Genomic DNA, 288,358 nt, shown 5'->3' on the forward strand with positions numbered 1-288,358 from the left:
ACTCCCTTAATATTTACTGCCATATGTTTACCTTCCAACAGTTTCCCATCCCTTAAAGCCTAACCACTGCTTCCTCTTGTCTGGTCACCTTTCTAAAGCCTGTTGTTCTTTGTTGACTACGTTACGTAGGCCAGAGTTCCAAGCCTCTGCTTTGGGTTAATTTTCAGTTTCTCCCACGTGAGGTGGGCTATGTGCATCAATAAATTTATTGGTTTTCTCTCTCTCTTCCTTTTTTCTTTAAGATTTATTTATTTGTTTGAAAGGCAGAGTTACAGAGAAGCAGAGGCAGAGAGAGAGGTCTTCCATCCGTTGGCTCACTCCCCAGATGGCTGCAATGGCTGGAGCTGGGCTGATTCGAAGCCAGGAGCCTGGAGCTTCTTCTGGGTCTCTCATGAGGGTGCAGGGGCCCAAGGACTTGGGCCATCTTCTGCTGCTTTCCCAGGCCATTAGCAGAGAGCTGGGTCCGAAGTGAAGCAGCTGGGACTAGAACTGACACCCATATGGGACACCGGCACTGCAGACGGCGGCTTTACCTGCTACGCCACAGCGCCGGCCCCTGATTTTCTCTTGTTACTCTCAAGTCTGTCCCAGCCACAAATGTATAAGGGTTGAAGAGAAATTATATGTTCTCCCCAACACCAGCAGTGAGGAACAAACTCTCAATAACGCTACAACTTGGAAGCATTCCAAATACATTATGCTAAGGAAAAGAAGATAGATTTAAAATTTTTTTTTTAAATTTATTTGAAAGGCAGAGCAAGAGAATAAGACAGAATATTTTACCTGCTCTCTCACTCCCCAAATGCTCACCACCGCCAGAACTGGGCTAGGCTGAAGCCAGGAGCCAGGAACTCCATCCAGATGTCCCATGTGGGTGGCAGGGGCCCAAATATTTGACAGATTATCTGCTGCCTCCCATGGTGCACATTAGCAGGAAACTGGGTTGGAACCAAAGTAGCCAGGACGTGCACCAGGCACTCCGAGATGGGATGCAGGTGTCTAAACACGGCTTATCCCACTGCTCCAAAATGCCCACCCCAGGAAGCTAGGTTTTTGGTTTTTTTTTTTTTGTTTTTTGACAGGCAGAGTGGACAGTGCGAGAGAGAGACAGAGAGAAAGGTCTTCCTTTGCCGTTGGTTCACCCTCCAATGGCCGCCGCGGTTGGCGCGGTTGGCGCGCTGCAACCAGCGCACTGCGCTGATCCGATGGCAGGAGCCAGGTGCTTCTCCTGGTCTCCCACGCAGGTGCAGGGCCCAAGTACTTGGGCCATCCTCCACTGCACTCCCTGGCCACAGCAGAGAGCTGGCCTGGAAGAGGGGCAACCGGGACAGAATCCGGCGCCCCGACCAGGACTAGAACCCGGTGTGCCGGCACCTCTAGGCGGAGGATTAGTCTAGTGAGCCGCAGTGCCGGCTAGGAAGCTAGGTTTTTAAAAGCTAGCCACTCGGGCCGGCGCTGTGGCTTAACAGGCTAATCCTCTGCCTTGCGGCGCCGGCACAGCGGGTTCTAGTCCTGGTCGGGGCACCGGATTCTATCCCGGTTGCCCCTCTTCCAGGCCAGCTCTCTGCTATGGCTCGGGAAGGAAGTGGAGGATGGCCCAAGTCCTTGGGCCTTGCACCCGCATGGGAGACCAGGAGAAGCACCTGGCTCCTGGCTTCGGATCAGCGCGATGCGCTGGCTGCAGCGGCCATTGGAGGGTGAACCAACGGCAAAAGGAAAACCTTTCTCTCTGTCTCTCTCTCTCACTATCCACTCTGCCTGTCAAAATAAATAAATAAAAAAATAAAAGCTATCCACTCTGTAATCCATTGATTTGACATTCTCAGAAAGGCAATAGTACAGGGACAGAGAATAGAGCAGCGCTGCCAGTTTGACCACCAAGGTGAGCATAAGAGGGTTTCTTGGGGATGTGGACGCTACATCTTGATTATGGTGTGGTTCCATAACTAGACGCACTTGCCAAAAGTCACATAATTATATACCCAGAGGAGTGAATTTTACCTTATGTATATTACACCTCAATAAGCCAGACTTTAAAGAACAAATGCACAAGTAATTTTGCTGGGTAGTGCCTAAGCCCCCTCTCGTGGGAGGCTGAGTAACGGCCCCCACGGAGGTTGAGATGATAATTCCCGGCACCTATGAATGTTCCTTTATACTGAAAAGGGGTATTGTAGATTGAATAAAGTAAGAACCTTGGGGGTCAGCATGGTGGTGCAGTGGGCTAAGTTGCTGCCTGCCACATCAGCATCCCAAATGATCGCTGGTTCGAGTCTTGGCTGCTCCACCTCTGATTCAGCTCCCGGCTAATGTGCCCAGGAAATCAGCAGATAACAGCCCACATGCTGGGGCATCTGCCAGCCATGTCGGAGACTCCCGCAGAGTTCCAGGCTCCTGGTTTTGGCTTAGACCAGCCTGTGTCATTGTGGCCATTTGGGGAACCAGCAGATGGAAGATCTCTCTCTCTCTCACTCTCACTCACTCTCTCTCCCTCCCTCCCCATCTCTCTCTAACTCCACCTTTCAAATAAAGAAATTAAGAATCTTGAGAGGGGCCAGTGTTGTGGCACAGCTGGTTAAACTTCCAGCTACAATGCCAACATCCCATACGAGTGCTAGCTCAAGTGACCTGGCTGCTCCATTTCCTATTCAGCTCCCTGCTAATGTGCCTAGGAAGGCAGCAGAAGATGGCCCAAGTACTTGGATCCTTGTTACCCATGTGGAAGACCAGGATGGAGTTCTGGGCTCCTGGCTTTGGCCTGAACCAACCCTGGCTGTTGTGGCCATCCAGGGAAGTGAACCAGTGAATGGAAGCTCGCTCTCTCTCTCTCTCTCTCTCTCTCTCTGTTTCTGCCTCTTTCTCTGTCACTCTGCCTTTCAAATAAATAGATAAATCTTTAGAAAAAAAATCCTTGCACTAGACTGAATGAGGGAGCAGCAGCTGCAGCCTCGGCCAAGACTTCCTCCTGTCCAGCGTCCTCTGGCTCTGCCTCCTCTCGCTCCCTTTTTCCAGAGGAGCGAGGGTCCAGCTGAGCTCCAGTTGTAAGTCACCAAGGTTAACATTTGCTAAAAGATATTTTAAGTTTTCATTTTATTTGAAAAGCAGAAAGAGAGAGAGAGAGAGAGAGAGATCCTCCATCTGTTGGTTCAGTCTCCAAATGCCCGCAATAGCAAGGACTGGGTCAGGCTGAAGCCAGGAGCGGAGAGCTCTGTCCAATCTCCCACATGGGTGGCAGGGCCCCAAGTCCTTGGACAATCTTCCACTGCCTTCCCAAATGCATAAGCAGGAAGCTGGATTGGAAGCAGAGCAACCAGAACTCAACCTGGAGGTCCTTTAAAAGATGCTGGCATTGCAAGTAGTGGCCCAGCCCAAGGACTTGAGCCATCATCACTGGCTCTCCGGGTGCAATAAGCCAGAGCAGAAGCTGAGTACCCAGTGCACAAACCAGGCACTGCAACATGGGATGTGGGTGTCCTAAACAGTAACTCAACCAGCTGAGTCACCAAGGTTGAACAAGACCCTCAACACAGGACCACCTTCCACTGGCAGGCACTGAATGAAGGTGAAACCAAGCTCTTGTCCCTGTTGCCTTTGATGTGGGCTTTATCCGGGCACCGTCTCCCTCCCTTAGCTTGCTGTTCTTCTGTCTTCACCGCAATGGTGACAAGTCCTTACTAAACAATAACTCTCTAAATGAAGCTCGTGGGATGAGGGTCAGGCTGGCCAGATCACAGGGCTCAGACCTCAAGCATCAACTGTGCAGCTCACATTCTAACACTAGACTCTGTTTTGGGATGCTTTACAGGAGCATCAAGCCCTGAGCAAAGTAATAACCAATCTACCTGTAGACCCCAGACAGACAGGAGCCCAGTTTGCCATCACAGCATTTTCAAAACATATCAACCTCCCATTGTTGAGCAATTCAAGGCAGGCACGTGCACTGTGGACTAACCAGAGACCCGGACATGAGATGATCACACACTGCTCAAACCCTGCTTTTTTAAATTAAAAAAAAAAACAGATTATTTTATTTATTTGAAAGAGTTACAGAGAAAGGTAAATACAGAGAGAGAGAGGTCTTCCATCCGCTGGTTCACTCCCCAAATGGCAGCAATGGCTGGAGCTGAGCTTATTCAAAGCCAGGATCCAGCAGCTTCTTTCAGGTCTCCCACACAGGTGCAGGGGCCCAAGGACTTGGGCCATCTTCCACTGCTTTCCCAGGCCATAGCAGAGAGCTGGATCATAAGAGGAGCAGCCGGGACTTGAACCAGCAGCCATATGGGATGTTGGCGGTGCAAGCCAGGGCTTTAATCCGCTGACCCACAGAGCCAGCCCCTCAACTCTGTTTTAATCTATGAGATTCAGTAGCCTTAATCCCACAGGGAGTCCAGAACTGAGCAGCAGCTGCCGGGACTCCTGAAACAAACACCATCACCTTGGTGTCTGTGATTGGCTTGCTGTGTGTCGGACGAGGGGACCCAGGCTTGGGGGTTCTACAGCAAGTTTCTATTAAGAGAAGCTTTTTAAATTTTCTCCTTGTTAGGGCTGGTGCTGTGCTGTAGCAGGCTAAGCCTCCATTGGTGGTGCCGGCATCCCATCTGGGTGCCAGTTCGAGTCCAGGCTGCTCCACTTCCGATCTAGCTCTCTGCTTATGGCCTGGGAAAGCAGCAGAAGATAGCCTGAGTGCTTGGGCCCCTGCACCCACGCGGGAGATCTGGAAGAAGCTTCTGGCTCCTGGCTTTGGGTCTTATCAGCCCTGGCTGTTGCAGCCATTTGAGGAGTGAACCAAAGGATGGAAGACCTTTAAAAATATTTCTCCTTGATGTAACTGTTCCCTAGCATATTAGTCCAGAATTTCAGAGCTACCAAGGCCCTTAGAGTAATAATAACAATGGTGGTAATTGCTACAGCTAATTCTTTATAATGCTCACTTATTGAGCACTTACTGGATCCCAGGCACTTTGTGTGTCTTAGAACATTTAATTCTCAAGTCTTCTCAGGATGTATAGATTATTTTCTTGCTTGGCTGATAGATTTTGAAACTCAATGAAAGGAAAAAATGGGTTGTCCAAGGTAAATGATGGCAACGGGCTTGAAACTGAGCTCTATAAGGACTCCCAACTTCATGGCCTCGAAGCCCCTGAAATCCACAGCCTTCCATTCTGCAGAGGGGAAATGCTGTGACTGGAACATGTCCCCTGACAGTTCAGATCCTTACGTTAGTGGTATTTGGGGGCGGGGCCTTTGGAAGGGAATCAGGGCTAGATGAGGTCATCAGGACCATGAGGTCAGCCCCCATGACGGCATGAGTGGCTTTCCAGGAAGAGAAACAGAAACTGAGCCGGCACACGGGCTCTGTCTCCCCAGGGGATGTTCTCCGCCGTGCTATGATGAGCCAAGATGGCCCTCAGCTGACGGTGATCCCATATTTTTATATCCTCCAGAACCACGAGCCAAATACACTTCACTTCTTCATAAATTACCTGGTCTCAGATGTTTTGTTAACAACAAATGGAGGGGCTGGTGCCATGGTGTAGAAGATTAAACCTCTACCTGCAGCGCCGGCATCCCATATGGGTGCTGGTTCAAGTCCCAGCTGCTCCTCTTCCAGTCCATCTTCCTGCTATTGGCTCAGGAAAAGTAGCGGAAGACAGCCCAAGTGCTTGGGCCCCTGCACCCATATGAGAGACCCAGAAGAAGCTCCTGGCTCCTGGCCCCAGCCTGGCCCAGCCCTGGCCATTGGAGCCATTTGGGGAGTGAACCAGCAGATGGAAGACCTCTCTCTCTCCCCTGATCCTGTAACTCTGCCTTTCAAATAAATAAAATAAATCTTTTTTTAAAAATGGATGGCGCTGGGGAGGGACAACAGGGCTGGGGGTGGGAGTACGCGTGGGAGGGCGGCGGGAGGGAGGCACCCGTCTTGCTCAGCAGTGCAGTAAATGGCCTTGGCTCCACTACAACAAGCAGCTCGCATTGGCATTTCTCCCTCCATCAAATCTCCATGGACCTGAGTCTAATAAGAGAAAAGCTGTTTGCTTTGTGCAGAATCAGAGCGAGGGACACTTTTCCCATTGCGAGTACTCCCGTTTTGGGGCTTTAGTGGGGAATAAAGGCAAAAGCAGTAACAATACTGCAGACAGCACCTGCAGTTTATAAAACACTTTCAAATACTTTCTTTTTTTTTTTAAGGACTTATTTATTTGAAAGGCAGAGTTATGCAGAGGCAGAGAGAGAGAGAGAGAGAGAGAGAGGTCTTCTGTCCACTGGTTCACTCCCCAGATGGCCATAATGGCTGGAGCTGCACAGATCTGAACCGGCGCCCATATGGGATGTCGGCACTGCAGGAGGCGGCTTTACCCACTACTCCACAGCACCGGCCCCTCAAATGCTTTCTCCCACATGATCCTAGCGATGGCTCTGGGAAACATAGAGATAGGATTATCCCACTTCACAAAAGAGGCAATGAAGGCTGAAACAGGTTCCCAGTCTAAGATCTCACAGATCAATAAATGAATAAGCCAGAATCAAAACCTGGGGAGGGGGCTGGTGTCATGGCACAGCAGGTTAAGCCATGCCTGAGATGCCAGCATCCCATACAAGCCCCAGTTTGAACCCCGGTTGTTCCCCTCTGATCCAACTCCCTGCTAACACGCCTGGAAAAGCAGCAGATAGCCCAAGTGCTTGGGCCCCTGCACCCACGTGGGAGAACTGGACGGAGTTCCAGGCTCCTGGCTTCAGCCTGGTCCAGCTCCAGATGTTTAGGCATTTGGGGAGTGAAATAGCAGATGGAAGATCTCTGTCTCTCTCTCTCTCTCTCTTAATCTCTCTGTCCTTCTCAATCTCTCTCTCTGTAACTCTGCCTTTCAAATAAATAAATCTTAAACAAAACAAAACAAAAAACACCCTGGGCAGAAGCTTGATGTCTCGGGGCTGACAGCCGAGGACAGGGACTCTTCCTCTGAATTCCAGATCACATTTTCAAGTTAAAAAGCCTAACTGAGATTTTGATTGGCAGGGTTGTTTTTGTTTGCTTGTCGTTCAGCTGAGATTTTCAATTCCCTTGGGAGAGAGGTGACGTCGTTATTATCTCAGGTCTACGCATCCTTCACCTTCTGTGCCTCCAGGGAGAATCTGGTGTCTGCATGTTATCAAAGATTTATTTTATTTATTTGAAAGGCAGAATGACAGAGAGAGATCTCCCCAAATGGCTGTAACTTCTGGGGCTGGCCAGGCTGGAGGCTGGCCCCTGGAACTCCATCTTAGTCTCCTGTGTAGGTGGCAGGGGCCCAAGGATCAGAGACATCATCTGTTGCCTTCCCAGGTGCATTAGCAGGGAGCTGGATCAGAAGTGGAGCAGCTGAGACGCAAACCAGGGCTCTGACATGGGATGCTGGCGTCGGAGGAGGAGACTTCACCGCTGCACCGCAATGCCTGTTCTTGGTGTTTGTTCTTTTTCTTTCTTTTTTTTTTTTACAGGCAGAGTGGACAGTGAGAGAGAGAGACAGAGAGGTCTTCCTTTTTGCCGTTGGTTCACCCTCCAATGGCCGCTGCGGCCAGCACATCGCGCTGATCCGAAGCCAGGAGCCAGGTGCTTCTCCTGGTCTCCCATGCGGGTGCAAGGCCCAAGGACTTGGGCCATCCTCCACTGCCTTCCCGGGCCATAGCAGAGAGCTGGCCTGGAAGAGGGGCAACCGGGATAGAATCCGGCGCCCCAACCAGGACTAGAACCCGGTGTGCCGGCGCCACAAGGCGGAGGATTAGCCTGTTAAGCCACGGCGCCGGCCATGGTGTTTGTTCTTTTCTTTTTCTTTTTCTTTTTTTTCCGAGTTGGCTTAATTTCTACTTTTTTTTTTTCATTTTTATGGTGCTTATTCTTAACAGAGATGCTGTGCATTTCTTGCTGAGCGTATTCCTTTACAGATGGCCTCTGTAGCTAAGCTAAATAACATGTTCGGTTCTGTCCTGGCTTTTTTCCTCATTGGATCATATTGCATTATTTTTATTTCCCATTAGTGACTCCACACTTGATTGAACCTTCTTGTTTCCAAGAGTTTTCAGTTGATTTTCCTCCGTCTGGGGGATAGGATGATAGCATCTGCAGACAGTTTTAAAAGTAAAACAAAACCTGCTCTCCTGATTCCACCGCGAGTGTCCCTTTCTCCACATGACACTGTTTTCCCACAACTTGGCGTTTTCCAGATGACTCAATGGCTCCTTTAAGTGCCGCAGTTAGAAACACAGCGCCTGAGCTGCCAGTCTTTCTCAAATGCATTGCAAAATGTAACAAACACCTGTGGCTCCACCTGCACAACACATCCCTCCCTGTCTTTTGATGGCAGCCTCTCGCTTTCTTTGGGGGAGCTGCCCCTCTCCCACTCCACTTAAGATTGTCCATCATTTGACCCCACTCAAGGCCCCAGACAAGCCCTGGTTCCACTCCAGGCCAACCCAACAGACTGTTCCAAGTATTTGTATCTGAAGAGAAGGGGCACTTGGCCAGCGGGGTGCTGAAGCAGAGGCATTTAGAAGGTGCGCCCTAAAGAGATGTCCAGGAATTTTTGCCTGGGGTTTCCCTGATTTCTGTGTCTCCAAGGTCTGATTGTTCAAGTCCCAGGAGTACTCCAATGTCCTTCCCAAGCTTTCTCTTTCATTGCCTGGCTTTGCTCCTGTTACAAACAATACAGGCACTGGCTCCCAAGACTTGGTTACAGACAATAGGCTCTAGTAAGTGTTCCCTCCCATAAAGATTATGTTGAAGTGCTAACTCCTAAGACCTCCAAATGTGACCCATTTTGGAAAGCAGGTCTTCATAGAGGTTATCAAGCTAAAATGAGGTCATCAGGGTGGGTGCACCCCATTTTGAGGTGCCAGCTTAGCTCCTGATTCCAGATTCCTGCAAATGCAAACCCTGGGAGGAGGCAGGTGACAGCTGGAGTGGTTAGGTTCCTGCCACCCACATGGAAGACATGGATTGAGTTCCTGGCTCCCATCTTTAGCCCAGCCCAGCTCCTGCTGTTGCTTTTGGGGAGTAAACCAGCAGAGGGGAGCTCTCTCTCTCTCTCTCTCTCTGCTTCTCAAACAATAAATAAATAAAATGAGGTCATCAGGCTGACTGAGGTTATTAAAAGGGGGAATTTGGACACATAAACAGACACACACAGAACCAAGGCAATGTGGAGGCTACCACGCCGAGAGGAAGAATCAGGGAGGCACCTGTGAGCCACACAGTGCCAGGGCTACGAGAACAGCCCCTCCCTGGTGTCAGAGGGAGCAGGGCCCTGACTGTGCACCGATTTCAGACTTCTCCAGAGAGTGAGATGACAAATGTCTGCTGTTTTATGCCACCAGTTGGTGCGGCAGCCCTGGAAAACTTGTACTGGCCCTCAAGGAGATGAGAACTGTCTGGGACATGTGGCAGAGGCCACTGGCTGTCCACCAAAACCTCTGTCACTTCTTTGCCTCCAAGTATAATTGGAGCCAGGTGCTAGACCATCATCTGGATCATCTAAACCATCTTTCCAGTTGCCCTTGTGTCCAGGGGTCCACGCATCTTCACCCGTGCAGAAGAAAACAGGAGCAGCCACATGGGAACAAGTGCATCCATAATGGGACCTCTTATGTGCAATGCTGCACTGCTGTCCTGGGCCACCCACCAAAGGGGAGGAAGAGGCCCTTCCAGTTTGCATTTCTGAATCTTGCCTTTTGTCTAACTGACCCATTCATTCTTGAGCTTGGATAGGAGCAAGTCCATGAGAACCCTAATTATCTTCCAGAATGGAAACTAGCAGTTCATGGAATATAGTGGTTAAGTGAGTAATTTCTTTTGGCTACATGGGACTTTGGACAAGCTGAAGCCCAAACTCTCAGTGACCTAAAAGGGAGATGAGAAACATTGAAACCGGACGTTGAAAGCATCAAATGCCTTAAATTGGGAGCATGGCAAGCTTGAGCCTTGTGATATGGCCACGAGGTACAGATCGAAACTCAGGATTTCCTGTGGCCAGGTGTGGCCAGGTGATAAATGTTCACTGTGGCATGGGTTTGAGGTGATTGAGGCCAAACTCCGCTTTGGGGAGTTGCTGGGTTCAGTGTCAGACAACTACACGACTTGGCCAGGTTTCTTCCATGAAGGCATTGGCATTATCTGGAGGTTGCCGAGGGCCTGGAGAGCCTCTGCCCACTGACTTCAGTCTACGGTCTTTCCTACATACCTGCCTCCCCTGGAGAAGAAAGCTAACCCCTTTCCTCAAGCCCCACCCGCCCCTGTTGCTCCTGCAGCAGGTGAATTGTTCTTGTAGTAATATCCAGAATTTGTTTTTTCTGGTTGTGTTTTCACTGCCCTTTAAGCCCCTGCCACCACCAATGGCCCGTGGGTTTATGGAAAACTTTTTACCCCATCTTTTGTACGTCACACAACACTGCCCCTCATTAAGGAATACTTCTCACAGCAAAAGGGGCAATGGCCTCGTGCCTGTAGGATCCACTATTTGCTTGACGGGCCCTTCCCATGATCCAGGAGCAGCTGGCCTTATAAAACAGCCAGATGGCCTTGTAGAAGACCCCAGAGTGCACTGGGAGATAACTACTTGCTCCTTTCTGGAAGGGATGCAGGCTCTGAGTCAGCAATGCATCCACCATGCTCTTTTTCTGTCTCTCTTTCTAAAACATAGCAGCAAGGCAGGCCCTGCTAAGAGTCTCCCAGTAGCCTTTCTTAGTAGAAAGAATAAAGTAGTAGAATTTAGAGTTGGGTTCATGACCACCCAGAATCAAGATGCTTTCCAGCCTCCTTTGCAGCTAGGCATGGCCATGAGAGACTATTGACCCATGGAATACAAACAGAAGTGACATGTGGTGGCTTTAAATGAACTCCACACGAGAAAGGATCCTTTGTGTTCTTCCTCATCCCTCTCTCTATCCATCCTACTGCCTGACTGTCATGTCATCTTGACCCATGAGGCCCAAATCATGCACAATACAGGAAAAAAAAAATGTTTCTAACATCTCAGAGCACTATGCCCGCTGGACCACTGACCCAGACTTCCACGAGACAGAGAAATACACATCCATCTTGTTTAAGGCTGTTGTCTGCTGGTTTCCTGAACCCCAGCCAAGACAAGGGGTTCAGGAGCCAGGGGGCAAAATCGCTCAGGATGACAACTTGATACGTGCTCCCAGATGTTGTGTTTTCTGTCCTGACTCCAGGCTCTGCTGGTCTATAGTGTTCATGCTACTTTTGCTTATCTATTACTGGATAATAAATCAGATCAAATCTTTGTGGCTTGGAACAACAATGCTTTGTTCCCACCCATGGCTCTATGAGTTGGCAGGGCTCAGCAGGGTGGTTCTTGCTTGGACTCCCTTATGAGATTACAGTCAGATGACAGGTGGGGAGGGAGCCATTTGAAGGCTTGACTGTGTTGGATGTCAAAGACGACCTCTTCCTTTGCACCTTCGGTGCCTCAGTGGTCTTCTTGTGGTCCATGTCCCCAATAGAATAACCTAGGCTTCCTACAGTGCTCAGGGTTCCAAGAGAGAAGAAGGTGCCAGTCTTATTAAAGGTTTGCCTGGAAACTGAAAGAACAACACCTCCTCCCCACATGGTTAGTTAAGCACTCTCAGCCCAACCCAGATGTAAGGAGAGAGGAGACAAATTATGTTACACAATGGGGAAGGAATGGGAATGTGTAGCCACTTTTAATCCACTACAAAGTCCAAGGGCGGAGAGCGCATATTTGAGATACAGCAGCGGCTCCTCTAGATTGGAAGCTGACTCCCATCTGGCCACTTTGACTCCAGCTCACAAAGCAAACATCAAGAAAAGGGATGGTCTGAGGGCCGGCACTGCGGTACAGTGGGCTAAAGCCCCAGCCTGCAGGGCTGGCATCCCATACGGGCGCCAGTTCAAGTCCCAGCTTCTCAAATTCCAATCCAGCTCCCTGCTGATGTGCCTCCTCAGGCAGGGGAGAATGGCCCAGGTCCTTGGCTCCTGCATCCACATGGGAGACCCGTTTGGAGAGTGAACCAGTAGATGGAAGACTCTGTCTCTATGCTTCTTTGTAATTCCATCTTTGAAATGAATAAAACAGATTTAAAAAAAAAAAAAAGAAAGAAAGAAAAGAGGAGGTTCCCTGGCCCTCCTGAGACCTAACTGTTGCCCTTCCTCTATGAATTCCACAGCTATGCTGAGTTTTTCTTTCTTTTTTTTTGAACAGGCAGAGTGGACAGTGAGAGAGAGAGAGACAGAGAAAGGTCTTCCTTTTTGCCTTTGGTTCACCCTCCAATGGCCACCACGGCCAGCACGCTGCGGCCGGCGCACTGCACTGATCCGATGGCAGGAGCCAGGTGCTTCTCCTGGTCTCCCATGGGGTGCAGGGCCCAAGCACTTGGGCCATCCTCCACTGCACTCCCTGGCCACAACAGAGAGCTGGCCTGGAAGAGGGGCAACCAGGACAGAATCCGGGGCCCTGACCGGGACTAGAACCCGGTGTGCCAGCGGCGCAAGGCGGAGGATTAGCCTAGTGAGCTGCAGCGCCGACCCTATGCTGAGTTTTGCTAATCAGTTCCACACACACAAAATACCTCCTCACACCCTTGCCATAAGATAGCAAGATTGAGCCACTATACCACATTGTACATACATATAATCAACAATAGCATATTGTACATTTAAAAATTTAGTAAAAGGATAGTTGTCATTGTATGTGTTCTTTTTTTAAAAAATTTTTTTTCTTAATTTCTTTGAAAGGTAGAGTTACAGAGAGAGAGAGAGACACACACACACACAGAAAGAGAGAGAGAGAGATCTTCCATTGACTGGTTTACTCCCCTAATGGCCACAATGGCCAAATTGGGCCAGGCTGAAGTTAGGAGCCTGGAACTCACTGGGGTCTCCCACATGGATAAAGGAGCCCAAGAACTTAGGCCATCTGCTGCTGCTTTCTCGGGGACATTAGCAGGAAGCTGTATCAGAAATGGAGCAACCAGAACTTAAACTAGGGCTCACGTGGGAAACTGGCATCACAGGTGGTGGCTTAAGCCACTGCACCACAATGCCAATCCCATCTTCTGTGTTCTTGTCACAATAAAATAAAATTAAAAACAAAAGAATAAGATTGGGGTCTGCGTCTGAATTAATGCATTCACCCTTGTCATGCAAACACAGGGCTTTTCTCCTAGGACTCCACTACGGTGCTTGAGGCTGTGAAAAGGGATCACTCATGGAGCCCCAGACACTGCCAAGAAAATAGAAAATTTTTTTTGTTTTTTTTATCTCTACAGACTACAATACTTTTTGTAATCACTCTGAAGCCCCTGAAGTGTCAAGATTTTCCATGGCACCCACCAGATTCTCTCTTTATGCGAATATTCCCTAAGTTCTCACTGGATGTCACACTCCATGTTTGGCATTGGAAAAAACCATCAGGAAGAGGTCCAGCGCCTGACCTCAGGGCCAACCAAATGGCCCCATCCCACGCTGTGGCAAATGGGGTTCGCAACAGGCAGAATCGCCAGCCTCTGCACTACCTCCTCCCATATTTATCTGGAATGACTGTAAAAGTTTATTTTTAAAGAATTTTTTTCCATCATTTTTCTTTCTTATCTTTTTTGGGTTTTTTTTTTTTGGCACTTTCCCCATTTTTGAAACAATGGAGCACCTGCTGGTAGCATCACCACAAATGCTCACAGCATGGGACCCTGTGATCAATCTGTCAAGTATCTGGAACATTCTCCTCCCATTTTCCAGCTCTTGGTTGAACTGGCTGGAGATCTGGCACCCGATTAAGTCACTGAGTTGTTTTAATTTTCTTCTTATTCTTGGAAACAGTGTTCTGAATGAATTACAGCTTTGAAGAGTTTTCTAACCAACTTCTTCAGTTGAGTCATTTGATCTAGCCTGGCTCAACTCTGCTCGCTTCACCCAGTGAGTGTTTGCCATGGAGGAGGAGTCCTTGGTAAATAGTGCTAACCCAAGACTCTCCTGAGTTATCTCAAAGATAGAAAAGAAAAGAAAAAAGGTCCAAAGTCTCCTGCTTGCTTTCTTTTTTTTCCTTTTAGGATTTTTTTTTTTATTTATTTGAGAGGCAGAGTTACAGACAGAGAGAGGAAGAGACAGAGAGAGGTCTTCCACCTGCTGGTTCACTCCCAAAATGGCTGCAACAGCCAGAACTGGGCCGATCCCAAGCCAGGAGCCAGGAGCTTCTTCCAGATCTCCCACATGGGTGTAGGGGCCCAAGCACTTAGGCCATCTTCTACTGCTTTCCCAGGCCATAGCAGAGAGCTGGGTAGGAAGAGGAGCTGGGACTTGAACCCAGCGCCCATATGGGATGCCAGCGCTTCAAGTGGAGGCTTAGCCCACAGCAGGTCCCTATCCTGCTTTCTTGACAATGGCATTGCCTGTGGCAGGGAAACCATGATGCTACTGATAATACTCCTTTGTATAGTTCTGCAGCTTGGTGGAGAATTTTCACATCCAGCTTTTGTTTACCCTTCTGAACACTGTGACCCAAAGCAGGGAAGGTAGGCAGAGCTGGGTGGGGGGAATGCCCGCTGTGCCAGGCATTGACTCTGGGCTGCCCACTGCACACAGCCAGGCTCACTCTCAGGTTTAGTGTTGGCAGTGGATTACTCTGCACACAGTAGGTGCTCATGAAATCTCTTGAGTGTTGCTGCAAATAGTATATGCTAAGTTGATCTTCTGTATATAAAGATAATTGAAAATGAATCTTGATGAAGAATGGGATGGGAGAGGGAGAGGGAGATGGGATGGTTGCAGGTGGAAGGGAGGTTATTGGGGGGAAAAGCCGCTACAATTCAAAAGTTGTACTTTGGAAGTTTATATTTATTAAATAAAAGTTGGGGAAAAAAAGTTTGCAGGGGGAGGGTTCTGAGTCCTGCTTGCTGCTTCAGGAAAATGAAGGGCATGACTGGGAATGGGACTTGTCTGGGACCACAGAGGTTCAGAAGGGGTCTTCAGAATTCAAATCCTTGATTTTTTTTTTTTTTTTTTTTTACTACCTTGACCCACTGGCTAATGAGATTTTGCCATTTTAATAATAACAACAGTACAGTAGCTTTATTCAATTGAGCGATTAACACATGTCAGATATCACACTAAGCACTTTAAGCGACCGGACCCTTTTAACTTTCTGAAGTGGATTTGATTATCCCGTTTTAAAGACGGAAAAGTCCGGGATACAACAAGGCAAGGCAACTTGCCCAAAGACACACAAGGCCAGAATCTGCTTGGGTCTTAAAGGAAACCTTTCTTCCTGATTCCCAAACCCACACTCATACCCCTACCTTACAACTTCCTCAATACATAAACAGCCCTGGAATGGACGCTACTTGTCCAAGGTCAAAGTTCTTACCCAGATGTCTCTATTCCTTAGGCACACTGCACAGTCGCTCAGGGTGTAGCTGGCTTTGGGTTCACCTTCCTGACCTGCTGAGGTCCTCTCTGCCCCTGTAGGACTGCTTGGGCAATCAGTTCAGTTACTTGCTCAGGAATTTGGAATCAAAGGTCCTGAATGCGGTCAGGAGCTCCCCAAACACTGTATGGAGGCAAGCCCTTTCCTCTGAAGCTTCCTTTCTCCTCTGTAGCATAAAAGTCAAACAGGAACCTTGAATATCAGTGCTCAAAGCTGCTGAAGGTGCATCCAGGCACACAGGAGCCAGCCCAAAGCAGCGCCTACTGATGAAATGTGAGATGATTTGAGCACCAAAAAGTGAGTAATGACCATAACAGATCTCTATGCATTGAATTAAAAAGGAGGCCATGCATGCATACTGATACTCCAACCAAAAAACAAAAGAAAAAGCATGGAAGGAATGAGAACACCACCATCGTGATGGTTGGTCAGGCGAGATTGTTGGGTGAGAAACTGTTGGGGAACAGAATATTCATAGAGTCTCAAAGTCGACTCCCAGAAATTACTTGTTAATTACAAAGAGAAGGGGGAAGCTTTGCAACGAAGACGTCTGGTGAACACCACTTGGATCTCCTACTGAAATTTGGCATTCCTGAAAATGGGGCTCACAGCCTGTGCCTTCTGATGAGATGCACGCGGAAGACAGCGTCACCTGGATAGCATTTTTGCCAAAAATTTATAACCAGATCTCACAATGAGGAGCTGTGAGACGAGCCCAAATTGTGGGTTATTTATAAAATAATGGTCCTAGACTCTTCAAAATTTTATCATGAAAGATTAAAAAAAAGTTGGAGAAGTTTTCCCAGGCTAATGGAGGAGACTAAAGAGATGTGACAATTAAATGCTCTCTATAAGGCTAGATGAAAATTAAAAAGCTCAGGCCAGCGCCGCAGCTCACTAGGCTAATCCTCTGCCTGCGGCGCTGGCACCCCAGGTTCTAGTCCCACTCGGGGCACCAGATTCTGTCCCGGTTGCTCCTCTTCCAGTCCAGCTCTCTGCTGTGGCCCGGGAGGGCAGTGGAGGATGGCCCAAGTGTTTGGGCCCTGCACCCGCATGGGAGACCAGGAGAAGCACCTGGCTCCTGGCTTCGGATCAGTGCAGTGCACCAGTCACAGTGGCCATTGGAGGGTGAACCAACGGTAAGGGAAGACCTTTCTCCCTGTCTCTCTCTCTCTCTCTCACTGTCCACTCTGCCTGTTATTCCAACTTATCTAGCTGGACGTCTTCAACACAAAGATTTGGTGAGAGGATGGAGAAAAAAGTAAGGCCAATCTCCACAAGGCAATTCCGTGAGATTGCATAGGTAATGCATCTGGCTCATGGTAGATGCCCAGTATAGCTGTGGCATCTGCTGTTATTCATTCAACAAACACACACTCAACAGCACCTTGGGGTCTGTGCTGCGACTGGAACAGAGATGAAGGAAGGCGCCTTCCCTTCTCAGGGCAGCTCCTAAGATCATGAAAACAGACACATGAGTAGGTAATTACAACATGGGCTAAATGCCAGAGATGGGAAAGTGAGACTTGGCAAAGGAAACGGGCTGATTGCATCAGAGGTAAGTTCAGGAACGTGGGGCCAGCTGTCCCTTTACTTGCTGCAGTGATGAGGCAGGGGGCAGACTGCACCTGAACTTGTGGATGCACTGGTGAACCCCTAGACGGACCAGGTCACCTCAGAAGTGGGAAGTTCCTGGTCTTAAGATGTCCACACCAAAGCAGGGATGAACCCTTGTAGGGGATGCGAGCCCTAGAATTCCTGAGCTGGGGATACTGGGCCTAAGTGGCACCTGCCCTGCCCAGGATCCAGCCACACTGGCCTTCTTTGTGGTATTTTAAAGCTAGGGGAGGGTGGGCATTTGGCCTAACAGTTAAGACACAGTTGAGGACACTGCTTCCCCCATCAGAGTACCTGGGTTTGAGTCCCGGTTTCAGTTCCCAACTCCAGGTTCCTACTAATGCAGACCCTGGGGAGCAGGGGTAATAGCCCAAGTAGATGGGTCCTTGCCAGCCACATAGGGGACTGAAATTGACTTCTCAGCTCCTGGCTTCAGCCTGGTCCAGCCTTGGCCATTGTGGGGTTTTGGGGAATGAAACATTGGATGGGGAACTGTCTCTTTCTATCTGTCTCTCTGCCTTTCAAAAAAAAAAAAAAAAAATGAGAAAAGACCTAAAGTGTGTTTCCTACCCTCACCCACCACAAAGCACACTGCTAACACTGATGGGTGCCTAGGTTTGACTCCCAGCTTCAGCTCCTGGCTTCAGCTTCCTGCTAATGCAGCCCCAGGGGGCAGCAGTGACAGCTCAAGCGATTGGGTCCCTGACATCCATGTGACAGACCTGCATTAAGTTCCTAGCTCTAGGCTCTGGCCCGGTCCAGCCCTGGCCATTGGGATTTGAGGAATGAACTAGTAAATGGGAATTCATTCTCTCTCTCTCTCTCTCTCTCTCTCTCTCTCTCTCTCTCCCCTCCTCCTCCTCCTCCTAAATAAATAAATAAGATATTTAAACAAACCTAAGAGGCAGCCATGTGGCACAGTAGGTTAAGCTGCCACTTGGGAGGACTGCGTCCCATATCTGAGTGACAGTTGAGTCCTGGCTGCTCCATTTCTGATCCAGCTTCCTGCTAATGAGCTTGAGTGGACAGCAGAAGATGGACCAAGTACTTGGGCCCCAGCTCCCAACATGGGAGACCAGGATGGAGTTTCTGTCTCTGGCTTCAGCCCGCCCCAGCCCCTGCTGTTGTAGTCATTTGGGGAGTGAACCAGCTGATGGAAGAGCTCTCTCTCTCTCTCTCTCTCTTCTCTCCCATGCTCTGTTGTTTCTTTTGCAAACAAATAAATAAGTAGATCTTTCTAAAAAGATCTTTGACGAGTGCTCATCTTAAATTTGTATGAAAGTCATAATTTTATCTTTCAAAAAATGATAACAAAATTCCTAAATATGATCCTATCATCATTATAAGATGAATGTCTTTATATTTCTTAGAGAAATTCTGGAGAAATGAACACAAAAATGTTTATGAAGGATAATTCTGGAGGAGGCAATTGGGCGATAGTTCAGTTGACTTTCGTTTTCTTCTTTATGCATTTCCATTGTTCAAACACTGTTTATCCTGGGCATCTGTTTTATGGCAACTTAAAAAAAAAAGACATCAATTCTCCTTTTTAAAAAGACAAAGCATGGGGCTGGCATTGTGGCACAGAGGATTAAGCCGCTGCCTGAGATGCCAGCATCCCATATGGGTGCCAGTTTGAGTCCTGGCTGCTTCATTGCTGATCCCACGCCCCATTAATGCACTTGGGAAGACAGCAGAAGATGGCCCAAGTGCTTGGACTCCTTCACCCATGTGGGAGACCTGGATGAAACTCCTGGCTCCTGGCTTCAGCCTGGCCCAACTCGCCATTGCAGCCATTTGGGGAGTGAACCAATGGATAGAAGATCTCTCTCTCTCTCTCTCTCTGTCTCTCTCTGTAACTCTGCCTTTCAAATAAATAAATAAAATCTTTTATTTTATTTGTTTTAAAAAAGGACAAAACTGGAGGCTTTGCTCCCAGAACCAGTCATTTGGGATGGAAGGAGAGAACATGGAGGGATCAAATGTAAGCAGCTTCTTCACTCTGTAGGCCTTGCTTTTTTTTTTTTTTTTTTTTTTTTTAAGATTTATTTATTTACTTGAAGGATAGGGTTACAGATAGGGAGGGGAGGGAGGGAGAGATCTTCCACCCACTGGTTCACTTCCCAAATGGCTGTAACAGCTGGGGCTGGGCCAAGCCAAAGCCAGGAGTCCAGAGCTTTATCCAAGTCTCCCATGTGGGTTCAGGGGCCCAAGCACTGGGACCATCCTCTGCTGCTTTCCCAGGCACATCAGCAGGGCGCTGGATTGGAAGTAGAGCAGGCGGGACTCGAACCAGCTGCCCGTAACCCATTATGCCACAACTCCGGCCCCATGCCTTGGTTATTGATGCAAGGAGAGCCTTAGGAGGGGGCCAGCCCAATTTAATTCCTAGTACACCTGTTTTTCCTAGCACAGGGCACCCAGGCATAACATGATGGAAAGTAGCAAAGCATCAGAGTCCTCTTGGATGTCAGGCTGGGGATGATCGGGTCTAAAAGTTGGGCATCACCTCTTATAGACAAAACAGTGAGGCCTGGTCATTTGCCACTGGGCAGCCAATTCATCAGAGACAGGAGCAGACACAAAGAAACAGGCTTATTTAGGAGACTAGATTTTCCGTCTCAAAGGACTTCTCCCTATTTCAAATTGGTGGGAAGACTTTCCAAAGGAAAGGGCGGGGGGGAGTCGGGGGAGGTTATAGAAGATAAGGGGTTCACTTGATTGATCATCAGGCAAGGTCAGTTCCAATAATCATCTTGATGCCAATTAAGCAGGTTCCTTTGACGACACAAGGCTGTTGGTTATAAATTCTTAACCAGTTGGTGGTGTCAATTAAAGCCAGGCTTAGTGGCCACAAACTTCTTCCTTACCTGAGGTCTGCCATCCTACCCATGTGCCCGTGGTCAGTCTCTGGAATTCATAAGCAAGCATTACTCATCTGTTGAATTGAACATTCCGATTAGTCCCAAGATCATCAATTAGTTGTTGTTCATCAAAACTAACAAAAAGATGTGCCATTTTTAAGTTACAGGGTTAAAATGTGAAAAAGAAAGGAAGATGCGTTTGTCAGAGTTTGATCCTGAGCTGATCCGTTAAGTCTTTCTCCAGCCACAGCTCGCAGCCAGCCCGCCCTAGAAGACCCGCTGAACCCAACCCCCTTTCTGCTGAGAACCTGGGGCCGAAAGAGGGAGGCGAAGCCACAGAGGTAGAATCCCTGGCTGAATGCTCTTACACTTCGCGGGATTGGGCTAATCGTGAAGGACCTTGAATGCCAAGCCAGGGAGATCAGCCCAGGGGAAACGGGGCATGGCTGAATAGTACAGTCAAGGTCAGGGCTCACCCAGAGCCAGGGAGGCCCAGGCTGCTCCCAACCTGGGGGCTGGAAGGAGAAGGGGGGCTGCTCTTAAGACCTGATGCTGTGCCAGGTCTTTAATGAACTGCCCTGGCAAACAGTCTACCATTTCATTTTCCCGCCTGTCTGAGCGGGGAAACTGGCTGCTCTTGCTTTTGTTTTGGGAAAAACCTGGTCAGAGGACTTTTGTTAAGCAGAGGAAGAAAGAAATCCTCCCCGCCCCCCCCCCAACACCGAAATGGAGAAGTTTGGGATGAAAAAGCAGAATAAAGGCTGAGCTCAGGATGTGAACCAGCTTCTCTTGGGCTGGGCCTTGGCTGGGCTGAGGGCGTCTCCTTGGGGGTCCTGCCAGAAATGGCACTGAACAGGATTTTGGCACAGACTTGAGTTCCCCAGCCTGATGGGCCCAAATCTCCCAGACTTTTGCCATTTCAATGAACGAATCACACTGTTGTTAACTTACAACTTTGCTGCACATCTACTCACTTTTGATAACTCAAGTGTACTTTTAAAAGCTACTTAGATGCTGTGGCAAATCAATGTCATTTCCATAAAAACAAATATAAGAACAAAGCAAGGTGGTTAAGTTCTAGGTAGGTACTACTGCCTGTCCCCTCTTTGTTAGAGAGGGAAGTTGGCACCTGCTAGAGAGCTTTTAAAGGTGTATTAGAAACAATCTGGGGTTTTCCTCGATTTAATCAGAAAGAATAGACAATCATTTTAAATGGAGTCATTAGTCCAGTAGGTGGTTCAGTTACATAATGCCTTTGTGTGGAGAGGCTAAAATTAGCTGGGGTTCCACGACTGGTACCAGCCCAACTTTGTAAACTGCTTTGGACCGGACCCTGCTTTCCTGCCCATCAGATGAGTGACTTTAGGAAATTTCCTCAACTTCTCTGAGCCTCTGTTTCCTTACTTGCAAAATGGATACATTAACAGAACCTACCCCCTAGGTTTCTGGGGGACGTAGGGATACAAGGCACGGAAATGCTTAACCTGAGCCATGTTTTCTGAGGGGTGAGAAGGAAATTTGGGAAATCCCTTCCTGAGCCTTTTGGTATTAGATGTGCCTTGGAGAACTAAGCCAGAAGTTTGAGTCTTTGCTTGAGTTAAGAGGTGCAAAGGGGCCGGCGCTGTGGCATAGTGGGCTAAGCCACCGCCTGAAGTGCCAGCATCCCATATAGGCCCCGGTTCTAGTCCCTGCTGCTGCTCCTCTTCCGATCCTGCTCTCTGCTATGGCCTGGGAAAGCAATGGAAGATGGCCCAAGTGCTTGGGCCCCTGGACGCATGTGGGAGACCCGGAAGAAGCTTCTGGTTCTTGGCTTCAGATTAGCCTGGCTCCTGCCATTGTGGTCATCTACAGAGTGAACCAGCAGATGGAAGATCTTCCTCTCTGTCTCTCCCTCTCTCTGTCTGTAACTGTAATGAGAGCGAGAGAGCGAGAGAGAGAGAGAGGTTCAGAGCAAGCTTGCCTGGCTGGAGTCCTGGCTAAATAGTGTCTCCAATCTAGCTTCCAGCTAATGCACCTGAGAGGCAGCAGAAGCTAGCCCCAAGTACTTGGGTTCCTCCCACACATGTGGCCTGGCCTAGTCTTGGCTTTTGTGGCCATTTGAGGAGTGAATTGGCAGATTAAAAAAAAAAAAATCAATCTCTCCTCTCTCTGTCTCTCTCTTCCTCTCTGTCATTGTCTTTCAAATAAAATAAATACACCTTTTTTTGTCTTTAAAGAGGAATTGGTTCTCACTATGTGGTTGGGGGGGAAATGGAAAGATTCCCCAGAATTCTCAGAAATACAGAGGAAGTGAAACTGAAAAAAAGATATTGGACTTCGGGTGTTCATGCAGGCTGGATGCATGGGTAACACTGAGGATTAAAGAGAAGGACTGGGGAGGTGCTTGGCACTGAGGATAAGATGTTATCTGGGACACCTGCACCCTGTACATGAGCACCTGGCTTTGAATCCTGAATCTGCTCCTGACTCCAGCCTCCTGCTAGTGCACACTCTGGAGAGGCGATGACTCAAGCGTTTGGGTCCCTGCCATCCACTTGGGAGGCCTGGACGGAGTTCCTGGCTCCTGACTTTGGTCTGACCCAGCCCTGGCTTGTTGCGGGAATTTGGGGAGTGAACCAATAGATAGGAGATCTCTCTGCCTGCATATGTCTGTCTGTTTCTCTCTGCCTGTCTTAACAAGTCAAGGAGATAAATTTGAAAACTTTAAATTTCTGTATTTTTTGAGTTCTTGAAAAACGTAAAGAAATGATTGTTGCAGGCTGAATTCAGATAGAATTCAAGCCCTAAGCCCCAGGACCTCAGAACATGATTGTATGTGGAGACAGGGTCTTTAAAGAGATAAAGAAATCAAAATAAAGTGGCAAGTACCGGGTGCAATAGCTAAGCCCTTGCTTGGGGTGCTTGCATTCCCATTTTGCAGAGTCTGGTTGAGTCCCGACTCTTCTGCTTCCTGTCCAGCTTCCTGCTAATGCTTGCTCTGGGAGGCAACAGTGATGGCTCAGGAACGTGGGTCCCTGTCACCCTGGAGTTATTCCTTCTAGTGGGAAGCAGGAATCATAAGTGGAGCTGGGATTCAAGCCCAGGCACTCTGATACGGGATGCAGGTATTTCAAATGGCATCTTAACCCCTGCACCAAATGCACACCCCATTAAATGCTATTTTGACTTATGACATTTTCAATTCATGATGGGCTTAACCCATCTATATTATATTATATTATATATATTATATATAATATATATAATTATCTATATTATATTAGTACAATCTATATTATATTATATATCTATATTATATTAGTACAATTTTTATATATGTTATAAATATTAATAAGTTGGGAGAACTCATAACATTTCATTTTTTTTTTGAAAAATAGTTCAACAAGTATTGTAGGGTTTAAGAACACATAGAAATAAGTCTGAATTCGGACCCATTCCAAAGAACTGTCAGATAGCATTCCTAAGTGCATTGTTTTGACTTGAGCTGCCCTGTGTCTCACCTGCCTACACAGCTCTTGTCCAAGGTCTCACAAACCAACCTAGTTTGAAGTCCCCTCAATGATATGTTCCTAGCCCCTGGTCTATGTACCAGATCTATACGGTCATTGCAAATGCAGTAGACAGAAATTACGGTGTGGCCACGCAGGGGTGTGTGTCCTTGTAAGAGGAGAAGAGACACAAGAAGACAGTTGTGAGAGGACAACAGGCACAGAGACTGGAGTGGCCCGGCAGCAAATCAAGGATGAGCGAGGCCCGATGGCCCCACCAGAGGTTCAAGGGGGCAAGGAAGGTCTATTCCAGCTCAAAGTCAGTGTGGCTCCGTGGACACCCTGGTTCCGGACTTGTGGCCTCCAGCACTGTGGGAGAATATCTTTGTGCTGTATTAAACCACCCGGTTTATGGTACCTGCTGTAGTAGCATGGGAAATGAAGGCAGCAAGCGCTCTGTATTTCCTCCTAGCAGCAGTTGCTGGAGCCCAGGAAGGAGGCTCTAGGGGGAGAGCCTCTGGCTGGATGGCACCACCTCATTCCTTCTGCTGTTTGTGGCAAAGGTCCAGGGCAGAAGGGACGAGTTCTCAACCAGTGCAGAGCTGCTGAGAGCAGAAGATAGGACTCATGGGGCACTTCAAACTGGGTTGGTTTTCGAGACCTTGGACAAGAGCTGTTTAGGCAGGTGAGACACGGGGCAACTCAAGTCAAAACAGTGCGCTTAGGCCGGCGCCGCGGCTCAATAGGCTAATCCTCTGCCTGCGGCGCCGGCACAGTGGGTTCTAGTCCCGGTCGGGGCACCGGATTCTGTCCTGGTTGCCCCTCTTCCAGTCCAGCTCTCTGCTATGGCCCGGGAAGGCAGTGGAGGATGGCCCAAGTGCTTGGGCCCTGCACCCGCATGGGAGACCAGGAGAGACACTTCGGATCTGCATGGTGCGCCAGCTGCAGCGGCCATTGGAGGGTGAACCAACGGCAAAAAGGAAGACCTTTCTCTCTGTCTCTCTGTCTCTCACTGTCCACTCTGCCTGTAAAAAAAAAAAAAAAAAAAAAAACACAGTGCGCTTAGGAATACAATCTGACAGGTCTTTGGAATGGGTCCAAATTCAGCCTTATCCCTATGTGTTCTTAGAAACAGTCATTCCTTCATAAAAGGAGAGACTAATATTTATTATCAATTCTTTTTCATATCATTACCGTGAATCAGGTCCTGTGCTAAGGACGTTTTATGTTGTGCCATCCCTTCCCCAGAATGCTGTGAAAAATCCCCATTCTACAGAGGAGAACACTAAGGCACAGAAAGGCTTGACCTAGATGTTAAGAACTAATATCAATGCCTAGGCAGTGCCAGGCTGTGAGCTAAGCCTTTTAGGTAGGCATTCGTTGAACCCTCCCAATACCCTGTGAGGCAGGTATCATTACCATTCTCTTCTTACGCCCCCATCATCGAGATGAGAACACTGAGGCATAGGGTCAAGTGACTTGTTTGAGTTAGTAACCACTGAAGCTGGATAATGAACACACTTCCACCCACTGGTTCACTCCCCAGACACCTGTAGCAGCCAGCACAGGAGACAGGAACTCCACCTGTGCCTCCCGCATGGGTGGCAGGGACCCAAGTTCTGGCGCTGTCACCTGCTGTTCCCAGGAAGCTGGATTGGAAGAAGAGCTGGGATTCCACTGAAGGCACTCTGATATGGGACGTGGGCATCCCAAGCAGCGGCTTAACCTGCTTGCTTGCTGCACCATGACCCAACTGCTCATCTCCACCCTCCTCCGTCCTGACCTCCTTTATTTATTAGGGCTTCTTACTTTATCATTCATTTGTTCATTGACGATGAATGTTCTTTATGCTCCATGCATGGAGAAAGCTGAGAGAATGTGTGTCTTGGGCCTCATGCCTCCATCTGTGAGATGCGGGGACTCCACTGGGTGACTTCAGAGGTCTCGGCTTGTGCCAAGAGGGCAATTTTGTGATTCCCCAGCCTTGGGAAGGTGTCAACAGCTCAGAATGCCAATTCATTTGCCAAGATCTCAGCAAATGGAGTAGAACCAGGATTTCAGTCCAAGTGCACCTGGCTCCCAAGCTTCTCCACTTGCTCCTGGGCTGTGAAAAGAAGAGGAACTAATGAAGAGATGGAGGAAATCCTGTACCCAAATCAGGTCCGGGTGAGCACACAAGGGGACCCATATCAGAGGCCAAGCTGTCTAGCCACAGGGCGGGCCTGGCATGGATCTACTTCGCCCCCTTGTGGAGCACACCGGAAATGCTCGGCTCCACTGGGTTTTCCATTGGTAAAGGAGAAAGGGACAGGGAGGGCAGGAAGTGGTTTTCCCAGTAGTTTTTGGAAACCAGTGCCCCCAGCTTTCATCCTAAAGCAGAGTCTTTGTGAAGGTGTTATCACTTCTCAGGGAAGCCCAGCTGCCCTGTGTTCATGTGTTGATGAGGCAAGTTATCGTGTCCATATGGGTGCCAGGTAATAAGCAGTGAATCCGCCAGAAAGGGTCCCTTTCCTCCCTAGCTCAAGGAGGGGCGGGTCAGACGCTAAAGCTGCAAAACCCAACGTAAATACAGGCACGAAGACCTACTCCTCCCTCAGACCTGCTTCTCTCCTTAGCTTTCTCTCCGATCTCTGCAGGGGAATAAGCCTTTGGCAAGACAAAGGAATCAGAGAGAGAGAGAGAGAGAGAGAGAGAAGGGGGCAGAGAGAGAGAGAGAGATCTTTCATGTACTGGTTCACTCACCAAATGGCCTCAATGGCCAGGGCTGAGCCAGGCCAAAGCCAGGGGCCAGAAATTCCATCTGTGTCTCCCATATAGATGGCAGGGGCCCATGCACTTGGGCCGTTCTCTGCTGCCTTCCCAGGTGCATTAGCAGGAAGCTGGACCAACTGTGGAGTAGCTGGAACCTGAACCAGAGCTCATATGGGATTGCCAGTGTTACAGGTAGCAGCTTAACCCACTATGCTAAAACAGCAGCCCCTGGGGGGGGGTGGATTTTTAAACATAATAATTCATTATACATATATGGATACATATATGTCATGGTATCACAGATACCGTATGAGTGTTCTGAGGGTTCTAAAATAACTGTGTCCTCCACTGTTCAGAGGCCATGCCTAGAATCAGCCTTGAAGACTGTGTTGTGGTTCCCTGCACTCACCCCTGGCTGGGAGAGCTGAAGCTGGGAAAGAGGATCTGGTGCTAGGGGACTTCACACTATGGACCCGTCCATCACCACAATCTGATAAACTAGGGGCCACCGTGCCTGTTTCACAGATGAGAAAACCGGGCCCCCGAAGATGAAGAAGTTTGTCCATGTCTCAGAGCTAATCAGCTGCAGAGTGGGAATTTAAGCCTTGGAAAAGCAAGGGATTAAAAGGCCAAAGTCTGGTTTCTAGTTCCAGCTCTGAAAACACTTGCTGGGGGGCTGGGCCAGCTAGGATTTTGGGTGTGTTTTCTTCTCTGCAGAATGAGGGCTTAGTGAAAAAGGTGTTGGTGGTCTCTCTTTGGCCTGCCAATATGGAGGCCTGAGCAGACCCTGGAAGGGGGCACGAAGGGCCGAGAGTGGACAAGAGGCAGGAGCCCAAGTCTAAGCCCAGTGCTAGTCATGGCCGAGTGTTAGCTGTTCACGCACCTGCTGGCCAGAGTGTGTCTCACAGCTGGAACATAACTGTAGTCCGGAATGTCAGCCGCCTCAGAAGTCCCCTTACCCAGCTATCTGTGCAGTGTTTAAAGGGAAGTCCAGTCCACAACGCCTTTCGTGCAATGCCGTGGGTTTTGGTGGGGAGGTATGGGGAAGGTGTTTTGCGAGACAGATCCCCACCTACTGAAGGCCCCCAGAAGACTTCACAGCCCCTCACTGGACCACATTGCAGCTCTCTGAGGTCAAGGAACATCTCCAAATTGCAGAGAGGAGAAACAAGGCCCAGAAAGCAGAAGCAGTCACCCAAGCTCACCCACCTGGGTGTAGCTGAGTTAGGTCTAGCAGTCACCAAGCTCACCCAGCTGGGTTTAGCTGAGTTAGGTCTCGGCCTCAAGCCCTGGTTCCCAACCCAGTGTTTCAGCCTTCACTCATCCCCTCCTCATCCCCAACCAGCTAGCAACATTTACATCTGGATGCCTTTATTAGCACTACCAGGCCACTAAAATACCGACATCTACTTACACAGTGGCTGAAGTGCACCAGGTCGCTCAAGGGTTGAAGACATGTTAAGACACAGGCATGGGGCCGGCACTGTGGTGTAGCAGGTAAAGCCGCCACCTGCAGTGCCAGCATTCCATGTGGGAGCCAGTTCGAGTCCCAGCTGCTCTACTTCCGATCCAGCTCTCTGCTATGGCCTGGGAAAGCAGTGGAAGATGGCCCAAGTCATTGGGCCCCCGCACCCGTGTGGAGATCTGGAGGAAGCTCCTGGCTCCTGGCTTCAGACAGTGCAACTCTGGCCATTGCAGACATCTGGGGAGTGAACCAGCAGATTGAAGACCTCTCTCTCTCTCTGCCTCTGCCTCTCTGTAACTCTGCCTTTCAAATAAATACTAAACCTTAAAAAAAAAGAATGCATTCTTAAAAAAAAAAAAAAAACAAGACTCAGGCCACCATATACTTTTTTCATGGTAAAATATAAGTAAAATGTGACATTTTAACCATTTTTTAAAGTTTTGTCAAGAAAAGATTCATTCATTCATTTATTTGAAAGACAGAAAGAGAGAGAGAGAGCGGGGGGTGGGTGGATCTTCCATCTGTTGGTTCACTCTCCAAGTACTGCAATAGCCAGGGCTGGGTCAGACCAGCTAGGATCCAGGGAAAAAATCCAGGTCTCCCATGTGGATGCCAGGAACCCAAGTACTTGAGCTTAACCTGCCGCACCACAGTGCCGATCCCCGTTTATAAGAAAATTAATTGATTGATTAATTTGAAAGGCAAAGTGAAAGGAGAAGAGAGATCTTTCATCTGTTGGTTCACTCCCCCAATGCCTGCAGCAGCCAGGGGTGGGGCCAGGCCAAAGCCAGAAGCCAGGAACTCCATAGCAGTTTCCCACATGGGTGGCAGGGACCCAAGTACTTGCTTGAGCCCTCTTCTGCTGCCTCCCAGGGTGTGCGTTAGCAGGGAGCTAGATCGGAAGTGGAGGCAAGGCTTGATCCCAGGTTCGCTGATATGGGCTGCAGGCATGCCAAGCTGTGACAACCAACTGTGCCAGTGTGCCCACCCCCATTTTAACCATTTGTAAGTGCTCAATTCAGTGGCACAAAATACAATCACATTATTTTGCAACCGCTACCACCATTCATCCTTAGAACGCCTTCATCATTCTCAAACTGAAACCCTGAACCTATTAATCATGGCTTTCCCATCTCCCTGCTGCTGGCTGACTGGCAAGCACCTCTCTATTCTCTGTGTCTAAGCATTCGATTCCTCTAGCATCTCGTGAAAGTAGGATCATAGAACATCTGTCCTTCCGTGACCGGCTTAGTCCACAACACGATGTCTTCAGGTGCTTGTGAGTCCCCACATGTGTCAGCACTCCTCCTCGTCAAGGCTCAGTGATACCTCGTTGTGTTCATCCATTCATACATCAGTGGGCATTTGGGTTGCGTGTACATCTGTGGGTGGAGTGAACACCCCTACGTGACCTACCTCCTTGGGTAATTGTGAAGACCGAGTGAGGGAAGGCGCTCAGCACAGCCCCTGGCTGTGGGCAAACAAGCTCAGCAGATCTTTCCTGTGGGCAGAGACGTGGCCTGGGATTTTACACAAAGCACTGTTGTCTCTGGATAACGCTTGTACTGGTGATGAAACTCACTTACGGGAGCATGGTCCATTACAGTTGACAAAGCATATTCGCATTGCGATCTTTTTTTTTTTTTTTTTTTTTTTTTTTTTTGACAGGCAGAGTGGACAGTGAGAGAGAGACAGAGAGAAAGGTCTTCCTTTTGCCGTTGGTTCACCCTCCAATGGCCGCCGCGGTAGCGCGCTGCGGCCGGCGCACCGCGCTGTTCCGATGGCAGGAGCCAGGTGCTTATCCTGGTCTCCCATGGGGTGCAGAGCCAGCATTGCGATCTTGTTTGACACTTCCTCCCCCTTCTCTGTAAGGCTCCCAGGATCTACTCTCCCCATTTTATAGAGGATAACACTGAGGCTTGGAGAAGGCCCTGGGTCAGCCAGCTCAAATAAGCAGTGTCCAGTGACTTGGCTGGCTGTTCCTGTGGTTCTTGGGTGTATTTAGATGGAGAGGGGTCCACAGTGGTAGGTTGGATTACTGTCCACCTACATTCATCTCCCTGCTGGAGAAGTTTATATTCCCTTCTATCTATTTATATTCTATCTATTTATATTCCCTTCTATCGCTTGAGGCCATCAGACTTGCTCTGGCTCATAAAATGTAAGCAGAAGTGATATGTGTTGCTTTGAGCAGAGACTTGGAGAAAGTTGTTCACGTGGTCGCATTCTCCTTTGTCATGAAAACTGGCAGACAGAGAGAAAGAGAGACAGAGAGTGTGCACTCCATCAGCCTGAGTCCCAGAGTGAAGACGACATGAAGCATGGCAGAAAATAACTGATTAGGGACATGAGGGTGAGCAAGAAATAAACCTTTGTGACTAAGCCGCTGAGATTTGGGGCCCACTGTTACCAACAGAACCTAGCCTCTCCTAACTACCAAGGCAATATCCTGTCCTGAGAAGAAGGAGTTGTGGTGTCTGGCTCTAAAGTCTTGCCTGGTCTATGGTGTGTGTGTGTGTGTGTGTGTGTGTGTTTGGGATGGTACAAGGCATACGGAGAAGGGAAGACCCAGTCCAGATCGCCCTGGATGCCAGCCAGCCTTTCAAAGCAGCCATGCCTGTAGAGGCCTATTTCCCAGCCTTCTTCTCCCACCTGCCCCAAGTTATTTCCTTGGAAACAGTCTTGATCTCTGCTGAATTCTGTGACAACAGATGAGAGTTCTATTCTTCCCCAGGGCATATAGAGAAGCTGATTCGGGAGCCAGTGATTGGCTTTCAGAAATAATAATAGCAACTTAGATATTCTGAGTGTTTATCCCTCACCAGGCAAAATGCTGAGAGCTTTTCCTGTTTCATCTTAATAACCACCATAGGAACTAAACACTGCTATTTCCTCATTTTAGAAACAAGGAAATGGAGAATTAGAGACCTTCTACAAGGAACTTAACCAGAGTCACTCACTCAGCTACGAAAGGGCAAGGCTGAGAGTCAGATCCAAGTACACTGACGAGTAATTTCTGACTGGTCACTTCGGGTCCTTGCGTATGTTGGCTCCATCACACCTGTTTCCTCTGCCATTTCTAACTGCCACTTTTGCTCACCAGGGATGGTCAGGGGAACCCCTTTTCCCCAGTCCTGGTCTCAAGGAGAAAAGATTTTTTTGTGAGCCTATTCCTTGCTCCTCTCCCTGGTTTATGCATTCTTAGAAAGACGAAGGACTGATGTGTTTGGTAAATTTCAGAAGATTTGATCATGTTCAACTCAGCACTGCCCTTTTTCTTACTGCTTCTGTGGCTCTGTCCCCTTTCAGAAGGAAGTCTGCCCTGGCCTTCGCAGCCTAGCTCTGGGCTTTGCTATTCGCAGTGCCCTGCAGCTAAAGGCTCTTCTCCAACGTGGCTGGGTCAGGAACGAAGGGGCTATTCTGGCCTCCTCCTGCATCATTTTTAGTTCTCTACTTGTTCAGAACTCAGGCAAGGCAAAGGTATGGGATTGATTCAGAGACCTGCAGGGAGACCTCCTGGAGGAGTTACTCTGGTGGGGGAAAGGCTGTGGTGTACCGCTCATCTTGATCCTCACCTTGGTGGCCTTGGCATTTAACTCCAGCTTCTCCGGGCCTTTGAGCCACCCTAACACCTGTCCTTTCCTAAGCAAAGAAGGGTAGAGTGGCACAAATGACTAGTTGTTTCTCAACACCTGCTCTTTTCTTCCCCCATTAGAAATAATTCTTCCTAGAATAAACACTAAATTTCCCAGCATCTCTTACAGCTAGGTATGGTCACATGGCTAATCAATGGGGTGTGAGCAGAAGTCACGTGTGCGACTCCTGGGTCACACACTTAAAGAAAAGGCAGGTGCCAGCCTCTTCTTTTTCTCCTCTCTCTTGCTGTCAGCTGGTGGAAGTACTCTATTTGAGAAAGAGAAAGAGAGAAAAAAAAAAAAAACTAGAGAGAGAGAGAGAGAGAGAGAAGGGCTAATTTCCAACCACTGGTTCACTCCTTAATGCCTGCAATAGCTGGAGCTGGCCCGGACTGAAGCCAGGAGCCAATAACTCAACCCAGGTCTACCATATGGGCAGCAGGGACCCGACCATTGAACCATCACCTGCTACCTCCCAGGGTGTGCATTAGTAGGAAGCTAGACTTGGGAGCAGAGCCAGACTCAAACTCAGGCACTCTGATTTGGTTATGTGGCATTCCAAGCAGCATTTCAACCACTAGGTCAAATGCCCACCCTGATATAAGTACTCTGAACCATGAAATACAAGCTTTTTTTGGGAGGGGGGAGTGGCAGTACAACAAGCAGGGAGGATCTTTTTTTTTTCAATATTTTGTTTATTTATTTGAGAGGTAGAGTTACAGACAGTGAGAGGGAGAGACAGAAAGGTCTTCCTTCCATTGGTTCACTCCCCAAATGGTTGCAACGGTCGGAGCTGCACCAATCTGAAGCCAGGAGCCAGGTGCTTCTTCCGGGTCTCCCATGTGGGTACAGGGGCTCAAGCACCTGTGCCATCTTCTATTGTTTTCCCAGGCCATAGCAGAGAGCTGGATTGGAAGAGGAGCAGCCAGGACTAGAACCAGTGCCCACACCAGATGCTGGCGCTGTAGGCAGAGGATTAATCTGTGGTGCCACAGCGCCAGCTCCAGGCAGGGAAGATTGTAACACTTGCCACTTGTGTGCTTAATTCCATGGTATCAACATGACTGGATGAAGGAATACCTAGAATGGCATGATTTTGGGGTGTCTATGAAGGTGCTTCCAAACAAGATCAATATGTGAGTCTGAGCGGACTAGTTGGAGAGACCCAGCCTCCATGTGGGTGGTACCATCAGCTGGCTGGGGGCCTGGAGAGAATAAATACAGAAGATGAGATGGTCTTTCTCCATGAGCACAGAGAGCAGAGAGCTGTTGCACTCCTGTTTGGACACCTGGTGCTGGTCTTTTGACTCCAGGATTTACACAAGTGCTCCCCTTGCTAGTGCTCTGGCTTTTGATCTTAAAATGAGGGTTACACCCTTGGCTCCCCTGGTTCTGAAGCCACTGGCCTTGGACTGAGCCATGCCACTGGCATCCCAGGGACTCCGGCCTGCAGACAGCTTGTGGTGGGCCTTCCTACTGCGATAATGCATGAGCCATTTCCCTTAACAAATCCTCCTTTATAAACCTACATATGCATCCTGTCGGTCCTGTGTCTCTGTAGAACCCCTAATACACCCCTGCAAGCTGCCACAGCAGCCCTAGACTATCTCCCCAGACTTCCACAGGAGAGGCGAATACATTTCTACCTTGTGAAAGCTGCCATCATTTTGGGGTCTCTTTTTTTAATTAAGATTTATTTTTTATTTATTTGAAAGGCAGAGTTACAGAGAGCAGAGGAGACACACACACACACACACAGAGAAATTTTCCATCTGTTGGTTCACTCCCCAAATGGCCGCAACAGCCATGGCTGAGGCTGGGCCAGGCCAAAGCCAGGAGCCAGGAGCCTCCTCCAGGTCTCCCACATGGGTGCAGGGGCGCAAACACTCGGGCCATCCTCCACTGCTTTCCCAGGCACTTTCACAGGAGCTGGGTCAGAACTGGCACAGCCAGGACTCAAACTGGTGCACATATGGGATGTTGGTGTCACAGGCAGAGGCTTAACCTAATGTGCCACAACACAGGCCCTGGGGGGTTCATAATTACAGAATCTCAACCCATGGGTCCTAAATGACACAAGTAGGTACTGAAGAATTTGCTTCCCAGCTTGGGGTTGGGGCTCAGGGCTCTGGCAGGGGCCTAAATGTGCACTTCATTCACGATGTAGGAAGGAAATCAGTGAGTGAAGTTGAATGCTTGGAGCTCCCAATATTGTGCCAAACGCCTTCACTTACATGTCCTCTGTTGATCTAAACAACGCTTCTGTGGGGATACAGCTCTTACCCCTACGACTGGTGCTGCTCAGAGGAGTTAGGTGTTCTGATTAAGGTCACACAGCTAATAAAAACCTATGTTGGAAATGGAGCGGAGGTCAGTTTGACTCTCAAAGCCATGTTCTTTCCTCCGAAGCCTACCACTCCCTTATTAACCCTTCTGCCAAACACGACGCTAACAGCATGACAGATTCTTGCCCCTGTGGGAGACCACCCTCCCTGGGTCTCTGTTTCTGCATATTTTGTGGGCAGAGGCACTGCCTACCCTTGTTCAGAGAGTAAGCAGCCCGGGAGAATGGAGCTAGTGTTTTTCTCCAGAGCAAAGATAGAAATACTTCTCATCATAAAAGGCTTGGTTTCCCTAGTCTAGGGGTTCCTCTCCTGTGACACAGCCTGCTGTGTGTGCAGACACCCAGCCCCATCATCGCCCTGGGCCTTTCGTGGCAAGAACACAGGCGTGGGGCTGGCGACTTGCTGGAGCATATTAAGCTGCTGCCTGTAACCCCGGCATCCCATATGGGTGCCAGTTGGTGTCTCGGCTGCTCCACTTCCAATCTGGCTCCCTGCTAATGCACCTGGAAAAGCAGTGGAGGATGGCCCAAGTGCTTGGGCTCCTGTTACCCACATGGGAGACCCGGAAGGAGCTCTTGGCTCCTGACTTCAACCTGGCCCAGCCCTGGCTGTTGCGGCCATTTGGGGGAGTGAACCAGAGGGTGGAAGATCTTTCTCTTTCTGTCTCCCCCTCTCTCTCTGTAACTCTACCTTTCAAATAAATAAATAAATCTTAAAAAAAAAACACAAGCACAAGTAGGCTGATGCTCACACTGCCCTCTGCACTATGAGTATTCAAGTGCTTTCTCTGCGATCCAGAAGCTTCCTAGGTTCTGTCTGTATCCATCAGAATATCAGTGTTCTTGACAGTATCTGCCACCTTTGTGTCGTTTCAGAGTCACTGATCAGTTTAATACAATTGTGTTACATCACACATGCTTTTTTTTTTTTTTTTTTTTTTTTTTTTTGGACAGGCAGAGTGGACAGTGAGAGAGAGAGAGACAGAGAGAAAGGTCTTCCTTTTCTGTTGGTTCACCCCCCAATGGCCGCTGCGGCAGGCGCACTGCGCTGATCTGAAACCAGGAGCCAGGTGCTTCTCCTGGTCTCCCATGCGGGTGCAGGGCCCAAGCACTTGGGCCATCCTCCACTGCACTCCCAGGCCACAGCAGAGAGCTGGACTGGAAGAGGAGCAACCGGGACAGAATCTGGTGCCCTGACTGGGACTAGAACCTGGTGTGACGGTGCTGCTAGGAGGAGGATTAGCCTATTGAGCCGCGGCGCCGGCCCATCACACATGCTTTTATTTATTCTTTTTTACATGCATTTTTAAAAAAAGATTTATTTATTTATTTATTTGAAAGGCAGAGTTACACAGAAAGAGAGAGAGAGAGAGAGAGAGGTTTTCTATCTGTTGGTTCACTCCCCAATTGATCGCAATGGCCAGAGCTGAGCCAATCCAAAGCCAGGAGCCAGGAGCATTTTCCAGTCTCTCACGTGAGTGCAGGGGCCCAAGGACTTGGGCCATCTTCTACTGCTTTCCCAGGTCATAGCAGAGAGCTGGATTGGAAGTGGAACAGGGCCCATTTGGGATGCTGGCACTGCTGGTGGAGGCTTTGTCCACTACACCACAGCGCCAGCCCCTTATTTATTTATTCTTTAAAAGATTTATTTATTTACTTGAAAGGCAGAATTAGATATATATATATATATATATATATATATATATATATATATATATATATTTTCCATCTGCTGATTCATTCCCCAAATAGCCTTAATGGCTGGGCTGGGCCAGGTCAAAGCCAGGAATTAGGAAATCCATCCAGGTCTCCTATGTGAGTACAGGGACCCAAGAACCTGGGTCGTCCCCTGCCACTTTCTCTGGCACATTAGCAGCGAGCTAGATTGGAAGTGGAGCAGCTGGGTCTTGAACCAGCACCTATATGGTTGTATATGTTGTACCACAACACTGGCTCCTCGTGTTAGCAGAGATAGGTAGGGTAGGTTCCTGTCTTCATGCAAGAAATAATTCAGACAAGAGACAAAGAGCAGTGGTAAGCAAAGTAGCAAGATTTACTGGGGTACGGCACCTGTCAGAATGGTTTGGACAGAATCCCTAAGAGAGTGGGGAAGGCCGGCGGCTCAGCAGAGAGCTGAGTGCTGAGAGGCAGTTTGCATTCAGGCTGCGGCTTATAAGGGAAAAGGGTCCAGTTTTTCCCTGTTTCTCCTTCCCCTCCTCCTCCTCTTCCAGGACAAAAGGTTTTGCTGAGTGTGAAATAGGTGAAATTCCTCCCAAGGGTTCACTACTCTGTGCTATCAGACTGCGGGGCCCACCTGGTGCCTGGCAGAGGAGCCTCCCCTAGGGTGCCTGCCTTGGGGGAAGGAGGTCAAGGTTTTATTGCTCAATGTTATCAGGCCAAGTAACCCATTTGGTGCTGGGGAGCTTTCCCTGAGGGGAGGTTGACACCACCTCTAAAGTCATCAGGCAGGTCTTTGCAGTGTCAAAGCCTCGGCTGCTATTTTTCTCCAAAGAAACTTGTTTTCCTTAGGCCCCTCTTCCTGTGTGAGAGACTAATTTCTAGCTTCCTACCTAACACTCACACATCTTTTTAAGCAACATTGCTTCTACTAAATATACAAGGTCAAGCAAAACACTTGAGAAATTATTTAATATGAACTTGACCTCCCTTTTTGTAGAGAAGGGACTGCCATGGCATATGTGATCAAAGAGCCAAATCTGTTTTCTCAGTAGGTCTCAGTTTCCAAGGGGATCTCATAGTGTGGTCAATTTGCCACACTGAGTGTGACCCTGATGTTCAAAGATGATTTTCTTTCATGTCACATGGCCTCTAAATAAGAATTACTCACTTCTGGTAGTTAGCCAACGAAATGGCTGTCAGATCCAATGCCAGAAGAAAACTGAGACAATAAATTAGTCTCCAGTGTTACAGAGAGCAGAGGAGACACACACACACACACACAGAGAAATTTTCCATCTGTTGGTTCACTCCCCAAATGGCCGCAACAGCCATGGCTGAGGCTGGGCCAGGCCAAAGCCAGGAGCCAGGAGCCTCCTCCAGGTCTCCCACATGGGTGCAGGGGCGCAAACACTCGGGCCATCCTCCACTGCTTTCCCAGGCACTTTCACAGGAGCTGGGTCAGAACTGGCACAGCATTTCCAAGAAAGGTTCAAGTATGCTCTTTACCTTATGTCGTTAAATGTTTGAACAACTTATTAATTTAGGAGGGACGGGGCAGGGGGAGAGAGAGAGAGAGATAGAGATAGAGAGAATGCAACCTGGGGGGTGGGGGGCCGGACATCGGAGTAAGGGAAAGGGTTTATTGGGGAACACCCTACAGACCAGAGTGAAGGGGCAGTGAAGGAAAAAGAGAGAAAGAGAGTATAAGAGAGAGAGAGAGAGAGACAGAGGAGAGAAGATGGAGTAGAGAGACAAGCCAAGAGAGAGGAGCCAAGAGAAAAGAACCAAGAGAGCAGGTGTTCAGGAACAGGCCTTTTTAAAACTTTGTCGGAGGGCGGGCAGGGAAGCAGGAGCAGCGAATCCCATTAAGATGGGGGTGGAGCCTGGCTCAGGTAGCTGGGCCATGCGGCCACCTGGCTAAAACTGCGCCAGTTTCCTAACAGGGGGAACAAAGTCAGGAGCCAGGAGTCAGAAACTCCATCCAGGTCTCCCACATGAGTGGCAGGACCCCAACTCCATAAGCCATCACGGTATACCTCCTCGGGTCTACACGGACAGGAAGCTGGAATCAGAACAGCCAGGATTGGAATTCAGTCACTCCGATAGAGATGTGGGTGTTCTAACCACCATCTTGACCCCTTGCCTCCCAGTAGGACTTTTGTTTTGTTTTGTTTTCTTGTTTCTTATGGGCCAACTTTAGAATGTGACTCCCTCATAAGCTACGACTCCTGAGAATTGTCAGTATGAAATGTATGACAACGTGAGGGGAAGTATTTTAATGGACACAAAATTTCTTTTACAGTTGAATATAGCATATACTTATCATTATAAATATGCATTACCTTCTTTAGTACAAGTTGAATCAAATTCTTTTTTTTCATATTCAGAGACTATAAAGTCCATACACTTGCTTTTAACTTTTTGACCAACCTGCTGAATTTTGGTGTATATCACTTGCCATTTATTATTTTGGTTGAACTATAAATTTGTCACTTACTTGAATTATGTATCACTGGGAGTTAATCACATATTAAAATACTTTGGTTTTGTAATTAGGTAACACATGTGGTAAGAAAATTCACAGTACAAATTGTATCAGTTCTGGGGCAGGCTTTGGGTGCAGCAGTTCATCTTCCCCTTGGGACATCCGCACCCCACCTCGGAGTGCCTGGGTTTGAGTGCTGGTTCCTCTGTTTCTGATCTAGCTTTCACCTAATGCACACCCTGAGCAACAAGAGGTGACGGCTCAAGTACTTGAGTCCCTGCTACCCACATTGGAGATCTGGGTTGAGATCCAGGCTCTTGGCATTGGCCTCAATCAGCTTTGGCTTGTGGGGAGCATTTGGGGAGTGAACCAGTGGATGGGAGATCTGTCAGTCTGCATATCTGTATTTCTCTGCCTTTCAAATGAACAAAATTAAATTTAAAATTATATTAGTTCTGCTATATTTTTATTGTTACCTCAGGAATTGGGACACCAATATTTTAACATCTGATTCTGGATTAGAGGCAACTCTAAAACCACTAGGCAAGAAGAGGTGAGCAGAGAGCTGGAGGGGCAATTCAAGATGAACCTATCAGCCAAAACCCAAAAACATGCACGAAAAACCAATAAAATCAAGCCTACAAAACCAATAATCAGGAAATGAATTAATTTTGCTTGAATATGTACAATAGAATCTATAAATGACTTTAATTGTTTAGGCTCTGGAAAAAAGATAAAGAACAGAATCACATCTCTTTTTACCAAATTCTAAGGAGAAACGAAGCAAGAACAGGTGGCTATGACAAAGAGTCCGTGCCTGGGGATCCCCTGCATCCACACAGAAGCGGTGACTGCTGGCTGCTGTCACTCATGCCACATCTCTCTAACAAACACCTGTTTGCTGTGCTCTGGTCAGTCAAGGGGTGGGCGGCAGGTGGGGGGGACGCGGGGTGGAGCAGTTTCAGTCTCTTCATCTAGAGCCCTGCCCCACAGCACCTTCATGCTCTCTCCCTCCATTTGTACTTCCCATTGTGTAGGAAGCAATGGGTCAACAGACCAGTGAGCCCACTGCCCAGAGATCCCGGAGCGGGGAGGGGTTTGCCAGTTCCCACTTCCTGCAAGCACCCTCAATCTCCATAGTCGTTCTCCCTTGGCTCTGTAAAAGCATAGCACCCCCATGAGGGAGAGAAAGGATGGGGCTCTTTCCACAGCAGTGCATTTCCCTACAGGCTGCCTCTCTGGCCTCTCTTTCTAGAGCTTAGCAGTGATGGTATGAGATGGTTCCCTATTAGGACATTTATAGCGGCTTCACTCTTTTTAATGGCTACATAGTATTTCATGATATGGATATACTATTATAAATCCCTCCATGATGTTTAGTTCTTCTCTAGTCTTTTGCTATTCAAACAGTGTTGTCCTAAATAGTCTATATATCTCTTTCTATGGAAAGATTTTCAAAAAGTTACCTAAAAGCCCTGATAAATACTTGGCACCCAGAGTACAGTCTCTTTTAATTATGCTGCAATTGGTCACACAGTCTTTCCTAGCTACTACCTTTAGTTGCATAGCTTAGATACTATGAATTCACAACGTTTTTGCTCAAAGCTGTATCCAAGTGATGTTTTCACATGGATTTAAGCAACAATTCAGGACCCACATTGAAACTAGGATGCTACAACTACCAATGAGGGAGTGTGGACTATTGTTTGAGAATGGGAGCTCTGGTCACATGTTCAAGGCCCAGTGATGCCAGACAGCAAAGACTGCCTGGTCCCCAGATCCTTGAGCTCCCTTCAGAAAAGAAGTCAGGAGCAAGTGGAAGAATAACAAGTAATGGGTAGCAACTGTTTCATTGAGGGAGCAAGATGCACACTCCACAGATAGGTAGGACCTACTCAGAGGGGAGTGGCCCCATTTCTGAACTTTAACATTATATTGGTCATCCAATGAGAGAGGAGATACATTCTAATAAAGGGAGAAGGATTCACAGTTTTTCTGAGGAGTAGCTGGAGATGTCCCAGAATCTAGCCTCCCCCCCTCCCCCTTCACTATTGACATGGTCCCTTGTTCCTGCCATGGTGGCTGGTAGGTGTGTCACTTAGCATGCTAATGTATTACAGATGAGTGTATAATGAGCTATAGGTCAATCTAGCTAAGCTTTGCCCCCTAAACTTGTATGCACCTGGTCCAGGAAGGGGGTCTGTTTATCCTCAGAGCATAGGGAACCACACATCCTGTAGGTCTTGAGATAACAGGAGCCACCCCCCAAGGGGCCACAACTGCTCCCTCTGCCTCCCTGTCTCACCAGCACCGCCAATATTTGCTGGCCTGACATTAAACCTGTATAACGTTCCGTTTTTTCATTCATAAAAAGAAGTGAATATAGGATTGACTTCATGGGAATGTGGTAGGGATTAAGTAAGAAAATATGCATGCTTTTTTTAAAAGATTTATTTATTTTATTTGAAAGTTGGAGTTAGACAGAGAGAGAAGGAGAGGCAGAGAGAGAGAGAGAGAGAGAGAGAGAGAGAGAGAGACCAAGGTCTTCCATTCGCTGGTTCACCCTCCAATTGGCTGCAACGGCTGGAGCTGCACTGATCCGAAGCCAGGAGCCAGGAGCTTCTTCTGGGTCTACCACGTGGGTGCAGGGGCCTAAGCACTTGGGCCATCTTCTACTGCTTTCCCAGGCCATAGCAAAGAGCTGGACCGGAAGTGGAGCAGCCGGGTCTTGAACCGGCACCCATATGGGACACTGGCCCTGCAGGCGGTGGCTTTGCCTGCTACGCCACAGCGCTGGCTTCCTATGCATGCTTTTTAGGATAGCTCTTGGCACATAAGTGTTCAATAACTATCAGCTAAACATACGGACTTCGATTCAGGTGGCAATTGGATAAACAGAAACTTTTTAGCTAGGCTTAAGCTTGTACCTGGACAAGTAATGACAATTGTCTCATAGCTTTCTCCTTCATTTGCCACAGGCAAATTTCTTCGTTTCAAAATGTTAAAATGTGGCAGGAAGCAAATTACACTTATTAAAGAATATGGGAATAGAAACATAGATCTCCATGACTTTAGCATTTATTATTTTAAAATGTATTTTACTTGTTTGAAAGGGAGAGAGAGAGAGATTGGGCCAAGTGGAAGCCAGTAAGCCAATCTGGGTCTCCCACGTGGTGGGCAGAGACTCAAGTACTTGAGCCATCATCTGCTGCCGTGCAGGATGTGCAGTAGCAGGAAGCTGGAACTGGGAGTGGAGCTGGGGCTTCAGCCGTAGCACTCCAATACGGTATGTGGGCATCCGAGTCATTGTCTTCAGTGATGCATCAAGCGACTGCTCCGGGGCCAGTTTTGTGGCACAGTGGGTTAAGCCATCACCTGCAACGCCAGAATCCTATTTGGGCGCCAGTTTGAGAACCTGCTGCTCCATTTCCCATCCAACTCTCTCCTAATGCACCTGGGAAAGCAGTGGAAGATGGGTCCCTGTATCCACCTAGGTGACTGGCGGGAAGCTCCTGGCTCCTGGGTTCAGCCTGGCCTAGCACCAGCCACGGCTGTTGGGGCTACTTGGGGAGTGAAGCAATGGATGGAAGACCTCTCCTCCTCTCTCACTGTAACTCTGCCTTTCAAACAAATAAACGCCTAATAAACAAGAACAAACAAAAATCTGCTCCTGGAAACAATTTCAATATCACTTTGCATTAGATTATCATGTAATAATCATTCTCATTCGAGCTCTCATACGCCATTTTGCATATATTATCTCATTTAATTTTCACAATGGCCCATGAGAGGCAATCATTCTCCTTATTTTGCTGAAAAGACTGGGGCTCTAAGAAATCCAATCAGTGACATGCCCATCAGCCTACCACTAGGTTGCAGAGAAGGGATTCACACCCAAACCTTTCTGAAAATAGAATATTTATAAATTCCCAGTTTTCCAATGGAGCATCATTTGCCCACGGCAGAATGTTTCTGTAAGTTCTTGAACGCCAAAAGCAAGCTTGAAGCCCATTTTGGAGGGAGAGTGAGGTGGGGGTGTGTTCCCCATCAGGCAACTTGGCAGTGCGAATGGGGCCCCACTCATCTGTCTTTTTCCTTTAAGAAGAAAAAGATGAATGTGTAGGTCCGAGAAAAAGTTCTACTAATATGCTCATCTCTATCCTGCTGGGGTCGTAAAATATAAATTAAGTATAAATATGGAAATAAATCTCTACAACACACAAAGCCAAAGTGCCCAGAGTCTAAGCAACGTGGCCTTAAACTGAGGCGTGCTCAACTTTTCGGAGCAGTGACACTGGTGGGCCAAGCTGGATCTGGGAGGTGGTGGAGAGACTGTGACCAATGCGCTTCCACTTCCCTGTCAACGGCACCCGCAAAGCAAGGTTAAGAGAACAGAGGTGACACAGCGCAGCGAGTTCATCAATCCGAGCCTCAGTGCGGCCAGATAAAAATGTGGCATGTGCCTCCTGAGGGCCAAAAAATACATTTTGAGGGAAAGCAGTAACTCCTTAGAACACTGGCCAGTTTACAGTAAGGTGCCAGTAACGAAAAGCTGCTGGCATTAAAAATAATTAAAAAAAAAAAAAGTCTTCAAGACCAAGCCAAGTCTCCAAAGACGCACCCCACCAGGTCCGCACGAACCTGCGCAAGTAACTTCCCCAGGAGGCGAGGGCTCGCGACTGCGCCTGCGCCTACGCGCTCTCCCCGGCCCCTCCGAGCGCGAGCGCCAGTGGGGCGGGCCTCGGCGCCGGCGCGACGAGTCCGGAGGGGAAGCCTGGGGAAGGGGCGTGGCTACCGGACCCGCCTCGGCCACCCTCTTCCGGGCTCCGCAGCTGCGCGCGCACCTCCCCCCCCCTTCTTTTGTGGTCCGGCCCATTGCGAGGGTGACAGGAAACCCTGTGCAGGGAGCGCCGCCATCTTGGACCAACCCGAGGAAGATCTTGAGGGAGCCTCAGGGGCAGTCGCCGCTGCCACCGCTGCTGCCGCTGGCGCGTCTGCACCCCTTGGCCAGCCCGCCTGCCTGCCGGGGCCTCGGCCGACCGCGCCCGCCCCGACTCCCGCTGCGGCCGCACTCCTCTTCCTCGTCCTGACGCCCCCCTCCCGCCCGGAAAGCTGCCCAGCCACCAGCAACCCCCCAGGTAACCCAGGCCTTCCGCAGTGTCCGTCCGGCCAGGGCCTGCTGGCCCGGCCCTTCCGAGGGGCGAGGGTGGGGACGGCGGCGGGCAGGGCCGCTGGCGGGCGGTGCCCCGGGCCAGGCCCTGCCAGGCCGCGGCGAGCCCTGGAGTCGGCGGCGCCGGCCTGACAGGACCCCCGTGCGGAGGCGGAGGTGTCCCCGGCGCTGCTGGCCCGCCCGAGGGCTGCGGGCCTCGCCTTCCCCGCGTCTCCCGCGGGCCCCGCTCCGGGCCCGCCCCCGCGGTGTTGACCCCCGCGCGCCGCGCCGCCCCCAGCCCCGGACGCCCAGTCCCCCTCCGGGGTAGGCCGCGGCGAGCCGCGAGTACAAAAGGCAAGCGGCTCGCCTTCCCGCTGGCATCCTGGGCCGGCGCCGGTGCCCTTGTCGACGCGGGGGAACCCGCCTGTGGCTGGGGTCGCGGTCGGGGGTTGGGGGGGTGTGCGTGCGAAAACGCGGGTGTTGGGGAGCCCCTGTGAGGTCCTGAACTCGCCTTGTGTCTAGACGTCGTGAGCGAGGGAGAGAGTTGTGGCTTGTCTAGAATTTAAGGAAAGAAACGAACAGGAGTGCGTGGAGGGCGTGCTCGCTGCCGTGTGCGGGGCACGGATTTAGGAGGCTGTTCGCGCACACTCGCGCCTTGGAGCTAAGTTGTCACCGTTTTAGGGGCGAGGAAACTGAGGCCTGTAGTTGTGCTGTGGCTAATGGTGGCCTCTGCAAACCGGCTTCTCCCCACACTGGCTGCTGCTTTCTGAGCTGCACGCAAAGTCCGGCGGGGGCTCCAGACAACGGGCACTTTAAATATAGCCAGAACTCCATCCCGTTTTTTCCCCTCTATTTGCATTGGCTGACAGCTGATTGCTTCTTGATAACCCGAAGCTTCTGGCAGCCGCGACGCTGTCAGAAACCGTCATTCTCACAGTCCCGGAGCAGAGAGGCAGGAGTTCCATTTTCTGTGTGAGAAGTGGGCAGGTGCTGTGCCGGGGGGCCCACAGGGAGTGTCAGAGCGCAGACGGCAACTCCTGCAAAGTTTCCTGCTCCCAGCATTACTGTCCCGACTGCCTTGTGTTTACACGTGCTTACTGAGGACAAGGTAACCTCAAGTCCAGGGATCCGGATTTCAACCTGTTTCCCCTGTGCCTTTCCAGACATTTTTTTCTGAGTTCTGCTGAGGTGATTTTACTTGGTCACGTCTTGAGGCATGTAGTGGTTCAGCGTTTGGGAGTCTTGGGGTTCCCACTCCAGTACTGCCCCTTCCTAGTTCGTTAGGAGACCTTATGCAAGTTACTTAACCTCTGAGACTGTCCTTACCTATAAAGGGGATGATCGCCCTGCATCTTAGAGTTGCTGTGAGGATTAAATGATAGTTAGATATTGCATGGCATATAGGTAGTGCCTGGGAAGTACCACGCCCATGCTGGGTATATAAAATCTTGATTGAGAGGAACATGGCTTTGGAGAGCTCAAGAATTAGACTTGGGTCTTCATCCTAGCTCTCCGTCTGATAGCATATGACCACTGCTCTGTCACCTTTCTGACCTGGCATCCTTATGTATTTGTAAAATGAACTGTTAGGGTTAGAGGTTATAAAGTGGCTGGGGTATATCAGACACTCAATACGTGGCTGTTGTCAGATGTGAAATCTTAGCATTCGAATAGCTGTTAAGAAATTCTTGGAATTTTAAAAAGTTTTTGTATTTTTCATGTTAAGGTTTGTATTTGTTCGTACTTAATTTTGCACAGAATTTGGTGTTCTTACAGATCTTACAGATTTTTATCAATATCAAATACTTTTGCGTAATCTTAGTAAAATATTGTACTATTGGAGTACAATAGTACAAACTTTGGTTGAAACAATAAACCATTGAATGACGATTTACTTTTTTAAATGTCTAAAAATGCCAGGCATGGATGGAAACAATAATGTACAAATAAATGTTAGAGATACTGTACCTTATTCTTTTTTAAAAAAAACTTTTAGATAGTTTTAAACATAAATAAAATAATTTACTGAGTCTTAGATACACATCAGCCAATGTTAACAATAATCATTCTTCATTTTTATAAACCTATCTCTTCCCTGCCAAATTATTTTGAAGCAGATCTCATCACTAAACTTCTCACTGTTTACTAATCCTTTTAACTCTAGTGGTAAGTGCAGGGTTTTTTTGGGGAGGAGGGGAGTATCACTAAATGTTTTTCTTCTGTGAACAGAGGTGCAATGTAGAAGTACTTTGGTTTCCTATTCATAGCCTACCAGCATAATTAACTGCAAGATTTTTTTCTCTTGACACATTAAGCAGTTTAGTTATTTTTTCTTATCTACATTATTAATTTATATAAAAGTATGACATTAAATGTTTTGCCAGTGAGTGGGTTATTTTCAGAGACTACTATGGTTGAGGAAAGGAAATTAACCACTCATTTTGATTAAATCAGATTGTTAGATGGACTGCCAAAGTTTTATGTTTGTCTGACAAATGAAATGTCATTCCATTTCAGTGGGCTTGTAAACAAATCAGAATGCTCTGTTCTTGGCCTTCCGTGAAGGCAGAGATGACGTTGTCATTTTGATCATTACTATATTGTCAAAGTGAGTTAAACTGTAAAAGAACTAAAAAAAATCCTCAATTATTGGGTGTTGGTTTTTTATTTTGAGGCCAAGTCATATAATTGACTTCATATGTTCCCTATATCATTGGTAAATGGGGAAATACATTGGAAATATTATGAGTGGGAGTTTTTTGTTTTTGTTTCATTATTATTAATCCAGTTTGCATATTGGAATTATATATGCAAATGCTCCTTAAATATTTACTGATCCTTTATTTCCTATACCTTGTTATTTTAGAACATACTGCCAAATGAATATGGTACTTATTCATTATAGTAAGTCAGTATAAAGATGTATATAGTTAATAATTGCCCTCTTTTTTTAGTCTCAGCCCATGCATTCAGTTTTCACAATTTAATGAGTGTTTTTTCGTGTTATACATACAGGGTTGAGTGTATGTGTATTTGGAAATTGTATGCTGTTCTGTAAAACACTGCAACATCTTTTTTCATATCAGAATCAGGGATGTATTTTCCAGGTTAATGCATTTAGAACTAAATGTTTTTTTTTTTTTTTAAGGTTTATTCATTTATTTGAAATTCAGAGTTACACAGAGCGAGGAGGGGGAGGGGGGAGAGAGAGAGAGAGAGAGAGGTGTCTTCCATCCACTTGTTCACTCCCCAGTTGGCTGCTGGAGCTGCGCCAATCTGAAGCAGGAGCCAGGATCTTCTTCCTGTTCTCCCACGCAGGTGCAGGGGCCCAAGGACTTGGGCCATCTTCTACTGCTTTCCAGGCCATAACAGAGAGCTGGAACTGAAGAGGAGCAGCCGGGACTGGTACCAGCGCCCATATGGGATGCCGGCACTGCAGGCTGTGGATTTACTTGCTGTGCCACAGTGCTGACCCCAACTAAATGGTTTTTTAAACTAGATGCAAATTATTTCATAGTATAGATTACTTTATTCAATCATTTCCTTCTTGATTAGAGTGTAGATTATTTCTAGTTCCTTGCTTTAATAATGGTGCATTAAATGCACTTACACCTGTGGCCTTGTGGACTGAAGCTTTTACATTTCTATAGAATACTTTAAATGTATTTTTGAGTGAGAAGATGATTTGGGTTTTTTTTTCAATTAGAGTGAGCCTGCATGTGGGAGAGATCACTCCCATCCACTAGTTTGCTCCCCAAATGCCTGTAATGGTGGAGATTGGGTCAGGCCAAAGCTGGGAGGCAAGAATTTAGTCCAGATGTTTCAGGTGACAGTAGTGAACTGAGTCGTCATCTGCTATCTCCAAGGCTGTGTTGGAATTGGAAGCATAACTGGGACTCAAACCCAGGCACTCCAGTATGGGATGGGGGTGCCCCAACAAACATCTCAATCACTGTGCCCAACTCCTTGCATCTAGCTTGGATTATTTTTAAATATACCAGTTACTTTCCAGAAATGTTTTGGAATTTCAGAATTCCTCAAGTAATGCATACGAAAGTGTTTGCCTTCGTAACTGTACCTGTATATTTTAAAATAGGCATTTACTTGTGTATGTCCATATCTTACTTGGGAAGGTGTCTAGTGAATGGGGATGCATGTCCTGTTCTTGACACAATGATGATTAGTGTTTAATATATATTTAGTGACCATTTAGCTATAAGTATATTGGCCTGGAACTATATCTGTGATTTTGTTAAGTGAAAAAACATGTTGCAGAGTTTTAGGGGTCACGGCATACCCCATTTTGAAATACACTTCTCACCTTTAGCAGTGGTATGTTTCACATTCAGGAGATGAAGTTGAGAAGTCCTTTGTTAAAGCAATGTTAAACATGGTTAATATTTAAAAGGGGTCACTTGGGTACAGTTAGTGTTAAATATGCCTCTAGTAAACATTTCTCTTGATATCCCCAAATTTATAGCTAATTTTTTTTTTTAAAAGAAAGATTTATTTATTTATTTGAAAAGCCAGGTGACAGGGAGAGACCATCTTCTATCCATTGGTTCATTCCCCAAATGCCTGTAACAGTCAAGGCTGGGCCAAGCTGAAGCCAGGAGCCAGGAATTCCTGTGGGTTGGGCCAGCATCTCTGCTTTCCCAGACTCATTAGCAGGAAGCTGGATCTGTGGGGAGTAGAGCAGCCCAGACTCAACCAGCACTGCAGTAGGGGAGTAATAAAGGGTGGCTTTACTGGCGGAGCTACAGCACCCTCAGAGCTGAATTTTACATGTGTTGATAGTAATGCTGTTACCATTCGAATCTTAGTATAGTTTTTCTTCTTGGAATTTGATTGTTTGCTTTTATCGCTTTGTGTGTGTGTGTGTGTGTGTGTTGTTTTAAAGATTTATTTATTTGAAAGGCAGAGTGGTAGAGGGAGAGACAGATCTGCTGGTTCACTTCCCAAATGCCCATCAGCAGCTGTAGTTAGGCCAGGGCAAAGCCAGGAGCCAGGAACTCTATCCTGATCTTCAATGTGGGGAACCCAAGTACTAGAGTCATCATCTGCTGCCTCCCAGGCACTTTGGCAGGAAACTGAATGGGAAGTACAGAGTAACCAGGGCCTGAATCAGCACTCTAATGTGGCTTACCCCACTGTGCTACAGTGCCTGCTCCTGCAAATGCAAATAAGCTACCTTAGGGAAAATCATGCTGTTTGTAATCAGGCTTAGATTCAAGTTCTGGCTCTGCCATTTACTAACTTGTTAATTCTGGCAAAATTTGTGAGTTCTCAAACATTAATTATTTGCCGTTTTTGTATGGATGCAGTGAAAATTGCAGAGTTGTGGGGATTATGTAAAGCAGTATAGGGAAAATAGTGCAAATAATTACATGCTTTATTTTTCCTTTTTAAAAAGATTTATTTATTTGAAAGGCAGATATACAGAGAGAGAGGGAGAGACAGAAAGAGATCTTCCACCAACTGTTTTACTCTCCAAATAGCCAGGGCTGGGCAGAACCAAAACCAGGAGCCAGGAACTCTAACCAGGTCTCCTCTGTGGGTGGCAGGGCCCAAGTACTTGGGCCGTCTTAGGATGCTTTCCCAAATGCATGAGCTGCATCAGAAGCCAAGTAGCCAGATCTGGAACCAGCATCCATGTGCCTCAAGAAACATTTCTGTAGAGAAAAACATTTAAAGTTATTGTTACTACTAGTATTAACATTAACCCATATCTATAAATTCTGATCACAGTGCATCTTCTGAATGTAATTATTTAACACTTCTTATTTAGGATGTTATAATAGAACCCACTGAGTGGAACTAAAAAAGATCTGTGTCTTAAAGCACTGCTGTAGAGAGAGGTTCATGGTACATCTTAGACCATAGAGGTGGAGGCAGGATGGTGTAGTGTTTAAGAGAGTCTTTGTGGTCAGAACAGTCCTAGGTTCAGTATAGACGTGGCCACTTGAAGCCATGTGACCTTAGCATGTCTCTTACCTACTGAGAGTATTTTCTCGTTTGTAAATTGAAGTTAATATTATTTTCTAAGACTAGTTGTAAGATTTAAATGAAATTGCATTTATTTAGCACCTGTCTTGTATATGTTAAATGTCCTATAAATGGTAACTATAACAGTTGTCTTATTTACAAATTGATTATCCTGTATTTAATGATGCCTATTGTTTGAAGTAACTACTCTTTTAAAAAAGAAATCAAAGGCATTAAAGGAGATAATATCTGCATGTGTAATTTATCCAAGTGGTTTTTAGTAAAATATACAAGAGGGGCCAGCGCTGTGGCGTGGCGGGTTAATGCCCTGGCCTGAAGTGCCAGCATCCCATATGGCTGCTCTACTTCTGATCCAGCTCTCTACTATGGCCTGGGAAAGCAGTAGAAGATGGCCCAAGTCCTTGGGCCCCTGCACCCATGTGGGAGTAACGGAAGAAGCTCCTGGCTTCGGATCGGCGCAGCTCCGGCCATTGCCGCCATCTGGGGAGTGAACCAGCGGATGAAAGACCTCTCTCTTTCTCTGCCTCTCCTTTCTCTGTGTAACTCTGACTTTCAAGTAAATAAAGCTTAAAAAAATAAAATATACAAGAAACTATACTTTAATAGCACTGGTAGTTGTACATAAATTACAGAATTTTACTAAGGATCTTTTGTTTAAATCAGTGGAGATTTTGATTTTTGAATGGACTTGTGTTTTCAGTGTTTGAACTAGGTCAACATTTCTTGCTTCCCCTGCTTTTGACCTTTAATTTGTCAAAGTAAGTAAAGCAAAAACATCCTTGAATAATAAACTTTTTTTCCTTCTCAAGCTAGGTAAAAATATATTTCTCACTGTAACAGTGGGTCAAGAAATGAGTTTGAGAAGTCCTTTTAAAAGGGGCCCCTTGAATGTAGTTGTCCAAATACATAATTTTGACAGTGTATCAATAAACTATGGGACTATACTAGTATTTATTTACTTATTTAAGATTTATTTATTTACTTGAGAGGCAAGAGTTACAGATAGAAGGCGGGACACAGAGAGAGGTTTTCCATCTGCTGGTTCACTCCCCAAATGGCTGCAATGGCCAGAGCTGGGCCGATCCAGAGCCAGGAGTCAAGAACTTATTCCGGGTCTCCCATGCATGTGCAGAGACCCAAGCACTTGGGCCATCTTCTGCTTTTCTGGGCCATCAGCCGGGAGCTGGATTGGAAATGGAGCAGCCGGGACTCGAACCAGTGCCCCAATGGGATGCTGGTGTTGCAGGCAGATGTTTAGCCTACTGTGCTACAGTGTGGCCCCAGTATACTAGTATTTGGACCTAGCTAGTATCTTACCTTAGAATAAGAAAGGGAGGGCTTGTTAGGAGTGCAGGTGACTGGAGCATTAGATATTTCCTGCCTTGTCTACTGAAATTAGTAAATTTGAGTTGTCCTTTAACTCTGTTTTTAGGGTTTTTATTTGACATTCTTTAAGAAATTTCAGTCAGAAAATTGTGTGGTTAGATAGAGACAAAGTGCTGGTATACAGTCTGAAATAGTGATCGTTTGTTTTTTATTTTTATTTATGAGAAAGAGAACAAGCAAGAGGCATCCCTGCTGACTCACAGTGTCCATATTAGTGGGAAGCTGGAATTGGGAGTGGAGCTGGGTAACGGGTGCTCCAGTATGGGATATTTGCATCCCAAGTGTGTCCTTACCACTTTGCCAAATGCTTTTTTTTTTTTTTAATTTTGGAAATAGTTCTGTTCTAACGCTCATAATTTAAAAAATCATTTTCAAAATTAGCTATCAATAAATTAGTGCTTTGTGTGATAAATTAGCAAGGACACTAAATTAATACAACTAGAATTAAGTGCAAAATTTCACGATTAGCTTTTAGTGCGTTTGATGTCGAAATTGGGATTGTTAGAAGCCATAATTTTTACATAATAAAATGGAAGGAAAGAAAGTATGCATAGTTACAACCTTTAGTTAGAAGAGAGAAAGGGAAGAGGAGAATTGAGGGGAATAGCACAAGAGAAACAGTAATTTAAATGTGATTAAGTGCCCATATTTGAAAGGGGAAAGAATAGTTTAGAAGAGGATTTAAAAATTAATTAGAAGGAAAGAGTCTAGAGGAATGCAGGTTAGGAAGTTAATAACCTTTAAATATTTTTAATGTAAGAGATTATTATTTTTCCTTATGTTTTGTCTTCTGGTTCAGAGACCTTGTTGAAAGATCAATTGTACCCTGTAACCAAGTTCATTCTTAGGTTTTGAGTCCCTAGTATCTAGAAAAGTGAATAAAATTGTGATGTTTAGAATCAGATTTAATCTAGCCAGAAAAACTTCCTTTCCTCAGAGAACTGGTTAAGGGAGTTTTCTATGATGTAGAAGACTGATTATAAACCTGCTACAACATGCCAAGCTGGAATGGGTAGCAGGGCATCTACTGTTGCTGAACTTAATATGTACTACAGCTGAAAGATTATGTTGTAAAATGATTATTTAATAATAACTTCCTCTGTCCAGATAACCATAATCACCTATTTTAAATGTTTATTCTTTCTAAAGATTGAATTTTTCAATTATATAGAAATGTTACTTGAAATATGGTATAAGGTATTTCAGTAAATGAATCTCATCATTGTGATATATGTCTTGGTTGTGTAATGTGACATTTACCAAAACAGTAAAAAACATAAAATATTGTAAATAAGATTTTTAAAGATAGGATCAAATCTTTACACATGTATGTATGCAAGTCTTGTGATAAGCTGAAAACTGCTTTGAGAATAAATTTTGTTGCAAGTTATTCTCAGTGTTAGAATTCACCCTTTATTTCTCTGGTGCCTAACTCAATGTCTGACACATTATGCATCCATTTAAATAAATTGGAACTTTTCTTAAAAGATTATTTATTTGAAAGAGAAAGAGGGAGAGAGAAATTGAATGGTATCTTCCATCTGCTGGTTCTTTCTCCAGCCCACTACAACAGCCAAGACTGTGCCAGGCTGAAACCATGAGCCTAGAACTTCATTTGGGTCTCCCATATGGGTGGCAGGGATCCAACTACTTGGGTGATTATCCACTGCCTTCCCATGCACATTAGCAGGAAGCTGGATCAAAGAAGTAGCCAGCAGTTGAGTTGGTACTCCCAAATAGGATGCCAGTGTTGCAGGTGGTTCCTTAACTGTGTGTTGCAGTGTTGGTCTCTGGAGCTTTTTTTTTTTTTTTTTTTTCTTTAAGTTACTTAAAGTAGGAGAGAAATTAAAATTATTTATTAAATCTATAAGAGGGTAAGGAATGGGCTGTGATCTTTTGAAATGTCTTAAACACATGAGCATTCAAATTTTACAAAAACGTATAGTTTATTTTAAAGGTAGAGTTACAGATAGAGGGAGAGAATACTCTTCTGACTTCTGGTTTTTTCCCCAAATGGCTGCAGCAGCCAGAGCTGGGCCAGGCCAAAGCCAGGAGGAGCCTGAGACTCCATTCGGGTCTTCCATATGGGTTCCCAGGGCACAAATACTCCGCTGCTTTCCCAGATGCATTGGCAGGGACTTGGATCAGAGCGGAACAGCCAGAACTTGAACTGATGCTCATATGAGATGTTGGCGTTGCAGGTGGCAGCTTAACAGCTGTACCACAATGCCAGCCCCAAGAAGTACAATTTTATGGCATTTTTTTCTCTCAGCTCTTGCAACAGTACGTAGTAGGCATTTGTTGCATTGTTAATCTGCAGGTCTAGGTTAGGTTAAACCATGTGAAATTGCCAATAATAATTAACCTTTTTAAAGTCTGTAGAATCAACACTTTGATGTGATTCAATCTAATTTTCTTCATTTATTTTGGCTTGGCTTTTTTGTTTGTTTGTTTGTTTGTTTAATAAAGATTTATTTGTTTATTTGAAAGGCATAGATACAGAGAGAGGAGAGAGCGAGAGAGATTTCAGTCTGCCATTTGCTGGTTAACTGCCCAAATGGCCACAACGGCCAGGACTGGACCAGGCCGAAGCCAGGAGCCAGGGCCTTTTTCCAGGTGTCCCACATAGTTGCAGGGGCCCAAGCACCTGGGCCATCTTCTGCTGCTTTCTCAAACATATTAGCAGGGAGCTGGATCAGAGGTGGAGCAGCCAAGACATGAACCAGCGCTCTGATATGGGATGCTGGTATTGTAGGTGGAGGCTTAACCTACTGTGCAACAGCGCTGGCCCCATTTCAATCTAATTTTTTACAAAAGATTTATTTATTTGAAAGACAGGGGCAGAGACAGAGAGACTAAGAGAGATCTTCCATCTACTGGTTTGTTTCCCAAATGGCCACAAGGGCTGGACTAGGCCAGGCTAGTCCAGGCCAGGCTGAAGCCAGGAGTCTGGAACACCATCTGGGTCCTCCACGTGGGTGACTAGGGCCCAAGTTCTAGACCATCATCTGCTGCTTTCATAGGTGCATTAGTAGGAGACTGGGTTGAAAGGGGAGCAGTAGGAACTCAAACTAGTGCTCATTTGGCGTGCAAGACAGTGGCTTAACCTGTTGTACCACAGCACTTTTAGCACTAATTTGTTTTGGAAATCATGATTGCTCTTTTTTTGGATGCTCTGCTGTTGAATTAGGGTAAAAATGTTAGTTTGTATTTAAGAGTTAGGGTTACTTTTTATACTATTAGTAACGCACTTGATCTGTTAATAGGGAAGACCTTAAGGGGAAAACGGACTATTTAATAACAATATTTAAATTAAAGATTTTTCTTGTTTGAAATCTTCCAGAGTAACATTTCTTATTGGGTATTTCCTAAAGTGAAATATTGGAGATGTTTTGTTATATATGGTCTCTCATGCTTCTATGAATAATGCATTAGAATGTTAAAGCAACTTTCATTCAAGAGAATTTGTGTATTTGATCAACTTGGAAAATATAATTTTACTCTGACCTATTATAATCAGCATTTTTGTTTGTATTTGGCGTGCTTTATACAGTATTTTTAAAGGATAGTTATGATCAGTTTGGATAACTTGTGTATACTTTTCCTTCTGAAGTAACGCAGTTTTCTTTATTTTTAGTGCCACCATGGCAACTGCACCATACAACTACTCTTACATCTTTAAATATATTATTATTGGTAAGTCTATTTAACTCCTACTCTTGTTCTTCACTGAAGGTTAACACAAAATATTTGTATACTAATAATATATAAACATACCACTCCAGATGGAGTGAATGGTTCTCTCACTGCAAAACTAAAGCTTTTTTGCTAAGTTTTGTTTGTTTGTTTTGCATTAAAAATGTACCTGTTGCGTTTTGGCCCTGGTCTAGGTAGTTTTATAGACCAGTTCTGCGTATTTGGTGAAGTGGTGTTAGTGATTTTTGAGGGCTACCTGAACACTTGTTAATACCAGGGATGAGCTTAATCCCTAGGAGTGCTGAAATATTCCAGAAGTATCATGAAAGTCCTCAGATCTCCGTGGATTCCAAAAATGATAGAGAACATTGATCTAGAATAAGCTGTGCAATACATTAAGGCTAGTATTGATATTTTCCCCTTAAGTTTTTTCTTTTTTCTTTTTAATTTATTGAAAGAGTGAGAGAGAAATATCTTCCCATCTGCTGGTTCACTCCCCGGATCATCACAACAGCCAGTTAGGTTAGGTGAAAGCCAGGTACAGGTGCCAGGAGCTTCATTATAGTTTGGAAGAACCATCACTAGGTGGGTGGCAGGCGCCCAAACACTTAGGTCATCCTTTGCTGGTTTTCCCAGGCTATTGGCAGGGAGCTGGATTGAAAGTGGAGCAGCTAGGACATGAACTGGCGCCCATATGGGGATGCTGGCTTCAGAAGCAGGGCTTAATCCAATATGCCACAATGCTGGCACCTCCTGTTAAGATTCAAGAAGTTTTTTTTTTTTTTTTTAAAGATTAATTAATTTATTGGAAAGAGTTACACAGAGAAGGAGAGGCAGAGAGAGAGGTCTTTCATCTGCGGTTCACTCCCCAGTTGGCCGCAACGGTGGTGCTGTGCCGATCCGAAGCCAGGAGCCAGGGGTTTCTTCCAGGTGTCTCATAAGTTGCAGGGGCCCAAGGACTTGGGCCATCTTCTGCTGCTTTCCCAGGCCATAGCAGAGAGCTGGATCAGAAGTGGAGCCAGCTGGGTCTTGAACTGGAGCCCACATGGGATGCCGGCACTATAGGCGGCAGCTTTACCTGCTACGCCACAACGCCGGCCCCTCAAGAAGATTTTGCTCAAATTAAAAGATTTCTTTTTCTTTTTTCCTTTCTTCTTCTCTTTCTTTCTTTTCTTTCTTTTCTTTCTTTTCTTTCTTTCTTTCTTGACTGGCTTATTTGAAAGGCACAGTTAGAGCTTTCATCTGCTGGTTCACTCTCCAGAATGGCTGTAACAGTCAGGGCTGGGCCCCACCAAACCCAGGAGCCTGGAACTCCATCTGGGTCTCTTACGTGGCACGTACTTGGGCCATCTTCAAAAGCTTTCCCACGTGTGCTATCAGGGAGTTAGGTCAGAAGTGGAGTAGCCAGGACTCAAGCTGGTGCCCTTATGGGATTCTGGTGTTGCAGGTGACAATTTAACCTGTTGTTATCACAGCACTGGACCCAACATGAACAGACTTAATGCTGTTTATTCATGCATAGGTCCCTTTTTATAATGTTATTTATTTATTTGAAAGAATTACAGAGAGAGGTAGAGACAGAGAGATCAATCTCCCTTCACTCCCCAGATGGTCGTAGTGGCCAGAGCTAAGCCGATCCGAAGTCAGGAGCCAGGAGCTTCTTCTGGGTCTCCCACTTGGGCCATCTTCTACTGCTTTACCTGGCTATAGCAGAGAGCTGGTTCAGAAGAGGAGCAGCTGGGGCTAGAGCTGGTGCCCATAGAGATACCAGTGTTTGAGGCTGGGGCTTTAACCTGCTGCACCACAGCATTGGCCCTCACATGCTTAGTTCTAAGAGTACAGCTGAAAGTACACTTGCTTTTCAGTGAATTCTTCACATTAGGTCATTTTTTTTAAATGTGGAATTTTATGACTATAATTCATCCTTCACCAAGGATTAAAATTGCTGTTGCATAATAAGAGATAACATCTGTTCTGAGTGGTTTTCCTATAATGCATATTCTTTTCTTTTATGGAATTCTACAAGAAATACAAGAAAAAAAAATCAGATAAGACAGGAGATCTAGTGAATCAAGCTTCCAAAGCTTAATTTCTTATTTCTACTTGTAATAGACCCCATTTACCACTGTTAAGAATTTTACTTTCTATGCATGGGTTAAGGGGACAAAAAACAGAGCAAAACTTCAAAACTACTTAAAGTAAAAAGGTGTTATGATAATTTGTTAGAAAGATCTCAGCTGGTGGCTATTTATTAACAATTTTCAAGCAAATTTAATCACTTGCTGAAGGTTGGGATAGTCAGTATATTTCAGTCCCTTATAATTTCAATCCCTTATAATGCAGGAAAATAGTTTTTCTAAGTGTTCCAGAAACTTGAGATACGATATATGGTAAGGGGTATAGCAATTATTGCATATGAGAGTATAAAATTGAGAAATGTAATTGCCACCTGAAACTTTTTTTTTTAAACAGGGGACATGGGAGTAGGAAAGTCTTGCTTGCTTCATCAGTTTACAGAAAAAAAATGTAAGTTCAATGTGTGAGGTAAAAACATTAGTATCTCTATCTCTCTTTTTAAAAAAGTGTCATTTCAGTGTACTTTATGCATTTAAATATAACTTTTTCCTCTGTTTGCACTTTTTAGATGCAGTGACTTTTTAAAAATAGGTACAGATAAATAAAATATATACCAGTATTCTGGGGGTGTTGATTTTTATGTGATAAATAATCTGATTCACTTTTTTAAATTTCTTGATGACAAAATATAAAGTTTATTTAAATACATAGAATAGTGTCAAATGGAAGTCTCCTATTCTCCAATTTGCTATAGAAATGGATTGTCTTGTTGGGAGAAATTTACTGTATACATATTTGTTTACCTAATAGATTTGAAATACTTAGTCTTGGGTGATAGGGGAAGGGACCAATTTGTTGTAATTGATATACTAAATATAATTAAAGTTGTTTTTATATGGTTGAAATTATTTCTATAGCATTTTTGTGCTGCTTACTATAGTGGTTTGATTTAGTATTTTATAAAATGTACAGCAGTCTGTGCATTTTTACCAGAGATTAGTGAGTTTAGGTTTTATGTGGCCCAATAATAAGGAAAGAACTATTAAACTTGTCCTATTGTCTTAGACATATAGAACTTGCTGGTATATAATTATAAGTATATATTAAATGTGAGGATTTTCTTTGAGACACTGATTGTATTTTCTAGGATAGAAATTTGACTAGCAGCTCTTGGAGTTCTAAGACCATTGACTGATTTGTTATAGATAATGATAGAAAACTAAAGAGTATAATGTTGGTATTGTGAAGAGTTTATTAAAATCTATAACTTAACAGATTGTTTTAGCTCAGGGGTCAGCAAACTGTGTCCTCCTGTGGGCCAGATCTAGTCACTGGCTGTTTTATAACTATTTTTATTGGAACACAGCTGCACCTGTTTTAATATTCTCTCTGAATGCTTTCATGCTTCAGTGGTAGAGCTAAGTAGTTGAGACTTTTAGCCTACGCAACTTAAAATATTTAATGTTTGGTTCTTTCCAGAAGTTTGCCAACCCCTGTTCTAGTCCAGTCATATTTCTCTGACTTCTTTTTTTTCCCTCTCAGTGTTAGGTTTAGTCTATTTATAGCCTGCAAATATTAGTAAATCATGTGATAATTCACTGGATTTTTCCCCACTAGTCTTAATTTGAAGTTTTCTGAAAGTTGGGATATATTTTTTTCCCTCCCTAACAGTTATGGCTGATTGTCCTCACACAATTGGTGTTGAATTTGGTACAAGAATAATTGAAGTTAGTGGCCAAAAAATCAAACTGCAGATTTGGGATACAGCAGGACAGGAGCGGTTTAGGGCTGTTACACGAAGCTACTACAGAGGAGCTGCAGGCGCACTTATGGTGTATGATATCACTAGGTAAGAGATTATAAATTTTCAACCTTTATTCTTGGAAAAGAAATCCATTTTGGGCAATACATTTTCTTTTTATTGACTTAGGCATTCTTTAGTTTGTAAGTATATAACTGTAGATGAACTTATTTAAGGGTTTTATGGTTTCTTTAAGATGCCTTGTAAAATTTGATACAATACATTGCTTTTCTTTTCTGAAAGTTGGTAGAAAAACTCTAGGAGATGGTGGCGGAAATTAATAGAAGATTACAGTTTGGAAAAACAGCATCAGATGGATGTAACGGAGGAGAAAAAGTTATTTCATATGAAATTTTATTCTTTCACTTCTACAGTAGAGAGCAGCTCTGGAGGAGTTCCTCTGCTCATAATATCTAGTATTAAAGCTTACACTGTGTCAGAATAAGGCCAAGCAAAGAATTAAATATGCAAGTTTGCTAATACACTGTGATAGATTATAAAAGTTCTTATGCTCATATCTGAAAGTATTTATTTAATTTTTCATTTTCTTGAATTCTTTTTTGTCTTAAAGTGGATTGAATTGTCTTAAAAATAGTATATGCAGCATGACTAAATTTATTTCAACATGGCTGTTTCTGGGAACTCAAAACACTTCATAGAAAGTAACAAAAGTAGGCTCTAAAGGTTTGACTTTGGAGTATGTGGGGAGGTGTACCACTTTGTTAGACCATGTGCTGTTTGCCAGAGGTGAGCTAGAAAATGAACTAGATCACTGTCCATGTAGATGCAAGGTGCCAAAGGTGCACCTTTTTAGGGGGCAGAAATGGGCAAGTGGGACCTAGTGGTAAACTTTTCAAGTATGTTTCCTTTTGGAAATGCTTTACACTATTTTCTCTATCTCTCTCTTTTTTTTATGTTTGTTTATTTGAGAGGTAGAGAGATACAGAAAGAGACAGACAGCTGCCATCCACCTGCTGGTTCACATCCCAAATCCTGCATTGGCTTCAGCTGGGCCAGGTCTCCCATGTGGCTGGCAAGTATGCAACTACGTGAGCCATCACCTGCTGTTTCCCAGGGTGCACACTGGCAGGAAGTTGGAGTCAGGAGTTGGAACTTGAAGCCGGGCCCTCCAGTATGGGATGTGGGTGTCCAGCCAGCATGTTAACTGCTGTGCCAGATGTCCATCCACTCCGATACCCTTGATGAGTCACAATGCACATTAGCATATTCGGACTTTGAAAAGTTCTGCAGTGAAGTTTTGTGTTCCTAAGTCCATTTTATTGAGGAACACACTTTGGGAAGTTGCCTTAGAATAAATGATAGAGGCTGATTATAATTACATTGCGTAAAATCTCAGGAAATTTTAGATTGGGTGATTTCAGGGCAAAACAAAGTGAAAACAAACCTGATGTTCTTCATTGTAGCCAAGAAATCAGTAACATGACTGGTAAATAGTAATGCATTCCCAAAGACGTCACATACACATTCCATATATTATTAAGATTTAATATAGTATTCTGTGCTTGCTTTTAAGCATAATAAATTCTTTGGGTAAAATTGTGTCTATTCAGGTCATCAAAAGTACTTTTAGCTAGAAACAACCAAAATGTCCATCAATTAATTGTGGTGTATCTATACAGTGGAATGTTATTTGGCTATAAAATGGAATGAAGGGGTAGGCCTAGCCATAAAGACTGGTTAGAATGCTTGGCATCCCACATCGGAGTATGTGGATTTGGTCCCTGGCTCTGGACTCCTGCTTTCAACTTTCTACTGAAGTGCAGACCCTGGGAATCAGTGGTAGTAGCTCAAATAATTGGATTCCTTGCTACTCCCATCGGAGACCTGATTGAGTTCCTGGTTTCCAGGTTCAGCCTCCCTGACATTGTGGACATTTTGAGGGAAGAGAGCCAGCATTTGGGAGAAGTGGGTGCTGTCTCTCAAGTGAGTAAATAAAACTTTAGAGCAGACATTGGACACAGTGGATAAGGACCCTTCCTTGGATGCCTGCATCCCATGTCAGAATGTCTGGGTTTGAGGCCCAGCTCCACTTCCCATCCAGCTTCCTGCTAATTTATACCATGGAGGGCAAGCAGATGATGGCTCAGTTCTTTGGGAGACCATATTGAGTTCCAGGCTCCTTTGGCCTGGCCAACCTCTGGCTGTTAGAGGCATTTGGGAAGAAAACCAGCGAATGGAAGACCTCTGCCTGCCTTTCAAATAACAACAAAAAAAATCCAGAGTCCCGTCAAGCCTTGTGCCTCTTTATAAATAAATAAACAAATAAGAATGAGATAATCACAGATTCTATAACATGGGTGAAGCTTGAGAACATGCTACATGAAAGAAGCCAGACCCAGATGAAATATTTTGTGATTCCACTTAAGAGATAACTAGACTAGGAGAATCCATAGAGGTAGTGTATTGCCCGTGGATGCAGAGTGACATATTACAACAGGTACAGGATTTCCCCTTTGGGATGATGGAAATATTCTAGAATTAGGTAGTGGTGACCAGTCCACAACTTTGTGAGTATACTGAAAACTAAACTACATACTTTTAAAGTGTAGGCTTTATGGTAAGTTCACTATATCTCAACGTAATTGTTACTGAAAAAAGTTCTTCAGGCTTTCGATGGGTGCTTTCTGGACTCTAGTTATACTTTATAATGACATGGATGTTGCAGTCCTGGCACCAGTTTTTTTTTTTTTTTTTATAATTTTTAAAAATTTTTTTATTTATTTTGACAGAGTTAGAGACAGAGAGAGACAGAAAGGTCCTCCCTCTGCTGGTTCACTCCCCAAATGGCCGCCATGGCTGGTGCTGCATCCATCCGAAGCCAGGAGCCAGGTGCCTCCTCCTGGTCTCCCATGCGGGTGCAGGGGCCCAAGTGCCTGGGCCATCCTCCGCTGCCTTCCTGGCTGGCACCAGTTTTTTTAATATTAATCTTCAATATTTTACAAACTGAAAATTCACAGCTTTAATAATACTTTATATCCTTGGCATTAATTGATTGTTACGGGGCGCTCTGCTAACTGTTAATAGTGTGACCTATCATGGCAGTTGTTTTCTTTTATCAGTTTGATACAGCTAACATCACACCAATAACAGGACTATGCTAGGATTTTTTTTAGTAGTCCCCCAATTATTGGATAATTGAATGAGTGAATTTTAAATTGATAACAATTCTAGAATCCTTTTCAAAAATTATGATATATGTAAATTACATGGTTTACGTGATACTGTTACTCCTTAAAAAGGATATGTTTGTAAAAGTGCTGGCAGTCTATAATTCACTTTCTGCCAGCTTTGAAATTTTAAAGTTAATGAAAATTAGTACAACTATATTTGGATTTATTTAAAAGGTTTGTATGTTAAATAAATAACAGCTATTGTATAAAATAAGATATCCAGGGGCCGGCACTGTGGTGCAATAGGTTAATCCTCCGCCTGCGGCGCTGGCATCCCATATGGGTGCCGGTTCTAGTCCTGGATGCTCCTCTTCCCATCCAGCTCTCTGCTATGGCCTAGGAAAGCAGTGGAGGATGGCCCAAGTCCTTGGGTTCTGCACCCACATGGAAGACCAGGAAGAAGCACCTGGCTCCTGGCTTCTGATCTGCACAGCTCCGGCCGTTGCGGCCATTTGGGGAGTGAACCAGTGGATGGAAGACCTTTCTCTCTGTCTCTCTCTCTCTCATTGTCTGTAACTTTACCTCTCAAAATAAATAAATAAATAAAATCTTAAAAAAAAAAGATGTCAGTAGTGTAAATAGTGAACAGTAACAAAGCTTCTGAGTTTTAAAAAATGATATTTGACCATGCTTTCCTTATTTTTAAACATTGAGAGAAAAGTGATATTTTGATATGTATATATTTCCCATTGAAGTGGTGGTTTATGAGTAATACACTAAGTACCAAAAAAATAAAGAACTCAAGAAAGGAATTCTTTTCAGTTTCCACTGGAAAAGGATTAAATAGTTGGAATATTGAGTTTTATGTGATTGCTGCCAGCTGGAGATCATGGAATATATTCATAAAGCTAAACTAGAAATGCTTTGAGGACATATTTGTGTATGTAAAAAGAGTTCTGAGTCAGGCTCATGAGTTTCTGTTAATTTTTAAGATTTATTTTATTTTTAAGGCAGAGTTAGAGAGAGAGAGAGAGAGGCAGAACTGGTTCACTCATGGCCATAACAGCCAGGGCTGGGCCAGGCTGAAGCCAGCTTCATCCAGGTCTCCTAGGTGGGTGCTGGGGCCCAAACACTTGGGCATCCTCCACTGCTTTCCCAGGTACATCAGCGGGGATCTCAAACTGGTGCCCGTATAGGATGCTGGTATTGGAGGTGGCAGCTTTACCCACTGCACTACAATGCCACGTTTCTATTAATGTAATCTTTGTGAGCTCACATGTTAAATGAGTAAGATGGATTAATATTCTGTGACTCTGTAAGTCAGAAACTTAAAAAATTTTAAAATTGATTTGAGAGAGTTCCAATCAATCTGCTGATTTACTCTCCAGATGCTTGCAGTGGCTGGGGTTGGGCCAAGGCTGGGCCAGGGACTAAAACTTATTAAGTTGGGAACAGAATCCAGATTTCTTATATGGGTGGCAGGAAGTGAATTACTTGAGCCATTACCACTGCCCCCAGGTTCTGCATTATCAGGAACCTGGAGTTAGGAGCTGGAGCCAAATATCAAACCCAGATACTCTGATAGGAGACACACAAGCCATCTCAACCACGAGGCCTAAATGCCTTCCTCCAGAAAAGATTAAATTAAAAATTTAACACTGTAACTTCTTCAGTAGATTTTACTCTGTGTAATTTTGCAACTTGTTGCTACTTCTCAGCTTGTGATATTATAAATAAAAAGTGCATTTAATACCCTGTTAAATTCACAATGAAATTGAAAGATGTAAGTGGAACCATCTTAAGTCAGGGACATCTGTATTTGGATTTCTTTGCCATCTTAGGGAGTATTGGGCTATTGTAAGTTAGCCTACAAGTTTTTATTTATTTATTGTAAGCAAAGTGCCTATAAGTTTTTTTTTTAGACTTATTATTTATTTGGAAGATATTACAGAGAGGCAGAGGCAGAGAGACAGAAGTCTTTCATCCTCTGGTTCACTCCCCAAATGGTCGCAACAGTTGTAGCTTCCTCCGGGTCTCTCATGCAGGGGTAGGGGCCCAAGTACTGGGCCATCTTCTACTGCTTTCCCAGGTCATAGCAGAGAGCTGGATTGGAAATAGAGCAGCTGGGTCTTGAACTGGCGCCCATATGGGATGCTGGCACTGCAGGCGGTGGATTTACTCGCTACACCACAGCATTGGCTCCAAAGTTCCTTTTTTTTTTTTTTTTTTTTTTTTTTAAGATTTATTTCATTATTTGAAAGGCAGAGAGAGAGAGAGAGTGGGAGGGAGGTAGAGAGAGGTCTTCCATCTGCTGGTTCACGCTCCAAATGGCCACAACGGCTGGAGCTGGGCCAATCCGAAGCCAGGAGCTTGTTCCGGGTCTCCCACATGGGTGCAGGGGCCCAAGGATTTGGACCACCTTCTGCTTCGCTACAGCAGAAAGCTGGCTAGAGGTGGAGCAGCTGGGACTTTAACCGGTGCGCATATTCGATGCTGGCACTTCAGGCAGCGGATTTTCCTGCTACGCCACAGCTCTCACCCCGATTCCTATGTTTTTAAACTATTGCTTGGAGAAAGTTGAGAAACAGGACAATCTGAACCCCAAATGAGTCAGAGGCCTGGTAAATAAGAGTATAAAGTTAGGGTAAATTTCCTTACTGATATCTGGGGAATTGAATTTCCAGTCAGATGTATTAAGTATTTTCCTTAAAGGAAATGCTTTTGTTGTTAGCTTACTTTTTAAATTATTACTTAGTAAAGGTGGAATTATATACTAGTTTATACTAGTGTATATGACTGTCTTGTTTTCTAATTGAAAATTAAAATTTAAAGACAGGTGAAAAAAGATTTCCCACTGAGTGTATCATTGGTTGGATAATTTGGTGCTACTGTGTCTCTTGTTTGGAAAATCTGCATGATTTCAAGATAATTTTAATTTGACTTTAGAAATTATGAGGTCAGAACTTTCTATAAATTTTCTTTTATTCCCTGCTTGCTTATCTGATTATGGTTGTGCTTTTGAATGTCAACAATGTACTTCTAATGTATCATTAGCATAGTTGTTGAATATTGAGTTATTTTAAATAATGGGTTTGGCTTGATTTTTGAAAAATATGTGATTATTTTTCATCACTGTTATTAGACTAGCTAGACAAAGCATAAGTATTTTTAGAAACTATTAATGTGTACATTTTAAGTGTTAGAGTTCTTTTCTGTTAAAATGGTGATTGTATGTGGAGATCACAAATTTGAACTTTAATTTTTTGCAGAAGAAGTACATATAATCACTTAAGCAGCTGGTTGACAGATGCAAGGAATCTCACCAATCCAAATACTGTAAGTTACAAGACATATTATGGAGAAAATTTAAGATCTAGGATAATCCAAACGGGAAATCCATTTACTAGTGAGAGTTTTGTGTTTGGATACTAAGAATGAGCAAATCTTTATTTTTATTAAATTAATTGAAGACATTTGAACTTTTTTTTAGCTCAGATTATCCCAGATTTTGTGTTTTATTTCATTTGGGTTTTGCTTATGTTTGTAGTTTAAAAAAGTGAAATTTATGATTGGGATAGTGAGCTCATCTCAAGTGGAAGCTGTGAAATTTATATTTCTTTGCAAAGATAAATGTGGATACTTGGTTCCCAAGAGGTTATTATCTAGCAGAGAAAGCCAGCAGGTATATAGATAGACATGCTGCAAAGAGGGTATTCCAGGAACAGTGTGAGGAAAGGCATTTAGCTGTGATGGCCTCTGGCTTTCTCAAGCATGGGCCTGTGTCTTTATAATAGCATGGGGCAGGAGGCTGGCTCAGTAAATGCTCAGATGTCATCAGTGGTAAGATTAGCCTTTATTAGGCAACAGCATTTTAATCATATTGAAAATTAATCATATTTGAAAACTATTTGCCTGCTATGCTAGGAACTGTTGGGGAACTTTCAGTCCATTATTGCATGAAGTCCACTGTAGGTATACATATAGAGCTACAGATGAATGTTCATAATGGCTTTATCTGCAAAAGTCAAGAACTGGAAACCCAACTTGGCCTTGGACAACTGAATGGTTAAACAGTCTGATATATTCACACTGTGGAATACTACTCAGCAATACGTAGGGATGAATTATTGATACATGTAAACTATGTGGATCTCAGAGCCATTGTACTGCATATGAAAAGCCAATTTCAAAAGGTTGCATACTCTGTGATTCCATTTATAGAATATTCTCAACGTGACAGAATTGTAGAGATGTGAGAAAAGGAGAGAGGATAGGGATTAGTGGTTGCCAGGGGTTAGTAATAGGGATAGAGGGTTGGAGTGGTGTGACTATAATGCCACAGAGCAATTCCTTTGTAGTGATGGAACATTTCAATATCTCAGTTATGGTAACACAAATCTATACCTATGATAAAATTGAATAGACCTACACTGGAGCAGATGTATGCGAGTGTGTAAAAACTGTGAAATCTTTGTAAGAGCTGTAGTTTGTACACATGTCCATTTCCTGGATTTGAGAGTGCTATACATTTAAGTTGCTGCTATTGGTCAGGTTATATGACCTCTGTATTATTTTTTGTAAGCTTCCATGAGTCTACGATTGTTCAAATAAAATGTTAAAAACAAAAAACTGACTGTAGATGTTCCATGGAAATAGTAAAAAGAAAAGAAAAGAAAGAGCTGTGTCCTTCCTGCCTCATTATGCCCTTTGTAATCCTCAGGAGGAAAACCCAGAAAATCCTTTCTTTAAGGTCCTGCTCAAGTGGTTAGTTTTTCTGTAGAAGAAAAAAGCTTTGGCTTTCTGTGTAGAAGCTGTGTGCTTTCTCATGTTGTCAGTGTCTTCTCTACCTCTGTGTTGCTAGCATGTAATTTTATGTCTCTCCTTTCAGGAGATAGGATGCCCAGTATAGAAATTCATAAGGAATTTGGAAGGGAAGCAGCATTTCTTGTTTTGAGTCCCATGCCATAATGACCCTATACTATTGTAACTTTACCGGACTTTTAAAAAAATTGATTACTTCTTTAATTGTCATTTCTTTATTTTTTAAAAGACTAGTAGACTATAATATGAACATTTCTTTCTCTTCTTAGTGGACATTTCTACATGCTAGTTGAAGAGTATTCACTTGTATTGTACTACCTAACTGATCACCTTGCGAAAGGTTTACATTCAGGTCAAAATGGTTGTTTTGTTAATTGGACAAAAAATGAAAGAGCCAGGGGCTGTAATTTCATATGGAAAAAAAAAAAAAAAACATTAATGGGAAAGTACCTTTTAGTTGAAGCTATCCTTTCCTAAAGTGTCTGTATCTGGATTCCTGTATCCAGAAGGGGAAGTATTACCAGTTGTCAAAACAAGTACATGTGCTGGATGTCTCTATGTAAAAGTGTACAGCCCACCCCCAGCCCCTAGTAAATTCATAAGGAGTTGGAGAGGAGGGAAGTATTTGAGTGTTTCCCAAGGTTACCTGCTTTTTCCTTAGAACTTTGCAGAGCTTCCTTTAACTTTAGCCTGTCTTCCCTGTATAGCTGATTCCAGAGTAGATACAGGTATGTGCTATTTTGCCTTGGATTTGAACTCATTCTATAAGGTCCCCATCTTCTCCCCCTAGTTTCCCTTTCCCTGGATACATGCAGGCATTTGTTACCAGTTGCTACAGACTTGGTCCTGCCTATGGAAGCTGTGGGGTAGCACAGCATTTCTCTGAGGCCACCATTTAGGTTTCTGCCAAACTAGAAAAAGTCCTCCTACCAGCAGCTTAGTAAGAGGCCTTTAGGATGTTGCTGTGCCTTTGAGCTGTCATTTCCTCCCCAGTACTTTAGGTGGTTTTTAAAACTTTTTGAGCTTCCCAGAACCTTTTGAAAATCGAATGGAACCATGAACCTTTTCCCCCGGGGGGATGTCCATGTTTATAAAGCATTTTGCACTTCACTTCAGGGCAGTCACAGATCCCCTGGAGCTTGGCCATGGACCCTTAGTAATCTTCCTTAGATAAGTCATACTTTTTGGCCTATATAAGAGGAAGCTTTATTATCTGGTCTCCAGACGGTTTTTGAATGGCTTGCTAAGTAAGGATGATTTTTATGTTTTTAAAGAATAAAAAACCAAAAATACAGCCAAGAAGGATATGCAAAGAGACTGTGGGGCCCACCAACCTGGAAAATAGACTCTATTCTTTACAGAAAGTTTGTCACCTCTTTGCATGGAGGATTGTCTAGGTTCTTCCTAGTACTTAATGACTTTACGGTTCTGTAGTCCTTCCTGGTGGGTAATTGCTTTCAGAAAGTTCATGGAATAAACTGATGGATTTCAAAAAATGTTTTGCACTAAAATATTTAATTTTTAATTCCATTTTCCCTTGAAGTTTTTGAAGTACCCTCAGACTTGTTTTACATTTTAAAAAGGCCCAGGTGGTTTTCTGTCCAGAATTTTAGATTTCACAATTTGAATGGTTGACTTAAATGGTTGCTTTGTTTTAAGATGTCTTTCTTTTGATCACAAATTAGGTAATAATTCTCATAGGAAATAAAGCAGACTTGGAAGCACAGAGAGATGTTACATATGAAGAAGCCAAACAGTTTGCTGAAGAAAACGGTGGGTTTCCTTTAAGACTTAACGGTCACATTTGGGAGAATTGCTAAGGAAAGGTGGGATTTTGTTATTGCAGATTGACAGTTGTTTTAAAAAATGGAAAAAATCTCAAGATTGAGGAAATGTATTTCTGTGAGATTCATATCAGGAGTAGTACAATTAATGACAGATAATGATGCTGCCCTCTTATACTCCCTCTTTCATAAAATGCCGTGATAGTGAGAGTATTGAAAGCTGATAGGCAGCTTCTGGTCAGATGTTACTGAGGAGAATGCCCTGGTGAGTTTGAAATGTCCTCATTATAGTCTGAATTTTATTTTTAGGCTTATTGTTCCTTGAAGCAAGTGCAAAAACGTAAGTATGGCTAAAATACAAAGTGTTTGAGTTATATTCTAGCTTCTGAGTGTAAAACCATATTTATCAAAGTATATAATTGTTCATTTAATGTATATAATACATAAGCGTGTAAAGCTGTGGCAAGAAAAATATTGAGCAGACATTTCTACTTCCTGTTTCGTATTTCAAAATAATATGGAGTTTTCTACTTGTAATATTGGACCTTGATTATGCCATTGATAAAACCAGGTTAATCAGTGAGACCCTGTTTACATTTCAGAAGTGTTTGACTTTCACAACCAAGGTAGTTTGGCATCTCAGACCCAAGCTTGGCCAACTTGTTGGTATTATTTTACCTCAGAGATCCCGTTGAAAAGCATGACTTAAGGAAATACTTAGTGTCTAATCAAAAGCATGATGAATTGTTTTTCCATGTCAGCTGTGGAACTCCAGTTCCACATTGTTCCAATCATTGATCTTCATTTATTAGACCTCAGATTCCTTGCAGTGGTGGTGAGAGGCTCGGCCGTTTTTGTTTAGGATTGTCTGTAGTGTTATCTCTAAGAGAACTGAAGTGTGCACAGTGCTCAATGTGAACATGTCACCATTACATACAAACAGCACAGTTCACGTTTGGCTGATCAGATCATGCAGATCCCAGAATCCTGTTCAGCATGCATAGATTCCGTTTCTCTAATCTCAGCTGTCGTGTCGTCTAGTAACAAATAGTATTGTAATGATTAGAGCACATACGCTCATCCAGCTAGAGGTCTGCAGAATAGCTCTTAGAACGATGCTTACGTGTTTTCCACAGAAAATATTTTCCCATGTTGTTCTCTTAGCTCAGGCTTCTGGTAATCTCTTATTAGATGACAGTGGCTAAGTTGAAGACGCCATGGCACTTGACTAAAGGTTAGCAAAAGGTCAGTGTATAAAGTCTTATTTTAGTAGAAAGCAATGGTTCTCGAATAAAGTTGTCACTTGCCTCTTAGGGGGGAGAATGTAGAAGATGCTTTCCTGGAGGCTGCCAAGAAAATCTATCAGAACATTCAGGACGGAAGCCTGGATCTGAATGCTGCCGAGTCCGGTGTACAACACAAACCCTCAGCCCCGCAGGGAGGCCGGCTAACCAGTGAGCCCCAACCCCAGAGAGAAGGCTGTGGCTGCTAGTGACCTCTTTGCTCTGGCCTCTCATTTGACCTTTCACCTCTGTCTGTTGGAAGCAGTACTTTTTACTGCCTCGTTGTCTTCTGTACATCTTACTGGGTTTAATTAAAAAAAAAACAAAACTCTGTTGTAAAAACAGTTTAACACAATACTAAACTGCTAAACAACTAGATGTAATCAGGTTATCAAAGGCAAGTAGAGTAATAAATCTCTCCTGCATGGTGAATCTAGACTTTTTCCCCCTTGATTGTCCTTGTGATAGCTCTGTCACCAATATGATTTAAACTGAGCACTGATGCTGGACTTCAATGATTTCGACCCTCCCTTTTTTGCAAGGCTTCGTCTTACTGTATGGTTTAATTTGATGATATCTTAAGCCTTCTCCCCATCTTGAACTGTTCAAGTATGTCTGGTGTAACCAATAAGTTTATCGCTGTGAAGTGACTGCTGATGGCAGAGAAGGGGTTCAGTAACTGCTTCTGTTTTGTTTTTGTTGGATAAATTCCCTGTTGTGTGGGTGGTATTTTTCTTGATGAGGTTTGCTTCTGTCTTAGCCTTGCACGGGGAAAAATACTCATTTATCTTTTTCTCTTGTGCTTAATTAATAGCTTTATCCTTTTTTTACATTATTTTATCCTTTCTCTTTAACAGAAAGTAAATATGTATAAAATTCGAAGGAACCGAACTAACAATACGTTCTTTGTATATTATTTTAATGAAGAAAATAAATTGATTACTGGCATTGGAACAGTATAAAATTACCAGTTTGTACAGTATGACCTACATGTGACCATGTTACTCCTCCATTTCATGTAAGAAAATAGACAAAACTGCAGTTCACAAGTAGTACTGGCTCCACCCCTTGGTGCTGGCAGTGTTGGGGACATTATGCTGGAAAGAGCTCCTAGCATCAAAGGATTAACACTAGCCAATTCTGTTCCATCTTTGCACTGTGGCTTCTCTGCTGATTTTCTTAACTATTCTTGTGCAATCAACAATGTGCTAACCTGCTTTTCTCTTTTTGTAAACATTTTGCATTATAGGCTGCATTCTTGCCTTACTGTATAGAAAAAGAAAAAAGGCTGGGTTTATTATTGCACATTTTAAGCTTTTATACCTGTATCTTCTTGGAATGGTCAGATTCTGAACCAGACAGGCAGAACCGCAGGTCTGCTGTTAAGGGATTTTAATTGTGCATTTTTAACACTACAGTGAAGTAATTTAAAATATCCCTTGTGTTCGTAGTATAAGGGACTGTTTTATGTCATGTTGGCATAGATTGTTTTGTAAAAGGGCAAGTGTTTCCTAAAGGTGTTTCAGTGTTTGTGCTGATACCAAGTTGTTACTTTACACTAGGTGTTTTGGCCACTGAAAGAATCCTGTATTGCCAGAGAAACAATCTTACTTCTTTAGACAACAAACAGGTTTTACTGAGTTGTTCTTTTCTGCTGATTGCTTTCTAATTGAGTTTATGGTTCAGTGGCTGGGAATTGAGAAGTTATTGGGAGGAGGTAAACCTCAGCATATTATATAAAATGCATTCGGCTCGACTGCTGTGTTTAAAATACACATTTTAAATCCCTCTTTACAGACACTAACGTACATCTTTCTGGGTTGTAAACGTGATAGTACCGGAGTATTGTATAGTCAATGTTAAATAAAAGCCCAAACTGGAATGTGCAGAAAATAGGATTTGGTTAATTTGTGGATTCATTTTTATTTTTGTCTTTGTTTAACTTTAAAGCAAAATAAGATTCCTGGAGTAGATTGGTATATTCCGTTAAAGACTTACCATGACCCATTTTGCTTTCACTGTTGCATCACAAGGGATTCTCCCAGGGACCATGACCTGCTGGTGTGTGTATATATTTACAAAAACAAAACAAACAGACCCACCCATTGGGATATAAGGTAGCAATCACAGACTGAAGACTTCGCTTGTTAGGTGCAATACCCTGATTCCCAAAGTTGGTTACAGTGGGTCTTGTTTCTGTGACAGAAGGATTTATTCAGACTGCTGTACTCTTCATTTGATGTAACAAAATGCTATTAATCTAAATATTTGTAAATAAAGTACCTGTATCTAGATTAAATTAAAATTGGTTGCATTATTTTCTGAACTATAATAGGGTTTATTTTTTTCCCAGTGATCAGTTATTCGGTATAAGTCGTCAGTTTTTATTGGCAAAACTCCTGATTTGTATAAAGTATGTGCAGCACATAAAGCCTCACCAGTGAGCTGCAGTGTGACCCCTGTGCTTGCATCCGCCCCCCAGTGCACTCACCAGCCTTTCTCAGTGTAAGGTCAGTGCCTGTGGTGTCTGATGGTGTCCTTTCCTGACTGTGCTCGAGGCCAAATTCATTCTTTGCATGTATAAACTTGGGTGCTCAGAGGAACAGGTTGTCATATTGTAACATTTGTGTGCCTGACAAACTTGGCAAGTGCACTGTGGAGAGAATGTGAAAATTGTTTATTTTTTTAAGCCATGAGAGCTTCCTGCTTGTGCGGCTGCCTGATTCTCTGGGTTACCTGTGGGCCCTCGCATCTGTGAGGTGGCCCTGACTAGTAACTGTGCTCAGCGGTCCTTGTGCGTTAGACATTACAGTACACTGTTCACATATTTCTCATGGATAATAAAGTGTTTTTTGCAGTAACCTTGATTTTTATTTTTGGTTGGTGTTTTACACGTAATACTAGTTCAAAGTAGTAAGATTTCTTTGGAAAAATGTCTTTTGAAGCCAGGTTGTTTGGCTTCATATATTATGTGCTCAACTTTCACTAGACCAAAGTTTTTGAGAACTTTTGCCTGTAAATCTAAGTGTGATTTTTTTTTTTTTAAAGATTATTTTTTTTTTTTTTAAAGGAATGGTACAGTTCACAGTCACTGTGAACTCCTTTTCAAGTGAAGGTAGAGCGTTCATGGAGCAGTGTAGAGAGGAGACGCTGCAGCTGTACAGAATTATGTCCGTAAGCACCAATAATTGTTACTAGGGCAAGGCTTGAAGCATTTAGCTGATTTGAGAAAGCAAAACGAAGACATTTCAAGTTTTGTTTTGGACGTAGATGCCTACTAGAACTTGGGTGTTAATAAATTGTATGTCACTTGCATTACCTTTGTAATAATTATATTTATGCCATTTCTTAGTGGTCCAGTTCTGTTTACTCTTGAGGAATATAAAGCTCAGTGCTACTGCACTTTGCTTGTCTCTACTGCAGTAGCATGTACAGTACATGTTATGACTTGCAAGCTGTTTAGTGGCTTAGAAAAAGAGTTGTTGGGAATTTTTAAAAACCTAATCTATCACATATTTACCCAATGGCAATTTTTCTAGTGTCATACAGCTGTGACTATACTTGCTATTTTGTTTTAAAATTTGATTGGCAAAGAGACAACTCCAATTTGCTGGTTTACTCCCATTTATGCTGTTAACGACCCGGGCTGGGCTGGGCTGGACTGCAGCTAGGAGCTGGGTGGCAGGAATCCAGTAATTTGAGCCATGGTTTCTGGCCCCCGGGGTCCACAGTAACAGGAAGCTGGAGACAGGAGTCAGTGGCAGGTATTGAACACAGATATCTGATATGGTATGTGGGCGTCTTAACTGCTTAAAGAAATGTAGATCTTGGTGTCAGGCCATTAATTATAGCTCAGGAATTTAAATTCTGAGCACAATTTGAATTTTCCCCAGGTCTGAGTCTCCAAAGTACAAAACTTTCCTTATGTTTCACCAAAGAATTAGTAGCTTTGGCTGAGGAAATCTGAAGCATTAAGCTATAATGTTTAATGACAGACATTTCCAGATGATGACACACTCACTGCTAAGTACAGCATCCTTCATTTTCCAGGTAAAAGGTGGAAAGCCATTTGAAAGATTAACATTTTCATGGATTTACAGTAAAGTAAAAATTGGATTATTTTATTGTAGATTGATCTGTAAAATGGAAAGTCAGATGATCCAGGTTGAATATATCTTTTATTTTTATATGAAAAATAAATTTTAGGTAAAATCCAAAAATAACTGTATACATGAAGAGGGGCTAAAGTACATTCTTTTCTTTGTAACTAGATTTACTAGTTTGTAGATTGAAATATGCAGTTAAAAATCTACATTGGTTTTATAAAAACATTTAATAATTAAACACTGTAGGACCCCAGTTTAAAATGTATACAACTATTCCCATATATACAAGTGATTCACAAAAAAATGCTGGCATTGATGGTACAAGCAAAAAAACTAGAGTGGCATTTTAGCATCTTTGTTCCCATAATCTCAGAAAAATCAAGTGGCATTCCAACTAGAGTGAGTGAGTGAGGTAGCAGAGAAGGTATTTCCTTAGATACATTTATGCCAGTGATGGGATTTTTCATCTTGGCTCAGTCATGTTTCCTGCAGTAAGACAAAAAGGGAGGACAAATTATTCAAATGATAAAATAATGAAGTGATGGATAATAACATACTGAGTACCTCTTTGGAAAAATGCTTTAAGATGAACCACTACAGAATTAGGAAAGTTAATAGTTTATTTTTTTTTTTTAAACTGCTAGAATTGAAGATTTTCCAGTGGAGGGTACCAATTCAAAAATCTCTAGCACATACCTGTGAGAAAGCTGGGGATGGCATCAGTGTTAGTAACTGTCTGACGGCTCTGATGGACCGTGATGGAAGATCTGAGAAGTGAAACATTAAGGCTCAGAAGCCAGCCCCAGACTCCAGTCTAGTTGAGGCAGGCCTTTATTCCACCCAGGCCTGGATCACAACCCCAAACTCATCTAACAATCTTGCCTCTACTCCTTGTGCCTCTGACACCTCCCCTGAATATGTTCTTGCCTTTGGGGCACCTGAACTCTTCAGGCTGCCCTCTTGAACTGATAACTGAACCTGTCTCTTCAGCCTGTTTGCACTTGTCTTACTCCACTGGCTGGCTTGCCACTAAAACCTGCCCACTTTTCAGTGCTCACTGCCTGTGATGTTTTGTTTTGTTTTGATAGGCAGAGTCAGAGACAGAAAGGTCTTCCTTCCATTGGTTCACCCCCTATACGGCCGCTATGGCAGGCGCACTGCGCTGATCCGAAGCCAGGAGCCAGATGCTTCCTCCTGGTCTCCCATGCGGGTGCAGGGCCCAAGCACTTGGGCCATGCTCCACTGCCTTCCCAGGCCACAACAGAGCTGGACTGGAAGAGGAACAGCTGGGACAGAATCACGCGCCCCAACCGGGACTAGAACCTGGGGTATCGGCGCCGCAGGTGGAGGATTAGCCACGTGAGCCACGGCGCCAGCCCATGCCTCTCATGTTCTCTTCCTTAAATCCTGCCCCAGGCCCATAGTGTTTTTGGTGTTTAGCACCACAGAAGTGTTAAGGTAAATCATATTCAAATCTTGGCACTACTCTTACTATGTGACCTGTGTAAGTCGTTTGCCAGCCTTAGGCCTATTAAAGAAGCATTTGTCCTTGAACGTTCCTTATGGTTTAACCAATACAACATACTGCTCTTTGCCTGGTTCTGTCCTGTACTGTGCCTTTGACCAGGTCATTTGTCATTTTACACCATTCCCTTACTGATATATGTCCTAACCCCAAGGACAAAAATGAAATGAGATGGTAACAAGTGTTCAGTATAGTATGTGCACACAGTAGGCACTCAAGAACACAAATTTCGGGCTGGCACTGTGGCACAGTGTGCTGAGGCTCTCGGCAGTGCTGGCATTTCATATGGTTCGAGCCCAGCTGTTCCACTTCGTTTTCAGCTCTCTGCTATTGGCCCGAGAAAGCAGTGGGGGAGGGCCCAAGTCCTTGGGTGGTCCCTGCACCCACGTGGGAGACCTGGAAGAAGCTCCTGGTTTGGGATCAGCTCATCTCAGCTCCAGCCGTTGGCGGCCATTTGGGGAGTGAACCAGTGGATGGAAAACCTTTCTGTCTCTCCTCTCTGGCTGTACCTCTCAATAGTTCCATTCTTTATTTTTTTTTAAATATTTATCTGTCCCTTGACAGTTGCAGTAGCCTATACAGAGAATCATCTAAAATTCAGTTTTTTGTTTTCTGATAGACTCCTAAGTCTGCATTCAAAGATCTTGCTAAGGAATAGTAGGTACAGGGACACAGATGAAACCAAGACTCAAACTGGCCTCCCACGTCTAAGCTGTTTGTGTTAACTGGACAGAAGATGACGAAACCCTGGAGTGTGGGACATCAGATCGTCCAAGCTCCAGTTCTCGTCTTGTTCCTAAGCCACCTGTTCGTCCTCTCTGTGGCTACAGTGGATCCACTTTCCCTAGGACCACAGGGTCTTCCCAGCTTTCCAGAGTTGAAGGTGCCTCGTCCTGCGTCTCTTCTGGACTGCAGACTGCAGCTCAAGTGCTTCCCAGGGAACAGACTGAGCCTTTGCAAAGCGCTTCCTCTCACCTTACTGTGTCCACACTGAGAGTCGTCTGCGAGGGAAGACTCCAGCTGAGACAGGCTGGGTGACGATGCTGAATCCGCAGAGGTGCTGGTGACCAGCTCCCCTAACGCATCGACTTGTCTCCTCAGGCTGTGCAGGGTGCCCTCCGTCTGCCGCTTCCCTTTAATCAGTACTTCTGCTTGCTTGGACATACAGTGGCGAAGCTGGGCCTTGGGACAAAATTGGGGTTTTACACAGAAGAAACACACCAGAACCTTTACTCAGCTTCCTCAGGTGAACACTTGGTAAGCAAAACCATCATAAAAAAGGAATGACTGTTGACAATGCTCTTGTCCATAAAAAACTATAGGAGGTACCAGCTGGAAACTCAGTGTGTTTCAGTGTTACCATCTGGTGGTGCTACCTCGGCCTGTACTCAGCCCATTCGCTCTAACAATGCTTAGGATTTCTGCCTCCCACTGAAGTACTGCCTCATCTTTCTCCCTGTCTGCGGGATTTAGATGAGCTCAGACTTGCTGTCTTCAGTATCTTCTCACTGCATTTACTCCTCAACCCTAGACTGCTTTCTGGCTTTCCTTTGTGGTGTCCCTGACACGACTCCGTCTGCAGCAGCACTAACAGGTTGCAGTGATGGGACTGCCCTGTATCTGGCAGTGAAGAGTGGCCAACAGACAACATGGTGGCTATCAAGCATTTTAAGTGTGGCAACTGAGTTGTAAAAAATATTTTCATCTGGCCGGCGCCGTGGCTCAATAGGCTAATCCTCCACCTGCGGTGCCGGCACCCCAGGTTCTAGTCCCGGTCAGGGCGCCGGATTCTGTCCCAGTTGCCCCTCTTCCAGGCCAGCTCTCTGCTGGGGCCCGGGAGGGCAGTGGAGGATGGCCCAAGTGCTTGGGCCCTGCACCCGCATGGGAGACCAGGAGGAAGCACCTGGCTCCTGGCTTCGGATCAGCACAGTGTGCCGGCTGTAGTGGCCATTGTGGGGGTGAACCAACGGAAGGAAGACCTTTCTCTCTCTCACTGTCCACTCTGTCAAAAAAAAAAAATTATTTTTCCATCTACTTGAAAGGCAGAAAGAGAGAGAGCATTTCCATTTGCTGGTTCACTCTCGGGCTGGGCTAGGCTGAAGCAAGGAGCCAGGAACTCCATCTTGTCTTCTATGTGGGTGGCAGGGGCCCAAGCACTTGAAGCACATCTGCTGCCCCCAAGGGTGCGTGAGCAGGAAGCTGACGCAGAGCAGACAGAACTCAACTGGCACTCTGCTCGGGAGCAGGCGAATGAAGCCGCACCTTAACGTGCAGCTCCACGGTGCCCAGCCAGCAATTGAATTTCTACCTGGATTTAAAACAGATTTTAGGAAGTATTTAATAATTTGAAAGGCAGAATGACACAGAAGGGGAAACATCTTCCTTCCACTGGTTAACTCCCCAAATGCCTGCAACATGAGGGACAATTAAAAGAATTTTTTTTTAAAGATTGGTTTATTTGAAAGGCAGAGTGACAGGAGGAGAGACCGACCTTGGATCTGCTGGTTCGCTCCCCAAATTTCCACAACAGCAGGGGCTGGGCCAGGGCAAAGCCAGAAGCTAGAACTGCACCTGGGTCTCCCATGTAGGTGGCACAGAACCAGACTTGGGCCATCTTGCACTGCCTTCCCAGGCCCGTCGGCAGGAAGGTGCCCTGGAAGCACAGCAGCTGCAACTTGAACCAGCATTCTGATACAGGATACAGGGTCTGGGCACTGCCGAGTGGGGCCTCACCCCACTGTGCCACAATGTCTGCCCCCAATACATTTTTTAAAAAGATTTATTTATTTGAAAGGCCAAGTTAGAGACAGGCAGAGAGAGAGAGAGAGAGAGAGGGGTCTTCCATCTGCTGGTTCACTCTCCAAATGGCCGCAACGGCTGGAGCTGGGCCAATCAGGAGCCAGAAACCTCCTCTGGGTTTCCCACGCGGGTGCAGGGCCCAAGGACTTGGGCCATCTTCTGCTTTCCCGGGGCCATAAGCAGAGAGCTGGATCAGAAGGGGAGCAACAGGGACTTGAACCAGCGCCCGTATGGGATGCCAGGCGGCGGTTTCACCCACTTTGCCTCATGTGGCTGGAGACTGTCGGTGCATGTCACAGGGCTCTTTCACTCCATGTCGTAGTGCTGCTCCCTCCCTCTGTGCTGCCTCCACAGCCACTCTGCAAACACGGGTCCTGTTCTCTGGCTCTGCCTCACGCACATATTTCGGTTCCCTTGTGTACTCTTAAACCCTGAGTCTTTAGGTCAGTACTGATCACCAAATCCCACACTCCTTTTTTCAGCTGCCCATAGATAGCCATTTCCCCCTGGATGCATCCCAGGCCCTTCAAACTGAATATATTCTGAACCACACATTCCTTACTGATGCTCAAGCCTCTTTGGAAGTACTCCCAGTCTCCCCCCCAACCACCGTCCCTGTGAGTTTATCACTGTGTCTCCATTTCCTGTCCCAAATACTTAGGCTCCGTCAGTTTTAGCTGAGGTAAAAGCAGCATTACGTAGGTTAAACAACACCAATTTCACAGCGGAATGCATGGTTCTGAACAATGACTGCCATGCGCTGTGCGATGCCAACTTCCCTGATCTCCCGTGAACCTGCAGGGACGGCAGGCACTTGACAACAGGGTGAGGTGCTGCTTGGGTTTGAGCCCTGGCTCTGCTCTTGCTGCCAGCTTCCTGCTGTAGCCACCATGGGAGGCAGCAGGTGACGGCTCAGGTACTCGGGACCCTGTACCCCTGCAGGAGACTTACGACTGAGTTCCCAGCTCCTGATGTTGACTTGGCCCTGCTCTGGCCATTGCAGGCATCTGGGGAGTGAATCACGGGGTGGGAGAGCTCTGTGTGTGTCCCTGTCTTTCAAATAAAACTAAGAAAAATTTAACAATTGGCTGAAGGCCACCTTGAGTCGGTCTTCCCGGTGACGCAGCTTCTCTCGCAGCGCTTCTCCGCGCCAGTGCGTGTCCTGGTTCAGAGGGAAAAGGGAGAGACGTCAGTGAGTCACAATACCACGACTGGGACCAGCACGCTGTGTCCTCTTCCTCCTTCCCCCGTCCCGCCCCAACTCTGTATTTTAGCTTAACTGGGGGAGGCAGTAACCAAACTACCCTGTTAGAAGCCCAGAGAACAACAGGCCAAACCCTAAGCCCTTACCCCTTACCCCTTACCTTTATGTGAACATGGGAGAAGTTCAGTTTGTCTTCAAAAGGTCTCTCGTTCATGGTAAATGGGAAATTCTCTTTCAGACTTTCCAACTCTCCTAGGTTTTCATTTCTTTCCAAAATCGCTTCCAGATCTGCTGGTAGTTCTGGAAGAAACTGGTTGAGATTCTTCAAGCTGGTTCTGATTTCATCTTTCACCTCAGACTTCAGAGTCCTCATGGCGTCACTGATTTCCATTTGTCTTCTCTCCAGATCTTTTTGGTTTTCCACCTGCAAAAGGAGTCAGAGTTGAAATACCATCAGGTAAAGTCTGGGACTGACTTGGAATTGAGCTGTGTAAAGTCTCATGTGTTTAAAGATCTACAAATATCAACTACACAGCTTACAAGGGTTTTCCTTAAGGTTTTTTGGATTTTGCAGTGGTGCAAAAGCAGTGCACGTTGAGTACAAAGCAGACCTTGCGTCTTCATCTTGTGGGCTAGGACACCTGTACAGTTACCGCACAGTGCTGGGTGGCCGGCAGCAGCCCCTGCTTGAGGTCAGTCACATGGGCGCAGGGGAACAACTGCTTGATGCCACGGTGCACTGTGCTGCTCAGCAGGTCGCGTGTGGCAACAGCATTTCTGACTTAGTATTCGAGTTAAGAAGTATCTGTATTGTGATTGTTAGAAATATCAAATTTTCTGAGATCAGATAAGATCTGGCATGTTTAGGGTGGTATGGCCATAGACAGAAATATAAAACTGTGATTTTTCAAATATTCCAGTATCTACCAGTTACTGAGTATACAACTTCATTGACATTTTCACCGAAGCAACTTCAGTTTAGTCAAGTATGTGGATAATGTTCCTTAAACTCTATAGAAATCATTCTTGGGGCCAGGGCTGTGGCGCAGTGGGTTAAAGCCCTGGCCTGCAGCACCAACAACCCATATGGGTGCTGGTTTGAGTCCTGGCTGCTCTATTTCCAATCCAGCTCTCTGCTATGGCCTGGAAAAGTAACTGAGGATTGCCCAAGTGCTTGGGCCCCTGCACCTGCGTGGGAGACCTGGAAGAAGCTCCTGGCTTCAAATCAGCTCAGCTCTGGCCTGACTACTCCACATGGTGCTCCTCGTCACAGCCTAGGAGGGTGTTGGATTGATACTTACTGCTAATTGGCCTGCTAAATCTGCAGAGGCATCCACAATCACTAATGGCTTGTGGATTTTAAATAAGAATTTTCCTTGAACCAAAAGGTGTGTGGGGGTCAGGAGTGGAGGGCTGGAAGCACAGATGGACCTGAAATGGCCACAGGGGTTGCCCAAAGACTATACAGCGGCATCAACAAGGGGCCATGGCAGCACAACCAGAGTTCAGGGATGGCCCGGATGTGGACACAGCTCAGGGGATCTGGGATTAGAGACTACCAGTCCAAACACCTGGTGGCACGACATGACATCAAAGGCTTCTCCTGGACCATTTTGTCCTGCTTGGGGATTTTGGCTCCTACAGACTTGTCTGGCATAAATCTAAAACTTCAGCATAGCTGCTTGGGACATGATAAAATTTCATCTAAAGAATTAGCATCTTTTGAGCGGCAAAATGGTGGAATAGGAAGGGAGCACACTGATAGACCGGGAAGAGACAGTTTAATAAAAGTGGAGATACTGCAGGTTCAAGGAAGAGTTGGAGAAGAAACAGCAGAGGAAACTCTTCCTGAAATAGTGATTCATGGTCCTGCGTGGAGGGCATGGGAGCCCACGGCTCGGGATACCAGCAGTGTAATCAACACGCCAGCGCTGGAACGTGAGGTGAGCCGAACCTCAACAGCCCGAGACACCGGTGGGAAAGTGGAAGGAGGAGCCTAGAGGGAATGAGGCTTGAAGCCCCATGGGGGAAAATTCACCAGGCTAACTAGAAGAGAGAGGGAAAAAAAAGTGACCGGTACAGACATGAATTTCTCTCTCTCTGCTCACCTCTCAAAGGTGAGCAAGACAAAGAGCAGGCGCCATTTTGGACGTACGTAAAAGCTGTGCCACCTCAGGGCTGTGCCCCGCCCTCAGCCAAGCAGAAAAACCTGACTCTGGGGGGGTGAAATAACAGGAGATTAGGATCTAATTAATGTGTGGTGCTAATGAACTGAGACTGTGAAAAAAGAGACGGTGGGTGAGAGAACTCACAGAGTTCATGTGAGTACTCTCCAGAGATGCTACAATTCGGTAACCTTGGCAACCCAGTGGGAGACTGCAGGAGAATTGGAGCCCACACTGAGGGCAGCACAGATTCCCTGTGTGGTCCTTGGGAAAGAGCTTCCGATCTCTGGCTCCTGTGGGTATATCATTCGCCTGCTAACGACCTTCAATTCTGCTCAGCTGTGCATAATTACTTCCCTTCTGAATCAAAAAAAGAAAAAAGAGATTTACCACACCTAACCTGGGAGTGTCACCTTTCGCACACCCTTAACCCTGAAGAACCAAGCAGAGCTCTCTGGCCACACCCATCTCAAGCCTCTAAGGCTCCATCAAAAGCAGACAGTCCACTTAACACATAGTGTAACAAGAAAAAAACACCACAGCGAGCGAGGGAAGAAGAATCCAAAGAATATCTCCACAATGCCAAGCAACAAAAGCAGAAACCGAGGAAACAAGAACAAGGAAGACATTATGACGCCCCCAAATGAACAAGACACTCCAGGCCAAGATTATGAAGATGAGATAGAAGAAATGCAAGATACGGATTTCAAAAAATTTATGATAAGAACATTTAGAAGTTTTCAAAAACAAATGCTTGAGCTACGGAAATCCTTACTGGACAGGACAGAAAATCTCTCTCGTGAAAATGAAATCTTAAGGAGGAATCAAAATGAAACACAGAAACTAGTAGAACAGGAAAGTGTGACAGTGAAGAGAAATCAAAATGAAATGAAGAACTCAATAGATCAAATGACAAACACATTAGAGAGCCTTAAAAAGAGTCAGTGAAGCAGAAGAGAGAATATCGGACTTAGAAGACAGAGCACAGGAAAGAAAGTATACAGTCAAACCAAAGAAAAGAAGAGGAAATTAGAAATCTAAAAAATATTGTTGGGAATCTACAGGATACTATTAAAAAAACCAACATTCGGGTTCTAGGAGTTCCTGAGGGCATGGAGAAGGAGAAAGGATTAGAAGGCCTTTTTAGTGAGATACTAGCAGAGAACTTCCCAGGTTTGGAGAAGGACAGAGACATCCTAGTACAGGAAGCTCATAGAACCCCTAGTAAACATGACCAAAAGAGATCCTCACCACGACACGTAGTAATCAAACTCACCACAGTGAAACATAAAGAAAAGATTCTAGAATGTGCAAGAGAGAAATGTCAGATTACTCTCCAATTAGACTCACAGCAGACTTCTCATCAGAAACCCTACAGGCTAGAAGGGAATGGCAAGACATAGCCCAGGTATTAAGACAGAAAAACTGCCAGCCCAGAATATTATATCCTGCAAAACTCTCATTTGTGAATGAAAGTGAAATAAAGACCTTTCACAGCAAACAGAAATTGAAAGAATGTCACCACTCGTCCAGCCCTGCAAAAGATGCTTAAAGATGTGTTACACACAGAAACACAGAAACACGGTCATCAATATGAAAGAAGGTAAAGGAAGGAAACCTCACAGCAAAAGATCACAGGAAGTTCAAAGCATATATTAGAAAATATCTTTGGCAAATGACAGGGCAAAGTTACTACTTATCAGTAGTCACATTGAACGTTAATGGCCTGAACTGTCCAGTTAAAAGACACAGATTGGCTGATTGGGTTAAGGAACAAAACCCATCTATTTGCTGCTTACAAGAAACACATCTTTCCAACAAAGATGTATACAGACTGAAAGTGAAAGGCTGGAAAAAGATATAGCATGCCAACAGAAATGAAAAAAGAGCGGGCCTAGCCATCTTAATATCGGACAACATAAACTTTAACACAAAAACTGTTAAGAGAGACAAAGGGGGCACTATATAATGATTAAGGGATCAATTTAACAGGAAGATATAACAATTATCAATGTATATGCACCTAATTACAGGGACTTAAAGGGAGACTTAGACTCCAATACAGTAGTACTGGGGGACTTCAGTACTCCACTCTCAGAAATAGACAGATCAACAGGACAGAAGATCAACAAGGAGACTAGATTTAAACGACACTATAGCCCAAATGGATCTAACAAATATATACAGAACTTTTCATCCTACACTTAAAGAATTTACATTCTTCTCAGCAGTACATGGAACCTACTCTAGGACTGACCACATACTAGGCCATAAAGCAAGTCTCAGCAAATTCAAAAGAATTAGGATCATACCATGCAGCTTCTCAGACCATAGGGGAATGAAGTTGGAAATTAGCAACCCAGGAATCCCTAGAACATATGCAAACACATGGAGATTGAACAACATGCTCCTGAATGAACATTAGATCATAGAAGAAATCAAAGGAGAAATCAAAAATTTTCTGGAAGTAAATGAGGTTAACAGCACAACATACCAAAACTTATGGGATACAGCAAAAGCAGTGTTAAGAGGAAAGTTTATATCAGTAGGTGCCTACATCAAGAAATTGGAAAGATACCTAATAAATGAGCTTTCAATTCATCTCAAGGATCTAGAAAATCTGCAGCAAACCAAACCCAAACCCAGTAGGAGAAGAGAAATAATTAAAATCAGAGAAGAAATCAATAGGATTGAATAAAAAAAAAAAACATTACAAAAGATCAGCCAAACGAGGAGCTGGTTTTTTGAAAAAATAAACAAAATTGACACCCCATTGGCCCAACTAACTAAAAAAAGAAAAGACCCAAATTAATAAAATCAGAGATGAAAAAGGAAATGTAACAACAGACACCACAGAAATAAAATGAATCATCAGAAATTACTACAAAGAGTTGTATGCCAGCAAACAGGGAAATCTATCAGAAATGGACAGATTCCTGGACACATACAACCTACCTAAATTGAGCCAGGAAGACATAGAAAACGTAAACAGACCCATAACTGAGACAGAAATTGAAACAGTAATAAAGGCCCTCCCAACAAAGAAAAGCCCAGGACCAGATGGATTCACTGCTGAATTCTACCAGACATTTAAAGAACTAACTCCAATTCTTCTCAAACTATTCAGAACAATCGAAAAAGAGGGACTCCTCCCAAATTCTTTCTATGAAGCCAGCATCACCTTAATTCCTAAGCCAGAAAAAGATGCAGCATTGAAAGAAAATTACAGACCAATATCCCTGACGAACATAGATGCAAAAATCCTCAATAAAATTCTGGCCAATAGAATGCAACAACACATCAGAAAGATCATCCACTCAGACCAAGTGGGATTTATCCCTGGTATGCAGGAATGGTTCAATGTTCGCAAAACAATCAACGTGATACACCACATTAAAAAAAACTCCAGAAGAAAAACCATATGATTATCTCAATAGACGCAGAGAAAGCATTCGATAAAATACAACATCCTTTCATGATGAAAACTCTAAGCAAACTGGGTATGGAAGGAACATTTCTCAATACAATCAAAGCAATTTATGAAAAACCCACGGCCAGCATCCTATTGAATGGGGAAAAGCTGGAAGCATTTCCACTGAGATCTGGTACCAGACAGGGATGCCCACTCTCACCACTGCTATTCATTATAGTTCTGGAAGTTTTAGCCAGAGCTATTAGGCAAGAAAAAGAAATTAAAGGGATACAAATTGGGAAGGAAGAACTCAAACTATCCCTCTTTGCAGATGATACGATTCTTTATTTAGGGGATCCGAAGAACTCTACTAAGAGACTACTGGAACTCATAGAAGAGTTTGGCAAAGTAGCAGGATATAAAATCAATGCACAAAAATCAACAGCCTTTGTATACACAGGCAATGCCACGGCTGAGGAAGAACTTCTAAGATCAATTCCATTCACAATAGCTACAAAAACAATCAAATACCTTGGAATAAACTTAACCAAGGACATTAAAGATCTCTACGATGAAAATTACAAAACCTTCAAGAAAGAAATAGAAGAGGATACCAAAAAATGGAAAAATCTTCCATGCTCATGGATTGGAAGAATCAATATCATCAAAATGTCCATTCTTCCAAAAGCAATTTATAGATTCAATGTGATACCAATCAAAATACCAAAGGCATTCTTCTCAGATCTGGAAAAAATGATACTGAAATTCATATGGAGACACAGGAGACCTCGAATAGCCAAAGCAATCTTGTACAACAAAAACAAAGCCGGAGGCATCACAATACCAGATTTCAGGACATACTACAGGGCAGTTGTTATCAAAACAGCATGGTACTGGTACAGAAACAGATGGATAGACCAATGGAACAGAATAGAAACACCAGAAATCAATCCAAACATCTACAGCCAATTTATATTTGATCAAGGATCCAAAACCGATCCCTGGAGTAAGGACAGCCTATTCAATAAATGGTGCTGGGAAAATTGGATTTCCACGTGCAGAAGCTTGAAGCAAGACCTCTATCTTATACCTTACACAGAAATCCACTCAACATGGATTAAAGACCTAAATCAATGACCCGACACCATCAAATTATTAGAGAACATTGGAGAAACCCTGCAAGATATAGGTACAGGCAAAGACTTCTTGGAAAAGACCCCAGAAGCACAGGCAGTCAAAACCAAAATTAACATTTGGGATTGCATCAAATTGAGAAGTTTCTGTACTGCAAAAGAAACAGTCAGGAAAGTGAAGAGGCAACCGACAGAATGGGAAAAAATATTTGCAAACTATGCAACAGATAAAGGGTTAATAACCAGAATCTACAAAGAGATCAAGAAACTCCACAACATCAAAACAAACAACCCACTTAAGAGATGGGGCTAGGACCTCAATAGACATTTTTCAAAAGAGGATATCCAAATGGCCAACAGACACATGAAAAAATGTTCAAGATCACTAGCAATCAGGGAAATGCAAATCAAAACCACAATGAGGTTTCACCTCACCCCATTTAGAATGGCTCACATTCAGAAATCTACCAACAGATGCTGGCGAAGATGTGGGGAAAAAGGGATACTAACCCACTTTTGGTGGGAATGCAAACTGGTAAAGCCATTATGGAAGTCAGTCTGGAGATTCCTCAGAAACCACTCATATTTAACAGGGATCACTTTTCAGTTAAATTTAAACACCTAAGAATAATTGTGTGTTAATTACAGAGTTCAACCATGAGAGTATTTTAGGCATGGAAAGCCAAGACACTCTGGCAAAAAAAAAAAAAAAAAAGAGGACCTAAATGAAAGATCTCTGAGAGTGAGATCCCAGAGGAAAGAATGGGACCATCAAAGAAGGAGGTACCTTTCTCTGAAGGGAGGAGAGAATTTCCACTTTGACTATGATCTTGTCTGAATAAGATCGAAGTCGGCAAACTCAAAAGGCTTCCATAGCCTTGGCAACTCATGACTAGAGCCTAGGCAGATTACTGACGCCATAAACAAGAGTGTCAAATTGTTAAGTAACAACAGGAGTCACTGTGTACTTACTCCTCATGTGGGATCTCTGTCCTTAATGTGTTGTCCAATGTGAAATAATGCTATAACTAGTACTGAAACAGTATTTTACACTTTATGTTCTGTGTGGGTGCAAACTGATGAAATCTTTACTTAATATATACTAAATTGATCTTTTGTATATAAAGATAATTGAAAATGAATCTTGCCGGCGCCGCGGCTCACTAGGCTAATCCTCCGCCTTGTGGTGCCGGCACACCGGGTTCTAGTCCCGGTCAGGGCACTGGATTCTGTCCCAGTTGCCCCTCTTCCAGGCCAGCTCTCTGCTCTGGCCAGGGAGTACAGTGGAGGATGGCCCAAGTGCTTGGGCCCTGCACCCCATGGGAGACCAGATAAGCACCTGGCTCCTGCCATCAGATCAGCGCGGTGCGCCGGCCGCAGCGCACCAACCGCGGCAGCCATTGGAGGGTGAACCAACGTCAAAAAGGAAGACCTTTCTCTCTGTCTCTCTCTCTCACTGTCCACTCTGCCTGTCAAAAAAAAAAAAAAAAAAAAGAAAAGAAAAAAAAAAAAGAAAATGAATCTTGATGTGAATGGAATGGGAGAGGGAGTGGGAGATGGGAGGGGTGCGGGTAGGAGGGAAGTTATGGGGGGCGGGGGGAAGCCATTGTAATCCATAAATTGTACTTTGGAAATTTATATTTACTAAATAAAAGTTAAAAACAAAACAAAACAAAAAAAGAATTAGCATCTTTTTCTTTGGTTAGCTAATGTGAAAAGCTTGCTGAGGGGTGGATGTTTGGCCTAGTGGCTAAGGTGCCTCTTTGGATACCTGCATCCCATGTCAAAGTGCCTGGGTTTGAGTCCCAGCTCAGTTTCTGATTCCAGCTTCCTGGTAGCAGGCACCGTGGGAGGCACATGGGTGGTGATTCAAATCCATGTGGATGGTGCCATCCATGTGGGAGATCTGCACTGAGTTCCTGGCTACTGGCTCTAGCCTGGCCCAGCTGTCACTGTTACAGGCCTCTGGGGAGTGAACCAGTATATGGCAGATCTCTGTATGTCACTGTCACTCTGCCTTTCAAATAAATGAGATAAATGAACAAAAATTACAACATTTTTTAAAAGCTTGTTGAACTTGAGAATTATAAAAACAAGCTTTTTTTAAATTTTGTAGAAGTACACTTCTAAATTTTAAGACTGAGAAAACAGATTTGACCTATAGAATGTTGTTCTAATCAGCTTTCTACAATTTCCATGAAAAAATACTCTTCTTAAAAGAGATAACAGGAGCTGGCATTGTGGCCTGGTGGGTTAAGCCACCACTAGTTCAAGTCCTAGCTGCTCCACTTCCAATGTAGCTCCTGCTAATGTGCCTGGGAAAGCAGTGGAGATGGCCCAAGTTGCTTAGGCTCCTACCACCCACATGAGAGACCTGGAAAAAAGCTCCTGACTCCTGGCTTCAGCCTGGCTCAGCCCTGGCTTTCCCTCTAACATTGCCTTTCAAATAAATAATTTTTTAAAAAGATTAATAGCAATACAATCTGTCTGAGCCTCGTGGAGCAGAGGAGCCCTCTCTGTCCAGGTTGTCCAGCGGGTATCCCCTCACACTACCTGTTTCTGGAGCTCCAGGTACTCGTGCTGCATCTGGTTGAGCTCTTTCATCAGGCGCCTGGCCCGCTCATGGTTGTCCTGGGCTACCAGTTCGATTGTCGCCATTTCCTTTTGTATACAACTGTTCTCCTTTTTTTGCTCCTAGCACAGAAGGAAGAAAAGACACCGTAAGGCTTCGTAACTTAGTTTCTGTCGTGGCCTTGCTAGCTGTGACATGGGCAGGTGTGACTGTCAGGCTAGCATCCGAGCGCCACCTCTGCAGGGTACCCTTTGATGAGTTGCTTTCCCTGTCAGAAGCCTCAAATGTCTTAAACTGGGAGCAGTGTTGTCCAGCACCCCAGGGCTACTGGGCAGGCTAAATTCGAACACCTACATTACAATCATCTTGCCTACCACTACCTGCCCTGTGCAAAATACACAATTTAAAAGTTCCTTTCACACACAGGATACCACTGATTCCTCCCCAGGGTGTTGGAAAAATCCATTCTTGTGCTACTCACCCACACTCACCTTGAATGGTTCTGGACTGATATCATTTCTAAACTTATTTTAGGGATAAAAGCCCGGTAGCCTGAGCTTCCTGGTTTTAGGATAATGATGAACACTAACGCTGGTGAACAGGGACAATGAGACCGATGTGTAAGGACTGCTGCGATGTCAAGCTGTCCACAGGCGCCCTCCCTCTGCCGGGGCAAGGCAGGCAGAGGCTCCCCAGCATGGAGTCACTGGGGCTGCAGCTCCATCCCGGGCACTCACCAGCAGCTTCACCTCTATCCGAGCTGAGGCTGTACTTAAAACACTGCCAAGCTCCGTCCCTCATCGACTGGCCGGCCGCAGGTACTCACCAGAAGACTTTTTTCCAGTTGGCTCCGCTGAGTCTTGAGCGCCTCCTTCAGGCTGGCCACCTGCTTCTGGGCCTGCTTTCTTTCTGTCAAGAACTGGTTCCGCAGGAGGCTGAAGTCTGCCCTCATACAGTCCGTCTCTTTCTGCAGCGCCCGCAGCTCACTTGACTTTTCAATTAACTGCTGCTCCCGTTCGGACAGCTGCCGTTCTGAAAATGAGCAGTTTTAGCAGGTTTGGCAAGAGGCCCTGGACTGGCGGAGTACGTGACTGACGTGCCAGCCCCTCAGGGGTGTCCCCCAAGTCTACCCGGACCCACACCAGGGGCCCAGAGGAGGGGCCTCATGAAGTCATCAGCTCCGGGAACCAGAGCGGCAGACTGGGACTGCTCCTGTCCTCCCTTCTGACGCTTTGAGAGCAGCGGGAGTGAAGAGCCCTCCCTGGTGCTGAGTGCAGGGAACACGGCACGGGTGCTGAGTGTTCTTCATGAGCCCGTACTTGACTGGAGGGAGGCCTCCAGGACTCCCCACCGCCAACAGCAAGCGCAGGGCAGCGGGGTCTGGAGCTGGTGCCGCAGTGGCGTGAGCCCCGTTTTACAGATGAAGAGCATAACTGCTTGTTAGAGCCACGCATGCAAACAGTGAGCACACAAGAGAGAACACTTTCAAAGAAAACTGGTATTTGGGGGCTGGCATTGTGGTGTAGCAGATAAAGCCACCACTTACGATCCTGACATCCCATATGGGCATGGATTCGAGTCCTGGTGCTCCACTTCTGACCCAGCTCCCAGCTAATGGCCTGGGAAAAGCACTTGAAGACAGCCTAGGTGCTTGGGCACTCACCACCCACGTGAGAACTATATGAAGCTCCTGGCTTCAGCCTGGCCCGCTGCGGCCATCTGAGGAGTGAACCTGCAGATGGAAGATCTGTCTCTCCCTCTCTCTATATAACCCTGATTTTGAAATAGACAAATCTTAAAAAATAAAAGTGATATTTAGAAAGTTTTTTTCTTATCACCCTATTTAGCACCTTGTCCTGACTTTGCTTTTCAACATATCTGGCATGGTAAGAACTAAATATATTTATTTAATCTCATCTTCATAATGCAATGACTGGGTCTGGGTTTAAAAAGAGTTCCCAGGACAAAAGGATTATAATAACCCTTTCATATCCCCAAGTCCACAATATTTGATGACCATTATTTAACTCTGTAGTGGAAGAAAGAAAAAATTTATTTTTATTTAAAATTATTCTTTTAATCATTTTTTTTATTTGTAAGGCAGAGAAACAGAGCAAGAGAGAGACAGACAGATCTTGCAGCCACTGGTTTCCTCCCCAGATGCTTGGAACAGTTGGGGCTGGGCCAGGCTAAAGACAGAAGCCCAGGCCGGCGCCGTGGCTCACTAGGCTAATCCTCCACCTGCGGCGCCAGCACCCCAGGTTCTAGTCCTGGTTGGGGCACCGGGTTCTGTCCCGGTTACTCCTCTTCCAGTCCAGCTCGGGAGTGCAGTGGAGGATGGCCCAGGTCCCTGAGCCCTGCACCCAAACGGAAGACCAGGAGGAAGCACCTGGCTCCTGGCTTCGGATCGGTGCGGTGCACCGGCTGTAGCGGTCATTTGGGGGGTGAACCAAGGGAAAAAGGAAGACCTTTCTCTCTGTATCTCTCTAACTCTGTCTGTTTAAGCCCAGAACTCAATCCAGGTCTTATAGGTGGGTGGCAGGGACCTGCTGCCTCCCAGGATACATATTAGCAGGAAGCTGGCACTGGAAATGGAGCTGAGACTCAGACCCCAGCACTCTGATGTGGGATGAGAGTGTACCAGAACTCCTGCACATCCCTGCACCCAGTCATTTCTTGATGGATCATTTACCTTGGGTACCCATGTCAACTCTGAGTCTTTAAAAAAAGTTCATAGAAAATGCATATTATGAAAAAACTCTGCATAAATTTCAAAAACTTTTGCACCAAAATAAACTTTTAATTCCATTTTGCCACAAACCTTCAGAGTCCCCTCTTATGGTTCAAGAGTAAGCAAACTTACCCAAGCACCTGTATTCTAGCACCATTCACTACGTCAAATCAGGATGGAAGGGGAGTATTAGTACTGATTTTTGACTAGTTGAGACAAAAGGAATCATTCATTATTCCCAAAGCTCAAAAACAGTATACGTTAGACTATCTCTGAGCCTGTTTTGCTTTAATGTACTATTTTCTTGAGAGAAGATTCTCAAAGGAACCACCTGGTAAAGTAAAAAGACTTGGCAGTTGGTCCTAGGCTCAGATCTCTCATCTCTCCTGGGAAGATTATGCTTCCTGGTTATGCTCTGGTTAGCAGCCCCCCAGAAGACCCCCGGGCAATGTCCCAGGGTACCTACTTGTTTGGGACAGCGTCTTCTCGAGACTCTCACCCCACCTCTCCTCTTCCTGCAGAGTCCTGACCCGCTCTTCGGCCGCCAGCACCTCTGTGCGCATCTGGTCCAGCCTGCTCTGCTGATGTGCCAACTCCCTCTCCAGCTGGAGCTGCTGCTCTGTCAGTGTCACTTTACTGTCTTCCCATGTTTTTTCTTCACTCTCTCTCTCTTTCTGAAGTTTCTGAAGCATCTTAATAGAGAATAACCATAGTCATAAAGCAACCAATCCTTAGTGTCCTGGTGAAGGGACTTCATGAACACAGGACAGATTCTAGTTTAGCCCACAGGGACAGAGTTCCCGGACCCGGGTGATCAAGCAGTGATGGATAAGCTCTCCAGCTGGTGTGAGAAGGGGCAGAGATCTGCATGTGGCCATGAGGATTCTTGGCCAGGCCAAGGTGCTGGTTTGAACAGCCCGTAAGTAAGAAGCCCAGAGAGTCACAGAGTTGTGTAGAGGCTAGCAGCTGCTTACAAAGGGCAGCTCAGTGATGCTCGGTCCTGTAGGGGGCACTTCTCAGTTTTCTACCCAGGGAACAAAGGTCACACAAGTGACAAAATGCTTCCCTCCACAAGCACCCCACAGGTGCAGTACTACCGTTTCCTGCTGCTCTAGTTTGAGCTGGTTTTCTTCAATCTCATTCTGAAGCAGCTGCAGTTGCTGCTGTTTCGCCTCCTCTTCTTTCTGACAGTTCTCGAACCTCTTTATCCATTCACTGATGTCCTCCTGCAGCTGGCTCTGCTCACCCAGCAGTGTGTCCCGGCGCTTGGAGGTGTGAAGCAGGTCCTTAGTGGGAGAGCACATGGAAACCACTCACTAAGCAGGTCCACCAGGGTGGCCAGAGCCAGCCTAGCATCTACTGAGTCTGACAAAAAGAAGCCTAGAAGTCCCAAAGCCTTTATCATCTCAGCGAACTGACAGGAAGGTGCCCCAAGTGAAACTTAATCAGAGCCTTTCTTCTTTTAAGTGCTAAAAAGTGAGATGACAAAAGGTGTCAGAATCTTGGCAAGAGGTGGAAACAGACATGCACTTCACGGGACGTTCAGAAGATGAAGAAAAATTGTGAATACAACTAATTCTTCCTGAAAATGAAGCTGAAGTCTTGATTTTGCTATTATTTGAAATATTTATACAAAAAAATACTCATAAAAGGATGAATATCTCTTTATTAAGGAGCCCTAATTAAGCATTTTTAAAAAAAAAAGCTCTTTATTGGGCCGGTGCTGTGGCGCAGCAAGTTAAAGCCACCGCCTGCGGCGCCAGCATCCCATATGTGTGCCGGTTCGAGTCCCGGCTGCTCAACTTTCAATCCAGCTCTCTGCTATAGCCTGGGGAAACAGTAGAAGATGGCCCAAGTCTTTGGGCCTGTACCCCTGTGGGAGACCTGGAGGAATCTTCTGGCTCCTGGCTTCTGATCAGCTTAGCTCTCGCTGTTGTGGCCATCTGGGGAGTGAACCAGTGGATGGAAGACCTCTCTCTGTAACTCTGACTTTCAAATAAATAAAATAAATCTTCTGAAAAAAAAAAGCCATTATTTCTAACACTGAAACATAAGGACTTGTGTACAATTTTTAAAAGGATCAATTACGGGGGCAGCACGTGGCACAGTAGGTTAATCCTCTGCCTGCGGCACCGGCATCCCATATGGGTGCTGGTTCTAGTCCCAGCTGCTCCACTTCAGATCCAGCTCTCTGCTATGGCCTGGGAAAGCTGCAGAAGATGGCCCAAGTCCTTGGGCCGCTGCACCCGAGTGGGAGACCCAGAAGAAGCTCTTGGCTCCTGGCTTCAGATCGGCGCAGCTCCGGCCTTTGCAGCCATTGGGGAGTAAACCAGCAGATGGAAGACCTTTTTTTCTGTCTCTACCTCTCACTGTCTGTAACTCTACCTCTCAACCTATGACAAGATGGTCAGCACGTAATCAACTCTGAGCCCAGCCTCTGGAGGCCTCATCTGTGCTGTGGGTTAAGGGGCTGGTGCTGTGGCATAGCGGGTAAAGCTGCCACCTGCAGTGCCGATATCCCATATGGGTGCTGGTTGGAGTCTCAGCTGCTCCACTTCCAATCCAGCTCTCTGCTATGGCCTGGGAAAGCAGTGTTAGATGGCCCAAACCCTTGAGCCTGTGCACCTGTGTGGGAGACCCTGAGGAAGCTCCTGGCTCCTGACTTTAGATCAGCGCAGCTCCAGCTGTTGCAGCCTAAAGGGGAGTGAACCAGAGGATGGAAGACCTCTCCCCCTACGCCCCCCTGCATAACTCTTTCAAGTAAATAAATAAATCTTTAAAAAGAAAATACTCTGTCCCTGATGCTCCTTCCTCCAGGAAGTGCAAACTATTTGCTCTCCTGGCAAGGGGCCTTTCCCCTCCAAAAACAAAAAAAGGAAGGAAGGAAGGAAAGAAGGAAGGAAGGAAGGAAGGGAGGGAGGGAGGGAGGGAGGGAGGAAGGAAGGAGGGAAGGAAGGAAGGAAGGAAGGAAAAAAATGACCCATCTGGTCTCATAGATGCTGCTGATGGCCTATGGTCCTGGCACAACCCTACACACTAATTTAATCAAGAGTCCAAGGGCTAAAATAAATTAGGAAACCACTGGTCTGCACCAAAATTTTTATTTATGTGAGGACTGTTAAAAAGGCCCTATGGGACGTCCCTAATGTGAAAAGGAACCAGCTTACTGAAGGCTTTAGTTATTTTAGTCATCTGTCTGCATGCCTTCAAGATACTACTAGAATATTGCATTGCTATTGTTAACCTTACCTGTTTGGCTACATTCAAATGGTCTTGAACATTAGTTAGTTCCTCTTGTAGTGATTTTACTGCTTCTTGTTTTTCTATAGAAACAACATTATAATAACATAAGAAATGCATATATATGTATTGTCCAGGATCCCATCAGAACACCCCCTCAAAGTAGAGAAATGAATTTAAACCTGTTTTCTATTAACTATATGACTATGCCACATTACTTTATTAAAGACTAAAAGACAGTTACATTTGGGCTTGGAGCCCAGGTTTTTAAAGACTTTCATGTTCAAAACCTTTTAACAAAAATATCTATAGGTAATACTTATTATGGTGAGATGCATGGTTTAAAAATATGTACTTTTTATATTACAGGTAGAAATGAAAATTTAGTACTTTTCAAGAAGACAATTTGGGAAAAATTTCTATTTATACTAGCATTGTTCGTTACTAGCTGTATGATCTTGAGCATGCTACTTCTCAATTAAGCAAGTCAGAAGGAAACTAAGCTTCAGTTTCTTCATCTGCAAATGGGCAAAACAGTAGTTTCTATCTCATAAAAATATTATAAATATTAAATGAAAAAATGCATCATCCCTATAACATAGTAAATGTTTAATAAGTGCATTGTTAGAATCACTTAGCAGTTTCTCCTAAATAAACTATGAATATTTATAAAGATTTGGTAATTTAAAATCTTTATTATTTGCATCTTTGTTTTTAGTTTTAAAACTACATATACATGTACACACAGCACTAGGAAAAATCCAACTGTTGATGGGATTTATCTCTGAGGGGGTAAGGCCAACAGACATTTTATTTCATCTTTTTGCTGTTTTTAAACTGTTCTCTAAGGAACGTGAACTAGGTTCTTATAAAAACAGCTTCACTGAGATAAAATTCTCATACTTTATGTGTCCTATGTAAAGTATACAATTCAATGGTTTTCGTGCACTCACAGAGTTGTACAACCATTGCCACAACCTGATATTAGAAAGCCTACACTCGTTAGCAGACGGTGCTACTGCACCACCAGTCATCTCTCCTGCTGCCCCCACCTTGCAGCTGCTGCTGTGCTGCCGAGATGCCCTGCTGTGCCGAGAGCTTGTCTCCATGTAGGCGCTCTAGTTCCTGCTGCAGCCTTCTCACTTGAAGTTCCAACGTTTCTAAGTTTGACTGCTCCATTCTGTTAGTTTCTTCTGTAGCTGCTAAAACCCTTTCACACAGGGAATAGGTCAGAGTGTCAAACGTAAGTATTCAAGCACACACAAGAGATAACTGAAGAATAGTGATCCAGTCACTGTATTATGGAATGTCTGAGTTATTACAAATCATGAAAAAAATTGAAAACCTTCAAATCATTTTCAAAAGAAATTGTATTATAAGCTTTCTAAATAGGAATTTTTTCTGAAAAAGTGATTCACGGAAATGAAGTTTTATAAAAATCATGGATAAAAAGTATAGATATCATTCAGAATTCCAGATCTGAGAAAAGTGGATTGCTACTTCATGGTAAGTAAAAAAGCAGGAAACACAATAGTGTAACAAGATAGCTGTCCATATAACACACATGCATGAACATCAACTCGTGTACATATAAAGCCAGTCATACAGTGTGGACTTGTTTCTGTCTGGCTTTCACTCAGCACGATTGCCTTGAGATTCATTCATGTACTTGAGTATATCAATACTTCATCCCTTTTTTGTTGCTTAGTTGTATTCCACTTTTTTACCCATTTACTAGCTTAGACACAAACATTTGTGCAGTTACAAATTAAGCTACAAGAGGCCACAGCTGTGGCGCAGCAGGTTAAAGCCAAGGACTGAAGCGCCAGCATCCCATATGGGCGCCAGTTCTAGTCCTGACTATTCCTCTTCTGATCCAGCTCTCTGCTATGGCCTGGGAAAGCAGTAGAAGATGGCCCAACTCCTTGGGGCCCTGCACCTGCATGAGAGACCGGGAGGAAACCCCTGGCTCCTGGATTCGGATTGGCACAGCTCCAGCTGTTGCAGCCATCTGGGGAGTGAACCAGCAATGGAAGACCTCTCTCTCTGTCTCTACCTCTCTCTGTAACTCTTTCAAATAAATTAAAAAAAAAAAAAAAAAAAAAAACTTAAGCACTAGTGTATACTTTGTGTGGAAGTATGTGTATGTTTTCCTTTCTCTTGAGTACATACGTAGGGGTGAAATGGTTAGTAGGTATTTGATTTAGCTGCCAAACTGCTGCCCAAAGTTGTCATACCACTTTATATTCCCATCAGTTGTATATGAAAGCTTCTTATGAACATTTAGTATAGCATTTCAATTGGTGCATAGTGATATCCTGTTGTGGTTTTAATTTGCATTTCCCCAATGACTAATCTTTTCATATGCTTATCTGCCACCCATTTACCTTCTATAGCAAAATGCTCAAATTTTTTGCTCATTTTTAAAACTGATTTGTGTTTTCTTATTGAGTTTTAAGAGTTCTTTTCTTTTCTACATCCAAGTTTTTTATTAGGTACAGGGATACAAAGATTTTTTTCCCAAGCTGTGATATTTTTTTTCATTCACCTTAACTGTGTCTTGAGGAACAGATATTTGAATTTTAATGAAGTCTAATTTTAATAATTCTTTTATGGATTATGCTTTTGGTGTTCTGCCTACGACATTTTTGCGGAATCCAAAGTCACAAATGTTCTTCAACATTTTCTTCTAGAAGCTTCATATTTATGTTTCACATTTATGTTTAGGGCACATTTTGAGTTATTGTTTGTATACAGTGTGAGCTATGGATTGAAGTTCACTGTTTTGGTTTCAGATGTCCAGCTGTTCTGCAACATTTCTTGGAAGGATCATTTTTTTCTCTACTGAAAAAGAGGTCTTTGTCAAAATCAGTTATATACATCATGTATGAGTTTATTTTTGGACTTTCTGTTCTGTTCCATTGATATATCCATCTATCTTCACACCTTCGATACCATAGTGTTGTGGCAAAAAAAAAAAAAAACAAAAAAAAAAAAACGGAAAGAACAGGCCATCAAAGAAGTAGGTACCTTTCTCTGAAGGGAATAGAGAACTTCCACTTTGATTATGGCCTTGTCTAAATCAGGCTAGAGTGTGTGAACTCAAGAGGCTTCCATAGCCTTGGCAGCTCATGACAAGAGCCTCAGGTGATCACTGACATCATAAATCAGTGTCAATTGTTAAATCAATAACAGGAGTCACTGTGCACCTGCTCCCCAGGTAGGATCTCTGTCCTTAATGTGTTGTACCATGCGAATTAACAGTAAAACTAGTACTCAAACAGTACTTTATACTTTGTGTATCTGTGTGGGTACGAACTGTTGAAATCTTTACTTAGTATATATTAAGTTGATCTTCTGTATAAAAAGGTAATTAAAAATGAATCTTCATGAAGAATGGGATGGGAGAGGGAGTAGGAAATGGGATGGTTGTGGGTGGGAGGGAAGTTATGGGGGGAAAAGCTGCTATAATCCAAAAGTTGTACTTTCAAAATTTATATTTATTAAATAAAACTTTAAAAAAAACCCACAGTGTTTTGATTATTACAGCTTTATACTAAGTCTTGAAATCAGATTTGTTTAGCCCTAGACTTTTTTTTTTAAACATTTATTTATTTGAAAGGCAGAGTATGGGGCTGGCACCATGGCACAATGGGTTAAAACCCTGGCCTGAAGCGCTGGCATCCCATATGGGCACTGGTACTAGTCTTGGCTGCTCCTCTTCTGATCCTGCTCTCTGCTATGGCCTGGGATAACAGTAGAAAATGACTCAAGTCCTTGGGCCTCTGCACCCAGGAGACCTAGAAGAAGCTCCTGGCTCCTACCTTCGGATCTGCGCAGCTCTGGCCGTTGTGGCCATCTGGGGAGTGAACCAGTGGATGGAAGAACTCTGTTTCTCCCTCTCTCTGTAACACTTTCAAATAAATAATTTTTTTTTTTAAAGGCAGAGTTATAAAGAAAGAGGGAGAGACAGAGAGAGATCTTCCATCTGCTGATTCACTTCCCCAATAGCTGCAATGGCCAGGGCTGGGTCAGGCCAAAGCCAGGAACCTGAACTCTATCCTGGTCTCCCATGTGGCTGGCAGGGGTCCAAGTACTTGGGGCATCTTCTACTGCTTTCCCAGGTACATTAGAGTTGGACTGAAAGTGGAGCAGCAGGGAACTCCAATCAGGGAATTGTAGGTGTAGCTTAAACCTGCTGTCTCACAGTGCCTGCACCAGCCCTAAGCTTTTGTTCTTCTTTTTCAGTCATTTTGATGTCATAAATTCTATTCTAGGTCCATGTGAATTTTAGAACTAGCTTGTTGATTCTACATAAAGAAGTATCTATTGGGATTTTTATCATAATTGTTTTGAACCTATAGATCAATCTGAGAAGAACTAAATCTTAACATTGTGTCTTCCTATCCATGAGTATCTCTCCATTTATTTCCAACATGTATTATTTTACTTTAAAAAATCACAAAATATTATTTTAAAAAGTACTTTTCAGGAACAAAGTGAAAGGAAATTCACCAAAAAAGTCATTGATGCATTGTATTATGATAATTTGTACAGTGTTTTTTTTTTTGTCCAACTTTTAAATAATATGTTTATAATGCTCTGGACTTCAAGAAGTGATCTTGCCAGCTTAATTGTTCTTGTTCTCACCTTTTGGTTTGTGCCAGTTTCTTTTCCCAGCTGTCACACTTGTCTTGGAGATCTTCCTTTTCTTTGCTCAAACATTCCACACATGGTTGTAGTGCTCGGATTTCAACAGTCATTCGCTCTATTTCCCGTTTGTCCCTCTCAAAGAGCTGCTTCTGCCATTCTATCTCCGCTTTCTGTTGCTGGGCTGTCTGCTGCAAATTCTCCAATAGCAGTTTTTCCTGAATCAGGTAAGAGAGGACTTCAACATCAGGAAAGGGAAAGGCTGCAGTTTGCTAAGGGTACAAAGGGCTTGTTCCTTACCTGTAGCACTTCACCCTGAATCTTCTCTAAGTCAGCCACCTTCTGATCATGTTGTAGCTTCAAACCTTGTAGCTCATTGTTTTCCAATTGCAGTATGTCCAGAATATTCTTCAGTTCTATCAGACAGAAACAAGACATGGTCCATGCTATTAAATGAATATAGAAACATTTATAAAATGGAAAAGAAAATAATGCTATTGACTGATACAGAAAACAATGGATAATCAAAAAAATATTGTTGAGCTGAATTGTGCTAATTATAGCTTTAGTGTAATAAAACCTAAAGTTTCACTGAACATTATTTAATTTCCAAAAACATTTTAATGAAAATATATAAAGATTCATTCATTTATTTATGTGAAATACAGAATTAGAGAGAGTGGGAAGGAGAGACAGAGAAAGAGATTTCCATATGCTGGTTCACTCCCCAAATGGCTGCAATAACCAACCAAGACTGGGCCAGGCCAAAGCCAGGAGCCTCAGGTCTCCCACATGGATACAGGGTACATGGATGCCTTGGCCATCCTCTGCTGCTTTCCAAGGCACATCAGCAGAGAGCTGGATCGGAGTGGGGCAGCTGGGAAAAGAACCAGTGCCCACATGGGATTTTGGTGCTGCAGGCTGCAGCCTAACCTGCTGTACCCCAGTGCCAGCCCCAAAGATATACTTCTAAAAGCATTTACTTTCACATAAAAAAGAACAAAATGAAAACATTTTGCCTGAATGAAAGTAATCAAAATAGAAAAACATTTTAAGAGATTGAGATTTATATAAAACATTTTACCCTTTGAAATATAGATACTTAAATACTCTTTTTTCTGATTATAAAAATATTTGCTCACTCTAGAAAACTGGAAAATAGAAAAATAATTTAAGAGAAAAAAACAAAAATCCATCACTATCCTATCATCCAGATGATGACTATTACAATAACAATGTGATGTATTTACTTCTAGGAACACACATACTTATATACACACATACATTAAAATAAATTGGGACTAGACTCCATATTCAATTTTAATGTATTTTTCAATCTCTTCAGGAGCAAGTTTGCATGTCATTGAAATTTTAAAAACACAGCCTTTATATTGGTTATTTCCAAATATTTGTCATTATAAACATGGCTGCAATGACCAAATTCTTGCCCTCTCTGAATTACTAGAAATGGGCTGACTGGTTAAACACATGAAAATTTTGAGAGTCATAAAACACTGAGAGATTGTTCCAGTTTGTAGGCTAATGGAAAACCCCTAAGTACCTGTCTTACAGCAATAGATATGATTATTTTGCTTTTAAATAAGCTTTATCAATTTCAACAGCAGAAAATATTACCCTTTTATAACCTGCTTTTCTTTAAATAGTATAAGGTTAAACTTTAAAAGATGCTAAATCGACCATTCTAGTTTTTCTATGACCTGGAACATAGATATTTCTCACCTGAAACACTGTATGATTGCTTTTCTTCAAACTTACCAGCTTTATGTTTAGACATTTGCCCTGAAACCACCTGAAGATTTTCTTCCTCTTTTTCAATTTCCTGCTTTATAAGTGCAAGTTGTGTTTTTTTTTCACTAATCTGGACATTCAGTTCTCCTTTCTGAAAACTCAGTTCTTCCAGAAGAGACTTTACTTCCTGTGTTTAAAAGAAAAAAAATTCCACAACCCCTCTTTGTGAAATCAATTCTGTTACGAATTATCTCATTTCATAGAAATTCTGATTTGGAAACAAGTTTAATTTTGCCTTTTATGTCAAAAATAGCACTACACTTTAACCTTTTTCCATCTAACAGAAGTAAGAAAGTAACATATTATTTTCATTTAAATGTATGTGTAAATAATGTGTTGCAGAGAAAAAAGGCTGATTCAGAGATGGCTCCTACCCTCTAGGGGCTCAGTACCCCCAAGAAAGGTAAGGCAGAGAACCTAACTCCTCTCACAAAAGGCTAAGCTGCCTAGGAAACTAGCAAAGTGCTATCAAACCCCAAGAGACAGAAACTCCTTCCACAGTAAAGGAAAAAGTTAAGCAAATCTTAGAGGAGGTGGCATGAAGCTGGGGCATGAGAAATAGGTGGCACCTGGCTAGTGACAGGAAGGGAATTCCTGAGGCCTGCGCTGTGGCATAGGGGGTAAACCTGCCACCTACAGCGCCGGCATCCCATATGGGCACCAGTTCGAGTCCCAGTTGCTCCACTTCCGATCCAGCTCTCTGCTGTGCCTGGGAAAGCAGTAGAAGATGGCCCCTGCACCCGCATGAGAGACTGGGAGGAAGCTCCTGGCTCCTGGCTTTGGATTGGCACAGCTCTGACCGCTGTGGTCAACTGGGGAATGAACCAGGAGACAGAAGACATCTCTCTCTCTGCCTCTCCTTCCCTCTCTGTGTAACTCTTTCAAATAAATAAATCTTTAAAAAAAAAATAGAAAGAAAGGGAATTCCTGAAGAAATGACATGAGTAAGGCACAGGAGCAGAGACCCTTGGGTACATCCAGAAAACAACAGAGGGGAACGGAACATGACACAGAATGGATACACAGCACTAAACTGATGTTAGAGGAGGCAAGATTCTAGGGGTTCATATTTTCATTTGTGGAGAATCAATAAAAATACCGCAAAATAAATGCAGAACACTGTCACAGGACTCGAGAAAATTCACTGAAAAACATACCCTGATATGACTGCATTTCTCAGCTACTTCAGTTTCTCCCAGTCTTAGAGCTTCCTGGAGGTCAGCTTTTGCCTGGATCAGACTTTCTTGGAGGAGCTGCAGCTCCTCCTTTTTATGTGCCAGCTGCTTGTCTAAGACAGTCATCTCCTGCTGTTGACTCGCCACCTTATTACAGAAAAAGGAAGAATGCAAAGTTTGGCAAAAGCTGTAGAGCCTTCTTGTTAACCTGGATCACTAAAGGAAATCCAGTTAAAGGTTATAGGTTAAATATAACCTTTAGCTAATATCCCCCACCCAAGAAACAGGAAAGCCAGGGTGGGGTGTGAGCATGAAATGCCTAATACAGACCTTGAGCTCATAGATTTGAAATTACTCAAATTATAGCAAGAACAGTGTGACAGTAATCATTATCCCTCAAGTATGGGTTTTAAAGAACTTGTTTCTCATCTGTAACTTACTGCATTTTGACAATACTGGCAATAGAAGTTATGCAGATAGCTTTAAAATTTATCCATTTTTTAAGTTAAAAATTACTTACAATTTTAAAGGCAATACATATTTGTTTACCAAATAAACAGACTATGCAAACATGCAAAAGGAAGAAATTTTTAAAAATACTCATAATCTTCCTTTATCAGATGACCAGTTTTATACTTTGGTACAGACTAAAAACACAATGTGTTCATCAACACATTTAACATACATGGTCTCAGAATATACCATGATTAAAGACTCATTTTATTGCATAACACATTGTATTGAGTTGGGACTGAAATTTAGGTTAGATTGTATATTCAAACACTATGATATACAGTCTTGTTTATTTTTTATATTTTATTTTGTATTCTCAGTATTTATCTACAAACATGCACACTCTTATCATCCTAAAACACAGGTAGGTTTTTAGAGCAGCATGAATGTTTTTTCCAGGTGTCTATTGCCATACCTGGCTTTTCAGCTTTTCCAATTCAGCTCGCTTAGCCTGAAGGAGGGTCTCCGATTCCTTAAGGACCTGCAGGTGGTGATCCTCACTGTGTTCTGCTGTCTCGATGTCTTTCTGCAGTTTCTGAAGCCTAAAAATCACCAGCAGTGCTGCAGCAGATCCCAAGGGAGGTGGGACCCCAGAGCTGTCTTCCAGCACAAGCCCCTACAGCCCCACTGAAGCCATACTTACTCTTCTGTCAGTTGTTCTTTTTTCTTGTTTAAGCACTGTAAGTCTGAGTCTTTTGCTGCTACAACTTTGTTTATTTCTTTCAAGATTTCTTCTTGCTTAATTTTGTGCTGCTCCAAATCCTTTGCATCAGCCTGGAGCAATCTAAAACACATTGGTTTATTCCCCCGAGGCTTCTTAGACTTACACCTTATGTATCATAAACCATGACTGTCCTCCCAGAACCACCTTCTCACTGTGCACATCAATGGCTTAGGAACTCCACCCACCTTAGCTGCTGATCAGCTTTGACAAGGTTAACAGCAGTTTCCTGAGCTCTCCTTTCTAACTCCTCAGCATCTGACTCGGTTTCCAATAAATTTTTCTTGGCATCAGTGAACTTTTCAACAGCATTTTTTGTCTAGAAAAGAAACTATCATTAAAAGCAGTTCAGTTGCAATACTCATAGCTGTCAGCAGCATAAACTGGTACAACTCTTTTGGAAAACAACAAGATAATACATAAAGACATAAAAATGTCCTTTCACTTTCACCTGGCAATTCTCATAAAATAATTCAGAGGCAAAGAATTATAACTTAAAAATCCTCATTATATAGTGAAATAGTATAAAACTTGAAAAATAGATTAGCTAAGTAATAAAGCATGAACAGAAAGAATGAAGTGTAGCATTTAAAATGATAATGAGGGCAGCATGGTGACGTAGTGTGTAAAGCCACTGCTTGTGATGCTGGCATCCTATACAGGCACCAGTCACAGCTACTCCACTTCCAATCCAGCTCCCTGCCAATGCACCTGGCAAAGCAGTGGATGATGGCCCAAGTGCTGGATTCCTTGTACCCACTTGGGAGACCTGGATGAAGCTCCTGGTTCCTGACTTCAGCCTGGCCCAGCCCTGGCTGTTGCAGCCATTTGGGGAGTGAACCAGTGGATAGAAGATATCCGACCCTGCCCCACTCAGTCTCTCCCTAACTCTGCCTTGCAAATAAATAAAGTAAATCTTAACAAAATAAAAAAGATAATGTAAAACATGGAATATTAATACTATGTTGGCTAAAACAATGGGATAAGCACCATGACAGCAGTTATATAAAACTGCACCTGTGTCATCAAAGGCAGAAAAGCTATGCAAAAATAAAAGCCATCTGAAGGTGCCTGGACTGCTTATGATCATTTTATTCCAAAACAATCTGTAATACTACTGTCATTTTTTGTGGTAAAACTATTTACCCAATTACGTGGCAGTCAAGTGGTTTGGTTTTTGCCGAGATAACTTTCACACAGATTCTCGCTGTAGTCTAGACATTATCAACTAAAAACACAATGTGATGATTTGATTGTGGTTGAGAAACACAAATATTAAGTAGTTTTAAAGCATTTAGAAGTTTTCCTATACAAGATTTGCCAAATCCTTTTTTAAAAAAATCAACTTTTTTTTTCTGCCTAAAATGTTGAAAACAGTGTCTTCAGAAGGTCCATATATAGTGTTTGGCTTGCACTTGGTTGAGCAATGACTTACTTTCAGCCAAAAAACTGAAGTTTTATAGTTACACTAAACACAGAGGAGTTTATATGTTAAGTCTGTCTATTAAATATCCCACGTAGGGGCTGGCATTGTGGCTTAATGGGTAAAGTTGCCACATGTGACACCAGCATCCCATATTTCTATCAGTTCAAGTCCTGACTGTTCCACTTCTGAGCCAGCACCCTGCTAATGTGCCTGGGAAAACCGCAGAGGATGGCTCAAATCCTTGGGCCCCTGCACCCACATAAGGGACCAGAAGAAGCTCTTTTCTCCTGGCTTCTGTCTGGCCCAGCTCTGGCTGTTGTGGCCATTTGGGAAATGAACCAGCAGATGGAAGTCTGATTATATAAAAAATCACAAATATCAGAGCCAGAAAAATTTAAAAAGGATACACAAAGGGTAAGGAACTAAATGACATTAGGAGTTTAAAATATGCTATCTAATTCATACTGAATAGCCTATATATTCTTATCCTGAATGTATAGATGAGGGAAGCACAAGGCTTTTCACAGCTGCTTAACTAGCACAGTCCAGGCTGGAGCTCAGCTGTCTTGACTTGGAAGAGTATGCTGTGACATGTTCTTGTACTCTCCATGCACAACAGCAAGCTGGCTCACACCCAAACCACAACAGGACAGACCTTCTCTTTTGTGCTTGAAAGCTCACTCTCAGCCTCCGCGAGGAGGCGATCAGCTTCCCTGAGCTCTGAGCGACGTTTCAGTAGAGTCTTCTCAATGCACTCGATTTCGTCTATAATATTTTCATGGTGTTTGAGTGATTTCTCTATTTCTAGTTCCGTCATAAGACTCTCAACATTTCCATCAATGAAGTCCCTAAAAATAATCACACAAAGTCAAAGATTTCAAATGTAGGAAACAGCGACACTTGCAGCCTAATTACCGAAAGATGGAGGAGGATTTTCTAATTTCGTATGAGAAGGACAAGAGGGACAGTTACATTTGATTATGTTCAAGGTCTATGTTTACCTTTTTATTAATCCTGGAATACTATTGAAAAATAAATGTAAAATATGTAAAGTATATGATATGTTTGTCTTTCTAAAAGTAACAATTATTGGGTTGTCAGTACTTGGCCAAGACAATGTTGATACTTCCATTCTTCTGAGGGATTAAAAACAAACCACTAAAACAATAATCATCCATGTCCTCAAAATGTCCTTTAAGGCCCAAGTTCACAAGCTGCCCTCAAGACTACCTGCTTCTGTGATTTATTCCATTCTACTAGAGTAAAACTATGATGACAATATTTCAGGTCAATAAGCAAGACATAAAGCTGGTGTTTAGCTTAGCGGCTCAGGTGCCCAAATTCCAAATCAGAGTACCTGGGTTTGACATCCACCTGTGGCTCCTGTCTCTAGACTCCTGCCAGACCCTAGGAGGCAGCACTAGTAGCTCAACTGGGCCACCCATATGGGAGACCTGGATTGAGTTCTTGGCTCCTGGCTTTAGTCTGTGGACATTTGGGGCTTCAATCCTGTGGGCATATGGGGAGTGAACCAGAGGATGGGTATTCTTTCTCTGTATTTGTCTGTTTCTCTTATCTTTCTGCCTCCCATCCCCCACAAAAAAGAAAATAAAAAAAAGCATGACACATGATCAACAACTCAAGACTAACATGGTAAAATTATTTTAAAATGGGGAGGACTCATGACATTTCAGAAAAATATGAAAATAAATTTAATATATTAGATTTTTTTCTCTTTAAATTAAAGCATAGATCTTTATTTTCTTCTTTGAACATTAAGAAATTTTAATTGACACATAATTGTGCATATTTATGTGACACAATGATATTTCAATTACCAGTTATTTTTGAAATAAAATTAAATGTTGTGAAACACAGTTATTCCGCCATGCTACAAATTGTTAGAAGCCATTCTCCCTATCCAATTGCACATCATGTACCTGTTGACCATCCCCTTGTGGTACCTACATGTCCTAGAATGATCATTTATTAGACTTCTGTAACAAGAAAAAGTAGTTACCCTATTGCTCTATCATTCTCCTCTAAATAAAAAAACTGCCCCCATATATATATATATATATATATATATATATATATATATACACACACACCACACCTCAAAAATAAGACATAACCCATCCCTCCAACCCTCAAACATCTAGTACTCAACTCTTTCTTTTTTTTAATCAATAATTTTGGTTACTTGAGAGGGAAGGAGGGAAGAAGGGAGGGAGGAAGAGACAGATATCTCCCATTCATGGTTTACTTTCCAAATGCCTCCAACAGCTGGAGCTGGATCAAGTCAAAGCCAGAAGCTGGGAACTCAATCTGGGTCTCCCACATGGGTGGCAGAGACCTAACTACTTGAGCTATCATCTACTACCTCCTGGTAGCTCATTGGTGCTCACTTCGAATCACAATTTGAACCCCAGCACTCCTGTGTAGCATGCAGGTATCTCAAACAATCTCTTAATCACTGTGCCAGACACCTGCTCCATCCCAGTCTTGGTGTAGCTGCTTTCTCCTGCCAGCTCTTTAGGTAGTCAGTCATGTGTGGTCTTAGAAGGCAGCAACCATCTCTTACCTCTGTGGACTCTGCAAGCCTCCCACCCACCCTGAGTTCTGGGCTGGCCTGGCTTAAATGACAAAAACAGGAGAACCATCATAATTCATGGACTACTGCAGAAAATGAGCTTTAACATAACTGACCCAATCAACAGATGCTATATTCATTAACTGGCCCTATGATGGGTACTGGGACATAGGGACAGAGATCTAGCCTGTTCTCAAGGAGCTCCTGGGCTCCTCACAACACTGTATGGATCCTGCTATGCCCTATGCCCAAGACTGCTAACTCCAAATTGGGGGTGCCTGAGAAATACAAAGCTTTGTGTAAGAGAAGATCTCTGACTAGAATTAGCAAATAAGGCATTTCAGGCAAAGGATAGAATGTGTAAGGGTGTGGAGGCAGCTCTGTGTGTAAAAGGTGTGTGTACATTCTGATGGAACTGAGAGTCACAGGGTGTCAAAGAGAGTGGAGAGAGAGACGACATGGAAGGCCAGGGTGGGAACTATTACAATAACCTAGGATGAGACTGGTTAAAAATCAGAGCAATGGAGGTGACAGAAAGGGGCCAATCTGAAAGCACTTGATACATGCAGTCAGCAGGACTTGGGAGACCAACTGGATTCCTACAGGAGTAAGAAAAAGTGTAGAGTTGAGAACCCCTGCCATGTTTTCAGCTAGGGTAACTGGGGAGGGGTAGTGGTCTTGCCATTCTCCAAGGGGAACTACAAGAAGAGCTGACTTGGATTACTGGCCAAGAGAACTTAGACCTACACTTTCCAATATGAGGCTATTAAATTAATTCAATTCTGTTCTTCAGTTCCATCAGTCACATTTCAAATACTCAGTAGTCACATGTGGCTCGTGATTGCTATTTTACATAGCATATATCTAGTGCATCTCCAAGACCACAGAAATTCTTTTAGACATTGAGAAAGTAATTAATTTAGGTTATCTTAATGAACTAAAATCATATTCATCTGAATTATAAAAATGTAATAGCTATAATAATTACTTTCGCTGCTGATGTTTCTGGATAGTTCTATGTAATTCTTCTACTTCATGCTCTAAGTCTTTCTTCTCTTGCAAAAGAGCATCGATATTATGATGCAGTTCTTCCATTTCTTTCTCAGACTGCCGTTTGGATGCTCTCATCCACCGTTCTTCATGTCGCTTTGATTTTAAATGCTGCATTATGTCTTCTAATCTGGAAACTTCATTCTCCTGAACAACAACAGAAAAAACAAACCCAAGATTTTCACTGTTTCCTGCCAAACTGAAATGAACTGAGGTTAAACTGATATCTACGACCTAGATTCCTTTTTTTTTTTTTTTTTTTTATTTATTTCAAAGGCAAAGTTACAAATAGAGGGAGAGACAGAGATCTTTTGTCCGCTGGTTCACTCCATAAATATCTGCAATGGCCACGTCTGGGCCACGCTGAAGCCGGGAGCCAAGAGCTTCATCTAGGTCTCTCACATGCAGGAAGGGATCCAAGGACTTGGGAGAGTAAAAGGACCCATTTAAGAAAGTATCAATAAATGCTGAACAGAGAGAATTGATCCAAATTACACTGTGCATTGAAAAGCCACAAGAGAATGTGACTACCACTGTAAACCATGCAAATACACGAACTAGTCTGACCTGTTAAAATGCGACTGGTTTTTAATGGGACCTATTAAAATGGGACTGGAAAGGAAAGAAAAAACAAAGACTCACGGAATGCATTTTATTTTTTTATAAACAAGAAGTTAAAAAGTTATCTATCAATTAGGAAGTAATCATTCCTTGAAGTGTAGCCCAAGAAAATAATGTGGGGGTCGGTGTTGTGGTGTAGCTGGTAAAGCTGCAGCTCATGGCACTGACATCCCAAACGTGCACTGATTTGCATCCCAGCTGCTCTGTTGATGATCCGGCTCCCTGCTAACAGCCTTGGAAAACAGCAGGAGATGGCCCAAGTCTTTGCGCCCCTGCACCCACAGGGAGACATGGAAGAAGCTCCTGGTTCCTGGCTTCAGATTGGCCCAGCTCCAGCCATTGTGGCCATTTGAGGAGCAAACCAGCAGACAGAAGGAAGCTCTCTCTTTCTCCCTCTCTCTAACTCTACCTTACAAATAAATAAATAAACCTTTTTTTAAAAAAAAGAATATGAAGTACAGTGCATTTACAGTTACTCAGCTATGCAACCTACAAATAAAGAAATGTTATACAGTCATAAGATGTTGTTTTAAAACATTTAAAACCATGGGGAAATGTATGAAAAATAAAGGAGGAAAAACAATATAAAATTACAATATAAAAATATATGTACAGTAAGAACTGTGAAAATAATAATCAATAAATCCCACTACCCAAAGATAATTCCCACAAAAACCTTGCTGTAAGCTGTTCATGTATGTGTATAAATGTGTGTGTACAAGAGATGCTAGTATGTAAATATATCTATATATCCACATTGATGTAGCACTTGACAATAAAAAAATACATGTAAAACAGATCATTTCTGGGTTGAAAACATTTCTCTTATAAAATGGCTAATCCAGTCTGTAGAGTGACCTGGGAACCTAATTCAGGTTCACAATCTAAAAGAATAAAATAATTATAATAAAAAGAATGCTTTCTCAGTTCTAAACATCAGCCTTGCAAACATGTGGTTTATAACCCATTCATAAGCAGGGTGACTGATGGAGCATATAATCTTACCAGTCACCATGGTTATCAGTCATCATGGAAACAATGTAGGTGAAGGTTGCATATCTTTCCACTTACTAAGTTATGATGCTCTGGCACGTTGCAATGCAGCACACCCATAGGGATGAGGGGAATGGAGAAGTTGGCTGGCGGAGGCCCATACACAATGGGGACCCCAGCAGGAGGTGGGCCAAAAACAACAGTGCCGGGAGTGAGAGGCCGACTGTTATTGGGCAAAGGAGGCGGTGGTGCATACAAGGCCATGCCCTGGGGTACAGGAGAGCCATCAGGAAGCACAGTATACATCATGTATCCAGGAGGAGGCACAAATGGGGGTTCTTCTTGGTCATCCAGCTCACTCTCTTCCTGGCTACCTCCTTCGCTGTCTGCATCTTCAAAGACATAAACAGAAGTGCATGTTTCTTCCATGGTCTACTAGGTAAACGTTTAGTAGAGAACAGTAAGATTTAGGCTAACACATTGGAGATGTGAGAATAAAACTCTAAAAAAGGTCGAAAGCAGGTTTGAGAGGCAGATCAAAGCATAGGTTCAAAGTATTTATCTGTTGGTTTGTTTCTTCCTTCACTTTTTTCATTCATTCATTCAATGTAGCAATCATTTGAGTGCCTGCCTCCTGCTGCAACAACAGGCAGCAGGGATGTGCTGGGAGCGCTCCGCACCTGGTGTTTACTGCAGTCATGAGGCAGATCACTCTCCACTGTGATGGTTTACCTCCCTACTGCCCCCAGAAGGAGGAACTGTACTTGCTTATCACTGACAACAGAGAATCTAACACGCAGCAGGCACTCAATGAATAGTTCCTAAATGCATAAATCCTTAGCAGGCAGAATCCTCATTTTACAGATTAACAGCTCAGAATGGCCAAATAAATTGCCTAAAAATCACCTTGTTGCTATGTGCAAGAGCTGGGACTTACACAGCTCTAAGTGTTCCTCCCAGAGCGCTGGAAGACAAAGCTGTACCACTTTGCTTTAGAACTGCCAGATTAATGCCATGACACAAGGATAAAAAGCCTCATGCTCTAGGAGTACAGGGAGAGAGACTGCTCAGTCGGCCTGGTGGAAGCAGGGTAGAGGAAGACCCCAGAAAAGGCATGTTGCCTGAGGCTCAGGGTCTTGCTGAAGGACGAGTAGTAACTGGTTTGGAAGAGGAAGGACAAAGAACAACATTCCAAAAGAGTCTAAAACATGGAAGTTTGAAGAATCTGGCATGCTGCATCTTAAGTAGTCAGGTGTGGTATGGGAGAGCAAAGGGAGGTAAGAGAGATTGTTGACAACAATCAGAACACAGGGCTTTGCAGAGCAAGTTTAGACTATGTCTGAAGGGTTTCAGGAAACCATAAAAGTGTTATTAAACAGGCAAGAGAAATGAAACTTCCCTCATGTGATCCGACTTACCTTTATTTGAAAATGACTTATATAACCCACTTCTTATGGGAGAATAGACCCAGTATCCTGAGGCAGGTGGAAGCCCACTACCTTCCTTCCCATCTTGCTGTCCAGGACGTGGTTTTCTAATAGGAGTTGAGGCTGTGTACTTCAGGCCAACTCCAGAGTCTTTGGTGGCCTGGGAACTATGGCTGGACACCTAAGATAAATGACAGCATAGAACACTATCTTTTACAAATAGAAAGGCTGATTTTGAGAAAAATCAAAGTTGAGAAAGAACGTGGCTTCATTTTATCTAATTCTCATTTTCCACAGGCACAGTGAGAAGTGATTACATGGCCACATTAACTACAGTTCCATATACATGCAGTTTATCCATGGCCCTCTGGACATGATCAGCCTGGCAGTGTCATGGAGGCCATGCAGAAAGAAGAGGTCATGTCTCACTGGTTTGTGAAACTGAAGGACTAGAAGTGTGCTGAAAGAAACATCTATTTATCCCTTCAAAATTAACAACAACCATCTCCCTCGTCGTTTCCTTTGCCTTGTCCTTTATGGTTTGACAACTGAGGCAAAGAAAACTCATGAACTTCCACGAGAAGCTGGTGATGCTAATCTTCTGTCCTGGCAGCTTGACCTGGTTTACAAACTCATTTTTCTATCCTCCCTCTCTTTCCCAGGATGTAATCTATCCTCCAGACCTTCACCCAGCCCACACTAACAATGTTTTGCTTTAACTTACCCTGCCCAGCACTTCCAGCCCAGTTGTACCATGCTGGCTTTCTTTAGGTTTCTGAGAGGAGGACTCAGATTCTACTCTTGAGGGTTCTGGTTAATTCCACAGCTCAGCTGCTTCTCCCCAATTATTGCTCATCAGCGGATTCTGGCAGGATGTCACCCAGCCTCTAAGCTTCAATGAGTACACCATACTCACTTCTTCTCTTCCCCAAGTTTAGGCACCGTGCCCTGACCACTCTGTCTCTGTAATATCCACAAGTCCCATCTCTTCTTTTCTAGCTCCTCTGATCTAGCTCTGGCTTCTTTCATCCTTCACTTGCATGAGTTCAAACAGTCCCAGGAAAAGCTCACCCCGTTACAAGTCTAGCCTCTATGCTCAGCCAGCATGGTCTTTCTGGAGTTCTGGATCATATTAACACACAACCCCACTTTCCTACAGCCTACATAATTAAGTGCAATGGATTTTAAGGTCCCTTTAAAAAAAGCATGAGCTCAATATACTTTTCCAACTTCATCTTTCATTGTACCCATCAAATCCTGAAGCCCAACAAAGCTACATGCTATAGAAAAACCGACTCTCCTCTTCCACATAAGCTGTTTCCTCCTTCTGAAAGTCCACCCCTCACTGCTTGCTAAGTGCTGACTTCACAATCCTCTTTGTGAAGCCAGCCTTCCTTAACTTCCATGAGATGAAGCCACAATACCTCTCTGAAACTAGAGCACACAGGTCAAGTCCATTGTAACATGTATGTCACTGTTTTGTAATAACACTGGCATGGTTCATGAGCTCATTGAGAGCAGGGACTATATCATTTACCCTGGTATCCCACCACTGCCTAGCACTTGATCTAGACTTCAGTAAGCACTGAATGAATGTCAAAAAGAAATGAAGAGGGGCCAGTGCTATGGCGTAGCAGGTAAAACCAATGCCTGTAGTGCCAGTATCCAATATGGGCACCGGTTCAAGTCCTGGCTTGTTCTACTTCCGATCCAGCTCTCTGCAATGGCCTGGGAAAGAGGTGGAAGATGGCCCAGGTCCTTGGGCTCCTGCATTAACGTGGCAGATCCAGAGGAAGCTCCTGGCTCTTGGCTTTGGATCTGCCCAGCTCTGGCCATAGCAGCCATTTAGGGAGTGAAACAGCAGATGGAAGACTTTTTCTTTCTCTCTGCTTTTGCCTCTCTGTAACTCTGCCTTTCAAATAAATAAATAAAACTGGAAAGAAGGAAGGAAGGGAGGGAGGGAGGGAGGGAGGGAGGGAGAAAGAGAGAGAGAGAAAGAGACATAGAAAAAAAACAGAAAGAGAGAAAAAGAGAGAAAGAAAGAAAAACAAGAAAGGAGAGAAAAAAAGAAAAAGAAATGAAGGACTGGGCCTTTAGCCTAGTGGTTAAGATACATGTTTCCCACAGTGGAGTAATCCCCAGCTCCAGTTCCTGACTCTAGCTTCCTGCTAATGCAAACCCAGGAGGGAACAATGATGGCTCAAATAATCAGGTTTCTGCCACTCATGTAGGAGATTGGAATTGAGTTTCTGGCTCCAAGCTTGGGCCTTGGCCCAGCTGCAGCTACTGTGGCCATTTGGGGAGTGAACCAGTAGGTGGGAGTGCTCACTTACTCACTCACTCACTCTGTACCTTGTTTGGACATCTCTCTCCCCTTCTTTGGACATATGAGAAGTGATCCAAATAGAAGCGCTCACTCTCTCTCTGACTCTCAGCTAAATTAAAAATAATAATAAAAAAGGAACAGTAATCCAGGTGCCTATTCTTCTGAGCCTTTAAATAGTCCTATCACATCAGACCACCTACATATGAGTGGACAACTGCCATCTTCCCTTGGAAAACCCTATCTACCTCAGATATTAAAAACACTGAAGAATCTTAATGCATGACTTGGCATAAAAATGCTGTTATTGACATCTGCTCACAAATTTGGAGAAGGGGACAATGTCACACACTTTCTTCAAGTAAATTCAATATATACTTTCAGAACCATAGAATTCCTACCTTTGATGAGGGTGGTGGCGGCATAAAATACCAACAGCCTCGTCTTTTGAAAGGATCTACCATGCTGCTGATGTAATCATTCTGACAAGAAACTTCACGGCGGAGTTCAGCAATTTCTTCTAAAACATTTTCAATGCTTCCTTTGTTGTCTGTAAAGGGAAGTTAGTATGAAAATCATCAATCTATCAGTTCCTCAAAGGTGACTTTCAGCCTGCCCTCTGGTAGTTTTTGCTAACATTAAGAGGACAGGCACATCCTTCTGACCTCCAATTACAAAGTCATAAAAAGCGAATAAGGGGCTGGAGCTGTGACATAGCAGGTAAGGCTGCCGCCTGCGGTGCCAGCATCCCATATGGGTACCAGTTCAAGATCTGGCTGCTCCACTTCCAATCCAGCTCTCTCCTATGGCCTGGGAAAGCAGTGGAAAATGGCCCAGTACTTGGGCCCCTGCACCCCCATGGGAGACCTGGAGGAAGCTCCTGGTTCCTGGCTTCAGATCTCCCAGTTCTAATTGTTGCAGCCATCTAGGAAGCGAAGATGTAAGATGGATGGAAGAGCTCTTTCTTTTCTCTCTCTCCCTCTCTCTGCCTCTACCTCTATGTAACTCTATCTTTAAAATAAATAAACTTTAAAAAAAAGAAAAAATAAATAAACAGATTCATAAACATTATTTCCATTATTTATTTTGAAATAACTAGTACAAGTCTCTTGTCTCTGTAATCAAGTCCCTCAATATCACACACACATTTTTAAAATTATCTGATTTTACTTAAGAAGCTAATTAGTGAATGATGGAATTGATAAGCAACAGTTAAATATATTTTCTAAGAGTAAAAGACAAATGAGGTGATTTTAGAACTACAAAATGACATTGAAAATCCAAGTAAATACGTTACCAGCCCCAGTGAGGTTTAGTAAATTCCGCAGCCTTGCAATCTCTGTCCTTTGTCTCTCCATTGTCTCATTCAGTTTCTCAGTCTCTAGCACCTGTGCATTCGCTTCTCCAGTCCCTACATTTGCTTTTTCTTCAATTCGAAACTATTGAAAAATCAAATACAAAAGTTTCCAATAAAATAATTTAGTCCAATGCATTTATCTTTGCAACTTTGATTACAATTCTATAATTTTTGTTTATACTTTACCAGCAAGAACATTGCTTTAGTCTTTATATTTAAACTGCACTACACCTGGGACACAGTGGACGGTACTGATGCACTACTGGTTGCACTGCAGAACTCTGAGGCATCAAGGAATGGGGTAATTTAGTCTTTCAGGAACTCATAGGAGCCCACTGAGGAGGCCTCGGGGTCCAACACTGACCTGCTCCTCTTTCTCCCTGAGAAGATGCTGTAGGAGCTCGATCTCTGCTTCTGCTCGGGTCAGATCCCTGGCCGCACGCTCTGCCTTTCTGCTGAACCTCTCCGCCTCCTGCAGCTCCTACTGGGGCAGAGGTATGAGAAAAGCACCACTGCTGACACAAGTTGTCGTCTTCATTGTTTCCTCTCAAATTGATGCCTCTGCTTTCAGCACACCACCTGTCTAGTTGTCCCAGGCACTTGTGGTGCCAAGCCCCACCTTTTCTTGTGGTGTTCCCATCACAGCCTGTCCACCCTTCCAGGGGGCCAACTGGGCAGAATGCTGCATCAGGAAGAACACAGGCAAAGCTTTTCTTGGCTCTTTTAGTCTTCAATGATTGTCTGGGCTCTCATTAAGTTTTTTTCTCTCCTATGATCTACTCTCTTAATCTTATTAGTATTTGCATCCTATAAGCGCCAGATAGAAACTCTCTCAGTCAGGAGTCATAACAGCACTCTAAGGTAACATATCTTCATATGACCATTTACGATGAAAATGGTGAGGTTCCATTGAAGGGTCATATCAAAACCCTAGTCCAGGAACATACTGACAGCTACCTCCTGAAGCAGGTCCCTACGCTTTCACTGGTAGGGACAGTGTATTACATTTGATGGTTCCTTCCAGGACTTAACAGAATGCAAGCCATGGCAGCACAAAATGAATTTTGAGGGCTGTGATGGGAGGAATACAATCCTCAGGTCTTAAACTGACAACTTTAGTGGACTGTAAAATAACTGAAGTCTGTAACAAGAAATCATAATACAAGTTACCATTGTTTTTGACATCAGTGACACCAACGGAGACTTTTTCTGTACGTGTGGACTTACCTCTGCTCGCTCCTGGTTAATTTTCATAACTGTTCCATGCAAGGACTTCAGCTGGTCTTTGGCAACAGTGAGCTCAGCTGCGGCGAGTTTATCAGAGGCAGCAACAGCTTTCTTCAGTTTCTTCAGTTCTTTATTTAAACCAAGAAACTGCTCCTGAGATTTGGCATCTTCAAGTTTCTTCTAAAATAAACATTAATTAAACAGATGGAACACTTAATAGCAACTAGTTGAGATACAAGCTCCAGGAGAGCAGGGACTCTGTTCACTGCTGTGTGCCCCATGTCTAGAACTTTACCTGGTAAATAACAGGTACAGCATAAATATCCACTGAACCAATAAATAAAAAATCTGAAAACTGAGACAAACTTAGAATCAGTCTTCCAAGTCAAGAGTCCAAGGGATCATACAGCCCTTCATTCATTCATTCCTTGGAATCATAACTAGGAAATGGATGAACTTTGAAATTGCTGAATCAGGCCCTGAGCATATAATGGTGAAGAAAAAACTTGGCATTTTTGAGGAACTAAAAGGAGCACAGTAGAAAAGGATAAACTAAGACCAGTGTCGGGGCGTGGAACATTAAGCCAATACCTGCGATGCCAGCATCCCATATGGGTGCCAGTTCAAGTCCTAGATGCTTCACTTCTGATCCAGCTTCCTGCTAACATACCTGGGAAAGCAGCAAAGATGGCCCAAGTGCTTGGGCTCTTGTACCTATGAAGGAGACCTGGAACATGTTCCTGGATCCTGGCTTGGTCTGGCCCAGCCCCAGCCATTGCAACTATTTGGGGAGTGAACCAGCGGATGGAAAACCTGTCTCTTCCTCTCTCTGTAACTCTTTCAAGTAAATTAATAAATCTTAAAAAAAAAAAAAAAAAAAAAAAAGTACTGACCAAAATAGAGGCAAACCATGCAGGGTCTACAGGCTTTATGTTTCTGGGTCCTTATTCTAAGAACCATGGAAACTCTGGGGAGAAGGAGGCTGACTAAAGCCAAATCACTTTTTTTAAGATTTATTTATTTGAGAAGCAGAGTTAGAGAGAGAGAGAGAGAGAGAGAAACAGAGTGTCTTCCATCCACTGGTTCACTCCCTAAATGGCCACAACAACCAGAGCTAGGCCAATCTGAAGCCAGGAGCTTCTTCTGGGTCTCCCAAAGACTTGGGCCATCTTCTACTGCTTTCCCAGGCCATCAGCAGGGAGCTGGATTGGAAGAGGGGCATCCGGACCTAGAATCGGTGCCCACATGGGATGCCAGCACCACAGGCAGAGGCTTAGCTTACTATGCCACAGGAGCTGGCATCAAGCCAATTCATTTTCAAAAAAGCATGTGGACAGCTTTGTGTAGAGGGTCATGAGTAGAACTGGGAGATCTGTCAGATGGCCACAGCAGCTGCTCCAAAGAGAGGATGGCTGGATAGCAGTGGAGCAGAGAGGGAAAAATACATATATTTTAGAGGCAGACTCAACAGGACTTGGGAACTGACTGGTTCTCAGTAAAGTAGGAACTAAAGCCATTCAGCAAGGTTATGAGAAATGATACGTGAGGTGAAGGAGGCAGAAAGCATGGGAGAATAGGAGAACAAATGTAGCAGAGAAAAGAGTCCTATTCCCTAATTGAGGTTGTTGACCATGAACTTTAAATGATACACTATCAACTGAATTTGTGACTTTTTTTCTTCTAAGAATACCTAGAGGAAGGCAGGAACGTCAATCTTGTCAAAGAGGTAGGTCAAGAGAAAAGGGCAAGGGAATTGAAGATATCTCCAAAAAGTGATAATGGTAGACCACAGAACTTAAGTTGGATAAGGAGGAAAGCAAAGACAGGAGGGCTCTGTAGAATCAGAATCAAAATGGAGTGAGTGTGGCTAAAAGCTAATTGCAGATCTCTTGCTTCTGTACATATTAGCTTTGCTTGGTAACGGTTAAGGGTGTATATTGTGAAACCACGTGGGCCCAAATTCCCAGGAACTAGGTTGACAGAAATGTGTCCATCACTGTTATCTTTTTTTTTTTAATTTTAATTTTATTTTATTTTTGACAGGCAGAGTGGACAGTGAGAGAGAGAGACAGAGAGAAATGTCTTCCTTTGCCGTTGGTTCACCCTCCAATGGCCGCCGCGGCCGGCGCATCACGCTGATCCAATGCCAGGAGCCAGGTGCTTCTCCTGGTCTCCCATGGGGTGCAGGGCCCAAGCACTTGGGCCATCCTCCACTGCACTCCCGGGCCACAGCAGAGAGCTGGCCTGGAAGAGGGGCAACTGGGACAGAATCTGGCACCCCGACCGGGACTGGAACCCGGTGTGCCGGCGCCACAAGGCGGAGGATTAGCCTATTGAACCGCACTCTGGTAAGGAGTGTTGGTCCCGACCGGTGGCTGCCAATCAGTTGCCTTGTCTCTCATTTGTCTCTTATTTGCCTCTCATTTTCAATTCAAAATTCATGTGTGACTATCACTGGTTTTTGTAACATTCTATTTTAGCTGATGAGTGGATGCATTAGCTTTACAGACAGAAAAGGTGGGGCTAATGCACTGGGAGCTCAGTAAGGTTGAAAAACTTGCTAGCATGTGGGAGGTTCAGTTCCTAATTTCTGAGTTAGTGGGTAGTTTGTGAATTTGACAAGATCCAGGAGGGGACAACACAAAGTAGATGACTAAAGCTGGGCAGGGAAAGGCCATCAAGAGGCCATGGTACTAGAAAGGATGATGAGAAATTTAAAACTAATTCCCCATGAATTAGGAAAGACGTTCCTAAGGAGGCAAACTCATTACCATTTATGTATCCTATGACTCTAAAATCACCCTTTACATTCTTAACTCCCTGGTTTCCATCTACCCTGACACCCTGGTCTCAGGTCTCTGAGTCGGTGACATGCACCCAGCTCAGCATCGGGCCAGCCATGTAGCCACAGGTGACTGTGACTCATAGCCTCCTCAGCTGATCTGATCACAGTGGGTAGGACTCCAGCAGTAGCTGCATGGCTCACTGTCCTCGCCTGGCCCACCTTTTTCTCTAACTCTTGAAGCTGGGCCAGAATTCTCTCCTTTTCATCATCAGCCTCTTGAAGTTGAAGATCTGTTAGGCCTTGAATTTCCTCCATACTTTTCAGATTTTCTTGCAGATAGTGGATTTCACTCTCCAACTGCTGGATTCTTGCATCATGTTGCCTCTTATCAAAATTAATCTATGAGGAAATCAAAATTCAAGGGTGATTTCTGCAAAATTGTCTTTCATTTCACTACAAAGTATAATGAAATTTTGTCCTGATGAGTTACTGGTGATTTTATTTCTTGAATGCCCTATAGTATGCATCTGAACATACGCCTCGTATCAACACCATGCTCTGGCACCACAATCGCCTTCTAGCAATGTGATATATACCTGCCTGTTTTAAAACACCTCTCATTCGCTTCTAAAACAAGGAAAAGCATGACTTTGACACAAGTCTGAATTTTAGCCACACCCAGCTTAACTTGTTCTGAGTAAAAATAACAATGGTACTGCATTTACATGAGAAAGGTAACATCCTAATCTGCTGAAAAACAATACTTGCCAAACACTTCCATCTAGCTGCCTCTTGTCCTTTTCTTTTTCTTTTTTTTTTTTTTAACTTTTATTTAATGAATATAAATTTCCAGTGTACAGCTTATGGATTACAATGGCTTCCCCCTCCCATAACTTCCCTCCCACCCGCAACCCTCCCCTCTCCCGCTTCTTGTCCTTTTCTTACCCTTGCTTCAAGGGCTCTCTCACAGGCCCGCCTGAACTCCTCTTGTCCGTGTGCCAGTTCCTCTTGCTGCAGAGCCATTTCTTCCTGGAGTTTGCGCTCTCTAACTTGTGCTTCCTCTCGTTCCCACTGGGAGCGTGCAAGGATTTCACTGAACTGTTTCTGTAAATCAGCAAGACTTTTCCCTAAGATATCTGAAGGACTATGGATTCTGGTAAGGAGGGAAAAAAAAGATAATATAAATGTGATTATTTTATTTTTAAGGCTAGGTGCAGACATGATGTTTACATTTTGTTACTGCTATTTTATCAAATGACTACTGCCACTCTGAGAACACAGGCTCACATTAGGCTAACAATGTTCCCTCAGAGAATAAATGTTCATTTCATATAACTGAAATAATTCTCAGATTTCTTTGGTATTTGTTCTCTATTAGCAACAAAGAATCATGCTCTACTTCCTGACCTTATGTAATGAACATTCAAAAAATAGTTACTCTTCAAATCTTTTTTTTTTTAATAATATCAAAAAGCATATCTAAAACGCAATAGAAAAAAATCAGTGCCAGTTAAGCAATCTTGTGTCTCAGGCATGGAAACATCATAAAGAGAAGTATACAAAAGGAATCTGCTGTTGACAGAACTTAGATAGGGGAGCTCATCATTGAATCTCACACGTACAGCTCTGAGGCTATCAGGCCGCTGTACACTTGAAGGTCTTAATTTACCCTTACCTCATTTTACCAGTTCCTAATTTCAGTTTTCTCTTTAGCTCATCCACACGAGCTGCCACTTCTTCTGGGCGAATCAAACCATCAACCACACAGTTAAGATGATTCTGGAAATCTGTAAGTTGCTGTTTTAACAAGTCATTGTCATCCTATGAAGGAAGATAAAATGGGGGAGTATCTGTTATATGCCATTATATTTCAACTACTAACAAACTACAGAATTAAATTCAGACAATGCCTCTTTCAAGTAAAATGAAACTGCAACAATTTCCCCAATTTATAGACAAAAAGGGTTCTATAGCCTAAGCTGTTGATTGTATTCCTTTTCATACCTACATTCTGAGTGATTAATCTGCCAACCTCAATGTTACCTATATTGGAGAATTTAGAATTGTAATTAACTTGTTTTTGTGCCTGTTCTATCTGTAGTCCTCTTATCTATAAACTGTCCTTGGCTCACTGCCCTAAAGCAGCTCCTTCTGTACCTCATTAGTTCCCCCTTTATCTGTGATTTCATGTTCCAAGGTTTTAGTTACCTATGGCCAATCATGGTTCAAAAGTCTTAAATGGAAAATTCCAGAAATAAATTCATAGGTTTTAAATAACTTTTATTATACTATAATTTTTGTTGTTGTTAATCACTTACTGTTCCTAATTTATAAATTAAATCTTATCATAGCTATGTGTACACAAGAAAAAATATGGCTTATAAGGGGTTCAAGTATTATTTGTTGTTTCAGGCTTCCACAAAATTGAAATGCATCCCTATGGATAAGGGAGTTTACTGTAATACCTAATCTTGCCACAGGTGGTCCTACCCAAGACCATTCAATCCACTAACTAGAAAATGGGTTGTCATTCTTTCCATAATTTGAGCCAAGATTTCAGTACAGCAAATCCCTGAAAAATGACCTGAAAAGATGTCAGTTCAGGGCTGGGTCACACTGAGCCAAATATAATGTCCAGAAAAAGAGCAGTCTTGTTCCTAGCAAACTGCTTTCTCTCTTGGGCTACTGTGAGTTTCTTTGGGTTCACGGCAAGTAAATGATTTCTGAGAAAACAAATACAGAACAGGTGTAATTTATACTAATCAAGAAGTTAGCAGGCCATTAACCAATAGGACCTAGTTCTCACTAAAGTAGTCCCACAGTATGGACAACTATTCTGGGAAGCTGACTTCAGTTTCTGCCTTGGAGGACAAAATCTCTGAAGAATTTATTTTAGTTCTTTTCTGTAAGAGATGTATATTGAAGTATTTACAGATGAAATAAAAATGTTTGAGATTTGCTTTAATTTATTTCAGCAAAAAAAGGTGGTTTAAATAAAACAATAAATGTTGCCAGTTGTTTAAACTGGGTGATGGGTAAAGAGTCCTAAGGCTATTGTCTTCTTTTGTGAACATTTGAAAATTTCCATTAGAAAAAGAAAAATTAGTCCAATAAAGATCCAGTACATATACACAACTCACACAAGAATGGCAAACATGCACATTTTTAGTAATATCTGCTTTGGAAGTTGAACTAACAGCAATAACAAATTCTTCATTTTTAGACTTCCTTAAACAAGAAAAAACATTTGAGGTGTTGGAAGAACAGAAAATTGGAATGAACTTGGTATTATTTGTCACAAATCCCCTTGCATGGTTTTTGGAAGCCTTCCCCAAACCACATACACTCTGCTGCTTTCCTTCGGTTGGTGACAGCTGCTACCTCAGACTGCCCAGGGGCCCTGCCCTTACAGACTGGGGAGATAGATCTGAGTGTTGATTCAGGTGCTTTTTGTTCAGACATCTGTCTCTTTGAAAAAGTTTAATTATCTGGAAAATCTTGTCTACCTGTTTTTCCCAATCTGTTAGGCAGATTATTATGAGAATAGTTGCTAAAAAATTCTGTCATACATTCCCCATAACTGTAAGAATAACTGCATTTTTAACAGCACCCTTTCTGAGAAGGGGACTGTGAAAATTGTTTGCAAGTAAGACATCCTACTGCCATTCACTCTATTTAAATTCCTGGAAAACTACAAGGATACTGCAGCGCAAGAGGAATGAATGCACTGACCTGATGATTTCAGATTAGTCTGGTGACAAATCTGCTTGTAGGAAAAATGCAAGGTATTGCTTTTGCTGAAGAGTTTACAGAGTAGACTGTTCATTACTGACACTGCCTTCGCCTTTGCAACTCAAAGAATGGTCAGATACTCATCTTAGAACCACAGTCACAAAGGAATAGAGGCCATGGTACTGCCCTATCCAGAATTCCCTTTTTTTTTTTTTTTCTTATAATTCAAGTTGCTTACCTATGTGTTAGAGTAGGTTAAGTATCTGCCTAAAGATATCATCTTTGGTTGTCCTATATAAGAATACATATATATATATATATATATTTTTTTTTTTGACAGGCAGAGTGGATAGTGAGAGAGAGAGAGAGACAAAGAGAAAGGTCTTCCTTTGCCGTTGGTTCACCCTCCAATGGCTGCTGCGGCCAGCGCATCGTGCTGATCCGAAGCCAGGAGCCAGGTGCTTCTCCTGGTCTCCCATGCGGGTGCGGGGCCCATCCTCCACTGCCTTCCCGGGCCATAGCAGAGAGCTGGCCTGGAAGAGGGGCAACCGGGATAGAATCCGGCGCCCCAACCGGGGCTAGAACCTGGTGTGCTGGCGCCGCAAGGCAGAGGATTAGCCTGTTGAGCCACAGCGCTGGCCAAGAATATATTCTTAAAAAATAAAACTACCTGCAGTTGTTTAAGTTTTGTGCGGAGTTCACTGTTCTCTTGTTCCTTTTCTTCTGAGAACTGGACTTTTCCGAGGGCATCCTTGAGGGCTTTCTTTTCCTTTTCAAGTTCTGCTTGAAGGGCGGACTGTTCTAACTATGGCCATAGGAAGCAATGACAGGAAGTATAAAATACAACAATTTGTGATCCATAAAAAGGTACAGATTAATCCAGACACACATAGGCCCATCAGTTTATCTATGCTCCCAAATTTAAAAAACCCAAGATAACTTTTTCATATGTTGTTTAAGCCTATCACCCTTAACAAACAGTAAGCATTAGATCCAATTCGGCCAAGATAAATCAGAATCTTTAGGGGGTGAGCCCAAGTACCTATCTCTTTTTAAAACAATGCTTGTTTATTCATTTTTATTTATTTCAAAGGCAGAGTAACAGAGAGGGAGGATGATATATAGAGAGAGGGAGAGCGAGAGAAGGGGAGGGAAGGGGGAGAGTGGGGAAAGAGAGAGGGAGGGAGAGAATATCTTCCATCCACTCATTCACTCCCCAAATGCCACACTAGCCAAGACCAGGTTAGGCCAAGGCTGGGAATCAGGAGCTCCATCTGGGTATGCCACGTGAGCGGCAAGGCCCCAAATACTCGGGCTATCAACTGCAGCTTCCCATGTGTATCACTAGGAAGGTTGGTAAGAAGCTGAGGTGGGATCCAATCACAGGCACTCTGAAATGGGATATGCGACATCCCAAGGGGTAGCTGAACCTGGGATGCCACAACGCCCACCTCACAAGCACCTACCTTTAAAACAATATCATCTCCCTTCCCTTAGACTAGTATTTCTCAAACTGTGGTCCTCAAATGCCTACATCAAATTATTTGGTGTGCCTGTTAAAAATGTAAGTGCCTAGAATCCATTTCAGACTAGATGGGTCAGAAGCTCTAGGGTTGGGCCCAGGAATTTGCATTTAGCAAGCTTCACAAGTGATATCATGTAACTGAAGTTTACCCATCAGAAATCTTTAGATCTGTAGATCAGAAGGAGAAGATCGTATGTCAATTTGGGGTTTGAAAACCAATCCTGGCAGCCTGTCAGGGGAGGGGGGGAGTGTCTCTCTCAATACCAACTGAATTGGTGAAAAGACCAGGTTCTTATAACTTTTTTGTCAAAACTTATGAGAGAAAATGAAGGACAACAGAAATACAAAGGATGATTTATTGCAAGCCATTAAGGACTAGCTTGAAAGGAAGAGAATTGAAAGGAGATGCCATCTAGAAATTTACTTACTACTATTTAAGTATATGTTTATTATTATTATAATTGTTCTCCCCAAACGTCCTGTTTTTTGAGACTGGATCTTGTCAACTATAATTATATAAAACTTGGAATTGAGAAACATAGTCCTGACAATTGGCAAGTAATTGATATCTGATAAGCAAATGAACACAATAAAATTACTACAATAAACCAGACCTATTTTTACTTTCTCTTTAAAATCATATAAATTCTCATGCACTCCTGAGATGATTAAAACTGTTATTTTACTTCATTTTCATCCAGTATGCACACATTGACTCTTTTCCTATGCCAGACACTGAGAAAACAGAAACAAGCAGATACAATATGGGCATTCACTGAGCTCTGAGTCTCTGGCAGGGGCGTGGACAATCTAAACAGGGATTACTGTACAGATGAAATGATGCCCTGAGCAGAGATTATAGGGCAACCAAAGTAGAGTCCTAAATGCAGAAGGCAAAAGGTAGAGTGGACTTCCTGGAAGAAGATGCAGCCCATCCTAATCTGATAATGAATATATCACAACTGGCCTCTGCCTACATTTCCACCTTTATCTCTCACCTGCTTCCCCATCTTTTCTTGCTCCTGGCATCCCACAGGTAAGCTTTCAGCACTGAAAATGCACTCTTCTCTCTCTCTTTGCTTCTCTGCCTAGAACACTCACCCCTTGCTCTACTCTCTTCACTCCTGCCCCATCTGCATGGTCAAATCCTACTCATCCCTCAAGCTGCAGCAGAATCATCATTTCTGTAGGGTGGGCTTCCCTGACCACCTAATTCTCTGCCATAGAACGATGTCTTTTTCTTTCACTCACATCCCTTTCACCTACTAGACTGTTGCCATGACTCTACACAGTGTCAATGACCACATCAGTACTATTCCTTGAGCATCCATAGCCTCTGGGCTTCAATGGTCAACCAGTAGGTATTTATTAGATGAACAGTGTTTCTTCTAATTTGCAGGTATAAACTACTAGATCTTTCAGCCAATCATAATAGGAAACATAAACCAAAATTTAAAAAACGTTTTTTTTCAGACTTACTTATTTGAAAGGTAGAGTGACAAAGAGGGATAGATACAGGGAGGTACACACACACACACACACAAAGAGGGAGGGCGAGGGCGAGAATATATATCTTCCATTAATTGCTTTACTCCTCAAATGGTCACAACAGCTGGGGCTGGTCCAGGCTGAAGCCAGGAGCCCAGAACTCCATCTGGGTCTCCCATATGGGTGCTAGGGGCCCAAGTACTTGGGCCAGCCACTGTGCCTTCCAAGGTGCATTAGCAGAGAGTCAGATTCGAAGTATAGCAGTTGGGACTTGAACCAGTACTCAAGATACGGGATTCCAGTGCTGCAAGTGGCAGCTTAATCTGCTGTCCCACCACAACAGGCCCAGCAAACTAAAATTTAACATCAACTTAGAAGTCTCTTAAAGCTCTTTTGAGAGAAAAATTAGAATTTATTGAATATTAACTACAAGATGCTTTCAAGGCCATTATCTCATTTATTTTCACCTTAAACCATTCTACACAGTAGGAAAAGGCTGGGAGGCTCACAACCACAAATTAAGTTGCCCACATTCACACAGAGCTGCTATTTGAACTCAGAATGCCTTAACTCCAAAAATGTGCCCATTTGCTCCATATACACTATATTAAAACGTGTTTAATCTTAAGATATAGGTAAAGAAAGGATGATATCTTAAGGACAGCCTGCTAAGTTTCTAGTTGCCTGCCTGCTCCTACTTACCTGGGTAAACCTTGTGAGCTTTTCCAGCTCTTCCTTGAGCTGGCTGGCTTCAGCATCCCGTATTTTCAGCTGAGCCTCTAGTTCAGCTTCATAGGCACCGAGATCTCCTTGAGCCTGTTGCAAGGACGCATTCACCTCATGCTGCTCCTGGAGGGCAGTTTCCAGCTCTGCAAGCTCCTGGAAAGATTCAGTGTGTTCACCTACGGAAGCCTCACTGTGCTGCTTAAGCATCTGCAAGTCATTCTAAGTAACTGGGGCCTGGAAACCAAATGCTGGTCAGCCCACTCTGACTGCTGTAGAATGTTTTCAAAAGCAATATGCTGACACCTCAGGCTGTGCTGATCCTAGCTGGCAAGCAGAATCTTGACTAAATGTAATCAAAGTCAGTAAGCCACCAGCATGTTGCTTTCAAAAACAACCACTTGTATGATACTTTAAATGAGTCTGAAAACCTAAGAAGCAAGACAGGAAGGAAAAAAAGAGACAAAATTTCAGGCCTATTTTTTCATCAGACATTGGACTAAATGGTTTCACATTCATTATGTCATTGTGTCTTTATGATACTGTGTGACTCGCAGAGTTTTACAAATGAGGAACTGGAGAATGAACATGTAAGTAAATGCACAGGCCTGAGCAGCTAAGAAAAGAGGCCATGAATCCAGATCTCTGACTCCAAGCCCACTCTTTCTATTAAAGCCACATACAATATGTTCACTTATTCAAAGAACATGGGACTGGCACTAATATTAAGGATGATAGAGTAACTTAAATTAGTTAACAAGATTATAAGTAGACTGTGATTAGCATACCACAGTTCTGATTCATTTTAGTCCATCTGCTTTTTGTGACTAAACATTATAGTTCTCATCCATTTATCTGGGATCTTAAAAGAAGTAAATAAAACTCTTCTGGATTAAAGAGGAGGCTCCAACAAGAACTTCTATAAAAGAATTTCCCAACGTATAGTCCAAATACCACTCATATGAATCAGTTGGGCTGTTTGCTTGAAAAGCAGATACTGCATATAAAAGGATAAATATCCAGAATATAGAAATAATTCCTATAAATCATTAGGACAGAGGATCCAATGGAAAAATGGGCAAAAAATATGAATAAGGAATTCACTGATGAGAATACCAGAATGACAAATAAACAAATGAAAGCTGCTCAACCTCTCTCCAGTAATTAGAGAAAAATTCAGGTAAAAACAAGATATTTTATAGAGAATACAGAGGAACAAATTAAACAAACCATGAGGAAACAATCTGGCAAATCCATAATGTGAGAAAATATACAGAATTAGCAGATGATTGTGTACACACACAAACTATAAGACATTCTTGGGACAACTGGGAAACTTTAAATATGGTTCAGCTAGTCAATGACACTAGGGAACTATAGCTAATTTTCCTAGATATAATAAACTCTTGTAGTGATGTAGGAAAACATCAGTATTTTGAAAAGATGTTTGCTGGAGGGATGATATTATGTCTAACTTTCTAATGTGCAGTGGAAAAAAAGGTATGTGTCTATGAAGTGAGAGAAAATACATCAAAAGCTTTTATTAAATGTAAGAGCTCACAGATATTTAATTAGCTATTCTTTCAACTTTTATTCATATTAGGTGGAAGAAAAGATACCACTTAAAACTTAGCTTGGCAAACATTAAGTCTGATGAAATATTTATTTCCTGAATTTGAAAATTACTGTTTATGTTAGAAAATGTTCTTGCTTTTTTTTTTTTAAAGAAATATCTATTCATTTGAAAGGTAGAGTTACAGAGAGAGAGATCTTCCATTCATTGGTTCACTTTCCAAAAGGCTGCAACAGCCAGAGCTGAGCCAATCTAAAGCCAGGAGTTAGGAGTTTCTTCTCAGTCTCCCATTTGGGTGCAGGGGCCCAAACACTTGGGCCATCTTCCACTGCTTTTCCAGGTGCATTATCAGAGAGCTGGACCAAAAGTGGAATAGCTTGCCTGGACTTGAACCAGTACCTATATGGGATGCTAGCATCGCAGGCACGGCTTTACCTGCTACACTACAGTGCTGGGCCCAGTGTTCTTGTTCGTAGGCAACACATGCTGAAATAATTGAGGGCAAAGCAGTATGATGTCTACAACAAATTCTCAAACAGAAAAAAAAAATCACTAAAATGTATGTAAAACCATGTAAAAATTATGCTACAAGAGGGAGGTAAATTAAATATGGCAAAATATTAACTGATGGCTCCAATAATGAGTTATTTGCAGTATTCTTGCAACTCTCCTGTTAAATTTGAAATTATTTAAAAACAAAAACTTAGGAGGCCAGTGCTGTGGTGTAGCGGGTAAAGCCATAGCCTGCAGTGTTGGCATCCCATGTGGGTGCTGACTCGAGTCCTGGCTGCTCTACTTCCGATCCAGCTCTCTGCTATGGCCCAGGAAAGCAGAATATGGCTCAAGTCCTTGGGTCCCTGCACTTGCATGGGAGACCTAGAAGAAGCTCCTGGCTCCTGGCTTCGGATCGGTGCATCTCCAGCCACTATAGCCAATTGGAGTAAACCAGAGAATGGAAGACTTTCTCTCTCTTTCTCTGCCTCTCCTTCTCTGTATAACTCTTTCAAATAAATAAATCTTTAAAAATAAATAAAAGTAAAAACCTAAAAAAGTTGGACAACACAAAGGTGTTGGCCAGGCTATTGTAGAATGGCAGTGCTCCTCACATATCTGGGGGGAATACAGATTGCTAGGATCCTAGGGTCAGTAATTTGACAATATATAGTGATGTTAATTAGGATGCACATCCTCTCTGACTCACTCTTTAACTGTGACCCTAAGTCCTCATGCTCAAGGAGTGTATGAGAACGTTAGGCCCAGCACTGCTCTTGCTAGCAAAGACTGGGTACCACCTAAATGCCTAAAAGGAGACTGAATAAATGACAAATGTGTGTCATATACATATAATGGGAAACTCCATACATCAATAAAATTAAGTAAAGCTACACAAAAAATGAGAGAATAAAGGAAGAAAGGAAGTGGCCAAAGAATATATATACTATGATATCTTAAATAAGTCTTAAAATCATGGAAGATGATACTGCATATTAATTATAGATGTTTACACAAATAATAAAAGAATAGACACGCAGGGAAATAAGAACCACATTTAGGATTCTGTTACCTCTGGAAGGAGACATACAGAGGTTTTCAAATACATTAGCAGTGTTTCATTTCTTTTTTCTTTTTTATTTTTTAGATTTATTTATTTACTTGAAAGTGAGTTACACAGAGAGAAAGAGAGAGAGAGAGGTCTTCCTTCACTCCCCAGTTGCCTGCAACAGCTGTAGCCACACCAATCTGAAGCCAGGAGCTTCTTTCAGGTCTCCTATGCAGCACCTGGGCCATCTTCCACTGCTTTCCCATAGCAGAGAGCTGGATCACAAGTGGAGCAGCCAGGACTTGAACCGGTGCCCAAATGAGATGCTAGCACTGCAGGCGGCAGCCTTACCTGCTACACCACAGCACTGGCCCCTCAGTGTTTCACTTCTTAAGCTGAATTGTGAGTACATGATGTAAAATATATATTTTCTTAAATATTTATTATTTAAAAAGGGGAGAAATTTTATCTTTCATCCACTGATTCATTCCCTAAATGCCACAACAGCCAGGGCTGGGCCAGGCTGAAGCCAGGAGACCGAAATTCAATTTGGGTCTCCCTTGTTGATTTCAGGGACCCAAGTATTTGAGCCATTGTTGCCTCCCAGGGTGTGCACCAGCAGGAAACTGGAATTGCAAGTGGAGCTGGGACTCAAACCTAGGCACTCTGTTATGGGATGCAGGTGTCCCAAGCACCATTCTGACCATATCCCTCAAATATAATTTTGATACTTTTTATATGCATGAGAAATTTTATAATATTAAAATATATTAATTTAATTTCTGGAGTCAGCCCTCCTTAATATGAAATTTTGGAACCTACATTTCCCTTGCATTATAAAGTTTGCCAAACTAAAACAGAGCAAGTGAAATCTCCAAACAAATTAGGTACAGAAAGGCATAATTTACAACACTGTCTTGTTAGCTGTAAAATAATGTCAAAATTATCAAGCAATAACAGGAATAAGAATGTACTGTGCTTAATTTTGCCAAACAATTAATATTAAGATTTAATACATCATTTGTAATGGTTAAAATTTGATATTCTTTATAGTTATTTACAAGGATACCTTTCAGGGATAGAAATACAGCTAAATACTCTGGCCTCAGAATCAGCCCTTAAGGCATTCGGATCTAGCTGAAAAGCCCATGAGAGCATTTCAAGCATGGAAAGCCAAGACACTGTGGCAAAAAATGACCTACGTGAAAGATCTCTGTGAGATCCCAGTGGAAAGAAGGGGCCATCAAAGAAGGAGGGACCTTTCTCTGAAGGGAGGACAGAACTTCCACTTTGACTATGGCCCTCTCTAAATAATGTCGGAGTTTGTGGACTCAGGAGGCTTCAACCGGGCTGGAGCTGTGGCATAGTGGGTTAAAGCCCCAGCCTGAAGTGCCAACATCACATATGGGTGCTGGCTGCTCTACTGCTGATCCAGCTCTCTGCTATGGCCTGGGGAGGCAGTAGAAGATGGCTCAAGTCCTTGGGCCCCTGCACTCACGTGGGAGACCTGGAGGAAGCTCCTGGCTCCTGGCTTCAGATCGGCTCAGCTCCAGCCGTTGCAGCCATTTGGGGACTGAACCAGTGAATGGAAGACCTCTCTTTCTGTCTCTACCTCTCTCTGTAACTCTTTCAAATAAATAAATAAATCTTTAAAAAAAAAAAAAAAGAGAGAGACGTCCATAGCCTTGGCAGCTCATGACAAGAGCCTCGGGTGATCACTGACGTCATAAATAAGAGTGTCAATTGTTAAATCAACAACAGGAGTCACTGTGCACTTGCTCCCCATGTAGGACCTCCGTCTTTAATGAGCTGCACTATGAGAATTAATGGTAAAACTTGTCTTCAAACAGTACTTCATACTTTGTGTGTCTGCGTGGGTGCAAACTGTTGAAATTTTCACTTGGTATACCGTTAATCTTCTGTACATAAAGATAATTAAAAATGAATCTTAACAAAGAATGAGATGGGAGAGGGAGTAGGAGGTGGGACGGTTTGGGGGTGGGAGGGCGGGTATGGGGGGTAAGAACTGCTATAATCCAAAAGCTGTACCTATGAAATTTATATTTATTAAATAAAAGCTTTTTATAAAAAATAAATAAGAAGGAAGAGAGAAAAAAAATACAGCTAAAATAATTTTCCTTTTCTTAGCTACAGAAAAAATAATGATTCCAAATGTATCACAGTAAAAGATGAAGGAGAAAACCCGACCTTTGAAAAGAAGAAAAGCACCACAAAGCTGCTAACATTTCTTGCCCCCTACAGCTGCACTGCCACTAACTCCTTTAGCTAACTTAACTGGAACAATCAGCTACTTCTGAAGCTCAGGAGAATGGGCAGGAAGAAATAAGTCATACCTTCCTCATATTTTCTGCATCCATGGCCACTATTTCCAGCTGGTCCCTTTCCTGCTCGACTTGGGTCAATCTCTGCATCAATGTCTCTTTTTCATCCTGTAGCTTCCTGCATTCATTCTGGGCCTGAGTTGCCTGGCTTTTCACAGCCCCCAGGTATTCCTGCAACCCACTGATGACACCTTCTAAGTCCTTCTTCAGGGCTTCATTTGCTGCTATTTGGCCTACACATGATGGATAAAGGGTAAGAAGGTATAAATACTGCATTGTCTTTTTAGCTATTTGTTAGTAGCCAAGAAGTCTAAGCTTTTAGTTATTTCCTGTGTTAGTTTTCTTTTCAAGATACAATGATAATTGTCTTCCTATTATGCACAGTACAGGAACATTAAAAAGGTATACAATAAAAACAGTATATAATTCAAGGGAAACGCTTACAAAATGACTGATTCATTCTGTAAAACATTTAAATTATTTATAAATAAAAATTTTAAATGTGCAGCAAAACTATGAGTTCTTACTGCTAAATACAAAAAAAGCACTCAATATACAAGATTAGTCCAAGATTGACCACATAAACATGGAACATGAAGACTTAAAAATACATACATATATTTATATATACATATCCCATATGTGCCCAGTGCTTTATGTACATTATCTTATTTAATCCTCCCCACAGATAATGCCTGAGATAGAAACAACCTGTCAAGGTAACACAGCTGATACCAGCAAAACAGGGACTGGAACCTTTTTACACTGAGCCCAGGCTCTCACCACTACAGCCCATGGTCTTCCTCTTCCACTACCATAGGAATGTCACAATTAAATTTGTGTTGCAAAAGCAGATCTTAAAATTCTTTCTATAACCTTCATATAACTAGACCCTGAATTCCCTGATGCTGATGGACTCTTCTGGTAGGATTTGATGCCATAGAAAATGCTCACATGCCACAGCTCATTATGATCAAGTACACACTTCTTGTCTAAATGCAATGAACTGATTCATGAGGCATCAGGGCAACAAAACAAAGCGAAAATAAATTTAATTAAGCACTTGTAGATATTTTGCAAACATTTCCCTTACCAAACAGTAGTACTAACAGTTGTATTTAGCTAATATAGGGATTAAGACTTGTCTGGTTCTCATCTTTATTAATGCTGAAACTGATTTACCTCATAGTTAAAACTCACCTTCAGTAAGCTGTTGTTCAAGGTCCTTTATCTCTTCAGTCTCCTTAGCGATTCTAGAAAGTATCTCATCCAAACGGCTTTCAAGTTGTTTGTACTGCTTGTTCATAATGTCAAGCTGTTGTTCCTTACCCCTTTTCTGAGCCTTCATATGGGACTAATTGAAAACAAAAACAAAATCTCAAGTTCTTTAAAATCTTTTGAAAATAATAATCCTTAAAACATTTTAAAAGGAAGCACTGAAAGTACAATGTGGGGCCGGCACTATGGTGCAGCAGGTTAAGGCCTGGCCTGAAGCGCCCGCATCCCATATGGGCGCGCCGGTTTAAGACCCGGCTGCTCCATTTCCAATCCAGCTCTCTGCTATGGCCTGGGAAAGCAGTAGAAGATGGCCCAAGTGTTTGGGTCCCTGCACCTGTGTGGGAGACCCAGCAGAAGCTCCTGGCTCCGGATCAGCACAGCTCCGGCCATTGCAGCCAATTGGGGAGTAAACCAGCAGATGGAAGACCTCTCTCTCTCTCTTTCTCTCTCTCGCTCTCTCTTCCTCTCCCTCTGTGTAACTCTGACTTTCAAATAAGTAAATAAATCTTTAAAAAAAAAGTAAGTAAAATTTTTGTATCAGGCACTGTATTGCTTCCATATGAGTAGATTTCACTTAAACCTCAGGTTAACTAGTGGTGGGAATCACCTCCATTTTACAGATGAGAAAATGAGCATCAAAAAGGTTCAGTGATTTTTCCAAGGGTGTACCCAGTAGGTAATATAGTCATGTTTAGTCATTTGCACTGCATTAAAGTGTGTCTTTAAAAAAGATTTCCAAAAGGTTAACTGATTATGTTGACATATGGCTATAGAATAAGATTTTATAAAGTATATTCCAAAATTTTAACAAGAATTTTATCTAGGTGGAAGGATTACATTTTTAAAAAATTAAAAACGCTTGTATAAAAGATAAGTAATGTCTTTTTACTCTGATAAAATACATTAAATGTAGTTTTTAAAACAAAGGTTGGGGGAAAACACAAAATAAATATACTTGAAATTCAAGTGTATTTTCAGTCTCATATACAGACTAACATTTTGCTTTCACATTTAATAAACTAGAAACTGAGAAGGGACCTCAAACACCAATCAGCCCAGTAAGTCTCAAAATGGAGGATCACAAGGAGGCACACTCTTGTACTACTACACAAGCTCCGGGTGGAAAACAGGGCTTTCACACACCCACACACCCTGTCACCACATTGTAGAGCCATCGTTAACTGAAAGGAGCAGATAGTTCTCAGGTGTGCCAAAGAAAACAAAATGAGAGTCAATGATCTAGTCTAACCTTTCCTTTCACCCAGGAGAAAACTGAATCTCAGACCCATCAAAAGACCTGCCCAGGCAACGTTCAAGTGGAGACAAATAGTTCCCAGGAGACTCTCTGCCCTCCCACTCACAGCCTCTGGGCTCCGGCAATGGACCAGAGGAACAGAGTAATAAAGGAGGAGAAAGTTATCAGAGTCTGAACAATGAATATCAAGGTTCACAAATCTGAGGGCCATTTGATTACAAAAGAGTCTCAGTTTGAGATATCTGCTTCTCCCAAATACAGAAAGAAAAGCCTCTTCATTTTGAGCAGCAGCTTGATTAGAAAATTTTTAATTTGCTACTGGTAAAACTTGATGAGATTTTCAAAATTACTCTCTACCCTACCAAAACACCCAGCTGAAATCTTTCCAAAAAGTTAACTGCAGATAACAGTTTACATTATAAGTTAATTTAGGATTTCTATGGCTCAAGAAATAATTTTTTTTTAAAAAAAAGACTGCACTCATATCTGTATCAATAAATCTTTAAAGTTCACCATAAAAATTCCACTGAAATCTCTAATAAGCAGTACCAAAGTATGGTTCAATGATGTACATTAAACACATGGGAACAAAAGTATATTCAGTGATTTCCACTACCACAGAACTCACAAAAGAGTTATTGTAAAAACAGGAACTTACAACTCTGACTCCTCCTCCTTTTAAGTCCTTTGTACAGCGAGAGACAGAAAAATGATCATACCTTAACTTAGAATTTGTCCTGTTAAAACTGAGCCGCTGAGAAGAGAGAAATTGTGGGCGGAACGCTTTCTAATGCTGTCTTCAAATTCATGTGTACTTCCCTCTCTGACAGCCACATTTTTGCAAGCGCCTCCGAGCCTCTGTAATTTCGTTGAGCCTTCAACCACATTCCCGGAGGGGAGTGAGTGACAGTCGAGCCCGTCCAATCGCCAGCAGGCTTTGCGGGCAGGCCCCACCCGTCGTGCTTTAAATCATAACACAGGAAGCTCCCGAGGGCCAATCACGCCCAAACTCTGCAACAGATCGCTATGGCTAATTCCCTCTAGAGAGGTTATCTTTTGCTTTCATAGGGCGAAAGGGAAGAGCAATACAAATCTTTATTACGTTTGCCCCTGTGACATTTGTGCATCCAGCTATGCACAGTTTTATAACTGATGTGGGATTTGATTTTTTTTTCTTTTGTAAAGAATGCTTCATTTTCAAATCTAGTTAGATTTGTTGAAAACCTGAGTAGACTTGGTTCTGGGCTAATTTTAAATAATCTCTTGTTTAGACCTCTTAATTCCTTTGTGAGAAGGTCACTACAGTAGTTTCAGCAAGGGCTAGGCCTCCTCCTAAAAGGAGGCATTGAGGCAAATCACTTACTCCTTCTAAATCACATTTTCATTCTTTGCAAAGAGGGGGAAAAAGCAAGAATGCCACCAATTTCATATGGCTGCTAGGATAAAATAAAGTACCTCATCAGCATATGCAAAACATTTGGCACAATAAGACATATTATGGGCACTTAATATGTTTGTTTTCTATCTGTCATCAGAGTCATGCCTTTACTTTCAGATTCTGTTTGCATTTCAAGAAGAAATTTCATATGATTAGATAATAAAAAATTAAAGTCTATCTACATTTCTCAAAAAATAGGCAGGGACTGCTCTCTAGAGTTCTTCTCTTTCACCAAAAGGCTCACACTTTATATAATGTATAATGAGCTAAATAAGACATAGGAATGGTGTACAAGTTTTTGAAGGCAGCTAAAATCAGTCTGTGTTAGTGGGGGTGCAACACAGAAACTACACTTAAATTTCCTTTTTGGTTTTGTTAAAGGTTCTAAACAAATAAATTCAATAAAGTGAAATATGAATGACCAGATGATACTTTATACTACTTAAAATCTGCTATTTTTCATGCAACAAAAATTCTTTAAAATAATCAAGATCACCTATGGGTTCAATTTTACTAAGTCTTAGGTTTTTGTTATAAAGAGCTTATATCTATGATGATGCAGTAAACTTTAATCAAATTACCTGGCCCACCTAAATGTAGATTTTACTAAAATGCTTAAAGGAATAATTAAATTACTTGTCAAGTACTTAATAAGCAATTATGGTGAACTGTCTTTACCATGTTAAATTCTATGATTTCTGTGAATACAGAGATCCAAAATATACCAGGAAAATATGTAGAAAATATTTTTAATTGAATTTTAGTAATATGAGCTAAGATATAAGCCACTAGAGAAAGACTTCTCAGGGAAGACAAGAGACAAGAGCCTGACTCTCTGACCACACCTGATTACATCTTAGGAAGATATACTCCGCAGAAACAGTTTATTTTTAAAGGACAAAACAAATAGCTTTAGTGGGATGTTTGCATAAAGGATTAAAGATGTAGGAAAAGACCCTGAACTTCTTCAGCTTTTAAGAAAAAAGAAAAAATGGTAAGGAAAGGAGAAATATGAAGAGGTTTCTTGGAAATGGTTTCTCTTGCTTTGCAATACAGTAATAAGTGAAACATGCAGTCATCATTTACTGAAAGCTACCTCCTTCAAATCCTAGGTTTTTAAAAACACATTTCATATATGTGTTTGTGTATATATATGCACATATGTGCATATTCACACATATAATGTACACACACACACCCCCTAAATTTGTGCATCAAACTGAGAGAGATTTTCAGAAAGGATTCTGCTATTAACAATGATGAGCTGTGTACTATCTATCCTTATGTAGAACAAGTCAACAATGTCTTAATTTACTTACATGCTTTGGATCTTTGGAATCCAGGTTATCTATGGCCATTTGCAGGTCATTGATCTCCTCCTGCTTTTCAGCAATATCTTGCCTTTGCTTTTCCATCTGCACTTCCAGATCCATAGCTTCCTGGCGTAATTTATTTACAAGTTGTATTCTACCACTCAACTGCTTGAAAAGGAGGTCCTTCTCTGCTTCTGAAATCTAAACCCCCCCACACCCATTACATAAATAACAACGTAATTAAGAGGATAGCAACACTGATTCACAAAGACAACTTCTACAACTTAAAAAGTATCCTATGTTCTATCAGTTTTTTAAAATAAAAATACAATATGGAAGTTATTTAGTTGCCTGGCATATCTTTTATTTTAATGATTATATGTAGATATTTTTATTTTATGATAAAAACCAATAATTTAATAGCAGATACAAATGAAGTCATTCTGGGATAAGCAACTTGTAAAATATCAATAATAATCATGACATTAATGATAGCTTATTTCACAGAGCACTTACTAGGTAAATACTTTAATATTCAAAACATAAGATAGAAAGTATATTTATCCCAATTTTACAGATAAGGAAACTGAATCATGAAAATTTAAATTACTTGCCCAAAGTCATACTAGATGGTTAAGGAACCTCGATGTTATGTGACTCTAAAGACAATTTCACTGATTACACTTTCCTAATGAGTCTTTATTAACTACAGTTTCCTAGTGAGTTTACAAGTGAAGATAACTGACCAATAAATTCTGACTGCTGACACATTAGCAGAAAGCAAGATCAGAAGCAGAGCTGCAGGGACTTGAACTGTACTCCGATTTAGGATGCCAGCATTACAAGCAGTAGCTTAACCTGCTGTACCACAATGCTGGCTCCAGCAGAGATATTTATACTAATGTAGAAATGTTTCTCAAAAATCTATATAGAAGCGTAAAAAAGAAGAGATGCAGATAAAATACTGGAAGGAGATAAAATATTGATAACTATGTGATGCTCTCTAATCACAATTTGTTTATAATCAGAAAAAATTTTTTTAAAATTTCATCAGTAAAGTCACCTCATACTACAGAGCTGTAAAATATAGTAAACTGTCATTAAATTAAAATTTTTATTTTACTGAATAAGCAGCAGGCTGAAGTTTACCTTTCTTTATTTTATTTTATTTATTTATTTATTTATTTATTTTTTTATTATTTTTTTTATTTTTGACAGGCAGAGTGGACAGAGAGAGAGAGAGACAGAGAGAAAGGTCTTCCTTTGCCGTTGGTTCACCCTCTAATGGCCGCCGCGGTAGCGCGCTGCGGCCGGCGCACCGTGAAGTTTACCTTTCTTAACACGTCAAACAGTGTGAAGAAAAATTTAGGCTTATAGTCACTCATATAAAATAACTACTTTCCCCCAATATATCTTATAAGCATGCATTTATTCTAAAATTATGTATGTTACATATATTAACATCAATCTATGTAAAGATTTGGTTACTGCTATCAAAATATTGTTACTTAATGACTAAAACCATCTTGATAATTCTCACCACTTCATCTCCCACTTTCAATCCATTTTCAAGTCCTGTCAATCTTCCTTAAAATCAGACAGAGTTCTCTCCCTAGCCATCATCACCTCACTGGCTGGTACGAGACATGATCATCTCTTGTCTGAACTACCAACCTCTAAACAGATACTTACATCGCCATCCTCTCCATCTCCCTCACCCCAGTTTACTTGCAAGGAGTAGCCAAAGTGATGTTTGACAAATAGGATCAGCCAGTCTCTATTTAAAACCCTCCAAAGGTTCCCCACTGCAGTAAAATAAAGCTAAACTCCTGAAAATGGCTTGTGAAGCATAATCCTTAAACTCATGACTTCATCTTCCAGTATACCTTACCTCATGCTGCAGGGCACCTGTAGTCTAAAGGCTTGGCACACAGTCACCTCTGCCTGAATACTCTTTAGAACTCCATCTCTGTGTCACTGGCTTCTCCACAGCCCTTGGGTGTCAGCTTCAAGGCCACCTCCTCACAGAGACCTTCATTCTCACAACCTAAATTCTAGTATCTGCCATTTTCTGTGCCTTTCCTACAACACTGATGCTCTTTATGTATCTTTTCCACTTTTAAACCATTTATCTATTTCACATACAATCCTGCGCATGAGAGAGAGATACAGGAGTGTTTTTCTCACTACTCATGGCCCAGTATAGCCCGTGATGACATACAGTAAGCTTACAATAAACACCAATCAATTTCTATTTACTATATAATCTGAAAGTAATAGAGTGTATCTTTTAAAAAACATACAATTTTGGCTTCATATTCTTGTTCTACGTATTATGTTATGAATGCAATTGCCATCATAATTTTGAAATACTGATTGTTATAAGTTGTACATAGCCAAAAACTTTAACACAGTTAAAAAAGAAAATGTTGAAACAATTCCTTTTTAACTTTTCTCCCTATACAATTATGTCATAGGTTTGAGCTCCTGACTTTCTTATGACACGTCAGTAATTTCTGAGAGTATGTTACACATTTTTGATCTGTATGTATACCATATTTTCTTTTCTTTGCTTGTGTTTGATAATGTCTGTACTTTAATAGAGATATCTTCTTGTTCTTAATCTAGGTCCCTAGATCTTAAGGAGGGGGGTTTAATTAATTAGAAGAGATATATTAGAAATGAACTTCCTGGAGTATTCATTTGCACTAATATAGTAGAGAGAACACATATTTTTGCAAAGTAATATATTTCTATATACTTTATAAATGCTAACAGGATATCATCATGAATGTAAAGGAAATATAATTGGGGGATCTTAGAACCATATTTGACTCTGAAATTTATCATTCCACAATTAATTAGGCAGCACTGATTTAAAAATGGTTCCCCATGGATATAAAAGGGAAAACACATTTCATTTTTTCATTTCCTCGTGGCATTGTTGCTTTGCTTTTACATACTTTTTTTAGTTGGATGGCTTCTTCCAGTTGCTTAAATTCTTCAGTAGCTCTTAAAATTTTTTGTTCAGCCTTTTCTATTTCATCCTGCAGTTGTGACAGTCGAGTTTGTGCTGCAAATTTTAAAAAATGATCACATACACACAAGAAACACCTTAAATTCTGAAATTCTACCAGATTTCCCTTCTTTTCAATAACCTCTTCCCCAAATTATATTCTATCATTACAGAGTATAGAAATTTTAAAAAGTAATTATTTATGAATGCTTTCATCTCTATTGAATCTCTTGAATAAACTGTTTCATGATATGTTACAGAGCTATAACTGGTCTATTTATTTGTTTATGTCTTAATACAAAAGAGGTTTTACTCAATATTCCCAACAGTAGTGAACCCTACTGAGAAAGATTTTATTGCAAAATATGCACTTTGCATATCACTAGTTATAATTAAATCAAGGGCATTAAAAATGAAAACAAAAACCCTGTATTAGTGTATTAGAAGCAAGTGCTTAAGGATGAGATTCTGCCTTAGAGATTCACTACTAAGCAACCTCTTCCAACTAGATGAGCTCTCAAATCAACCACCTTCTACCTCGAATTCTAGATCTCACTCTCCTTCTCTCTATAAAATGATAAGCACTTTGAAGCTATTTAGCACACGGAGCAGTCTATTTCTGCCTTCCCCTCTGGAGCCTTGCATAAAGTATATGTGGGGAAGGAGAACGAAGTTCCCTCTCTCCCTTAACCAAGTCAACCTCTGCTGGCCTTCCATGCCCTTCATTTAGCAACCCATCCAGGCGAGATGAGCTGTTAAGATGACTGGTGAGAGCGTGACAGCAGACCACGATTGCTAGTGGGATGCATGAACTTCTTTCTCTGTCTTCTATATCCATGCAGCTGACTAGGTAAATGGAATCAAAGTTTGCATTGGCAGAATCTCTACAGTGTCTCAAGTGACTTTACAGAGGTGGTAAGATTCCTTTTGGGGAGGAGAAGTGTGGGACCTGTCAGGAAGAGTCAGACATCAGCCTTAGGCCCGCACCCAAGAGGAGTGCCCTGTTCCAGCTCAACCAAAGCACTCCTTTAAGTTTTGGCTGCATGCATAATAATCAATACATTACTTTTGCTTGTTTCAATTACTACTAATCATGCCCTTGAATGTATAGCTCCAATGCCTGATGGCAGAATGGGATTTAAGCATTCTTAGATACCCAGGACACAATGCCATCAAATTCCTGTCAAAAACCCCATTCTCAACTATTAATTGGAATCATTAAAAAATAATGTCCAATGAACCACTACTTTTGTTTTAGACTTCTCATGTACACAGCAATACAATACCATCAGCATATTTAACCTAAAGACAGAAAACAAAATTGGCCTATATATTCAATCTTTTATATTTTTAAAGGATTTAAAACAACTCTTTTTAACCTGTGCTTATTTTTTCCCCTTTGTCCTCTAGTTGTATATCCAGTGGTGAATGGGCTCTTAGGTTCATATGTTCATTTCTAAGTTGTTCTCCTTCACGTGGCTCCATCATCTTCATCTGTACTGCATTATGGACAATGTAACTCTCCGTAGCAAACATATTCCTCTTGTACCTAGATTTGCCAATGTAAGGGCTTTCATCTGGGGCTTTATCAATTTCAACATACTAAAAGCAAAATAAATTAACAATTTGTGATTTAATAAGTAACTTTCAAGTAGTCAAATAACATTATTAATTTCACTAGTGGTAAACATAATCCAGAATTGCCTAAACTTACATTAATCTGACATGCCTAGAAGCTGAAAATATATATTATTTGCCAAGAAAGACTGAAAGCTTGGGTTGATTAAAGAACTATCTAGTTATATGATTTTTAGCATGGCTTAATCTCTCAAATCAGAAATTTGAGTGCTTTACATTTCTTAGCTGATATAAGTTAAATCTCAAATATATTTTAAAAATTGAATTTTAAAAAATTAAGTAACATATGATATTGGCTGGAGTCATAGGCTCTCAGAAGTTGAGTAGTTAGTTCCCCTGTTGTAGTGGCACATAAGGCAACTGTCCCAATAATGCCAACTAATCCAGTGGTTACTGAACAGACTCTGTAGGGAGATGACTATTTCATGGCACAGAAGTACTTTTTCTGGAAGTGTGGACTTAAAGGAGCTGATCAACCAGTGAGGACACTAAAGGTTACATGGCTGCTTTTGGTTATGGGTATGGCTGGGTGCAAAGATTCTATTGGGGCTTTCTACCTCCCAAAGACATTGTTCTAATTCACTAGGAAGAATAATTAATGGAACAGAGTTTATTCTGCAGATGCCCTCATCAAAAGAAAGTAGACTGGTTATTGACAAAATCCTTTGAACTGTCCCTAATACCTGCCCTCTCCACCCCACTCCACCCTATGTTGGCTTTAACTTTGGATTACTAATAAATTAAAAATAACTCACCTCTGATGGATAATAATTTAGTGGCTCAAATTTAGCATCAATTTTATAAAAGGCCAATTCCTGTTCTAGCTCATATTGCTTCTGACATGCTCGTGTTAGTTCCATGGTCTTCTGTTTTAGCTATTGGCCCAATTTAATATGAGACAACACGAAGGATCAGTAAGTTAGTATCAAGGTAGAATAACAGCCAGTTCTCATCATAACTAAAAATTTGATTTTTAAAAATACCACAGCAAAAAACCCACAACATTCAAAGTACTTTATCTTAGTTCTAAAGTATTATAAAAAATGAAATACAAAACCATTATTTCATAAGAGATCACATAAAAGACCTTTGAAGTTTATATTCTATTTTAGCATATTGTGAATAAACATCTTAGTGTTTTATCTAAACAAGAAAATAACCAATCATTTTAAAGTAACTGGCTACTTAATATCTGTTTCTCAACTTTCAACAATTAGTGTTAACTCTAACTTACTCTTTAATTTTAATGACAGCTTCAAATCACTGGAGTAATGATATTTGATATTCATTACAGAGCAATGAAAAGGAGGAGTGAAAAAGTGGTTCTAGTTGTACTGTTAGTGCTGTAGTCTACAGACATTTCAGTTTCAAGAGTGCATGATATTATTCTTTGTAACAGACGGCAAGGAATGTGAATAAATTCAATCAGATCCAAATATGTAATACTAAACTTTTAAAAAAGATTTATTTATTTGGAAAGGCAGAGTGACAGAGAGTTGGAAAGAAAGTTTCCATCCACTGATTTACTCCCTAAGTGGTCACAATAGCTAGGTTTGGGCCAGGTGAAGTCAGGAGCCAGGACTCCAATCCTGGTCTCCCACGTGGGTGCATGGACCAACATGGGCCCAATTGGTGACTTGAGTCATCTTCCACTGCCTTCCCAGGCACATTGGCAGGAAGCTGGATTGGAAGCAGATCAGGTGGAACTTGAACCTGCACTCCCATATGGGATACTGGCATTATAAACTGCAGTTTAACCTACTGCACCATAACACCAGCCTCTAATATTTATTTTTAATGAAATAATTCTACTGTAACTTTTTATTTTTAAGAAATTTGAAACTGGAAGAAAATAAGAAATCACCCAACATAATTATCTGAATCTATATAGGACCTGAGTCTCAGACTGGTGACTTGACTTGTCAAAAGTTACACATTAAGATTAGTAGCAGGGGCTAGATACTGAACTAACTGCCAGTACTAATGATTGTTCCACTAAACCAACACTTTGAGTTCATTTCAAAGGTCCACTAAGTGATTTTTGTGGTTTGGGTTTTTTTTTTTTTTTTCCCCCTAGTGCCTGATAGTAGAGATCAGATAAAAACATGCAGTAAAATTTCATAAATATAAAAATGCAAGCTGAAGAGAATAAAACATAAACAAGCAAGAATACTTTACAAGATCCAGGAAATCAAAGTCGTGCATTATTTAGCTTACAGTCACCTCCTGGTTATCTGTCAAAATGAAAGAAATGCTAGCTTGGATAACAAGTAACTGATCTGAGTACTCACCGTGTGCCAGACACTGTGCCAACTACTTTAAATATACTATCTCGCCAAATCATTACAACCACTCTACTCCATGATAAGTTGCACAGAGAGGTTAAATAATCTGCCAAGTAGCAAGGCTGGTAGTGCAAGAGGTAGAGTTCACTAAGTCTCCTGGTTTCAAATCTAACACTCTGCCTATTGTACCATGCTGCCTTTGAAGTCCTGCTCAAGAGTGCCTAGCACACTACCCACTTTGATATCTTCAATGAATGCTCAGAAGTCCCTAACTCTCAAGAAAAAGCTCACAAACAATACTGTCAACTAATCCTAAATTTCTCTCCCCAAATAATCTATGCATTTCAAGGTACTTTTGACTTTTTATAGCCCTAGGGTTAGCATATAGCAAGTACTCAATAAATGTCTATTGAACATATGCTTAAGTGAGAGCAAATAAAGAGTCTAAGGAACCAGAAAGTAGGCTGGCTGTAGTACTGACTGTAGAGAATCAAGAGGTGACTGCAATTAACATATTTACCAACAGGAAAAATAACTCCAATGCTTTTCCCCACACTCAAATTTGCTTTCCTATGTGTAATAAAATAAAATGCATACACACAAGCACATTTCCTGAAGAGGCAAGCAATTTCAAACTTAAAATGTAAACAAACATTAATACAGGATGTCATGCAAACCATGAAAAACACAGTGTGTGGTTCAGCCCTGAAGGAACTACCTTTAAGGAAGAACAAAGAATCAGCAAAAAGCCTGCAAGAAACCAAGACAAGCACTAAAAGGAAAAAGAAGCAAACAGATACTGTCACCTGGAGAACTCTGGAGAGTTAATTTATCGTAATACAAGCCAATCTTTCCTGACAACTTACCACTTACCACAGGAAGAAATACTTACTAATACTTGCATTATTTTACATGGACATATTTTATTGTCATTCTATGAGTTATAGATTTGCCACCTCCTATTACTTAAGTTTGATTCATTTCAAAACATTTTCACATTCATTACCTCATTAAATACAACTCTATGAGGCTGGCAAGACAGGTAAATCATATTCATTTTAAAAATAAGGAAATGGAAAGACAGTTATTAAATAACTCGCAAAAGAGCAAAGAGTAAATTCAGTTGGTGGAGGACTGGGGCATTATTATGGTTTAAGTGGTCACAGGAAGACTTACTTCAATGCTACTTTTCTTTTACAAATTAAATAGCCTAAATGCATGAGCAATTATTAGCTTTATAAAACCGGAAAACACCATATGTTTGTAGATGCTGCTAAGGATAATAGAAAATGGTTTTCAAATATAAGCTCTTAGAGTAAGGCCTAGAATTTTTTTTAAACGTGTAATATTCCAATGGAATAACGGAATAGGGAAAAGAACACAAACTGGAACTTTAAAGAAGAAATACAAAAAAATCAACAAATACATATGTAATACTCAACTCTCCAATAACTAAAAAAAAATTAAAACAATGGCTTTTTTTCCTTATCCTACAAGTTGAAATTAACAATATCCAGTTGGAAATTGGACACTTTTACTCATTGCTGTGAAGTATAAACTGATTATTGGCTTCCTGAAGTATATATTAACATAGATCAAAATTTTAAATACAAATTATACAGTAGTTCAATTTGTGCTGATTTATAGCAAAGAAATATTAGTTATGAGTGCAAATGGTATGTGTGTGTATACATTCATCCCTCAGTACCTATGGAGGTTTCATTCCAGGACCCCACCAAACCAAATTTGCAAATGCTTAGGGCCCTTATATAAAGGCACAGTGTCTGAAAATAACACACATCTTTCTGTGTTCTTTAACTCATCTTTAGATAACTTGTAATACCTAATACAATGTAAATGCTGTGTGAACAGCTGTTATATTGTAATGTTTAAGAGGAAATGTGGAACTTCTTTCCTAACATGTTCAATTTACATTTGGTTAAATCTGAGAATGTAGAACCCATGAGGTATATGTAGGGCTCACTATACACAAACATACACACACAGAGACATAGATTTTCTCTGTACTGTTTCTAAACGAAAAAAAAGGGGGGAGGGAAGCAATGTAAAAATCCATGAATTAGAAGTAGGCTAACTAAGTTATGGAGGATCCATTTGGTGGAACACAACAGACTTTAAAAAGAATGAAGATTTGGGGGCCGGTGCTGTGGCATAGCGGGTTAACGCCCTGGCCTGAAGCACCGGCATCCCTTATGGGAGCTGGTTCGAGATCTGGCTGCTCCAATTCTGATCCAGCTCTCTGCTATAGCCTGGGGAAGCAGAAGATGGCCCAAGTTTGGGCCCCTGCACCCGCATGGGAGATCCAGAAGAATCTCCTGGCTCCTGGCTTCAGATTGGCGCAGCTCCGGCTGTCGCGGCCAATTGGGGAGTGAACCATCGGATGGAAGACCTCTCTCTCTCTCTCTCTCTCTCTCTCTCTTCCTCTCCTCTCTCTGTGTAACTCTTTCAAGTAAATAAAATAAATCTTAAAAAAAAAAAAATGAAGATTTAAATTAAATTGTTTTGACCTCAAAAACAGTTCACACATACTACATTGTGCAAGATGCAGGATTATAATATATAGTAAAATTCCTTGTTTAAAAAATCACAAAAATATTCAAAGACTTAGTTACATATTCATTAAGCAATTATATATATTTTATAAGCAGGGAAGACAAATATATATTAATATCTGAGGAACAGGGTAGCAGAAAAGTGGACTTTCATTTCTACTGTATACCTTTGTGTTGTCTGAATTTGTTACATAAACATACATTATTTTGTATATAAACATGTTTTAAATGGCTAAGGGTAAAAACGACACTGAGAAGAGCACATTTTGAGTTCTAACAAAAATAGTTCCAGAAAAGAATGAGTACAGTATTGGTAATTTACACATTTATTCACAGCACAAACATATAAATCTACATTATAAATCAGCAAAAAAGAAAACTAGGTAACTACAATCCATAGTTAGAAGACAGTCCAGCCTAAAGATGTGACATTTTGCCAAGGTTTTTAATGAGCTGACTAATACGTATCATGGTGTCAGAATATGGAAATTATAAAGTTCCTTTTATCTTAGTAATAAAATATGGACTGTACATTCCCAAAAATACCTATAACTCAGGAAAATTTGTTAGAGGTTCACAAAGATCACATGTATCATGGTAAGGACTGATTCTTATTTCTGTATTTTAAACACATATATTATATGATGGCATGAAGAGTTCACAGTTTTAAGTAAAATTGACTGCCATATAATTATCCACTGGTTTCATTCCTCATCAATCCGCTCTACTTTATTTCAAATGGAGAGCAACAGAAGTATATATAATCTAAAACCACTGAAAATCATCTTTTAACATCATTAATATAATGCTGAGATATTTGAAAACCATTTTCAAATAAGAGATGTATGAAGCAGCCCACAATGCTCTGAATATTTAAATAACTGAGCTGAGGAAGCTGTCTTGTGTTTCCAGCATGTCTCCTTGGTATATATATATCCATTTTTCTTAGGCAAGAAGGAGTACAGAGAGGAAGTACTTAAGAATTCATATTTCAAAGTTAACTTTCTTCTCTGGAAAAGGAGAGAACACTTTTCTTCTTGTTTAAAAAAAAGTGAATGATAATAAGCAGAATTCTTAAGGGAGATGGAAAATAGGAAAAATAGGATAACTATACCTAAGATTCTGTTAGTTATATAATACATTTCTAAATTATGCATATATCAGAATAAGGGTTTGACCATAAAAAGGGGGGGGGGAGAGGAAGAGTGGTAATCAATAGTCAAGAAAATAGCCTAAGTTTACAACATAAGATTTTCTGCGTTGAAAAGGCCTTTTAAGTCATTTATTTAGTCCCTCTTCCTGTCGTCTATTGTTGATCCTTACCCCAAACCCTGAGCACATGGCCAAACTCTGCCTATTTCAATGACAGCAAACACATTTCAGAGTTGTCAAACTTTATCTCAGGAAAGCTATCAGAAATTTCTTCTATATTACTAAACAAAACCTCTTTATCTCTAATTTCAATTATCGAGTCTCAATTTTATCTTCTCGGGCCTTAGTACCTAACTGTAGTGCCTGTTCTGTGAACAATCCTATGAATATCACAGTTTATTGGGTCTCCTCTCCTCCAGTCTGGACACCCTTCTTCTCCTGGCTCTTCTTCACATAACATGACCTCAAGACCTTTGAAGCCCCTGGGACAATAACATTCTGAACATGTGCTATCTACTTTGACTCAATCTTTCTGTTTTACTATTTCTCCTATTTCAACCACAGACCCAAATTATAAAAAATTAAATAGATACACATAAAGGACAATTTTAAGGTATTCTATAGTTCACTCCTCATTAGTAACAGAGTTTGGTACATATTCTGCTATTTTTACCTAAATATACTTTTACATATTTTTAGATTTAGCAACATATTTGAATACTGTTTTGCAACTTGCTTTTTTTTTTTCCCATAGTAAAATACATGTTAGGTAACCTTATGTGGACATACAGCTCTACTTTGTTTTATTAGCAGCAACACCCTGTTCTACCACATGTGTGTTTACTGAGGGATATTTTATTATTTGCAGTTTTTGCTGATGTGAACAATGTTATAGTGAATATCCTTGTCTGTGTTTACATATATGTGTGTATAAACAAACATATATATAAAAATCTTGAGACATTCTTGCTACAATTTCTACACAATCTATCACTGGAAACAGAATGTCTTACAGATGGTATATCCACTTAAAATCTGGATAATTTTGCCTTCTAAAAGTTTTGGCAATGTACAGTTTTACCTAAAATGTTATTTACAAAAATACAAACATCTGGGGGAAGGATAATCAACTACTCAAAAGTGGGGTATCATCTTCTCCCTTTGTTCTGGATGCTGTACTTCACGTAACACAGCCCAAAATAGCATGAGTCTTTTGTGAAGCCATATCATCTAGCACACAGTCAACTACAATATGTAAAGTCTTTTACACGTATTTCTATTAAATCACATCTTCCCCACTCTATGGTCAAAAGTTGAATTTTAGATCTAAGCTCTCTGTCTTAATATAGTACTGGCAAAGTAATACAAAATACAGACTTACCAATTCATTTTTTGTGTTTAGGTCACTCTCTAGCTCCTCAAAGTTCTGCTTATGTAACATGGCCTCCTCTTTTAATGTTTTATTCAGTTTATCTTGATTTTTAATTTCCTCAAGGAACTTTGTGTGCTTGCTTTTAAGTTCTTCGGTTTCCATCATCTTCCTTTCTAGGTCTTTTTCCAGTCTTTCTATCTCTTCTGCCAATAAAAATGTTATAGTTTATCACTACATTTCCTACTTGGAAAAAAAAGGTAAAGAATATTTCTCATATAAAACAGCTGAAGAAGTTTAGGAATAGTATAAACACAATTCTACTTTTAAAATTATCTACCATACTTTTGGGGAAAAATACAATATTGACCTTGAAATTTATTTATGTAAGAAGCAAGAAAACATTACCATTTGGATCACACTTTTGAAAGAAAATACAGACAACATCCAATCTATGATGATTTTACTATGGTTTTTCAATTTTATGATGGCGTGAAAGCAATAAGCATTCAGTAAAAACTGCACTTCAAATTTGGAATTCCAATGTTTTTCCTCGGCTGGCAATGTGTGTTACAACACCCTCTTGTGATACCACACAGCACTTTAAAACATGTAATATTTTATTTGATATTAATAATTATATTTAAAAGAATGCTATAAATATATTTATAAAATACTACATTATCTTAAAATCCTTTGCCTATTACTCCCCCCTACCAAAGAAACTGTAGGCAGCCCATAAACAAGTCATAGACAAGTCAAGGTCAGTCTTGGCTTGTGGAATTCCTGGGAGGAAAAGAAGTCACCTATTCCCATGCTTCAGGAGAATGATCAAACAAGAACACTCCGCCAAAATTAACTATGTTATGATTGTGTTGTAGAAAGCCTGATAACTTGCTTGCCTGTGTTGTTAACTTCTGTGTTGCCTTGAGCTGCAGCTGGTTATGTATAAAATATTACTGAGACGCTGGAATAAACGAGCCTTGATCAGACTTTTGTCTTGGCTCCATTCTCTGCGCCCTTGTCCCTCTTTTCATTCCCACTCCCTCCTTCAGGTTCCGTTCGACAGGTGCGGCTGGCCCGCATCAAGAAACCATTTACTTAATGAGTATAACTTTCTTAAGTACAACTTTAGGAATATAGTGATTCTTCTCATCATACCTGCCCTCCCATCCCACCTCCACCTACCTCTCTCAATTCCCAGTCTCACTCTCCACTAAGAAAAAAAAAAAAAAAAAACTGTTCCTTGGCAGTCAAGACAAGGGCTGTTCAAGTCAAGTGCCAATTTTACCTCTACAGATTTCCTTTTAGGTACTCTATTAGCTATCAGGGAGAACATATGATATTTGTCCTTTCGGGACTGGCTTATTTCACTCAGTATGATGTTTTCCAGATTCATCGATTTTGTTGCAAATGACTGGATTTCTTTTTTTCTTTTTTACTGCTGTGTAATATTCCATAGAGTAAATACCTCATAGTTTCTTTATCCAGTCTTCCATTGATGGGCATTTAGGTTGATTCCATGTCTTAGCTATTATGAACTGAGCTGCAATAAACATGAGGGTGCAGATATCTATTTTCTTTGTTGATTTCATTTCCCTTGGGTAAATTCCCAGGAATGGGATGGCTGGGTCATATGGGAGGTCTATATTCAGATTTCTGAGGTATCTCCAAACTGATTTCCATAGTTGCTTTATTAGTTTACATTTCCATCAACAGTAGATTAAGGTACTTTTTTCTCCACATCCTCACCAGAATTTGTTTGTTGATTTCTGTATGAAAGCCATTCTAACTGGGGTGAGGTGAAACCTCATTGTGGTTTTGATTTGCATTTCCCTGATGGCTACTGATCCTGAGCATTTTTTCATGTGTCTGTTGGCCATCTGGATTTCCTCCTTTGAAAAATGTCTAAGTCCTTGGCCCATCTCTTAAGTGGGTTGTTTATTTTGTTGTTGTTGAGTTTCTTGATCTCTTTTGATCTTCTGGTTATTAATCCTTTATCAGTTACATTGCTTGCAAATAATTTCTTCCATCCTGTCAGTTGCCTCTTCACTTTCCTGAGTGTTTTGCAGTACAGAAGCTTCTCAATTTGATGTAATCCCATGTGTTGATTTTGGCTTTGATTGCCTGTGCCTCTGGGGTCTTCTCCAAGAACTCTTTGCCTGTGCCAACGTTTTGCAGGGTTTTCCCAATGTTCTCTAGTAATTTGATAGCATCAGTTTGTAGATTTAGGTCTTTAATTCATTTTGAATGGATTTTTGTGTAAGGTGTGAAGAAGGGGTCCTACTTCATGCTCCTGCATGTGGAAATCCAGCTTTCTCAGCACCATTTATTGAAGAGACTGTCCTTGGCCCAGGGATTGGTTTTAGCTCCTTGGTCAAATACGCATTGGTTGTAGATGCTTGGGTTGATTTCTGGAGTTTCTAATCTGTTGCACTGGTCTGTCCACCTGTTTTTGTACAGTAAAATGCTATTTTGAATATAACTGCCTTGTAGTATGTCTTGAAATCTTGTATTATGATGCCTCCAGTTTTGTTTTTGTTGTATATGCTTGCTTTAGTTATTTGAGGTCTCTTGTGGTTCCATATGAGTTTCAGCATCATTTTTTTTCTCGACCAGAGAAGAATGCCTTTGGTTTTTGATTGGTATTACATTGAATCTGTAGATTTCTTTCAGAAGAATGGGCATTTTGATGATTTTGATTCTTCCAATCCATGACATGGAAGATTTTTCCATTTTTTTTTGTATCTTCTTCTATTTCTTTCTTCAATGTTTTATAATTCTCATTATGGAGATCTTTGACATCCTTGGCTAAATTTATTCCAAGGTAATTTGATTTTTTTTGTAGCTTTTGTGAATGCAAATCTTAGTTCTTTTTCAACCGTGGCATTGTCTGTATATACAAAGGCTGTTGATTTTTTGTGTACTGATTTTATATCCTGCTACTTTATCAAACTCTTCTATGAGTTCCAATAGTCTCTTGGTGATGCCTTTTGGATCCCCTATATATAGAATCATGTCATCTGCAAGTAGGGATAGTTAGACTTCCTCATTCCCAATTTGAATCCCTGTGATTTCTTTTTCTTGTCTAATGGCTCTTCGCTATTACTTTTTTTTTTATTTTCTATTTATTTATTTATTTATTTTTTGACAGGCAGAGTGGACAGTGAGAGAGAGAGACAGAGAGAAAGGTCTTCCTTTTTCCATTGGTTCACCCCCAGTGGCTGCTGCAGTCGGCGCACTGCAGCCGGTGTACCGCGCTAATCCGAAGCGAGAAGCCTGGTGCTTCTCCTAGTCTCCCATGTGGGTACAGGGCCCAAGCACTTGGGCCATCCTCCACTGCACTCCCGGGCCACAGCAGAGATCTGGACTGGAAGAGGAACAACTGGGACAGAACTGGCGCCCCAACTGTGACTAGAACCCGGGGTGCCAGCGCCGCAGGCGGAGGATTAGCCTATTGAGCCGTGCGCCGGCTTGCTATTACTCTTAGGATAAGATGCAAAAGCTCACATGAAGCGCTGACAAGAACCTTCAGGATTTGGTCTCTTTCAGTCCCATTGTCCAGCACACTCCCTGCAGTTTTCCTGAAACATTATTCCATTTCCTCAGATCTGTGATGCCTCTTCTCATTTGCAGGCTTTGATTCCCACCCTTTGCTTGGAACTGTCTTCCTCTATCTCCTAGTGGGTTATTTCGCATCCCCCAGGTTTTAACAAACCTTTGATAAAACTACATTGGCACTATTCTGTCTCTGGGATACTCCCACGCCACCTTGAACTTCTGCTATGGCCCTTGTCACACAGGATGCTAAAAAATATGACTAAATAGTTTAGCTATATGCCTTTCCCACTAAACCATCAAGAAAGCATAAACTGTATCTTTCTGGCTCAAGATTTACCCCTAAGAGTCTAGTACATTAAAGGGTCTTAATTAGTATTTGAAGTCACAAATAACTACATGTAGTTTAAAAATTTCCCCCAATACATATTTATATGCTGACTTTCCTTTGCATTATTTATATTTTTAATGTTTCCAAAACACAAATTTCATAACAAATGAGTTAGGGGGATCTTAAACTAATAAAAATTTACCTTGTTTCTCAAGTATTGGATTGAAACCTATAAAACGATTTCAGTGTAGGTCAAAAAGACCAACATCAACTTCAAATGGTTAACACACAGGCTTATTTCCCAGCACTCTAAAATGCCCATTTTGTATCTTCCTCTTTCTCCTCGAACCTTCCATACTCCTTCTTCCAGCCTTTCTTAGAGGATGACCTTACATTTTCATGAGAAAATAGACCCTATAGGTGGGAACTCCCTTATTTTCCCACTATCAACGCAACAAAACTACCTACATCTACACATATCTTCTCGCCTCTCCAAAGAGAAAGCATCCTTCCTATGAAGGAGTATCTTCTCTTTATCCTCATCTCCATGTCTTCTCGGGACCAAGAGAACTGAGCCATCGCTTGTCTCTCCAATCCACTCTTAAATATTCTGCTTGTCTAATTCTTTCATTACTGGCTTTGAGGTTTACTGCATTCATAGTTTCTGCCCACTTCCTGGTTTGGAAGCTATTTGTATTTTTTTTTTTTAATTTTTAAACTTAAAAACATTTATTAAGAACTAGGGGAGAGAAATTCTAAGAGAAAATTTCAAATCTTCAGACAAATATCTCCCTTCCATTCACTCTTTAATCCATTATAATCTGGCACTTGTTGCCACCACTCCCTAACTGCTCCTGTCAAGATCACCATCACATGTTGCTGGTCTAAAGCACCTTTCTGGCTCGTCTCACTTCATGTCTCAGCAACATTCAACATCGGCGACCACTTCCTCTCTTGAAACCGTCTTCTTTGAGCTTTTGCAAGCTACTGTTTCCTAATTTTCTCCTGCCTTGCTGGCCCCTTTCTCGACTTCTTCAGCTGGCTGCCTTTCTTCCTCTTCTCAACCTCTGCCTGAATGAGCTGATTCCCACGAAGTTAGCATTTTTTGTTGATGACTCCTAAAGTTATTTCTCTAGTTTATATATCTTTGAAATCAAGAATCACATCTTGAATCTCTATCTGATTGTTTTGTACTTTTCAAGCTCCATGTATCCTAAACAAAAAATTCTGAATTATTCTTTTTTTTTTTTTTTAAATAAATGATATCCCATGGGCCGGCGCCATTGCTCACTTGGTTAATCCTCCACCTGTGGCGCCAGCATCCCATTTGGGTGCCGGGTTCTAGTCCTGGTTGCTCCTCTTCCAGTCCAAGTCTCTGCTGTGGCCCAGAAGGGCAGTGGAGGATGGCCTAAGTGCTTGGGCACCTGCACCCACATGGGAGACCAGGAAGAGGCACCTGGCTCCTGGCTTCGGATCGGCACAGTGCCGGCCATGGTGGCCATTTGGGGAGTGAATCAACAGAAGGAAGACCTTTCTCTCTGTCTCTCTCTCCCACTGTATCTCTGCCTGTCAAATAAAAAAAAAAAATTATATCCCATCTGGCCACTTGCTCATATCAGAAGCCTGCGATTATCCAATTTATTAGAAAGTGCTGCTGATCCCACCTTGAAAGTTGATTCATCTATTTTTCATTTCCATAGCCACCACCTAAGAACAGGTCACCAATATTTGTAACCTGGGGTACAGTTTCCTAACAGGTCCTTTTATCTTAATTTTGCCCTGCTCCAAATCATTTTCTACCCTGCATCAAAAATTATCTTTTTAATAAGATTTTGTATTTGAAATAAAATTCAAACCTCAAGGCGGTATGCCATCTCACGCCTCCCTATCTCTCCAAACTTGTTCTTGCACAATGCGCCAGCCATACGGATCTTTCAGTTCCTTGAACTCCAAATTGTCCATCTAATCTCAAAAAACAAGCTACTCCCTTTCCCTGACAACCACTCTTCACATGAATAACCTCATCTTCCCTTTGTCTTCAACTTAAGTGCCAATTCCTTTGAGGGCCATTCCTTTACATCAATTTACACCATCAGGAAGGTTCTCTTTATAACTTTATTTAGGTTTCCTTACTTTTTATTTGTGTTGTATTTGTAAGCATGAAGGCCAGCACACATGTCTTGCTTACCATTGTATTGTCAGTGCCAAGTACAGTGCCTGGTGAAGAGGTACATACCCAATAAATATTTGCTGAATTAACTGATTTATGTGTCACTTTTCCACACAAATTTTGATAGTATTATAAAGTTCAGGAGGCTGGCATTGTGAGAGGATTAAGCTGCCACCTGCAGCACCAGTATCCCATTTGGGTACCAGTTCTGGTCCCAGCTACTCTACCTCCAATCCAGCTTCCTGCTAGTGCACCCGGGAAAGCAGCAGAAAATGGCCCAAGTGCTTGGGCCCCTGCATCCATGTGGGAGACCTGGAAGAAGCCCCTGGCTCCTGGCTTCCTCTGGCCATTGCAGCCATTTGTGGAGTGAAACTGTGAGTGGAAGACCTCTCTGTCTCTGTCTCTCCCTCTGTAACTCTTTCATATAAATAAAACAAATCTTAAAAAAAGTTCATAATTATTTTTCTAAATAACCAAAATAAATTCCTTCCTTGCCCAAATTTCAGTTTTTTAAAAATATCAACTTACCTAGACTGAATCTTTCAAAAGCCTCATGTCTATCCTGAGTGGTTACTGGTTGACCTTCCAAACTTTCCAATGAACGGAGATGGAATATAGTAAACTGGAGGTAATGAGGAAGGGCCACAATTGGGTTTTCAACTAGGATCAGAGAAGTCAAATCTTGAAGTGGTTTCAACCTGCTTACATTCTGGAGCTGAAACAATATTAACATCACAACTGGTATACTTTAAAAATCACAAACATACCTAAAAGGAAGTAATACATTGAGGAAACTGCTATTACACTATAAGGAATCTATTCATGAAATCCATTACTAAAAAGTAGTGGTACAAGGGGGGAACAGAAAGGAAATATTTAGAGTGTTATCAAGGTAGTATTAGGAATTTCTCATGTGTCACTATCATTTCATTTGTGATTCTGCACAACAACCTCTGATGTAAGTATCATCTTAATTTCACAAAGAAAATAAGGTTCAAAAAAGTCAGGTGACTTGCCCAAAGCTCAGAGCCTGTAAGTGAAGAAACAGTTTAAGTGCATGCAACTTAAATCTATTGTCTTTTCCTTATACTGATTGAATAAATTTTTAAAAATGGCTATACCTGTTGGGTTTCCTCTACCCAACAATAAACCTTTCCCCTTAAAAAAAAAGGCTATAAAGAGATTTTAGGGGGCCAGCGCTGTGGTGCAGCAGGTTAAAGCCCTGGCCTGAAGCACTGGCATCCCATATGGACGTAAGTCCTAGTCCTGGCTGCTCCTCTTCCAATCCAGCTCTGCTATGGCCTGGGAAAGCAGTGAAAGATGGCCCAGATCCTTTGGCCCCTGCACCTGCGTGGGAGACCCAGAAGAAGCTCCTGGCTTCGGATCAGCACAGCTATGGCCAATGCGGCCATCTGGGGAGTGAACCAGTGGGTGGAAGACCTTTCTGTCTCTACCTCTCTCTGTAACTCTTTTAAGTAAATAAAATAAATCTTAAAAAAAAAAAAGATTTTGGCAAATCTTCAGATAACTGAGTTATAACTGATAGTTAAGAGGCATAAGGAGACGTAGAGATACCCATTTTTTTTTTCATCTACTTGAACGTCAAAGCAAGAGAGAGATAGAGACAGAGAGAGAAAGAGAGAGAGAGAGAGAATGAATTTTCCTTCTGCTGATTCATTCCCCAAGTGCCTGCAACAGCCAGGGCTGGGTCAGAACAAAGCTGTGAGGCTAGAACTCCATCTGGATCTCCCATGTGATTGAACCATCATCTGCTGCCTCCCAGGGTGCATCAACAAGAAGCTGGATCAGAAGCAGAGGTGATGGGACTCAAACCAGCACTCTGATACTAGGATGCAGGCATCTCACGTGGTGGCTTAACCTACTATGCCACATGCTTGCCCCAAGATACCTGCATTTTTGAAATAAGCTTCTTATCTTCATTTAATGGGGGATTTAAAGATGCTAACAAGCCACTGTTCTCAATAGCTAGTACAAATAAATCTTTTCTCCCAAGTTAATATGCATGACTCTTAATGATGCCAATGATCTCATCATGGAATGAGAATCTTAAAATTAGAAATAGTAAACATTTATTGAGTGATTCTTCTTTTACCTAGGTGACACTTAGTACTATCTAAGGATCAACTACTTTCAGGAATATTTGTGGCAAATTTTAGATTGACAGATATCTCTACCCATCACCCCATGAGATTCAAGAGCTCCAAGGTGGGGCCAGCTTTGTGGTGTAGAAGGTTAAACCATACAAGCATCCCAAATCAGAACAGGGGTTTGAGCCCTGGCTGCTCTGCTTCTGATACAGTTCCCTGCTAATGTGCTTGGGAAGGCAGTAAAAGATGGCCTAAGTACTTGACCTCTACCCACCCGAGAGACCCAGACTGAGGTCCAGGCTCCTGGCTACAGTCTGCCCCAACCTGGCCATTGTGGCCATTTGGGGAGTAAACCAGCAGATGGAAATTTGAGATCTCTCTCTCTCCGTCTTCCTCTCTCTGTCACTCTGCCTTTCAAGTAAGTAAATAAATCTTTTAAAAAATAAAAAGAGCTCCAAGGTGACGGCAGTACAACATGGCATGGAGCTTGAACTCAAATGCTGGGGCTGTCACAATGGAACAGCACAATCACCTTACCAGATCTTTATGAAAGTGATATAAGAAAACATAGATCTTGTTAGTAACATAGTATTACATAAATGTTTCTTATTACTGGCTTCCACCGGTGAAGATATGAGGAATATGGCTTTAGTTATTTAGCATTTAAAAGTTTTTAAAGCATTTTCACATCTATCATTTTATGTGAGTCCTACAATACTTTTAAAGTATTCATTGGGGATTCATTTTCTCCTATTCAAATATTGAGTTTTAGAGGGATTAGGACATTCTCCAAGATCACAGAAGACAAGTCTGGGTGTATACTTCAAGTCATAATTTTCATTTTCTATTCTACATCTGAGGGTCTTTAAATTATACCATAATTTTTCCAATTTTAAAACAAATTTAAACAAATGAATGTTTTTACTTAGCAAATACTTTTTGAACACACAGCTGTAAATATCATAAAATTTACAAACCATACTCAAGAAAAAAATATACATCATTATCCAATTATGTTGACTATGATAACAAAGTTGCTTTAGTATGAAAAGCTAGTGATCAATTTCCTATAATATCTAACATTACAATCAAGATTAATTCACAAGTTTGAAACCCTGATTGTAAAATAATGTTGTAAAGGAAAAGAAAACTCTGTTTTTGCGATTTGATGATCTGGATTCTGGCAAATGTTGTGATTTTGTGTAAGGGACTTAACCTTTCTGAGACCTTATATATAAAATGGGAATAAGACTATACTACCTAACCTATAGTATTATAAAAAAAATAAACTCTGCATAGGCTCCTTAATAAGAATGTTAAGAGGCTCAAGTGAAACAATAAATGTAAAAACACTAAAAGATCAACATTTAATTAGTATGGAATCCATGCAAAATGAGAAATGCCTTTATTTAATTACTCTAGAGAATTCTAGCTTATGTCTGAATTTTCTGTTTGGCCAAAGAATGAAGGACTTTAAAATAAAAAATCCCATTTTTAAAAAATGTTAAGATTTTAAATCATTTTTATTCAATAAGTCCAAAAATTTGAAAATAACTCTATTTTGAACAACTTACCGATGATATCTTGTTGCCTTTTAGATTAAGGACTCGTAAAGATTTTAATTTTTTACCTAACCATACTGGAATATGCTCAATTTCATTTCCTGCAAGGTTTAGCTTTTGTAGATTACACAAATTTTCTATGCCTTCAATTTTGCTAGAAACAAAAGGGTAAATCAAACATAGTAAGTATAATGACAAAGACTAGCACAATAAATCATCACAAAAAATCAGCAATGCCAGCAATATGTAGGTGCTCCTAGGATGACATTGTGCTTATGAATGTAAGTATTTTCATCAGAGTATTTAAAGTAACAAAACATTTATCATCCATCAATTTTAACTGATGAAAAATTTTCCTACTTCCAAGGTGACTGTAAATTTAATTACTACTTCAATTTCCTAAACTGTACAAATATTTCTAAGCTTCTCTACTTTGATTTTTATTTTGCTGAAATTATTTTCATCAGGGTCAATTCTTTCTTACATAAGTTTTATACTACCAGTTTCATTTACTAATCAGGTTATAAAATTCTGTCTATTACGAAGTCTGCTATTTTGTTTTGCTGGCAATTATATTTATCAAACATAATTTAGGGGAAAGCATACAGATATTAAGATCTTTCAGATTTGATTCTTACATCATTTTGCCTATAACAAGTTTGTCTGTCTATATGTAGTTTTAGCCAGTTTCATGATTATTTGTCACAGTAATATTTGTTATGAATTAGAAACATGATTGGGAATATATTATAGCTATGAGCAAAGAACATCAGGATAAATACATTGGTTCAGTGGGCTGCAATATTTTTGGGATCAAAATAGCAGAATTATAACATTCTGCTTCATGTCAACATTCTTTATATAATAAAGAATGAAGCATGGACATCTGGGGGAAATTTCTGTCAAAAATGGAATTAAGATACAATTTGGTATTATCTCCTTCTTTGATAATGCTAGATATTGTTCTGTGCTTATATAATGCCAAACATAAAAATGGTTATATGTGAAAGGCTAGACTATGAATGAACAAAGATCAAAACACTTGCTATTTCAAAGGAATCTTTTGATAACATGGGTAGTTAATTTATCTCTCTAACAAAGACTTTGCAATGCTACCTAAAGAATCATTTACTCACCTGATTTTATTATATGACAAGTTGAGTTCCCGTAACTTCAACAGCTTATCCACTTTCTCAATCTTCCCTATTAGATTACAGCTGAGATTCAGTACTTCAAGTTTAATACATTTTTCCAAATTCTCGATATACTAATTGGAAACAAACGAGTAATTACTTTACACAACCGATGCATTGACACAGGGCACACTGAACTGAACTACATGTGTCAGCAGCTACTTTTAACCAACCCTTACTGCTCTTGCTGACAATCCCTTTGGTGCAGCTCTCCTTCACCAAAGGTAGTGACGCAAAAGCTGCCAAACTTTCCTTGTCCCTCAGTGGATCACTGACTATACAGTAAAAACTTCAAGACTATCCAACAAGCGCTACCATCCCCTTTACCTCAACTTGTCTACGCCTCCCTCTCCACCACTCCTCCTTTTTAAATAGCTTCCTTTCTTTTGAGTTTAAACTAGATTCTTATGCTCTTGCATAACCTAAGTTGCCTCCTCCCTGATCCCTTGCATATTCAACTTCTCTCTCCTGGATCTTCCCCTTAAGTTTAAAAGCAGTCATTTTCCAACAAATATTCATTATGTACTTATCGCATACAAGGCATGGCTACAGGCAATGGGGATAAACCAGTGCACTAGACAATTTCTCCCTGCCACAGAGTGCTGATGTTCAATATTCTCAAATTTCTTCTACATAAAACATGTCACCCTACATAAAACATGTCACCCTGCACTAAGCCATTATCTTATCTCCCTTAATTGCCACCAGGGTTCTCTCAGAATTATCTACATTTGCTTATTTGGCCTTCCATTCACTCCCAATTGGAGTCATTTGGATTCAGCATATACTCATATATATATTCTACTACATCAACGTATTCAAATGGTTTTCTCCAAGATTACCATTCATTCACCCATTCTACAAATATTTTTCAAGCATGGATTTTGTGCCAGGAGCTGTTCTAGGTACTAGAAATATAGTGGTGAATAATGAAAACAAGGTACTTGTTCTCATTCATCAGGACAAACAGCAAACAAATAATTAAGCATGATTTCCAGGTAGTGAACAATACTAACAAGAAATAAAAACAACACTGTAGCAGATCCAAGACGACAAGAGGGCAGATTTTTTTCTGTTCCATTCACTGCTATGCAGCCCTACAGCCTGGCACATAGAGGGTGCTAAATAACAATTTGTCAACTGGGGCCGCACTGTGGTGTAGTAGGTAAAGCTGCCACCTGCAGTGCCAGCATCCCCTATGGGCACTGGTTGAGTCCTGGCTGCTCTGTTCCAATCCAGCTCTCTGCTATGGCCTGGGAAAGCAGAAGAAGATGGCCCAAGTCCTTGGGCCCCTGCACCCACGTGGAAGACTCAGAAGAAGCTTCAACACTCCTGGCTTCAGATCATCCCAGATCTGGCCACTGTGGCCATTTGGGGAGTCAGCCAGCAGATGGAAGACCTTTTTCTCTGCCTCTGCCTCTGTAACTCTACCTTTCAAATAAATCAATCCTTAAAAAAAAATGTCAACTAAAAGATGAGAGGGAGTGACAGAAGATAACTAATGGTGATTGGGTGTTAAGAGAAGGTCTCAAAGAAGAAGGAAGCTAAGTTGAGACCTTAATAAGAAGTTGGCACCATGAACATCAAGAGGCAGAGAATACGAGGCTGACAAAAAAAATAGAGACCTAAAAGAATGAATTTGGTGGGTATGAAAAAACAGATGGAATTGACATCTAAGTTTTCATCTTAGCTAACTCTTCTGTGACATTTCATATCATCCTTTCCTGCCTAAAGCTGCCTTCTGCTGGTCTCTATATTCATACTTTTGAATTTTCTCCTGCCCCAACAGCTCCTTCAGGCTTTTTCACTGGATTGACTCTCCATGCATAAGCTCTAATTTTCCCTTTCACTTTTAGTCATAGGCATTCTTCAGGTTAAGCTCTAAATTCTCAGTGATTGAAAACTAAGTGCATTTACTTTCACTAACATAATATCCATCATAATTACATTGTACTATTTACTAATTCAGTATTTCATTTTTGTAACTTTTAAATTCCAGTATATTTCCTTTTTCCTTTCACAAGACCTCAATGTATTCTTGCAAAAATTTAAACTGAAACGTAAAAAACTCTTCATCAAGCTACCAAATCTCCTTAACCCTTACCCCCCAAAAATCTCACGGCTCAAAGGTACACACTGTAAAGAGGCTGGTGTATATACATTCATCCAGATCCTTCTATTCATTTACATCCATACACACACACATAGAAAAATAGAATTTAAAAAGTGTTTTAGAATTTGTGGGTTTTTTTCCCCCTGAATCTACTGTGGACATTTTCCCATGTTAAAACATAGAAATCGGCCGGCGCCGTGGCTTAACAGGCTAATCCTCTGCCTTGCGGCGCCGGCACACCGGGTTCTAGTCCCGGTTGGGGCGCCGGATTCTATCCCGGTTGCCCCTCTTCCAGGCCAGCTCTCTGCTATGGCCCGGGAAGGCAGTGGAGGATGGCCCAAGTCCTTGGGCCCTGCACCCGCATGGGAGACCAGGAGAAGCACCTGGCTCCTGGCTTCGAATCAGCGAGATGTGCCAGCCGCAGTGGCCATTGGAGGGTGAACCAACGGCAAAAAGGAAGACCTTTCTCTCTGTCTCTCTCTCTCACTATCCACTCTGCCTGTAAAAAAAACAAAAAACAAACAAACAAACAAAAAAAAACACATAGAAATCTAACTCATTTTACCAATTAAAAAAAAACTTCATCTCATTTCATGGTATATTTAACTATCATTAACCAATCCCCTTTCATTTTAATGATGCTTAATTAATATTACTATATTGAATTTTTTTAATACATGTGCATAGACATCAAGGAGAATTTATGCGTTGGTGAGTGTAAACTCAGTTGCTGGATAAAAGAATAAACATCTTTGAAATTTTGATAAATACTACTATGCCATCTTTCTAAAATGTTGTAACAACCAGTATGCCTACTAAAAACAAATGAGACCACTCATTTCCCACACCGTCCTGAACAATAAAATAATCTTTCAAGTCTAGTCCATTAGATGTACAAGATGGAAAACAGTATCAAATTATTTTTTCTTTTACATTTGTTGAACATTAATAAATTGAACACTTTTTCAGGTTAATATTGGCCATGTATACCACTTTTTGAACAGTTCATATTCTTTGCACATTTTCCAATGAGCTGTCTCTCACTAAATTGTTGATCTTAATACTGCGTGTTACATACACTTTTTTTTTTTTTTACAACTTGTTTTAAAGATTTATTTATTTTATTTGAAAGTCAGAGTTACAGAGAAAGAGAAGGAGAGGCAGAGGGAGAGAGGTCTTCCATCTGCTGGTTCACTCCCCAATTGGCCACAAAGGCTGGAGCTGTGCCAATTCAAAGCCAGGAGCCAGGAACTTCTTTGGGGTCTCCCACGTGGGTACAGAGGCCCAAGGACTTGGGCCATCTTCTTCTGCTTTCCCAGGCCATAGCAGAGAGCTGGATTGGAAATGCAGCATCTGGGGCCCAAACCAGTGCCCATAAGGGATGCTGGCACTGCAGGTGGCAGCTTTACCTGCTACACCACAGTGCCGGCCCCGTTATGTACACTTTAAACATTATTTGCTAGTTTTGTGCTTTTATCTTTTGTAAAAATACTTCTCATTACACACAAAATTTAAGTCTTTATGTAAGCTAATCTGCCAATATTTTCCTTTGTGGTATTAGAGTTTGGGTTTGCTGAGGAAAGCCTTCCACATACTAAGATTTAAAAAATATTCTTCTGGCCGGCACCGTGGCTTAACAGGCTAATCCTCCGCCTTGCGGCGCCGGCACACCGGGTTCTAGTCCCAGTTGGGGCGCCAGATTCTATCCCGGTTGCCCCTCTTCCAGGCCAGCTCTCTGCTATGGCCCGGGAAGGCAGTGGAGGATGGCCCAAGTCCTTGGGCCCTGCACCCGCATGGGAGACCAGGAGAAGCACCTGGCTCCTGGCTTCGAATCAGCGAGATGTGCCGGCTGCAGCGGCCATTGGAGGGTGAACCAACGGCAAAAAGGAAGACCTTTCTCTCTGTCTCTCTCTCGCACTATCCACTCTGCCAGTCAAAAAAAAAAAAAAATTCTTCTACATACTTTCATGATACTGAAAAAAATTTGAGAGGTAGAGAAGGAGAAACAGAGAGAGAGAGAGAGAGAGAGTGCAGGAGCGAGAGCGAAAGCGAGCACTTCCATCCATTAATTCATTCTCCAATTGCCCACAACAGCCAGACTGGGAAAGGCAGAAACTAGCCCAAATGCAGGAACCCAGTTACTTGAGCCATCATCACTGCCTCCCAAAGTCTGCATGAGCAAGAAGCTGGAGTCAAAAGCCAAAGCCCAAACAAATGCAGGTCCTCCACTACAGGAAGCAGGAGTCTTAACTTGCATCTTAATTACTGGGCTAAATGCACACCCCTCCAGATACTTTAACAGAATTTTTGCTGGTGGGTCTGTTTTCATTTAGCTCTCTGCCCTTCTGGAATTAATTTGTTAATAACATGTTAGGAATCTAAATTTTATTTTTCCAATTAAAAAAATTAGGGCAGGGCTGGTACTGTGGTGTAAAAGGTTATGCCTCTGCCTGCAGGGCACAGGTTTGAGTCCTGGCTACTCCACTTCTGCTCTAGCTCCCTGTAAATGCACCTGGGAAAGCAGTGGAAGATGGCTCAAGTACTTGGGCCCCTGCACCCATGTGGGAGACCTGGAAGAAGCTCCTGGCTCCTGGCTTCAGCCTGGCCCAGTCCCAGCCATTGCTCCCATTTGGGGAGTAAACCAGTGGATGGAAGATCTCTCTCTTTCTCTCTGCCTTTCAAATAGGTAAAAAAAGAAAATCTTGAAGAAGAAGAAGAAGAGGAGGAGGAGGAGGAGGAGGAGGAGGAAGAAAAGGAGGAGGAGGAGGAAAAGGAAGAAGAAGAAAATCCTGTGGGTTATCTTATTCTTTAAAAAAAAAAAAAAGAAAGAAAGAAATTAGAGTATATGTTATATAGTCATGAGTAAAGTAGTAAACATTCTAGAGCAGGGATAGCAATTTTTTTTTCTATAAAAGGCAAGGCAATAGAGTTTTGCTTTTGTGGGCCATAAAATCTCTGTGGTAACTACAGATGCTCCTCAAATTATGATGGAGTTACATCCTGAAAAACCTATCATAAGCTGGAAATGCAGTTAATATACCTAACCTACCACACATCATAGCTTAGCCTAGCCTACTTCAAACATACCCAGAATACTCAAATTAGCCTAAAAATGGGCAAAATGATCTAACATAAAATCTATTTTATAATAAAATGTTGATTATTTCATGTAAATTATTGAATAACATAGTGAAAATGAAAAACAGAATGGATGTATAGGTAAACTTCTGGACTATTATGAAGTTGAAAAATCATGTTAGACTTTTCTATATCAGGGACTGTCTCTACTAAGTTCTGTTATTGTGATACAAAAAGAGACACAGATAATGCCAAACGAGTTTGGCTGTATTCCAATAAAACTATTTACAAAAGCAGGAATCGTATCTAATCTGGCTGGGAAGCTGTAGCTTTCTTTGTCTAGAGGTAGTCAATGTACAGAACAGAACACTGGGTAATGGGAGCTTTTGAATTTAGAGTTGCCAATACTTCTGATGTAGAACTTTCACTGGAAATGCTGAAGAGCCGATTACAAATTAGGTGACATCAGGATGAAATCTTCATCTTCTTGTTTCTTTTTTGTAGTTTTAAGGCACAAGAAAATTAAAAACAATGTTTAGATTCAGAAGTTTTTGGTAACTCACCCTAAATTTCTTGCCACCATCTTTAGAAAGTGAAAGGTTCAGAGATTTTACCAAGGCCAAATTGTCTTGTTTAGTGAGTTTTTTAATGAGGGCCTCTGTAATGTATCGGACACCTGCACATGAATCAGCTCCTGAAATTACAGAAACAAATCACTATCAAGAGAGGGCAATATAGTTATTCTGAAAAACAAGTCATTTTGATGCTATATAACACAATTTAAATATGAAAATAAAATTTTTAAGAGCTGGCTAATTCTAATGTTTTAATAATATTTTAGTTTCTAGTATTTGATAATCACGATAACAGTTACTTTTAAGTACTAGCTGTGTACCAATTGTGATAAATGCTTTATATTTAAAATTTTTTTAAAAAGATGTATTTATTTAGTTGAAAGTCAGAGAGAGAGAGAGAGAGAGCGAGAGAGAGAAATTCTCCATCTGTTGATTTGCTCCCCAGATGGCCAGAATGGCCTTGGCTGGGCCAGGCTAAACCAGGAGCTAGGTGCTTCAACCTGGCCCCACATTGGTGGCAGAGGCCCAAACACTTAGGTCATCTTCTGCTGCCTTCCCCAGGCCATTAGCAGGCAGTTGGATGGGAAGGAGAGCAGCTGGGACATGAACTGGCGCTCATATGGGATACCCACATTGTAGGCAGTGACTTTACCCATTATGAGGACAATGCCAGCCCCTCATGACAGTTTTTAAAAGTAAACTGACACTACTTGTTAGTTTTTTAAAAAATTCCAAACAAGGGACAGCGCCATGGCTCACTTGGCTAATCCTACGCCTGTGGTGCAGGCACTCCGGATTCTAGTCCCGGTTGGGGCACCGGATTCTGTCCCAGTTGCTCCTCTTCCAGGCCAGCTCTCTGCTGTGGCCCAGGAGTGCAGTGGAGGATGGCCCAAGTCCTTGGGCCCTGCACCCACATGGGAGACCAGGAGAAGCACCTGTCTGCTGGCTTCAGATCAGCGCAGCACGCCAGCCGTAGCGGCCATTTGGGGGGTGAACCAACGGAAAAGGAAGACCTTTCTCTCTCCACTGTCTAACTCTGCCTGTCAAAAAAAAAAAAAAATTATAAACTAAAGTTCAAGAACACAGAAATTCTTAAACATACGCTTTTCCTGATTTATCTTCCTAATGAGAAACTCTAAATTTGTTGGTATTTTAAATAAAGAAGACCAAAACATATGTTACGGAGATAAAGTATTAACTTGATGTATAGCACACCCTGTCTTAAAATCTTCTTGGATATTGCTGTCAAACAACGTTAAAGCCATATTACATTTAACAAAAATAACCATAAAAAAAAAAAAAAAACTGCCTCTTAGTTCTTGCTTTAGGAGTAAAGAAAAAATTAATCCTGGGTTCAGATCCAGGTTGTGGGCCAAAGATTCACTTTGTTTGCTAGTAAGTTAATTTAAATTTATTTTGGCTCAAAATGATATCAATCAAATTAGAAATAATGTGCCAATCCAAATAGCATAAAGGGCAGTAAAATATAAACTCAATAGTGATAATGTTTATCAGATCAGATATTCAAGTAAACAGAGTTTGATGGCTGTGATTTTATGACTTAGCAAAGAATAAGGCACTTCTGAAAATTGACTTCCAGACTAACAGAATGCTTTAAGGAACAAATAAAAGGGGCTGGCACTGTGGTATAGTGGGTAAAGCCACACCTACAGTGCTGCAGGCATTCCATATGGGCACTGGTTCAAGACCCGGCTGCTCCACTCCCGATCTAGCTCTCCGCTATGGCCTGGGAAAGCAGCAGATGGCCCAAATCCTTGGGCCCCTATACCCACATGGGGTACCTGGAGAAGTTCCTGGCTCCTAGCTTCAGATCAGCACACCTCTTGCCATTGAGACCATTTGGGGGAGTGAACCAGAGGATAGAAGATCTCTCTCTGCCTCTGTCTGTAACTCTGCCTTCCAAATAAATAAATAAATCTTTAAAAAAAATGGTATTTCCCATATATGGAAATCAGTCCATCAAAGATAATCAGTTGCTAATATAAGTATCCTCGCACAGCCCAAGTATGAATAATATTTTTATACTGAATCCAGGCATTCCACTTTGAAGTGGACAATGTGCCCTCCCACTACCTCAGAAGGCTGGCAAGTTTGGAGTATAAGCTTTATTGCACAGGAAAGAAAGCTTCCTTTTTCTGGAAACTTCACACCCCTAATCCTTTCAGACACCTTTACCCCCATCCAGAAACCTCATTCTTTCCAATGTCCTCACACAATTTCTCTAAAATAAAAACAACAGACTCCTGACTTCGGCCTGGTCCAGGCCTGGTTGTTGTAGCCATCTAGGGAGTGAACCAATGGATGGAAGACCTCTCTCTCCATCTTCCTCTCTCCCTGTAACTCTACCTTTCAAACAAATGAATAAATCTAAAAAAAAAAAAAAAAAAACCACACATCAAGAATAAAAAGAAAAAAAAAACCCAATAGGATATTAGGTTAAATGTTACATATGAACCAAAAGTATAAGCTCCCTACTACCCTTTTCCACTTGTAAGTGGGGTCAGACAAATTCTTAGATTAACAGAGATACCTTTATGGTCTTGGTAGTCCAAAAGCATACCACTTTCATCTGTGAAATCCACTTGCTCACACCACTGTCCTCCAGAACAAAAAGGCAAAGCCTCAGATCCAAGTAAAGGTGAAAGTGACCTAGATCTCATATTGGACATAAGAGATGGTGGACTACGAGAGAGAGATGATGGCGGCACCTTTGCTCTGGAGATGACTTTTTGTTGAAGACCTTTCTTCATTGCAGCAGTAGAGCCAGGAGGCCATCAAAACCTGCAAGAGTTATTAGTATATTTAACAAGGTTAACCTTTTTAAGAGCTATCAAAACTATTAATTTATTTCTAGAACTTTCAAGACTACAACTCAGAGGCTGTAGATGCCAGGACCCATATTACTTGAAGCTTATGAAGCATTATTTCAGACACAGCTGAGCACCTTGTTAGAGGGAAGAGAGACCTCCAGAGGGTCTAGTATTGATAATGCTCCAGGCGGTGCTACCTATCATTTGTGTTCTCAGATCATTGGACAGAACTAACAGTCACCAGGCCCCTTCCTAGGATGCAGGAAGCTGAGAACATCTGGTAACCAGCAGTATTTAACACTGAAGAGTCCTCCTTTCTTACTTAGACAGTATCTATAAAATAAACTGTAATGTAACTTAACATGTTAATGAACTGAAAGCCTAGCTTAGAACTATACTTTTGGGACAAATAGCTGAGCCTCAGCCAATCACAGGAGCAAGCTTCAATCACGGGCAGACAACTGATTAGACCATGTTCAAATAAGGCAAACACTGAGCTATAACTAAGCAAGCTGGTTTCCTTACCTCACTTCTATTTTCAGTTCATAAATGAAGCCTGTCCAGGTTGCAAAGTAGAGTTCTCTGAACTATTCTGATTCTGAAGGCTGGCCAATTCATGAATTATTCTTTGTTCAATCTAAGCTGTTTTAAATTTAATTTGTTTAAAGTTTTTCTCTTTATAGGTATATGTTTAAAGTTTCTCTCTCTCTCTCTCTCTCTCTCTCTCTCTATATATATATATATGTATATATATAAATATACACAAACATATCACAGCTACTAAAATTTTCGGGATCTGTATAATAATAGTGTCTTTTGCATGGTAATATGATGATTGGTAGCCAATAGTCTCAGTATAGAAGCTAACTGCTAGAAAGCCTTTGGATTAAAGGGTTGGGACTCCCTCACCCCAGCTTCCAGGGAGGGGAGAAGGGCTGCAAGTTGAACTGATCACCAATAGCCAAGAATGTAAGCAATCATGCCTATATAATCAATCTCCATAAAGCCGAAAATGACAAAGTCCAGAGAGCTTCCAAGTAACTAAACAGGAAGAGGTGCCTGGAGCTTGGTATGCTGGAGAGCGTGGAAGCTCTGTGCCACCCCTCTCCCCCCACAGCTTGCCTATACTTCTCTTCCACCTGCTACTATCTGAATTCTTTATAATAAGTGGGTTAATGGAAGTAAAGTATCTCCTCGAGTTCTATGAGCTACTCTAGCACATTAATTGAATCCAATTATGGGTTAATTAATTGAATCCAATTATGGATATGGGAGGTACGAATTATGGCTGGTTGGTCACAAGGATGAATGACAACCTACTACTTGCAACTTGCATATGAAGTGAGTGGTAGTCCCATGGGATGGTGGCAGGATTGAACTGAAGAAAAGGACACCTAGTTGATGTCCAATGGAGAAGTTGTTGGTGTGTGGGGAAACAAGCCCCACAATCTGGCGTCAGAAGTGTTGTATTATATGGTGTGTGAGAGGTGAGAACACGAAAACCACTTTGGATTTTTTCTATCTCTATTTATAACATACCTTCACAGGCACATGGGTTATTATACAAGGTCTGATTACGAAGAAACTTTTTTTAAAATGGTTGAAGTATACACAGTACACACACACATACACACACACAAGCTTCCATTAATGTATTCAACCACCCAGCACTCAGCAAATGTCATGCCCTTCAGTGATCATGTGGTCATTCCAGGAATGCTGATTTTGTCCAAAAGGTTTCTGAAATTCCTCTCTGGGTCCTGCTTTCAGAACTAATTTTTAAGTCCCACAAGAAAATCAAACCTATAACTTTAGCTAAAACTTTTTTTAAATTTCCCATTTTGATCACTAACTTTATTCAGTAAACTTGAATTCAAATGAATTTTGGCTACTTCCAAAACTCTAATATTCTTTGGGAAAAAATGGATTTTCTAACTACTCAAAATTCCAAAGGATATAAGAACTGTTCTTGAGTGTTCTCCATGTACCAAATACTGTGATGAGCTCTTTATGTGTATCACCCATTGAAAGAACCAAATACTTGGGCTGGTGTTGTGGCACAGTGAGCTATGCTGCCACCTGCAATGCCAGCATCCCATGTCAGAGTCCCAGTTCAAGTTCCAGATGCTCTGCTTCTGATCAAGCTCCCAGCTAATGCACCTGAGAAAGCAGTGAAAGATGGCCCAAGTGTTTGGGCCCATATTACCAATGTGGGAGACCCAGATGGACCTCTGGGCTCCTGGCTACAGCCTGGACCAGCTCCCACCACTGCAGCAATTTGGGGAGTGAACCAGCAAATGGAAGCGCTCTCTCTCTCTCTTGCTCTATTCTTCTGCCTTTCAAATAAATAAATAAATCTTCATTAAAACAAAAACAACAACAAAAAGAACTAGATACAACAACTCTAGGATCAGGTGTTATTACTTCCCATTTAACAGATAAACAGGTGGGGCACGCACTGTGGCACAGAGGGTTAAGCCACCTCCTGCAATACCAGCATCCCATATAGGCACTGCCTAGAGACATAGCTACTCCACTTTCGATCCAGCTCCCCATTAATGCGCCTGGGAAAGCAGCAGAAGATGGCCCAAGTACTTGGGCCCCTGCTTCCACACGGGAGACTTGGAAGAAGCTCTTGGCTTCAGCCTGGCCCAGCCCTGGCTGTTGTGGCTATTCAGGAAGTGAACCAGCAGATGAAGATCTCTCTCTCTCTCTCCCCCTCTCTCTCTTGTTCACTCTCTCTGTGTGTCTCCCTCCTTCTCTGTGATTCTTTCAAGTAAATATATAAATCCTTAAAAAAAAAAAAAAAAAAAAACAGATGAAGAGAGTAAATCATTTGTCTGTATCTCCATAACTAATTGTAAGTTAAGGCTTAAATCCCAATTAAATTCCAAAACCCATGCTCTTCCTTATCAGCCATACAGCTGACTGAGATTTCTAAAGTCAAAATTATGTTTGCTTTGTTCTCTAGGACCTAGCCTGGTGCCTAACACAGACTGCAAATAATGCCACTAAATGACTGAATTAATGGATGACATATACTATAAAAACAATTCCTGAAGGAAATCCAGAAAATTTTATACGAAGACAGAATCACTGAAACCACAACCTGGCCTCTTAACGTGACTGATCAGTTGGAACAACTCTGCCACATCTGTTTGTTAAAAGTCGACTGTTAATTCTCAGACATGCATTACCATATGGCTAACTGCCTCTTGCTAACATTGTACTTAGCTATTTTAGGCTGCAAGTGTATATGTGTCTGAACTTCTTTATTTTCTCATTCTGAACTATCCATATGATCAGAAAAGCTTCCCCCTAAGTTCACACAACTGCCTCTTATGTCATTATCACAAGGCTTTTGGTCCTAAATTCAAAGTGTGGAAAACAATTTTGGGGTCTTATATCACACCCTTCTGCCATTCTACTGATTCTGTGCTCAGCTGTACCAGCATCCCCCTTCTATGTAAGAATATTACTCTCAAACTTCAGAAGAGTTAAGAGGTGTATGCTTCCAGTGGTCAAATTTTACACATTCCTGAGCAAAATGGATTAATGGATGACACACTATCATATATGGTTTTCATAAAGGCAAGAAACTTTAAAAATAAAAGAGGAAGAACAGGGTCCAGTCCCAATTTCATATATCCTTCTCTATTCCATGGCATTGTGCCAGTTGGAGTCCGGGCTGCCCCACTTTTTTTAAAAAGATTTATTTATTTATTTATTTAAGAGGTAGAGTTGCAGTCAGTGAGAGGGAGAGAAAGAGAGAAAGGTCTTCCGTCCGTTGATTCACTCCCCAAATGGCCGCAACGGCCAGAGCTGCGCCAATCTGAAGCCAGGAGCTTCTTCCTGGTCTCCCACGCGGGTGCAGGGGCCCAGGGACTTGGGCCATCTTCTACTGCTTTCCCAGGCCATAGCAGAGAGCTGGATGGGAAGAGGAGCAGCCAGGACTAGAACCAGTGCCCATATGGGATGCCGGTGCTGCAGGTGGAGGATTAACCTACTGCGTCACGGTGCTGGCCCCACTGGGCTGCCCCACTTTTGATCCTGCTAATGGGCCTGGGAAAGCAGCAGAAGATGGCTCAAGTCTTTGGGTGCCTGCATCCATGTCGGAGACCTGGAAGAAGCTCCTGGCTTCAGTCTTGCCCAGACCTGGTCATTGCGGCCATTTGGGAAGTGAACCAGCAGATGGAAGATCTCTTTCATTCTGTGTCTCTCCCTCTGTCTCTGTAATTCTGCCTTTCAGATAAACAAATCTTTAAAAAAAAAAAAATAGAATGGAGTCCAGAAATTAAGATTAAAGTGCAAGACTAAGTGATGGTTCCCAAATCACAGTGCATTCCCAGATCCCCTGGATTGCCATAGCTCCTATAAAGCCTGGACTAACAACAAGTGTATGTAGTCTACCTTATAGAATAGCTAATTCAGTGAACTGGGCTTCAGGATTTACAGTATTTGAGAATGGTTAGCATTATTTTAGAGAAACTATGCCCAGAAGAGCTAAATCCTGCAATACAAATTTAGGAGAGGAAGGGGTTAGCGCAGTGGCTTAGTAGGTTAAGCATCTGCCTGTGGTGCTGGCATCCCATATGGGTGCCGCTTTGAGTCCTGGCTGCTCCACTTCAGATGGCCTGGGAAAGCAGTGAGGAATGGCCAAAGTACTTGGGCTCCTGCACTTGTATAGGAGGCCCAGAAGAAGCTCTGGCTCCTGGTTTCAGATCAGCCCAGCTCCAGCCATTGAAGCCATTTGGGGAGTGACCCAGAAGACAGAGGACCTCTCCCTCTCTCTCTCTCCCCTTATCTGTAACTGTCTCTCTAGTAAATAAATAAATCCTTAAAAAAAATTTGAGATGGGGATGTAGTATGACCCTCAGATGTTGTCTGTAATCACATTAACAATGAATGCAGACCAAGAGAAAACCACCAGGAGGAAGTGATAATCAGAATCCTATGATCAGACAATGAAACGCTACCCATCTTGGCACCTCCAAGCCAAGACACTTGCCCTGATCTAGCAATCCTGTCCATCACAGCTCAGGAGAGATGGCAAACTCCACCTCTATCCAGGCTTCCCTAACATTCCCAACTTTCCATCTTCTCTGACCTCCAAATCATGCAAATCTTGATAGTCCCAAACCTTTCACCTCTCACTCTTCGGGCCACCCTAACATGCAATATCCACCCCCCTTCCTTAACTTCCATCTCTCTCTCCATATCCTTCCCTCTAATTCTACTTTGTCCTATGCCCTCCTACCTACTGAAATACTCTTTAACCCTTTCTAGCCCCTTCAAATATGCCAATTCTACTCAAATATCCACCCATACCTCTTCAACCCAAACTAAGGACCTACCTACTGGCCTTTTCTAACATCCAGACCCCTGTGTCCTTCTCCATCCTATTAACAACTTGATTTCCCCTCCCCCATCTTCTCATCGGTTCATTTTACACCCTAAAATCCAAGCTTCATACTTCTTTCCATTAATTTATTTAGCTATTCAGTTTTACTGAGCAACTTTTACATGCCAAGAACTGTTCTAGGCCCTAAGACTACAGAGCTGAGAAAGCAGGGTATCTAAGGATTAATAACAAGATTGTATTTTTCCTTTATACATGGTCTCTGCATTAAGTAGTCTCCTTTATAACACTTGTAATACTTAGCGAGTTAAATTATTTGCAAAGCTACTTGATTAGTGCCTGTTTCTCCTTAGGCTATAAGCTACAAAAGAGCAGAGACTCTATTTTTCTTTTCTGTTTCTATTTTTCTTTGCTGTTCCACAAAACTGTGTTGACAGAGGACAAGGCTAAATCCTAGAGATATTGTCAAAATTAAATTCTCATAGATGCTGTACAGAACCAGAATTATTGACCTCACTTAACAGGTGACAGTTAGCAAGTAACATTTGAGAACTTAAGATTCCACAATTGGACGGCCTGAGTTCACATTCAGATTTTCCACCTATTTAACCTCTCTGGTACTCAGTGTCACCACTTTTAAACCAGGGTTAACTGCACACCAGCTACTGAAAATTTTCGATGAGTTAGTGTACATGCAAAGTACTCAGAACTGTATCTGACACATAGTGATCACTCAACAGTGATTATTATTCTCAACAAGGAAAGGTTAAGGAACATGCCCCGAGTCACGGGGCCGCGGCTAAATAACACAAGGTGGCAGAATAAAGACTTGAACCCAAGTCCGTTAGGTTTCAAAATTCGCTCTTCCCCCTTCTTTAAGCACTTCGTCCCAATATCTCTGTCTCCAGGTTCTTCATCCTGACACCCGGACACCTGTCGGGATACCCAAGCCATCCTTCACCCAGCCACTCCCACACACCTGGCACACCGCAGCCCCTCATTCCGGCGGGACCCCCGTCCTCGTCGGCGCCGCGCCCCAGTTTCCGCATTTCCCACACTCCAGCCGTCCGTCCTGCCTCGCCCCACCACCCCTACCTCCTCTCCTCTCCCCCGCCCGTTACTGCACCCACCTTCCCACGCCCGTTGCGGGCCCTCCCACCCTTGGCGTCCAATCCCAATTCCCAGGCAACACGCCCCCGCCCCGGCTCCATCGGAGCCGGCCCAGCCCACGCCTGGCGCCGGCCTTCTCGCCTTTGCCGCCAGCCCCCGCCGCTCGCTCTGGACCCTGGAGGACGGCCTCGACCCGCGCAGCACTCACCGCCTGGGAGCCCAACCGAGCAGCCCACGGACCGAGGCGGGGCGGGAGACGCGCGGGCCTCTCCTTTCAGGCGCCGGGCGGCGCGGGAGCCATTTTGTTGTGTTGTGCCGGTTGCCGAGTGGCCGCGCGCGCGCGGTGTGGGCGGGGACTGCTTGGCCACGCCCCCCGGGGCCGTTGGGAGGAGTTTCCCCGTCGTCTTTGCCGCCTCGGCTGCCCGCGCGCGCCTTGGGCCGCCTGGGTGCGAGGCTTCGCGCCGCACGAGCCCGGCGGGCTGTGGCGCCTCAGCTTGCGGGTCGCGGCGCCTTGGGGTGCGGAGTCCCTCGGAGGACAGGTTCCTAGCGGTGCCAGCCTGCAAGGCCATTACCTCGCTGAGTCAGAAAACAACCCGAGTGCTACCGGCCGGCCTTGACTTCCTGTGCCTTGCCGCACGCCTCTCCCGGCTGGGCTATTTCTGAGGCGAATTCTATTCCTGAGGGACCGAACCGTCCGGACGCAACTGCATCTCAGAGCAGAGGCAGGTGGGGCGCCAGGCGCCACAGGAGGTCGGGGGAGCGAGTCCAGCCGGGGGGCCTGCGACTGGTACTGTGGAGTGCAAGCGCCCCAAAATGTACTACGTTCGCTGTATACGTTCAGCAGACATCTTAAGAGAATTTAGCAGCCGTCCGGATGCCCCGGGAATGCCATGCGTTTTTCTTTTTTGAAACGTTGTCACCAAGAACACCTTGCACTCCAGCCTCCCAGTTTCCCGGATAAACGCGGCAGGCCTTGCCGTCCAAGGCTGTGCTATGCTGGCTCCGGAAATCTCGGTGCAACCCCTGCCTCCACTTTTCTGTATTTTTATCTTACGGCGTGTGGCTCGAGAGTCTCAGCCAGCATGATCCTTAACTTCATTGTGTCGTGCTTTAGCAGAGTTCATGGCCCCTCTTTATAACTTGATGTTACTTACTGTTTGAAAGAGATCTTGCATCCGCTGGTTCACTCCCCAAATGCCCTGAACGGTCCTGGCAGGGCCAGGTGGAAGCCCGAACTCCATCTGGATCTCCCACATGGGTGTTGGGGACCCAAGCGCTTGAGCCATCACCAGCTGCCTCCGAGAGTGCACGGTAGCAGGAAGCTGGACGGGCAGCAGAGCCCTGGCTGGAACCCAAGAATTCCCATGTGGATACCGCCCAGACAGCGTCATAAAACCATGGGCCAAATGCCCATCCACACAGCTTATTTTAGAAATTCCATCTGCTTGTGTCTCTGTTTCCTCATCTATGGGATGGGATAAGGTTTTCTTGATAATTATAAAAATACATTTGAAGCTATCTAGAACAACGCCTACCTAGTAAGTTTTCAATATGTTTTATTACTAGGCAGTTGTTTGCTTGAAGTTCTATCTCGTCCTTGGCTTGAAAGAGTTTAGTCAAGGAGTGTGGGGATGGAGAAAAATTCGCTTGGCAAAGAGCACAACTTTGCAAACCCCAGGGAGAGAGAGAGAGAGAGAGAGAGAGAGAGAGAGAGAGAGAGAGAGAGAGAGAAAGAGGTGAGGGGAGCTTGGCAATGAACTGGATCTTAATTCAATATGAATGGACTGAAGCATAAGTAGCATCAAAATATTAATTCAGTATGGTTGGCACCAAAATCTGGAGTGGAGAAGTTAAAGTAGGAAGAGGGACGTTATTATAAACTGCTGCAGCTACTTAAGTCTTCATTAAGGCAAACGAGATGGTTTTATCTCAGTAAGAAATTCAAGTGACTTCCAACAGGGGGCACCATCCACATTTATTTTCATGTTGCCCACCTGTCTGCAATCTGGTTTGTGCTAAAACTCATCATACTTCCGTGGTACCAAAACCAATGAATCAAATCCTTTGCCAATTTTTAAAATCAGGATATTTGTTTCGAGACATAGGAGTTGTTTTTATAAATACATTTTGATTATTAACCCCTTATCAGATGTATGGTGTGCAAATATTTTTTCTCAATCTGTAGGTTACTATTTAATTTGTTGATTCTTTCATTTGCTGTGCAGAAGCTTTTTAGTTCACATAGTCTCATTTATTTTTGTTTCTGAAGCCTGAGGTTTTGGTGTAATACTCAAACATTGCCAACCAAGGCCAATGTCAAAGAGCTTTTACGCTATATTGTCTTCTACAAGTTTTATGGTTGCATTTCTTCACTTCAGGTTTTTTAAAATCCATTTTGAGTTGGTTTTTGTGTATGATATAAAAAGATAAGCCCAGTTTCATTCTTTGGCCCTTGAAAATCCAGTTTTTGCAGCATTTCTTATTGATGAAATTATCTTATCCCAAGTTTACTTCTTGGTGCCCTTGTTGAAAATTAATCGATTGTATTTGTTTGGATTTATTTATGGAATCTTTATTCTGTTCCAGTGGTCTATGTGTCTATTTTTATGTCTTGATTAGTATAGCTTTGTAATATAATTTTATTTCAAATTTTTTAATTTTTATTTAGTTTGTAATTTTAAATCAGAAAGTCTGATGCCTTTAACTTTTTCTTTCTCAAGATTGCTTTGGCTATTTGGGGTCTTCTGTGGTTCCATATGAATTTTAGGATTCTTTTTTCTATGTGAAGAGCACCACTGGGATATTGATAGAGATTGCATTGACTCTTTAGATTTCTTGGGTAGTATGAACATTATAATGGATGATTTTAGGTGTCAATCTCTCTCTTTTTTTAAAGATTTATTTTTATTTACTTAAAAGAGTTACAGAGAGAAGTAGAGACAGAGAGAGAGAGGTCTTCCATCCGCTGGTTCTCTTCCCAGATGGCTGCAATGGCCGGAGCTGAGCCGATCTGAAGCCAGGAGCCTCCTCTGGATCTCCCACGCGGGTGCGGGGGCCCAAGGACTTGGGCCGTCTTCTACTGCTTTCCCAGCCCATAGCAAAGAGCTGGATCGGAATGGAGCAGCCAGGACTCGAACCGGTGCCCATAAGGGATGCTGGCACTGCAGGCGGCAGTTCTACCCTCTATGCTGCAGCACTGGCCACTCTTCTTCTCCTGGCCCTTGATGTCAGAATTCCAGCCTCCTTAGCCTTCAGCCATCAGGACTCAGTCAGCAGTACCCCAGGTTGTCAGGCCTTGATGTTCAGACTGAGAATTGCACCATCAACTTCCCTATTTTCTTTGGACTTGGACCGAATCATGCCACGGCATCCAGGATCTCCAACTTGTGGACAGCCTATTGTGGGACTTCTCAGCCTTCACAATCATGTAAGCAAATTTCCTTAATAAATTCCTTCTCATATATTTATGTGTCCTATTAGTTCTGTCTCTGTAAAACCTTGACTAATCTTAGGCATTTTTAACAATATTAATTATTTCAGCCAATGAGCAAGTTTTTTGTGTACCTTCAATTTTTTTCATTACTGCTTTGTCATGTATCTGCATTGTTAAATTTGTTCCTAAGTATTCTTTTATGTTATATTAAATAGAATTTTTTCTTTATCTTCTTGGTTGGATTTTTTGTGTGAAGATTGATATTGATGTTGATTTTTATATCCTTTAAATTTACTGAGTTCATTTATTCTAACAGGCTTTTTGTGGAATATTTGGGGTTGTTTACATAAGGCTTATGTTATCTGCAAGTAGGGATAATTTTACTTATTTTCTGATTTGGATGTCTTTTATTTCTTTTTCTTATATGATTGCTTTTCCTAGTACTTCCAGTACTATGTTGAATAGAACAGTTGAGAGTGAGCATCTTTGCCATGTATTGGATCTTAGTGGAAAAGCTTTGAGTTTTTTCTCCATTGATTAAAATGTTAGCTGTGAGTTTTTTCATAAATAGGCTTTATTATTGGGGCCAGCGCCATGGCTCACTTGGTTAATCCTCTGCCTGTGGCACTGGCATCCCTTATGGGCGCTGGGTTCTAGTCCTGGCTGCTCTTCTTCCAGTCTAGCTCTCTGCTGTGGCCCAGGAGGGCAGTGGAGGATGGCCCAAGTGCTTGGGCCCCTGCACCCGCATGAGAGACCAGGAGGAAGTACCTGGCTCCTGGCTTTGGATTGGCACATCGCCGGCCGTAGCGGCCCTCTGGGAAGTGAACCAACAGAAGGAAGACCTTTCTCTCTCTCTCTCACTAACTCTACTTGTCAATAAATAAATAAATAAATAAATAGGCTTTTTTATGTTAAGGATTTTCCTTTCTATACCTAAGCTGATAAAAATTTTTTATCAAGAAACAGTGTTGAACTTTGTTGAATGTTTTTCCTGTGTCAATTTAGATAATCATGTAGCTTTTATCTTTCAGCTTGTTAATGTCATGCATCATGCTGATTAGTTTGCATGTGTTAAACCAGCCTTGCATGCCAGACATAAGTCCCTCTTGATCATGATGTGTAATCTTTTTGATGTTTTGTTAAATTCAGTTAAAATTTTATTGAGTTTTGTGTCAATGTTCATCAGGGATATTGGCTTGTAGTTTTCTTATGATGTCTTTGGCTTAGGTCAAGGTTATACTGGCTGCATAAAAAGTATTTTTAATTATTCTCCCTAGCTCTATTTTTTGGAAAAGTTTAATAAATATTGATATTAATTCTTCTTTACTTGGTAACATTCAATGTTTAAGCCATCTGTCCTGGGCCTTTCTTTGTTGGGAGGTTTTTAAAATTACTTCATCAGTCTCTCCCTCTTTTTTTTAAGAGTTTATTTATTTATTTATTTGAGAGGTAGAGTTATAGACAGAGAGAGGGAGAGACAGAGAGAAAGGTCTTCCATCTGCTATTTCATTCCCCAAATGGTCACAAAGTCAGAACTGGGCCCATCTGAAGCCAGGAGCTGGAAGCTTCTTCCGGGCCTCCTACACAGCTGCAGGGGCCCAAAAACTTGAGCCATCTTCTACTGCTTTCCCACACAACTAGCAGAAAACTGGATCAGAAGAGGAGCAACTGGGACACAAACTAGTACCTATACGAGATGCCAGTACTGCAAGTGGAGGCTTAGCTCACTACGCCACAGTGCTGGCCCCTCCTCAGTCTCTTTAATTGTTATTGGTCTGTTCAAGCTTTCTGTTTATTCCTGATTCAATCTTGGTAGGTTGTATTTTTCTGAGAATTTGTTTGGTCTAGGTTATCCAATTTGTTTGCATGTGTATAAAATTGTTCATAACAGCCCTTATGATCAGTTGTAGTGTCCTCACTTTAATTTTTTATTTTATTTATTTTAGTCTTGTCTCTTTTTCTTATTTTAGCTGAAAGTTTGTCAATTTTGTTTTTTTTTATTTCAAGAAAAACAAACTCTTAGTTTTATTGAGTTTTCTCATATAGTTTTTTCCTTTTCTTGATTTGACTTGTATTTGATACTTCCTTCTTCTACTAACTTTGTGTTTAGTTTTGTCATCTTTCTCTAGTTCCTTGAGCCATAATACTACAGTATTTATTTGCTATATATTTTTTTTGACAGGCAGAGTGGACAGTAGAGGGAGACAGAGAGAAAGGTCTTCCTTTTGCCGTTGGTTCACCCTCCAATGGCCGCCGCGGTAGGCACGCTGCGGCTGGTGCACCACGCTGTTCCGATGGCAGGAGCCAGGTGCTTCTCCTGGTCTCCCATGGGGTGCAGGGCCCAAACACTTGGGCCATCCTCCACTGCACTCCCTGGCCACAGCAGAGAGCTGGCCTGGAAGAGGGGCAACCGGGACAGGATCGGTGCCCCGACCGGGACTAGAACCCGGTGTGCCGGCGCCGCAGGGCGGAGGATTAGCCTACTGAGCCGCGGCGCCGGCTGCGATATATTTTTTTTAATGTATGTGTTCATTGCTATAAATTTCCCTTTTAGAATTGCTTTTGCTGCGTCCCCTAGGTTTTGGTATGTTATGTTTCCAGTGTCATTTGTCTTATGATTGAAAAATTTTTTAGTATTTTATTTTTATTTGAAGGACAGAGAGAGAGAGAATAGAGATCATTCATCTGCTGATTCATTCCCCAAATGCCTGCAACAGCCAAGGCTGAATCAGGCTGAAATCAAGAGACAGTGTAGTGGGTAAAGCCACCACCTGTAGTGCTGGCATCTCCTAAGGGCACTGGTTCGAGTCCCGGCTGCTCCACTTCTGATCCAGCTCTCTGCTGTGGCTTGGGAAAGCAGTGGAAGATGGTCCAAATCCTTGGGCCCCTACAGCTGCATAGGAGGCCCGGAAGAAGCTCCTGGCTTCTGGCTTTGGATTAGTGCAAATCTGGCTGTTGCAACCATCTGGGGAATGAACTATCAGATGGAAGACTCTCTCTTTCTCTCTCTCTCTCTCTCTCTCTCTCTCTCTCTGCCTCTGCCTTTCAAATAAAGAAATACATCTTTTTTTTTAAAAAAAGGGACAGGAACTCAACCTGGATCTCCCACGTGGATGGCAGGGACCTAAGTACTTGAGCCTTCACAAGCTGTCTCCTTGAGTGTGCTTTAGCAGGAAGCTGGATATGAAGTAGAGTAGTTGGAACTTGAACAAGGCATTCCAGTATGCGTTGTAGGCATCCAAGCATTGCTCTAACCACTTTGCCAAACAGCTGCCCCAAGGTATTTTTAAGTTTCTCCTTTAGGTTTCTTCTTTGACTCATTGGTTATCCAAGAACATATTTTAAAATTTCCACATTTCATGAATTTTCCAAGTTTCCTCCTATTTTTGATTTCTAGTTTCATACAGCTGTGGTTGGAAACAACACTAGATGTGATTCAGTCTTCTTGAGTCCATTAAGACTTGTTTTGTGGTCTAACACATGATCTATTTTGGAAAGTGTTCCATGTGCACCAGATAAGATTGTGTAAGACTGTTGGTGCCTCCGTATCTTAGGTTGTAGGAATTTGTGGCAGCAGTGGTTATAAGCATAGGTTGTTGGGGTCTTTCTTTCTAAATTGCTCAGTCTCCTATTTTGCTATAGCAATAGAAAGTAAACTAAGACAGTGTGCCTTGTTGTAAATATATTTTTGTCATTCTGCTTAGCATTTGGCAGATTCTTTCAATCTGACAACTGTGTACTTATATTCTGGAAAATTATTTTAGATGTTTCATTAACTCCTCATGTCTTCTCTATTCTTTCTGGAGTTCCCATTACTTAGCTGCTGGAGGTCTTGACCTGGTCCTCTTTATCTTGTTCAGTTTTCTCTTATTTATCATCACTTCGTCTTTTTTCTCTGCTTTTTTGAAGATTTATTCCACTTTATCTTCCACATATTTTTATTTATGCTGCATGTTATTAATATCCTAGAACTCATTTTGTTCTCTTTTTTCTATCTTATTCTTGCTCTATGGTTGCAATTTCCTATCTTTTTGAGTATATTAATGAAGGAGTTTTTTTTTTTTTGGCAGGAGGAGTAGTCTTCGCTTTGTATAGACTCTGTTTCTTCCAAGTTTTCTGTTCTTTTTGTTTGTTTCCCTGAATATTTTGGTTCCTATCTTTCATATAGAGGTTTTTAGAGATGGTGCTTCTTCTTTTTTTTTCTCTGGGGAGGGCAGCCCTTTGGAATTTCAGATTTGGACTTTATTATATTTAAGATGCTAACTAGATATACAAGTAGGGGTTTTGAGTAAGGTGGTTAAATGTATGATTCTGGAGTTTAGGGGAGATCTAGGGAATTAAATGTCAGTGTAATGGTGTATGCAAATGATATTCAAGTGCATTGAATTACATGAGATTGCCTAATGAGTGAATGTAGATAGAAAAAAGGAGTGAATTCTAAACTCTTAGCAGGTCATCATTCAAGGGGAGATCTTGCCACCAGAGATATAAATTTGAAAGTCATCAGTAAAGAAATGATATTTAAGTATTCTTTCTTATAAAGGAAACAGAAGGAATTACAGTTTCCTATGGTCACTTAAAAAAAAAAAAAAGCTCAGTTGAAAATCCTGCTGAATTTTGTATCCCTGATAAAAGCACAGATAAGAATTCTCCTCATTCTCACTTTAAAGGCTAAGGCAACTGCACAGCAACCAGCAACTCAGTGAATTTTCAACTAACAACCATTTTACCTTGCTCCCTTTACCCGGGAGTGTTTAACAATGTCAGGAACATTTGTTGACATAAAGGCTCTACTGACATCTAATGGGTGGAGGCCAGGCATGCTCCTAAGCAGCACAGGCAACAGCTCACTACAAAGAATCACGCAGCTCAAAATTCAGTAGCACTGTGCATGAGAAACATTGAGATAATCTCACTGTATTATTTTGTTTTTCCTGCTATTTGTCAGAAATCGGGAGAAACAATTCTAAACATTTCAGTATTTGAGGATGTCAAATGTTTATGACCTCAGTTACACACTGATAATAATATGAAATTTGACCAGAAGATTGTTGGCTTTTTGCTTTTTTTCTTTGTCACTGTGTTTGCTCCTCCTCAGCAACAGTGTAAACAAGAAATACAAATTGTCCTTTCTGGACCTCGGTTGTGAAATCCGTGTGAGGAGCTCACACAATGGTAAATATACCCTTGAACTAAAGGGTTGGTTTTTGTTTTCCCCCTTCAGATGTTTTCAATTACTGAGACAGTTGGCCAGAAATAAAGGCATAGTTACAAGCATTTTTTTTTTTTTTTGACAGGCAGAGTGGATAGTGAGAGAGAGAGACAGAGAGAAAGGTCTTCCTTTTTGCCATTGGTTCACCCTCCAATGGCCACTGCGGCCGGCGCACCACACTGATCCGAAGCCAGGAGCCAGGTGCTTCTCCTGGTCTCCCATGCGGGTGCAGGGCCCAAGGTCTTGGGCCATCCTCCACTGCCTTCCTGGGCCATAGCAGAGAGCTGGCCTGGAAGAGGGGCAACCGGGATAGAATCCGGTGCCCCAACCGGGACTAGAATCCGGTGTGCCGGCGCCGCAAGGCGGAGGATTAGCCTGTTGAGCCACGGCGCCGGCAGTTATGAGCATTTTCATCAGACATGAGAACATTTTCTGTCACCATCTGCCTGAAAATGTTCTGAACTAGATTGATGCCAGATTTATCAGTCGTGCCAGCTGATCTATAGATTCTTTTGTGTATTAAACCAACCTTTTTAATGCATTGAGATTTGTGATTTTCCTGTCATTGTCCCTATGGTATCCTGCTTGATTTGGTTCAGAACTCAAACTTATTTAAATATTAGCCTACCATAGAGCTGCCATTGTGGCACAGGAGGTCAAGCCAACACTTGTGTTGCAGCCTCCTATAGGAGTGCCAGTTGTAATCCCCACTGTTCTACTTCCTATCCAGTTCCCACAAATGTGACTGGGAGTGCAGTAAAAGATGGCCAAAGTACTTGGGCCCCTGCTACCCACATGGGATATCAAGATGGAGTTCCAAGTTCTTGGCTTTGGTTTGGCCCAGCCCCTGTGGCCATTTGGGGAGTAAACCAGCCAATGGAAGATTCATACTCTCCCTCCCTCCCTCCCTCCCCCTCTCTCCCTCTCTCCCTGACTGCCTCTCTCTCTCTCTTTCTTTCTCTCCCTCTCTCTCTCTGTCTGTTCCTCTCCCTCTCCTTCTGTAACTCTGCCTTTCAAAACAAATAAATAAGTAGAGAGTGACATTGTGGTTCAGCAGGTTAGCTGCTACCTGCAAGGCTGTCATCCCATATGAGTGATAGTTTGAGACCCTGCTGTTCTGTTTCCTATCCAACTCCCTGCTAATATGTCTTGGAAAGCAACGGAAGATGACCCAAGTGCTTAGGGCTCTGCACCCATGTGGGAGACCCAGATAAAGCTCCTGGCTCCTGGTTTCAGCATGGCCCCACTCTGGCCATTGTGGCCATTTGTGGAGTGAATCAACAGATGGCAGAACTCTCTCTCTCCCTCTCTCTCTGTAACTCTGCCTTTCAAATAAATAAATCTTTTTCAATTTTTTAAAAAAAATTTAATTAAATCTTTTAAAAATAAATATTAGCCGGCCGGCACCGCAGCTCACTAGGCTAATCCTCCACCTGCGGCGCCGGCACCCCGGGTTCTAGTCCCAGTTGGTGTGCCGGTTCTGTCTTGGTTGCTCCTCTTCCAGTCCAGCTCTCTGCTGTGGCCTGGGAAGGCAGTGGAGGATGGCCCAAGTGCTTGGGCCCTGCACCCGCATGTGAGACCAGGAGGAAGCACCTGGCTCCTGGCTTTGGATCGGTGCAGCGCCAGCCATAGCGGTCATTTGGGGGGCGAACCAACGGAAGGAAGACCTTTCTCTCTGTCTCTCTCACTGTCTAACTCTGCCAGTCAGAAAATGAATAAATAAATATTAGCCTACCAGCCCAGTTTAGCAGATGTAACTAAATGTCAGCAATATCACTTCCATAAGAATAACCATGAACTACTTACACAATTCCACTAGTCTAGCTTTGCATTTATGGTATTCCTACTTAACACACTATCAAGATCAATGCCATGATGGTAGATTATTTTTAAAATTTACTGTTGTGAGTGAATGTTTGACATCATAGGTTTTTATCCATGCCTGCTTGTATTTTACATTGGAGAATAATTTCACTAATATTTTGCAAGGAGCACTAGCTATCCATCCCTTTGATTATATGAAGAACACAAGTAGATCTAAAGCAGTAGCAACATACTTAGGATCAGAGTGGAAATGTCAAAATGCCCTCCTTAGTTTCCCATTGTATACAAAATAAAGCCCAGCATAGTATTGAAGGCCATGTACAATCTGCCCTGCCTACCTCTCAATACCACCATCTCCCCTGGTCAGCTTGATCATTCATTCACTCATTCATTTGGCAACAATTCATTGAAGGTCTAAGTGTCTTTTAGGAACTATTATAAGTTCTAGGGTGGCCCCATTGTATATGTTAGACCAGTGCATGTTCTCATGGAACTTATAATGTAGAAGGGAAAACAGACAATCCATCATTGTAACAACCAGCCATACCAACTCTACCTAGAGATTTATAGTTATGTATTGGTCCATGTTTACAATTAAGTACAGGCTGGAGGAAGCCTAAGACAGCTAATACCTTTATGGCTTCTTTGTCTGTTTACTGGTTATTGGAAGCCCATTTCTAACCCCAGATTCCCGGAAACATCTCAGTAATGGCAAATTGCCCTGGGATTTCAGATCTGCTCTAAAGAGGATCAATAGAGGCCTCACGGGCCCCAGTTCAAAGGAGACCCATGCCAGGGAAGCCTCAGAAACATTTCCTGACCCAAGACAATCCACATATAGTCCAGGATGATAGTCTTCTCCTATTGTGCCTTAAATTTAGAGTAGTTCCCTATAAGAAAAGCCTAAAATAAACATTCTAATGCAAGTGGTGTGTTGAGATACTGCTCTTAAAAGAAACCCATAAAGTGGAGAGGAAAGCATGATAGGGCAGCACAAGACACTAAGCAAATATGTGGTTTCTCCTGAGGCCTAGCATTAGCCTCATCACAGCCCACAAAGTTGTCCCACCTTGAGGCAAGGGAACTAGCCTGTTGTATCCCCCTGAATCAGTCAGTTATTGATTGTGGACCAATCCCAGGGAGAAGGTGTGACTTCTAAGGCATCTTCTAGGCAGACTGTATTCCCTAGCTGAGATGAATAACCTGGAGAAAGGTAGAGTTAGGAAATTTAAGCACCCAATATTCACAGCATCTGTAGAAAGAGTATGCTGGCTCAGCAAAGATGATCTGGTCAGGGCATCCGCTGTATCTATTATGCCCAGAAAATGTGCATGACCAGAATATTTGGTGTTCATGTCCAGCTTTGAAGCATTTTCCTAGAGACTGCTACTTAGGATATTTTTTTCAATTTGATTGTCAAAATCAGGTTTCTCCACTTTGAAGTCCACAATTACCTATGGATATTAAAAGGTTGTCATTTAAATTTTTAGATTTGTTTCTCACTGACTCTACTATCTGATATTAATAATTAACCTGAAGACTAATTTAACCAAAATTTTCAAGCTGAGTTCACAAAAAGAAGGGCAGTTTAAAGAAAGTTTGTGTTAATGATCTAATGCTATCCTGGCCATGGATACTTTAAGCATACTCTGTGTTTTCTTCTACTTGGGAAGAAGTTGGGGACAGGAACAAATGTAAGTGAAGGATGTATTTTCATTTGAAATCCATCTTTGTTGTGTATGTACAGAAAGCATAATTCAATCAGTGTTACATGAAATTAACTTCCTGCCTTTTTAGAATGCCAAGTGAATGTCCTCTATTCTCTAGCACCCAATGGTTTATTATTTTTTCTTTCTTTCTTTCTTTTTTTTAATCTGAGTACTTTGTGAGCTTTGTATAACTTTTGTTCTGATATTCTCTGTTTTACTCAGGCTCTTACCCTTGCTTCTGGGCAAGAGTAACTCCTGATTGGTGTTACCTTTGAAAATAGATTCTTGGGGCGGCTGGCGCCATGGCTCACTTGGTTAATCCTCCGCCTGCGGTGCCAGCATCCCATGTGGAGGCTGGGTTCTAGTCCTGGTTGCTCCTCTTCCAGTCCAGCTTTCTGCTGTGGCCCAGGAGGGCAGTGGGGGATGGCCCAAGTGCTTGGGCCCTGCACCCACATGGGAGACCAGGAAGAAGCACCTGGCTCCTGGCTTTGAATTGGAGCAGCTCCGGCCATAGCAGCCATTTGGGGGGTAAACCAATGGAAGGAAGACCTTTCTGTCTCTCTCTCTCACTGTTTAACTCTATCTGTAAAAAAAAAAAAAAAAGAAAATAGATTCTTAGGGACCTGAGTCATGGTGCAGTGGGTAAAGCTGCTACTTGCAACACTGGCATCCCATGTGGGTCTGGGTCATGTCCCAGCTGCAGTGGAAGATGGCCCAACTGTTTGGGACCTTGCCACCACATGGGAGACCTGGAAGAAGCTCCTAGCTCCTGGCTCCATCCTGGCTGGGTGTGGGCTACTGTGGCCATCTGGGGAGTGAACCAGCAGATAGAAAATTCTCTGTCTCCTGCAGTGCCAGCATCCCATATGGTTGCCAGTTTGAGTCCCCACTGCTCCGCTTCCGATTCAGCTCTCTGCTATGGCCTGGGAAAGCAGTAGAGGGTGGTGGCCAAGGCCGTTGGACCCCTGCACCCATGTAGGAGACTAGAGGAAACTCCTGGTTACTGGGTTTGGATCAGCCCAGCTCTAGCCATTGCAGCTATTCAGGGAGTGAACCAGCAGATGGAAGACCTCTCTCTCCCTCTCTCTCTCTCTCTCTCTCTCTCTCTCTGCCTCTACTTCTCTGTAACTCTGCCTTTCAAATAAATAAATAAATCTTAAAGAAAATACTGATAATTCATGCTGACTCTCCTAGGGTAAATTTTTTAAATTATCTATTAACACACTGACTATATTCCACTGTTTTAACAGGTATGTTGTCACAGCACCTAAAGTATTCTATGTTGGAGCCTCTGAAAATGTAGTAATTCAAGTTTATGGATACACAGAACCATTTGCTGTGACCGCTGCTATTAAAAGTTATCCAGATAAAAGTTTTGTATATTCTTCTGGCCAAGTTATATTATCTCCGGAAAATAAATTCCAAAATTCTGCAAACTTAACTGTAGGTATTCGTCTCATATTTTCTTCTATATGTCAAATGTTTCTTTATAAAATATATATATAGATAACAACATTGATCCCTTTTAGGTATGTGGACACAAATATGCTATATATCATGCAATAAAGTGAACTCACTAGTTGATGTGAGATTAAGCACCATTATGTTTTTATATATGTATGTATATATATAGATATAGATATATGTAATGGGAAATGTTAAATGGTGAATCTGTTTCTGATTTGGGGGTAATATACAGCTAAGGTAAAAGTCTGAATGAAGTAGGTAAAGGTTATTAAGATGAAAGGTTTGGCGGCATGAGCTGAAAACTATCAATTGACTCATAAGTATTTCAAACTTACGTGATGAATACTAAGAAGAGATCATGTAGATGTTTAAACTTAATATAATATTAGGAATGCACACACACAAACATGAGTTTGGCTCTGTTGTTCTAAAGAATTTAAAAAAAAGGAATGGAGAACATTTCTAGCATTTGTTTTCCTAACTACAAACCATAAAATCCTAATTCCATGGTCCTCTAAAAATATTTTTCTAAAATATGAAATTTTTTATACTTTCTCTTTGGACTTTAACCAAAGTTTCTTTCAAACAAGTTTCTCAACAAAGTATAAGGAAAACTAGAAGTGCATACAACCATATTATTATAAAATACTGACCCAATGCAATGTATTTGAAGAGAGCCATATACAAATTATATAATGACTAATACTTAAGAAAAAGCATTGGTAAAAAATGATTTAGACTTTCAGCATTTCTAAATATAAATATGAAGAGCATTCCGTTCATTTGCAATATTATGAGACAAGTCACTGAGTCTGCTTTCTATGTGAGTTATGAATCCTCCCAATTCTCCTTCACCTCCATTGCTGATAAGCATTTGAACTTTTGATCATTTGTCAATGACTTTTGGTGTTTTGTCTGTTAAACATTGAAGTTTTTTCAGTGATTGTCATTTAAATTAGAGATTAAATCTGGATTAATTTTAAAGTAACTTTTAAACTAAATTTCATAAGAAAATACAAATCAGAGGTATTTCCATAGAAAAATTAACTGTTTTATTTTACAAAATGTTTATGTTTGTTAAAATATAAACAGTTATTCAAATTATTAGCATGGATACATAAAAGGCAATGCTTTTATTATTTTAAAATTATAATAGTCCTCCACTAAATTTTTTTAAATAGATACAACCAAAAGATTTATCTGAAGCTGCAATTTCACATGTGTATTTAGAAGTTGTATCTGTCCATTTTTCTAAAGCAACAAAAATTCCACTACGCTATGACAATGGATATCTTTTCATTCAGACAGACAGATCTGTTTATAATTTGGATCATTCAGGTAATATAACGAGGTAATTTTCATCCAAGGGAAGGGGGTGAGTACAGTCTCATTTTGGTACATTTCTTTTTGAAGTTATCTCACAGGAGAAAAGTACACCTGGCTAATAGGAGTATACTGGAAGCCATTGAAAATGCTGCTGATGGTATTGATGCTAACTGCTTGAGATAAGTTGATGATGGTCACCATAATTTTAGTAGTAGAACAAGGTCTCTGTCACTACACATGAAGCTCAGAGTTAGAACTGTCTCTTGGTTACCTGATCAGAGAATGTGTCCAAGGAAAAAGATCATTCTTGTGAGGCTTTCTCCCTCCCAGCTGTTTAAATAGTTAATCATACCTTTATTTATTTTTTTTTAATTTTTTTTTGTTAATCATACCTTTAGACATGCAGATTCTTGCCTGCATCTTCCTTCTGAGTTAGAGAATGTTTCATTGATTGGGTTCTAGTGACACAACTAGTTCTACCTCTATTTACAGAATTTCAGATACTAGATTCTTTTTTATCTAGCAGTGATTTAAAAATACAAAAAGAGAATTAGAAAATAGTAGTTCCTAATAATCTGATTCATATTTTAAATACATAAGTCAAACAATTTTTAAAAATCCATTAAGCAAATATTTTGTGAAAAGTATTTTTTTCCACTATACTATAAAGGCAAGCATCCTGATTGATCCTTTCTTTTAAGCTTGGATTTTGTTTTGGACTTTGAAATTTTTCTGTGTCTTGTGTTACAGTATTATTAATAACTTTCAGTTTATTTAGACTTGGAGCTTCTTAAAATGACAATTTTTCTTACAGTAAAAGTTAGAGTTTATTCATTGGATGAAGACCTAAAGCCATCCCAAAGAGAAGTTATCTTAACTTTTATAGTAAGTATACCATTAGGTAAATCAAATTTTGACCCTGGAATTTCTATTATAAGAACAAAGTTTTAATTATTATAAAACAAGTCATATATGCATTAATTTATTTTGTCAATATTGAATAATGGAAAACATTTTTATTCAGCATCTACTATGGGTATAATCTGGCAGTTTTATACTTCTCTTATCCTAAATAATAGTTTTTCTGTGTAAAATAAATGTTAGTTGAAATATCTTTGAAAACTTCACTAAAGAACAGCATTTGGTAGCCCTGTCTCTAAAGCGAGTGATGTAATCAATTTGTATGCTTTTGCTGTCTGTGAAGCCTGGGCAGATGTGGGAAGTACTATGAGAAGGGCATGGCTTATGTTACTGTTGTTACAGCTTTATAATGTCATTATCCTCCTCAATGGATGAGACAGCTAAGGGTTAGAGAAATTCAGTGATCACTGAGATCATACTGATAACATTTAGCTGAATCAGGATTCAAACCTAGGCCTGTGTCTCCAGAGTCAACAGTGCTTAGGCTCTCTCCATTCATTTGGGGGATGATGGGATGTGTCCCTCCATGAACTTTCGAATTTGGAGACCAGGGAAGCACACATAACACAGCAAACCAAGTGAAAGAGGATGTAGGACCAATAGCAGGCCAGCTTGAAAGGGAGGCAAAGCTGGAGATGAAGTTCCTCCTCTCTGAGAGGATTACTAGAGGACAAGAGCTAGTCCCGAACTGGGTCTGGAAGGAAACTATGGAGAGGGTTTGATAGAGAAAAGCTGGATTATGTTTCAGGTGTTGTGAAGAGGGAGTTGAGTTCTGGAGCCAGGAAGATGCAAGACATGGAGACAACTGTGCTGTGACCCCAGCAGACTGGCCTGCAAACACTTTAGGGAGAGCAGTGGCAGGTCTGGGGAGTTGTGGTAAATCATCTGGCCTCACAGATCCCACCATTCACTGGTTAGAATTTCCTGTGGAGAAAAGACATCAAGCAGGACAGAGGCGATTGCTATGGCATTGTCTGCATGTGTTCAGGCTGTCAAAGATAAGAGGGAAGCAGAGGAGCATTTCGGCCATCGAGTGACATTAAGAAAATGGTGTTGTGGAAGATTATTCTAGAATTTCTGTGCAAGGAGGAGGAAGATGGGTAAGACACCTGCTGGGAGTTTAATGTGTCTTAAAGATTTATTAAAAGGCCTTTTCTCCCTAGAAAGTAGTCTTTGTTAACCAAACTGCCAAGTGCCAGTTTTTGCCTCAGTGGGAGGCCAGCATCACACATGCTCAGTTTCAAGAGACTCTTAGAACCTATTAATGAATATTTCTACAAGAACTGTCATTATGTTTATATACGGCTTCTGTAGTTACAGGTTTTCAAGAAAATATTAAACTTGTATTTGTTTTTTCTTTTTGCTCAAAGGATCCAGAGGGGTCAGAAGTTGCCATGGTAGAAAAAAACAATTACACTGGAATTATCACTTTTCCTGACTTCAAGATTCCTTCTAATCCTAAGTATATCAAATTATTTATTGGTAAAGTTATTTCTTATAAAAGCAGTGGATTCACCCAGGGTCACTGAAGAGCCAGGGGAGCCCTTACACATAACTGAAGTGTGCTGATGATGTTGGCTGTTCTTGTCAATCCTAATGAATAACCTAAGGGAAGGTGGCACTTGCTTGGGCTCTTCTGCATCAAGGCAGGGGGACTGATATAATACTGCCAGCTCTAGGCACCACAGTAGTCAGCTCTAATGTAAAGAGCTCTTTCCACAGCAATGTACACACAGTGAACACAGTGGTAATACAGATCCTGGCCCCAAAATGCTGAGAATGCGACAGAAAAGAGAGGAGGGAAAGAATAGACAGAAGATATCAACTAAGCGTGTGTTTCATTTTCCTTAAAAGTTTTATAATTTTCTCTGACATTTTAGTTCATATTCCCAGAACATGGGAGATATTTTGAAATATGTTTTGAGATTTGTATATTATGTAATGCCTTGAAAGTATAACACTTCAAAGAGGTAAGGGAACTGACATTTATGGATTTCCTACCATGTACCACACACTGGGCTGGGTCATTTATTTATTTGAGAGGTAGAATTACAGAGAGAGGGAGAGACAGAGAGAAAGGTCTTCCATCTGCTTGTTTACTCCCCAAGTGGGTGCAATGGCCAGAGCTGGGCCTATCTGAAGCCAGGAGCCAGGAGCTTCCTCCGGGTCTCCCACGCGGGTACAGGGGTCTAAGGACTTGGGCTGTCCTCCATTGCTTCTCCAGACCATTAGCAGAGAGCTGGATTGAAAGTGGAGCAGCAGGGACATGAACCAGTGCCTATATGGGATATGGGCCTAGACCACAATACCACAGCACCGGCTCACCCTCTGACTGGGTACTTTATCACTCTCATTTTCTTTTTTTTTTTCGTTTTCTTTTTTTTTTATTTTTGACAGGCAGAGTGGACAGTGAGATAGAGAGAGACAGAAAAGTCTTCCTTTGCTGTTGGTTCACCCTCCAATGGCCGGCGCAGCCGGAGCACTGCAGCCGGCACACCACACTGATCCGAAAGCAGGAGCCAGGTGCTTCTCCTGGTCTCCCATGGGGTGCAGGGCCCAAGCACGTGGGCCATCCTCCACTGCACTCCCGGGCCATAGCAGAGAGCTGGCCTGGAAGAGGGGCAACCGGGACAGAATCCGGCACCCCGACCGGGACTAGAACCTGGTGTGCTGGGGCCGCTAGGCGGAGGATTAGCCTGTTGAGCCATGGCGCTGGCCCCTGCTCTCATTTTCAAGATAAGTAAACTAAGGCTCAGAGAAATGTATAGGCCCATCAACTTCAGACATGGTTAAATAATGAGGCCAAAATGGGAATCCAGATCTCTCTGAGGGCAAGGCTTATCCTTGTTCCTGTTTCTATCATACGGTTTCTCTAAAAATAAATTTATGCTTGGGGCCTGTGCTGTGGCTTAGCTGGTAAACAGCCACCTGAAGTGCTGGCATTCCATATGTGTGCAGGTTTGAGTCTCAGCTGCTTTACTTCCTATCCAGCTCCCTGCTAATAGCCTGAGAAGGCAATGGAAGATGACCCAAGTATTTGGGCCCTTGCACCCATGTGGGAGACCTGGATGAAGCTCTTGGCTCCTGACTTAGGTTTGACCCACCCCTGGCTGTTGCAGCCATTTGGGGAGTGAACCAATGAATGGAAGATCTCTCTCTCTCTCTTTCTGTCTCTCTCTCTCTACCTCTGCCTCTCCCTCTCTAGTTCTGCCTTTCAAATAAAAAAATAGATCTTAAAAAATAATCTTATGCTGGCTTTGAGTTATAAAATTTCCAAAACTATGTTTGTATCATTGTAGTTAGGTTTAATCTGATCAAATGGTCCTCAAAATTTAGTCTTTTCTGGCAAATTATGTTGTAAATATCTAGTAATCAATTATCCGTCCATTATGATTAAACTCAAAATTGGTTCAAATGACTAATCAATACTTTAAAATATTTTCTATTTAAATATGTATTATGATATACTAGCAAAAGAGCCCATAGCATGAAAATAAATGTCAATATGTTTACAATTTTTCATAAAATGCATTTTTAAATCATTTTAAAACATCTTCCAAATATTGAGCATTAGGTTGTATATAAATCTTAAGCTGTTGCAGGGTCATCTAGGCATGGAGTTGTAGTCAATGGCCTTGGACCAAGTTTGAGTCCCTGCTCTACCATGTACTATCTGTGTGTTCCTGAACAAGTTTTTTTTATCTCTCTGTGGCTGAGTTTTCTGGTGACAAAATAGAGATAATAATGTAATGCATTCCATAATATTTCTGTGAAGATTGAGCCAACACATGTAAAGTAGTTAGAACAGTGCCTGACCCATAGTATGTGCTCCTTTGAATATTAGCTACAATCATTGAGTGAATTAGAGGTATGTTACTTGAGGATACCTAAAATTTTTGATGTGTTGCTTTTATAGATATGGTTTGTGGACGATTAAAGCAAAATACAAAGAGGACTTCACAACAACTGGAACTGCGTATTTTGACGTTAACAGCCATGGTACTGATGTCCTTCTAAGATCTATGGTTCTCTGTCACTGTTAGAGATTGTCAAGTCTGAACCCCTTCCTAAGTTCTAGCAGTTGCTTCCTCTGGACTGAGATGATAATACCACCTCTGAATCTCAAGCCCACTGCTCCTTCCCATCAGCCCCCACAATCAATGATATGTTTGGGAAATTACAATGTTTGGGGAGCAAAATGTGTTATATGTATTTTGGAGATACTCATTTCAATTGTGCTAATAATTAATTTATACATAGCTACTTTGTTCAATTCTTTGTTCATGGGAACTTTTTATAATGTTAGCTTATAAGCTCATATGTAAGCTTGTTATTAAGCTATTTAAGCCAAGTTTTCTGGCAACCAGATTGATCACAAAAGGAGGAGTATTTATAACTTGGAGAAAAGTCCAAGCACATGTAAAACTTTGAAACATTTAACATGCTAAGCTACAGCAACAAAATACCCTGTGAAGCAATGAAACTCTACTTTGGAATTGTTTATTAACTCTCTTGGATGTGTTCATGGTTACAAAAGTCTGGTTACAAAAGTCCTTGCTCTGATTTTTTGCTTGTACCCTGAAGGGAGAAGCAGCCAGAACAGTGAGTCACTTGCTTTCCCCATCTATAGCCAGCCTCTCACCACCTGTGCTGGTCGCTCTGGAGCTAAGTCTCACTTCTCTCCAAAGGGCAGCCTTCTCCTATTGGGTTAAGCATCCTTCAGAGTGTGGTAAATAGGGCTGGGAAGCCTAGTGTTATTTCCTGAGTGGATAAGAAAAAAAAAATAGCTCCATAAGCAGTCAACATAGTATTATTTGTGAATTATAGCATCAAAGAGATAGAAATTCTAAAACTTCCCTTTGTTCTAATTTTCATTTTTGTAAGGAAGTTATTTTCTACAGCTAATAATTAATAACTAGAGATGATATCTTTCCTAGATGAGAGCTGAGATTTCTGCTCATATTTTGGACACTGAATAGAATTGATAAACACAAGAGACATGCCAAAAAATAAAGGCTTTCCAATTTAATAAACATTAATTAAACTTTTACTATTGGGGGGAAAGTTTGCACAGATAAACAAGATCAGGACTTTGTCCTTACAGAGCTTAGACTCTATGACAGTGGCCCAAGTGGCTCAATACTGGCCAGGGCTGTTGGAACAGAAAGATGAGATTGATCACTGTGGAATATCACAAGGTTTTCCAGGGATACTGATGATTATGATGAAGGGAAGAATATTGGTGTTGCTGCTGTTCACATACTGCATTATACCAAAGCATTCCTCACTTGAAATACAGTTATAATTTCAGCTGTATTTTATTTATTTGCACTTAGATTTGTATTTGAAGAAATCACAATTGTCTATTTTAGTGGAACCAGAAAATTACTTCATTAGCCATAAAAACTTTGAAGACTTCAAAATTACTATCAAAGCTAGGTAAGAAAGTTTTTATTTCAAGTCAGTCTATTCCCTGAGTGTCAAACATACTTCATTTCAAGGTTGAATATGACTTGATTGGCAGTGCTTGCCCCGGGGCCCTAGGTTGAGAAACATCCTGAGGCTCAATGTAGAAACTATTTTAATTGAGCCTATCTACCATAGTTGTGGGTTCAGGTGTATTTTCATGTAGTATATTTGCTGACTCCAATCTTGCTATTGTCTTATAATTTCATAAGCAAAATATGCTAAAGATTGAAGAGCACAGTGACTATTCAGGTGGTTATACTATAAACAATATAAAAATGTATGAAAACATTCTCTTATTTTTGACATATTTAATATCAGTTGGTCACACAACTTAATTATCGAAATCAGTTGTAGAATTGATTGAATTGACTCAGAAATCCCAGTTGGCCGATGAACTATGGAAAATTATTTCCTAATGGGGATACTGACTTGCCTGTTTTACATTTAAATAGAGAAAGTTCATGTTTTTCTTTGACTGAAAGGAAAATATGGAGCCCAAAGAAAATAACTTGCCCCTAGAACATATGAGGTGGACATGATGTTGTCCCTTTTGCTAAAGAGGAGCAGCAGTGAGCAGATCTCTATTGTTGCCACATCATGTCATAGTCATGGCATAGTGTGGCCTGTTACAAAGAGAGCTGGGTCCTAAGTACAGTTCTCTTTTAATTCATTATGAACATTAAAGATATGGGAAGTTGGGCAAGTTCTTTTCATCCCTCTGGTACTCAATTTTCTTACTTGTCAATAGAAATAAATATACTTGCATTAGCTCTGCCACTGCAGAGTGTAAGGATGAAATAAATATAAAACTGGTTGTGAGCATTGTTCCAAGAGTAGAAGACAGTTTTCACATGATTGTATTTTATCTGCATCTCATTTCTATAGTTGCTTTATTTGAAAAGGGGGCTAATTATTATATTCTCTTTTAATAGATATTCTTACTATAAGAATGTAACTGAGGCAGAAGTGTCTGTCTTTTTTGGAATCAGGGATGATTTATATGATAATAGAAAAGAAATGATGGATGAAGCAACACAAAGGATCCAGGTAAGCAGGGATCAAACTATGATCATAGAAATGGAGAATTCAGTTCACCAGAGTACAGAAATTAAAAATGGACTTTTACCTCCAAATTCTCACAGAACTGAAAAACAGTAATACTTTGGGCTTAGGAAGTTCTACTACTGGAAACAGATAGTTACAGTGATATTTGTTTTCAATTTGGTGACCTGGGTTTGTAAAACCTAGTTCCAGTGACAGTATTATTTCTTTAAGGATATAAATAATATCCTTGAATATAGATAATATCCCATCAGGTAGAAAGTGTTACCCAAATTGTAGCCTCAGATTCTGAACATAATTTTGAATCAGCTGATCTTAGTCCACTGAGCATCTGTGTACGTGATCCTGCAACTTAACACAAGGCTTTTGGCTTAAAAGAAATGCCCTAAATGTTAATCAGTTATAACTCATGAAATCAAGCTTATGCTTTGTATTACCCTTAGCTATAAGCACAGTGTTATTTAAAAGAAGATTTTGCAGACTGATGAAAGCAGGACTTGTTGTTTCCTCTTGATAAGTTCTTTTTTAATATAGTTTCTGCCTTTTTGTTCCCCCCCATTGAAAAATAGCTGATCAATGGAGTCGCACAAGTCAATTTCAATACTTCAAAAGCAATTAAAAACCTGCCATATGAAGGTCTAGAAGATTTAAATAACAAGTACCTTAATGTTTTTGTAGAAGTAGAAGAAAGTACAGGTGAGTTCATGTAAACTAATCTATAAAACTAATCTATAAAATAAAACTAATCTATAAAATCACTTCTCACAATTTTTTCTTCTTCCAAATTTTGGGTAGAAATCTGCAACCTATTATTGGTACATTCCTGGGCAAAAATATTTATCAGATATGGCCCACCAAGATATTGTCTACTTGCTCCCTTCAGGAGAAATGCTCATGAAAGGCATATTTGTGCAAGATGGTTACCTATTCCCTTGTTTGTAGGATAGCCTTCTCTGTTGTTAAAAACTATTGGTAGGCTGGCGCCATGGCTCAATAGGCTAATCTTCCACCTGTGGCGCCAGCACACTGGGTTCTAGTCCCAGTCAGGGCGCCGGATTCTGTCCTGGTTGCCCCTCTTCCAGGCCAGCTCTCTGCTATGACCCCGGAGTGCAGTGGAGGATGGCCCAAGTCCTTGGGCCCTGCACCCGCATGGGAGACCAGGAGAAGCTCCTGGCTCCTGGCTTTGGATCAGTGCGGTGCGCCGGCTGCAGCGCTCCAGCTGCAGCGGCCATTGGAGGGTGAACCAACGGCAAAAGGAAGACTTTTCTCTCTCTCTCTCTCTCTCTCTCTCTCACTCACTCACTGTCCACTCTGCCTGTCAAAAAAAAAAAAAAAAAAACTATTGGTAATACAGAAAATTTTACTAGAGTAAATAAATGAGATGGTAGAATTATTTATATTACAGAAGAATCCCATGGTTGTTTTTATTTTTGCTTTATTATCAAATATTCATCACATATCTCTCACCACACTACCTGATGTTTCTTTGAATATTGCCTTGCAAATGAGAAACAAGCTTTTCTCACTTGTACTATGGTTTGCATATGATTTGGCCCCCACACATTCAATTTAGTCTCCAAAGTCTTATGTTAATGGTAATAAAAAGATGGCAATGTAATCCGATTATGATGTTTAGAGTTGGAGCTTTGCAGAGTGATTAGATCAGACTAGGTAGTTAGAGAGGAGCCCCAATGATCAACTCCCAGTGGCTTTCTAAGGAAAGATATAGATAGAAATGCATGATCTTTATATTTTACTATGTAATATCCTGTTCCACTTTGGGACTCTGCCAGCAGAAATACCATCATCACAGGCCAAATCAGGAGACCTATCTAATATTAGTCCGTGAGTCTCTATAACCATGATCCAAAATAAGTTTCTGTGTTCATAAAAGATTAGGCTGTCTCAGGCATTTCTTTTTATTTTTTAAAGATTGATTTATTTTATTTGAAAGTCAGAGTTACACAGAGACACAGAGAGGAGAGGCAGAAAGAGAGAAAGAGGTCTTCCAGCCAGTGGTTCACTCCCCAATTAGCTGCAACGGCTGGAGCTGTGCCGATCCGAAGCCAAGAGCCAGGAGCTTCCTCTGGGTCTCCCATGTGGGTGCAGGGGCCCACGGACTTGGACCGTCTTCTACTGCTTTCCTAGGCCATAGCAGAGAGCTGGATCAGAAGTGGAGCAGCCGGGTCTTGAACTGGCTCCCATATGGGATGCCGGCGCTTCAGGCCAGGGGTTAATCCGCTGCGCCACAGCGCTGGCTCCTGTCTCAGGTATTTTCATTATAGCAATGAAAAATTTACTACCATGGTATCTCTTGTAGCAGGATTTTCAACTCATTGAGGGCATCTGATTATGTGAAGAAAAGAATGCGACAAATAATCTGACAGATAGTCTAGAACAGGGCACTGTAGTTGAAACAGATGAATGGGCATCTTATCAACCTCTCACAATGGCCAGGATCTTTCAGAGGGACAACAGAAATCAGACTTTGGATAATAATTGTATGTGAAGTGACCATAGGATGAATGAATGGCTTGTCCTTATCCAAATAATTAAATAAATAGAACAGGTACTCACATAGATCACTGTACTACATTGTTTTTGGCAAATCTGAAAGCAATGCATGTTATTCCATTAGGTAAATTCTTCAGAGAAACCAAAGAAACTGATGTGAAATATGTTCTCTTTCCCTACACACTGAATTTGGTTGCTACTCCACTTTTCCTGAAGCCTGGGATTCCATATTCCATCAAGGTTGGGTGATTATAAAATCTTAATTTTACTATCTACCAATAGGCTGCTTAATCTGTAGATGACAGAAGAGAAGAATGTCAGAGATATCTTGCTCCTCTGTGACTTCCATCCCAATTAAATGTAGAAGAGACTGAGGTGGGTGGGGAAGCAATAGGACAAGGCAACCATCAGGGCTGCAATGGAAAACAGAGCTCAGATTTAAGCCTGGAAATAATCCTACCCAATCCATGGCCTAATTACAAGTACATAGCACAGTGTCCTGCTCTATTGAACATTCAATAACTATACATTGAACTGAGTTAAATGTAATACTATTGTATATACCTGGAGTGGTGAAAACACATTAGGACAACCCCATCTGATTTCTGAGTTAAATATTGTCAAGTTTGTATTTGAGAACAAAAGAGAAAGTTATTTGAGGATTTTCTTGGTATGGATTTGATCCAACAGGTGCAGGTGAAGGATGTCTTTGCCCATTTTGTAGGAGGGATTACAGTAATCTTGAAAGCAAAAGTTGTTAAAACTCAGGCGAAAACTGATCTGGAGCCAAGGAAAAGTAAAACAAATTCTCACGATGGAGTAGCTTTGTTTGTGGTTAACATTCCCACTGATGCAACAGCACTGGAGTTTCATGTGAGTAGAATTCTCATTTGTTGTATTTCCTAACATCTCTTCAGTTTGTGTAGTAGCTAGTGTCCAGACAGATGGGGAAGATTTTATGTGTACATCTAGCAAACTTCTCTGAAAGGTCTGACCTGTGGGTACAGAAAATACAATCTGAGTATACAATACTGAGTATTCCGCAAAGGGAATCAGTCCATCAATTTTGTATTTAGGATATGTTTTCTTTTTATGCTAAACATGATGCTATCCAAATTTGAAAATTTTAGAACAACTGCCAGTAGGATACAAAAATGCAGACACTTCTCTTACCCATTCTTTCCAGTTATCCTTATTTTTCCCCACTTCACATAGAACTCCACTAAAGAATTGTCCACATTCCTTTGCCTTTTCCCACAGTCCTTAAAGCTACTAAAAACTGGCTTTAGCCCTCACCATTCCACTGAAACTGCTTTTACCTAGATTATACATGAACATCAAATATTTTTCATTTCTATTTTTTTCTTGCCTTCTCTGAGACATCTGGTGTGATTGATTGTGGGCTCTATCACTCCATGTTTCCTTGTTTTACATTTTTCCTCATTGTTCTTTTCTTTATAGCCTTCATTTTGAAACCATAATCCTTGGCTTTCCCTCTAATGGGAGTGATAATATCCTCAGAGTTTAATGCAGACCATCCTGTCTTATGTGATACATTCACTTGGTGACTTCATCAGCTCTTGGAGCTTATGCTTAAGATTCATCCTAGGCGGAGAATTGTAATGCAGTGGGCTTAGCTGCCACTTGGGATGTCTGCATCCCATGTCATAGTACAAGCTGGATTCTCAGATACTCTATTTCTGATACAACTTCCTGTTAATGCTCTTGTGGAAGCAGCAGATGATGGCCCAAGTACTGGAGTCCTTAGCATATATCTGGAAGACCCAGATGGAGTTCTGGGCTCTTGGCTTCAACTGTCACAGAGATTTGGGGAGTGAACCAGCAAACATATGATCAGTCTCTCTTTCTGTCTCGCACTCTTTTACTCACTCACTCGTCCAAGGTACTCAAGAGCCTTTTAGATGCTGCCTTCTCCCTTTCTTTTCCTTGGATGTTTCAAAGAAGTGAAACCATTACTTTGTGCAGAACTCAGGACTAACTGCAAACCTGAAACCCAGACTTCCCCTGGATGGTCTGTTTCAGTGGATGGTCCCACAGCCATCTGATTTCTCACTCTTGTGCAAGTCACTACTCTCTTTGTAGCCAATGGGATAATGTGATCTTTCTGAGACACAAGTCCGAGCTTGATTGACCTTGTCTCTGTTCCCTTCTCCAAACTTATCTCTTACCACTCTTTGCATCACACCCCAAACTCCAGTATCCTGGACAGTTTGTAGCTTCTCAGCACTCTACTATTTCCATAAGGCTTTTACTGCTCTACCTTGGATACTCCTCAGTCTTTATTTAGAGTTTAATTTTTAAGTTGCATCCTCCAAGGAGCCTCTCTATCTACCCTCTGCTAATGGGGTAAGTATTCCCTACTCCATTTTTGTCTCACAGATTTTGACTTTCCTGAGGGCAATAGCTGTTGTCTGTCTGTTCATCTATGTATCCCCAGCAACTAGCATAGTTCCTGACCCATATTAAGAACAAGTGAAATTGGTAGGTGAATGCATAATATCTCTTTCTAAACCTAAACAAGGGCAAAATGTCCCTCTTGTCTCTAATAGCATGAACCATTTTGTCATTTCTCCCAGCTTCAACCTGACCAACCCTTAGTTGTTTGTGTGCCTTTGGGGGCGTGAATTAGTGAATGACAATAATCTCGCTCCTAAAATTACTTTCACCAGCAAATTATATATAATTCTTTGGCTTCAAATAACATATAGCTGGTTTCAGCATCTTGTTCAATGGCTAACAGAACGTGACACATATGTTTATGGAGTTCTTTATGTCCTTGCACTTCCCTCTCAAGAACAGATCTTGTTTATGCTCCTACATTCTTCTCCTTGTCTCTCTCCTGAGAGGCAGTAAAATTATTCACCATAATTTCCACTCACAACATCTCCATCAAATTTTAAGAATTATTGTCAGGAATGACATGGGCAAGGTGGCAAAGTAGGAAATGCCAGCTTTCGCTGACTCACTCTGTAGAGGACGGCAGCATCTTTCAACACTGAGGTACGCAATTGCCATCCCTGACAAGGGCCCTGAGGAGGACTTAGCTGCTTTCTCTCCTCTTCCCTCTGCCCTTGTCCCTAACCAACCATCTAACTGAACAAACAAACCAAAGCCAGCTCTTTCTGTGCTATTTTGGGACCAGAGCTCCATATCCTCCCAGTGTCATATGTACCCCCCTCACCACAGAGCCATGCATTTCATGGTGCCCATACTCCAGATCCAGCTCCACGGTTTCTCTGAAATTGCCAGCATTTTAGAACTTGACTCTGTGGCCATACCTCATGCACGTGGGCCTCAAGGGTGCAGCTGCTGAAGCTGTGGACTGGCCTGGGGTGGCCTGGGACCCCAGAGCCCAAGTTGCCCTGTGTACCTGTACTGCAGATCTGGGCTCCACAGCCTCTAAGTGAACATTTATGCCTCTGGCTTTTCAGCCACTGTCACAAAAACACTAACTCACTCTCTGTACCTTGAGCTGCATTTTCTTCTCATAGGCCAACCGCTCAGTGTCACATCATATATGTCCTTGAATAGCCAAAACAATCTTGGGCAAAAAGAATAAAGTTGGAAGCTTCATACTACCTGATTTCAAAAATATGCTACAAAAATATAGTAAATTAAACAGTATTGTACGGACATAAAGACAGATACACAGAAGAATGTAGCAGAATAAAAAGCCCAGGAAAAATACATGTATTTACAATCAATTGATTTTGAACAAAGATGCCAAGAACATAAATGCAGAAAGGACAACCCCTTCAATAACTGGTGCTGAGAAAAGTAGATATCCACATGGCAAAGATTGAAATTGGGCCCTTATACCATACATAAAAACAAATCCAAAATATATTGATTTAAGCACAATATCTTAAAATGTACAACTACTAGAAGAAAACATAGGGGGAAAGCTTTATGATATTGGTGTGAGTGCTAGTTTTTTTGGATGTGACCCTAAAAGCCCAGACAATGAAAACCAAATATAGAATAATGAGATTGTAACAGAAGAAACAATTAACAAAATGAATGGCAGCATATGGAATGGGAAAATATTTGCAAGCCATATATCTGACAAGGGGTCAATACACAGAATACAAAATGAACTCAAAACAACTCAACATGACAACAGCTAGATTAGAAATGCACAAGTAAAGTGAACAGACATTTCTCACAAGAAGACACAAACAGCCAACAAGCTGTATGAAAAAATGCTCAGCAACCGTAACCATCAGGGAAATGCAAATTAAAAAATAATATGTAGGATCTCTGCCTTTAATGTGCTGTACACCCTTATTTAATGCTATAACTAGTACTCCAACAGTATTTTTTTTTCACTTTGTGTTGCTATATGGGGGCAAACTGTTGAAATCGTTACCTAATTTATACTAAACTGATCTTTTGTATATAAAGAGAATTGAAAATGAATCATGATGTGATTGGAAGGGGAGAGGGAGCGGGAAAGGGGAGGGGTGTGGGTGGGAGGGAAGTTTTGGGAGGGGGAAGCCATTGTAACCCATGAGCTGTACTTTGGAAATTTATATTCATTAAATAAAAGTTAAAAAAAAAAACCATGATGAGCTATTAGAATGGCTCTTATTAAAAAGATGGAAGATAAGTATTGATGAAAATGTGGAGCAAATAAATCCTTGCACACTGTTAGTGGGAATGTAAATTAGTTCAATGATCATGTGAAACAGTATGAAGGTTTCTCAAAATATTAGAAATAAAACTACTGTATATACCACTCCCATGACTGAATATATGAGTATATTTCAAAAAGTTCACAGAAAATGGAATTTAAAATTAAATTTATTTTGGTACAGAAAAAAATTTGAAAGCTGTGCATAGTTTTTTATAATATACACTTTAATGGTTTTTTTGAAGACACCTTGTATGCATTAACCTCAATTTTTTATACTAAAATAAACTTGTCTTTGAATTCCAATTTCCATGAACTTTTTTACATACCCTCATCCATTCAAAGTAAAGGAAATCAAAATTTCACTGAAGCATTATTTACACTAGCTAGGATATGGAATCAAAATATCAATCAACAGATGACTACATAAAGAAAATGAGGTATATATACACAGTGGAATACTATTCAGCCTTTAAAAGAACAGCTTGTCATTTGTGACAACATAGATGGACCTGGAGGATATTATGTTAAAGTGAAATAAGCTAAACACAAAAAACAAATACCACATAATCTTACTTATGCATAGAATTTTAAAAAGTCAAATCATAGAAGTAGAGAGTGCTAGTTACCAGGAGCTGGGGTAGGGAGGGGAATGTTGACATTTGTTCTAAGGATACAAAGTTTCATTTAGACATAAGAATTAAGTTCATGGGGTCTACTGTACAGTAAGTATCACCATATAACTACAGCTAATAACAATGAGTAGTATGCTTGAAGTTGCTAAGAGAGTAATTTTAAATATTCTCTCTCTCTTACACACACACACATACACGAAAGTCAAGTATGTGAAGAAGTGAATATATTAATTTGTTTTAGTTATCCCACGATGCATACATGTATCAAAACATCATATTCTGCATATGTATGTATACATCTTTTGTTTTTCATTTAAAAAAGTGCCATTTAGGGACTGGCGCTGTGGCTCACTTGGTTAATCCTCCACCTGCAGCGCCAGCATCCCATATGGGTGCCGGGTTCTATTCCCGGCTGCTCATTTTCCAGGCCAGCTCTCTGTTGTGGCCCAGGAAGGCAGTGGAGGATAGCTTAAGTATTTGGGACCCTGCACCTGCATGGGAGACCAGGAAGAAGCACCTGGCTCCTGGCTTCGGATTGGAGCAGCTCCAGCTGTAGCGGCCATTTGGAGGGTGAACCAACAGAAGGGAGACCTTTCTCTCTTTCTCTCACTGTCTATAATTCTACCTGTCAAATAAATAAATGATATTTACTCACCACTTTGGAAAAAAAATTATTGACATAGCCCCCTCCACATTCTCCCTCTCTTCAAATACCTAGTTTCTGCCAGCCTATGACAGGAATTGAGTCAATAAGTTGACATGCCAATGAGAAGAAAGCCAATTCTAAATCTTATCTTGGACTCCTCTGGAGCAGCCTAGATTTCCACAGTCCATTTTATTATTTTTAAATCAAAAGCCTTTCTAGGGTCCAGCACCATGGCTCACTTGGTTAATCCCCCGCCTGCAGCACCGGCACACATTCCATGTGGGTGCCGGGTTCTAGTCCCGGTTGCCCCTCTTCCAGTCCAGCTCTCTGCTGTGGCCCAGGAGGGCAGCGGAGGATGGCCCAAGTGCTTGGGCCCCTGCACCCACATGGTAGACCAGGAGGAAGCACCTGGCACCTGGCTCCTGGCTTCGGATCAGTGTAGCTCTGGCTGTAGCGGCCATTTGGGGTGTGAACCAACAGAAGGAAGATCTTTCTCTCTGTCTCTCTCTCCATCTGTCAAATAAAAAAAATTTTAAAAATAAAGCCTTTCTAGAGTTACTTCATAGCATAACTTACCATGATATTTAGCAGTGGGATGCTAATCTGCCTTTTCATAAGGTGTTGTGAAGTCTGAAGACTTATAAAATATGTGGATACATGTGTACTTGTCAAGCACTTAAAACCAAAATTGGCACAAAGTGAATGCTAGACAAGTGTTAGCAGTTATCGTCACCACCGCCATCATCGTATCATTAAAGCAAACTTAACCACCAGTGTTTTACATTTTTTGGCACAATCTTTTTTAGATTAGAACTGATGACCCATACCTTCCAGAAGAATATCAGGCCAGCAATGACTACCAAGCTGTGGCTTATTCATCACCCAGACGAAGTTTCCTTTCTCTTAGCTGGACAAATGGTTACAAGAGTTTGCTTGTGGGAGAACAACTAAGCATAACTGTTACCCCTAAGAGTCCTTATGTTGACAAAATTACGCACTACAATTTCTTGGTAAGTTCAATAATATGTGCATCTAGTCCTCAATTTGCAACATTTTCATTACTTATACAAATAATCCTTACATTGACTCCTTACTTGACATAGTGATATTTAATGAATAATGAATTAATTACTTTAGATGGCACTTTGGTTGTTAAGGGACATTCACAAGTTTTCTCACAACAGAACCTCATGAACCTTCTTTAACTTGCAGACAGCGGAACAGATTGAAAAGCTTGGATGAGCAGCCCTCATTGCAAGTCATAGGAGGTTTAATTTTCACTCAAGGTTTCTGACCCCTAGGTTGATATTCCTTCTATGACACGATGCTAAAGGTTTGTTCAGAGACTTCATTCAGTCCACAGACTAGTCAGTGACCTCAACAATGTTTTGTGGTCAATCAATGCATCATATAGCAACAGACTGATAGGCATTGCCAGTGTTACTAAAGATTTTGCCCTATTTACAAAGGGAGGAATCCTGGATACAGTGATTCCAGGCATTGCCCATTGTTGTTTAAAATACAAAGTAGGAAAGATGTTGGCTTGATATATTGGAAAAGGCATAGGCTTTGAGTCAGCAAAGTCGAGGTTCACATTCATACCTACCAGTTCTTTGAACCAGTTTTATATATGAGTTCCAATTTCTATAAATACTAAATGGTATTGAAAAAAATACTGGGCCAGCGCCGTGGCTCACTTGGTTAATTCTCCGCCTGCGGTGCCAGCATCCCAAATGGGCACCGGGTTCTAGTCCAGATTGCTCCTCTTCCAGTCCAGCTCTCTGCTGTGGCCCAGGAAGGCAATGGAGGATGACCCAGGTACTTGGGCCTCTGCACCCACATGGGAAACCAGGAAGAAGCACCTGGCTCCTGGCTTTGGATCAGCGCAGCTCCGGCTGTTGCAACCATTTGGGGGATGAACCAACAGAAGGAAGACCTTTCTCTCCGTCTCTTTAAAAATACCATAAAATTGTGAGGGTTAAATATATTCCTATTTTTGTGACTGATACAAAGGAAATGATCAGTGACATTAACTCTTTATCATCTGCCCAATTATCAACCTAATTTTAAATCCATTCTGATGCTTATTTGTTGCTGTATACTTTTAGATTTCATCTAAGGGCAGAATAGTACACTATGGTATGGAGAAGAAACTCTCAGGTTCGTCTTACCAACATTTAAACCTTTCTGTGACTCAGCATATGGTTCCTACAGCCCATCTTCTGGTCTATTACATCATCACAGAAGAGCAGACAGCAGAATTAGTGTCTGATTCAGTCTGCATAAATATTGAAGAAAAGTGTGGCCACCAGCTCCAGGTGAGATACAAATACTGTCCCCAGTCTGAGTCCCTTTTCAGTGACTGTGAATCTTACACTTTTATTTTTCAACTAATTTTAGATCCATCTGTCTCCGGATAAAGATATATATTCTCCAGGAGAAGCTATATCCCTTATTATGGAGACTCAGTCAGAATCATGGGTAGCATTAACAACAATCAACAGTGTTACACACAGCATCCAACGAAGAAGCAAAAATCCCATGGAAAGAGTTGAGTAGAGTAAATCTTTTGTTTACTGATATATGTATTACTTGGGGCCAAGTAGCCATTCTGGTTCTGTCAGAGTACCATGTATTGGTCAAAGGAGAAAGATAAAGGAAAAAGATGCAACCACACCAAGGCCTATCTTCTCAACTGGGTTATTTACTATATTCTAAGTCTTTACACCTTCCTTTCAGTAAATATCAGCATCATTTTGTTTATTAAACCATTAGGTGGAATAAGCAATAACCTGATTGACTCTAAGAGAGGGTACATTACTATTCCAATTAAATTACTATCCAAGTCTGAAGAAGGAATATGATTGAAAATGCTAAAGTTCTCATGACTTGAGTTATTGAATTCACTGGGAAGTAATAGTGTGGGAGACTATATGGCTACACGTCGAAAGGTATCAGTAGCCATAAATAACTATTTCTTCACTCTCTGCCCCTTCTCCAGCCACATCCTTTCCTTACCAAACCTCAGTCATTGATAATCACTTTCATGGGCCATATGGGCCGTGATCACAAACTCTGATGAGTAGTCAACACTCTTCATCAGAAAGAGTTCATCAGGCATTCTCATCCATTTTTCTGTTCTGCACTATCCTGAGCAAAGAAATGAAACACAGGTTTCACCCCTCTCAGGCCTTAGAACCCACAGCTGGAAAAGAACCATGAGAGGTAGTGAATATTTCATTTGCTGATTTGTTCACTCACTTCTTTAAGTGACATTTTATTAGTTAATTCAAGGCACAAAACTTCAAGAAGAAAGTGTAAATCATTTTCTAAAAACTTACTGATCAAAGTTATATCCTTAAGGCTTAACCCTTGAGTGAATTTTGGATAGTATTATTAAACCATAAGGTAAAAACTAGGGAAGGGAACAAAAGGGAAAACTGGAGAATTAGATTTTAGTCATTTTAATGCATAATTTTTAAAATTTTAATGTAAGTTATGCAAGTTGCATGTATTTCATATATACAGATGTAGGAACATAGTGATATACCCACCCTATCCTCCAGATTTTAATCATTTAAGGAAAGTGACTGAGTAGCAGCTAAAACTAGCCAGAAGTCAGGTATTCCTTGTAATGATCACTAAATGTTGTATTTGGGGATGTGTGTGTATGTGAAGATTATTTCCTCTCTGAACAGGTACTTCAAGCTCTAGATAAAAGTAACCAGGGCTCTGGAGCAGGTGGTGGCAGAAACAGTGCTGAAGTGTTCGACTTGGCAGGACTCACTATCCTCACAAATGCAAATGGCTCCCAACCAAATGGTAATTGCTTCTGCTTTCAGTGAAGTAGCATGGATATCCTTTTAAGAAAATAGCACAAGTGCACTGCTTTTCCTGACCTGTACATGTTCCTCCTTCAAATCCTTGCTGCTTTCACATCACAATTCTTTTTAATATTAAATATTTTTATTGTTTTAAAAGTTTTATTGTGATAGGAACACAACATAAAATCTACACTAAACAAATTTTTAGGTGTACAAACATTGTTATGGACTATAGGTCAATCTTGTATAGCAGATCTCTAAATCTTATTCATTCTACTTAACTGAAATTTTATGCCTTTTGATTAGTCACTCCCAATTTCCACCTTCCCTCTGGAAACAAGCATTCTACTCTTAGATTAAATGAATTTTGTCATTCTAGATTTCTTATATAAGTGATATGATGCACTATTTGTCCTTCTGGGACTGGCTTATTCCACTTAGCATAAATGTCTTCAAGGTTCAACTATGTTGTTACGTATTGCATAAGTTTCTTCTTTCATTTTTCATTTTATGTATGTATGTATGTATGTATGTATAGAGGCAGAGTGACAGACAGACAAACTCTTATCTCTTGCTTCTCTTCCAAAATGCCTGAACAACTAGGGCTGGTCTAGGCCAAACCTAGGAGCCAGGAAGTCAAACTGGGTCTCCCATATGAGTGACAGGCCAGGTATTTGAGCCATCACCTTCTACCTCCCAGGGTATAAACTAACAGGAATCTAGAACTGGGAGCAGAGCTGGGACTCAAACCCAGGCACTCCAAAATGGGATGTTGGTATTTCAACCCATGTCTTAACCTCTAGGCCAAATGCCTACCTTGAGCAGTATGCCCCATTCTATGTGTGTGTGTGTGTGTGTGTATTTATATATGATTTTCTTTATCCATTCATCTGTCAGTTAGCATTAAGGTTGTTTTCTTTGCTTTTGTGGATAGTACTGCAATGAACATAGGACTGCCAGTATTTCTTTAAAATGCTGATTTCAATTCTTTTGGATAAATATCCAGAAGTGAGATTGCTGAATAATGTGGAAGTTATATTTTAATTTTTTGAGAAATCTCTGAATTATTTTTTGGGTTTTTTTTCCTTTTATTTTTCCCCCCAAAGAACCCTTTTATTTAAGGAATACAGACAACATGCATTTCATAAGTTCAACTTTAAGAATATAGTGATTCTTCCTATCATACCTGCCCTCCTACCAACTCACCTACCCCTTTCCCTCCTCTCTCACTCCCAGTCCCATTCTCCACTAAGATACATTTTCAATTAACTTTATACACAGAAGACCAACTCTATACTAAGTAAAGAGTTCAACAATTTGCATGGTTAAAAAAAAAAAAACAAAAACCAAACCAAAACAAAAAAATGTTCCTCAACAGTCAAGACAAGGGCTATTCAAAGTCATTGCATCATGAGTTAATTTCACTTTTTTTTTTTTAGAAACTTAATTAACTTTAGTGAAGAGCCCAAGAATGACACATCTTTTGGGATCACCTAGACATAGTTATAATACAACTCTTTGAGGACAGAGGTCTTGCATGGTAAGTTAGTGCACAGTGACTCTTGTTGTTAATTTAACAATTAATATTCTTGATGAATGCCTTAAACAGCATTCTGGCCTCAGAATCAGCCCTTAAGGCATTCAGATCTGGCTAAAAAGCCCATGAGAGCATTTCAGGCATGGAAAGCCAAGACACTGTGGCAAAAAATGACCTACATGAAAGATCTCTGTGAGCGAGATCCCAGTGGAAAGAAGGGGCCAAAGAAGAAGGAGGTACCTTTCTCTGAAGGGAGAAGAGAACTTCCATTTTGATTATGGCCTTGTCTAAATAATATTGGAGTTTGTGGACTCAAGAGGCTTCCATAGCCTTGGCAGCTCATGACAAGAGCCCTGGGTATTCACTGATGTCATAAATAAGAGTGTCATTTGTTAAATCAACAACGGGAGTCACTGTGCATTTGCTCCCCATGTAGGACCTCTGCCCTTAATGAGTTGTACTATGAGAATTAATGGTAAAACTAGTATTCAAACAGTCCTTTATCTTTGTGTGTCTGTGTGGGTGCAAACCATTGAAATCTTTACTTATAGAGTTGATCTTCTGTACATAAAGATAATTAAAAATGAATCTTAATGAAGAATGGGATGGAAGAAGGAGTAGGAGATGGGATGCTTGACAGGTGGGAGGTGCTATAAACCAAAAGTTGTACTTATGAAATTTATATTTATTAAATAAAAGCTTTCTATAGAAAAACAATTAACATTCTTATGTATGATGTCAGTGATCACCCAAAGCTCTTGACATGAGCTGCCTAGGCTATGGAAGCCTTTTGAATCAAGAAACTATGAGCATTTAGACAAGGCCATAATCAAAGTGGAAGTTCTCTCCTCCTTTCAGAGAAAAATACCTCCTCCTTTGATGACCACTTCTTTCCACTGGGGTCTCACCCACCGAGATCCCTCATGTAGGACATTTTTTGCCTCAGTGTCTTTGTTTTCCATGCCTGAAATGCCCTCATGGGCTTTTCAGCCAGAACAGAATGTGTTAAAATTCTGAAGTCGGAGTGCTATTTAAAGCAATTATCATTCTATGAGTCTGCTGTGTGGACTTCTTCCCATGTTGGAGCATTCACTCCTTTTTAATTCTGTATACATTCTTATGGACTTACTTCTAAGGGTGCAGTTTACAAACTTCTCATGGGACCCCAAATCCCCTTAAGCTGGGTGGTATTGCATTGAATCTTTAAATTGCTTTTGGTAGTATGAACATTTTGAACGTGGGAGATTTTTCCATTTTTTGTGTATTCTTCTGTTTCTTTAATATTTAGTAATTGTCATTGTAGAGATCTTTGACATCCTTGGTTAAGTTTATTCCAAGGTATTTGATTTTTTTTGTAGCTATTGTGAATGGGATTTATCTTAGAAGTTCTTTCTCAGCCATGGCATTGCCTGCATATACAAAGGCTATAAATTTTTGTGTATTGATTTTATATCCTGTGACTTTACCAAACTCTTCTATAAGTTCAGATAGTCTCTTGGTGGAGTCTTTTGGATCCCCTATATATAGAATCATGTCATCTGCAAACAGAGATAGTTTGAATTCCTCCCTCCCAATTTGTATCCCTTTGATTTCTTTTTCTTGCCTTATGCCTCTGGCAAAAACTTCCATGACTATATTGAATAGCAATGGTGACAGTGGGCATCCCCATCTGGTACTGGATCTCAGTGGGAATGCTTCCAACTTTTCCCCATTCAATATGATGCTGGCTGTGAGTTTGTAATAAATTGCCTTGATTGTGTTGAGGAATGTTCTTTCTATACCCAATTTGATTAGAGTTTTCATCATGAAAGGATGTTGTATTTTATCAAATACTTTCTCTGCATCTATTGAGATAATCATATGGTTTTTGTTCTTCAAAATGTGATCTATCACACTGATTTGCGAATATTGAACCATTACTGCATACCAAGGATAAATCCCACTTGGTCCAGGTGAATGATCTTTCTGATGTGTTGTTGGATTTGATTGGCTAGAATTTTGTTGAGGATTTGTATCTATGTTCAACAGGGAAATTGGTCTGTAGTTCTCTTTCTCTATCTTTTTCAGGTTTAGAAATTAAGATTATGATGGCTTAATAGAAAGAATTTGAGAGGATTCCCTCTGTTTTAATTGTTTCAAATAGCTTGAGAAGTAGAGTTAGTTCTTCTTTAAGTGTCTGGTAGAATTCAGCAAAGAAGCCATCTGTCCTGGCCTTTCTTTGTTGGGAGGGTCTTTATTACTGATTAAGTTTCTATCTTGGTTATGGATCTGTGTAGATTGTGTCTTTAGGGCTCAATATAGGTGGGTTGTATGTGTCTAGGAATCTATCTATTTCTTCTGGGTTTCCTGGTCTGTTGGCATACAACTCTTTATAGTAATTTCTCATGATTCTTTTTATGTCTGTGGTGTCTTGTTACATTTTCTTTTCATTTCTAATTTTATTAATTTAGGTCTTCTCTCTCCTTTTTTTTTTTGCTTAGTGGACCAGTGGTGGGTCAGTTTTGTTTATTTTTTTCAAAAAAACAGCTCTTCATTTTGCTGATCATTTGTGTTTCTTTTTTTGTTTTAATATTGTTGATTTCTTCTCTAATTTTAATTAATCTTTTTTCTTACTAGTTTTGGGTTTGGTTTGCTATTGTTTTTCTAGATCCCTGAGATGCATTGATATCTCATTTATTTGGTGCCTTTCCAATTTCTTGATGTAGGCACCAATTGTTACAAACTTTCCTCTTAAAACTGCTTTTGCTGTATCCCATAAGTTTTGATATGTTGTATTGATATCTTCATTTGTTTCCTGAGATTTTTTGGTTTCACTTTTGATTTCTTCAGTGACCCACTGTTCATTTAGGAGCATGTTGTTCAGTCTCTATGTGTTTGCATATGTTTTAGATATTCTTGAATTACTGATTTCCAGCTTCATTCCATTGTGATCTGAGAAGATGCATGGTATGATTTTGATTTTTTTTTTATTTTGCTGAGACTTGCTTTAAGTTCTAGCATGTGGTTAATCCTAGAATAAGTTCCATGCAGTGCTGAGAAGAATGTACATTCTGCAACTGTACAATGGAAAGTTCTGTAGATATCTGTTAGGTCTATTTGGTCTATAGTATAGATTAACTCTGTTTCCTTGCTGATTTTCAGTCTGGTTGATCTGTGCATTGCTGAAAGTGGGGTATTAAGGCCTCCCATTACTATTGTATTGGAGTCTATGTCTCCCTTTAGGTCCCTTAAAATTTCTTTTAAATAGCCAGGTGCCCTGTAATTAAGTGCATATACATTTATAATTGTTGTATCTTCCTGTTTAATTGATCCCTTAATCATTACACAGTGGACTTCTTTGTCTCTCTTAACAGTTTCTGTGTTAAAGTTCATTTTGTCTGATATTAGGATGGCTATACCAGCTCCTTTTTTGTTTCTGTTGGCATGGAATATCTTTTTGTATCTTTTCACTTTCCATCTGCATGCATCTTATTGGTGAGATGTGTTTCTTGTAGGCAGCAAATAGATGGGTTTTGTTTTTTTATCCATTCAGCCAGTCTGTCTTTTAACTGAAGACTTAAGACCACTTACATTCAAAGTGACTATTGACAAGTAACAACTTTGCCTACCATTTTTCCATATATATTCCTATTTTTTACTTTGGATTTCCTTTGTACTTTTATTGGGCAATTTTCTTCCTTTACCTTCTTTCATAGTGATGACCATCCTTCTGTGTTTCTATATGTAGCACATCCTTGAGCATCTTTTGCAAGCTGGATGGGTTGTGACAAGTTCTTTCAATTTCTGTTTGTTATGGAATATCTTTATTTCACCTTCATTCATATATGAGAGCTTTGTGGGGTACAGTATTCTGGGTTGATAGTTTTTTTTCTCTTACAACTTGGACTATATCTCACCATTCTCTTCTAACCTGTAGAGTTTCTGATTTGAAGTCCGCTGTGAGTCCAATTGGAGATCTTCTGAAAATAATCCTGCATTTCTCTCGTGCACATTTTAGAATCTTTTCTTTATGTTTTACTGTGGTGAGTTTGATTACAATGTACCATGTCTATTAGGAGTTCTATGTGCTTCTTATACTTGGATGTCCCTTTCATTCTTCAAATTAGGGAAGTTTTCTGTTATTATTTCATTAAAAAGCTTTCTAATCCTTTCTTCCTGTGTGTTCAGGAACTTCTAGAACCTGTATGTTGGATTGTTTGTTAATATCCTGTAAATTCCCAACAGTGTTTTTTAGTGTTCTAATTTCCTCTTCTTTTTGTCTGACTGTATAATTTCCTGTGATTTGTCTTCTAAGTCAGATATTCTTTCTTCTGTTTCACCAATTATGTTGTTAAGGCTTTCCAGTGCATTTTTTATTTGTTCTATTGAATTCTTCATTTTCAAGATTTCATTTTGCCTTCTCTTTAAGATCTCAATTTCATGGGATAAATTTTCTTTCATGTCATGTGTGGATTTCATTAGTTATTGCATTTGCTTCTGATTATGTCTGTGTAATCTTTTTATTTTATATTATTTATTTGAAAGAGTTACATAGAGAGGTAGAGTCAGAGAGAGAGGTCTTCCCTCTGCTAGTTCACTCCCAAATGACTGCAGTGGTCAGAGCTGAGCTGATCCGAAGCCAGGAGCCAGTAGCCCCTTCCAAGTCCCCCATGTGGGTTCAGGGCCCAAACACTTGGGCCATCCTCCAATGCTTTCCTAGGCCACAGTAGAGAGCTTGATCAGAAGTGCAGCAACTGGGACTCAAACCAGTGCCCACCTGGAATGCTGGCGCCACAGGCCAGGGCCTTAACCCAGTGTGCCACAGTGCTGGCCCCACTTCTATATAATCTTATGTTCAATTGTTTGAATTCCATATTTTGCATTTCTTCAAACTCTTCATTTTCACAATGTAGTATTGAAGTGTTTTATTCTTTTGAGGGTGTCATGTTGTGTTCTTTATTCTTGTTTCCTAAATTGGTGCATTTATTCTTCAGTATTTTGTGGAGATACTCATTGATATTGATTTTCTTTTTTTCTTTTTTTTTTTTTTTTTGCTGTGGCAGCTTTTATCTTTGGACTATGTCTGTGTGGATTAGTGGAGTGTCTGTGTGTGTGTTTTCAGGGAATACCTAGAGACGTGCAGTGGGTGTGCTCCAGGGTGAAAGGAGTGTTAAGGTAGCACCCAGGTTGGGTTTGGTAAATCTCCTCCTCTTCTTCTTTTAAATCAGAGGGAGGTTTTTCTTCTGTTGGTGTAGACTCAGCTCATTTCCTCTCCTCAAAGTAGACCAGTGCCTGGGCACTAGCCCCAGTGGGTGTAATATTCATCCGTACTTCTGTAAGGACCACACAAAGGATCTGTGCAGTTTGGTATAAGCAGATTCCCTAGCAATGTCCTTCAACAGGGAACCAGGGAGCCCCGAGCATGTGGAGCCTCCCACAGTGACTGCCCAAAGTCCCGGTCACACCTTGAGCCTTCCCACTCAGCTTCAGTATTTTCAAAGCCCTGCAATCTCAGTTTTTTCACAGTCCTGGCACACAAGCCTCCCATAGTCATGAACACCCAGCCCCCTGTCAGTTCTCCCCATCAGACACAAGAGTTTCCGCTTGGCTGGTTGCTGGGCGTGGACACGAGCTGGCACAGCTGTTATGTATGTCCAAAATGGCACCTGCTCTATATTGGCTTGTCACAGAATGCCGTTGCAGGGTGAACGGGGAGAGAGAAACATGCCCCACACCTTTTTTCCCTCTTCTAGTTTGGCAGGTACACTATCCCCCACAGGGCTCCAGGCCAGATTCCCTCTCAGTTTTTCCTGTACTTTATCACCAGTGGCTTGGGCTGCTGCATTTTGGTCTCACCTTTCCAAAGCTGGTGTAGAGGCTCTAGGCTGCTGGGGTCTTGAATTGTGCATGTCCACACCCTCCAAGCAGATCTGCTGTGTCCCTCTAATTTGCGAGGAGTTTCCTCTGCCATTTTCTCCCTAACTCTTCCCTGAGACTGCACTCTCTCTACTTTTTTAAAGGTATCTTCTCCTAGACGAGAGAGGTAAGCCTGCTCCCTTCTGTGCCATCTTAATCCTTCAGCTGTATGGTTTTTCAGAGCAGCTGCACTATTTATTATTCCCACAAATAGTTTACAAAGCTTCCAACATCTCTGTATCTTCACCAACCCTTGTTGTCTTGTATTATTATTATTATTAGCCATCCTGACATATGTAAGGTGACATCTCATTGTAATTTTGATTTATGTTTCTCAGATGATTTGTGATTGATGCTAAGCATTTTTCCATATATTTGTTAGCCATTTTTATTTCTTCTTTTGAGAAAAGTCCATTCAGATCCTTAGCCCATTCTTAATAAGGTAATTTGCTTTTTTAAGTTGTAGGAGTTATGTATTTTGGAGATTAACCTATTGTCATATATATAATTTGTAAACCTTTTTTTTTCATTCTGTATCTTTCCTTTTCACTCTTTTTATTATTTCCTTTGCTATGCAGAAACTTTTTAGTCTGATGCAAGCCTACTTAATTATTTTGGGATTTTTTTTTTTTTTTGGCCTAGGTTTTTGCTGTTTTCAAGACCAGTGAAATGATTTCTTCATTTACTTCTAGTAGTTTTGTAGTTTCAGGTCTTATGCTTAAGTCCATAATCCATTATTTTTTATTTGATAGGCAGGGAGAGAAAGATTGATCTTCCATCTGCTGGTTCACTCCCCATATGCCCACAACACCAAGGCTGGTCCAGGCCAAAGCCAGGAATCTGCAGCTCAATTCAGATGTACCATATCAGTGGTAGGGAATCAAGTAATTGAGCTATCATCTGCCTCTCTTCGTGTGTGCATTAGCAGAAAGCTGGAATCAGAAGTGGAGCCAGGACTCTAACACAGGCACTCTGACATGGGATACTGGTGTCCCAAGTGGCGTCTTACTACTGTGCTAAATGCCTGCTTCTGTTCCATTTTGAGTTGATTTTTGTGTATGGTATTTGATTAGGGGCCAATATCAATCTTTTACATGTGGATGTCCAGTTCTCCCAATACCAGTTTTTGAATAGACTGTCCTTTCTACATTATATGTTCTTGGCATCTTTGTCCAAAATCAATTGTCTATAAATGCATGGATTTTTGTTTACAATACATTGTTATTGATTATAGATACAATGTTGTCCAACAGATCTAGAGCTCAAATAGTGGCATTGCCATCAAGAAATAATCATGTATCTCTTTTTTTAAAAAAGAATTATTTATTTTACTTGAAATGCAGAGTTACAGAGAGGCAGAGGCGGAGAGACAGATAGAGAGAGAAATCTTCCATCCACTGGTTCACTCCCCAAATGGCTGCAACAGCTGGAGCTGTGCTGCTCTGAAGCCCGGAGCCAGGACCTTTTTCGGGTCTCCCACATGGGTGCAGGGGGCCCAAGGACTTAAGCCATTTTCCACTGCTTTCCCAGGCCATAGCAGAGGGCTGGATCAGAAGTGGAGTAGCCACTGGCGCCCATATGGGATGCCAGCACTGCAGATGGCACCTTTACCCACTAGGCCACAGCACTGGCCCCCTGTATATCTCTTTAGTAATGGTATATATCAGATTTCTTATGAGAAATAGAACATGCTCTCTGATAAATGAGCTTGGAATGAATCTGAAAATGCTTTGAGTACTTACATATTTGAAAGAAGCATTTATTTGAGGGATGTTCTTTTCTTTTTTGACAGATGGATTATTGAAGAAAATGCTCAGATCAAGAAGAGACGGGAAAGAGGAAATAGAAAGCCTAGGTGCTCCAACATTTCACTTTTTATTTATGAATTTATATCCCAAAATATTCTGCATTTTCTCATTTCTAGCAACTTGATATAGATCAGGTGAAAAGAACTGCAGGTGGTTCCAGCCTTTACTTTCCACAGGGGTAAAGCATTCTGGGTAAATTAATCTACACTCATTTCACATGGTCTTAACCTAAAGAAAATAGATATCCTTCATGCCCATCTCTATAATTATAGTCATTGGTTATTAATTGTTCATAGTTTTACTCTCTATCATAGTAGCTGGTGCAAAAATTAAATGTATAACTTCCATTAAATTCTCTCAAAAGTTAGGTCTGATGAACTAATAGTAACTAATGCTCTTTGAATCTCTACTATATGCTAGGCACTGTGGAAACCCCATATTTAGATTTTATAATTGAATACTTAGACAAATAACATGTAGTAAGTTATTTTATTTTTCTCATATTCCAGATGAGGGTAAGGAGGTAGAAAACAGTTAAGTAACATGACCAACTCATGGGTAGTAAATGGAATAGGGAAAATTCAAATCCAGACCAGACTGATAATAGAGACCCCTGTACTGTTGACCACTGTGTTCCACTGGGCACTGGGCACTGCTTGCTCTTTTGTTTGGTGTTTTAATATTTAGGACCTAGCCAGATTATTTGGAAGATATACCAGAGCAAACTAATTTTGGTACACCACTTAAATTTCAGGTACACCAGTGTTAAAATAGACACTGGATTAGAGGTTACGGATGCTGTGCTTTTATAATAATAATGTTAATAACATCATTTTTAGAAGACATCACATAAAGAACAATTTTTTTAGAATCAGAAGCTAGGCTTGGGTCTTAGCTTGACTACTTATAGTCATGTGACCTTAGCCAGGCTTTTTCTTCTGCAAAATGGAGGCAATTTCTGTCCCAAAGAGTTATGAGAATTAACTGGTATCACACCAGTAAAGCATTAAGCTCAGGAGGAACTCAATAAATGGTAACATGAACTACTTGATTATTTTAAAATATTCTCTTGGAAAACCCACTCTGACCTAGGCTAGATAGAAATTATAATGAGCATTTTACTATGGCAAAATCAGTTTCTGAAAACTGTCACACCAAGTTCAAATGACTAGCAGGGGAACAGATCCTCTGTACTGCAGTCCAATAGTCTACCTTATGATCCTTATGATGCTGCCTCTTTTTTTTTTTTTTTTTTTGACAGGCAGAGTAGATAGTGAGAGAGAGAGACAGAGAGAAAGGTCTTCCTTTTTGCCATTGGTTCACCCTCCAATGGTCTTCCTTTTTGCCGTTGGTTCACCCTCCAATGGCCGCTTCAGCCGGTGCATCGCGCTGATCCGAAGCCAGGAGCCAGGTGCTTCTCCTGGTCTCCCATGCGGGTGCAGGGCCCAAGGACTTGGGCCATCCTCCACTGCCTTCCCGGGCCATAGCAGAGAGCTGGCCTGGAAGAGGGGCAACCGGGATAGAATCCGGCACCCCAACCGGGACTAGAACCTGGTGTGCCAGCGCCGCAAGGCGGAGGATTAGCCTGTTAAGCCACGGCGCCGGCCGATACTGCCTCTTGCTCTATCACTGGCTCTGCCCCTTAGCAGCTGTGAACACTCCGTATCTGTATTTCTCATCTCTAAATGACAGAGAGGGACACTATGAAGTCTGAATACCCTGTCAGTAATTTTTGGAAAAAAAAAATGGGAGAACAATCTAAATAAATGCTCTTGATCTTCCAAATATGCAGTCAAGTTTCATACTGACCACAACTTGACTGCCTTTGTGCAAGGAGGGTCTTTTTGAAGAATGACTGTATGAAGACTTTGAAACCAATTATATTACATGAAAACAAGGTATAATTAAAAAAGCTCCAGGAGGTCAGTACAATGGTGCAGCAGATTAAAGCCCTGGCCTGCAGCGCCAGCATCCCATATGGGCGCTGTTTTTTTTTTTTGTTGTTGTTGTTGTTGTTTTTTGTTTTTTAAGATTTATTTATTTATTTGAAAGTCAGAGTTACACAGAGAGAGAAGGAGAGGCAGAGAGAGAGAGAGGTCTTCCATCTGCTGGTTCACTCCCCAATTGGCCGCAACAGCTGGAGCTGCACCAATCCACAGGCAGGAGCCAGGAGCTTCTTCTAGGTCTCCCATGCAGGTGCAGGGGCCCAAGGACTTGGGCCATCTTCTACTGCTTTCCCAGGCCAGAGCAGAGAGCTGGATGAGAAGAGGAGCAGCTGGGACTTGAACCAGTGCCCATATGGGATGCTGGCACTGCAGGCGGAGCCTTACCCACTACACCACAGTAGGTGCTGGTTTGAGACCCAGCAGTTCCAATTCTGATGCAACTCTCTGCTATGGCCTAGGAAAGCAGTAGAAGATGACCCAAGTCCTTGGGCCCCTGCACCTGCATGGGAGACCTAGAAGAAACTCCTGGCTCCTGGCTTCAGATCAGCTCAGCTCTGGCCATTGTGGTCATTTGGGGAGTGAACCAGTGGATGGGAGACCTCTGTCTTTCTCTCTGGCTCTACCTCTCTCTGTAACTCTGTCTTTCAAATAAATAAAATAAATCTTTTTTTAAAAAACAAGAGCTCTGGGGATGTCTAATGGTGTATCATAGTCAATTCAGGTAGCTGTACAGGGTGGCTTATAAATAACACAAATTTATTTCTTATAGTTCTTGGGGCTGGAAACTAAGATCAGGGCCCCATGGCTGGTTCTGGTACAGGCCTTCTTCCAGACTGCAGATTCCAGCTACTCTTTGTATCTTTTATGGCAGAAAGAGAATTGTGTGAGAGAACTTTTTGGGGTCCCTTTTATAAGGCACTATTCCCTTTTATGAGGGCTGTACCTCATTAATTAATAAATCAAAGATCTCTCCTTTTTTTAGGATTTATTTATTTATTTGAGAGGCAGAGAGAGAAAGAGAGAGAGAGAGGTCTTCCATCTGCTGGTTCACTCCTCAAATGGCCCCAATGGCCAGAAATGAGTCAATCTGAAGCCAGGAACCAGGCACTTCTTTCAGGTCTCTCATGTAGGTACAGGGGCCCAAGGACTTGGGCCACCCTCTACTGCTTTTCCAGGCTGTAGCAGAGAGCTGGAATGGAAGTGGAGCAGCTGGAACTTGAACCGGCACCCATATGGGATGCTGGTACTGTAGGTGGCAGCTTTACCCACTACACCACAGCACCTGCCCAATCCTCCTTTTTTTTTACGATGGCATTTGGTCATATCACTTTTTATGGGACACAAAATTTCATCATATAAATTTTAAGGGGATACTAAATTTCAGGACATATCACAGAGAAAGAATAAGACTTAGCTGGTTGTGATGACTATCTTTAAATATTTGAGGAAATCCTGATTGTGTTGGTTTTTTGCACAAGAATAATTACCTCATGTACCAAAAAGAGTACAGGTAATAGGAGCTAGATTTTGGTTTAGAATACGTTAGGAAGAATTTTTCGGCAGTTAGGGCTCTCTGGAATGAAATAGGCTGCTTGCAAAGGAAGCGATTTTCTATTCCAGGAGTTGTTCCAGCTGGGGCTGGCTGACCAATAGTAGTAAATGGAGTGAGGCACGAGGCACGGGGCACTATGGAATAAGATGAACCATTGTTTGTAAATTGGTCTGGAGACTTTGAATAGGTACTTGGCTAAGAGAATTTGTATTATCTTCTCAGCCTCCCGATACAAACACCCTGTGATCAAGAGATGCTGTTACGATGGAACTCGACTAAGTGAGGAGAGCTGTGAGGAGAGAGCTGTAAAGATTACCATTGGACCGAAGTGTGTCAAAGCTTTCTCTGAGTGCTGTAACCGGTGGAACAGTATGACACATCACAAGGCACGGCTCTTAGGATCAACAGAACGTACGTGTGAACACTCCTTCTCCATGTACAATACAGCAGGAGGGTGCCATGTGGAATTTGTGCTGCCATGGGAAAAAGCACTTCCAAATTTGATTTAACGTCCAAAGACTGAATTATAAACTCATGTAATTTGGCTAAAAAAATAACAAAAAAACCAGATAGTGGCAGTAATACTAGTTTGGGTACCATTAGTCCCAACATTACCACTAACTCAACTATGTAGTGGTCCTAGGACCTTGTTTATCCTTAAGAGCTAATTTGTTGTATTAGTCTGATTTGCATCACTACAGCAAAATACCTGAGACTGGGTAACTTCATAAAGAAAGGAGGTTTATTTTGGCTCATGACTGCAGGTGCAAGGCTAAGGAACTCCAGTGGTGATGCTTTTTTTAAGCTAGCAGATTCAAGAGGCTCTGCAGGGCTTAGTATGACAAGAGACAGGGAGTGCATGCCTGAGTGTCTGTTCTGGTCTTTCTCTTTCTGTGAAGCTACTGGTAGTAATTCAGTCATGGAGGTTCCACCCTGATGACCTTATCTGATCCTATTCACCTTCTAAACTCCTTACCTCTGAACAGTATCATCATCACACTTAGCTTCCACCCTCCTAACACCTCCTAGTGGGGATTAAACATCAACATGCCTTTCAGGGGAACAAATCATATTCAAACCAAATCATTTGTAAAAGAAAATACCTGTTTAAAATGATTCTGTGGTATTCATTTTGTATAGACTTCACTGGCCACACAGCATGCTGCTTCAAATCTTGTAAAAGACACTAGAATATGTTCAAGATTCAAAACATTATTCTTATTTTTTTTTAAGATTTACTTATTTGTTTAAAATCATAGTTACAGAGAGGGAGAGACAGTGAGAGAGATTGATCTTCCATCTGTTGGTTCCTCTTCAGATGGCCACAACAATTAGGGCTGGGCCAGGCCAAAGCCAGGAGCTTCTTCCATGTCTCCCACATGGGTGGCAGGGGCCCAAGCACATGGACCATCTTCCACTGCTCTTCCCAGGCCATTAGCAGAAGGTTGGATTGGAAGTGGAGCAGCTGGTCCACTACTGGTGCCCATCAGGGATACCAGTGTCGCAGACAGTGCCTTTTCCCTCTGTGCCAGAATGCTGGCCCCCAAAATACTATTCTTGATTTCACCACAAATTATAATTAACAAGTAGTAAAAGGAACCCCATTAAGCATTGATGGAAAAGAATTTCTTTTAGTTCAGTTTTCCATGATTTGTATGCAAAAGAATGATGAGTACAACTTATTTTGTAATGTTACTGCCCCATTTAACCTATGTTACTTTGTTTTATTTTCAGTCTGTTTAAATGTACTGCTTGGGAGATCATACAAGTTAAAGCAGAGAATAACTAAGAATACTATTGCAATTTTAGATAAATATTGTACTGAAAAAAGTAAAATGACTTATAGAAAATGCCTTTCCATGAATCTGTAAAAGTATATAATAATATCTGGAAAGTACATTATAATATAAAATTTATCTTAAGTCCTCAATAATAATGCTATTGTAGAGAAATCCTCCAATAATTTATTAATATACTTATTTTCATGACTTAAAAATGAAAGCAATTTATCTATAGGTTTTTTTCTTTAAAGATTTATTTTATTTATTGGAAAGAGTTACAAAGAGAGGTAGAGACAGAGAGAGCAGTCTTCCACCTGCTGGTTCACTCCCTAGGTGGCTGCTGCAATGGCCGAAGCTGCACCGATGCAAAGCCAGGAGCCAGGAGCTTCCTCCAGGTCTCCCACGTGGGTGCAGGGGCCCAAGGACTTGGGCCATCTTCCACTGCTTTTCCAGGCCGTAGCAGGGAGCTGGATCAGAAGAGGAGCATCCGGGACTAGAACCAGCGCCCATATGGGATGCCGGTGCTTCAGGCCAGGGCTTTAACCTACTGCACCACAGTGCCAGCCCCTATCTATAGGTTTTAAAAAGGCCAACAAAAAATTTAGAGGAAAATCAACCAAACATTTAAGAATAAACATTTAGGGGCCGGCCATATCAGCCAAGGCTGGGCCAGGTCAAAACCAAGAGCCGGGAGCTTCATCAAGTCTCCCACATGGATGCAGGGGACCAGGGACTTGGACCATCTCCTGCTGCCCTCCCAGGAGCATTAGCAGGGAGCTGAATAGGAAGTTGAGCAGCCAGAACTCAAACCAGTGCCCATAAAGGAAGCTGGCATCACAGGTGATGGCTTAACCCACTATGCCACAACTCTGGCCCCAACCCATTTTTTTAAATATTGTTTATGATATCAGGAGTGTTTAATAGTTTTGTGGTCAAATTTGCATACAGCTTCTGGGGTTGCTTTTGTATTAGAAAGACTTTCCTCATCAAGGTTGCACATTATCAGGATACTGCAGTCAGAAGCAGAGCTGGGACTTGAACCCAGGCACTCGTGGATGTGACATGCAGATATCCCAGTCTGTGTCTTAAATGCCAACTCAAATGCCCACCCAGTTTGAGTTCTCTTTACTTCCTATCAGACTTGCCAAAATTTTCTCTGTTGTATTAACCTTTACTGAGAAACACCTTTTAGTTTTGTTTATTGAACCTATAATTGTGTTCTATTTTATTGCTTTCTCTTTATATAATCCTTCAATCTCTCCAAGGTACTTTCTTTAGGTTTTTGGTTGCCCTTTTTCTAACATTTAAATTAACCATTTATTTTCAATACCATATTATCATTCTCTTTGGTTTTCCTGATTTAATTCTCTAAAATTTTTATTTTTTATAACTAAAGGTTAACCATCCTGCCCCAACATAAAAGTCTATAATATATTATTCTATTATAAATTTATGTTTAACCTGTTTTCATTTTTCTATTTTAGCACTAATGATGTACTCCGTGTCAGTGCTAGATGTTAGAAGAAATGTTTTAGAAAACTGGTTATGGGAAGTATATCATATCCCAAAAAGGTATTTTAAGATTCTTTATTTTCCTTAGAAAATGTTGAAGCATATATAATAAACATAAGGTCTTTTACTCTTCCAGGGCTTTCTTTGATAATCGACAATATCACTGATATTTGATCAAGGTTTATCTGTTTAGTTATCGGTTTTTCCTTTGGTACCTGAGTTAACCAAAAATTAAGGCTCTTTGCAGAAGAAAACCATTTCAGTTACCTCAAACGTTTTTTAAAAGGTTTACTTCATTTATTTGAAAGACAAAGAGAGGTCTGCCAACTGCTGGTTCACTCTCCAAACGGCTGCAATAGAGCTGAGCTAGAGCTGAGGCAATCCAAAGGCAAGAGATGGAGCTTCGTCTGGGTCTCCCATGTGGGCGCAGGGGCCCAAGGATTTGGATCATCTTCTACTGCTTCCCCAGGCGCGTTAGCAAGGAGCTGGATTGGAAGTGGAGCAGCCAGGACTCGAACCCATGCCCATAGGGGATGCTGGCACTTCAGGCTGGGGCTTTAACCTGCTGAGCTGCAGTGCCAGCCCCACCTCAAAATTTTACTGAGCATGTAGCTTGGGGTGATATTTAAGCTTTCCTCTTTCATATAATTATTTTACTCTTTCCAGATAGTCTCTTTATAATAAACTCCCTAACAATGTAAATTTTCCATTTTGGCAGATATTTCCAATGCTATATTTCTATATAACACACAAAGGACCCAATATTTTCCCCATACCATAAATACACTTTGTAAAATATTAACTAGCCATAAGGCTTCAGAAATGATTGTGGTTTTTTTAAGATTTATTTTATTTATTTGAAAGAGTTACACAGAGAGAGAGAGAGAGAGAGAGAGAGAGAGAGAAAGTCTTCTCTTTGCTGGTTCACTCCCCAAATGACTTCAATGGCCGGGAGCTGAGCCAGTCTGAAGCCAGGAGCCAGGAGCTTCTTCCTGGTCTCCTACTTGGGTGCAGGATTCCAAGGATTTGGGCCAACCACTGCTGTTTTCCCAGGCACATTAACCAGGAGCTAGATCAGAAGTGGAGCAGCCCATATGGGATGCTGGTGCTGTAGGCCAGTGCTTTAACCCACTGTGCCACAGCACTGGCCCCTGGCTTGTGTTTAGTTGTCACAACTTGCTTGATGTCCAACAACATCTTTTACTCTCCCTAACTGTACACTTGTTCACGTCTCTACTCCAATTCATTTTCCAGATACAGACACTCAAGTGCTTATATTAAAGCCCAAGTCTGGCCATGCCACTTCCATACCTAATATTACCTCTCCATGACCTACTCCCCCAAATCTATGTAGGTTTATTCACCCTCATCTACTGGTTCTTGCCACAACTCCAGCTTCATTAGCAGCAGGTCTTGCTAACACCCCTTATTGTTTGTTCCAATAATAAATTCCTTGCTGTCTTCATACCTTTGCTGGAAATCCACTGTATTAGTCCTCTACTCCTGACAAATTCCATTTCACTTATAGCAACCCAATTCAAATTTTAAGTTATCCAAAGTGACTCCCCCAAAATACATAGTTTTGCTGCATTCATACTTTAGCTTATACGTGCACCTATTGAAACACCTTACTGTCCTCTATGTATTTCCCTCCTCTTTTGGAGTAAATACCTTGAAGGCAGAATCTTTGTTATTTATTCTGATGTTTAGCCTCAAGAATGTGTCTTGTACCTGATAGACACGAATCATCCATGAAATAGCTAAATTAACTAATGGATCTCTTGTTTCTGAACATTCCTTTGTTTTTAACCATTTTATATACTTCAGTTTTCTTAGGATTCACTGAATATAATTTAATTTTCATTTGATAATCAAAGTCCTTTAAAGTCCTTATTGTAAAAGTTGAGTATGAAGACAAAACTTGGGAGTATGTATTTTGTTTATTTTTTTAGAAAGCTTTTACTTAATGAATATAAATTTTATAGGTAAAGCTTTTTGGAAGATAGCAGTTCTTCCCCCCATCCCCGCCCTCCCATCCCCATTCCCATCCCACCTCCTATTCCCTCTCCCATCTCATTCTTCATTAAGATCCATTTTTAATTATCTTTATATACAGAAGATTAACACTATACTAAGTAAAGATTTCAACAGTCTGCACCCACACAGACACACAAAGTATAAAGTACTGTTTAAAGACAAGTTTTACTGTTAATTCTCATAGTACAACTCATTAAGGACAGAGGTCCGACATGGGGAGCAAGTGCACAGTGACTCCTGTTATTGATTAAACAACTGATACTCTTATTTATGATGTCGGTGAGCACCCGAGGCTCTTGCCATGAGCTGCCAAGACTATGGAAGCCTCTTGAGTCCACAAACTCCGAAATTATTTAGACAAGGCCATAATCAAAGTGGAAGTTCTCTCCTCCCTTCAGAGAAAGGTACCTCCTTCTTCTTTGGCCCCTTCCTTCTACCTGGATCTCACTCACAGAGATCTTTCATTTAGGTCATTTTTTGCCGCAGTGTCTTGGCTTTCCATAACTGAAATGCTCTCATGGGCTGATTTTGAGGCAGAGTGTATTTAGGACATTTGTCATTATATGAGTCTGTTGTGTGTCATGCTTCCCGTGTTGGATCATTTTCTTCTTTTTAATTCTATTATTATTAGCAGACACTTGGTCTTATTTATGTGATCCCTTTGATACATAATAATAATCCTATCTTTGTGATCATTTATGCACTTAAAGTGATCACTTTAACTAGCATAATGGCATTAGTACCTGACAACTTAATGGGATTTGGAGTCCCATGGCAAGTTTTTAGCTTTACCCTTAGGTGTAAGTCTGTGGGAACGTGTACCAAACTGTACATCCCCTCCCACCCTTATTCCCACTCTTTTTTTTCTCTTTGACAGGCAGAGTGGACAGTGAGAGAGAGAGAGAAAGGTCTTCCTTTGCTGTTGGTTCACCCCCCAATGACTGCTGTGGCCGGCGCACCGCGCTGATCCGATGGCAAGAGCCAGGTGCTTCTCTTGGTCTCCTATGGGGTGCAGGGCCCAAGCACTTGGGCCATCCTCCACTGCACTCCCAGGCCACAGCAGAGAGCTGGCCTGGAAGAGGGGCAACCAGGACAGAATCCGGTGCCCCGACTGGGACTAAAACCCAGTGTGCCGGCGCCGCAGGTAGAGAATTAGCCTAGTGAGCCGTGGCGCCGGCCCCTTATTCCCTCTCTTACGTTTTACAGGTATCAATTTTCATTTGGATTTAAACACCTAAGAATAATTCCATGTTAAGTAAAGAGTTCAACCAATGGTATTAAGTAGAAAAAGAAAATACTAAAAAGAATAAAATAGTAAACTGTTCCTCAACAGGACAAGGGCTAATCAAGCCATTGCTTCTCATAGTGCCAGTTTTGCTTCTGCAGGTTTCCTTTTAGGTGCTCAGTTAGTTATCACTGATCAGGGAGAAAATATGATATTTCCTTTGGGAGTGGCTTATTTCACTCAGTATAATGTTTTCCAGATTCTTCCATTTTGTTGCAAATAACTGGATTTCATTTTTTTACTGCTGTATTGTATTCTATAGAATACATATCCCATAATTTTTTAATCTAGTCATCTGTTAATAGGCATTTAGGTCAATTCCATGTCTTAGCTATTGTGAATTGAGCTAAAATTTACATGGAGGTTCAGATAGCTCTTTTATTTGCCAATTTAATTTCCCTTGGGTATATTCCAAGGCATGAGATGGCTGGGTCGTATGGTAGGGCTATATTCAGATTTCTGAGGTATCTTCAAACTGTCTTCCATAGTGGCTTTACCAGTTTGCATCCCCACCAACAGTGGATAAGTTTACCCTTTTCCCCACATCCTTGCCAGCATTTATTGTTTGTTGATTTCTGTACGAAAGCCATTCTATCTGGGGTGAGGTAAAACTTCACTGTGGTTTTGATTTGCATTTGACTGACAACTAGTGATCCTGAACATTTTTTCATGTATCTGTTGGCCATTTGGATTTCCTCTTTTGAAAAATGTCTATTTAGGTCCTTGGCCCATCTCTTAAGTGGGTTCTTTGTTTCGTTGTTGTGGAGTTTCTTGAGCTCTTTGTAGATTCTGGTTATTAATCCTTTATCAGTTGCATAGTTTGGAAATAATTTCTCCCATTCTGTCGGTTGCTCTTCACTTTCCTGTCACTTTGCCATACAGAAACTTCTAAATTTGATTTAATCCCAGTTGTTAATTTTGGATATGGCTGCCTGTGCTTCTGGGATCTTTTCCAAGAAGTCTTTGCCTATGCCAACATCTTGCAGGGTTTTTCTAATGTTCTCTAATAATTTGATAGTGTTGGGTTTAGATTCAGATCTTTAATCCATGTTGAGTGGATTTTGTATAAGGTGTAAGGTAGAGGTCTTGCCTCATACTTCTGCGTGTGGAGATTTAGTTTTCCCAGCACCATTTGTTGAATCTGCTGTCATTGCTCCAGGAATTAGTTTTATCTCCCTAATCAAATAAAAGTTGGTTGTAGATGTTTGGATTGATTTCTGGTGTTTCTTTTCTGTTCCATTGGTCTATCCATCTGTTTTTGTACCAGTACCAGGCTGTTTTGATTATAGCAGCCCTGTAGTATATCTTGAAATCGGATATTGTGATGCCTCTGGCTTTGTTTTTATTGTGTAAGATTGCTTTAGCTATTCAAGGTCTCCTGTGTCTCCATATGAATTTCAGTATCATTTTTTCTAGATCTGAGAAGAATATCTTTGGGATTTTGATTGGCATCGAACCTGTAAATTGCTTTTGGAAGAATGGACCTTTTGATGATATTGATTCTGCCAATCCATGAACATGGAAGATTATTCTGTTATTTTTTTATCTTCTATTTCTTTTTTTAAAAACTTTTATTTAGTAAGTATAAATTTCCAAAGTACAGTTTATGGATTACAATGCCCCCCCCCCCATAACTTCCCTCCCACTCATACCCCTCCCATCTCGCACTCCCTCTCCCATTCCATTCATATCAAGATTCATTTTCAATTATCTTTATATACAGAAGATCGATTTAGTATATATTAAGTAAAGATTTCATCAGTTTGCACCCACACAGAACATAAAGTGTAAAATACTGTTTCAGTACTAGTTATAGCATTACTTCATATCGAACAACACATTAAGGACAGAGATCCCACATGAGGAGTAAGTACACAGTGACTCCTGTTGTTGACTTAACAATTTGACACTCTTGTTTATGGTGTCAGTAATCTCCCTAGGCTCTAGTCATGAGTTGCTGAGGCTATGGAAGCCTTTAGGGTTTGCCGACTTTGATCTTATTCAGACAAGGTCATAGTCAAAGTGGAAGTTCTCTCTTCCCTTCAGAGAAAGGTACCTCCTTTGATGGCCCCGTTCTTTCTACTGGGATCTCACTCTCAGAGATCTTTCATTTAGGTCCTCTTTTTTATCTTCTATTTCTTTAATGTTTTGTAATTCTCATCATAGAGATCTTTGACATCTTGATTAAGTTTATTCCAAGGTATTTGATTTTAGAAGTTCTTTCTCAGCTGTGGCATTGTCTATGTATACAATGGTTGTTGATTTTTGTGTATTGATTTTATATCCTGCTACTTTACCAAACTCTTCTATGAGTTCCAGTAGTCTTTTAGTGGAGTTCTTTGGATCCCCTAAATAAACAATCATGTCATCTGCAAATAGGGATTATTTGATTTATTTTCTTGCCTATTGGCTCTGGCTAAAATTTCCAGGACTATATTGAATAGCAATACTGACAGTGGGCATCCTTGTCTGGTACTGGACCTCAGTGGAAATGCTTCCAACTTTTTCCTATTCAATATGATGCTGGCTGTGGGTTTGTCATAAATTGCCTTGATTGTGTTGAGGAATGTTCTTTCTATACCCAATTTGCTTAGAGTTTTTGTCTTGAAAGGGTGTTGTATTCTATCAAATGCTTTCTCTGCATCTGTTGAGATAATTGTATGGTTTTTGTTCAGCAGTTTGATAATGTGTTGTATTACATTGATTGATTTGCGAATGTTGTCTGGGTGGAGGATGTGTTGTTGGATTCTATTGGCTAGAATTTTATTGAGAATTGTTGCGTCTGTGTTCATCAGGGAAATTGGTCTGTAATTCTCTTTGTTGCAGCTTTTTCAGGTTTAAGAATTAAGGTGATGCTGGCTTCATAGAAAGAATTTGGTAGGATTCTCTTTATTTCAATTGTTTTTAATAACTTGAAAAGAAATGGAGTTAGTTCTTTAAATGTCTGGTAGAATTCAGCAGTGAATTCATCTGGTCCTGGGCTTTTCTTTGTTGGGAGAGCCTTTATTACTGATTCAATTTCTGTCTTGGTTATGGATCTGTTTAGGTTTTCTATGTCTTCATGGCTCAATTTGGGTAAGTTGTATGTGTCCAGAAATCTATCTATTTCTGATAGATTTCCCTGTTTGCTGGCATACAAGTCTTTGTAGGAATTTCTGATGATTCTTTTTATTTCTGTGGTGTCTGTTGTTACATTTCCTTTCGCATCTTTAATTTTATTGATTTGGGTCTTCTCTCTCCTTTTTTTGGTTAGTTGGGCCAGTGGTCTGTCAATTTTTTTGTTGTTGTTGTTAAGAAACAAGCTCTTTGTTTTGCTGATCTTTTGTACTGTTTTTTAGATTCAATTTTTTGATTTCTTCTCTAATTTTAATGACTTCTTTTCTCCTATTAGTTTTGCGTTTGATTTGCTGTTGTTTTTCTAGATCCTTGAGATGCATTAATATGGTGCCATTCCAATTTCTTGATGTAGGCACCTATTGCTATAAACTTTCCTCTTAACACTGCTTTTGTTGTATCCTGTAAAGTTTGATATGTTGTGTTGTCATCTTCATTTGTTTCCAGAAAGTTTTTGATTTCCCTTTTGATTTCTTGTATGACCTACTGTTCATTTAGGAGCATATTGTTCAGTCTCCATATTTTTGCCTATGCTCTAGAGATTCCTGAGTTGCTGATTTCTAGCTTCATTCCACTGTGGTCTAAGAAGATACATGGTATGATTTCGATCTTTTTGAATTTGCTGAGATTTGCTTTATGGGCTAGTATGTGGTTAATCCTATAGAAAGTTCCATGCACTGCTGAGAAGAATGTGTATTCTGCAACTGTAAGGTGAAAAGTTCTGTAGATATCTCTTAGGTCCGTTTGGTCTGTACTGTCGATTAAATCTGCTGTTTCCTTGTTGAATTTCTGTCTGGTTGAACTGTCCTTTGCTGAAAGTGGAGTATTGAAATCCCCCAATACTATTGTATTCAAGTCTAAGTCTCCCTTTAAATCCCTTAACCTTTCTTATAATAGCCATATGCCCAGTAATTAGGTGCATGTACATTTATAATAGTTACATCTTCCTGTTGAATCGATCCCTTAATCATTATGTAGTGCCCCTCTTTGTCTCTTTTAACAGCTTTTGTGTTAAAGTCTATTTTGTCTGATATTAAGATGTCTATACCAGCTCTTTTTTGGTTTCTGTTGGCATGGAATATCTTTTTCCATCCTTTCACTTTCAGTTTGGGTGCATTTTGTTGCTAAGATGTGTTTCTTGTAGGCAACAAATAGATGGGCTTTCTTTTTTTTTTTTTTGATTTTTTTTTTTTTAACTTTTATTTAATGAATATAAATTTCCAAGGTATAGCTTATGGGTTACAATGGCTCCCCCCCTCCCGTAACTTCCCTCCCGCCCGCAACCCTCCCCTCTCCCGCTCCCTCTCCCCTTCCCTTCATGTAAGGATTCATTTTCAATTCTCTTTGTATACAGAAGATCGGCTTAGTATATATTAGGTAAAGTTTTCAACATTTTGCCCATATAGCAATACAAAGTGAAAAAACTACTATTGGATTACTAATTATAGCGTCAAATAGCAATGTACAGCACATTAAAGACAGAGAACCCACATGATTTTTTCTCAGATTAATTAACTTTCTATGCCATTTCCCCTTCAACACCAGGTTATTATTTTTTTTTTCATTTCCAATTCTCTTTATATACAGAAGATCACTTCAGTATATCATTAGTAAAGAGCTCATCAGTTTGTGCCCACACAGAAACGCAAAGTACAAGGATAAAGTATTACATTGTATATCTAGAGTCAGGACCTAAGCTGATCAGGTCAATGTTTCTTATAGTGTCCATTTCATTTCAGCAGGTTTCCCCTTTGGTGCTCAGTTAGTTGTCGCCGATCAGGGAAAACAAATGATATTTGTCTCTTTGGGACTGGCTTAATTCACTCAGCATGATGTTTTCCAGATCCCTCCATCTTGTTTCAAATGACTGGGTTTCATTGTTCCTTACTGCTGTATAGTATTCTATGGAGTACATGTCCCATAATTTCTTTATCCAGTCTACTGTTGATGGGCATTTGGGTTGGTTCCAGGTCTTAGCTATTGTGAATTGAGCTGCAATAAACATTAATGTGCAGATGGCTTTTTTATTAGCCAAATTAATTTCCTTTGGGTAAATTCCAAGGAGTGGGATGGCTGGGTTGTATGGTAGGGTTATGTTCAGGTTTCTGAGGAATCTCCAGACTGACTTCCATAGTGGCTTAACCAGTTTGCATTCCCACCAACAGTGGGTTAGTGTCCCTTTTTCCCCACATCCTCTCCAGTATCTATTGTTGGTAGATTTCTGGATGTGAGCCATTCTCACCGGGGTGAGGTGAAACCTCATTGTGGTTTTGATTTGCATTTCTCTGATTGCTAGTGATCTTGAACATTTTTTCATGTGTCTGTTGGCCATTTGGATTTCTTCTTTTGAAAAGTGTCTATTGAGGTCCTTGGCCCATCTCTTCAGTGGGTTGTTTCTTCTGCTGTTGTGGATTTTCTTGATTTCTTTGTAGATTCTGGTTATCAACCCTTTATCTGTAGTATAGTTTGCAAATATTTTTTCCCATTCTGTCGGTTGCCTCTTGACTTTCCTGACTGTTTCTTTCGAAGTACAGAAACTTCTCAATTTGATGCAATCCCAAATGTTAATTTTGGTTTTGACTGCCTGCGCTCCTGGGGTCTTTTCCAAAAAGTCTTTGCCTGTACCTATATCTTGCAGGGTTTCTCCAATGCTCTCTAATAATTTGATGGTTTCAGGCCGTAGATTTAAGTCTTTAATCCACGTTGAGTGAATTTTTGTGTAAGGTGAAAGGTATGGGTCTTGCTTCAAGCTTCTGCACATGGAAATCCAGTTTTCCCAACACCATTTATTGAATAGACTGTCCTTATTCCAGGGATTAGTTTTGGATCTTTGATCAAATATAAGTTGGCTGTAGATGTTTGGATTGATTTCTGGTGTTTCTATTCTGTTCCATTGGTCTATCCATCTGTTTCTGTACCAGTACCATGCTGTTTTGATAATAACTGCCCTGTAGTATGCCCTGAAATCTGGGATTGTGATGCCTCCGGCTTTGTTTTTGTTGTACAAGATAGCTTTGGCTATTCGAGGTCTTTTGTGTCTCCATATGAATTTCAGTATCATTTTTTCCAGATCTGAGAAGAATGTCTTCGGTATCTTGATTGGTATTGCATTGAATGTATAAATTGCTTTTGGGAGAATAGACATTTTGATGATATTGATTCTTCCAATCCATGAGCATGGAAGATTTCTCCATTTTTTGGTATCCTCTTCTATTTCTTTCTTTAAGGTTTTGTAGTTTTCATCATAGAGTTCTTTAACGTCCTTGGTTAAGTTTATTCCAAGGTATTTGATTGTTTTTGTGGCTATCGTGAATGGGATTGATTTTAGAAGTTCTTCCTCAGCCGTGGCTTTGCCTGTGTATACAAAGGCTGTCGATTTTTGTGGATTGATTTTATATCCTGCTACTTTGCCAAACTCTTCGATGAGTTCCAATAGTCTCTTAGTAGAGTTCTTTGGGTCCCCTAAATAAAGAATCATATCATCTGCAAAGAGGGATAGTTTGACTTCTTCCTTCCCGATTTGTATCCCTTTAATTTCTTTTTCTTGCCTAATAGCTCTAGCTAAAACTTCCAGAACTATATTGAATAGCAGTGGTGAGAGTGGGCATCCCTGTCTTGTACCAGATCTCAGTGGAAATGCTTCCAACTTTTCCCCATTCAATAGGATGTTGGCCGTGGGTTTTTCATATATTGCTTTGATTGTATTGAGGAATGTTCCTTCCATACCCAGTTTGCTTAGAGTTTTCATCATGAAAGGGTGTTGTATTTTATCAAATGCTTTTTCTGCGTCTATTGAGAGAATCATATGGTTTTTCTTCTGCAGCCTGTTAATGTGGTGTATTACGTTGATTGTTTTGCGGATGTTGAACCATCCTTGCATACCAGGGATAAATCCCACTTGGTCTGGGTGGATGATCTTTCTGATGTGTTGTTGCATTCTATTGGCCAGAATTTTATTGAGTATTTTTGCATCAATGTTCATCAGGGATATTGGTCTGTAATTCTCTTTCAATGCTGCATCTTTTTCCGGCTTAGGAATTAAGGTGATGCTGGCTTCATAGAAAGAATTTGGGAGGATTCCTTCTTTTTCGATTGCTCTGAATAGTTTGAGAAGCATTGGAGTTAGTTCTTCTCTAAATGTCTGGTAGAACTCAGCGGTGAATCCATCTGGTCCTGGGCTTTTCTTTGTTGGGAGGGCCTTTATTACTGTTTCAATTTCTGTGTCAGTTATGGGCCTGTTTAGGTTTCCTATGTCTTCCTGGCTCAATTTAGGTAGGTTGTATGTGTCCAGGAATCTGTCCATTTCTGATAGATTTCCCTGTTTGCTGGCATACAAGTCCTTGTAGTAATTTCTGATGATTCTTTTTATTTCTGTGGTGTCTGTTGTTATGTTTCCTTTTTCATCTCTGATCCTATTGATTTGGGTCTTTTCTCTTCTTTTTTTAGTGAGTTGGGCCAATGGGGTGTCAATTTTATTTATTTTTTCAAAAAACCAGCTCCTCGTTTGGCTGATTTTTTGTAATGTTTTTTTGGATTCAATCCTGTTGATTTCTTCTTTGATTTTAATTATTTCCCTTCTTCTGCTGGGTTTGGGTTTGGTTTGCTGCAGATTTTCTAGATCCTTGAGATGACTTGAAAGCTCATCTATTTGGTGTCTCTCCAATTTCTTGATGTAGGCACCTATTGATATAAACTTTCCTCTTAACACTGCTTTTGTTGTATCCCATAGGTTTTGGTATGTTGTGTTGTTATCCTCATTTACTTCCAGAAATTTTTTGATTTCTCTTTTAATTTCTTCTATGACCCATTGTTCATTCAGGATCATGTTGTTCAATCTCCATGTGTTTGCACGTGCTCTGGGGATTCCCGAGTTGCTAATTTCCAATTTCATTCCTTTGTGGTCTGAGAAGCTGCATGGTATGATTCTAATTCTTTTGAATTTGCTGAGACTTGCTTTATGGCCTAGTATGTGGTCGATCCTAGAGAAGGTTCCATATACTGCTGAGAAGAATGTAAAGTCCTTAGATGTAGGATGAAATGTTCTGTAGATATCTGTTAGATCCATTTGAGCTATAGTGTCATTTAAATCTGCTGTTTCCTTGTTGATCTTCTGTCCTGATGATCTGTCTATCTCTGAGAGTGGAGTATTGAAGTCCCCCAGTACAATTGTATTGGGGTCTAGGTCTCCCTTTAAGTCCCTTAACAAGTCTTTTAAATAAGCTGGTGCCCTGTGATTCGGAGCATATACATTGATAATTGTTATATCTTCCTGTTGAATGGATCCCTTAATCATTAAATAGTGTCCCTCTTTGTCTCTCCTGACAGTTTTTGTGGTAAAGTTTATGTTGTCTGATATTAAGATGGCTACGCCCGCTCTTTTTTCATTTCTGTTGGCATGGTATATCTTTTTCCAGCCTTTCACTTTCAGCCTGTATGGATCATTGTTGGAAAGATGAGTTTCTTGTAAGCAGCAAAAAGATGGGTTTTGTTCCTTAACCCAATCAGCCAATCGGTGTCTTTTAACTGGACAGTTCAAGCCATTAACATTCAATGTGACTATTGAGAAGGAGTAACTTTGCCCTGCCATTTGCCAAAGATATTTTCTAATATCTGGTTTGAGATTCCTGTGTTCTTTTGTTGTGGTGTTTCCTTCCTTTACCTTCCTTCATATTGGCTACCGTGTTTCTGTGTTTCTGTATGTAATACATCTTTAAGCATCTTTTGCAGGGCTGGACGAGTGGCGACAAATTCTTTCAATTTCTGTTTGCTGTGAAAGGTCTTTATTTCACCTTCATTCACAAATGAGAGCTTTGCAGGATATAATATTCTGGGCTGGCAGTTTTTCTCTCTTAGTACCTGGGCTATATCTTGCCATTCTCTCCTGGCTTGTAGGGTTTCTGGTGAGAAGTCAGCTGTAAGTCTAATTGGAGATCCTCTGAGAGTAATCTGGCGTTTCTCTCTTGCACATTTTAGGATCTTTTCTTTGTGTTTCACTGTGGTGAATTTGATTATGACGTGACGTGGTGAGGTTCTCTTTTGATCATGTTTATTAGGGGTTCTATGAGCTTCCTGTACTAGGATGCCTCTGTCTTTCTCCAAACCTGGGAAATTTTCTGTTAGTATCTCACTAAAAAGGCCTTCTAATCCTTTCTCCCTTTCCATGCCTTCAGGTACTCCTAGAACCCGAATGTTGGGTTTTTTAATAGTATCCTGTAGATTCCTGACAGTGTTTTTTAGATTTCTGATTTCTTCTTCTTTTCTTTGATTTGACTGTTTCCTTTCCTGTTCTCTGTCTTCTAATTCCGATATTCTCTCTTCTGCTTCACCCATTCTGTTTTTAAGGCTCTCTAGTGTGTTTGCCATTTGATCTATTGAGTTCTTCATTTCGTTGAGGTTTTTTGTCACTATCTCAGTTTTATGTTCTACTAGTTTTTGCATTTCATTTTGATTTCTCCTTATTATTTCATTTTCACGGGAGAGATTTTCTATCTTGTCCATTAAGGTTTTCTGTAGTTCAAGAATTTGTTTTTGAGAATTTCTTAATGTTCCTATCACTTTTTTGAGATCTGCTTCTTGCATTTCCTCTGTCTCTTCATCTTCATAATCTTGCTTTGGCGTGTCTTTCTCATTTGGGGGCGTCATAGTGTCTTCCTTGCTTTTGTTACCTCGGCTTCTATGTTTATTGTTTGGCATGTTGGAGATAATTTATGGTTTTGTTTTTTTTTTTTTTTTTTTTTTTGACTCAGTTGGGAGTGGAGTTGAGGGTAGTTGAAATCTGGCCTCTGTGAGTATTCGTTTGATCTACCTCTGGGACCACACCAAGAGTTTATTCAGCCCTCAATGTGTTCTCCAGTTTTGCTAAAGTTATTGAGTTTGGCTGCGCTTTAGATATGTAAAATCGCAGTGCTCTTTGTTTTGCTTGTTGAGTGAAGGGTGAGGCCTCTGTTTCCCTCCCCCCTCAATGTCTTGGGTTTCTGAGGTCTTACCCTCCTCCGTTGGTTCCCGCGCTGGCGAGATTCTGTGGCACGGCTCCGCTCCGCTTCCGCCGCCCGGCTGCCGCTCCCGCCGCGCGGCTCCGCTTCCGCCGCCCGGCTGCCGCTCCCGCCGCGCGGCTCCGCTTCCGCCGCCCGGCTGCCGCTCCCGCCGCGCGGCTCCGCTTCCGCCGCCCGGCTGCCGCTCCCGCCGCGCGGCTCCGCTTCCGCCGCCCGGCTGCCGCTCCCGCCGCGCGGCTCCGCTTCCGCCGCCCGGCTGCCGCTCCCGCCGCGCGGCTCCGCTTCCGCCGCCCGGCTGCCGCTCCCGCCGCGCGGCTCCGCTTCCGCCGCCCGGCTGCCGCTCCCGCCGCGCAGCTCCCGGCTTTCTTTTTTAATCCATTTAGCCAGTTTGTGTCTTTTAACTGGGGAGTTGAGGCCATTTATATTCAAGGTGACTATTGATAAGTAATGACTTTGCCCTGGCATTTTTCCAAAAATATTCCTCATTTATACTTTGAACTTCCTTTGATATTTTGCTGAGAGATTTTCTTTCTTTACCTTATTTCATATTGATGATGATGTTTCTGTGTTTATGTGTGCAACACATCCTTAAACATCTTTTGAAGGGCTGGATAGGTGGTGACAAATTCTTTCAATTTCTGTTTGATATGGGAGGTCTTTATTTCACCTTCATTCACAAAAGAGAGCTTTGCAGGGTATAATATTCTGGGATGACAGTTTTTTTCTCTTAAGTGTTGGGCTATATCTTGCCATTCTCTCCTAGCCTGTAGGGCTTCTGAAGAGAAGTCTGCTATGAGTGTAATTGGAGGTCCTCTGAAAGTAATCTGGTGTTCCTCTTGAAAGTAATCTGGTGTTCCTCTCGTACACATTTTGAATCTTCTCTTTATGTTTCACTATTGTGAGTTTGACTACAATGTTTCATGATGAGGATCTTTTCTGGTCATGTCTATTTTGAGTTCTGTTTGCTTCCTGTACTTGTATGGCTCTTTCTTTCTCCAAACCTGGGAAGTTTTCTGCTATGTTTCACTGAAAAGGCCTTCTAATCCTTTCTCTCTCTCCATGCTTTCAGGAACTCCTAGAACCGATATGATAGGTTTTTTTTATAGTATCCTGTAGATTCCCAACAGTGTTTTTTAATTTTCTAATTCCTCTTCTTGTCTTTGGTTTGACTGTATACTTTCCTGTGTTTTGTCTTCTAAGTCTGATATTCTCTCTTCTGCTTCACCAATTCTGTTTCTAAGGCTCTCCACTGCATTTTTTAATTAAACTTTTATTTAATGAATATAAATTTCCAAAGTACAGCTTATGGGTTACAATGGCTTCCCCCTCCCAAAACTTCCCTCCCACCCACAACCCTCCCCTTTCCCGCTCCCTCTCCCCTTCCAATCACATCATGATTCATTTTCAATTCTCTTTATATACAGAAGATCAGTTTAGTATATATTAGGTAACGATTTCAACAGTTTGCCCCCATATAGCAACACAAAGTGAAAAAAAATACTGTTGGAGTACTAGTTATAGCATTAAATAAGAGTGTACAGCACATTAAAGACAGAGATCCTACATAATATTTTTTTAAAAAAATTAATTAATTTTCTATGTCATTTCCAATTTAACACCAGGTTGTTTTTTTCATTTCCAATTATCTTTATATACAGAAGATTGATTCAGTATATAATTAGTAAAGATCTCATCAGTTTGTACCCACGCAGAAACACAAAGTGTAAAAATACTGTTTCAGTACTAGTTATAGCATCACTGCACATTAGACAACACATTAAGGACAGATCTCACATGGGATGTAAGTACACAGTGACTCCTGTTGCTGACTTAACAATTTGACACTCCTGTTCATGGCGTCAGTAATCTCCCTAGGCTCTAGTCATGAGTTGCCAGGGCTATGGAAGCCTTTAGAGTTCGCTGACTTTGATCTTATTCAGACAAGATCATAGTCAAAGTGGAAATTCTCTCCTCCCTTCAGAGAAAGGTACCTCCTTCTTTGATGGCCCTGTTCTTTCCACTGGGATCTCACTCACAGAGATCTTTCATTTAGGTCTTCTTCTTTTATTCTTTTCCATGGTATCTTGGCTTTCTATGCCTACAATACTCTCATGGGCTCTTCAGCCAGATCCAAATGCCTTAAGGGCTGATTCTGAGGCCAGAGTGTTGTTTAGGACATCTGCCATTCTATGAGTCTGCTGTATCTCCCACTTCCCATGTTGGATCCTTCTCTCCCTTTTTGATTCTATCAGTTAGTATTAGCAGACACTTGTCTTGTTTGTGTGATCCCTTTGATTCTTAGACCTATCGGAGCCATCGAATGTGAACCGAAATTGATCACTTGGACTAGTGAGATGGCATTGGTACATGCCACCTTGATGGGATTGTATTGGAATCCCCTGGCACATTTCTAACTCCATCATTTGGGGCAAGTCTGATTGTGCATGTCCCAAATTGTACATCTCCTCCCTCTCTTTTTCCACTCTTAAATTTAACAAGGATCACCTTTCAGTTAAAATTTAAAAACCTAAGAATAATTGTGTGTTAATTACAGAGTTCAACCACTAGTACTGATTTCTTCATTTCTATTTCTCTTTAAGATCTCAATTTCATGTTCTATTGAATTTTTCATTTCATTTTGGTTCTTCTTTAAGATCTCAATTTCATGGGAGAAATTTTCTTTCATATACTGTATGGATTTCAGTAGTTCATGCATTTGCTTTTGATTACTTCTATGTCATCTTATGATCAATTTTTTGGGTTCCATTTCTTGCATTTCTTCTATCTCATTTTCACAATCTAGTATTGAAGTGTCATGTTCTTTTGGGGGCGTCATGTTGTCTTCTTTATTCTTGTTTCTTGGATTGCTGTTTGTTGTTCGGCATTTGTGGAGATAACTGTTGGTTTCTTATTCCTCCTCTTCCTCCTCTTCCTCCTCTTTCTCCTCTTCCTCCTCCTCCTCCTCCTCCTCCTTCTCCTCCTCTCCTCCTTATTCTTCTTTTTCTTTACTTTTTTTTTTTTTGCTGTGGTAGCTTTTATCATTGTCCTATGACTCTGTAGATAAGTGGAATATCTACTTTCAGTGAATCTCTAGAGGCTTGTAGTGGGTGTGGCCAGAAAGCTGTGTTCAGTTCTCCAGGGTTAAGGGCATGCCTAAAGTGACCCAGGTTTGGCATGGCAAATCAATCTCTCTTAATCAGAAGGGAGGTACATTCTTCTCAGCTGAGCTCTCTTCAATGGAGACCAGAGCCTGAGTGCTAGCCCCGGTGTGTATAATATTTATCCTTTCTGTCCCAAGGACCACACAAAGGATCTGTGCAGTCCTCGGTGTAAGGTCAGATTCCCCAGCAGTGTCTCTCACCAGGTAACTAGGAACCCCCAAGTGTGTGGAGTTTCCCACTGAGACTGCTCAAAGTTCCAGCCACACCATGAGTCCTCCCACACACCCTCAAATTTTTTCACAGTCCCAGTTCAGAAGCTTCACACAATCATAAGCTCCTAGCCCTCTGTTAGTTCTCCCCACCAGAGTCAGGAATCTCCACTCATCTGATTGCTGGGTGCAGGCACAAGCTGGCGCAGCTGTTACATATGTCCAAAATGGCGCCTGCTCTATTGGCTTGTTACAGCATGCCTTTGTAAAGTGATTGGGGAGAGAGAAATGTGTCCATCCCACCCTTTTCTTTTCTTTTCTGTTTTTCTCCTCTAGTTTGGCGGGTACACTTACCCCCACAGAGCTCCAAGCCTGGGTCCCTCTAGGCTCTTCCTGCTGCTTTTTCAGCAGTGGCTTGAGCTGCTGTGGTCTGATCTCACCTCACTTTCCAGCGCTGGTGCATAGGCTCTCGGATGTTGAAGTCCCAAGCTGTGGGCGCCCATGCCTTCCACATAGGTCCACTGTGTCCCTCTAATTTCGGTAGAATTTCCTCTGCTGTTTTTTCCCTAACTCTTCCCTGAGACTACACTATCTCCACTTTTTTTTTTTATTTCATGATTCTTTTTATTGAAAATAAATAAGTAATTCACTCAGCAAGGAAGATTTAGTTTAGCTTGAAAATCTCTGAATTGGAAACCTGTTTTCTTCCTTGCAACCCATGAGAGTCAGACTAGTTACATCATTTTTCTTTTTTTTCTTTTTTTTTTTTGCATTTTTTTTATTAAACTTTTATTTAATGAATATAAATTTCCAAAGTATAGCTTATGGGTTACAATGGCTTCCCCCCTCCCATAACTTCCCTCCCGCCCGCAACCCTCCCCTTTCCCGCTCCCTTTCCCCTTCCATTCATGTAAAGATTCATTTTCAATTCTCTTTGTATACAGAAGATCAGTTTAGTATATATTAGGTAAAGATTTCAACAGTTTGCCCATATAGCAACATAAAGTGAAAAAACTACCATTGGATTACTAATTATAGCATTAAATAGCAATGTACAGCACATTAAAGACAGAGATCCTACATAATTTTTTTTTTCAAATTAATTAATTTTCTATGCCATTTCCATTTGAACACCAGGTTGTTTTTTTTTTTTTTTTCATTTCCAATTCTCTTTATATACAGAAGATCACTTCAGTATATAATTAGTAAAGACATCATCAGTTTGTGCCCACACAGAAACGCAAAGTATAAAAATACTGTTTCAGTACTAGTTATAGCATCACTTGGCTTTAGACGACACATTAGGGACAGATCCCACATGGGGTGTAAGTACACAGTGACTCCTGTTGCTGACTTAACAATTTGACACTCCTGTTCATGGCGTCAGTAATCTCCCTAGGCTCTAGTCATGAGTTGCCAGGGCTATGGAAGCCTTTAGAGTTCGCTGACTTTGATCTTATTCCGATAGGGTCATAGTCAAAGTGGAAGTTCTCTCCTCCCTTCGGAGAAGGGTACCTCCTTCTTTGATGGCCCCGTTCTTTCCACTGGGATCTCACTCACAGAGATCATTCATTTAGGTCCTTTTTTTTTTTTTCCCTGATATCTTGGCTTTCCATGCCTGCTATACTCTCATGGGCTCTTCAGCCAGATCTGAATGCCTTGAGGGCTGATTCTGAGGCCAGAGTGTTGTTTAGGACATCTGCCATCCTATGAGTCTGCTGTGTATCCCACTTCCCATGTTGGATCTTTCTCTCCCTTTTTGATTCTATCAGTTAGTATTAGCAGATACTTGTCTTGTTTGTGTGATCTCTTTGACTCTTAGACCTATCAGAGCTATCAATTGTGAGCTGAAATTGATCACTTGGACTAGTGCGATGGCATTGGTACATGCCATCTTGATGGGATTGTGTTGGAATCCCCTGGCACATTTCTAACTCCACCATTTGCGGCCAGTCCGATTGAGCATGTTCCAAATTGTTCATCTCCTCCCTCTCTTTTTCCACTCTTAGATTTAACAGGGATCACTTTTCAGTTAAAATTTAAACACCTAAGAATAATTGTGTGTTAATTACTGAGTTCAACCAATAGAACTAGAACAACAACAACAACAACAACAAATACTAAAAAGGATAAAGTATTACATCTCCACTTTTTTTAAAAAACTATCTTCTCCTGGACTAGAGCAGTAAGCTCCCTTCCTACTCTGCCATTTTGGAATTCCAGGAGTATGTATTTTGTTGAACCATATTTATCTGCCCGTATTTGAACATATTTGACCTACACAAATGAGAACGTCATATGCTTCAATTTTTTAAAATATATATTATTTGTTCTGAATATGTAAGAGGCCCTATTATCCTCTGTTGTTCAGTTTTGTTTTACTTATTTGAGAGTCAGAGAGATAGAGAGAGAGATAGACAAAAAACTTCCATCTGTTGGTTTACTATCAAATACCCATAATGCCACAGGCTAAAGCCAACAGTCAGAACATAATCCAAGACTTCCATATGGGTGGCAGGAAACCAACTACTTCAACCATCACCTCTGCCCCTCAGGGAACCTGGAGTCAGAAATCATCTGGTACTGAATGCAGGTACTCTGGTGCAGGATGCAGGCATCCTAATCAGCAGCTTTAACTGCTAGGTCAATGCCCACATCTACCCTCTGACCCTTCGTCTTTTCTTAACCTCATCTCCACTCAGGGCCAGTGATTTAAGTTTGTTTCTTTGTGATTTGCCTTAAGAGACCATATGAGAAAAGCACAGATATTCTGATTAATAGAGCATGATAAGTTGATTAAAGTTAATCAAGGTTCACCTGCATTCAATGACTATGAAACATTTTATCTTCTAGGTATCAGCTAAAATTGGTGCTACCTGATTTGCCAACTACCTGGGAAATTCAAGGTGTTGGCATTACAAATAAAGGTAAGTAGCTAATGTGCTATATGATGTTGAAATAAGGAGTAATATATTCATTTTAATCTATTTTTATTTCATTGACATTTCAACCAGGACTTTGGTATTAGCATATTTTATGCTCTCATAATCTTGGATGAAAAAAAACCTATGTCTTTGACCATATTTTGACCATGTAATATATTTATAAGCCATAAGTTTGTGAGCAATAATTTCAGGGTTCCATTTCCCTAAAACCTTTCTGATTTGCTGGGTTTAACAATGGAATGCATTCCTGAGTTCTCTCCCAAATTATATATAGGTCACATTGCAAATCAATACCACTTGTAAATAATTTTTAAAAATATTTATTTTATTGCTCACAAACTTAATATTTTCACCTGCCTAGTAAGTTCTATAATAATTAATGACCTTTCTGTTATGATGAAAAATAGCATTAGGGCAGGCTGCTAAAACCAATGCAACTTTCTAACCACTGAATCATCAACAACAATAACTACCACCACCAAAGAATAGCAATCCTGATAAAGTTACAATGATACTGAATTCTAAACGCACAATAATATACCTAAAAAAATAAAAGTTGAAGGTAGCTTGACATAAGGAGGTGTGAGGAAGGCTGAGGCTGCTGAATTATGGACATAACTAAAATGCAAAAGATCTGGGAGGCTGATGACCAAAGTGAGCCAAGAAAGTGTAGGGAGAATGAGTCTCGTGTTGTAGGACTCCACTTCTCATTTTTGGCAGCATTCCACTAGGTAGTGGTCTTTGTGTCCAGCTGCTATTAGATAGTGGTAAAAAATATTAATATGCTAGAAAAAATGCATATGAATCAATGTAATACATCCCTTTCATTTCCCAAGTACCATTCATTATGAATTAATTAACATTCAGGCATATACCTATAGTAGAACAGAATGGATCTAGAAAAGTTGTTGGTATATGATTAATATTTTTACTTTTGTGCCTTAAAGGAAATTACTCTAGAACTAGCAGAAACTATTTCACTTCTACTTTTTTTAAAAGTTCATGAGATACTGGGGGAAATATAACTACCAGCTGAATATTTGATGATACTAAGAAATTACTATTGACTTTTTGGGGTGTGAAAATGGCATTGAAGTTATGTTTAAAAAGGCAAGTTGTTTCTTTGATATATATATATATATGATATATATATATATATATGATATAGATATAGATATAGATTTGATATAGATATAGATATAGATTTGATATACATGGCTGGAGCTGGGCCAATCTAAAGCCAGGATCAAGAGCTTCTTCTGAGTCTCCCATATGGATGCAGGGACCCAAGTACTTGGGTCATCTACAGCTGCTTTCCCAGGCACATTAGGAGTGAGCTGGATTGGAAGTGGAGCAGCTAGGACTTGAACCAGAACCCATATGGGATGCCTTTGTTGCACTTGGTGGCTTTAGCCTATAGCACGTGTGGCTTTAGCAAAAATGCCAGCCCCTGTTTCCTACTCAAAGAAAATCTTTGGGACCGGCACTATCATGTAGTGGGTAAAGCCACTGCCTACAGTGCTACATGGGCACTGGTTTCTGTTCTGGCTGTTCTACTTCCAATCCAGCTCCCTGTAATACATTGGGGAAAGCAGCAGAGGTTGGTACAGTCCTTGGACTCCTGCACCCATGTGGGAGACCTAGAAGAAGCTTCTGCCTCCTTGCTTCAGTCTGGCTCAGCTCCAGCCATTGCAGCCATTTGAGGAGTAAACTAGCAAATGGAAGATAGATCGATCGATCTCTCTTTCTCTCTCTCTCTCTCTCTCTGTAACTCTACTTCTCAAATAAATCAGTAAAATTTTTTTAGATTTTATTTATTTATTTGAGAGGTAGAGTTACAGACAATGAGAGAGAAACAGAGAGAAAGGTCTTCCATCTATTGATTCACTCCTCAAATGGCTACAACGACCAGAGCTGAGCCAATCCAAAGCCAGGAGCCAGGAGCTTCTTCCAGGTCTCCCTTAAGGGTACAGTGGCCCAAGCGCTTGGGCCATCTTCCACTGCTTTTCTAGGCCGTAGCAGAGAGCTGGATTGGAAATGGAGCAGCCAGGACTAGAACTGGTGCCCATGTAGGATGCAGTGTCACAGGCAGAGGATTAACCTACTGGGCCACAGCACCAGCCCCAGTAAATCTTTTTTTTTTCTAAGAGTAGGAAACAAGTCAGAAGGAGTCTAATCAGGACTGTAAGGTGGATACCCAATGATTTTTTTATTGAAACACTCACAAAATTGTGCTTGTTTAATGAGGAATGAATAGGAGTGTTGTCATGTTGGAGAGAAGGACTCTCTAGTGAAGTTTCTTCAGTGCTTTCTGGTAAAGCTTTGGCTAGCTTTCTCAAAACCCTGTCATAATAAGCAGATTGCATTGTTCTTCAGCCATCTATAAAGTCAATAAGCAAAATGCCTTGAGCATCCTCCAGAATCTGTTGCTATGACCTTTGCTCTTGAATGATCCACTTTTGCCTTGACTAAACCATTTTCACCTCTTGGTAGCCATTGCTTTGATTGTGCTTTGTCTTCAGGATCATACCAGTAAAATCATGTTTCATCCCTAATTATAATGCTTCAAATAAATTCTTGAGGATCTTGATTCTACTTATTTAAAATCTCCATTGAATGTTCTGCTCTTGTCTGAAACTGATTTGAGCATGGCAATTTTTGCATCCATCAAGCAATAAGTTACTCAATTTTAATTTTCCAATCAGAATGTATAAGCTGAACCAATTGAGGTGTCTATGGTACTGACTATAACTTCTGCTGAGAATCATAGGACATCTTTAATTAGGGCATGAACAAGATTAATTTTTTTCCTCAAAAATTAATGTGATTGATCTGCCACTGAAGGCTTCATTTTCTTTTTTCTTTTTTATTTTTTTTTTATTTTTATTTTTTTGACAGGCAGAGTGGACAGTGAGAGAGAGAGAGACAGAAAGGTTTTCCTTTGCCGTTGGTTCACCCTCCAATGGCCGCCGCGGGAGGCGCGCTGCGGCCGGCGCACCACGCTGATCCGATGGCAGGAGCCAGGTGCTTCTCCTGGTCTCCCATGGGGTGCAGGGCCCAAGCACTTGGGCCATCCTCCACTGCACTCCCTGGCCACAGCAGAGAGCTGGCCTGGAAGAGGGGCAGCCAGGACAGGATTGGTGCCCCGACCGGGACTAGAACCTGGTGTGCCGGCGCCGCAAGGCGGAGGATTAGCCTGTTGAGCCGCGGCGCCGGCCTGAAGGCTTCATTTTCAACACTGTCTCATCCCTTCTTAAAATGAGTTATCCATTTGCAAACTGCTGATTTCTTTGGGGTATTTTCCACATAAACTTTTTGTAATGATTTCACTATTCTTCCACCCTAGTTTCACCAAATAAATTAGATGTTTGTTCTTGTTTAAATTTTTAGTAGAAAATATGTTGTTCCTAAAGGGACTCTTTTCAAATTGATGCCCAATCCTTATTAGTGCTTCAAGTTAGATCCTGTTCAGTCATGTTATAATGAGTTAGTATGAATTTATTTTGGTGCAAAAATTTTCTTTTTATGATATCTATTTTCCACTATTTTAAGATTCTCTTATATAAGTTTCATGAAGGCAGAGATTTTTGTCTTTCTTGTTCACTGGTTTTTTTAATGAAGATTTATTTTGTTTATTTGAAAGACAGAGTTACAGAGAGAGATAGAGACAGAGAGAGCTGTCTTCTATCCACTGGTTCACTCCCCAGATGGCCGCAATGGCCAGAGCTGCAACCATCCGAAGCCAGAAGCCAGGAGCTTCCACTGGGTCTCCCACGTAGGTGCAAGGGCCCAAGGACTTGGGCCATCTTCTACTGCTTTCCCAGGCATAGCAGAGAGCTGGATTGGAAGTGGAGCAGCTGGGACTAGAACCGGCGCCCATATAGCATGCCGGTGCTTCAGACCAGAGCTTTAACCCGCTGCGCCACAGCACCTGCCCCTTTTGTTCACTGTTGCATTTATATTTGGCTGGAACAGTGGCTAGTCCAGCACAAACTCTCCAAATGTTAATTAAAGGATAGGTGTTGATGCCATAGGTTAAGCTGCCAATTGGGATGCCTACATCACATACCAAGGTGCCAATTTGAAGTCTGTCTCCTCTGCTGCCAATCTAATGCTTCCTGTTAATTCATCTGGGAGGCAGTAGATGATGGCTCAAATGCTTGGACCCCTGCCACGAACATAGAAGACCCAGATGGAGTTCTAGGTTCCAAGCTTCAGCCTGACCTAGCCCTGTCTGTTGTGGGCATTTGGAGAGTAAAACAATGAATAGAAGATTTTCTCTCTCTCTCTCTCCTCCCTCCTTCCCTCCCTCCCTCCCTGTCTTTCTCCGCCCCCCCCCCCCCGCTCCCCCCCCCCCCGCTGTGTGTGTATCACTCTGCCTTTCAAGTAGGTAAAAACAAAGAAACATTTTAAAATCTTGATTACTTAGGGAAATAAGGGTCACTAGATAAAGCTTCCAAGAACTAGAGAGAAATGTAGAGGAGAAAAGCAAAGTATATGATTTTCTTCCTTTCCACATAGAAAGAAAAATAGAAGAATTTGAAAGATAGAATGCTCAGAATCTGCTCCATGCTGATGTGTGCTGTTACCCCTATAGGTCTGTGTATTGCTGATACGCTGCAGTTGCAAGTATATGGAGACCATTTCCCAACCATAAATGACAATGCTGCAAGACTTAATTAAAAGGCACAGTATCCAACACCAAAATTCTAGGAATGTAAGTAAGTAGGTAAATGCATGACACAAATATCAATGGCTAAGAAAGATAAGATCCCTTCACTTAGCGCACAAGACATCCAAGTGGGAAGAAGGTTATGTGAGAGACGGGGAAGAGGTGCAAGACTCTCTCTGAAATCTTAACATATTGTAATGGAAGCTGAATGATGCTTTAGGTGAAGACAGGGTTGACAATGATGGGAGGTTTTCCTAAGTAAATCTATAGAAACAGAAAGCACATTGGTTGTTGCTAGGTGTTGGGGAGAAAAGGATTAGGAAGAAACTGTTTAATGGGATAAGAAGTGACTGCTGAAGCGATACAAGCTGAAGAATAATTCTCACAGTTATGACCCCAAACATTGTTATCAATTCATAAATATCATCTTTGCTACATATATATGAGGATCAGTTTGTAATAGAAAGCTCTGCTTGACAAGACCAGGCCTGACACCTTGACTGCTATCTGCTGACCTCTGCCACCTGCCCTTCTCATGACAACCTGGCTGATGATCACCTATGGCCAGTAAAAGGTGTTTTTGGTTGAGTACATACTAGTAGAAAAAAATGGCTTTAAAAAAATAAAATTACAATCTTAAAATGAAATATTTCAATATACTTTTTGTGAATTCTGCCTTCTATTATTCTGTATTGCTACCTTGCCCCTACCCCCCTAATAAAACCTTTAATAGTTCTGCTACAGCTCCATCTTTTTTTTTAAAGATTTATTTATTTATTTGAAGGGCAGAATTACAGAGAGAGGGGGAATATATATAGAGAGAGGTCTTCTATCCACTGGTTCACTCCCCAGATGGCCACAACGGCCTGAGTTGCGTTGATCCGAAGCCAAGAGCCAGGAGCTTCTTCTGAGTTTCCCACATGGGTGCAGGGGCCGAAGGACTTGGGCCATCTTCTACTGCTTTCCCAAGCCATATCAGAGAGCTGAATTGGAAGTGGAACAGCCAGGACTTGAACTGGTGTCCATATGGGATGCTGGCACCGCAGGTGGCAGCTTTACGTGCTACATTACAGCACCAGACCCGCACTATGGTGTTTCTAATAATTTGCTTATCAATACTCCTGGATGTCAAATTCAAAAAAAAGAAAACACTCTGTTGGATATTTTTTTAAAGATTTATTTATTTATTTATTTGAAAGGCAGAGATAGAGAGAGACAGAGAAAGAAACAGAGAGAGAGGTCTTTCATCTACGCATTCACTCCCCAGATGGCTGCAATGGCTAGAGCTGGTGTCACAGGAGGTAGCTTACCCCACTGGGTCACAACACTGGCCCTGTTTTTTTCTTTTTAATTATTTATTTATTTGAGAGGTAGAGTTACAGAGAGAAGAGAGAGAGAAATGTCTTCAATCTGCTGGTTCACTCCCCAAATGACCACAACAGCTGGAGATGGGCCAATCTGAAGCCAAGAGCCAGGAGCTTCTTCCAGGTCTCCCACATGGGTACAGGGGCCCAAGCACTTGGGCTGTCTTCCACTGCTTTCCCAGGCCATCAGCAGGGAGCTGGATCAAAAGTGGAGTATCCAGGACTCAAACCAGCACCCATACGGGATGCCAGCCAACGCTGCAGGTGAAGGCTTAACCTACTAGCCACAGCACTGGCCCCTCTGTTGGATAATTTTTAACTAACCCAGCATTTATCCTTTCTTTCCTCCTTATCATCAAAATCTGAATTTAACTAGCCATATACTGTCTTGTTTCCCTTGAATTTGAGCAGGGCTTAGTCTCAAGTCCCCTAAAGAAAAGCAATTAGTGTGGGATTTCCAGTAAAGCTATTCAACAAGAATTGCTTCAACAAGGAATGTCCCTTTTTTGCCCTCTTTTTGCAGCCCTTGACTTGAACCATGAAGTAACACTGAAGATGGAAATTAAGTGCTGGAATAGAGCAACAAAAGGATGATAGCCCCTGCCTCTGACGATATGTGGAATCACAATTGTAGCTGCTGATCTCCCACCTCTAGATTTCTTTCATGTGAGAAGGAAATAAATGTTTGTCTCATTAAAGCTAGTTATTTTGATTGTCTATTATATAAGTAGAATTTAATTCTAATTCATATAGACTCATTCTAAAGACTATTGGTTCTAGCAAGTAAAATATATGAGCAGGAGTTTATCAGAGGAATATGGTTTGTTTTCGTTCTTTTTGTTTTTAAAGTAACGAGGAGGGTTTTTAAAGATTTATTTATTTATTTGAAAGATAGAGTTACAGAGAGAGAGGGAGAGAAAGAGCATTTAAGAGAGGGAGAGGAGGGGAGAGACAGATTTTTCATCCACTGGGCACTCCCCATATGGCTGTAACAGCCAGGACTGAGCCAAGCTGAAACCAGGAACCAGGAATTCCATCCAGGTCTCTGTTATGGGTGACAGCATCTCAAGCACTTAGACCATCTTCTGCTGCTTTCCCAGGAACATTAGTAGGCAGCTGGATCGAAAGTGGAGCAGGCAAGGCTTAAACCAGCAGCAACTTAATCCAGTGTGCTACATAGGACACTGGTCCCTGGTTTGCTACTCTCAATCCCAGATTTATTTCATCTTTACAACTCTAACTTCTGTCCTGCTTTCTTCACTTTCCTATATCAAATATTACATTGTATCATATTCATTTTCTTCAATTGCACAATCAATGTACCAGTCTATTATTTTAAAAAGTTTAGTCTCTCTATAGAGACTATACATACTTTCTTCCCCATTGGCATGTTTTCTCCCATCCAGGGAAATAGGCCAATCTGCAAAATGCCAATCCACAGAAATCCAGGTCTCAAAAGATCTAGTTTACCTGAGGATCAATGCTATTGAATGTCCCCCTCACAGATTTCAAATTTATGAACTGGAATGTAGATCAGCTTTACCAAGAAGCTTTTTGATATCTTTGACAGGAATGTTCCTATGGAGATTTTTCAGTTTATATTGATTTACACTGGGATTATTTTAGCTAATTGATTTCTTTTTTTACACTTTTATTTAATGAATATAAATTTCCAAAGTACAGCCTATGGATTACAATGGCTTCCCCCCCCTCCCCATAACTTCCCTCCCACCCGCAACCCTCCCCCTTCCCACTCCCTCTCCCCTTCCATTCACATCAAGATTCATTTTCAATTCTCTTTATATACAGAAGATCAGTTTAGTATATATTAGGTAACGATTTCAACAGTTTGCCCTCACATAGCAACACAAAGTGAAAAATACTGTTGGAGTACTAGTTATAGCATTAAATCACAATGTACAGCACATTAAGGACAGACATCCTACATGATATTTTTTTAAAAATTGATTAATTTTCTATGCAATTTCCAATTTAACATCAAGTTTTTTTTTTCATTTTCAATTATCTTTATATACAGAAGATTGATTCAGTATATACTAAGTAAAGATTTCATCAGTTTGTACCCACGCAGAAACACAAGGTGTAAAAATACTGTTTCAGTACTAGTTATAGCATTACTTCACATTGGACAACACATTAAGGACAGATCCCACATGAGACATAAGTACACAGTGACTCCTGTTATTGATTTAACAATTTGACACTCTTGTTTATGGCGTCAGTAATCTCCCTAGGCTCTAGTCATGAGTTGCCAAGGCTATGGAAGCCTTTAGCGTTCGCCAACTTCGATCTTATTCCGATAGGGTCATAGTCAAAGTGGAAGTTCTCTCCTCCCTTCAGAGATAGGTACCTCCTTCTTTGATGGCCCTGTTCTTTCCACTGGGATCTCACTCGCAGAGATCTTTCATTTAGGTCTTCTTCTTCTTCTTCTTTTTTTTTTTTTCCAGAGTGTCTTGGCTTTCCATGCCTAAAATACTCTCATGGGCTCTTGAGCCAGATCTGAATGCCTTAAGGGCTGATTCTGAGGCCAGAGTACTGTTTAGGACATCTGCCATTCTATGAGTCTGCTGTGTCTCCCACTTCCCATGCTGGATCGTTCTTTCCCTTTTTGGTTCTATCAGTTAAGTATTAGCAGACACTAGTCTTGTTTGTGTGATCCCTTTGACTCTTAGACCTATCAATGTGATCAATTGCTAACTGAAGATGATCACTTGGACTAGTGAGATGGCATTGGTACATGCCACCTTGATGGGATTGTATTGGAATCCCCTGGCACGTTTCTAACTCCACCATTTGGGGCAAGTCCGATTGAGCATGCCGCAAATTGTACATCTCTCTCTCTTTTTCCCACTCTTATATTTAACAGGGATCACTTTTCAGTTAAATTTAAACACCTAAGAATAATTGTGTGTTAATTACAGAGTTCAACCACTAGTACTAGAACAAAAAAAAAAATACTAAAATGGATGAAGATTTACATTGTACATCAACAGTCAGGACAAGAGCTGATCAAGTCACTGTTTCTCATAGTGTCCATTTCACTTCAACAGGTTTCCCCTTTGGTGCTCAGTTAGTTGTCACCGATCAGGGAAAACAAATGAGTGAATTAAGCCAGTCCCAAAGAGACAAATATCATTAGCTAATTGATTTCTTTTAGATGCTTTTAGAATTAAAATTAACATTAAGCTTTTACATATTTTAAATCTAAATTTGAGTGAAGTTTAACTCTGTTAAGAATTTAATTGACATTGAGATTTTTAAATTTACATATTACAAATATGATGTTTCTTATGGGGCTGTTAAAAAACTCTTTTGAGGGGCCAGCATTGTGATATAGCAGGTAAAGCTGCCACCTGCAACATTGGCATCCCATAGAAGTACCAGTTCAAGTCCTGGATGCTCTACTTCTGATCTAGCTCCCTGCTAATGGACTTGGAGAAGCAGTAGAAGATGGTCCAAGTGCTTGGGCCCCTGCCATCCACATGGCAGACCCAGAGGATGCTCCTGGCTCCTAGCTTTGGCCTGTTCCAGCTCCTACCGTTGCAGCTACCTGGAGAGTGAATCACCAGATGGAAGGTGTGTGTGTGTGTGTGTGTAGCTCCCTCTCTGACTTTTAAATAAATAAATAAATCTTTTTTAAAAAAACACTTTTTTTTTTGAGTTGGAGGTTGTGACACAGCAGATTAAGCTGTCACTAGGGACATCTGCATCCCATATTTGAGTGTCAAGTTCAAGTCCTGACTACTCTGCTTCCAAGCCAGTTTTCTACTAATGCACTTGGGAGGCAACAGATGATGACTCAGAAGGAATTCCTGTCTCCTAGCTTCAGCCATGCCCAGCCCTGGCTATTGTGGGCATTTGGGGAGTGGACTAGTGGATGAAGGATCTCTCTCTTTATCTCTCTGCCTCTTCCTCTTTGTCACTCTGCCTTTAAAATAAATGAATAGATATAAAAAAAAACTTTTAAAGTTTATTGATTTATTTGAGATACACACACACACACACACGCCATCTGCTGGTTATACCCCAAATGCCCCACAATAGCCGGGTCTGGGCTGAGGCAGAAGCCAGGAGCCAAGAGTTGGGAACTGTAGCTCAATCTCCCACATGGATGATAGGAACTCAGTTACTTGACCTGTCACCATTGCCTCCCAGTGTCTGCATTAGCAGGAAGCTGGAATAAAGAGCCAGAGCTGAACCCAGGCACTCCAATGTGGGACCAGGATCTTGACCACCAGGCCAAGTGCTTGGTCTCAATGCTTTTGAATTTAAATTTTTAAAATGTAATTGATAGTAATAGGATATTAAAGGTGATATGCCCTTTGTGGAAATAGTGAGAGAACACAAAAATTTCTAATGTTTGAAAAAGTTTGAAATAGCAGTGTCTATCACATGATTCCATCACGTAGAAAATGCTAAAATTTTGGTTTCTAATAAGAAACAACCATGATCTCTTCTTATTAACAGTTTCAATATGAAAGGGGGAAAAAGCTCAAGGACACTAAAAAGGGAGCAGCACAAGCCAGTCTATGCTGTCCTGGAGCTTTACCAGTGTTGTTGAAAGCTGACAATAACTTTTTTAGGTGGACAGAGTAGGTACTCTCTCCTATTTTACCACTGAGAAAAGTAAAACTCAGTTAAGATTGGGAAACATAAAACCCAAAGAAATATAATACATACTCAACTATTTATTAAAAGGAAAAGAAATGGAAATGAGAGACAGAACAGGACAAGAGAATTAAGGGCCAGAGGCTAGTGTTGGTGAGATTCATGAGAAGTTTTGGCCTCACAAATAAATTATCTTAAGATATATTAAATAAGTAAAATTTCCCAGAACAACCACTAGTTGTGAAAGTTAACTAAATTTTGAAAGGTATTATTACAATCTCTGCCTTTTCCTGTTTTCTGGTGGAATAAAATTTTACTCTATTAAATAGGGACTATCACATCTTATTTCATAGAAATACCTTTATGGAAAAGCATTCTGATTCTATGGCCTTTCTGAATATTGCTGCATGGTGCAGCATTCCTTGCAACATGCATGGTGCAAGGGATCCTCAGCAAAATTAACAACTGATTTCAGAAAGCATGGAGACCACAAAGTCGTAGGATGATATATTCAAAGTGCTGAAAGAAAGACTGACAACCAGGCACATGTTGCACATTTTCCCTGAGAGTATTTGTATGTGTATATATAAATATGTATGCATATACGTATAGAAAATATATACTTATATGTATATGTAAATATAAAGCATTTCTAAATTAAGATCCAAATTTAACCTGTGTGGCAGATTTTCCAGGGTTAGCCCATTATGTTGTTGGTTTCTTTTTTTTTAAGATTTATTTATTTATTTGAAAGTCAGGTTTACACAGAGAGCAAAGAAGAGGCAGAGAGAGACAGAGAGAGAGAGGTGTTCTATCCACTGGTTCACTCCCCAATTGGCCACAACGTCCGGAGCTGTGCCAATCTAGAGCCAGGAGCTTCTTCCAGGTCTCCCAAGTGGGTGCAGGGGCCCAAGGAGTTGGGCCATCTTCTACTGCTTTCCCAGGCCATAGCAGAGAGCTGTATCAGAAGTAGAGCAGCTGGGACTCAAACCAGCACCCATATGGGATGCCAGCACTGCAGGCAGTGGCTTTACTTGCTACACCACAGTGCCAGCCCCCCATTATATTGTTTTAAGCATCCAGTTTTCAACAAAATATTTCAGGGTGCACAAAGAAGCAGCTAAGTGCAACCCATCTAGAGAAAGAATGTAATGAAAATTGCCTGAGGAAACTTAGACTCTCTAGACATAGATTTTACATCAGATATTCTAAGTAGGCCAAAAACTAAAGGGAACTCTGTCTAAAGAACTAAGGGAAAGTATAAGAATTGAGTCTCACCATTCTAATCAAGAATACAAATAAGGAGAAAGAAATTATATCTCAGAACTAAGTAGGAATTCTGTGATTGAAAACTATAATAACTGCAATGAAATGCTTACTAGAGGCACTTAATAGCAGATCTGAGAATGCAGAAGAAATAGTCAGTGAATTTGAAGATGGTCAAATGGAGATTATCCAGACTCTGGAGCAAAAATGAAAAGAATTTAAAAAAAAAGTCTCTGTAGACCATTTGGTATACCATCAAACATACCAACATGTGCATAAAGGAAGAGCTTGTTATACCATCAAGCGTACCAATACATGCAAAAAGGGAGTTTCAGAAGAAGAGAGAAAAGGAAAAATAAAATTATTTGGAGAAATAATGGAAAACATTTCCAAAAGTGATGAGAAATATACACACATCCAAAAATCTCAGTGAACTCTAAATATAATAAATTCAAAGACAGCCATATCTGAATAAATCATGATATCACTATCAAGCTTAAGACAGGATCTTAAAAACAGCAAAAGAAAACAACATGCATGGTGCAAGGGATCTTCAGCAAAATTAACAACTGGTTTCAGAAAGCATGGAGACCACAAAGTAGTGGGATGATATATTCAAAGTGCTGAAAGAAAGACTGACAACCAGACATTCTGTATAATACCATTACTTTGGTCATTAGGATTCAACATACGAATTTTGGAGAGATACAAGCATTCAGGCTCAGCTGTAACAGAAACCAAGGGCAGTAGTTCAATGTTACCTTAAAAATTTCTCATCTTCTTGACATTCTCTGATCACTCTGCCAATGCTTTGCCCTGCATAATTAGAAGAGGCTCTTTGTGATATGTTTCAAAATTTATCTTTGGAGTCAGGTAAATCACTCCTGGCTTAGTTCCTCCAGGGTTGGTTTTGTGGGTATGCAACCTGTGCAATCATCTAGGGCTGTGTACTAAAAAGGGCTCCACACTTGTTTAAATGCTCTGTTGTTGCTATATTGAAATTATAAGTAGTTTTATCTTTGAATTTGTGTTTTATAAGCAAATCTTATAGGACAGTAGAGGATGTACATGAGCAGAGGAGATAATGTAATATGAATGTCCACCATTCCTAACCACCCCATTACATAGAATGTTTGGAATATCCCATGAACACACAATTCCAGTGGACCCACATGTGTAGAAGTTTAGTGAAGCTCAAAATAAGTACAAAGCAATGTATTAAATCTGTTACTAAGCAAGCAGAGCTCCTGACATCACAAAAAAGACCATATTTGCCCTTGACCACAGAAAGAAGGCAATGGAATTCTAGAAAACAAGGAACATTATATCCTTTCCCACTCTTGTTACTTCCTTGTGTCAGGCAACCACTCAACCTGAATACAGTAACTTAGAGGGAAAGAGGAAGGGTAATCCACAGTTCCTTTTCCTTTCAGGCTTTCCTTATTCATCAGTAGGCAAAGACAGAGAGTGTTGGTGGAACACACACATTTAAAAAAAAACAATAGCTGGGTTAGTTTTGTACAGCATTTCTGCTGTTTTGGGATGAATACAATAACTATGCATGCTCAAGCTATGAAATAAGAATTGTATGATTTTTACTATTCCACATACATACCCATGAAATGCTCTTTCATTTGCTTTAAGAGCCCATGAGAGTACTGTAGGCATGGAAAGCCAAGATATCATGGAAAAAAAAAAAAGACCTAAATGAAAGATCTCTGTGAGTGAGATCCCAGTGGAAAGAACGGGGCCACCAAAGAAGGAGGTACCTTTCTCCGAAGGGAGGAGAGAACTTCCACTTTGACTATGACCCTATCGGAATAAGATCAAAGTCAGCGAACTCTTAAAGGCTTCCATAGCCCTGGCAACTCATGACTAGAGCCTAGGGAGATTACTGACGCCATGAACAGGAGTGTCAAATTGTTAAGTCAGCAACAGGAGTCACTGTGTACTTACACCCCATGTGGGATCTGTCCTTAATGTGATGTCTAATGTGAAGTGATGCTATAACTAGTACTGAAACAGTATTTTTATACTTTGTGTTTCTGTGTGGGTACAAACTGATGAGGTCTTTACTAATTATATACTGAATTGATCTTCTGTATATAAAGAGAATTGGAAATGAAAAAAAACAACCTGGTGTTAAATTGGAAATGGCATAGAAAATTAATTAATTAAAAAAAATATTATGTAGGATCTCTGTCTTTAATGTGCTGTACAATGTTATTTAATGCTATAACTAGTACTCCATTGGTAGTTTTTTCACTTTGTGTTGCTGTATGGGGCAAACTGTTGAAATCTTTACCTAATATATACTAAACTGATCTTCTGTATATAAAGAGAATTGAAAATAAATCTTGATGTGAATGGAAGGGGAGAGGGAGCGGGAAAGGGGAGGGTTGCGGGTGGGAGGGAAGTTATGGGAGGGGGGAAGCCATTGTAACCCATAAGCTGTACTTTGGAAATTTATATTCATTAAATAAAAGTTTAAAAAAAAGTGGCCTTGTACAATATATATTCATGCGGATAATCTGAAATGTTAATATCCTTTTATCTTTAATGACATTAAAAATAAAATAAAAATTTACCATGACAAGTTGAGGGATAGACTACAGAGGAAGGGAAAAAGCTTCTATTCTAGTCTCTTTGAACAAGAGACTCCATTTTTCTCTGGTACAGGGCCCTTCAAATTACTTAGCTGGCCTTGTCTACTTCCTGGTATGTGATTCTGGACTTTTTTGTCTTGAACTTTCTTTGATTATCCGACTCTTCATCTGTAAAATGTGGATAATGCTAAATCAAGCCAAGCAACATCAAGTGACTTCTGCTGAGCAATCACTTTATTAATTTGTTATTTTCTTTGCATCTCACTTTTATCGAGATAGCCAGAAAGCATTCTGGGAAAGAAGAATATATACATTTGGTAGGCGGAGTGGGGATAGAAGTACTTGGGAGGTTTGGTAGCTGTTTTGGAAGGAAAAAAATTTTTAAAGTTTTATGGTATTTTTAATGAATATTTTTGCATTTCTCTGTTTAAAAAGTATTTCAGAAAGAAAGTAAAGAGTTGCAAAAGCAGGAAAGATAAGAGGCTAAAAGGAGTAATCAGAAGAACTCCTTCCATGTTTACATGACTTACAGTGCTAAGGGAGTTCACACAAAGGAAGGAACTGAAGAAGCCAGTTCCCAGAAGACAGTTCGTGAAGCCAGTTTGCCTTGGAAACATGTCCCTCCGAGGTACTCGCGACATCAGCACACATTTTTCCAGTTTCCTTTGGGAAATTATCAAATTACGACCAGCAGGTGGCACTTTCAAAGTAGGCTTCTGAAGCTTCTGTTCTTTAAAAGCTTAAAGTGCACTTGCAAATTGAAGTGTTGATGACAGTGGCAGTAGTGAGTGAAAGGAACTTTCACAGAACTAAAATTTTGAGGAAAATATCTATTCTGGTTTGCAAGTTAATTATTACTACGTGATACATTACCCCAAAAGTTAGTGGCTCAAAATAGCAACAAACAGTAGTTATCTTCCCAGTTCCTATAAGCAGGAATTCAGGAATGGCTAATCTGGATAGTTGTGGCTTGAACTCTCTTAAGCTATTGCAGCCACCTAAAGGCGAAGCTGAGGTTGGAGGATTCACTTCTAAGACAGTGGAAGTGTCACCCACATGGCTCGGGGCAGGAGGCTTCAGTTCTTTTCCACATGAGCTTCTCCATAGGCTTCTTGAGCGTCCATACTACTTGGTGGCTGGCTTTCCCGAGAACAGACAATCCAAAAAAGAGAAGGCAGGAATAGCAATGTCTTCTTGTAGGACCTGACCCACAACTCATTGTTCCTTTACTTTCACTCTTCTCTATTGATAGGTTGAACCAACTCTCCTACAGTGTGATAGGAGACCCCAATAGGAGGTAAGGATCCCTGTAGACCATCTTGGAGGCTGGCTATGACATCAACCTCTGAATGAGTAACAGGTACTATAATTAGGTGAAAGGGGGACAGCGCTGTGGCACAGCGGGTTAACGCCCTGGCCTGAAGCACCGGCATCCGCTATGGGTGACAGTTCGAGACCTGGCTGCTCCACTTCCAATCCAGCTCTCTGCTATGGCCTGGGAAAGCAGTAGAAGATGGCCCAAGTCCTTGGGCCCCTGCACTCGCATGGGAGACCTGGAAGAAGCTCCTTGCTCCTGGCTTCTGATTGGCACAGCTCATGCTGTTGCAGCCATCTGGGGAGTGAACCATCGGATGGAAGCCCTCTCTCTTTCTCTGCCTCTCTCTGTCTCTCTCTGTCTCTCTTTCTCTCTCTCTCTCTGCCTCTCTTCTCTCTGTATAACTCTGACTTTCAAATAAATAAATAAATAAATATTTAAAAAATAAATAAGAATTAGGTGAAAGAACTTAATGTTGAACAAGTAGGATTGTATGAAAAAGTGTGCACTGGTGGAGCCAGAGAGGGGGTTAGTGAGCTGAGCTTTGATTCATTAGAAAGTCTATAATATAGAAAGAACAGCTCAAGTGAAGTTATAAAACTGTGAGGGGTAGAGGGAGTGTGGGTACTTTCTTCCTTTATGTTACCTCTTTTTGTTTCCTCTGAAGGAAATGTGCTTATCTGCACTCTATTGCTAACATTTGGTTTTCTCCTTTGGTCTTACTATTTTCCACCTCCTCGGTTCTCCAATCCTCTCCTCCTCTATCACTGATTAGGACCTAAAGTGGCCTTTTAGGACCTGCTATCCCACTCACTACTCTGGTGATGACAAGAATAGTTTGAGCAATGGCTTTCTTTTTTATCTTTCCCCAGTTACCATTTGGGACTAAAATACAGATTCGCCCACATGTATTTGAATCAGTGTGTTCCCTAAAACATGGCTTATTTTCTGGCCAGTCCCACCTCTGACCTGCTGTTTATCTGAGATCTAATACCCAATCTAATATCTAGTACTCAATCTGCCATTTGACTGGTTTTCACTTTAGGCAATATTGTTCCAGCACATAGTGAGGAAGGGAAAGCCAGACATATGTCAGACTGGCCCTTCAGTTATGTCATGTTTATTCCGCTGTGTACCTTTCAATTTTTGCCTTTGAACACATAATCATATGTGTTCAAAAATACTAATGTATGGACCAAGCTATAAATTATTTATAAAATGCAGAGTCAACTACAGACAACACATCTAGAGAAGGTAAGACTTCAGCATTGCTTGATAACTCCCCTTCTTTTTCCATGGATCCAAACATAGTTCAAGCCCCATCTCCACAAGACTGCTCAGTGTGTTTCCAGAGGCAAGTTACCACAATTCTGACCCTCAGTTTACTCATTGATAACCTAAGGGCAATGAAACCCTTTAGAGTGGTTGTGAAGATGAGTGAAGTAATTATGACCACAACTGACACGTATTAGGAACTAACAATTGGCAATGATTGTGTTGTCATTATCTGGATGAGGTCCTGAAAGGTTGGGAACACATCCTCTTTGTCAGAGTCCAACTCTTGTATACATGCAGCAGCATCTGTGGGTCTTGAGATGGTGAATGAACATCTATGGCATTTCTTCTTTTTTTAATATTTTTATTTATTTATAATTTTTTAATTTATTTAACAGGTGGAGTTATAGACAGTGAGAAAGAGAAAGGTCTTCCTTCTGTTGGTTCACTCCCCAAATGGCCGCTATGGCCAGAGCTGCTCCAATCCGAAGTCAGGAGCTTCTTCCTGGTCTCCCATACGTGTGCAAAGGCCCAAGCACTTGGGCCATCTTCCACTGCCTTCCCGGGCCACAGCAGAGAGCTGGACTGGAAGAGGAGCAGCCAGGACTAGAACCTGGCGCCCACAAGGGATGCCGGCGCCACAGGCGGAGGAACAACCTACTGCGCCTCAGCACCGGCCCCAGCATTTCTTCTTAATTAGTAGACTAGTCCCTGGGAAGTGAGAAGGCTTCCAACAATATCTTGTTTAATGTCAGAATGAAATTATTTTGGAGCAAAGACTTTTTAGAGTTTATGAGATGAAGAAGTAGATTATACGTAATCTTCTAAAGGCAATCGATGCTATAACAAGGGAAAAAAGGTTTTAGTGCTGAGAAGTATTCTGGTCTATGTCTACCTTTTTGTGTTCTTGTGCTCATTAAGTTAGAATTCAGGTACTCAAAATGTCACAGTTAGAAGGTGTCTTGAGAAGTCAGTCAGTTATCCAATCTAAAACTTAACTTTAAAACAATCAGAAAAAAAAAGAAGGAAGGGCAAAACTCTAACAGGCACAACAATAAAAACATTCTTCCATTTTGAGAATAATGAGATTGTAACTAACATATTCTGCCTGGCTGGGCCAGAAAGGTAGAATTGTAGTGAATACAGATAAGCTATTATTCCATAAATTTTTTAAAAAATATTTATTTATTTATTTATTTATTTGAAAGTTAGAGAAGGAGAGACAGAGAGAGAGAGAGAGAGAGAGAGAGAGAGAAAGGTCTTCTGTCCGCTGGTTCGCTCTCTAATTGTCCACAATGGCCAGAGCTGCGCCAATCTGAAGCCAGAAGCCAGGAGACTCTTCCAGATTTCCCATGCTGGTGCAAGGGCCCAAGGACTTGGGCCATCTTCTACTGCTTCCCCAGGCCATAGCAGAGAGCTGGCTCGGATGTGGAGCAGTCAGGACTCAAACTGGCGCCCATATAGGATGCTGGCACTGCAGGTGGCAGCTTTACCTGCTACGCCACAGAGCTGACCCCTATTCCATAATTTTTTAAAGAGTATGTCATGAATGTGTCTTAATAATAGTATCCACCACTTTTAAGGTTCATGCTATATGTCAGTCACTTTACACATATGTCATTCTCATAGGAGCTCGTGACTCATTGTTATTTGGAATTTATAGATAGTATAAGGCTCAGGCACAAGTGGCATTTAAATTGCCTGAGATCACATGGCTAGTTAGAGCCAGGATTTGATTTCAAGCCTGCCCCACACCAGACTATACTTTTTTTTCAGTGAAATGTTTCAGACTTTTAGAAAAGCACAGCTTCCGGCCTATCAAATGCCAGTATAATTACCACAAAATTCTATTGAATTGTTTGTGAGAAACTGCTTCACTGGCTTCTGATATTTCTTTCTTTCTTTTTTTTTTTTTTTTGACAGGCAGAGTGGATAGTGAGAGAGAGAGAGAGACAGAGAGAAAGGTCTTCCTTTTTGCCATTGGTTCACCCTCCAATGGCCGCTGCGGCCGGCGCATCTCGCTGATCCGAAGCCAGGAGCCAGGTGCTTCTCCTGGTCTCCCATGCGGGTGCAGGGCCCAAGCACTTGGGCCATCCTCCACTGCCCTCCCGGGCCACAGCAGACAGCTGGCCTGGAAGAGGGGCAACTTCTGATATTTCTTTAATATAAAAGCTAGCAGACACAGCAGCTTTTCCTATTCCAAATTTCTCCTTCTATTCCCAGACGTAACTACTATCTTGGTTTAGTATTGACATTTTCCAACCATATGTTTATATAATTACTACTAATGTTAAGTGTCTATAGGGGCAACGCTGTGGTGTAGCAGATAAAGCCGCTGCCTGCAGTGCTGGCATCCCATATGGGCGCTGGTTTGAGTCCCAGCTGCTCTACTTCTGATACAGCTCTCTGCTATGGCCTGGGAAAGCAGTAGAAGATGGCCCAACTCCTTGGGCCCCTGCACCCACTTGGGAGACCCAGAGGAAGCTCCTGGCTCCTGGGTTCGGATCAGCGCAGCTCCGGCCATTGCAGCCATCTGGAGAGTGAACAAGTGGATGGAAGACCTCTCTCTCTCTCTCTCTCTCTCTCTCTCTCCCTCTCTGCCTCTTCTTTGCTCCATGTGTAACTCCGACTTTCAAATAAATAATAAAAGTAAATCTTTTAAAAAAGTGTCTATAGACAATAGTATATCTTCAAACTTCTGTAAGTGCTATTATGCTCTTTATGTCATTACATAATTTGATTTTATCAGTCCGTATTGCATTCCCTTGTATGAATACATAGTAATTTATCATTCTGTTGTTTTAGATTGTGTCCTAATTTTTGCTATTACAAATAATGCTACAAAGAACGTTCCTGTATTAGTCTCTCCTGTATTTTTTGGGATTTATACCTAGAACATCTACTTTTTCATTATCAATACCAGGCTTTTTGGGACATGTGGTGAATTCCTGATGTGAAGCTGGGATGCTGGGATTTGGGTATGGATACTGGTACAGGATTGTAAAGAAACAAGGGACGTTTAGAAGGCTTAGTATTGATAGCTCAATTCACTTGAGAAAGGAACTTTATCTTGAAACTAAAGCAGCAGATCTTGGGCACAAGGAGAAAAGATCATGGTTTCTCCCTTGACCTGAGCAACCAAAAACTTTATTTCAACCTGGTTTTGGATAAGTTGCTAAAAGGTAGTAACAGGGATGAACCAAATAAACAATTGGAAGAGGTTGCTTGGTGTTTTAAGTTAATGTTTGTTAAAGCACATGTCCAGGAAACCCAGAGTTCCCATGGAGTCTCCTGAATACTACCTGGGGTTATGTGGGAGGGGGATGGAGAGATAGCAGGGCTCTCCTACTCTGCCTCACCTGCAGCAGCCACACTGTTTACACATTGGACTTCCCTGCAAGACTTTGTCTCTCTCAATAAACGGTTTTGTAGCTGAATGCCTTTTTAGACTCATTTAAATATACACACACACATGCACATATTCTCCCAGACAACAGACTGATGAGATTTGCTTATAAGCTTCCCTAATCGGATAAGTCTTTACCCCAAAGATCTGTTTCACACTGATGACATGGTCAAGCACTTAAATGGACTGTGTGTGCTTTATTCTGCCTATATATGCAGTAATCCTATATTAATTACCTATATATATAGGTACCTATATATACCTATAAATATAATCCTATATTATTATTACCTATACTTATAAAGACACACCAAATTTAGTGCATAAATAGGTTAAGAATAAGAGTATCAAATAGCATCTGACTGTTTCTACTTTCTCTATGGGAACTGTAGCTCTAGTACCACTCAAGACTGTTCCAAGACATTGCAAAACTTGATTTTGGAAATCTACTTCTCTTGGAGACATTTTGGCAATCACCAGCTTGTTCCCTCCCTATTGTGGTCTTTTGAAATATGCAGGGTACTTCAAAAACTTTGTGGACAATGGATTTACAAAATAAGTTTATTTTGGTGCTAAAAATTGAAATCTGGGGCTGGTGTTGTGGCATAGCGGGTAAAGTTGCTGCCTGTGTCTCTGGCATCCCATCTGGGCAACAATTTGTGTCCCTGCTTCTCCACTCTTTTTTTTTTTTTTAAATTTATTTATTTATTTGAAAGGCAGAGTTGCAGAGTGACAGAGAGAGAGAGAGAGAAAGGTCTTCCAAATGCTGGTTCACTCCCCAGATGACTGCAAACAGCCAGGCTGCTCCACTTCTGATCCAGCTCCCTGCACGGGCCTGGGAAAAGCTGCAGAAGATGGCCCAAGTACTTGGCACCCTGCCACCCAGATGAGAGACCTGGAAGAAGCCCATGGCTCTCCTGGCTTTGGCCAGGCCCAGCCCTGGCTGTTGTATCCCTCTGGGGAGTGAACCAGTGGGTGGAAGATCTATCTATCTATCTATCTATCTATCTATCTATATAACTCTGACTTTCTTTTCTTTCTTTCTTTCTTTTTTTTTTGACAGGCAGAGTGGATAGTGAGAGAGAGACAGAGAGAAAGGTCTTCCTTTGCCGTTGGTTCACCCTCCAATGGCCGCCACGGCTGGCACACTGCAGCCAGCGCACCACGCTGATCCAATGGCAGGAGCCAGGTGCTTCTCCTGGTCTCCCATGGGGTGTAGGGCCCAAGGACTTGGACCATCCTCCACTACACTCCCGGGCCACAGCAGAGAGCTGGCCTGGAAGAGGGGCAACTGGGACAGAATCCGGCGCCCCAACTGGGACTAGAACCCAGTGTGCCGGCACCACTAGGTGGAGGATTAGCCTATTGAGCCGTGGCACCGGCCTAACTCTGACTTTCAAACAAATAAATAAATCTTTTTAAAAAATTGAATCCATGCATAATTTTTCATAACATGCATTTCCATGAATTTTTAATGAAAAAGCTGTGTATGGATTTCAAAAATTTTGAACAAGAATAAACTTATTTTAACTCAGTTTTCACAAAACTTTAGAAGTACCATGTGGTGTGTGTGTGTGTGTGTGTACTTTATCACTTCCAATGTCAGAAGTGGCAACTGTGATACCAGTGATTACTGAAGATATCATCTCTGATGTTAACGCCCAACTTTGAGGTCCCTCGTGTTGTGCTGACATTTTGTTCCCCCTTCAGCTGTGTTAGCAATCTACTGACAGTGCCAATGGTGCTGCTACCATTTCTAGTTATTCTTTTTTGAAAAAAAATTTATTTTTATTTATTTGAAAGGCAGATTTGGGGCCGCCCCCTCCAGTTATTATTTAAACTGTTGGCATCAAAACCTCTAATGCTTGCCCCTCTTTATATTCGAAGGAGAGTAACACTTGGTGAACTTCAGTTTGTCTGTTGGAGCCCCTTTCCAAGGATTAAGGCATGGGATAATGGGTTTGAACCAAAACACAATCTGAGGGACCAAATACTGTGTTATACTCAGAATCGCCCAGCTGCCTAGTGCCAGCCCATCACACTAGATTAAAACTTGCATGATTCTCACTTTTTAAATTTAGAACACTTTAATTCTGAGGAGACACCTCTGTTTTCTCTGGTTGTCTCCAAACTTGGAACAGTCACATGCAAAATAGATGATGCAATTATAAGCCATGCTCAACCTGCAGGCACCCGAGGTTAGCAATGAGGTGAGTTTAATTTCTAAAAACGATATTACACAAAGTATTGCTGAGTCTTTATCCTCTAAATTTCCACCCATTATTATGCCTCCCTACAAGTTTTCTGCTTTTGAAAGCCATACCCAATATTCACCATTATCATATATAAAAGGTCTGTAGTTTGTATTAATAGGAAATTTGCTTCTAGACACTTTTTACTAAATAAGTGCAAAATAAGTTCTTAAAGAATACCTTTTTGAAAGATACCAAATTATTACTGTGCTAGAAGCATCTTATATCTTGATGATTTCAGGGAATAATCACAAGTAATTCAGCTACTTGGTAGGAGGGAATCTTGGGAGCAGGGCCTGTGGTCAGGAGGGGCCTTATGAACCAGGTTCAGTCATCTGGACTCAATCATGAGGACTGAATTAAGGTAGCATTATCATTATCAGTCGGGTCAGAAGAATACCAAAGCTGATGCCTCATCTAAGCTCCTCCTCTTTCAGAAATGCAGTATTTCATTTGAAGGGGAATCATTTCCATGCAGTAAAAGCCAAAACTTAAGACCCTCTTAAAGGTTATATTTTAAAATGTAAAGAAAAATCCTTCTTTGAGCCTCATATAAAAGACAAACATTTTTAAATAGTTGAGAATCTATAAATTGTTGAACTCTGGTACTATTGAGAACCTTTGAGACCCATCATTTTAAAAATGTCTTCTACCTGAGAAACATGCCAGTGGTTTGCAAGTATTATATGTTAGTGTTTTCCTTGTAACACAAGTAAACCAACTTCTTTGCACTTAAAATACAAATATTACCTACTCTCTCTTAAATTTCTTTTTCCCGAAAATGATGACAAAAGTACTTTGTTTAATTTTAACTTGACCCACCTTTCGCAATCCGGTTTAATCATTTTACAAATTTACTTTTGAAGTAAATGGGCTTGTGGTCAGACAGTGGTGGCAGTTGTTTGGCATTTCAATAACATGTGATAAACACCTTTAGTGAAATTTGTGTATCAAAATTCCTATGAGCTTCTTTTTTTCCCCTAATGAATTCAATATTTAAAGCGGTGGTAAGTAGAACCTTATTAAGTCAAAAAAGGAATGTTAATGTGACCATAAATATCTGATTTATAGAAATATGTTTAGTGATCTGTTTTACTACTTTAAAATAGAATACACGGGGCCAGCGCTGTGGTGCAGCTGGTTAACGCCCTGGCCCGAAACGCCGGCATCCCTTATGGGCGCAAGTTCTAGTCCTGGCTGCTCCTCTTCTGATTCAGCTCTCTGCTATGGCCTGGGAAAGCAGTAGAAGATGGCCCAACTCCTTGGGCCTCTGCACCCACGTGGGAGACCCGGAAGAAGCATCCTGGCTCCTGGCTTCAGATCGGCACAGCTCTGCCGATGCGGCCATCTGGGGAGTGAACCAGTGGAAGGAAGACCTCTCTCTCTGTCTCTACCTCTCTCTGTAACTCTGTCTTTCAAATAAATAAAATAAATGTTTAAGAAAAATAGAATGCATACTATATACTAAGGTAGAAATGGGTACTAATAAAAGAGATTTGTAAATGAAAATTTTTCTAATGAGCATCATTAAAATAAACTCAGTTAAACATCTTAGAGATAAAATTTTTGTTCATTGTAATTTAATTACTAGTCTCACTTGTTATAGGAAGTTTTGTTTTTCTTGAGCTCATGTTAAAATGATTAAAATCTCCCAGTGAAAGATATAAATTAGGTTTTTTGTAAAGAAAGAGATTTTATGTCTGAATGAATGTAAATTTTGAATGGGCAGCATATCAATTAATAGATATTAGAGGATATGCATTCCCTACTAAATGTGCTCAGCACGGTATTTCCATTGCCAGTCACAGTGTTTATTCCACCTAATGTTTAGTTTCTTCTCTAAACTGGGGTAGACCAAGGAACAATTCCTTGGAACCCCTTTGCAAATCTAGGTTGTCCTTAGACCATTTCTAGCACCAAGAACACAATCTTTAAGTCATCTCTATGAAAGACCACCACATAAGCCCTGTGTTAATCAGACCCATTCTACAGTCATCTCAATTTGAAACTGAATCTGGATGGATCTCCATCAGTATCAGCACAGACCTACCTGAGGCATGTTCACAAATGATAACAGCCTCAGAGCGCCCGACCCAGGGAGCAGAAGCCAAAGACAACGTGACCTGGTTTCTAGCATACAGCAGTTCCTAGTGCCAAACTACCTTTTTAGGGTCGCTTTATTTGCATTGATTAAAAAAAATTTTTTTTTCCTTGACATAAATTTCTGTAAAATATCTCCTGTCTTTACTCTTGGGTAAGAAAGGGTGTTTTAGTTATGATTTTAGCTTTCCTGCTTAGAGGTCCTTCTTTCTAACAATAATTAACCAGAGAACTAATTTATCCAAATTCTTCAAGCTCAGTTTATTTAAAAGGAGAGTAACTTCAAGAAGGTTATATCCATGGTTCACCGCTACCTCCAGCTATGGGCCTTTGGGGAATACTTTGTTTTTTAATCTTCATGGGGAAAAGCTGGGGACAGGAGCAAACGTAAGTAAAACAAACTCTTAGTCATGATGAATGAAAAAGTAAATTCAACAGGTTATGTTAACTTGAAAATAATTTTCTGCTTCTGAGATTAATGAATGGTCATACCCATAAAAGTCTTGGAAGCACTTGGATGTGATGAGTGGCTGAAAACAGAACAGTCTCTATACAACCGTTATTTGTAAAAACTTAGTTCAAATTCCTATTTATAAAAGCACAAGATAAACTCAAGATTATAAACTTTCTTGGCCCTTATTGCCTATTTTTTTTTTTGTGCTTAGGTTTCTTTGTGTTTTTTAATAAACTCTACACAGTCCAATCAGGGTTACTTGAGAATAAATTCTAATACCATGATTTGAAAATCTATCGTAACTACTTCTGTATTTATGAGTTGCTTCTTCACAGTTTTTAGTGTTATTATTATAATACTGCATTTTTAAAAAGATTTATTTATTTTATATGAAAGGCAGAATTACAGAGAGGCAGAGGCAGAGAGAGAGAAAGAAGTCTTCCATCCATTGGTTCACTTCCCAAATGGCCACAATGGCCGGAGCTGGGGCGATCCAAAGCCAGGAGTGAGGAGCTTCCTCCGGGTCTCCCATTCGGGTGCAGGGACTCAAGGACTTGAGCCATAGCAGAGAGCTAAATTGCAAGTGGAGCAGCCGGGACTTGAACTGGTGCCCATATAGCATGCAAACACTGCAGGCGATGGCTTTTACCTGCTACGACACAGCACTAGCCCCAATATTCCACATTTTAAACTGTCTTAAATAGTGATCTCATATGCAGAAATAATATTTTAACAATGAAAATTAACAAGAGAGTATCTAAACAAATATATTCTATATATAATACATATTCTAAACAAATATATTCATTTTTATATATGCAGATAAAATATATATTTAGTAACTAGCCAAAGGTCACACTGCTGGAGAGAGACAGAAGCAGGACTTTTAAGATCTCAATCTGCTCCTTCAGTTTTTTCTGCTTCTTCATAAACACATACATATAAATACAAAAATCTATTATAAATATAAATATGTACTTACTGTGTCATCAGTTTAGGACACTCCCATCTCTGATTTGAGATTTTATCATATGACCACTTATTCCCCTTTGAAAAACAAGCAGGAGCTCAGAGAGATTTAGGGATTTCATATTAGCAGCAGAACTGAGGCTAGAACCTGGGTCCCATGATTCTTGTTCAGAATTATTCTGAATTCCTTCCAATACACTGCACTGGCCCTTACTAAAAAGTATCTCCTCACTCTTGGTGAAAAAGAAAATAAGTGGTAATCACCATGTTATAAATATTCATTGAGTACCTACTGTGTGATAAGTTCTGAGGATATAGCAACTGGTAGAAAACAATTCTTAAAGCTTGCATTCTATTGGGAGAAGCAAATAATGAATGAATGAAACAATGAAAAATGAATAAGTAAAGATCAGGTAGTTATTAGTCTAAGGAGGAAAAAATCAAGGAGAATAAGAGGATAAAGAAATGACATGTTATTATTTAAAAGTGTAGCCAAGGAAGGTTCTCTTAAGGAGATGGGACTCAAAGTTTGAAGGAAGTGAGGTAGCAAGTCATGCAAGTATCTTGGAAAGAACATTCCGGGCAAGTTCAGTGGCCTGATCTTCTGCATCTATTGAGAGAAATCATAAAAAGCATGAAACTCTTCATTAGGATAAATTACACTACTGATGACTCAATAAGGACTGAACTATGTATGAAGGATGATTCCAGAGCCATCTTTCAGGGGCTTCTAAACACTGAATATTTGTTTTACCACTGCCACCCCTTAGGCAATTAAAAATTAATAATAAACCAAAAACAAAATTTTTAATGATATTGGAACTAAAATGGCATTTTTTTCTTCTACATTTTTCTGATCACAAAATTCTTTATGGCTATGACAAATGCCCATCCCCAAAATTCCTTGCTAAGTTCAGCTGTTACAGCAGTTGAAAGTGTTCATTCTGAAAACTGTTTGTTTTCAATTTCTAATTCCATAACTTATCAGCTGGTGATGGTGGGTAAGTTGATAGCAGTTTCCTCATCTTAAAATGGAAATAACAATAAGACCTTCCTATTGGAACAGCTCTAATGCAGAGTATGGCTACAGGAAATGTATGTTGCTATGCAACATCACAGCTGAACATGTCATTTTCTACTGTCCTCCTGCTAAGGACTAGGAAAGGGGAATTCAGATGATGATTGGATGTCTGGATTTTCTTTCCCTCTTTTACAATTTGCCTGTAAATGGGTCCAGATTAGTTGTCATGTTGGAAGACTGCTAGATGTTTTCAATGATATAATTGCTGCCAAACTGATTTCATTGTTGCTGAAGATTACTTTTTCTTTTTTATAACTTTATAAAATTTTTAATTGATGCATGATAATTTTATATATTTATGAGGGATATTCTACTTCTGAAAAGGCTTTTAAAAAGTCATAATATTTGCAGGAGCCTGCAGTTCATTCTGCCAGGTTTAGAGGTAGGTGTGCCCCAAGCCTATGGGACCTCCTGAATTAGTTAATCACTACATGCTTTTGGGTTGAAACACACCTCTGTGTAATAACACATGTAGTTCTCACTATTCAAACTAGATACTTTTGTGATATATAATTAATAATCTGGTTTATATCTTTGAGTTTCCATTTAATCAAACAGTGAAAAAATTACACATTTTAAAATTAATGTTTCAAAAGCTTGTATAGATTTACTTCCATTCCTGTACAAATCACATGAAAAAAAAAAAAAAAAACCTGAGGAGACTGTGATTGTGGACACACTTGTACTATTGACCTCAATTGTACACATAACAAGAGAGAGATCTGAATATAAAGTCCCACCTCATTCACTTACAAACCCTGTAATCTAGCTCAAACTAACCTCTGTCACTTTAAAAATAGGAATAATAACACTGCCTACATCATTGGCTTGTTATGAAGATTAAAAGAATTCTATTCAAAGCGATAATACGCCTCTGCTAGGGATAGCATCTCAATTATAGTTATTATTGCTATTGTTGTATGGTTATTAGTATTTGCTCTTCAAGGGCTTCCATCCCTACTTCTATTTTAGATACATCACCTCCCACCCTAGTTGTTGTATTTTTCTTCATCCACTCAGTACTATAATATTTCTAAGATTATTCCCTTTCAATTGATAATGAAATTAACAAATCTTATTTTGCTTAGATTGTGAAATATGCTGGTGCTTTCATATATGTGTTCTTATTTAACCCTACCCACAGCCTAGAGATATTTTCACAGGTAAATCATTTTAGTCTTAGAGAGGGATGGCGACATTACCATACTCACTCAGCCAAAAGTTGAGCCAGAAGTCAATCACTGGTGTCTAGCAGGTCTTTGTTCCATTGGGCCCCATTCACAAGTGCATTCAACACAATGGAATGTTATCCTTGGTTGCAATGGCTCTGGGAAGTGCTAGTTTTAACTTTCTAAAGGTAAATCTCAATCTCCAGCTCTTTTTCTTAATTCCAAGCTATTTCTTCTTGGAGACTATGCTAAAATGATGATGGATCACAAAAAAATTTTGTTTTAAAATGTCATGTAAGTTAAACTTTGTCTATCTTAAATCAGATCTTTTATGTGAGAGAAAAATTACCAAAAATATAAGAAAATATGTCATATAAAGATACTGAACCTTCTTTTTCCCTTGTTTCAACAGATACGTCATTTCAGCACCAAAAATATTGCGTGTTGGAGCATCTGAAAATGTTGTGATTCAAGTGTATGGATACACTGAAGCATTTGATGCAACCATCTCTATTAAAAGTTATCCTGATAAAAAATTTAGTTACTCTTCAGGCTATGTTAGTTTATCCTCTGAAAATAAATTCCAAAACTCTGCAACCTTAACAGTATGTATTTATCCTGCCTTTTCTGTACATATGCAGAATATTCTTGAGAAAATGCATTAAAAGTTTAAATATTGATAGCATATAGATTAGATCATTTATACCACTCTCTCACTGTGGTTATTAAATGAATGTCAGCCACTAATGATGATATGAGTAAAACAGAAAATTCTAAACAAAATAAATATGTCTTTTGAGCAATGCATGCAAATTTTTATATTTTTATTGGAAAATAAAAGCATATTAATGTAAAAATATTTGGATATGAATTAGAAATACTTGCTTACCATAAAACTCATTACTACAAAGAAATCAAGAAATGTGAATATGTATATTGGTCTGTAGTGCATTGCTCACAAAAATCCATAGATATTATATGTTTGTTTAAATTCCAATAGTCTACAATCATAACTTCTCAAACTAATAAAATTGTTGATTACTATAGTGAATAGTTCTTACTGATAACTCATAGTTAATAGAATGATCATTACCAAATAACTTTTCCTTCTGTTAAGATACTGTAGCATAGATTGTTTAGCAATAGGCTTGACGCTCTTTCTTATTAAAAATTCTGATGATAAATACCAGAAAAATCAAAGAACATCAGATTTGAGAAGGGCTCTGGCATCCATTCAAGCCAATATTTCTCTAAAATTAGTTCTTTACACAGAAATTAAAGTTTTTAAAGAGCTTGAAATTATATTGATTTTCTAACATTTTAGATTTATAATCTTGTTTTTGATTCTTTTTTAAAAAATTACTTGAGAAACACAGAGAGAGAAAGGGAGGTATATGCTGGTTGACACCAAAACAGCTGGGATTGGACCAACCCAAAGCTGGGAACCAGGAATCAGTCCAGGTCTTCCATGTGGGTGTCAGGGACCCAATCACTTAAGTCATCACCTGCTACCCCCAGGGTGCACATTAGCAGGAAGCTGGAATCAGGAGTGGACCAGGAATTGAACCCAGACACTCCAGTATGGAATAGGGACATCCCAACCAGCATCTTTTTTTTTTTCTTTTCTTTTTGACAGGCAGAGTGGACAGTGAGAGAGAGAGACAGAGAGAAAGGTCTGCCTTTGCCGTTGGTTCACCCTCCAATGGCCGCTGCAGCCGGCGCATCGTGCTGATCCGAAGCCAGGAGCCAGGTGCTTCTCCTGGTCTCCCATGGGGTGCAGGGCCCAAGCACTTGGGCCATCCTCCACTGCACTCCCGGGCCACAGCAGAGAGCTGGCCTGGAAGAGGGGCAACCGGGACAGAATCTGGTGCCCCGACTGGGACTAGAACCCGGTGTGCTGGCGCCGCAAGGCGGAGGATTAGCCTGGTGAGCCGCGGCGCCGGCCCCAACCAGCATCTTAATAACTAGGCCAAATGTCCATCCTGTTTAGACTTTTTAAGTTTATAAAATTTGTAAGCATAAGATTATACTTAGTTTTAGGTTTGTACATATTTTAGTAGTATTATAATAAAATTGTTTTATTCTATTATAAATAAGAAAAGTCAACCCTGAGAATCCTTTTATCCTGTAAAGGGGGTATGTTTATTTGTTTATTACTCATGTTTGAGAAACAATAATCTAAATAAATTCCAATCAAATACAGGAATTCTTTCATTAATATTCTTGAGAAGAAATGCCTTCCCTTTTTAAAAGATTTATTTTTTGAAAAGCAAAGTGAAAGGCAGAGAGAGAGAGAGGTATCTTCCATCCACTGGTTTACTCCTCAAATGGCCACAACAGCCAGGGCTGGGCCAGACAAAAACCAGAAGCCCAGAACTCCACCTGGATCTCACATGTGTGTGGCAGGGGCCCAAGTACTTGAGCCATCCTCCACTGCTTTCCCAGGCACATTAGCAGGGAGACAGATTGGAAGTGGAGGAGCTGGGGCTCAGAGAATCACAAAACTTGATACATAGCACAAACATTTAATTTTAATATTATAAATTTTTATTTGCCAATTGCTTGTTGTTGTGCAAAATTTTTTTTTAAGATTTATTTTATTTATTTAAAAGACAGAGTTACAGAGAGAGGTAGAGACAGAGAGAGGTCTTCCATCTGCTGGTTCACTCCAGAGATGGCCACAATGGCCAGAGCTGTGCCAATCCGAAGCCAGGAGCCAGGAGCCTCCTCCGGGTCTCCCACGTGGGTGCAGGGGCCCAAGGAGTTGGACCATCTTCCACTGCTATCCCAGGCCATAGCAGAGAGCTGGGTTGGAAGAGGAGCAGCCGGGACTAGAACCAGCGCCCATAAGGGATTCCGGCACTTCAGGCCAGGGCGTTAACCCCCTGTGCCACAGCGCCGGCCCCAGTGCAAGATCTTTTAAGCGTCTACTGATAGATGTGTCAAATCTTATTTATCATATGTTATGCCTTTAAAGAGTTGTATTTGTTCTATAATTTCTGTTTCTTAAAAGTGGAGAAGGACCTTAAAGACACTTGCTAAGCAATCTGAATGCAGGATATGTATAGATTTTTACTGTTTTCCAAACTTTTATCATAATCTCACATGCTTAATTCCATGGCAGTTGGTTTGTGATTAACTTTTATCCATGTTTCCAAAAGCTAAATTTTCAGAAACTTTTCTTTCTTTCATTGCTTTTTATATATTAAGTTTGCGTATCATTTAAGGTAATGGGGATCATAACAATTAAATACACAAATCATGTATCTCAAACCAGGGAGCAGAAATCATGTATCTCAAACCAGGGAGCAGAAACGTGTGATATAATACACAGTGCTCACTACATCAGTCAGGATGTTGTACAGAGGGAGTGGAGAGTGTGGGCTGATCCAACCAGCTCATTAAGTGAAAGTTTCTTGTGAGCCTCTCTAGTACTAGTTTTACTAAATGCATACAGAATTTAGCAAACATGGAACCAAAATGACCTTAGATTGCTTAAAGCCAAATTTTTATTATGATATTAGACCCTGGAGGGCTTTGGGTTAATATAATTTACCATTCTGGGTCCCGTACCACCTTTTAAATGATGAAATATGCAGGCTGAGTTTTGGTTCTAAGGAGGTTCTATGTGGCTTGTATAAAGACAAAGGATTTCATGACATTAGAATTATACTTTTTTCCATCAATATTTTCCTTCACAGATACAACCCAAACAATTGTCTACAGGACAAAATGCACCTTCATATGTGTATTTGGAAGTTGTGTCAAAGCATTTTTCAAGATCAAAAAAAATGCCAATAACCTATGACAATGGATTTCTCTTCATTCACACAGACAAACCTGTTTATACGCCTCACCAGTCAGGTAAAGTTGCCTCTTTCTTTGGGAGTGGCGGTAGGGGAATTAACATTATATTGTAAAGCTTTTTAACATCTGATATCGAGTAGAGACATATTTACAACTTATTTAAAAGAGTTTTAGTTCCTAATGACTTTTATATTTTCAAATAGCATTTTAATTTTAAATTTATACAGAATCACTAAATAAATTATAATATCAGTAATTGTATTATCTGTTCCATCAGTTATTTCTAAGTAGAAAAACTCTTTTTAAGTATTATAAAAAGTTGTGTTAGATAAACAAATGTAACATGCAATTGCAAGCATAATCTTGGCAATAGGCAAATAATTTATTATAGAGCCATGTTCATAAAAAAAGTCCATTAACTATGGAGATAATTTTCAAGTTGAGAACACAAATCCAACCATAGGGACTCAGAGTTTCAGCAGAGAATAAACTAGATCACAGAAATATATGAATGTTAATTTTTTTCTTTTTTTTTTACTTTTATTTCATGAATATAAATTTCCAGTGTGCAGCTTATGGATTACAATGGCTTCCCCCTCCCATAACTTCCCTCCCACCCGCAGCCCTCTCCCTTCTCCCTCTCCCCTCTCCCGCTCCCTCTCGCCTTCCATTATGAATGTTAATTTTTAAAAACCATCTATTTAAGAAAGTTTCTGTTAGAACAGATTCGTGTTCATGGTTCTTCTGTTAGATGGAGAAAGGGCAGGATTGTCGGTCAAAACCAAAAATAAAACATAGAAAAGTGTAACGCTGTCCAGTATGTTCACATGTTTGCAAAGCCTCCAGTGCCTTCATCTTTCTCTCATCGTCATGATCATTTGAACACATCAGAGATGGAATAATGAGATACATGTATTGGGGGGCATGGAATTTCATTAATGGTATTGTTGGAGAAATGCAGAGAAAAAGAGGCAAAACCAGCTGGCTTTGTTGAAAACCTTTGTACACAGGAGATACTTGCTAACTGCTGGCTAGTGAAGAGGAGGAGGTGAAACATGGCTACACCATTACCATTTCAGCAGGAGTACCTCTTAAGATGGTTCAGAAAAGAAAGACCTAGAGAAGGTGGGGCTGTTGCTATCAGCTTGGACACAATATCATTGCCAGAAGAGTACCATCTCTTGACTTCAAGAAGATGACTGGAGTTCCAGGAAATAGCCTCTGCCCTTAAAGGTTAGGTCCTTTTAAACCATAAAAGTGTGTCCTTGCCCCTGTCCTCCTGTGGTACAGGATACTTCATTAGGGTCATCAGTCTTTGTCCAGTAAGTATATACTCCAATACCCAGGGCTTGAGACCTTTCTTAGTTAGCAAGACTTTCCTTAAGAATCACATTATTTATTATTTCTGTATCAGTATTTTACCATAAGAAGATATAGTATTCTCATTTTTTACACTAGTTAAAAAATTATTTATTAATTTGAGAGAGAGAGAAGGTGAAAACAGACAGTGAGAGCTTCCATTTGCTGATTCAGTCCCCAAGTGCCCACATAGGCTGGGGATGGAGATGGGAACTGAATTCATGTCTCCCACAATGTTAGGAGGAACCCAGTTACTTGAGTCATAACACTGCATCCCGGGGTCTGTATCAGCAGGAAGCTGGAGTCAGGAGCCAGGACTTGAACCCAGGCACATCAATATGAGATATGGGTGTTTTAACCAGTGTCTGAACCACTATGCAAAATGCCTACCCACATATCCTTGTCTATTATAATCATAGAGAAAAAAATGAGAGAATTTTCCTCCAAATATTTGCCCATTAGAGAGAAATAATGAAGCACAGTGTTTGAAAGCAGATTCTGGAACCAGGTTGTCCGAATCCAAATTCCAGCTTGGGCTGTTATTAGCTAAGTGACCTTCTGAGAGTTACTTTCAGAACCATAGTTTCCTCAACTATAAAATGAAGATAACCATACAACTTACTTTGTAGAGTTGTTCAGAATTCCTATGTGTAAAGCACTTACAACAGTACCTAGCAAATAGCATTGTAACTACTAAAAATAATGGTTTCCATTATCATCTAATCTATAGAATAGCACAAAGCCTTATTTACACAAAAGAAAAAGAAACACTTAAAAGTAATATTTATTTGGAAGCAGTGTTTTGGTACAGCGAGTTAAGCTACCACTTGTGACACTGGTATCCCATATAAGCACTGGCTTGAGTCCCAGCTGCTCCACTTCTGATCCAGCTCCCTGCTAATGAGCCTGGGAAAGCAGTAGATGATGATGTAAGTACTTGGGTTCCTGCCACCCATGACGGAGACCTGGATGGAGTTCCAGGTTTCGACTTGGCCCGGCCCTGGCTGTTGCAGTCATCTGGGAAGTGAACCAGTGGATGAAAGATCTCTTTCTCTACTTGTCATGTAAACAAATACTTAAAAAAATTTTTTTAATTAATTAAATCTTTTTATTGAATCTGATGTCCTGATTGACACATTTAATTTGAAGATCCTTGGATGATTTTTTAGTATCAACATCTTTAGGATACAGACTTCAATCTTCAAGCCTTTATAGGATAAAGGACTTTAGAACATTGGCCCAAATCCTTCCATTTCTTGTAACCCATGCCCCGCCTTCTTCCTCAGCTTCATCCACTACCACACTGCTTCTGTTGTGTGCACACAAGGCCAAATGACCTCTTTTCTGTTGCTCTCCTATCTGTATTAACAGCTGGACAGCATTCTGTTACCTCTGCCTGGCCTGTCCTTGCCCCTTCTTTACCTCATCAACTTCTGATATACCCTAACATCTGGTCACAGAACTGTTCAAAAGAACAGTCTTTCCTGACCACCCCACCCCCACCCCAGATCAATTCAAATCTCCCCCTTCCATTCAAACCCCCTGGAATTTTCCATAGAATTCATTTAGATTGCCTGTCTCCTACACTGCCTTAGAAGACATTCATTCCTGATTGTTCACTACTTTAACTCCATGCCTGGTATAGTCTGGCACATAGAAAGCGTTCAACATTTTAGAAAATGATTTAACCACATCATTGGTACAAGCAACTTTATTGACCATGCTTTAATACACCATCGTTGTGATGACACAAACTGGGTTAGAATCTAGACAAATAATAGTCATAGAAATAAAATTATAAAATTTAAACAGTAGACATTAATTGTTTACTTATGTGCTGAGCTATGCAAAAGTTTTGTCTTTAGTTCTCAAAACAACACTATGAGCAGATACTAGTATCCCTATTTTACCATGGAGATAAGTAATATATAGAGAGATTACATATCCCATTCAGGGTCACACAAGGAAGTGGCAAAAGCAGGGATGAAAACAAAGTTTTAAACTCCAGGGCTGTGTGCCATAGTTTTGTGATGTCCTCCTCTGGCAGCTCCCCAGCAATGCACAAGCCTAGACCAGGTGTGTCTGCAAGGTAGGAAGAAGGATTTGGGTGTGAGGAGAGAAAGGAAAGAGCAAAGTGTGCAGGATTTATCCAGCTCTGTTCTTTTTTCTTGTAGTCTTAGTAGAACCAGTTTCAATGTGACTTCTCATGTAGGGATTTGCACAACACCAATCTTTTAAAAGGTGTTTGGTTTATGGTGGCAGTTTTATTTTATTTCAGTAAATTTTTGGCCGTGAAATGACTTGAATATCAGCAAAACTTAGAGATGGCAATATATGTTGGACAGAACTAGATCAATGTTGTTAGGAAACTGGGGCAGTTTTAGCCAGTGGCTGCATTGCCTAGCTACCTAAGCCGGGCTCCACCCCCATCCTAATGGGATTCACTGCTCCTGCTTCCCTGCCCACCCTCGGGCAAAGTTTTAAAAGGGCCTGTTCCTGAACATGTGCTCTCTTGGCTCTTGGTTCTTCCCTCCTGCTCTCTGCTCTAGCTCCTCTCCTCTGGCTCTCTCTCTTATACTCTCTTTCTCTCTTTTTCCTTCGCTGCCCCTTCACTCCGGTCTGTAGGGTGTTCCCCAATAAATCCTTTCCCTTACTCAGGTATCCGGTATGTTTTGCGACGGCTAACATTAATATATAACAAGTGTGGCTCAAATAGCTGTCAGTAAAAAGCTGCACAGATTTTTTGTTGTTGTTGTTTAAAAACAGAAAGAGATGGGGAATGAACAATTATTGAGCCCTGCCAATATATTTTTTTTAAACAATGAGGATCTGGTTTAATAAATAACAACAGAATACAATTCAAATCAGCCTTGTTAGTTTTCATAAGTAGAACAGTGTACACTGAATCAAACCAGTTTTTCATTACAATCTTCATCTCCAACATGGGACAACATATTAACATGGTTCCATAAAACCATGTCACTATTTTGCTACTATGAAATTCTTAATCAACAATGACCTAATTACAGTTTAACCAATTCTGAACTATGGATGTGTTCCAAAGACTTTGTTTGTAAATGTATCTGAATGAATTCATTAGGAGAAGCAGCTCTTTAAAGAAGTTCAGAGGATTCTCTTTAAAATAAAATCGCTTTAGTAATACATATTTATGCAAACTAACTTTTTCTTTCTTTTAAATTGTGTGTGGTGATGTGTATTGAATTTTTTTAAATGGGACTCCTCTCTTTTAAGGATGATTTTTTTTTTTTAAAAATCAAAATGCCTGTGTATTAAGCAGTTTTTGATGATATCAATTATTTTTACAGTAAAAGTTAGAGTTTATTCATTGAATGATGACTTGAAGCCAGCCAAGAGAGAAACTGTCTTAATGTTCATAGTAAGTATCTTATTTATTTTAATATAAATAAATAAATTTTAAATTAACAAAATAGTCCTTTCCTGAAGTGGAATACGTGAAGGAAACTTTGAGCTGGGTCTTAATGAAAAGAATTCATATAGATTCTTTTAAAACAGTAAAGACTATTCCATGGAGAAAACAGCATGAATTCAGAAATGGGGTGGGAAGAAGTACAAAATGAGAAGAGTAGATAAGCTGACTGACAGAAGGCCTGCAAGAGAACTAAACAGAGGCAATGGCAGCTCAAACGCCTTTTCTCTGTCAGAGATGACTAAAGTGTAGACATGTGCTCTTTATCCCATGTCTCCACGGTTGAGCTTGAGTCATACAGAGCCCTGGCACCACATACAGAAGAATGAATACCAGTTATTCCATGTAAGAGCTGCACCAGGGACAGAGTATTGAGGAAGCTAATCCCAGAGCTGTAGGGAGGGAGTCAGTTGGTAGGCAGTGTCCTGGAAGGAGCCCTTGAGAATGACCATCTTAGGAGGACTGTGCACAGTGGATGACAAGAACATATGGAAAGATGCTTACCTGCAAGTGTGGTTATTATTCAAAAATAATTTTACAATGTTTAATTCAAGAAAGCCAGTTCTGACCATGAATTTCAGTCATGGTAAATAATGTCAAACTTTTGAGTCAAAGCTGAACTGAACCACCACAGATAGTCCAAGAAAAGTAGAAACCTAATTTCAGTAATTTGCTAACTTAAAACAAAGATTGTGGGGAAATTTATCAGAAATTTGAGGTTTATTTAGCTATTATCAACCTCAAAATGTCTATATTGTACCTTTATTGAATGTCTGGTTAAAAAATACAGTTTGTAGAATATTTTATAAGCCTTCAAATGAACTTATATAAAAATTAGAAACAAATTTGTAAAATCTACTAGGTATTTGGTTTATTAAAACCATCAGGTTGTTTCCTTTTAGATTTTATTAAACTTTTTTTAGTTGTACAGTAGAAATTTGAACCTCTTCTATATAATGAGGAGAGATGGACAAGATTCCAAAAAGAGGGAGAGAAATGGTTTAAATGAATAGTGTTTGCCTTCCATAATACTTCATGTGTCCTCATCCTTCATATTGAATTTGAAGATAGGGATATTTGTTGGTAAATATTTTTGTAGATCAAAGATTATATAATCAGTTAAAATTTTTTAAATGTGGTTCCTGTGCTTTTGTGATTTTTATGGTTTAGTGTGTTTCCTCGAGATTCCTGTGATAAAACTTAATTCTCAGTGGGGCAGTGCTAGGAAGCTGGGCCCAGTGGGAGGTGTTTAGATCAGGAGGGCCGATTGAGGCTGTCCTTGCAGGAGTCGGTTAGTTCTCACAGGAGTGGCTTTGGTGTAAGAGCAAACTCTTTCACACATGCTTGCATGCCCTCCACTTTTCCACTAATGCATCACAAAACGAAGCAGGATGACGCACTTGTCAAACATCAGTGCCATGCTCTTGGACTTCCCAGCCTCCAGAACTGTGAGCCAAAATGCATCTCTACCCTTTATAAAGTGAAATGAGCCAGCCTCAGATATTCTGTTACAGCAACCAAACCCGAACTAAGACAAGGATGTTTGCTTTTATTCAAAGGATCCTGAAGGATCAGAAGTTGACATGGTGGAAGAAAATGATTATACTGGCATTATCTCTTTTCCTGACTTCAAGATTCCATCTAATCCTAAGTAGGTACAAAGTATTTACTAATCAAGTTTTCCCTAAAAGCATATCTGCAACTTTTTGTTGTGAAGCAGAATAACCAGTCAAATGGAGCCACCTAGTGACAGCAAGAATCTCCTGAATGTGGATAGGCAAAATCTAAATCTACTGAGGTTAGGTTCAGGTCCTGGCCAAAAAAACACCCCTTACTTTCCACACTCTTTCCATTTCTTCCATTTGGCTTCATGAGAAAGGATTTAAGAACATATTTAAATAGGATTTGATGAAATAAATATACAGAGAATACATACCTGGTATATGCAAACCATGATAGGAGTGTGAGATACAAAATAGAAATGAAGATTCCATAGTCCCTACTTTGAAAGAACTTTCAATAGAGCAGGATGAAAAAGACAAGGGCATTTGTAAATGGCTACCATACAACCTTAAAGCAAAATCTTTGTGTTCATTTTTTTCTCTACCTTCCATAAAGGAGTTTGTAGTTAATACACTGTACTAAACTTTTCTGAAAATTTTAATTGAAATTGGGGGTTTTAAACAATCTGGATAATTTTAAAAGTACTTTCCTTGAAAGTACTACATGCTCTATAGTACAGCATGGAATCCATTGTTGCATCACTATCACCCTTTCTCCAACTGTATCTTGTGCCACTTGCTGCACGATGACGTATTGCGTTCAGCCATGAGGTTCTGCCATGTCCAGCACTCACGTACCTCAGTACCTTTCCCCACGTTGTCCCCTCTGCTTAGCCTGTGATGTACCCTGCTCTTCACAAGGCTGGCTTCTTCTCATCTTTAGGACGCAGGGTAAATGCTGCCTTTTCAAAGAGGCAACCTAATGTGGTCCCTCACTCTCTTTTCCTCTCCATCTAAACACCACGTGTATCTTTTTCATGACACTTATCTCAGATTCATATTTATTTATTATTTATTTGCTTGCCTTTTTATTCCCCACCAGATTATAAACTCCTGAATGGCAGGGCCCTTATTGGTGTTGCTCATTGTTGCATCTCCAACACTTCAACACAATGAGCACTTGATAAATGTTTGTTCAATTAACGATGACGATGATAACCATAATATTAGCATTTATTGATTCTATAACCAATCTGCAGACATTGGTTTTCCCATTTCACAAAGTAGATTAAGTAACTTGCCCAAATCAAGCCTGGTAGCAAATGGAAAAGTGAGAATTTGAATTCTCGTGGGGGAATTAACACTAGGAAGCTAGCAGTTTTCTATCTTGTTCATTTTTTTTAATCTCTAGTGCTTAGTCTAGTGCTCAGTAAATATACTTGAATGAAGGTTGTTGATTAAACAATTTTCCTCTTTAAACAAATCGTACTTTGTCTCCAGCCATAATTTCATTTATGTAAAGTGGTAATTTTTTAAAAGGTTTATTTATTTATTTGAAGGTCAGAGTTACACAGAGAGACAAGGAGAGGCAGAGAGAGAGAGAGAGAGAGAGAGAGAGATCGAGATCTTCTATCCATTGGTTCACTCCCCATTTGGCTGCAATGGCCAGAGCTGAGCCGATCCAAAGCCAGGAGCCAGGAGCTTCTTCCGGGTCTCCCATGCAGATGCAGGGACCCAAGGACTTGGGCCATCTTGTACTGCTTCTCCAGACCAGAACAGAGAGCTGGATTGGGAGTGGAGCAGCCGGGACTTGAACCAGCACCCATATGGGATGCCAGCACTGCAGGCAGCAGCTCTACCTGCTACGCCACAGCACCGGCCCCATAAAGTGTTAATTTTATCATCCAGGCACAAACTTGATATGTATTTCATTTTCTTAGAGACATACTTATGGACTTTGTGCTATTCTGTGGGTTTTATATTGTGTGAGCATAATTTTGCTGCATCATTAAGTAAACTCTCAACTGTCATAAGCTTTTAAAATCTAAACTAATGACCATATTAGGATCAAATACTTGCAAAAATAATACGATATAGGAAAAATGAATTACTGAGCAATATCTTTTTCTTGGAAATGTTAATTATTTTTGTTTACTGCTTAAAAATCTGTCACATATAAAATATATTACTTAAACTATCCATCTGTATTATTCCATCTTTAAAACAGTAATGTATTATATTTCTTCTGGGTGAATTAGACATGCTTGATGACATCTGTAATGGTAAATATGTTGCTTCCACAGATATGGTGTGTGGACAATTAAAGCTAAATATAAAGAGGACTTTTCTACAACTGGAACCACATATTTTGAAGTTAAAGAATATGGTAATTTTTGACAATTAAAAAAGTTTACCTATAAAAAGTTAGTGTTCTTGCAATAGTTTATTTTCATTAATGTACTTAATGCAAGTCCATTCCCAGATGAGTCAGCCTGTGACTATGGTTACTAGCACTGCTTGGGAAGTTGTAGAGTGGTGGTTGTTTGAATACCTAGATACCAGCACACCCATCCTTGCTAACCAGCTGTGACCATGCGGACTAACCTCTCTGGACTTGTGTTCCTCATTACAGAGCTGAAAGAGATCCAGTCCCTTAAGGAGCTTGAATAGCTGAGGTCTTTTCTAGAATGATGATTGTAGAAGAAAGGCAGTCAGAAGAGATAAGTGAGACCTAGTAAGACTAATAAATTATTTACGGAAGTCTCACAATCAATTAGTGACAGAACAAACATAATTCAATTTCCTTAACCTTAGTCCAACACTGTTTTCTTTCTAGATCATAAATTCCTAATAAGTTAATTTGAAAATTTAATATAGTCTTATTTTGAAATCAACCGTATTAATGGATTAATAATTACCATATAGCTAATCTTTCAATTTCTTATAGTAGTTTGCCAGAGTATCTGTGTGCTCTGCTATCAAATTTAACTATCTTCTACCTAATGCCATTTTTTTATTCCCTCAGGAGACACATAGTAATATGGAAAACAGCAAGTACACAAATTTTAACAATTAACAGGGAAAACTATAAAATAAATTTGTTATGATGAAAATCAGCCTTAAAGATTGCAGGCTCCCTGTGGCATACAATCCTAACCAATCTTCCTTCCTCAAGGTGTTTTTGCTACTTTCTGTACAAGTTGAGAATTCATTCACCTCTCATTGTCTGTAGCCACCCTCACTGATTCCTCACCAAGCTCCCTCTAAACTACTGCAAAGCCTCCTAACCACTCTCTTGCTTCCAAACTATCTCACTTGCTATTAGCCCAAACAATCTTCAAATAGAAATGTTGTGTTGTTTCACACTGAAAAGTCCCCAATAGCTCCTTATTCCTTTTATGGAAAATCAAAATTCTTATTTTGAGCTCTTCCCGACTTACCTCCTCTTCAGCCTCATTTTATAGCATCGCTCACCTTGTTGCTCTCGAGCTCCGGTGTCTGTACCTGTGATGTTCTGTCTGCCACAACTCCTACACACGTTGCAAGTCTCAGCTTAAGGCCATTTACTCAGAGAAGTGTCCCCTGACTTCTTTTTCCTAGTTATGATCCCCGACACTTTACACCAGTGTCTACACTGCAGTGTAGGTATTTGCGTATTACTTATATCTTTCCTCCCTGCTTTACTATGGACTCTTTAAGGACAGTTTGTGTCTGTCTTTTTGACTGATATATCTGTGTTGATAGACACATGCCTGCTACATGGCAAGCATGGAAGAGCTGTTTCCCTGCAATTCTTGGCAAGAACACACTTGCTTTAATCTTTTTTTTTTAAGATTTATTTATGTTATTTGAAAGTCAGAGTTACACAGAGAGAGAAGGAGAGGCAAAGAGAAAGAGAGAGGTCTTCTATCAGCTGGTTCACTTCCCAGTTGGCCACAAAGGCTGGAGCTGTGCCGATCTGAAGCTAGAAGCCAGGAGCTTATTCTGGGTCTCCCATGTGAGTGCAGGGGCCCAAGGACTTGGGCCATCTTCTACTGCTTTTCCAGGCCATTGCAGAGAGCTGTATCAGAAGTGGAGCATCTGGGACTTGAACCAGCGCCCATATGGGATGCCAGCCCTGCAGGCAGCAGCTTTACCTGCTGTTCCACAGCGCCAACCCCATTTGCTTTAATCTTTAATAGCATGGGGACACAACCCTCAGCAATAAATTGCATTGTTCTTTTACTCCAGTAACCATAAATCATGTGAGCAAATCTGAAGTCAACTTGTCCACAACATCAGGTTCACCTAATCACTCAATTTTCTATTAACTATAGTGTGGAGTAATAAAATTAGAAACCGGAAGCCCTCTGAGTTCTTATAAAGAGAAGACAGTGCCATTTCTACAGGTTAAACTGTTTTCTCTTGGTCGAACAATTTTATAGATAATCATAAGCTGTTTCTTTCTCACTAACATCAGAGTTTTGTGCTGACACTTAGAGACTGGATGGATTTTATCTAATAACACAGAATTTTCCTTTTCTATTTTCAATTTATAAA

The 288,358-nt window shown here is 41.3% G+C and overlaps 4 protein-coding genes across 8 annotated transcripts in view; 3 read left to right on the forward strand and 1 right to left on the reverse strand.

Annotated features, from left to right (window-relative positions):
- Nucleotides 1-42,632: 42,632 nt before the first annotated feature.
- On the forward strand, nt 42,633-70,785 carry RAB14 (RAB14, member RAS oncogene family). Its single transcript, XM_062207645.1, has 8 exons — nt 42,633-42,895; nt 53,936-53,994; nt 56,467-56,520; nt 57,742-57,919; nt 64,272-64,338; nt 67,509-67,596; nt 67,917-67,947; nt 68,922-70,785. Exons 2-8 carry the CDS (start codon nt 53,943-53,945, stop codon nt 69,097-69,099), a joined length of 648 nt encoding a protein of 215 aa, XP_062063629.1. The 5' UTR covers nt 42,633-42,895; nt 53,936-53,942; the 3' UTR covers nt 69,100-70,785.
- Nucleotides 70,786-73,060: 2,275 nt separating this feature from the next.
- CNTRL (centriolin) lies at nt 73,061-174,970 on the reverse strand. 4 transcript variants are annotated; one of them, XM_062207646.1, is made up of 44 exons: nt 174,884-174,970; nt 167,927-168,177; nt 165,364-165,494; nt 159,553-159,683; nt 158,429-158,570; nt 155,275-155,461; nt 148,700-148,893; nt 142,064-142,183; nt 141,050-141,272; nt 139,618-139,727; nt 136,661-136,855; nt 132,571-132,724; nt 131,383-131,603; nt 125,895-126,071; nt 122,850-122,984; nt 120,123-120,268; nt 119,393-119,600; nt 118,667-118,846; nt 115,663-115,842; nt 114,800-114,916; nt 114,376-114,517; nt 113,480-113,628; nt 110,747-110,936; nt 109,407-109,720; nt 107,653-107,861; nt 104,727-104,919; nt 102,834-102,964; nt 102,568-102,708; nt 102,340-102,466; nt 101,394-101,558; nt 100,204-100,363; nt 98,728-98,843; nt 98,428-98,645; nt 94,830-94,987; nt 93,787-93,860; nt 91,635-91,823; nt 91,004-91,229; nt 88,633-88,838; nt 87,788-87,928; nt 78,685-78,948; nt 78,420-78,482; nt 75,497-75,703; nt 73,693-73,763; nt 73,061-73,482 (listed from the first exon to the last, which is right to left on the reverse strand). In XM_062207646.1, exons 2-43 carry the CDS (start codon nt 168,144-168,146, stop codon nt 73,722-73,724), a joined length of 6,996 nt encoding a protein of 2,331 aa, XP_062063630.1. In that variant the 5' UTR covers nt 168,147-168,177; nt 174,884-174,970; the 3' UTR covers nt 73,061-73,482; nt 73,693-73,721. The 4 variants fall into 4 exon arrangements, with proteins under 4 accessions (XP_062063630.1, XP_062063631.1, XP_062063632.1 ...); XM_062207648.1 differs by having other exon boundaries at nt 73,066-73,482; nt 168,105-168,177; XM_062207647.1 differs by lacking the exon at nt 114,800-114,916.
- An 11,754-nt stretch (nt 174,971-186,724) lies between these two features.
- On the forward strand, nt 186,725-251,997 carry LOC133771583 (complement C5-like). Of its 2 annotated transcripts, XM_062207650.1 has the most exons (21): nt 186,725-186,838; nt 188,104-188,296; nt 189,502-189,658; nt 190,461-190,531; nt 191,938-192,029; nt 194,484-194,566; nt 195,904-196,006; nt 196,969-197,083; nt 197,668-197,794; nt 199,737-199,852; nt 200,303-200,485; nt 206,354-206,557; nt 207,656-207,865; nt 207,948-208,097; nt 209,246-209,369; nt 218,596-218,658; nt 222,332-222,520; nt 225,375-225,462; nt 245,054-245,127; nt 249,743-249,862; nt 251,705-251,997. In XM_062207650.1, the coding sequence occupies exons 1-20, from the start codon at nt 186,774-186,776 to the stop codon at nt 249,826-249,828; spliced, it is 2,493 nt and encodes an 830-aa protein (XP_062063634.1). In that variant the 5' UTR covers nt 186,725-186,773; the 3' UTR covers nt 249,829-249,862; nt 251,705-251,997. The 2 variants fall into 2 exon arrangements, with proteins under 2 accessions (XP_062063634.1, XP_062063635.1); XM_062207651.1 differs by lacking the exon at nt 218,596-218,658.
- Nucleotides 251,998-270,312: 18,315 nt separating this feature from the next.
- Nucleotides 270,313-288,358, forward strand: part of C5 (complement C5) — an 86,394-nt gene continuing 68,348 nt past the window's right edge. Inside the window, exons 1-6 of the mRNA XM_062207652.1 lie at nt 270,313-270,417; nt 274,116-274,308; nt 277,405-277,567; nt 282,196-282,266; nt 283,877-283,968; nt 286,123-286,205. Of these exons, the coding sequence (XP_062063636.1) occupies nt 270,353-270,417; nt 274,116-274,308; nt 277,405-277,567; nt 282,196-282,266; nt 283,877-283,968; nt 286,123-286,205 (667 nt within the window). The 5' untranslated portion in view covers nt 270,313-270,352. The remainder of the gene's footprint in view (nt 270,418-274,115; nt 274,309-277,404; nt 277,568-282,195; nt 282,267-283,876; nt 283,969-286,122; nt 286,206-288,358) is intronic.

Source organism: Lepus europaeus, chromosome 12, assembly GCF_033115175.1.
Source record: "Lepus europaeus isolate LE1 chromosome 12, mLepTim1.pri, whole genome shotgun sequence".
NCBI lineage: Eukaryota > Metazoa > Chordata > Mammalia > Lagomorpha > Leporidae > Lepus > Lepus europaeus.

Bases quoted from the DNA above. Each gene is read 5' to 3' on its own strand.
- RAB14 (XM_062207645.1), top strand. From the start codon at position 53,943: ATGGCAACTGCACCATACAACTACTCTTACATCTTTAAATATATTATT. The intron at 53,995-56,466 runs GTAAGTCTATTT...TTTTTTAAACAG, and splicing joins CTTTAAATATATTATTATTG to GGGACATGGGAGTAGGAAAG. The intron at 57,920-64,271 runs GTAAGAGATTAT...AATTTTTTGCAG, and splicing joins ATGGTGTATGATATCACTAG to AAGAAGTACATATAATCACT.
- CNTRL (XM_062207646.1), bottom strand. From the start codon at position 168,146: ATGAAGAAAGGTCTTCAACAAAAAGTCATCTCCAGAGCAAAGGTGCCG. The intron at 120,269-122,849 runs GTAGTTTTATTT...CTTCCTTCATAG, and splicing joins CAAAACTTAAACAACTGCAG to GATGACAATGACTTGTTAAA. The intron at 107,862-109,406 runs GTAAGTGGAAAG...GTTGTTGTTCAG, and splicing joins TGCCAGAGCATCATAACTTA to GAGAATGAAGTTTCCAGATT.
- LOC133771583 (XM_062207650.1), top strand. From the start codon at position 186,774: ATGGATACTTTAAGCATACTCTGTGTTTTCTTCTACTTGGGAAGAAGT. The intron at 200,486-206,353 runs GTGAGTAGAATT...AATCTTTTTTAG, and splicing joins CAACAGCACTGGAGTTTCAT to ATTAGAACTGATGACCCATA. The intron at 245,128-249,742 runs GTAAGTAGCTAA...TTACCCCTATAG, and splicing joins TGTTGGCATTACAAATAAAG to GTCTGTGTATTGCTGATACG.